We start from the raw sequence: 288,358 nt of genomic DNA on the forward strand, positions 1-288,358 counted from the left end.
AGGGAAAAAAGGTGTCTGATTGCATTACTAACTAAAAGAAAGTACATTTGCATATCTATCAGAGACTTTTTGGCCAAACTTTCACATAACCAACATCTACTTCAATGCTACAGGATTCATCAGAACAGATGATTGCAAAGAATTTCAGTCTTAAGAAACAAATCCGCTCAATTGCACACCCAGTGTAATTTGTTCACCCAGTAACTTGTTCATAAAGAACAATGTTCCATGAGGTTTCCAAATCACAGAATAAAAAAAGACCTCAAGAGACCACTGAGTCCAACCCCCACTGTGCTGGTACCCTACAGGGGGTCACAGAGGTAGGTGCCTTGACAGGTCTTAAACATCTCCATTGAAGGAGACTCCACAACCTCTCTGGGCAACCTGTTCCAGGGCTCTGTCATCCTTACCATAAAGAATGAGGTTGGTTATTACTAATTTAGGTCACAGTTTCCAAGAGCAGGTAACATGACAAATAAAACACCACTGTTACCAACAAATTGTAGTTTCACCAGCAAACTTTTATTTTGATTATAAAGTGTGTAAAACTGTTAAAAAGAAAAAAACAACAACAAAAAAAAACAACTGATAACAGAAAGAATGAAAATATTATTTTCCATATGTAATGCATAAACATAATGAATCAAAAGAAGCAAACCCTCCAACATTTAAATAGAAATGTGAAGTGCTTTAAAAAACAGTCTGAAAACGCATGGAACTCCGCAATGGAGAGAAAACATTCATATGTAAAAAAAAAAAAATCAGAACTATTACAATCAAAGAGATTTAACACTGAGGGTCAATTCAATGCAGATGTTATGTAAGTGGATAGCTAGGGATTGTGTCAGGTTTCATTCAAAAAATTACAGATTGCCTACCAAAAAATATCAAAAAGTGGATTTTAGTACCAGGATGTTCAATTGAAGATTTAATTGTAGAATCATGAAGTTGAAGGCACATCAACGATGGTGATACAGAAAAAAAAAAAAAAAAAAGTAATGCTAATTTAAATATAAATACTTTAATGGCACAAAGCAAAGAGATTGAGAAGTACCCCAAGCCAATGGCAGTGTTGGCAGTTCTGAGCAGATGCTCCTGGATTCTGTCTTGCTGAGCTTCCACGGAAATACTGTTCTCCTGTCTTCCTGGTTCAACATCTGAAGACATGATGCTGTTTTAGAAGGAAAGACTCTGAAAGCCCCTTTCACCCCTCAGGATCTCTGCTGCCACTTGTACTTCTCAAAGTGTCATTGCACTGTGACAAATACATGTCTTAGCTCCCCAGTTATTTGACCCAAATGTGGGCAGGAAACAAGGGGGAAATGTTTAGCAACTGTCTGCAAAACCATCACCAATTCCTCACAATCCAGTCCAACACCTGAAACGTTGATTGCAGTGTTCTCCCTACAAGGCTACCAATAACTACTAGGGACACTGCTGCTGCATGCTACACTATGTTCTTATGTATTGCATATATAAAACCCCCAAAAACATATATATATATATACATATATTTTTATATATCACATATATAAAAATTACATATATATATTTCACACACACACACACACACATATATATACGTATTTATAGTTTATATGTGTGTATGCATTTTAAGTTTTCTGTCCCAGCCATGACTGCGCTTGGGCAGCCTGGAATGAACTGGTACCAAAACCTTTTTCTGAATGCCTTATGAAGGCTGAAGTCTCTCTGCAGAGCACAGTTCGGAGTAACAGAGGGAAGACAGCAAGGCTGTGGAGGTTACCCCAGATCTGGCTTTCACGAGTACGCCAATAGCAATCCGAGTCTACAAAGGACCAAAATGAACTTTTATACTGGAGCTCAGTATAGCCAAAAGCAACTCCTGCTGGGTTCAGCAGTCCTGGGCTTGCTGCCCAGGTGCCGAATGCCCATTGGGCTCACTGCCATGACTTCCTGCCCTTGTTTTCTCTTGCGGTTGCCTGGGCCCTCTTGCGATAAGAAAGGGAAGGCCACCATACATGTAGAGCCCCAGTTTGTTTGGGTGTACAGGAAGTACAGTCAGCATTCCCATTTCCACCTGGAATCCTATTTTGCAGATATCAGTGGCCACACAGCTAATGTAAAAAGTGTATTTTCTATCCACTTAATACATACTCATTGAATTGAACCTTAAATGTTGCAAACCAAAAAGTACAATGAAGAAGCAACAGTGTGCATGTACTGTGATTAACTCAGTGACAGATGCATATCATTCAGAAATGAAAGAAAACTAAGGTATGCCATCAAAAATCTTCAAACATATCAACTGAAGACAGAATATATACACATTGACATTTCAGTAAATAATTAAATGTATTTTAAACCAGCAGAATTAGAGATAAACTGCTAAAAAAAACCCACATGTAGACTACATTCTTTTTAACTACAACTCATTTTGGTCTAGAATCTGTAATGTTTGTTAGCAATTATTATTTGAAAACCACATTTTCTTAAAGTATGGTGAAGCTTGAGTTGGGCTTTGTCAACTTCAGCAACAACCAAGGCAAGGTCATAATTAAACTTGTTTTCCATGGTCTACACCAACCTCTGTGTATGGAGATGGATTTATAAACCACTCAGCACAATCTGGTTGTAGCGATCATGACAGACTTCAAGGAAACTCTGCATGACTCCATGTATTTTAATCTATCTAAAACAATAATTAAAAAAAAAAAAAAAAAAACAAACAAACAACAAAAACATCAAGAAAAACTAGGATTGCTTTGTTTCCTGAGATACTTGTTAGGTTTTCACATGCCAAGCTGGAGCAGCACTTCTACCAACCTGGTAAAACAGAAGGTCAGTGGCTGGCTTTATGCCAGCGTTTTTGGAGAAACAAGTGTATAAAATGCCAACATTACCCCTGGGGTTTTCACAAGACTCCTATGTAAACATTACAGAACAAGAAAAAAAAGCTTAGGCCAACAATAAAACATATCATTTCACCATTGTGAAAAATAAGTGCCAAAATATTTTGTGTGATTATCCATTAATTTTAAAAATATGCATATTTAACAAAGCTGTGCATATCTAACATCTGTCATAATACACAATCACAGAACAAAGGGAGGACTGACAATGTGCTCAATCCTGTTTCCTTATCACAGTGCTCTTTTAGCATTGAAACCAAATCCAGTTTAAGACAAAAGTATTGGTTCTCAAAAGCAGGCCGCACTGCTACCCCGCTGCACAACCGTGTGATTGTACAACTGTGTGACTGCACTGCTTTGATTTTTATTAACCTTGCAGACTTGCTGCTCCCCTACAGATACTGGCAGAAAGGAGGCCTGGGGGCAGCAGGTTCTGCTACTGCTTGTTCTTCTGTTACATTTACATAAACAAAACAAATATAACCTAAGCAACACTATCTGAAAATAATTACTCAAGAAAGGCAGTACTTCTGCGTAAATCACCATGTAAAAATAAATGGATTTTAGGAAAAAATACCAGGCTCAAGAAGAAAACCAGGAACGCAAACTCTTGTGCTGTGCACCTACCCAGCACCACATCATTTCTTGTGCTGCTGAACTCAGCCTTTGCCTCCTCATCTGTGCTGGGATGGTGTCCTAAACCCCCCTGGTGGACAACAGCACTGAGCTGCAGCCTCAGAACGTTTCACCCTGCCTACATTTGTTATTGCTTTTTTCAGGCAATCTGGGCAGTTTTGTCCGTGGCTTCATTTTTAAGAAAGATTTGAACTATTTAAATACCTTGTGCTACTGAAAAAGTAATCATCCTTGTTTAGTCTCTTGAAAAGTTTACTGCAGCACAGACTGCTCAGAACAGATACAACATTGATGCCATGGATGCCACATCCCAAGGGGCATTCAAGGCCAAGCTGGGAGGTATAGAGGGAGGTGCCCATAGAAGGAGGGTTGGAACTGGACTGTCTTTAAGATCCCTTCCAGCTCAAGCCATAAAAAAGTGAATCACAAAACAGATGGACACCTAGTTGCCCTCCCTGGCTCCCTGGCTCAAAACCTAAGACAGCATCAGTCTGAAACTGCAAACAAATTTCAGGGACCAAACCCACAAACCACCCAGACACGTTTCCAGATACAGCCTGCTTTCAATTCTAAACATGCCGTGTTGGAGCACACAGTGTGATGGGAAGTCATGCCAGGAAGAACTCTATTCACTCCAGGTGAGGAACATGGTATCTTAAAAAAAAGGTACTGAGATAGCTCATATCACAAAATACCCGTTTTCTCACATGAGAAAATTGATTTAGGCTTTTAGAAAAATAAAAATAATAATAATAAAAAAAAAAACATCAAGAATAAGTATCTAAGCAAATTCAAAGTTTAAATACATTTTAAAAGACCTGTAGCTTTGAACCCCAAGAAAAAAACAAGGCATCTGTAGGAAACAAAGATGAAAAAATAAACTTCTTCAAATACAAAAAGTGATCTACTTTCTGATCAGTTCAAGTAAATTAACAAACAGAAGTAGCATCAGACAAGTAACAAGTGCTCGGTTTCAGCTAGCCAAAAGCCCCAAAATATACACATAACCCAACAGCACGTGGCAGCCTATGTACAGCATTCCAGGAAGAGGGCTGCGCAGAGACCTTTCAGTCCTGTGATGTTCCCTAAAAGACAGCACCCTTTTTGATATTGTCACAGAAAATGAAGGTTATAATTAATGCATAAAGTAAAAAAATATTTGGATTTGACATAAATTGGAATTACTAGAGAATTAAAAAGAAGCATTCATGCAGGACACCTGACCAGCAGTTCTTTTGAGTGGACAGAAAGCAGTGTGCAGGGCCCGTTACAGGACCCAGAAGCTGTTGGTGCACACAAGAAGCCTCTCAAACTGCCTCAGTGGCCTGAGAACAGGAGACCAGCCCTGGAGCAGCTGTAACACTCAAGGGAAACCAAATCACACTCTCCAGGCACAGGAGGTGTGAAAGAGGAGCAGTGGATGCTGAGCTGCACAGCGGAGGGATGAGCTATTGTGTGCCTCCACAAGGGATGGGCACCCACCAACTGCAGAGCAGGCCTGGGCCAGCCCCCACCGAGGAATAAGCAAAAGAGGAGGCTGAGAGCTGAAGGATGCTCATAAGGCTTTGAGACATCTGCCTCCATGCTCACCAACAGATGTGTTGAGCCCCTCAGACGTGCCCCAAGTTGCTGGCGTGCTGCAGTTGTTCATGGCTTCACTTCAGAGAATGGTTTCATGACATGCCACAGGTTTTCTGGCACCCTCCTTCTAGCCAACCTCTCCTGTCCCAGGTGACCAGGTGCCAGTGTTCCAATCCCATTCATTTAAACATCTCCCTTGTGTTACGCATCTTCTTCCCTCAAAATATCTGACTGATTAATAAACTAAGTAATACCCAGAGGCTGCTCTTAGGCTTAGTTCTCCTCAGAAAGTGTGCCTGAAGGCTTGCCATGTTCTCTGACTACCTAACGCAACACATCTTTCTCCTGTTGGACTAGATACAAGTGCTAGGAACTCTATTCACAACAAATGCCAATACAATTTTTTAAAGTATCTATTAATTTCTTACCCTTTTTTAAGCAAAAAGAAACCAGATGTTAATTTCTCAGAAGAGCTTCTCCAGAATTCAGCACTTCCAGTCTGGGAATGCCTCCCTAATGGCTGATGGCAGAAGTTGGCTCCCTCAGCACTTCTGCAGTATGGAGGTTATCAGAACCACTCAGTGGCCTACAGTGGGACAGCACTGCCATCTCACTAGCAACAGCACAAGAGGCTGTGCTTATGTGCCATGAGCTTGGACTACAGCTGCCCAGAGTCTCTTAATAGCACTTTCCATTTCTATTACACTGTAACCAGTTCCTTAGGACTAAATTAGGAAACAGACAACCCCAGACATCAAGAGTGAAGCTTAATCCAACTCTTCTCCCTCCTTTTCAGAATTTGCCTCTGTACAATTGGTTTTCTACAACTTTTCTTTTGTTCGGTTCCCTGAGCTCTGTAGGACTCACATTTTCTTCTCTTGTGTTCCTTCTCAACAGTGTCTGGTCCTGTAGGATTTATCCTTTCAATGTTTGCAAGCTGAATGCAATCAAGCTCTATGCATGACACCTTTTCAAGGACAGATTCCTAATTTTTCTGAATCTCTCCTGAACTCATGTTACTTTTGCAGCTAATTACCAGGACCTGCAAATTCTCTATTCTACTGTTTTCAAGATCTCAAGATTATTTCAGCATGCGCTTACAGCAGGAGAAAAAGGAAAATTCTGCCATTGGTAAGATCAGGGACTTCTGAAGGTTCCTCCTTTTACTGTCTCACTGCTAACACCTGTGCTCTTGCTAAAGCCAGACATCTTTTTTTATAAGCAGACATAATGGCAGAATAGCTTAATTGCAGGCAATGACAACATACTTGCTAAGTTCATATCACCATCAGAAAATGTGCCAGATGTTAGTTAAGGACAACACCATGAGTTCTTAGCAGTTTTACACCTGGACTTATGCAACCTGACTAAACCAAAGCTCAAGTTCTCAGGTGGAATAGCATTCAGCTTTCTTGGGGTCGTATCTTGTGTACCCCCTGTCAGTATTAATCTGAATTGGATGGGAGTGGAGAGACCATAAAAATATCTTTGCTTCCTTCTGTAACCTCTAGAAAGCTACAGAAACAGAAGGTAGCATTCATGACCCAAACCTGGTTCAGAGTGGGTGCTGGAGCCTCCTCAGGTCAGTAACATTGAGTTAAATAGAGTTCCCAGCACTCCAGCTAAGATTCTACAGTCACCACCAAAGGGTATTCCTTAAAACTTTGTAACAGCATTTTCTCTACCAGTAAGGAACATGAAACCAGCCTATACAGTGAGGCACACATTCTGTCTAACTTACAATAAAACATTTTGTTTTTGATGGAAGAAAGAAGCTCATAAAAATTATTTGGGCCTATTTTCTCCTCTAAGCAAAATAAATATGAGAAACATAACACATGGAATGCACTCTGGAAAATAAATGTTATCGTAATTATGACACTGCAGATAGAAGAGACAAAGGCTCAATTCCGTGCCTTATAAATTATCTATAGATCATGCAGTGTCACGGGGACAAAAAATGCACCAAGTATTTCAAAGATTAAATTAACTTATCAAGAAGAGTGAAAAGTGATTGTGAACCCAAGTGTCTATGGAAGAGAGTTTTATTTCCCACTGGTGCGTGGCCGGGTCTGTGACACATGGTAATAGCAATCTGCTGGATTGCATCTTCCATTGGGTCCAGGTGGCCCTTGTGGTCCGGGTGACCCTGGAGTTCCTGGAGGGCCTGGCAGGCCAGCAGCTGGTAAAATAAAGTCAGAATTAGCACAGTCCCCTCCAGAGCACATGCAGTGGCCTTCCTGCAATACATCCCTGAATGTTAGCTTCATACCAGCTCATGTGCAAGAAAGCGGGTGTATCCAACCCCATGTTATAGCAAAACCAGAAGGAAATTCCCTGATGTAAAACTGGTGTGAGAACCCAGAGAAAGGCATGTTAGTTCATAAATAACAATAGCATAAAATATATCTGCAGACTTGTACCTGCATGGCCAGGAGGTCCAGGATTACCGGGCAGTCCAATTCCAGGCTCACCTCTTTCCCCTTTCTGTCCTCTATAACCTGCACAGAAGAGAGATATAAAAATAAAAGTGTTCTCTTATTATAAACAGTAATTCTCTGAGGACCTTGTTGACAAGAAATTATCAAGATAAACATAATTGTTTATGTTTAGTGTTTGTGTAGGACAACACCTACTCATTTCACTTTTTTCCCCTGACACTAGCAATATTTTCTGAGACACTTACTCCATTCCTATATTCTTTCTGGAAAACATGCCAATTTCTAGCTGTAACTGTTACATCCTCTGCCAGAGGACTCTTGCTGTATTTACTAGCCCTTTCTACTAACCTTTCCCAAAGATTTTAAGTTACCTTCCTGAAGTTCCTGTAAAAAAAGGTAAGAATGCATATTCTGCTCCAGTGTTATCTGTTTGATGATGTGATACAAAGCACCAACCAGAAGGACATCTGCGTTCCAGCTGGAAGCTGTGTGCTTGGATATTCCTCTATATGTGTGAGAAGATCTCCATACCTATTGTAATGCACCTGCTCTTAGAAGTTGTTCTTGGAGCTTGTGCAGAGTATGGGTTCTAGTACAGAAAGCCTTCTTTGACCCAAGTACCTATACATTGTTAACAAGGATAACACCCTCCCAAACACCCCAGAATTTGGCACATAAGGTGACAAATATTAAAGATGATTTTGCCAACTTCTGATCACACTTGGAATTAAATTAGCTCTGGTTCCAGGACCAGTCTATTTCCTGTGTCACATATGTCACACAAGAAACCTCCTCTTGTGAAGAGATGTAGCTTACTCTGAATTAAAAGAGAAGAGGCACAGCTGACCAGTCAGCATAGTGCAGTCAGTCCACCTAGTGTCTCATGAATGACCAGCAGATAGAAAGCAGAGGTTGTGTGTCAGTGTACTGCAGTAATGCAACAGTGCTACTTTACAAGGCAATCTAGAAGGAAACTATTTCAATTGCTGTGGGTACAAATTCAAGCTTGTTACAACAGACACAATGCAAGAGGAAAGGTACACAGTACTCAAACCTTCTGTTAAATGCAGGCTTACTACAGATTTTGGTAGCAGGTGGCATTCTGGATTTCAAGACGGTGTATCAAGTATCCTTTATCAATTATCTCTTAGCACTCCACAGAGGCAAAAAACATTATGAAAGGCATGCAGGGTGACATGCACAACACAACAAATGGAAATGAAGTGTTTAAAAACTTACAGAGAAACAAACAAATCGTGCATTCTGGTTACTGAGTTGTGTTAAACAGAAGTGCAAAAGCATATAGGCACATAGGCTACAAGAACTCAGAAAAGTCAATATGAATGTGTTTGTACTCAGCTGTGACCACTGATTTTCTTTTCAACAACTGTAGGAGCGTTTATAACTATAGCAAGTTAGTTGTTCCGAAAACCTTGTGTAACACATAGTAGTGGCTACTGCTTGAGAAGCTCAATCACACAACCACAGGATCTATTACATTTCCTATTTATTATAGATCTCTGTATTTCTTAGTTTACAATAGATAATTAAAGTACATTTCTCACTACAAATCCAGTTAATTGTAATTTTACAAAGTAGTGCTGTCACTGATCATTGTTTTGGGAAAAAGAGAGAAACCACATTTACGATGCATCACATTTACCAAGTCCATGATAACCATTACTGTAGATATCTGACACAATGCACTTGAAAAGGGATTGAGATAGACCAAAAGTTTCCGCAAACATCAATGGAATTCAAGACAATAAGGAAGAAAAAAAGTAGCACAAACAGCAGCCTGACTATGCAAATGTATGAACAAGGGTAGTGTAAACAATTACTGGCTGTATCTGAATACATATGCAAAGTTGTAGGTGGTACATACTGGCAGATGTTCTGTTGACACTGAGAGTTAATACAAAATTTCCAGGTATGTTTTCTAAAAATAAGGCTTCATTTAACAAAACATAAGCATATCAGTAAATAGGCCTGTACGTAAACAGTCTAACAATGCAGTATGTAACCTTAGCAGTAAAATACTGGATTTTAAATGAGGTATATTTGCTCAGAATTAGGTCCATGATTACTCTTCTGGAAGTAATATCACCTTCTCTCTGAGCTTAAAGTGACAAACTCATACATAGTTAAAGAAAAATATTACCAAACACTAAAATTAGATTTTGATTTATTGTTTTTAACATAAAGGCACATGCCTATTTTTACTGGTAGAGTTACAATTCCAGTAAGAGGAACTGCTCAATTCAAAAGATCTTAGCAAATCCTTTCACGTAGGTTCTAGAAGTTTAGTTATAATTTCTGCAACACAAAAGTTGCATGTAAACATGTACCCAGGATGGGTAATATGGTAAACACTTGGTAGTAGTATGTAGCAAGGATGTATTTTAAGACAGAAGCATTCTCCTGCTGTTCACAGATTGAGTGGCCACAGCTAAAATAGAGCTTTTGGTTCAGTGATATCAGAACTACAGATTTGACAGTCAGAACGTCACTGTTGTAACACCCTCAGCTTTACTTGGAAATGATGCAAGCTTGTGTCTATGCATTATAGAAGTAAAAAGCCATCACGTTTAAACAGCTCCAAAAGTGTTCTAACTACATTACTGAGACCTTGTTCTACAGATAGCTGAAACCAGCATGCCAGTATCTAGAGAAATCAGAGGTTTTTTGATACAATCATAAGCAAACACACTAATGTGACAAAGAACAATGATTCTGAAGTATCCACAGTATTACACTGCACAAATACTCTGCGTATCACTGCAATCTTAAAAGCAAAAAACTGCAAAGCAACCTTGCAGCTGAGAGGTAGCAACTGAACGTCTAGTCAAAGTAAACCAAGTTAACTTCACCCTACAAAACAAAAAGCAGTTTACAGGAGGTAACAGGTTAAGCCAGTGCAGCTATTTCAGAAGAGTGATAGTGCCTGGACAACATCCACTACAAGGGGTTCATGATGTCAACCACAGTTTCTAGATGCTTCCAACACATAAGTTAATAACTATACTAAAATACATACATTTTATGACAAGGGTGAACAATAAAGACAAGGAATTTTCACTATTTATCAGACAGTATTTTTCTTTCCTGAGCGGGGATGTTCAATTCCTTGGTGCTATTTTGATAGAAATAGTGAAGCTTAATGAGTTTGAATGTTTCTTTTTGTTTGAGAAAAAGCACCATATTAACATAAAAGACAGTATGTATCTCTGGGCTGCAAAAATGTCACAAGGAAGTTTTCTCTAACGGACTGTAATTAATGTATAATTAGAGTTTAAATATCCAGTTAAATAACTGCAGTCAATTGAACAAGTTCCTGTAAAACAATCTTGTCTGCTTCATCCTTTGTGGCTGAAAATGAACTGAAATATGCAAGGGTGCTTTTCAGTCCGCTCAGAGATTCAGAGTGAAATTCTTTAGCTGTTGGTGCTAACAATGACAGGCACAGGCACTACTGGGAGATGCATGAACTGTATTCGTAAGTGTGCTTCTCTCACGGTAAGCTCTCTCAGTGTAATAAGGAGGCAAGACAAATTTTTGGTTTTCTTTTCTTCTTTGCAGTACAGTTTCATATCTTTTGATATATCAAATGGAAAAAAGTAATTTTCTTTTATAATTATAGAAAAAGAGAGGTAAATGCTTCTCACTTAGTTTAACTCTTAGTAACGTAAAAAGACTATTGAGTATATTGATAAAAGAAATGGGAATTCTGTGCACTACCTTTACTTAAGCACAAGGCACAAAAAAGCAGCTTTATTTTCTTTTTTTTTTCTTTTTTTTTTTTTTTTCAAGCATAGCTATCATCTTTACTCTTGATGCTCACTAGCTGGAAATGAAGCCTATTACAATGTTCTACTTCCCAGAAGCATCTGAGACTATTCACCACATACATTATCACTGATAAATCTGCCACTGTCATTAAAGTCTACTGTTTGCAGTGATCTGAATATTCAGTTAATGATGAAGTCAGTGTTGCAAGATTCTAACCCTTTTACTGTTTTCCTTGATCCTTTATTCTTGTTCTTCTCATTCTGAGCTTCTGTCAGGGGTTTGCGCTTATCAGTGTTAGTAAGTCCTTATTCTTCTGATAGCTTTAGGATCCACACATCTTCAGTTTTGCTTTCATGTTCTTCATTCCAGTCTGACTTGCTCTGACTCCAGAGCAGACCAAACTAACAAAAGATAATAATAAAGAACTACCTACAGATAAACTGCAATTTACATATTGCCCACAAAATATTATTAATCTGTAAATTATTTTTTTCTTTCATTCTTTTTTTCTCTTTCTTTTAATCTCGGATAGGCTGAGTCCACAGTAGAACACAGCTATGATGGTCTTGGATTCCTTGATGCTAAGTTTGCAGTGAAGGACAGTTCAGTGCAATGAGAGTCCTATACTGTCTTGTCTGACTGCATTTCATTCTACAAATTACCATTTGGAGCAGAATGAAAACTTGATCAGTCTGAAATTGATTTGTGACAATAGATTACTTCATAGTAAGAAAGATGTACGCTGCAATATTTCAGTTTTCACTGCCTGCTAAAGAACAGTAATTGCCTTCAATTTTTCCTCCCTTGTGCTGTCTCAGGATCAGAGCTGAAAGCACTCGGAAATCAAATTTTGTTTCTTAAATTAAACGGTCTCTCAATATGGGACACAATGTAAACAATTACAATAGAGTGCTGGCTCTGTTTCTGATGTGTTCAATTATTTTGGAGAGAAAATAACTTCTACACTACTCCAGATATCTGCCAGTTTTAGACATCTGTCAGTGATAAACTTTATAAAATTATTAGAATAAAATGCACTGATTAGGAGTTTTAAATCAGTAAAATCCACACATTTACTATGGGTTAATACTTAGATCTAGTCTGGAAAAAAATAAGTACCGTTTTAAAAGTTAATCATTAGAAAGCTAGGTAGGTAATCTTGGCTTATTTAATAATCATTAGCAAGTGTATAAAGATTTCAAGGTTTAATTTATGAGGTGATTATTTGGAATTCCTACCTTGAATCCCACGTTCCCCAGGTGGTCCTGGTAAACCATCCTTTCCTGGGGGCCCTGGTAAGCCATCTTTTCCTGGGGGTCCTGGTTTCCCATGAGCTTGGGAGGCAAGCAATGCGGCAGGCAACTTCAACTGGGACATAAACTGAGCCATCCTTTCTTCAATAACAAAGGACACAAGAAAAAAATGGTAAGAAATCTGTTCACAAAATACATTAAAATAAATAATTCCCAAAGCTCCAGCCAAGTAAATTTCTGGAAGTAAGATGTTTAATCCTCCTAAATGTCAATAGTTCGGGGTATTAAATGCTCCAGTAAGTACCAGGATCTTCAGTTCCAACTGACTTCATATTTGAGTCCTCACCCTTTGCGATAATCTCAATGAATTTGCACAAAATTTGTACTGTATTCTATTGATGTAGTTCAGTATCTTAAAAGACTTCTAACTTCTGTTTGTTGAAGTACTTAAAACACAGGAAGACAGAATAATTAACATTTAACATCCCTATGACAGGGTATTTTTATAACTCATATTAAACCCCAAAGTAAAACTCAAATAATGTGAGCAGTTCTTGGGATGTGCTTAAACCCTAGAAATAGTTGTAAAAACAAACGAACAAAACAACAACAACAAAAAAGGAAACAACTCAGCAAACATTACTACTGCAGACATTTCAGTATGAACAGCATGAACTGTTCATACTCATGGAACAAAGCATACTTGCTAGCATTTTAGTGCTCCTTAGATGTAGACCTTCACAGCTAACCCGGAAACTTAACTAAGCATTCCACACCTGATCTGGCATTTACTCTGGTGGAATTTTAAGATTTAAGATAAGAATTTCAGTGAAAAAAAGAGTGTGGGTATCAAACAAAGAAAAACAAAGTAAGATGACAGAAGACAGACAAAATGAAACAAAGCCCAAACCAGAAGATTTCTAGCAACAGCTGGTGAAGTGTACAAAATGGAATACGTACCAATGTGTAGCTGGTGTGACACATGCTTATCTTTGATAGCTAATCTTTTAATGCTTATTTTTTACATAAGAAAGCACTGTGTAACATATTTCAACTAGTAACTGTTTGAACATAACTGTACTAAATAGACAAACAGCAGCTAAGCATACCTATAGCAATTCAGCAAGTACTATGTACCATGTACATTAGATGATGTATAGAAATGTATATAAAAGTTATTGGAAAGTAAAAACATTTAGAAGAGAATTTAACATTAGCATCTAGCTATGTAAGACTTCTTTGTCTTACCTTCAAAAACCTTAAGAACCTCTTGTTTGATATATTTTTTTAGTTCTTCAAGTGAGACAGTATCAGTCTGATGAGGAAACAAAAAGGCAATATATGTTGGAAGATAAACGCAGAGAACACTATATGATGCTACAAAAATAACAATTAAAAAAAAAAAAAAGCTGAAAACAGCCCCAAGCTGATTTTTATTAATTATTAAATTAAATATTAAGCTAAAATTAAACATGCTAAAATTTATTTTACACTCTTAGGCACAAAGTTGACTTTACTGCAAATAAATTACAATATTATAAAGGCACTCACCTATCTGGATGACCAGCATGTATATGTTATGAAAGTAATTTGTGTAGGACCATAAGGAAACCCAGTGATGTTTCTTTACTTCAGTAGCCTTTTGTATAACATTTGCCAACTTCTCACCCCCATGGGACTACTTTCACGTAAAGCCAATGAAATAAAACTGTATCACAGGACCAGTAATTTAGTTAGAAAAGATTTTTAGATCTTTATTCCATCTGATTCAGGGCCTCTTACTAACTGAAATGAATTCACCGCATCTGTGCATACATATGCTTACATGGAGATAAACCAAAGTATACACAGCTGACAGGAAGCACTTCATTGTCTTTTCAAATACCTGTTTCTCTGTCACTGAGAATCACATTTCCTGCCTATTTTTCTTTAGCATTTGCAAATATTAGTCATCTCAGTGATATCGTAGTTTTTATGACAATGTAGCATTGCTTGATTGGATTCCCACTGCTCAGCACATGCTACCTTCATCTCTTCTGACTTTGCAAGCAACTAACAAAAACTTTTTATTTTCTTACCAGGAAACCTGGGGGGCCTGGTGAACCTGGAGGACCTTGATGACCTGGTGATCCTGGATGGCCTCTGTCTCCTGGTGGCCCAATAGGCCCCATGGCCCCCTTTTCTCCCGATGGGCCAGGCCTCCCTCTTTCACCTTGTGGACCTTTGTCTCCTGGAATACCCTGATCTCCCTGAGTAAAAAAAAAGCGTAAAGAAAACCACTGCACACAATGGAACCAGCTGGGAAGAGCTGCCAAGAATCCTAAAGAGTAACATTTTTCTTGTTCAGAAATTGATTCTTATTAGACAACTAAATTCTGCAGTGAAGCTGATTTACAGGCTAATCCTTGTCTCTGAAAACACAGCAAGCAATGTTTTGTTTTCTTGCGCTTTTAATGTTGAAGCCAATGACAAAACGTAGCTAGACCCTGCAACCCAGTTTTCCAGGAGAGAATTTTGGTGGGGAACATTTATAGACCTCATTCATCTAGAGGTGTCTAATATGGTACAGGCAGAATTTGGGTGCTCAAATTCTCCCAGGCATAGGGTATCAGTTGTTTTTTTTTTCCTTCAAATTTCCCTAGATGCATAATATTTTATTTTTGCCTGTATTCAAACCTGTTAATCAAAGAAATAACAGATATACACATACACTTCAAATGAGTAACTTCTCTGCAAACAAAATATACTAAATGTTGATGCTCTGGCTAGCCTCTATCATGGCTGAGATGTAATTTAAATTTGTTTTATTTGTAGTGAATTAAATCTTTTAGAAGGGCTTAATATATTAGCTGTTAGTTCACTGAGCTATATCTGTGGAGCACAGTGCAGCAAGTCATGCATTCAGATTGTTAACAAACAGCTGACATCTCTTATGGGTCACTGGTTGTCCTTGCTGCATCACTTAAGCTAATGACAAGTTCCACCATAAGGAGCAAACAACACTAGGAACTGCCTGCATTATTACAAGATAAACCTAGAATCCACATTTATGAGAAGCAAATAAATGGAATGAATTGGATTTTTAATCTACAGCAAGTACTGGTAAACTTTATTCAAATCTGAAACATGACTAACTGATAAAATGATAAAAGTGTAGTTACAGTCACAAGTTGTATTTACATGACATGCTAAGACTGAAAAGAAAAAAGATGGAGAGAAAGCTAAGGATGAAAGCAGGAGGTTATCTACCATTTTTATCACCCATCTGTCCTCCAAATCTGTACTATTTCCAGTGAATCAGAGCTCTTTAACAGCTATGACTAAAGATATAACAAAGACCACTGTCACTTGAATTGCTTTATTGCATTTGCATTTGTGACATGCAAAGATCTCAAGGATAAAATGAGGAAAGCTTTCAAAGTTTGACTACATCACACACAAGGGGATTATCTACTTTCTAACTTTCATCAACAATTTACACTGCCCAGGTCATCTGCATTAGAAGGTCTGTAAAGGTGTTTTTCTCTAAATGCAGAAAGTAATTCAGTTTCTCACAGTGGTTCATGGGATGCTTATTGTCACCTATAGTTCACAGAAAATTAATAGGTTGGTTGTGACTATAAAATATGTGCTAATGAGGTGTTTGGATACACAGATAAAAGGAAAGAAGTTATTAAAACAAGGGACTTACACGTTCTCCTTTGGGCCCTCTGTCTCCTGGTCTCCCCACAGCACCCTGAAAAATTGTTTTTGAAAGAGATTAAATATATTGCTTAAAGGCTTTGTTGTGTGTTCAGCTGAACTGAAAACAACTACTAGGATTAACAGCTGCATTATTTGTGAACAATTAAATATACTAAAATGCAAAAGCATGGTTTCCTACCGGAGGACCTGGCAGTCCATCTTTTCCATTGATTCCCTATTAAAAAAAATAAAAAAAAATTAATAATTATTTATATGTATTTCGAAAACAAGTGTAAAGCTCACTGGTTAGAGATGGTGTCATGGTTCTATGTTTTTTTTGTTTTTATTTTTTGTTTTTGGGTTTCAGTATTCCACATCAAAACATCATGTAGTGTACGGGGCATTAAAGTATCACTGCCCCAGTTCCAAATATCTATCCCTGTACATTACAGCAGTCATGGGATCTGGCCCTTCCTGGTGGGGGGGGCGCTCTCTTGCTGCCTTGCAGTGGGTGCTGGAGGGTGCTTTCCTAGCCGTTCCAAGCTTTTCAGGTTTGACTCGGTCCCAGGAACTCTCTCTCTCTCATCTTGTCTGATTTATTAATCTCAATTTCAATTAAATTGTATATATTGTGTTATCTTGTATTCCGATATTATAGTAAAATAAGTTTTCCTCCATAGATTGTTGCCGCTGCTCTTTTCCTCCATTCCTTCCTTCCCGTTTTTGTGGGACTGGGGTGGGGGGGGAGGGCAGAGGCCTGTCGCCCCTGTCACGGACATAGATTGATCTGGTCAACTCCGTGACAGATGGTATCAGTACACATTCTAAAGCTGCAGTCAGAAGTTTACATGGTTACAGTGTCGAAACACTCACAAACACTCTTCGGGAATGTGCTACAAAAAAGCTTGAGGCCATGCTGAACTGCAAGCAGATTACATTTGAACTGAGAGAGCAGCGCAAAAAATATCTTCAGTGACAAGATAAGTATCAGTTGTAATGAACATGCAACTTCAAATGACCAGCTACAGCAAAATTCTGCAAACGTGGAATATGGAGCTGTACAGATACTCTACAAGTCCTAGTTCATTGTACAATGACAGAAGAGATTCATGTTATGATAAGCATTAGTCCTAACTGCCCTATTAGCCTCTGCTGTTACAGAGATTAGACCTCAGCAATAAATGTCCAGATCTGTTCATTGGCCATTAGGACTTGTGACACGCCACAGCTTCCACCTGCTGGTCAAAACATTTTTTCCTGCCCAAAAGAGGGCAGTCTTACTCAAAATGCACACTGAAAGCAGTCTCAGACTCACATTTTTCCCCAGCCTGGAACATGACATTGTCTCAGAATGTGCTGGGTGGCATGGGCCAAATAACGTCACAGAGTAATTTAACAATTGCTCAACACCAGGTAAGTGCAAGACAAATGCTCTGTCACTATTTATGTTGATGGGATCTACAAGGCCAGAACCTGCATACACAGAAAACTTAGAGCTATGTTGCATGAGTGAAAAAGAAGACTTGGATAGGCAAAGGAATCAGCAATATTTCCTTCTTTTTCATACTGCAAAGCTTGGTTTTGAATGATTAAGGTCACTGTGGACCTGCATCCCTTGCTGGTGTGTCCATGACCCCATCTTGTTCCTGCCCTCAGCTCAATTGCTTCTTCTTGCAGAGCAGCTCACTGTTGTAGCATCCTGACAGAGCTCACGAAAGCAGGCACTTTAAAATTTTATTAGTGATACAGATTTTCAAGCTGTTCCTTAAATTGGGCCAGTTTGCTGCAGAAATTACAGAAATGGTCTTTTTCAAGAGAGAAGAATAGAGTGGAGATGTGGTAATAATCCGAAATGGTGCACTTCTCATGCTTGTCACTGCAACACCGTGCTCAGGGGGAGGGAGTTCTGAGCTATCCTAGCTGAACTACTTCTGCAATATGAACTAGACTGTTTTAAACTAGCTCAGACAGTGCTACAATACACTGCTGACTACAGTGCATTTTAAATAAAGAGATCTGATCAAACATATCCTCAGAGAATAGTATGTGCTTCAGACATGATGTTGCATTACGAGTAGAAGAACAGTAATGTGTATTCAGAGTCATGAAGCCAACAGTTCTCTGCATAATTGAAACTATGAATGCATTTTGTTGCTCTATCCTCAGCAGAGTGTGCTGAGCTCTTGGGTTAATATTCTCATTCTGAAAAACTGCTAAGGGATCATTCAAGTCAACAGGATCCAAGTGACGTTCAAAATGATCTCAGTTAACCTCCAAAGGATCTCAGTAACATTGGCTATTAAAACATAAACACATCACACTCTATATGAAAAGAATTCTTGACTAGACGGTCATATTGAACACTGTAACTCTAGAATGTTCTTCAGAAGTGATCAAGCCCAATACAAAACAGGATGTACTCTAATTTCTTTCGAAACTTGTCATAAACTAAGATGCATATTTTCCTAATGAATGTAGATAAAATTGCTCACTGGTTTTCCCTGTGGTCCTTCTGGCCCAGGGAAGCCTGTATCTCCTATGGGTCCTCTTTCACCCTAAGTAAAAAGAAAACACAAATGAATCTGCATGTAAAATCTTGCATTCAATATTCAATATATTTTTGTATTAGCACAGTAGTCTAGAACTCAAATCTGTACTTACAGGTTCTCCTGGCAATCCTGGGGATCCTGGAGATCCTGGCTTTCCCTGCAAGAAGAGAATATTAGAAATTCAAGTTGCTGTGAAGAAAAACATCAATTTATCTTAGGTCAAAACTAAGACAGGATATACATTTGAGTGAAATGCTCACATTACAGCTCAATCAATGCTTTAAAAGAGAAAAAATAAATCTTTAATAATAGAACTTAGCATAAAATGGTAAAGCAAATAATTTCTTTTCAATGGATCTTACTAGAGTTAAATGTAAGCAAAAGAATGCAACTTCATCAGTGATGAAAGGAAGTCAATAACTATTTCACATCCAACTAGAATAGAAAGCAACAACAGTAAGACCTGAAACATACCCAGTGGGAAATACACAGGGAATGAACAATTATGATGAACCCAACTAGCTAATGCATTATTGATTCACAGTGTATATATAATACATTACAGAGCAACAAACTTTGAAACTTTACACAGGCTATAAAACTCAAAGAAAAAATTATCTTCTTCCTTTAAATGTGAGTTTTTACCTTGTTTTAGGAGAACTTAAGTACATTAAGCTACTTAAGCTAATGTTCTCTCTTAGAAATCACAGTAAATACACTAAATTAGGTGCTAATGGAAATGGGATTGCATAGATACAGACTTCTCTTTATTTCATGAAACACATTTATAATTTAAACACAGCTCTTGAATGGATTGGTAGCTGTCCAAATTTAATAATGAATGTATTTGAATATAAATAGCTTCATACTGCCTCCTGAAATACAAATATGTATACATTTATTAAACTGTGAATGCAATCTAAAGAAAATTTGTCTTTATTTCCTTTAGGAACACAAATGAACAATTATAATTTCAATTTATCATTAGTTACATTTACTTTCACCTACAACAAAGCTTCAGACTGACTTTCAGAAACTTCTTGAATACAACATGTAAATAACTATCAAAGTATGTCCCTTAAAGCAAATGTTTGATTGATTTGAAATGCAGATTGCTGTGCATTGCATTAACTAATGTTCATATTTTTTCTTTGTGATAGACAGATGCCTGGAAATTTATGTATGCCCAAGAACACAGAAAATGACTTTATAATTTATCTCTATAAAGCTGAGGCAATGAGAAGAATATTTCTTAAATGAGAATATACAACTTCAAATTCAAGCTTTATCATGTATTCACTCCATTTCCGAGCCCTCAGAAGTCTTAAAATTCTAATTCTTTTAGGAAAAATATGTCATTCTCATATCTGCCCATACGTCACTTGTTACGAGCTCCCAGAAACAGTAAGTAAGATTACAGCTAAGCACCTTGCTTGACTTTTTTTCAGGTTCTTGTAACAAAATGAGATTTCTTTAATGAATATACGTACTGGTATCCCTGCTACTCCTGGTGTGCCAGCTGGTCCACGGTCACCCTGAAGAAAAGATAAATCATTATTTAAATGGTAACACTGAAAACAGGAGCTCATTCATGGATCCTGATTAAAACCTTAGGAAGAATTATGCAGTGAGCTGAAATGGAAGTCAAGAGCTGGGCTCTGCTAAACGCTAGCATTTAGCTCTGACACTGACTCATTTTACAGACTTGAGCAAGTAACAGAAATCCTTGTTTAGGTTCTTTTGTCAGAACTTACACCTTATCCTTTACATTCTGTTCGAGACCTTCCTGGAAATGGGATGATTTATCTGAGGCTTTTTAAGTAATAATCATTTAACCAAAATTAACACATAACACATAACCAAAATTAACACATTGCAATTCACTATCCTATCAAGACCCCGCTATTTAAGATTCACCTTTTAAAGAACCTTTTGCCTTCCTGCTCTGCTCTCAGCCATTTCATGCAACTCAGTATCCTTGATTTGCTTGTGCTGTGGTCTTTTAAGCACAAAGTTTCCTTTATCACAGAGATACCTTCATCAATAATTTAAGCTAAGAGAATGGATTTCGTGCTGGAGTTGACGAGGTGTGAGTGCAAATTCATCTTTATCTCCTGTGAAGACTATAACTCAAAGCAGATGGATGGAGCTGACCAGAGGTGAAACTCTACAGCAAGATTTGCCCTATCCCATTGCTGACATGCATCAATCTGTAAAAATGCACTCTGCTAGGATAACGTTGTTTAAAAATGTAAGAAGATCAGACCCCAGGTCTCTATAATCATGTCAGGAAAGCCCTGACGCAGCTGAAGCCATACAAACAGGAGAATAGTTTTTGAGCTGAGTTTACATTACCCAGAGCTGTTTTGCAAAAACTCTGCCAGCACAGCTACAGTCACATTGTTTTGTGTAGAAAAGCTCAAGGAGATATTTTGTGTCGTTCTCATCATTTTGTTCAGGTGATAAAACAATAATGCTTGTAATTGGAAACACTTAACTACATTATAAATAGCATAGAGAGAAGACAAGTTAATGCCTATAAACAGTTTTGAGAGCCTCACATCAGAGCTACAGTATAGGGGAAAATATCAATTCTAGGTAACAGTAACTTCTCAGTTTTCTGAACCAATTATGCAGCACTAGACTAAGAAATGCAGTGCAGGACTGTTCAAGACAGATGAATACAAATTCTGTTTTGTTTTTACGTTTAGGGTTTTCAGACCCCATGACAACAGAGCATAGTTAAAACCTTGCTGCCTATCACATTTGTGACAGAACAACTGCAGTACTAAAAACTTGACACTGCCCACATAACACCTAACTCTGAACCAAATAAATTGAATCTGGCTGAGGAGCCAGAGGCTGGCAGCCAGTTTCCCTGCACTGGCAACTGGGAGTAACCTCTACAAATTAGGAGTGCTCTCTGATTTGCCTGCCAGCCCAAAGGGGTTAGTTAATGAAAAGCGCATGGCCTTGCAAGGCACATTCACTCTGACACACTGCCCACATAATAAAGCAGATCAGAGCAGTATCACCAAATGAAACTAAACCAAAACAGACGAGACCTTGGGTCTAGAGGGAGAAGCTTGCTCACAGTTCAACCTCTCTTGCTCAGGAGACAAAGAGAAGTCACACAATACAAGTTTCCCTCTCAGTGAAAAATTTATGAGCACCTTTAGAGTAGTCAAGTACTTGTGGTACTTAGCAGGGCTCATTGGCTTCAGCAGTGCCTCCATGCTGCATGGTGATTCCGTAACCAGAATTTATATACACAGTGGGGTTCATTAGGTGCTGGCAGTGTGTGAGAGTAAAGATAGAAATCCTCAACACTTCCCTTGAAATTTTTTCCCCTTGCCCTTGCATTTAGAAATGTGATGCACAGCACAACTGCAAAATCACTGTGTCAGCATAGCTGAGGGAAGGCTAATTTTATCCTGAGGGCACAAATGTTTTCAGCCAGCTCATGACATTATCACAAAACTACAGCTGGCACTGTCTATGCAATAAGGCATTCTGCTGCACTGATGTATCTTGTAGCTCTAAATTAAAAGCCAGCATGCACTGTACAGTTGGGAATGGCAGGCAGACTCGGATTCTGTTTGCACCACAAGTGTGGAATTCAGATTAAATTTACTTAAAGAAAGGGTATTTTGGCTTTGGGAATGGGCCAAGCACTCACTTAGCTTGTTTATACAGTCTGTTCTGTTACATTTTCCCCTTATTTAATTTGTGTCCCCATTTTGTCTCTGGTTTGTAATACCTCCCTGTGTCTGTTTATGCTAAAATTAGGTTGTCCTTAATTGCTTGTAAACTGTAGTCTTCCAGAGCAAGAATTATCTAATTTAAAAACCTAGTGTAGTCACCTACCTTGGTTTGTTATCCTATAATCTCTGCAGAAGTAGTAGTAATACACAGTAATAGTATGGATAAACTTCTGATTATATGGCTTTTTGATGAAAAGTGTCACAGTAAACTATTTTTTTGTATTAAGTGAATAGCATACAATTCCTAAAAACTGAGTGTTTGGATTGCAAAAAGATTACTATTTCTTCTTACACTTAAAAGATACGGGTAAAATCAAAACAAAGTGTCTCCACTGACAGAAAACATATTTTCAGGGCTTTTTTATTTCTCTGGTGGACTTTTTATGCTTTACGAAAAAGCTTAAATTTTTTAGCATTTCATAATAACCTTTACTCTAAGTTTGTACCAGCCTCCATAACTGATACATGAAAGGCTGAAACATCACCAGCTCAAGGAAAAGTAATTTCCTAGGACCAGAATGCACGCTTGAACAAGAGGAAGGCTCTTGAGATTGTGACACAGTTCAGGATGTGCTATGATGGCTTCATACAGGCAGTGCAATAAGAAAAGTAAAATAGAAATCAGGGGCCTTTTTAGATAATGAGCAATAGTCTTGAGAAATCAGTTTTGCCTTTGCGTTCATAGGGCCCTCACATCAAACACTGTGGGGAATAGGGAATCAGTGTCTTCTATTTCAAGCATTTCCTCTATCTTTATACTCAGCTGAAATAGTTTTTGTTTGTTTGTTTGTTTGTTTGTTTTTTAATGGAAGTTTTTCACATACTTGGTCTAGACTAATTCAGGTACAAATTTTGATTCATACCTGTAGCTATGCCCGAAGTGTTAAAACAAGCAGACAGACTCTAAGCATAACATGGTGCTCAGGAAAGAACAAGAATTAGAGACATACTACAAGGCTTTCTACACACATTTCCATTTGTGGAAAATGGAATTTCATATTGGGTAAGTAAATGATTTAGGTGTACATTTAAGGAAAAAAAACAAAAGGAATATGGATAAAAATACAAATCTTTTTCACACAGAAACATTAATTTTCAGAAAAATTCAAATAAGGTTTCAGAAATCAGTTAGCTGCAGACAGACCCATTAAAAAGCCTAAACTTCTTCTTTAATACTCTTACCTTTTCTCCTGGGAGTCCTTCTAGACCTGGTAATCCCATTGGTCCTGGGTCGCCCTGATTTTTTTTAAATTAAAATGGATTGCATAGATTAGAAACACTGAACTGTTCAAGAGAAATGTGGAAGAGTAAGCAAAAGCAGAATATTTAACTTGAGATTACCAAAATAGCTAACAGTGGACAGATTTTGCTATACTGTTTTAATTTTGTCTAAGAATGTAATGGAAGACTCCCTTCCTGTGTTTTTTCAAGCCTATGTCAGCTCTAGGTCACCACTTTCAAGCTCTAAATCACCACTTTCCAGCAGCAGAGGCACATGTTGTGAGCATATTGTATCCACCACAGAACTAACATCCAAGCAATTCTGTTCAATTTACTGCATCAGAACAGAACTCTATTCCTTGCACAAACCTTTCTCTGCAACAAAGGGCACGCAGGCGAAGTCTCTGTGCAAGTCTTCAGGCTTTGAATGAAAACCAAAAAACTTCTGCAGTGGAGAAATCAGTTCAACTGGGAAAGTTCTATTACTCTTTTTTTTTTCCTTTTTTTAAGACAATCAACAGATAATTTATCACAGAAATTTGAACTACTGTTAATAATTTCAGTATTCCAGCTATCTCAGTTAAATCAAAAACCACAGCAAATTCCTTCTGCAGATGTTATAAATTCTTTGACAGATTCCACTTTCCAGAGCCTGTACGGGAGAAAGAACTTCTTGAGTAGGAAGAGGTTGCTGGTATAGAAAGACATATTCAGCTTGTAGGCATTAAGAGCAACTGTAAGCTCTCTGTTGGCTGGCTGAGTGGAGATTATGTGACTTCACGGTAGATTAAGTCTTAGCTAAATCTTCAAAATGTTAACTGCCCCATCTCTTTGGGCTTGTCTGAGTTAGTCTGAGCTAGCTGTGGTTAACACTGCAGCTATTTTTGTGAGTGAAGCCAGATACTCTTAAAGGTCAGCAGTTAACTCTCTTTATGTATTTTACTCAGGAGTGACAACCTCAAGGCAGGACAACAGCTGGAGAGGTAAAGAGTCAGCATCTTAGTGGCTGAATGAACTTCTAAAAGCCCTAAGGAACTGTAGACGTTTTACTTGAAGATGTCACTTCTTTCATTAATAGCAGACATAGCTGTTTTCTCACTTTGGTGAAAAGGACATGATTTTTCTTAAAAAAGGATCTGTCCAATACTTCGCAGGGTTTCCTGATCTTCATCAATAAATCAAGGGGAATTGTACTTAGGCAATCTCTATTATGACCAAAAAGTACGTACCACGGTGCCAGGATCTCCTTTTGGACCCTGCAAAGCAAACAAGAAGCAGACATACATTTAGAGAACTACACAGTGACATAGTATTTTCTTCTATATTAATACATTATAAATATAAATTGGCAATGCAGTGCATTTACAATCAGTATTTAGTCCAGTCCTCTCAGCATATTAATTCTGCTTTAAAACAGCAGAACTTGCTTAAGACTAGTAAGAAAGAGGACTTAAATAAGTACAGCACACCTTGGGCTTCAAAGAACCAAAACAAGCCGAGATATCTGCACAGGGCAGCATACTGCCTGGAAAGACACAATGTTGTACTGCTGCCATATTCACATATCATCCTACACTGTAGCTATAGGCAAGGAATCAGTGACAGAATTGAGAATTCATGAGTTTCTAATTTCCAGCACATAATTTAATCCATAGCAAGATCATCACTAACTATAAGGAGTATATTGTGCAGTTTAGGACATTAAGATACTTTCAGTCAAGCCCAATACCAAGTTATGCACTGTTTTGGCAGACTTTACTTAATATTCAGCATAGCTTTAGAGTGAAATATTTAAATCAAAATAAGCTACTCTCCCAGCCTAAAATGTTTGATCAACACATAAAATTACATTTATATATGTCACTATTTATTACATTTATTACATCATTTCCTAGATGAGTTATAATTTCTACCTCTTACATATAAAATCCAGTTCCATGGTACTCATCAAAACTACATGCAGTTAAATGTCTGTTACCCCTCCGTTACTATTTTAATTACATATCAGAAATTAAGTTACTCTTAAATACTTACTGGAGGTCCTGGTGGACCTGGATAACTTGCGACACTTGCACCTCCCTGTAATAGCAAATTTAAAAGTTGAGTTGGATCAAAATTAGGTGTTGATTGAAAAGCTTTGTATGTAAGAAAGAAATACCAGAAATACCTGGAGTTTATATAAGCTGCTCATTCCATTTCTTTCATTGTAAGGCACACCCTTTAAAACATAAAAAGCAAGTAAGCACCACAACTATAAACTACAGAGGCAGAACCACTGCCCTGTTTTAAGTCCCATGCATCAGCAAAACTGTGGTTTCTAGATCAATTTTTCCACATTTCCAGACATTTCATAAGAAATGAATAAGTAAGAACTTAGTAGGATACACAACTATGTAAGCTTGGTACTTTATTTTTGTTTTGTTATAAAACCAGATACTGTAAATTCTCAGTGTACATTCCATTTCAACATTCTTACATAATAACTGGTCAACAGATAGAAGCAATGACAGCACTGTTTTCATTTGAAAAATCTGTGTTAAACTAAAAAGTAGAAAGCATATAATTGTTTGCCTCAACTGTTTTGAGAACATAAAGGCTTGAATGGTAAATCTAGCTTAATACTCTAGTTAAATGGATAAGACTGTAAAGAATTAAGAAGAGTGATTCAGTGGTTGAACTACCAACTCACATTTGGCCCAATGATTTTTAGTACACAAAAAGCTCAAACTATGCAGGTGTGTTCAACTTATTATTGAGTGGAATTCTTGCTCTCAAAAGATATCCAGATGTTTTCTCAAATTCAAGCCAGTTAATATTTAAAGTGGACTTAGTAAATATGCGTGCCAGCCAGTCTTCCTCTACGAATGTTTACAAATCTTGTGTACAAAAATGAAAACTTGAAAACAAAAAGGAAAGGGCAGACATTTAAACTGAAAATAAAGTCCTAAAACATGTTTCCAGCATAAATTAACTTAGCCGATGCTCTGAAAACTTTACATATTTCAAGACTTTCAAGAACTTCAGGATGAGAAAGTTTTCATACATAATTAATGATGCAAATTAATACAGTATGCTTTACTTTAGTTTTGCTCTCAAACTTCTTTTATATGCAACATCTGGCAGATACAGAAAACTTGTGCTACAACAGAAAGTCAGAGATCTAGCTGGTTATTCTTGCATTGCATACTAGCTACAACTTTTATCCTGCTATCCTGCTATCCTTATACCAATTTTTTGAGTATGTTCTGAGTTCTAAACCATCACTTCCTCTAGAGAATTTTCATGAGATACAGATTGAATTTAGAGAAGCAAGGACTGAAAAATGTACAGTCCTCTTAGCTAAAGTCAGCTCTAGGGTTAAATTTGGGGCAGAAGTGAATGATTTTTTTTTTCTACTGCAGGCTAGAAGTAGGCTGCATTTGAGACTGGAGTATGTAAGAATTATTAGAGTATAGCTAGATTCTAGAAACAAAGCATTCTGTGAATTATGGTAAAGAATGACATTTCTAAGGCTGTATTTAAAATAAGGGATTGTGAGGTCATTCAGTTATTAATTCTTCAGAATTAATTTTGTGTTAGGTACCGTTCCAGTTAATCTACAGTTCAAAGCCTTCCATGGACTTCCCTGGGTTACCTGATCTCAGGTATCCAAAGTGAATAAATTAACCTCAGTGTTCAAGGATTTTAGAATTCGTTTGACCAGATTTCTAAGATGGCACTGGTGACTTGGATTTAATGATGAATCACAAGAAAAAAAAGGAATACTGAACTATTCTGCAATAAGACTTTGCTGTCTTCCTGCACTACTAATATGTCTTAGAGAGACAGTCTACTTCTTGATATCATAGAATCATAATCATAGAATGGCCTGGATTGAAAAGGACCACAATGACCATTGACTTTCAACCCCCCTGCTGTGTGCTGGGTCGCCAACCACCAGACCAGGCTGCCCAGAGCCACATCCAGCCTTGCCTTGAATGCCTCCAGGGATGGGGCATCCACAGCCTCCTTGGGCAACCTGTTCCAGTGCATCACCACCCTCTGTGTAAAAAACTTCCTCCTAATATCTAAACTAAACCTCCCCTGTCTCAGCTGAAAACCATTCCCCTTGTCCTATCACTATCCACCCTTGTAAACAGCCATTCCCCCTCCTGTTTACATGCTCTCTTCAAGTACTGGAAGGCCACAATGAGGTCTCCCTGTTGCCTTCTCCAAGCTAAACAAGCCCAGTTCCCTCAACCCTTACCCTAAGGAGAGGTGCTCCAGCCCTCTGATCATCCTAGTGGCCCTCCTCTGGACCCACTCCAAGAGCTCCACGTCCTTCCTGTGCATTTCATTTTACTTATATCATTCCCAACATATAACGAAAATGTAAGCCAGAATCTCTTACCGGAGGTCCAGGTGGTCCAGGCTTCCCTGGAGAGCCTTCACTACCCTAGCACAGTGAGAGATGTATATAACTTTAATATAACTGTTGTTCAGATCTATTCCATTCCCAAATTGTGATGGCCATTATGACAATAAACAAGAGATACAGCCAGTAGGACTAGGTAATATCAAGAATGAATCATCCTGCTTAAGCTTTAGGCAAATTTAGGCTCTTGTTCTGTTAGTTAGTGATGCTTTACACGTAGTAACTTCCTCATGGCAAAACAGTAGTGGCAATAAGGTAGTGAAATACTTCATATAAATTCATATAAATTTCTAAGCAATCAATAGATAGAAGCTGTAATTCATTTTATGTTTTGAATATTGTTTTGCTAAAGACAATCCTCAATTTGATCATCCACAGATAAATCTTTATTTTTAATTTTAAACTTAAACTTTGATAAAAAGACAAGTTTATTCAGAAACATGTTGGGTAAAGGAAAGGTCTTTGTTAAGGGCTATAATGAATATCTTCTTGACTTTTACTTCAAAACGCTTATCTGTAGCTGTAGTCTGTTTTGCTGAGATGCACTGAACTGCTTACATCAGGAAAAAAAGTTTCTTAGTTTTTGCCCCAGCAGAATAGCGGGTGCTTTGAGCAATACAGACATTTTAATGTCAAAATTTCCAAGCAAGATCTTTTCAAAATTTCATCACTAAGATTCAGTTAATAATTCTGTATAATTTGGAATAGGTCTATCCAAGTTTTTCATTCACTTCATTGGATTTTAATAACATTCTTCATTGAGACACTTAGGCTGCAAATTTAAAATTATTAAGGTGGAAAAAGTCAAGCTGAGCATATGACAGTAATGATTAACTCACCATAAGAATATACATTTTTAATTACAATCATATTCAAATAATTTCCAAATCATCTTGTGATTGAAACGTCAAGCAACAAATTGAAGGATTTATAGTATTTCATTAAGAGAGAAAATACTCTATTTTAGAACTTTTCAAATGTGGTCCTCAGATAAAGGAGGAAGAATGTACATAACCTGGCTATGGTTTAGTTCATCACTCTTAAATGATCTGACTTCTGGCCTTTTCACTCAGTGGCACACTAGTTATGGAGAACTGACTTTCTCATTCTCAAATGCAATAATAAGAGGCTGCCTTCCCCTAAGCTTCATGATGCATAATGAAAAAACAGCTATGATTAGGTCTCAGCCAATGATAGAGATGTACATGCTTCAAGAAGCTGATCAAACACTGCATTTCTAGAGATTTTATTCAGTACTTTAAAATCGTAAACATGAGAAGAACAAAACCTTGTTTTTTTTTTTTTTTTTTTTTTTTTTTTTTTTTTTTTTTTTTTTTTTTGCAGTGTATTACTTAAAAAGGAAATACCCTCGGTAAATTATTTCTATCATGGCCAGCAAGGAGACAGTTCTCAACTCATTTTTATGCTGAGGCTATTTCACAGCCTTCCGAAGTACAATTTCCTTTTCTTATTCATACCAAGTTCAAAGTTTTATAGAGTATTAGTATAATCACAGTCCATGCACTATGGCTGGAAAAGCCCGAGCCATAGCTAAGAAAAAAAAATTAAGAAATGTATCCATGTAAAAAATGTAAAAATTATCTCAAAATATATTTTGATAAATCAGTTTTTCTGCTGCATTTCAATGACTTGTGGTGCCCAAGAAATTAATTTGACCTTTTAGTTATAATGGAAGCACTTGATAAAAGAATATATATATAATTGATAAAAAAAACAGTACTATAACAGTGTAAATTAATTATAAAGGAAGCTTTAATACTTTTGCAGAATAACTGTATGGAGTAACTTCCAGTTTTGAAGAACATTTAAGTATGCCTTTAAGTTTGACTAATACACTGGAAAAAGAATGAGAAGTAGAGCAAGAAGTAATTCATAATACACTACTTGACCATGTTTTTTTTCAATTTCTTAATTTTATATAACATATTACAGTTAGAAAACATTCCCTGAAACTCATATATACCCAAGGTTTATTCTTCAAAATAGAAGCCTGTATGTTTGTTTGGAGAAAGTATTTGTAATCCAAGACAAGAAATAAAAATTCATTTGAAAATGTCAAAGTCATGTCTGCATTGTGTTTAAAAAATATCAAAAACACAACAACAAACCAAAACCCAAAGCATGGTAAAAGGATCACAAAACCTACACAGATCTTTATCAAAACTAAAAAGAAGGAATACCTTTTCGCCTTTTGACCCAGCAGGACCAGGATGCCCAGGTCTTCCCATGGCTCCCTGCACAATACAGTATCAGTTTGTATTAGTTAAGAAACATCACAAAACTGCAATTTGCACTGTACCTTAGTTTTTAAAACTTGTACTTTCTGAAGGTCATTTAAAACTAGTTACACTTTTCCTCCAGGTTTCAATATTTCTCTTCTCTGTCTGATGCAAAAGCTGTGTTCTACTGATAAGCTCTGTGAAGGGTAAAACTTGTGTTTGTGGTTGTATTTTCACCTTGTACAGACTAAATGCTCTGCCCCTAAATGGTAACTCTTGATACTGCGAAGGATCACGTTTTTTTGCTAAAATGTTAATTTATGTATTCCACATTAAGCTTCCAAAATGTGTTGCAATTAGGGAAGCATTAGTACTGTCAACAACCCAGCATTAAGCAATGGTCACACTAACTAAAACAGTCTCATTGTGCAAGTAGGAAATTAAAAAAAAAAAAAAAATCCCAAGAGAGGTTTTCTCCAAAATACCAGTATTTTTCAGGATTAGTTGTTCAGTGACTTCAAATAGTAAGTTAATGTATTCTCAAGACTTTATAATTATTTGGTTTCTGCATTTAATGCTTTGAGAATGCCCAGTTAGAAATATTTTTTAGATTTTTATTAATAACACTATTACAGTAACTAGGGTATAAATAATTAATTAGCTGCTAGTTTGTCCATCATGTCTTTCAAATTCATGAAGTCTCTAGTAAGGTCAAAACACTGAAAGCATTTGAGTCACATAAACTTTGAATCCAGACAATGGTAGTATTTTTGGAGACATCAACTCACAACATAATTTATTTTAATACAGCCACTGCGGGTAAGATTTCATTGTCACTCTCCTAAAAGCCAAAAGGAGGTGCAAGAAGATAAGAATAAGAAGTTTTGATATGTAATTATAGCAACCTTTGTAGAGAGAAATTAGGCAACAAATAATACCACATGCTTACAGACGGTCCACTGGGTCCTGGTACACCAGGCAGTCCAGGAACACCTTGAAGGCCCTGAAAATTAGAGATGCACATGTCAATTTCCTCTCCCATGTTATAGCCTCAAAAAATGACTTATATTTAGCACGTCCATCACTGTTACAACAACAATGAAGCACATTTTCATCTACCAGGATATTGATATTTTTTGGAATAAAAACAATATACACATACCCGAGGATTTCAGACAAGTCTGTGCATTGCAGTACACTTTCCTCTGATCCACTGGGCTTAGTCAGATGAAATTTTAGCTATATGACAGTCATGTATATATATCTAAGCTAATCGTTCTTGATTCCCCTTATAATCCATAGGGAGAAGTAAGCTCCACCCAATAGTATATAATGGAAAATACTGTATGTACTTTAAATTCAAATATTTTATTTCCACTTAATAGTAACTGCTGAAATGACTATTCCCATCAAACTATTTGCCTTACAGAATATTTCTCAAAGTGAATGCTAAATAGGAAGTAACACAATCAAAGCAAATACCTTATAAAATTAAATATTTTGTGAAAATACTTGGCATTTACCTTTTTATTGCTTTATCTCATATTCTTAAAAATTAGCATTTAGATTTATGCAAGGCATTACAATATATAAATGAGCATAAATCTTTACACAAATATGAAATAGATTTTACTTATTTTAATAATAGTGCTTAATCTTGTTGAAAACTTAGATTCAAGGGCTATCTGCAGTAATACATTATTATCCCAGCAGTTGGAGCAGTTTAATATTAAGCAGTTTAATATTCTATGCACTTTCCTCTTGGTCTAGATTCACATAATAGTGTATTGGCTACATAAATGAAGTAATTTTACCTCATCACCCTTCTCTCCAGCAAGTCCAGGAAATCCACGTTCACCTTTGCTTCCCTATGAAAACAACATTCACACAAATGTTTTCTATTAGAAAACAATGAATTTCATGCTAAGGAGAGCATGAAATTTTATGACCCACATTTAATATATACGAGTACAAACATAAAGTGACTAAAACAAGAAAAAAACAAAGCTCAATACTACCCGTGAGTCTTAAAATGGATTCCCACTAAGGTGAAAAGAAAGTAGTATTTTTTACCTGATAGGTAAATTGGCATAAAAAGACTAATGGAGATATAGTCTTGTCTTACAAATACTAAAGGGTTTAAATGCTTGCCCACAGGGAGAATGTATACTTTCAATCAATTAAGTTCTACTGTAGGAAATTAATTTTCCATGCCATGAGATATTTTATCAGATTACAGCAAAACAGAATTTTGATTGACATCAGTGAAAGTTCAAGTCCCAGTGAAACTGCTGAGTTAGTCCAACAGGGAATAATTTGCAACGGCACAGAAGATCTGGTTGTTACACACTTGAGAGAGAAGTTTCCTTCTTTACTGCAAGATTCCTGCATGACTGACTCACTTAAGCCAATAGATGGCAATGCACTACTGGACAATTAAATCTGAGCTAAGTTTAACTAACAAGGCACAGAAAGTTACACTGGCTTGGGACTTAGTTCCCAAGCTGTTTAGCTCAATTCCCAGAGAGAAAGGGCACACTAAGACAGGAAGAGGACTAAACTGCAAAAACTGTCTGAACCTTTAAGCTGCTCAGATGCTACAAAAACAGGGATCAGACAAAAAAAATTTAAGACTTCTCTGACAGAAAAATCTGGCTTTTGATTTTTAACAACAAAGCAGAGTAAAATAAGCTCTTCAAAAACTAACCTTTGGCCCTTCTCTACCAGGGATGCCTGGAGGACCTCTTGTGCCTGGATCACCCTAAGGAACAGACACAAGGCAAAGTGATAAATAAGCATGATAGTGACAGGGTCAGAAGATCTGATCTTTGCAACCACGCTTTCCTGCCTTTGTTACCATCCATAGGTGACTCTTCCATTCATTCTCATGGAGGCCGATTCAAATTCATTAATTCAACCATTTTTTCCAAACATTTTATATGCTAGAGATAGAAGCTTAGTATCAATTAGTTAAAGCAAAACTTTCTAAACAACTTGGAAGAAACTAGTTATTAAAAAAAAAAAAAGAAAAAAAAAAAAAAAAGAAGATAAAATAAGTTCAAACATGTATCCTTGGCAGAATAATGTTTGAATGCAGAATTTTAGTTAAACTGTTTCCAAAGCTCTTGGTGAGACCATAGAGATGCAGGAAAAGGAAATCAAATTTACAGTAAGTTAACATAATTATTGTTATTGCTAATCCTTAACTTTCCAGTCTAAATCAGTTTTATGAAACAGTAACACTATTTCTTTCAAAAAGAAACACCAGTACATTTTCAGAAATTGAAAATGAGGTGTTCTACTATCGTTTTTACAACTGAAAGCAGTTTGATGTAGACTGAACACAAAGAAAAAGCTTTTGTTGAAGAGGCACTAGAACAGGTTGCCCAGAGAAAATGTGAATGCTCCCCATTCCTGGAAGAATTCAAGGCTAGATAGGAGGGGGCCCTGGGCAGCCTAATCTGGTGGCTAACAACCCTTCCCACAGAAAGGAGGGGTGGAGCTTGCTAATCTTTAAGGTCTCTTCCAACCAAAACCATGTTATGATTCCATATTTCATTCTATAACCTCTGAAAAAGTTTACCTTCAGTATAGTACCCATGTCTCCCACTAGTGGCAGTGCAATCTGAAATTACAAGAAACACTTGCAGTTAATCTTTTACACAATGTTACCAATTCAAATAGGTGCTGATTTTTTCAAAAGTCGATATGGCAACTCATATAGCTGATTACATACACACTGGCTGAGATAATTTTTCTATGAGAACTCTAAAAATCAGGGCATTCCACATAGTTTTAAAATGTTAAATATCACTGTCAATCCAATCTACCAATGTAATTTTTTCTTGCAGTTTGAACAAAGTTGACACAATACTTGTCCAAAAACCACTAAATTCTATTTTCAAATCATAATATGTAATTGTCTTTATAGCATACCAACAACAAATCATCCTCACTGGAAATTCTCACAGCCTTTTGTCACCTATTATTTTCAGTGTTTTCCTTCTGCTTTCTCCTAGGCTTTGACTCTAATCTGAATTAAATTCTGAACTGTAAAGATGCCAAAGCTAACTTCATTAAATTAGCTCAGGTACTGGAAATAATCCAGCTACAGTAACGTGAACAACATAAATACATTTTTGTCCTGCCTTTAAACATTAAGAACCAGTGCAAGAGTCTGTGATGCCACAACCAAATTACTAACAATACTAAAGATAACCCATTTAAATCTCAATCAATAGGTAAACACTATGCTGCAGTATGTCTGTATCCTCTGATTTCCAAGTGCTGTTATTAGACTTACATTTAAAGACTTCCTATAAAATCTGATTGAGCCGATTGCTCACAGACTTCAATTATCAGTTCTCATTTCTTCTCGCAAGTGCTAAAACAAAAATAGCCCTGGGCATATGATAAAATTAGATACATTCAAAATTTGTTACTGCTGTTGTTCAGCTATGGGAATCAAACATCAGTTCAAGACAAGAACTGCTGAATATACCCAATTTAACTATAATCAGGAATAGACTATTTACCCCATTTGAAAGCATGCAGAGAACAACTACTTTTACTTCTGTACTGTTTTAAGACACAGGACCCAAGACATGCAGTTTGACAGGGTCCTAAAGTTCAGTTGCCAGGGCACACAGTTAAGAGACTAAGTCTATTGCACTTGTGACATACAGCTCATGTGCTCAGTGAATATAGCAAGTCCAGTGTAACTGCACACATAATGTAAAGTCGCAGCTGCATATGTGCATCTCTGAATGAGTGCATGATACATCCTGGGCTTTCAAAAATGTTAAAATGGCCTTCATTTTCCAGCCTTACTCCTGGTTGCTACATCTTCCTTGAAAAAAATGTACCCTTCAAAGAAAAGAGTATTCCAAGAGTAATAAATGCCATTAGTATGTTTTAGCATTCAGATCTGATGTTTAGTAGTGGCACCAGATTTTTTATTTAACTTCAGTTTACAGCGTACTGCGCCTTCCAAAACCTATTCAATGTATGGATTTTGCTTTTCATATTAAGCGCTTTATACTCATTGTCTCAAGTTTCATCTTGTTGACTTCAGAATGTCTCTGAATTTTAGACATTGGTTTTATCTACAAAAACCTAAGCAATCTTTTCCAGTTCAATGGCAGTTTGTATCTACTTATCCAAATAGAACTAAAACATTGAAAAGAACCATGCATGGGAGAGACCTCTCTTTCAGAGTTCTACAAATGTCTGCTGCTAGACACTGATATCTATATTTTTGATAAGCACTAACTATATGGCAGTTACTTTTAGAGCATTTTTTGCTTGCATATGAAAACATCATGAGGACAGTTTCAAAGTTTTAAGCAAATCAAGATACATAAGCGCACTATTTCCCCATCCTTCCCAAGAAAGTTAACCTTTCAGAAAAGGAAATATGATTTATTCCATGATTGATTCTTAACAAAATAATGCCAGCATTCTTGTATTTCCATGCAATCGTTCTTATTAGTATTTAGAATTATATATACATATATTACTAAAGCAATCAAGCTTGTTTCAACTTATCTATTATACGTAGGTTCCTCTCTCTCCTTTAATGAAAATATGCTCTCTGTTCACATCTCTCCATTCCTCAAAAGCCCCATCTTTCACAAAATACTCAAAGGTAACTGCTAATCATTTAGAGACTTCTTTGTTCATCCATAAGGTGAATTTCACCAGCTATTCATGCTGTAACTAAAAATCTTCAGCTCTTTTTCTATTAAATTAACTAAAATTAATATAATGTATTTTCCAAAACACAGGGTTTTTTTTCAGTGGACAGTGAAAAGCCACTGAATTACTTGGCTTTGTCTGCAGAGTCTGTAATTTGATCTCCTTGATTATTAATTATAAGACTGGACATGTTGTTTTAATAATTGCATTCAGAGTGCATGTTTCTTGGTTTTACATCCATTCCTAACAGTAGATCACTTATATCTCAACCTTTCTGACTTGAGTTCTATTTCTGTACTCACTGCTAGTATAAAACCTGCTTTTGCTTGATGATCTTAGTCCTCTGGGAGCTACAGATGCTGTCAAGTGCCTTTTAAAGCACTGGAACTGTTGCTGCTGTATGCTCAAGGACTGCTGCAGACATGATTTAAATGGGGGGAATAGTCCAGCCATGTAGTCAAAACTGTATCATACAACCAGAAAAGGCTTGTTGCATTGACCAGCCCAGATGATCAAAGTATGCATAATGGCTAGATTCCCAGTCTGTCTATTTATTTATTTTTTAGAAAGCTTTTCTCTCTGAGACAAAATCTTTGTGTGATTTTGTGACTAGTTTACTCTTCAATAAGCTCCTTGCTCTCAGTTCTTAGGCATACTTGTGGACTGCTGTGCATCTGTACCATCAAATGTTTAATTGAAAGTATCATTTATTTTACTGCCTAATGCATTCCTGCAGCTGTTAAAAGCTCTCAGCTCTTCACAGGCTGTCAGTAGTCTGCAGACCAGCTTGGAAATCCCTGCATGAGATTTGCATGACTGAACACTTGGAGATGTAAATCATTCCTAAGACATAAAGTAAGTCTCTGCATCTGAAGAATACGTGCGATAGTCAGGTATATGAAGAACTGTTACCTCAAGCCACAAACAGACTGAGGCCACTGCCTTTAATTCAGTGAGAAGGCCAAATTCATGCCTTGGCAAAGAAAGGAGATTTTGCCAAAGGGCAAATATTCTAATGTGAAGTTTTATTTTCTTTTATATACATACACACACACACACACACATTTATAAAATAAAATATATATATAAAAGCATTATTATCACTGAACATCACTGTTTTAGTTTTAGGGGTTTTTTTTAATTGTGATTTAACTAAATACTAAACCAAGATCACAAGTGAGTTTAGTAATCTTTTTTAAATATTAAGCTCTAGTTTTGGTTTCTTCCAACTAACTGTGGCTTTTATTCTGCTAATGGAATATATTCTAAAAATAGCTCAGGAAAATTGGAAAACATTTGACATTATAAAAGCTTCAGCAAGCATTTGTTTCTAGCAAAAGATTGTTTTTTTGAAAGCACTAACGTAGCTGTGAGGGCTCAAGATAGGAGCAGGAATTAAGAGTCTTCATTTGCAAACTTGGCAAACATGCACATGGGACTCTCTTGTCTCCGGTATATAATACTAACTAATCTCTAATGGTGCTATTTGGCCTGAGGCATATGTAGATCTTTTGGATCTTGCAGTGTTAGACTTCACAAAATCATAAAGCTGTAACACTGGTGCATATTATATCCAAGAGGAGACAAATATCTAAAATATATCGAAGGATCAGAACATTTTTTCCCCTAAAACTCACTTTTTCATTATTGTTAGAGGGAATTTATCACATGAAAGACTGACATCTCAGAATTTCTTTGAAAATTATTATCTTCCTTCTGTGGCATACCAAAATTAACTGCAGAATACAAAACTTCCTTCTTTCTCACTCTTTCAAAGGAATTAATCAAGGTCTGCTTCCGAAAATTTGCATTATAAGCAACTCCTTCTGAGGCTGAGGAACATGGTGCCAAGTTATAGCCTAGCAGAAGTGCTAGTATACAAACATTCACATAAGACCTGAAACAAGGCATTTATCCCTTTGAAGTCAACATAACATTAATTTATACAGCAATAAAACCACGTAAAACAACAACAACAACAGATATAATCCTAAATTAATCAAATTAATTTAACAAATTGGACTTTCAGGCTTTACCCGGTTATCTCCTTTAAAATTAAAATATTCTCACCAAAGCAACTATACAAGCTTTCCACATATACATACTGGATCGCCTGGAGGGCCTGGTAGTCCTGGCTTTCCATCTCTTCCTGGAGTGCCCTAGAAATAAATTGAAAATGTGGCAGCCTTAAATCACTGAAAGGGGGAAAAATTACTTTTTACTGCACATAGACAGGTACTTACATTAATACCGGGGGTACCTGGAGTTCCTGGTAATCCTGGAGGCCCTCTAGGGCCCTAAAAGAAGGAACAGTCTTTTAAGATTTAAGAACACTCTCCTTTTACTGCAAATCTCTTTAAAGTAATGGCTTTGTTTTGTTTTGCTTTCATGTTAAAGAGAAAGCATGTATCCTACCTGGATGCCTGTAGATCCAGTTGGCCCTATAGGACCCTATAAGAAAACACCAAATAATAAATAATCAGTACCTACCCTTTCTGGGACAAGGGAGATAAAGCTGATTAAAAAATACACTCAGTATGGGATAATGGCTCAGTTCACATTGCAAGAAACACTGGTTGTAAGGTTTGGTTTTAAATACAGATATAATTTTACCTAAATTACAGAGATCACGATTTTTCTGAGGTATGATTTTAAGGGCAAGTAATGGCAAATAAGAATGATCTGTGATAAAATGTGTTTTCAGCAATTCATAAGATAAAAAACTGTTGAGTAAAAAATAATTTAATTATTTAAATATAATTGAGAATGAAAATGCGTATCTGAATAAATTATTTTAAATTATATTTAAATTCAAATTTCAGCACATATCTCCAATCTCTTTTCTCAAACTTCTCCTCTCTGAGTCCTGCTAATAAACTGAAATGTACTGCTTGAATATACTGGCCTAGTCTGATGAGAGATTACCCAGTTCACCACAGTAGAACTCATGCAATAACACCTTCAATCTCTATGAGTACTTTTTTAATTAAACAATCCACAGACAGTGTAGATGCTATATTACTTAAAGGCACTAGAAAGAAAGAAAATCGAGAAACAAACTAAATACTTGAAACAGTTATTACCAGTTTTATTTAGTTTGAATTACTTAGATACCAACTTGTTTCATATTTGAATTTAAACTGCATAGAGATGCATGAAGGCTGTTCAATATGAGAACGTCACTATTTCCTGACATAGTATCTGGACACTGTAAGGTTCTTGTTTATAAACAGTAGATTTAAGCTTGTAATTAGCAATTATCACAAGTGCCAAAGCTTGAAAGAGCTGATGTAAAGCCTCCCACATCTTTTCCATGTGTATTTGCCTCTTCCAGTACTGGCATGGGTTTCAAAATGCCATCATGTGCAGTGTAGAATGAACCTTTTTTCTTGTACCTCTACTCACTCTGGACTTTGCTGACAACTGCAACCTATAGCTGCTTAGAAACAAACACAATTAGTCTGAAGGTGTGTCAACATCATTACTGGTTTGCCAGTAATGTAGCCATTGATTCTCTCATTTCTTTAGGCTTATTCTTTTCAGTGAGCACTAGATTTGAGTGGGTCTAGATAAAGGGAAAAGTTGCTGAGCTGTGAATTGAGTCAGAATGGAGTTCATGTTACAGTTTCTCAGTGATGCACAGTGAGAACTCAAATTCTGGGCACTGGTATACTTACTGGTGATCCCTGAATGCCTATTCCAGGAGGCCCTATCTCTCCAGGGGCTCCTTGTAGACCAGGCAGTCCTCTTTCTCCCTATGAAGGTTACAAGGCTTTCAGTTAAAACAGGTCGGAAAATGCAAACTAGTTTATTATCCTGTATTTACAGAAACAGTAATAACTTTTTATACCTTTGGTCCTCGTGGACCTGGGTTTCCAGGAATACCAGCAGAACCCTAGGGAAAAAAAACAACAGCAACACAGCAAGAAAAACAAGAAAACACAAATTATGTTTTGAAATGAAAGAGACCAGGTGAATTTTATTGCCAAAACTAGTCAGCCTTTATGAGTAAACTATGGTAGATTTACATATGCCTTCCTTGTTAACAGTACTGTCACTAGGATCCCTTGTAGGTCTTCCACTAACAATACTATCTATTTTAATGTACTTACAGTAACACTATAATATATATTTCAAGTTTGAAATCACCTCTGAAAATTACCTGTTCTTACTGCATTGCTTTCACTGCACAATGAAAATTCTTTAACAGTTATCCCCACAAGAAATAAAGCCACAAAAACTTTTTCAAATCACAGACTTACTGGTCTTCCAGGCAGACTTGGTCCAGGAGGCCCCACCTCACCTTTTGGACCTGGGTGTCCAGGAGGTCCCATGATCCCACCAGGGTCACCCTACAAGATAAATATGAATCATGACTCAAAATTATCAAGATTATCCTAGAATGCACCAGTACTTTGAGAAAGAACTGAGAAAGAAAATTTGCAAAGCTTTATGCAGCCCTGCATTTCATAACCAAAAATCATTTCCATAGATTTATCAAATTTATCACATTTAATTCCACAGAGGTTCTGCTCCCTGCATCTATAAGAACTCAGCTCTCAGGAGGTAGGAAAATCCTGTGCTTTGTTCTCCGAGTGCATTATTCATAGCTATCAACAAACTTCTGAAAGTCTTCCATATGTGTATGGAAAATATATTTAAAGCTTCAATTTTCTATCAAAAATATATTTCCTTCAAAAAATTACAGAAAAAGAGGCATAGACCATAGCACCCATAATATTAACCACATTTTCTCAATTTTCCATGCTTGTAATTTATCTGATCTACATTTCTCATGTCCCCAGCTCTCCAAAATTAGTTGTCTAATTTTGTTGTCTAATCACTCAGCCCTGATGATTCTTCCAGTGTAGGAATGTCAGATTCACTCCATCTTTCTCTGTCCCTCTTCACTGCACTCCTGTTCGCACTTCTCATTTTCTGTGCCCTTTATTATGTTGTCCGTGCTGCTGCATAATTGTCTGCGGTTCTTTCTGATTCCACTACTTCCCATTTTGAAAGATTAGTATGCTTTTGGTTGTTATTCCACAATTATTTTCCCTTCTGCCTTTTCATTGTGCTTTTTTTTTTTTTTTTTTGAAGCTGTTAAATGATTTTATTAATTTCCTCTGTATCCAAAGATGTATAAATATCATAACACCTCACATAGCTCACAGTGTGCCTGTACAGTATCTTTTCTCCCCCTCCCTACACACAACATATACACACATAACTCTTGTTGATGAAGCTGAATTCCAACCAAGAGGCTGTCTACCCAGCACAATACAATGCCATAAAGAGATCCCAGACTTGGCTCAGGTCTGCCTCAGTGCTCTGCCATGATGAATAAGTCTGGTCATGAAGCATGATTTTAGACATTAGCCTCGTGAGCCCTCTCAACACTGAGAGGGTATCCTATTGTCAGAACTTACACTGGTATTTCTGCATGGCACATTTTTATTGTAAGAGTCCAACTTAACCTCTCTGGAAATAATACTTAAATTATGACTCTGAAGAGCAATTGGGTTGACAAACTGGCCTGCAATATAACCATGGAGACGGCAATTGCTGCTTGTACACTTCTAAATCAATTCATAAAGCTGCTGCACAGATGCACTACAGATGAACTGAAACAGTCTTTACAAGACAGTCTAATAGCCTCTACTATACCAATATTAATTAAGAACAGTTAGAATATACCTTTTCTCCTTTAACTCCGGGCATTCCTGGTAACCCGTGCTCTCCTGGTAAGCCCTGGAATTAATACAGTAATAATAAAAATGATAAAATATTCCAGTGTATATATATTAATAAAATAAATCATTTTTATATCTATTCTCTTCAAATCTAAAATTACAGCTGAAAATGATTATTCACTGTACATTAGTACTGACCCATAATGCTGAAGAGTACTAATTAAATAATGCCTCATTAAGAAAATTTCTGAGTCATTTCTTCTCTAGATCAATATTTAATAATCAACATTATTTCCTGGACCCTCTCAGGACAGAACTGCAAAGGCTTTTTTTTTCCTTTTACATTTATTTCAAAATGTTCCCATGTCTTGGAAACCAAACTTTTTTTCAAGGGAGCTGGTTGTAGATACCAACTTGAGTTTTAAGTAACAGATGTGTCTTATCTTTTTCAACCATGAAGAAATGTGTAGTTCATAATGCATTCTTATCTCTTAAAAGCTTCAGTAAATTAATCCTGCATATTCTTTTGTAATTTCTAAATCTTCTCGCGACTTTTCACATTTTAACTTCAGTATCTTCTGTTGCCCTTTTATGAAAGATTTCTTATAAATATAGTGAAATGAGATAAAATAAAACAAACAGAAACTGTTTGAATACTTTGGAAGGTTAAATGAATAGCTGATTCTCTTACTATGCTTGAATATATACAGGAAACTTCTGTCATAACTCTTCTATTTTATTCAGTCAACTATTGTATCAAACTTCTTTATTTCCATAGTAAATGTCAAAAACTGATGAAATCAAATAGTCACATCTAAGAATGGTGTTTAAATGCAAACGAAAAACCACCTTTCTGAGAAAGACACAGAAATACATATTGCTTTTACTGTTTTCACAGTGGAAAACATAGATTTATAAACATCTGTATATGAAGCAAGATGACATATCTGTGCCAACAATGAGGATTCAACAGCTGTGTTCACTCTCTCTGTTGTATTCTGTCCTTAATATAGACAGCTACTTGTTATAACCAGTCTCTTAAACTAAAAGAAAAAAAAAGATACCTGAAGAACATTCTGCTTATACCAAATCACTAAAAAAATATATGCAAGTTTAAATTTATTGATTGTAGAGCAGACATGGTGTCCATGTCTATGTACACATCACTCCTCTTGGAGGATTCCACAGGCTGTGATCTCATGGTTCAAAATGTCTGCATCCTGCTTGTGCCATCACCTGACAGCCTGTAGTGAATCTGGATATTGGGGTTTAAGTATGGCTGAGATGAGAGCTTTTGTCCTTGATTATTTCACACTCTCACTCACTTGTTCCTCTGTTAGTGTTACATTCATTAGTTGTTGACCTTCCTTTCTATCAAGGAGAATGCTGTTCATTCAAGGTGGTTGGGAAGCAAGTTGCCTTCATTACCAGTCCTAGTGGCTAAGTTCCCTGAGTGTTTGCTAGCAAATGTTTCCATGCATCTCTCTGATCTCCACAGCATTCACTGGTTTCTAGAACCGTTATTCTAGCCAAGATCTTCCATCTGAGCACAGCTCTTCTCAGGAGCTCTTCTTTTTTGACACTACTTCTTCTTCCTGGTACTCTCACCTCTTGATTGTTTCTGTCCAAGTAGTATTTACGTGTGCAATTGATGATCAGTTTCCACACTGGTGAGTCTCTCTTATGTCTCTATTAACTGAAGAACCCATTTGTGTCACCTCTGTTTAGTACAGGTGCTATTAGAATTTAAAAGCAGATCCTACCATTGCATTGAGTAAGCTGTACCTTTGTGATTTGAGAGGTTCAGGTTTTGACACCGTCACACGCATACAAGCACGCGTACTATCTGCCACCTGTCAGTGTTCCCTATTTAAGCTATTTTTCACCAACAGCAGCCATAAATGGCTTTCAGTTCTTTCTGACTGTCAGCAAGTCTCTATACATTTCATTTGGAATACCAATTGACAACCTTAAAATTAATCTTTTTTTTTCCATTCTCTACAGGAGTATTTTAGTAATTTAACAGTAATTCAGTAAAAGAGTTTTCTGTTAATTTCTTCCCTGTATATTATATATGTATATATATATATATTATATATTATATATATATGTATAATATTTCTACTCTGTTTAAAGATTTAATGCTGCTTCTGTTTTAAAAGAATTAGGTAAAGGATGAGTCTGGTTCTGAATGAGTTTTGCTCACAAATTTGGCCTAAATGTTAAGACAGTAAACACATTTTTTTTATTCTGTTCCTCTTATTAATCTTTGCTCTTATTTTTTAATGAGAAAAAAATCAAATCAGGATATTTGGAAAATATAGACAGAAAAAATAAGGAACACAGTATGCTTTAATCCTTGGAGTATTCTTACTTTCCCTATTTATTCTCATTTTGCTCCATACACTGTTTTTCCAGCTCATGGTTACAATACTTTTTACACTTTGCCAGAGATTTTCAGTTTTCACCTAATCTTGTGAGGTAAGAGAAATTTTTGTAGAGTTAATTAACTGTCAACTAAAAAAACAAAAAAATAGTATCACCACTCTCACATACTCATGCAGACAGTAACACGAGGACAGAAAGAACATAAGCAAATCACAGAACTTTATGCTGAGGCGCAGAACCTCACTGTGCTTTGACAGCTGATTTCTATAGTGCCACTCAAGAGAGGAGGACCTATAGTGTGTGTCACTGTTTGACCAGCTACCTGCTCACATGCCACACTTACACAGTTTGATGAAATTACACAATACATACGACTTCTCCAGGCTCTCCCCTGGGTCCTATAGGTCCTGGAGGTCCTTGCAGTCCCTGTAAGATGATATTATGCACACTTGAGATAAAACTCATCCCGTTGGAAGTTAATGTGTACTTTTAGATACAGGCTACTGAAATAACTTGTTACTGCTATGGAAATCCAGGTCACCATCATATTTTATACCATCTGGAAGAGGCTTGTAGATATCCAAAGGATCATGAGTGTTTGCATCAAGTCATCTTTTTATCTCTGCTTTGCATACCCATTTTTTTCCTATATTCTGGAGTCTTTTAGTACTCTAGTCTGTCTCATTAGCTCTTTTCTGAGAAGAGAATGAGCATCTGCCACATAATTCAAAAACCACTTCTATATCTATGTTTTCTGGGAAGACTTCAGCTTGTTTTGTCTCTTATAATGCATATACTTATTATTATTTATGCTTATACTCCAGTGTAAGGAGTTTACTTAGTAGAGAAACATTTTTATGACTACAGGGGGCTACAGGTCTGTGGACTCACATCTACATCACCTGTGATGCTTTTTGATGATCTAGGGAGCTTGGGTATCAGCACATAATGAAATTCATACACAGCATACAACAAAGTCTGGAGTTACTATGTTAATTCTACAAAGATACTTTTTACATACCTTAGATCCTGGATTTCCCATGAGACCGGGTGGTCCAGGGTCACCCATTTCACCCTAATGATATTTTTTGAGAAAATAACAGCTTTATTGTTACATCTCTCAGAACCAGATACGTATACTAGAAATGTATACAGCACATACTAGTAAAAAAAATACCTTATTTCCTTTAGATCCCTCCATTCCAATTTCTCCCTGAAAACAGCAAATATGAACATAAGAAGTTGAAACTTAAACTAAGATCAACTAATAATTCAATTCTCTACCATAAAATACTACAGTTGCAAACTTAAGAATTATTGAGAAGAGAATTAAAGAATTTCTGATGCCTTGTGGAAACTTTCCTCTTTCAAACCAATTCTGCCTGCAGGTTTTGCTAGAGGTTTCAAGAACAATTGCTTGAATTGTTTGCTTGAGATCTTCTCCAGTCTAAAGCTTATTTTTTCCTAATAAATCACTACTTGTGACATAACATTCATCTCCAAAACAATGCATTATTACAGGGTGCCTTATTTTGGTTATTATAATATGTTTATCAGAAGTATCTAAGCAACCTTCAGTTGTGTACGAAAAAATATAACAAGCTTCTACCCAATGTCACAAGAGAGGACGATAGTTAATTTAAAAAAGCAACACATGTAAACAGTCACTTAAAGAATAAGTGTTCTTAAAATAACATCCCCAAATAGTGAGAAATTATGAACACATAAAATGGCTATAAAAGTACTCCCACTGTTAAATGCTACACTATGGGAACCATTAAAATAATGGCCCACACATAGTTTTGTGAAATAAATGGAAGAGAGAAAAAAAACCTTCAGGGAACAAAAAAAAGTGTGTAGTTTAAGCTCAGCTCAGGGACAGTAACAACTGACAATCTGTCTCAACAGAAATGGTGAAAAACTGGGTACTGTGCCACATCTCAATGTTTTATTTATAACTGGTTTGAATTTGATGCATGTGTAAGGAAATGGTAAATATGCTATGATACAAAATCACTGAATCTAATGGAAGTATACAAATAAAAGAAAGAATTGCTATGTGAACATCATACAAAAAAACATTCCCATAGACAGTTAAAAGTGTAGTTATACTCACTGGATCTCCCTTGTAACCCTTTTCTCCCTATGAAAAACATAAAGGAAGTGATAACACAGTGTTATTTTCAATCAGTAAACAGTGCAGGTGTGTCTGTTTTTTAACCTATATAAAATATATAAAATATAAATACATGGACTGCAATAGTTTCTGTGAGAGATACACATCTATACACATCTAATCCTCAGTAAAAACACTTTGAAAACCTCAGCTGAAATAAGATGTTATTGAACTGAAGATGTTACTGAATAGCAAAATTAGGACTGTTGTGAGCTGTTGGAACAGTGAAGCTTACTTGCATGTGTAAATATTTTCTCAAGGTAAAACTTGAGAAAATTACTAAGGACATTCAGAAGCTGACATCTTTTCCTAAGCCTAAATAATCATCTCTTGACATTGAGTACATTCTCCAAGATTTGATCCATGCATTCAGACACTTTCTAGCATGACACAGAAGCACAGAAATAATGAATTAACTTACCTTTTCACCCTTTGCACCTGGCATTCCTATTTCTCCTTTCTGACCCTTTAAACAAAATATATTATATTTAAAATCTTTTTATTCTAACAAACCAAAAAACTCCTCGTTTGTTTCATCTGTACTCTGTTTTGTGTAGGGCACAAAATCTTAACTTTCACTGCAATGGAAAATGGTGACTGAAATATCTCCAAATTTATTTAAACAACTACATTCTAAAGCAGATCTGTAGGCTTCTCAGTATGAATTGCACTCAGCGCTGTGACAGTCACAGTGCTTCTATTTTTTTTCTTCCTCCAAATTTAAAAGCAGACAACTGACAAAAAATCATTCCACTGATTAAACAGGACAAATGCCTACAGACAATAAAATGTCATATGGTCAGAATTTGACCTCCATGCAATTCTTATAGGCTGATACTGTTTTTGGTATAGTAAATTCCATTACAGAGAAACTACTTTTAATGGACATGATTTACCATTAAAATATTACCTGAATTTTGAGTTATTTGGAGGCTTTTGCCCCTAGCAGGCAGTTTCATTTCAGTTCTTCCTAGACAGGGTTATGGAAGCCACACATAATTCTTCCTGTGTTTTCCCTTTTTGGCTATCATAGATTAGAGGGCAGAGGTTTACATGCAATACCTGCAGGATAGCATACCATCTGGACATTGGACTACACCAATCAAAGAGTGACATGTCTAAAATCTATTCCTTCAGGGACCACTGTGATAAATTAGATATACTATGGTAAAGGTGGCACAGAAAGGTTAGATAGCAGCTTCAAAATCTCTTCAAATTTCATCCGAAATTCTTACAATTTCTCCCTTTTGGCCTTCAGATCCAGGGGTCCCAAGTAATCCTATTAGTCTTGGATCACTCTGGGAAGAAATATAATAACAAAAATTATGTCAACATTGATTTAGGATTTTGTTACCATAACAATTGCATTCAATTTGCCAGTACATAAACCCAGAAGTCCTAATTTACTGTCAGAGAAGAATACTAAATTCCCATACAGTACATGTAAGTAATGTATTGCAGCAACACATACTTCTTCATGCATTCATATTCCACTCACGTTTGCAGATCACATACAAAAGCATAAGAGGCAAATATCTATGCTGAATATTGCTATGCAAATTTGTGATTTTTTTTCCTCTTAAATTAGTTCAAATAATATATTTTTATGTTAATTATTTCAGTTCTTTTCTCAAGTATGTTTGAAAAGAACAGCAAACATAACTATGACAAAAACACAAGTCTTTTTTGTCTGAGCAGCATGGACTTTCATTACAGTAGTGAGACAGAAAGAGGGAATTAATATGTTCAACAGACTTCTCACACTGCTTCTCACAGAAAACAGATCTAAGGGACAGGAGTTCAGGTTGTATGTTTACAAGGTACTTTTGAACTGCACCTATTTATTCTTCAGCACAAGGTAAGGACACAGCGTAAGACAAAATAGTTACATCTTTACAGTGCTTAGTCTCAGATTACCTCTAGGGAACATGTTTTCTTTTAATGACAATGAAAAAAGAAACAAAAGTAGCGACCCTGAAAAATGAGCTTTGGTTTGGACTGAAGGAATCTAAGCCTTAAAACATCTGCCACTAAGCGGAATGGGAATACTAAACACGTCAATTTCCCTTGCCATTTTCTGGTTTCTTTGCCTGTAAAAAGGGAAGTATTACAATGAACGCAAATAGGTTTATACTCTATTAACATTTTTGAAATATAGCTGAACATAAATTGAATACAATTCAGTTATTTAATAAACATTAAGGTCCTGATGGATCTTCTGCAGTGTTAATGTTTGTAACAGTTACTAAGCTAATTACAAAAAACAGCTCCAGAGGAAGAAGCAGATACTGAGGGAACATGAGTACTGTTGAGTAGAAGCTGACTATTGCTTAACCTCGAACAGCCTAGGTGCCTGCCATTATGTAAGGAGTAGGCTATAATTTATGATTTATTCTGACTTGTGCATTTCTTTTGCATACATGGAGAAATATAAAAGGCATTCAAACAAAAAGCTGCTTTTATGCTCTTTGCATATTTATAGTCATTCACTCTTTATAACAAAATGCAAGAAAAATATGCTGAAGAAAAAGCCTTCAGAAAGCAAAGATGAATTATTCACAAATCAATGCGTAATTCTGAAAAATTTCCAGAGCAGATTGTGATGTAGTTTCAGTTGTTTTGCTTTGTTGTTTCATTTTTGTATGCTGGCGAACATTTCAGATTAAATTGATCGGTATGCCCTTTCCAAGGATGTTTAGAAGCAGGGCTGACTGAAGTGACCTTATACCTGAGTATGGCAGAAAGTAAATTAAAAAGATGACATAAAGAGGCCTTGAAAGCCCAAGCGAAGGATGATAACAGAGGCCTGAGAACATGTAAACACACACCATGAATCATCGTTCACAGGTCACCAAAGAAGAAACAAAACGTACAGAGGAGGACAGAAATTTTCTGGCATAAGAAATGAAAAAAAAATGCAGGTATCAAATACATGCAAAGCATCTCTGTAAATATAGTGAAAGCACAGATGGAAAGAATATAAAAGCACAAGAAGAAATATGAAAATAAGAACAGTCACAAAGGAAGAATGAAGAGGAAAAAAATGCTCCAGCACTGTCTCCCACTCCACTAGGGATCAATGCCTCTAATTATCCTCAGCAGATTCTCCTTGCCTTCATTAAAGAAAGACTGATGCATTTAGTTTGCCATTCAGCACAACTTGCTCCTGTAAATCAGGAATTCTATTCATAATGCTCTTTTATTATATGCATAGCTCAAAAAATTACACATCTGAAAATGTGGACAGTAGCCTCCTCACTTGGTACGTTGATTAATATTAAGCCAGAAAAAGCTTAATTGCAATGAATTGTAAAAATACACTGCAATCATGGCAACTCACTGGTACCACACAGAAATCAGAAGAAATGCAAAAGGCTTAAGAACCAGATAATATGCTCAGAGAAAAGACAGAAAGGGATTATTTTAATTTATGATGAGAGTTCAGATAATCTCTCACTGATTTCCCACCTTTCTTGCTGGCAGTGTTTGTCATGACTCCTAGAAATACCAATAAAAGAAGCTGTACTTACACTCTCAGAAAAATCTAGTTTTAAAGTCTCTATAGCTGTAAAAATATGGTTACAATCCAAGCAATTAAAAAATCTCCACAAAAAAATGCCGGTGAGATTTTTGAGAATATGCATAAAATGTTACAAAAAGACAAAACTTCCCTGTGGTGGAAGAAAACCTCAAAAAACCTCCGACTGAAATATCATCTCATAAATGCTAACAATCAAAGCACACTGAAAACTATGTACTTGAACAAGAAAGATTGCTTGGTACCTTTGAGATTCATTGAACAAAATCAATGCTCACCACAGTATGCAACAGTGTAAAAAAAAAAAAAAAAAGAAGAAGAAGGAAGTTAATGTTGCATACATCTGCCTAAATTAAAAATCAGTGGCAAAGTAGACATGTCTCTGATGACTTCCCTGATGGGAATATCCCGCTCCCATCATAAACTGTATAGAAACTAACACATTTGCTGTTGCAGCTGGAGACTTCAGTTGACCCTAGCAAGACCTGAACACACAGTTGTAAAAAGCCTGTTTATTTAAAACCTGCTACTTGAATCAGAAAGCCATCATCTCTCTCCTCTGAAACGAAATCTTAGCACTTCCTTGTTGAACAGTTAATTGCTCATGACAGAGTCATTAAAATCTTCGAACTAGACAGCTGAAGGAAGAGGAATGTTAGTTAGTGGTTCAGAATTTATGAGACAATTAATTTACAGACACAGAGCAGCTGGTCTACATTTTTCCAGAAGATTGTTAATTAGGAAATGTAAGACACCTTAGGAACACTTATAGCCATGCAATGACAAGAAATGGGGTTCTTGGAGACAGATGCTCATGAGTTCCTGAAGATCCCCAGGGTTTGTATTCCCTGATACAGAATTAACCTTAAAGGGACCCTCAGGGTAAAAAAGATTAATAGACCAGAGGTAGAGAATGAGCTACAGCAAATATGGTATTGATAGAGAAAACAGGACTGTTATCAGGGAAAGCTGTCTTTGGAAAGAAAAAGAAACTAGTGAAAAAAACAGAAAGTATGAATACAGAGTAAATAAAACTTAGACACATACATGTGAAATGGTAGATCAAATCTAGAAAATAAAAATATCCAAGACAGCATACAAAATCATATTTAATTCTTAATCCAAGCTCTAAATTTATAGACTGATTAGGAATGGATTAAAAACCATAAATACCAGAGATGTCATGTCAGTGTCAAAAGCAAAAAGGAAGATATGTTTGACATGAATTTCACTCCAGATTTTTTTTTTCCTGAACAAGATTTTTGTACTCATCTGGACATGTTATACAATAAAAATAGTCTGTTTTCACCTGCTTTTCATAGTTATGCATTTTAACATTGAAGGAATTGAATATCTTCCAGGTTTGATATGAAGGACATAAAGCAGGAAACACACATTAGCCTCTGTAGTAGGCAATTCCTATAATAATTCTTTATAAGCCTTTGAATGAAATATGACTTTTTATTCAGATAAATTATGTACTCATTTCACCACCAATTAAGAAGGCCTGCATGATCTGTGAATCACAGTGCTTTACAATGGCAGATACTACAATAATAAATGATCTGAAATATCTGTGTAAGAGTTTAAAGGAGAAAATAGCAGCTCATATGCTATTTTAACATCTTTCTATGAAGTGCTTCTAGCTGTAAAATGTCATGTAATTAAGACAATACTCTTATTAGTCTACAATATATGGATATGGACAATTCTCACAGATCTGTAGTGGACTTTACTTAATTACCTCCTTGCATTTCTGTTCTATTCTTAGGATCATGTCAAGTTAGGGAAAGAAAGAAGAAATGTCACATATGATTTAGATCAATTATGTTTAGAGCTGGGGAGCTTGTGATTCATACTAACAGCTGGGTGGTCCAGCTTCCTCCTTCCTGGGTAACAGCAGTCAAAAATAAAGGAGCATGAGATGTGGGAGATAAGACGTATGGCAGCAGGATAGATGACATAGTAGGTATGCAGACTGAGCCTCTGGAGGGGTACAGAAGGGGAGTAGGGAGAAGGATCAACTTTTCAGATGAATTTGGAATGCAGTTTGCAAAGATCAAAATTGTGGTCACTTCTATATTAGATGCTTCTTAGCCATTAAGCACATAGACATGGACAGACAACTCAAATTTCCATACCTCATTATAATGTTTGTTCAATGAGTCCAGAATTCCTTCTAGTCCAGAAGGACCCTGTAAGGAAGAAACAGGTATCAGAAGATCATTTTAATTTAATAACGTTGTGTTTACCTACCTGTACTTGAAGAGAGTTCTGTTCCTGTAAAGGGATTTCAATTTTTATTTGCATCCACAATAAATCACTTTCTGTAAACTCATTATATCTTTTTTTTTTTTTTTTTTTTTTCTTTCTCCAGGCACAACGAGAAGCACAATCAGTTTCAAAATCTTTCCGTTTAGAAAACTGGCAACTATTCTGTGGTGAATCCATCTGTCAGAGAAGGTAGAGATGACACTCACATCAATTCTAATAGGAACCTTTTCTGCTATGAACTGAATCTTCTGCAGCATTTTAAAAATTCTTTTCACTAACTCAAAGCACAAATTTTGATGTGGAACCATCTTCAGGTGTGACTAAACAGTCAGATTTTTTAACTCTGAGTTTCTGAAAGGGAAATTGAGGAATGACAGATTTCTCTGGGAGATTTTCTAGTTTTATTGGCTATGCAAGTTTAGACAGACAATTTTCACCTAGAATTTCAAAAAAGGAGAACATGCTTCTAATATAATGCAGTCTTAGGTTGGATATATATATGTTTATACATACAATATACATATTAAAAAACAAACAAACAAACAAAAAGATATATTCTGCCAAAACCAGGCCCTCAGTGCGATTTTTTTGGTCTTGTGATCCAGGGCAGAATACAAAAAGTTGAGTAAAGATCTTATGAAGTAAAACTTTGGTAAATATAAATAAAGAATCAGAAAAGTGTCTCTCTTAAAGCTGTGGTTTACACATCATTCAATGAGAACTATAGCCACTCATGGTCTGAGTGTAAGAAACTGTAAGAAACATTTGGATACGTTAATGAGATAAAAATATCTGTTCAAATCATCTGTATGAATGAACAGCATTTAACTGAGACAAGGCACAAAGGCAACTCTTGTTCTGTTGTGTTACAATTACAGACAATTTACAGGAGCCTGCAGCTTTTGTGTTAGTAGGAAAAATGTAGTTGGCGTAGATGCTCCCTAAAGATTGCTTTATGCAACTGAACTCTGTTCAGTTTTGGAAAGGGTTGTTCCTGAAGAAAATAGAGTCTGCTTATCAGTAAGACTCTGTGTCAGACATTAGAGATTAGTCAGAGAATTTAATCACAGATTTACACTTTCATAACGTCCTTGTTAATTGTTCTGTAAGCCTTGTTATTACACACACATTGCATTCGCTACAGACGTACTCTGGAACACCTTATAATAGGAAAGCAGCTTTCTGTACTTTCAGAATAAAAATCTGTTGGCATTTTCTACCATTTTCAAGCTGAAGGCACTGTAAAATTCTTACAAGAAGTCAGAAGTCAAATTACACATCACCCATGACAGCAATTTGTCAAGATGAAAATATAAGACTTCCTGAACAAGAACTGCTGCCAAACTCGCAGCAGTAAAGGATCAGGATTCCAAAGTATTTCTAGAAAAAATTGAGAAATTGTCCACTGATTTCATGTAGAGGCCCAAGGAAAATACTGAAGTGTTAAGAATTAATCTGTGCAAATATTGCTGAAAGTTTTACTGCTGAGAAGTAATAATGATGTATTTATTATTTCTACTGTATATACCACACAAAACCATACAGCTGGTTCACTTCCTCTTTGTTCACTATCATTGGAAAAGACATAAGCCCATCTTTTTTTCTATTCATTTTATTTTGGAAGTGAGTTGTCACTCTTGATTTACAATGAAATAATATAAATAATGATAATATAAATATTGTCATGATGTTTTTACTGAGATGTTCCCTCAATTCTGATTTCTAGAATTAGTGGCAGAATTTATGCTCTGATATCCATATTAAAGATGACAGTTCAGAACTGGGACTGAACCATGATGACACTCCATACTTATTCGAGGTCTCAAACTCAACACTGGAAGGTTTTTTAACAAGGACTCTCTAATGTGGTAAATGATAAAAAAAATCAGAATTTATCATCCCTTTTCATTTGCTACTGTGTTGTCTCCTTCATTTTTTTAAGGTTGGAAAACCAGTAAAAATGAGTCTAATGCAATAGTAAAACAAAAAAAGGATCACATGCTCTATCACCAACTCTGACCTCTCAGATATTAACTATGCATCATATAAATCATTTCTGACAAAATCGGAACCCTTTTGACATGTCATTGTTTTGAGAAAATGATACAACCTCAAGAAACCCCAGAACTATCTTGTGACTGAGGCAGCTGAGGGGAGCTTGCATATTTGGCTTGCATTCTTGACAATGTCACAGGCTTTGGGTTGCCAGAGGTAAACCACCTCTCGTATTCATTTCCAAGAATTATCATCAATTTAATAATTCCATCAGCCTCCATAATACAATGAATAAAAAGAATAAAATTTTTCTACAGGAACAGAAAATTGTTCTATTCAAGGGTCTCTTCCTAAACTCTAGCCTCCGTATTTCATTCCATACTGTTTCACTCTACTAATGTAGCTGCATAATCTACTCTTGAAATCTCCACAGGACATAAACAAACCAGCAAAACTGGTCTGCAAGTAAATAAGCAATAAAATTAACAGAGACTGAAGAACTACGATGCAGGAGACTTCTGCCTTTTGAACAAGAATTTTGCACATCTGCCATTTTGGATGTTTTTCAAGCTTTCTCCTATGGAAATACCAATGACGGGCTCTCTTGAGTAGGGTTTTTACATTTTTTTATTTTTAAATATTGTGTATTATGTTTTATAATTGAGGTAACTGAAGCACACAGAGAATCCACACATAGAGATAAGAAAAGAACTGAAAATATCTCCTAATTATTTACGAAAATTACAAACAAGTTTAAGATGTAATTTCCATTGTCAAGGTAGGAACAAACTGTGAAATTATGTTGGTTTATAATGTATTTTCTTTCCTTAACTTTTGTATTTTGTTGTGTTCTGTGGTTGCTGAGAAGTCCACCCATTCTCTCAGTCTATGTAGCAAAACATGTAACAAGTGAATTGCAGTGGTTGCACCTCTGTAACAGGCCATTTCTGAGAATGCAGCACTGAAAGTGACTCAGTGTAATCTCTTTTTTTCAATTATTTCAGGTCTATACCTAGTCCTGAAAATAAAATACCATTTTCTGATTACTGAAATGTAAAAAACCACAGAACTGATCAGCATAGGTACGTAACTTTGAAAAATTATTCCAAAGATCAAAAAGAAAGAATGATGTTGTTTGTCACAACAGAATACATTAAATAAATTACATTTTTATATGAATTTTAAAAACTTAAATGCATAGAAATAAACCACACGACCAGTCGTTGCCCTGCTACCATTTAGGCATTTATAATATTTTTCTAAAATGCAGCAGAATGTCCAGCAATACCAGAAATCCTACTGACAATTTTCACTTACCACTGCTTTGATTCTCTGTTTATTGTAATTAAGTGATAACATTCATTCACTTGCAAAATACTGGTAGAACGACAGTACTTCCTGAAGCAGAGGAAATGAGATTTCCAACGCAAACTGCTGGCTACTTAAGATAACTGCTCTGGTGGCACTGACATACATATTGAATAAGAGGGACCAAAATCGTATGGAATTAAATGAAGGAACTCAAGTAGGCTGTGAACTTCTCCACTGCCTCATATGGAACACCAACAAAAAATAAACCTTATTTCAATGTAAGACTTTAAGGAGACTTCATGCTAATCTTTGAAGAATAATTTCATTGATAAAGACAGAAACTCCAGCCCTTTGTAAAGGGAGATGAACCCTGGTGAACCAGTTCTTGATATAAAGAATTTGATGCTTCAGATCCCTTCAGAAGTTAAAGAAACTTCTGAGAAAACAGGAAAAGTGAAGTACAGTCATTCTGGTTGCAAACAGTAACTTTGAACATTTCAATAGAAAATAGCAGAGATATAAGAGGATGAATAATCTAGATTGCAGTGTGTTAACCTATGATTTAGGTGACTCAACATTTATTTGCATGCTCTGCCACATACAGCTTCTTAGACAAGATGACACTTGGCCAAATCATATGCTTCATGGCTTTAAATAATAATGTTGACGGTATTTCTCTTCTGCCAAACAGTTACACTGGGCAGAAATCTTACTCTGAATCACCCCCAGAGAGTACTGCTATGCTTGTAGGAATATGTAGAGCAATTCTAGCTTGCTGTTCTTTATTTTTGAAACAATTTGATGATCCGCTGTAATTGGAACTATTTAGAAATGGAAATTATTCAGTCCTAAATGTTCCAGCAGAGACAGAGGAAATTGGAACAGAAGAGATCAAGTTAACCCTTAGTGGAGAAACCAGAAAAAAAATCTTTTTTCTGTCCTACTTAAACTGAAATAAAACAAAAATATAAACTCTATACCTTAGAAAGGTTTCACTAAATTCATAATGTGTCCTATACTATCCTGTTTCAGTGTCAGTATCTCCCACGAACAACCAAAATATGTAAAACAATGCCAGATGCCAGCAATTTAGAAACACAATAGAATCTCTAGTTCATAGTAGAAACACAAGTGACCTTCTCTTAACAGAACTTCGAACAGAAGGCAAGCAGTGATTCTTCAGGTCTTGATCCAAAAAGCACTTTGCCTAAGTATAATAGAAGGTCACAGAATTTGGCCAGTGCATCACTAGGCCAACAACATATAAATGTTAGGTTCATACACCTTCAATACATTTAACTACTGAAAGTATTGGTGCTGTAACTAGAATAATTATGAATTAAACACTTCAAAAAAGGTACACTATGCCCCCTTCTGTGATGCTAAGTCCTGCAGATATTTTTGATAGCAACTACTGCAGAAAGCTCTCAGTTCAACTCTGCCATGAGATCAAAATGCTGTACTTAGAATTTCATAGCATCCTACCAAGAGAGTAATTTTTTTTGTTTGTTTTATAAAATCATTGCTTCGAATTCAATAAAGAACCATGCAAAATAGGATTTTAGAAGAAAATGCACGTAGGAGAATGCATGAAATACATTTGAAAGGTATTTTTTTGTTTCACACTCATAATATCCAGAATGTTTTTGAGAGAGAAAGGAATAGTGTAATTTACCGAAGTTTTAAACAGTTCTCCAGACTTTTTAAAAGGGAGGAAGCAACCAATAAGCACTAGAGGGAGCTGCAGTTCTACTTAAACGATTTGGCCTCCTCGTTTTCAGTTTAAATTGTTACGCACCAGAGTGTGACATGTGGGAGCACACATCTCAGTCTTCCAGTAGTCAAATGATATGTATGATACTTAAAAACAACACCAGAAAGTATGAATTCTGAACCAGAAGGGAATAACAGTAGACTTTAAAAGTCTACAGTGTTCATCGACTGACTTTTGTGGGCGCAGGATTTATCATAGAGTCATAGAATCACAAGGTTGGAAAGGACCTACAAGATCATCTGATCCAACTGTCTTTCCATTACCATTGCTACCGCAAGCACTAACCCATATCTCATAGCTCCTCATCCAGACGCCTCTTGAACACTGCCAGGGACAGCGACTCCACTGCCTCCCTGGGCAGCTATTCCAGTGCCTGACCACTCTTTGAGAGAAGTTTTTCCTTATATCTAATCTAAATCTCCCCTGGTGCTACCTGTGGCCTTGTTTGCACCAAAGGAAAAAAATGGTACACATTAAAGGACTCCTGGAAGAAGATGCACAGAGAGTCCCGCTTAAACCAAGTAACTCAATCAACAGTTGCCAATAGATGTACATTTCAGGCACAGCGATGGCGTTTTTTAACCAAAGATGTGCAGATGATGGTAAGGTACCAGAAACTCACTACAAACATCAATTTTACTAGGGGAGAAAAAAATCCCCAGAAACTAGGCTACCAGAAAAAAAAAAAAAAAAAAAAAAAAAAAAAAAAAAAAAAGAAAAAAAAAGAAAGAAAGAAAGAAAGAAAGAAAGAAAGAAAGAAAGAAAGAAAGAAAGAAAGAAAGAAAGAAAGAAAGAAAGAAAGAAAGAAAGAAAGAAAGAAAGAAAGAAAGAAAGAAAAAAGGAGAATTGAGAAAGCGTTAGAAGGGTTAGGCTAAGAATACAAAGTAAACCTTTATTTCTGCAATGCCAGAAGTAGCTGAAAATTAATTATTTTGATTTATCAAAATGCATACCCCTTAGTAACATCCAATTTATAGCCCTTTGGGCTGCTCAGAATGTGGTTTATATACTTTCCCTCCCTCATTTTTTTTAGCACTGTGCTTTACATCAAGCCCCTTGGGTATCCTAACATCTGCTCTCCACTGTCCTCAAGGAGGCAAAATTTTCCATCTCACAGGGTTTTTTTGTTTGTTTGTTTTGTCACTGCTGAGCACCTGGATGTTTTTCTAATATTTAAGTAACACATAATGTGAACAGATAACACCAGCATTTAGCTGATCTAAAAATTAATAATTTAATCTTCCTTTTTGGAAATAAAGTTTTCTTGTTTTTCTGAAATATCAAACACCAACTTTACTTTTTCTGGAGAAAACTCCAGACTGTAGTGAGCTTATTATTCACATTAAGTCAATTTGTTAAGCATTTTGTACCCTATGCATGACAAATTTATGATAGCAATCAGCCTGTGGGAGTGATAGTTCTGAGGCCAAAGCAGAGGCCATATCCATATTCATGAAGAGGCTGCCACTACTGTTAGAAGCAGAGTGGTAGCAGTAAGAACCACACAGCAAAATCCAGTGTGTTCTGAGCCTTGAAAAAGAGAAGACAAATGATGAATCCTGTTAAACTCTTTTGAGTATGTACAAGCTTCAGCACTTTAAATATGGGGATACGGCCAATGCATGTTAATAAGCATTACTCCTTATATAGCTTGCTTTTCACAGATTATTTTCTCAGTTGTAGAAAAAGAAGTCAAGATGCTGGTGTAGCTGTATCCAAAATAAGGACTGTATCAATATGACTATATCAGAAAAAAATTATCTTTAACCAATATTTAGGGCATTGCTTGCCTGAGGAACTCTGCCTGATAAAGCAGTGCTAGGGTACAGTCCCCATACAGTGCTCCTCAAATGGATCCTACCATGCTGAAAAAGGGGAGCTTTGCATTGATGTAGGAAAATCTGAAATAGTCTTAAATAAGTGCAATTTAGCATCCACTCCTTGTTTCTGGTGAGACTCTCATAGGCCACGCATCTTCCCTGATCTGCAAGCACACCTGTGATGGCAGAAATCTGTAACAGACCTACAGTTTTTCATTGGTTCATAAAAAGTTAAGCATTTTGTATCTTCTATGTTTTTATTTTCTATTTGTTTTTACTTCAAAGGCCATTTAATGGCATTTGTATTAAGAAAGATTCTGCATCACTTCTTCCCTTGTTTTGGACACCACTGAGTCTGCAATATCATTTTAGCACTAGCAGCCCCACGGTGTACAAAGCACTCAAAAAAACAAGGCCTCAATATGAAAATGAGTAGCAGAGGAAAAGCAGGAATTTTTAGCTATTAAACTGTATGCAGGATAAATGAACATAATTTTCAATTTCTTCCCTTTTTTTTTTTTTTTTTTTTTTTTTTTCCCAATGAAAAAAGGAAATGTGATTTGTAACATTTAAGGGGTTGTGTTTTTAGATCACTGTAAATGGCATCTATTTCAATTTATTAATTCTATTTAATGCAGCAAGATTATCTTCTCTAGAAATAAACCTGGAAGTTTTCCCTTGCTGTAAGCTTGAAGTACACAGATCAAATGTTTTGACATGAAAACTGCTGACCTTTATCTATTTCAGATAAGCATAAAATGGAATCCTTGTTTGATACTATGAATGTGAAACAGCAGCAGTTTACCTATTCCACAAATTTACAGCTGTTCCTTATTTGTGCACAATAGTATTTTTACAATACAATATAAAGGGAATTTTATAAATATGACCAAGTCTTCTTCTACCAAAACAAGACTGCATTCATTATAGGTTAAGATAGCCCAGATTTATGCTTGATTTCAAATCTGAAATCACGTATCTCTTAAAAACAAATCCCAAACCTCTTAGATCTGAGTTAAAACCGTTAGTGCTCCATTTTATAAATCCTTTCATAGAGTCATGTATTTCCTAATCTTTTTAATTCTTCAGTAAACTCATCTGAACCACAGCTGAGTGCTCATTCCAGTGCTGGGTATAATCCTCCCTGCCATTCAGGCAGTTGGCACATGCTTCACAAAGTCCTTCATCTTTCAAATTACCCCTCTGAGACTGAAATTATCCCATCTTCTACAGAGCATCACGCGTTTTGTAAAGTGAATGAATGCACAGTATTCCCATTTAGTATACATGGCTGGTCTTTCTTTGAAATGCCAGACATCTTCTGTTTCCTCCACAGCAGTTAGCATCTTAGTTATTCCCTTCTGTATTGTTCTGTGCATTCTCTTATGCTTGTGGACACAGTCCTTTTATCTCTACTGTATAAAAAGGCTGGGTCTAAGAAGCCATCTGGTACAGCAGATCAACTGTTTTCAACTTTAACCAGGCTTAGGCAAGCTGTTTAAAAGCACTAGCAAAGACTACTGTTCCAGGATGGGGTGGATATTTCCTGTCCCCTTGCTTGATACTCACGGGAGGTCCCGGCGGTCCCGGTTTTCCAGGGAGGCCTGGCTTGCCTCTTCTTCCCTGGAAAAAGAAAAGAGCAGCAGATGTTTATAAATGTTACTGCTAATGACTGATCAGTAATTAGAGCTTTGTTTAAAAGATTTACTGCCTTATTTAGTAGCAAGAAGGTAAAAAATTACCCAGACTGAATACTTATACAAGTCACCGCAACACCACCTAAGATCTATGAACCACATAAGATCTAGGAACCACATAAGACCACCAACTTCCAAGATTGTTTTTTAAAAATTACAAGAAACAGTGCATTTGCATCTCTGTAACATTTACTGTCATGTTTTAAAGCTATGTCTCAAATATGACTGCACATCGATACAGAATCCTGATGATGTGTAAATGAGTTATATTTCATCTGAATGTTCCAGAGCTTGAGATGCTAAACTGTGTCACAGCAGTAGTCTCCCTGACTCCCACTGTCAGTAAAAATGTGCAACATAACCCTGTTTACAAACACCCCCATCTTTCTCCAATGTGTGAGAACAAACAGAAAACGCTCAGAGATTTACCTGGAAAAACAGTTCATCTTCTTCATGCAATTAGTACTATCTGTATACATACTGCAAGTGCAACATCATTTGCATTAAAACTTAAGATCCATAAAAATCTACTTAAGTTAACAGGAGACTTTCAACTCAGTCTGAAAAAGATGCACATGTAACTAATATGATATTTTAGCAGTGAGCTCAATTGGACAACTGCTGTTCTCACACACACATTTCTTTTTAAGAAGATAACACAAAAATGGAAGTAATTCACAGTAATTTACATCCTCATTACCAAGCTGAAATCCAATGCACTTTTTTAGAAACAACAGCTGGGAATATCCAATATCTAGGTGTGATGGAAAAAAGAAAATTATATCCACACTGACTAATTTTTCCCTTGCATATAGCAAACATAAATTAACAAAAAGATTAGGGGGATGTCCCAGTGAAAACTTGGCTTAAGATGCCAAAAAAAGGAAAATGCTTGCTGACAGCTCACAATTAGCACATAGGGGATATTTCTGTAACTGATGTTTCCTACATCTAACACTACTTCTGTATCTTATTAAATGATATCACACAGGGTGCAGAATGAAACCTCAGGAACGGAGGGGGAAACCTCAGCCTAACTCTCTAAAGGTGAAAACCCTAATGTGTAGAAACCTCTCATGCTCTGCCCCTCATTAATCACGAACTATCCTGTCATCATCTTGTTTACCCTCAGTAAAAATGAAAAATCCCTTTCCTCATAGCCTGCAGCTCACCAGCATAATCCACTGCTCAGATATCAGAGGTGCTTCTAAGAAGCAGGACATGAGGGTGAGAAGCCCTTCAAAGTGAAGAAAGAACCCAACAAGGACTGTGGGGACATGGGACATGCTTTGTCTGTCAGGATGTGACATGGACAAGTGCTCTGCCACCAGTTTTATGAGTCAGTCAGTGTGTTTTAAGGGCACTGTGAAAAAATAAATAAATTTAAAAAATCAGCATATTTGGAGTGCCAAATTCCTGGTCTTATCTAGCTGAGACATATGCTATGAGCTGAGCTGTTTAATCCTGTCAGCACTCGCACATGCAGAGCCACAACTGGGGCAGCCCAGGGTGAATGTTCAGAATCAAAATATGGCACCAGGTGCCTATATTGGGTTCAAAGCTCAGCACCCACCTCATGATATGTCCTCTGTTGGCTGGTAACATAGCCTGTGCAGCCATGAGATGAACCAGAGCACGTAAGTCAACTGAGTTAAAGACAGCTCACAGAAAGCCCTCTAATTTTTAACTTAGGTCAGGATTCAGCTCACTGGAGCAGCCTTATAGTCAGCCGAGCATGAGAGGCCACAGTTCTGGGAAAGGTGTGCATATACACTCCCCCAAAAAAGGGACAGTTAGCTATCAGTGCCACCAACGTCACATTGCTTCTTTGGGCCTTCACCCCATATGCCAAAATCCAATTTAGATTTTAAGCTCACAGTTGAGATGTGACATTTGGACTGATCTCTACTTCATTAAAGACAGATGGAAATTAATATTTCCCTGCTCTCTTGAAAGACAGTAAACTTTCCTGGGAAAGTATGAAAACCAGCTTGAGATAATAAAGCGAGTAATAACCAAATAGGAACTGCTTCATACTTTTGAAATGTTCCTGTGAGTTATTACCACCTATACTGTTGACTTCTTGAAGCACCTTCCTTTTCCTGTTTGGTCTTATTTAAAGCATCCTGAGGAGACACATAAAATCACATCAGTCTAAACAAAGTATCAAGGAAGTGTCTCTGGGAAGAAGGCAGGGCTGTGACTGGCAGACACAACTGTGAGCGAGGTGTTAATTACACAGGAAAACACCAAATACGCTCGGAAGGCAATTCTGCCTTTATTTACAAGGTGAGCTAAAATGTGATTTATGACATATTGCCAAGTCAAGACTTGAAAAGCCTTCTGACAAAATAAATCAGTTATAAAAAAACAAAAGAGACAGTTATTTTTCACTGCCACTTATAGATTGCCAGAACACTTAGGTGCTGCAATACAGAATAAATGCTTGCCCTACGTTTTCTCCAATCACTTTAACATCAGTCACTATAACATATGCCATGTGCACACAAAACATATAAAACAATCACACATTTGTATTTTTAGCATTGCATTTTTGCATATTTAAATGAAAATACTGAAAACTAAACATGAAATGAAAATGCTGACATTCTCCCTCTTTGAGAGGATGAAAATCTGTAAGAATTCAATTTATAAGCTTCCAGAATAATTTTTGGATTTTAGAGATGCACACAGATCTTCATCTACTTCTTTGCAGTCCTGCTTCTTCATAACTTCCCTGCATCAGTATGGGAATAGTATAGTAAAAGTAAAGATAAATAGTTATCATTTTTGTTTAGAATAATGTGATTTAAAAAGTTAGAATTTCTTTTGATAAGCCAATTATGGTCTTGCCTTGAGCAGACCATGACCCAGTCTGTGATTAAATATTTACATTTTCATTCTAAGTCTTCCTTCTGGCAAGAAAGAACTGCAAATGCCTGGGTGCCCTCTTGGGTTCACAGAGCGGGCAGAGCTTCAGCTCCAACCTTCCTTTCAGAAGCGGGTGAAAGCCATACCCCTTGCTGTGTTACTGTGTATGGGGCAGAGAGCTGACATATGCAGCTCAACAAACCGTTCCCTTGCTCCTTTGCAAGGATGTGTAGAAATTAAAATGCACTTAAAAAAGCATTAACTAGCTGAATAGTGTTATTTTCTGCATTCAGACACTACTTACAAGTGTTAAATTTAAAGTGAAATTAATTACCTTTGTTGAGTTTACCAAGCAAACATTCAGGTTATAGAACAATTAAAATATAAATAACCATCCCAGGCACCACATGATTCCTTTAAATTAAAAAATGCAATATCATCTACACCAACTTAGAAAAATAAAAGAGGTAAGCGGTGTCAACAGTTGTCTCAAACTATTTAGAAAAGCATATAAGGAAAATAAAAGCAAAAGAGTTCCTGAATATTTCCTTCATGCCACATATTTTTTTTTTGTTGTTGCTATTAGCAATTGGCATGATAAGAACCTATCTAAATGTTATTGATGTTTTTGCCCATCCTCCTAACTCCTGAAATGCCTGTTCTGAACTAGTTTGGACAGTAGGCTCCTTTCCTCTTTTCTTTAGGATAAACTTCAGCTATGATACAGACATAAATCATTTAAACAACAACTGCTTGGTCAGGGACAAAAAAATGAAATATTAAAAACAGAATAAATGAGAAATTATATGCTCCAGCAAACCCCATCTGAGTGCCTAGCTGAAGAACACAGTCAGCTGAACTCTTTATTCCTCTCTTCCTTCACTCTCTCTGTTAATCAAAATGACTTGACAAGTTTTGCCTCACATTAGATTGAAAGCTCTTCAGAAGCAAGGCTCTGTGCATCCTTGCACACGTCTGTACCCTGACTGCAGCCTCTGGGCATGGCTGCAGCTCCAATACACAATGGAAGAATTCTAAATCTATATTGCAGCTCCCTGTTGTATCATATTACATCCATCTATTCATATATCTCTAAGTATAGAAGAGTAAGACCACTAATCCTAGAGCCTAAAATAAACTGCAGATTATTTTAGGATAAAATCGAGCAGAGTTATATAGGAATACTGACAAGACTTATGAAATGGAATTAATAATTTAAAGAACCCACACTTGAATATGAAGGCAAAAGTCCTTAATTAAGCCTGTGTTAATTTTAAAAGAAACAGCTAATTAGCAGTCCCTGAAACACATAATCATGTTTCAAAACAGAAACTAGTTCTAGAGAAAGTAGGAAGCTGGGCTTTAAAGCCCTTACTACTACAGTTATTGGACTAGATTAATGAGGCTTATGTAACTCGTTTGCCAGGATAAACTGAGATCCTCTTGCATAAACCATAAAAACAGACAAAGTGGGACAGATATACCCAAAGCAGAAAGCAGGTGCAAAGCACAGACACTGATGTTAGTGCTCACTGCATGGACACCTCAACAAATTCTTAGGAACCTAAATGTAGGTATAAAGGCAGGCTCTGAGTAGATGTTGGATTGTCTCTCCATGCACCGAAAGCTGCCTCCCAGAAACCTAACAATCTCTAGTGTCTGCAGTAACTCAACAAAACTTTCCTGCACTTCAACCCTCTCAGCTGATAAACCTAACCCTTACAAGCTCTCCTATTTTCCCTCTCCGCAGTCATTGCCCTATGCTCCTGGCTGCTTACTGAGTCCACCATAAACCCACTCTGATCCAGGAGAAGAACAGCTGGAACTGCAACAGCCCTCTTCTGTATGGTTTCCCATGGGCTTGCCAAGCTGCCACACCAGGGCACAAAGGCAGATGTCGCTGTTGCTGGAACAGGCTGCCCAGAGAGTTTGTGGATGCCCCATCCCTCGAAGCGTTCAAGGTCAGATTGGATGGGGCCCTGCACAGCCTGGTCTAGTATTGAGTGTGGAGGTTGGTGGCCCTGCATGTGGCAGGGGGCTTGGGGATTCATGATCCTTGAGGTCCCTTCCAGCCCTGGCCATTCTGTGATTCTGTGATGTCACACAACGCTATCAGTAAGACAGCTGGTTCAAAAAGTGCTGAAAAAGGAAGAGAACTAATCACAAAAATCAGAGCAATCGCAGACTGAACCCTGTTTGCATCTTCAACTGTGCCATAACACAATCTTAGCATCTACCAAATGGCTGTGTGACAGGAGGCTTCCCTGAGGTGTCAACAAGCTATTTAACAGGTCTCAGTGTGAAAATATGACATCAACAACAAACGTGCAGTCCCAATGCAGTCATTATTTCCTAGTGTGCATTTAAACAAACTTACAGAAATATTTAAACATGTCTTTGACATTTAATCATCGAACCATCCAAAAGATGGACTTAGTGATCCTTATGGGTCCCTTCCAGCTTGGGATATTCTACGATTCTACGAACACTTCACAATGCTGTTAATAGTTTAGTCAGTAACTTCGATAGTGCTGCAGTTATATTTAATTCTTAGAAATCTTATGGTTTGAATGTTCTATTTCCTTAGTTGGAAATCCACCTTCTAGTCAGTGAAACACTGGTTACTGCAGTAATAAAATATTAGGACCTGAATATGCAATTTCTTCTCTCCTCTTAACCTTGGCCATGAGGTTATATGATGGTAACTTGAATACAGCAAATTAACCTCTATATTAAATATTAAATGTAAATAAACTCACAGGAAATAAGAAGCTGTTTGCAGAAAACAAGAGAAAGCCTACAACTCACACCCCACTAAATCTTTCACAGAAACATGGCTTACAGAAGCGCAGAGCTCACAAGGTCCTAATTCTCTGTTTTGGAAAGGAAGTCACCAGGGAACTCCTTGCTAATGCAGAAGCATTTTTTCACTTGATGTTGGCTTTCTAATTTTAGGCATGATTTCCAATAAAGACTACTTTCTTTTGTATTTATAAAATGCTAAAAGAGATTAGCTAGTACTCTTTAATGTGTTTAATAAGCACCAATGTAATGCTTAAACAAGCACAGCAATGCCAAGAAGTAAAATGCTACAACCTAAATTCTGCATTGCTTCGAACAAATCTCTACATGGAATCAGTGACAATTGTCAAGTGTACCACAGAAATGCATTTTCAATACAAAATCACTTGCAGAGGTATTTTCAACTATATTTAGATTTTTTATAATGAACACTTTAGTTTTGAATTATAAGAAATAGCTTCCTATTCTCTTAAGTTTTTATATCTTTTGCTAAGAAATACAAAAAAATTGATGAAAAGTATTTGGAAAGTAGTTCAAAAGTTCTAACTGAGATCTTAAAACTGAAATAATTTCTTTCCATTGTTCTCTGTACCTTCTCTGTATCTTAGTGGTTCCTTATTTTGCTTTTTATTCAGAAACCCCTCTCTTTCACATTAACCATTTCAGACTGTTAAATAGCTGAGTGAAGGAATGTACATGACTCTAACTTCAAGAAAGTCAGACCAAAGCATTACATACTTAAAAACAACTTACATCAAAGTCAGGAATGACTGAGAAGATTAAAAGAGATTTTGAAACTCCAGAGCTATAGCTGTGAAAAATGCTGTTTGTGCTGTGCCAGGAGCCTAACCTACTATGCAGTAATTATCATTGCTCTGTAAAGCTTGTTTTACAATTGGTTGAGTACAACATTTACTCACTGAACTAGAAAACAAATTATGTCAAAGAAAAGTTTAAGTTCTATAAATCAGATAAATGCAATCTGAATTTAAATTCATTTTCATATTTGTATGCCATTTTAAATAACTAAGTTAAGAAAATCTAATAATTCTCCACCCAATTATTTATTTAGGAAGATGTTCCCCTGTGCCATAATAATTTTATTCATATTTGATTAGAGAAACTTGTAATCTTAGACAGTAAATTGATTATTTAATAGGGAAATATTGCAATTTCACAAGGTCTCTCTAAACACGCCATTTTAGTGAGATCACTGTTGACACAGGAGACAGTATAGCTCTAAGGATTCTTGGTTTTATGATGCATTTCACTTATCACTGAGCTAATGCTGAGCAACATCCTCCCTAAAGTATTTCGTACTATAAACATACAAATTGGAAATTAGGGAAGTTGTAAGGAAGTTGCTTCAAAAACATTTACTTCAAGACACCTGCAATTTCCTAAGGAATAGAGTCAATAATATGGTTGTAAAAAAGATTTGTAAATGTTTGAACTGAATTCCTCACTGGATCCAAGGCAACCACCATGGTGGAGAACTGGTCTGCCTAAGTACATCTGAAGCACTTCCAAAAATCTTGTTAATCTATAAAAATGAAGATGTTTGTCAACTATGCTGACAGTACTGTTTAGAGCTTCTCCAAGGATGGAGGCTCCACAACTTCTCCAGGGAATATATTTCAGTGTTTGTCAACCATCACTGTAGAAAAAAGAGTTTTCTTTATATTGAGATGTAATTCCCTGCTTTTCAATTTGCACCCACTGCCTCTTATCCTACCTGCAGGTACTGCTGAAAAGAGTCTGCCTCCCTTTTCTTCACTGCCTCATGTCAGCTATTTATACACATTCAAGTATTTATATACATTGATAAGATTCTCAAGAACCTTCTTTTCTTCAGACTGAAGTCCCACCATTCTTTGCCCGTCCTTATGTGAGAGATGCTCCAGTGCCTTTAACCCTCTTTGTAGCCCTTTGCTAAACACATTGCAGAAGCTGTATGTTTCTTGGTATGGTCTTGCCAGTATCAAATAGAGGGCAATGACCTCAACGATGGCCTAGTAATGGACTTTTTTAACATGTAGGTGGATTGCTGATTCATAATCTGCTTGTCCAGCAGTTTGGAATTAGTGAGTCCTCATGCCATGGGTTTTTATTCTCCAGATGCAAGATTTATTAAACTTCAGATGATTTATTTTTATCCAGTTCTCTGTCAACTTGCTAAGGTATGCTCTACTCCATTCTCTTAATGAATGCCTTAATGAAGACACTGGCTCCAGTATTGAGCCCTGGGGTATACCATTACTGACTTACCTCTGATTGGACTTTGTGGCACTGATCACAAGTCCCAGGGCCCAGTTATTCCCCTGGTTTTCCAAAATCATTGCTGCTCCCCTTACCTAACCTGTACTTTGTCACCTTGTCTATAATGAAGATACGGAAGAAGACATCAAAATTTTTACTTGATAGCAACAACACACACTATTCTCCCATTCATCAAACTAATCACCTAACTGTAGAAGACAATAAGATTGCTAAGCACTATTTCCTCTTCTCAAATCCACATGGACTACTCCCAATCACCTACTTGTCCTTCATGTGTTTGAAAATGGTTTCTAGGAGAATTTCCTTCATCACATCATGCCTGCAGATACCTGGATCTTTCTCATACTTTGTGAAGATACAAGTGATATTTTTGTTCTCAGTCTTCAGGAACCTCTCCCAGCTGACATTCGAAGACAATCAAGAGTCACCTTACAACGACATCAGCCAGCACTCAACACGTGTGTGCAACCTTCAGACTCTAGTTACATTCACTTTGCTTAAGTGTTATCCTCAGACTGGGGAAGTCTTCCTCCAGACACTCCTTTTGCTTTCAGGAGCTGGGATTCCTCAAGGCTGGTTTTACTCGTAAAAACTGATGCTGTGCAGTTTGTTGACCTTGTCCCACAGCTTTTTCACTGGATGGCACAGTTCTGCAGCATGTCCCAGCTTCAGTGAGAGGCCCCAGGCATCCTTTCCACCCCAAGGTTCACTGAGTTGCATCCTCCTTCTGAAGCTGTTTGCGTCCAAGAAACTGACAGCAAAGCAACAGCTTCTTCAACACTACTTGGGTCATATGACCTCTGGCCATCATCTAAGTAAGTGTATGTTGGGCAATGAAAGTTTGCTAGTCACTTGCCAGAAATCTCCAGATTCTAAAAGCTCAGCAAGACATCAAGAAGATCTCAAAAAAGCAGAGCACAGAAACTGCTTCATGAGCTGCTGTGTCTGTTATATTTTAGTCCTGGCTCCCACATATGAAAATGAAAAATGGCAATTTCTGGATTTCAAATTATAGCTGTCTGACAAAGTTGTATTTATGTTTTCCATTAAGAGAATTTTTGGAATTAATGTATTATATTAAAAAAAATCACTTTCAGAAAAAAAATAATTAAATGCATAAAGTTCAGGGAAAATTAGTGCCACCAAGATACCCAACTGAAGTTAAACGTTAATTTGTAACACCTCTGTCCTTATATTTTGCAAATATACATTTCATTATACTTAACATGGAAGATGGACTATACATGACTCCCTAGTCTATATTTACAAATGTAGAAACTTTAAAGAAAGTACAGCAACATGTCAAAATTATTTGGAGACTAAAGAAAATTCCTTACATGGGGTGCTAAAGAACCTTTGTTTTCTCAAAAATAAATGGAATGGTGATTTGATTACACAGAAAATATCTTTAAACATCTCTTTAATGCAGACATGACAAAGGCTATTTTTTTGGAAGATCAAGCTACAAGCTCAAGGGTAAAGAATAATTTTTTGAAATTTCAGGTAACACTGGAATAATCAAGCAGACCTATGAAGTCTATTGTTGATGTCTTTCAAGTGGAAACTATGCTTCTGTGAAAGAAACATCTAGCCAAAGTGCAGGCTTATTGAGAGAAATAATGATGTGCTGCTTAATGAGGAGGTCAGAAGTATATGGTATTTGTTCTCCACGGTTTAAATTCCATGCGATGCTAGGATAGCATTCATACTTTCTATTTTTTTCTTGGTGAGGGACTTTTCTGAGTAACACGTGATTGCTTTCTGAAGCTCCTCATGTAATTTGAGTGATGGTGTAATACTATCAAGTTGCTGTAGCGGTAATATGCTACTCCTAGTTCCTGAAAGCAACAAAAGGGAGACTGAAAAATGAAGAGGAAATTGTATCTATTGTCCAATTCTGCCAGTGACCAGAGCTACAAATGAAGTCTCTTCCTTAGCAAGGCCTCCTAACTAACACAAAGCACTTTGTTAAAGTTACAGAAAAAACAAAAAACACATCTGAAGTTACTAGTGGTACAGCAAAGAGATCTACTGGCCTTTTCACAAGAACAGCAAAAGTTTGTGATGACTGTTGATGTTTACTTGGGTTAACTCAAAATAATTTATAAGATGAAAATTAGTAAGTAAAATAACAGGCAAGAAACATTTACAAGTATTTTTTGTTACTAAATTCTAGAAAACATGAAAAATGCTGGAAACAGCACAACATAGAGACTGCAATTTTTGAGGAAAAACCAGTTTTGTAACTGATCAGATTTGAAAATGCACCTTGAATACTAAAGAAGGGCAGAAACATAAATTTGGAGAATACAAGAATGAGAATGATTTTTCAGAATAAGATACTAAAAATGAAATATTTCAGTTCTCAAAAAAAAAAAAATTAAGTAGAAAATCCATCTTTTTTTTTGTTCTTTCACTTAGTGTCTACTCCATGATCAAACTGGACCCTCCCCTAGGAAAGTTCATTAGCTAGGCTTAAACTATGCACCTCAAGTATAAATGGACCTTGTGTTACATTTTACTGCAAAGACTAATGATCTGACAACCTCAAAGTCAGTAATGCTTAACATCTTCCCTTTTTATTATGCAGTTTGGTTTCTATGGCAACATTATTTAGAAAGAAATACAAACACTTGAATCACTGGTGACAAAAACCCCACACTTCAAATTGATAATGGTTTGCTTGAATTTGAAAGCGCCTTACAGATAGCAATTCAAGTGAAGATGGACAATATCATAGAGATAAGACCTATTTCAGATCCTCATCATAAATAGATTTTGCACCTCTGCTTCAATTTTGCAGTTTCTTTCCATTATATTTACTGTCAAATAATTGTTCTTCCATGATTTTATTTTTATTTTTACGTTATTGGACAGAAGAACATGAAATATACTTAAAATACATGCCCACAGTACCATATAATTCAGCTCACAGAGGAAATGAGAAGGTCCACATGAGCTGCTTTAAAAAGCAGTGGGAAAGGGAAGGGAAATTTAAGAAAATCCTGGAACTGAAACATGAAGGACATGTTATTGGTTTTGGTAAAGGGAAAAGTAGAGGCTGAAGGAACAGGTATAACAAAAGAGATGTGAGAAGAAGGTCCCAGTTTGTGGAAAAAGAATGGGAAGTAACAAATTTACTCTTACAAACATAACTAATACTAATAATAATTAATAAATTTAAAAATACTAGACTTCCAGCTCTTTTGTGTTCTTTTGAGTTCTTTTACTGAGAATATATATATATATATATTTCTACTAAAGCAAAGAAATAATATGCAAACAAATCCAATCTTTATTTATTATTGCACTAGTTTTTCATGGCTGTACCACTTCAAATTTTCAGTGTGTTTGGAGTTTTTTCTTAAGCGACCACAAAGAGCTTTCAGGTTCTCACCTCCCCCATTCTAAATGATCTCTCTATGCTTCATTTCTGTAAACATATTATATTAGTGGACACCACCTTCTGCAAACTCCTTCATCCTTTGGGATACCTTGAAAGCATCCAGAGAAAAGAACTTGACAGAAGGTATTTTGCAAACTTCTATCATTAAATTCCATTGCTGAGCTATGTTTGTACCATCATTTACAAGCCTCAGCATGATAAAACTGGTCATCTGTATCTTCCTAGTATTCTGAATATCTAATTGGGTAACAGTAAGACTTGTAGAAATTATAAAATCCTTAATAAAAACCCATAATCCCATGTTTATATTTGCCATGTAACTTTTTAATCTACCTTACTCTGTTAACTTTTTCTGAGAGGACTCACTAGTCTTACTTTGAAGTGTAAATAACCTCAGCATTCAACTTCATGTTTAACTTAAGAGAAAGTCAGTGCTATTTTTATAAATTAAAGAAAATAGCGAGGCAAAAATTTGAGCAATGGTCTGTAGGTCTCAAAACTCTCTCTTCAAGAACTGGTCTTACATTATTATTACTATTACTAGAATTATTACGCTAGCCTTTAATAATTCATTGTGTTTGACTAAGGTCAATGATGAATGATATTAAAACCTTCCACTTTAGATAACTTAACTGAAATACTAAATATTATGATACCAAAATTAAATATTTTCACAAACTTTTAGGAGCAGAAGAGATTTATAAACTCTCAAGACCAAATAATTTCTTCATATATTAGCATCATAAATATTCATTATCTGTTTCACTGAAATACCCAAGTCAGTAAGTACGGGAAAGAAATGCATAACATACACATGTAAATCCGTCAATTACTTCATTATAATAAAATTCTCAATAACCAAACATTTATTTAATGAGTATAACATTGTGTTGCTTTTTTAGCTCATAGCATCTCTTTTTTTTTTTTTTTAATATATATACAAATATATATTTATGCTTGGCATGGACACTGGTACAATGGCATCTACAACAAAACTTGGGTCATTAGTTCTGGTTTCTAATGTCGTAGATAATACCCTAAATACATGTACTTACAAGTAGTAAGACACGGTCTATTCCTATAATAAAACTAAAACTCCTGAGAAACGCTAATAATCTTGCACTTAAAATTCCAGTGGAAATGCTGCACAATGACAATATCCACCTCAGTACTGTCAGTCATTAAAACATTGTCTATGGTTTAAATTGTTAAATCTCCTTCAACTGAAGAGAAACCTCAAATGTCAAAGCTCAGTTCACTGTCAGCATGCTTCATACTCAGCTGCTACCTTTCAATTTTTTATCAGTGCTTAGAAAGAAGTCACACATCAAGGTCAGTAAGCACACACAACAGTTGTTTACAAAGTTTACTCACCCTTTGACCTTCTTTGCCAGGTGGACCTTGGGGACCCTCCAGCCCTGGCAAACCCTGAAAATGCAAACATTAAACAAATATAACATTCACTGTTATTTTCTTTGTCTATTATTTAATACTAGCAAGACTAAACCAAAGAGCCAGATGTCAATACAAAGCATTTGTTTGTAATAATAAAAACGAATTATTCGTAATAACTTCTTTCATGGAAGGTTGTATTCAGGTGTGAGGAAAAAAATGCAACAGTAATTATTAATCATATTCCCCCATATAGAAACATTTGAAAACAAGGAGGTAAATCAACATTACTTAAGCAAAATTGTAAGCACAGTTATCTACTGTTTTGCATGAAGATCTATTTATTTGGTGGAGTTAGGATGCTATAAGAAAGCAAACCACCTATATTAAGTCAGTGACAGCTTTATAACTCAAATTCACACACAGGCACTGGAAGTGGGGGAAGGGAAAGGAGGGGAGGGAAAGGGACTAAATATAGCAGGCAGCCTTATGCTTTCTTTATTGTAAGAATCAGTTCTATGTAGTTTCCTCTGTGTGCCTGGGCTGGGCTTTTCGAATCATTCAGAGCTCTGTCTTTCCCTCTCCTTAGACCAGGTGCAGGAGTTTGGGGTATTTTGAATATACTCTCAACATCTGAGCCTTCCATCCAAACTCAGTGCAAGAGCATGCAAGATTGACTGCAGTTACAGAATCACAGGCTGCTTCTGAGGAATGAGGGTTTTAATTTTGTATCTGATTAGTGTACAATATAATCATAAAGTCTTCTCATAACAGCTTTGTTCTTAGAAGGCTGCCCCTTCTCTTAATTTATGAGTCACCTTGGAACATTTTTTTTTTTTGAATGACTTCAAGGAAACTATCCAATTTCCATTATAGCAACAAGAAATATGAAATGAATTTCACTGTAATCAGCAAAGAGCGCTGAACATATATACGTCCTATAATTTAAAGAAAATTGAATTTAATATTGCCTATTCTTATAGGGTATCAAAAAATCAAGATTTTCTTAACTATTTAAATTACTATTGCTTGTGTATTGCTTCAATATACTTCAAGTTGAAATATTTTAATATTTGTATGCTTGGCCAAATTCTGAAGTCCTGTAATTATCATAACTTTAAAAAATTCCCAGAGTTCTAGAAAGGAATTACAGAATTTAATTTATGATCTCTAAAAATAAACTTGCGAAAGTGGACATGGAAAAGTTGCTAGCTTATAACACTTTAAAGGATATTTTCAGCCAATTTGAAGGAAGGCTGACATCAGTCATAAATGAAAGCAGTCTATTCAAGAGTTATTTCTTATCTTTACTCTCAAACACTGAAGTCATTATTTCAATTCTGTATAACAGAAACAAGAAAAGGTTTTTGAATCTTTTACAAAATTTATGCACGCTATTTCCTAAAAGTTTATGGAAGTAATATGCAAGACAGTTTTGTGTCCAAATCCCAGCAAATTAAATACAGCAATGTACCTTACACAGGCACAAACACATACAGCAATCCATGAATGAACTCTGCAAGCCTCTTCTACTGTCTCCTGAAGGTAGTTTAAAAATTTGCTGAGAATTCTTCCTACCAACTATTAGCAATATTTGTTTTGCAGAGAAATTCTGGGAATTCAGGAAGAGGTGAAGTTCTGTTTTGTTAGTACACTTCTAGTTAGTTCACTTTTAGTGGCAATTTTATGTAGGGGAATGAAATGAAAGCCTGCAGTGTCAGTTTTATGAAGGAGGAAATAATGAGCCTCACATATCTGTACAATAAGGTTCCAAGGGAATAAGAATTATACAACAATATAACTGCACTATAATGATAATTAACAGCCAACATTTTTGTTCTAGGCCTACTTTAATTCTTTTTCTTCTTTCTACAATATTATCGTAATAAAAAAAGGAACCAGATAAAAAGGTTTATCTGCAAGGAAAGGGAGGAGATCTGCTTACAATTGGTAAGAAGGCAGGGAGACTGCTCTGTACAAGGAGCCATATCCTGACATTGAATCTGAGGTAAAAGTTCACACTACCTTCAGTGGGATCTTTGGCTTAAAAAGTGATATGACAATATTGGCAATGGCTGTAAAGCTGCAATAACTTAGCAATGGTAATGTCTTAGCAATGCTTAGCATTCAGCATTCATTGGATGAGATCCTGGAAATGTAACTGAAGAAGAAACCCACAGAAGGAATGAAAATAAAATTTCTCAACAGTGAAATCTCTCTAATGGGATGAATAAAAAACCTTGCTAAATTCCTAAGAAACCTGGCAATGAATTTAACAGTTTAGCACAGAAAAATATAATTTTTATGAAGGCAGAGCAGTTTCTATTTAGATCTTTATCCTCTTCAACTTCTGGGTACCTCCCTCTGAACACTAAAGGACATATTCTGCACTCCCTCAAATTACAGTTTACAGGGAGCATACACAGTCAACAAATACAAATTACAGGGAGCATAGACAGTCAACAAACTTTATCAGAGGATCTCACTGCAGACAGAAAGGGATAGGTTATATATTGTCATGTGGCCTCAAAGGACATGCTTTGATTGTGTGGGACAACATCCAAAGTAATTAAAATGATACATTATGTATCAGTTTTCAATCTAATAGTACTGCACTGGTAACAGAACAGGTATGGCAATGAGGTGTACAAGGCATAAAGGGAGACAGGAAAACAGTAGCATTCCAGTGGCATCAGGCTGGCAGGAAAATATAATGTGTACTTAACGATGGCCTAAAACACATTCTTTCTCCTGACTCCGGCCACCATTGAGGTCAGAAGATGCTGTCCTTTCAACTATTTCATTGAGAAATAAACTAAATATATGCAATCTATAGGGCCTGTACCTTTCGTTGACCACAAAAGTCTCTTGGAGTTGTCTGCCTGAAGAAGCTTAAAGAACATGGAGTGGAAATGTCTCAAACATTAAGCCTTGAGGGGAAAAAAAAACACCAAAAACACAACAACCAATAAACTAGAGTGGACTCAGATGCACCTGAAAATCTTTTCTGGCAGCCCAATGGGCCAGTTGCACCCTGATCAATATCTGATCCTTGTGGGCCCTTTCCAACTCAAGGTACTGACTGTGATTCCATGAACTCATGAAATCCACTGTAATGAGTAAAAATAGCTACAAAAGATAAAACGTGATATACTACCAGACTTTAAGGAATTATACAAGATCCTGTGGCTCTGGGCAGCCTGCTCTAGTGACTGGTGACCTTGCCCATGGCAGGGGGGTTGAAACTAGGTGATCTTTGAGGTCCTTTTCAACCCAGGCCATTCTATGATTCCATGATCCTGGAAATGAAGTTAAGAATGGAAATTTGTGGATTTCTTTACAAGAGCTAGATCTATGGCAAACGTTGGCAAAGGAAAACATGTTGGTTGTAAAGCTAAAGAAAAAACAAGTAATATGTAAAGCACAAGCCCACAGAAAAATGGCCTTTAAACAAAAAGATCGAAACAGATAAAGGTTTAGTCAATAGAAGAGAGGAAAACTAGTGTACTTAAAAAATTATACCATAAAATAAAAGAACTGTTAAAAGAACCAACATTTAATAAAAAATGTCTGTAGGAACTAGCATTTTAAGACAGTATTTTTGGCCAGTAATGGAAGATAAAACTAATGAGAATTATTAACCTTGAGATAGTAGAAGAAAAAATATGTTCAGAAGTGATAGAAAAATCAGCTAGTAAGTTCAGACAATTAAGCAATTTTAAGTTTCACAAGGTATCAGTTTAAAATGTAACAAATGGCACGTAATCAAGAAATTGCTCATCACAAAACTAAAATCCTGCCATGCAGGTGACCATGCAGGTACAAAAACATGTTAAAATACCTGGTATATCAAGACATATTTCTACAGAGATATATGGTGGAATCTTAATTGATATACTTAACTGCTCAGAGTAACCGCCTAACCTAAGAATACGCTGAATAAAAGCAAAGTTTTTACTGTGTTCTTGTGAATTGAAAACCAAAACAAAATGGAACAGCTGAAGCAGAAGAGTGAAATTGAAGTTGTTATATTTATTACTTCCCCTGGAAGCTTATGACTGATACCAAAAGAATACTGTAAAAATATTTCACAAGCCAGTGTATTTTTGCTATTCTGAAAGTTGTCTCTAAATGTAGCTGATTGTTTCTGAAGCAGGCTATACAGCTATCTCATGCACTCTTAGGTAGGGCTGCAGAAACAGATTTATGTGCATAGCAGCCTTTCTTTCTCCTTAAAAATTAAAAATACTATACAAATACTAACAATAGTAAGAAAAGTCTAATCATGGCACAAAAAATGATAGCTCATTATAGACCTTTATAGACTTTCTGTCTTGTGTACACAAACAGCTGTCATCCATTTTTTCTTCCTTGCTATGTACTTCAGCAAACATATAACCTAATTTTTATGCAATAAAAGCTGCTAGACAGGGAGAAAGTGCATGAGACAAGTCAAGCAAAGACACAAAGCCTGAATTAGGTATGCAGAAGAAACATGAGGCAATGTAAGAATGACTCATTTATTGCCATTTGAATACGTAAGCTTTTGTAATGAAAAAACTTGCTACTTTAAAAAGACTTAGCTATAATAGACATTATTTGGCAACCATAGTTGGTATAGTTCTGCTGAAATAAAATCAACAATAGAATTTTTATTTATTTATTTTTACAAGCAAGTCAGTAGGCAATTCCCACGGCAGAGACTTGACCTAATTCTTCAACACACAGTTCTCACTAGGATATAGGAAGGCTGCCATTCTGATGGATTTAGATATATAATGATCCCTTTTAAAATTAACAAGTAGAGCAGTATGAAATCACAAATCAATACAGTAAGAAGAGACCACCAATCTGACTTTTTAAGTAACTGAATGCGTGATTGTAGTAAACTCCTGCAGTCTGAAATAACCAAAAAGCACTGGTCACCTGCCAAACACTGCTTTTAGGATCACAGAATCACAGAATGGCTTGGGTTGGAAGGGATCCCAAGGATCATCGAGTTCCAACCTCCCTGCCACACGCAAGGCCACCAACCTCCAGATCTGGTACTAGACCAGGCTGCCGAGGGCCCCATCCAACCTCATCTTGAACGACTCCAGAGATGGAGCATCCACAGCCTCTCTGCGCAGTTTGTTCTAGCACCTCACCACTCCCTGTGTAAATCCTCCTCCCTGACATCCTCTTCCGAAGGATGTTATTGCTTTTGCTGCATTCATGCAAAAATACAATTCAACTAGATCTTAATCACCTATGGATCTGGAGATATTAGCAGCCAACAAATTTACTCCACAGCTCATGATTTTCACTGTGGCCCTGCTAAGCTGTTTTGAAGGTATTTTCCTCCTTGGCTTGCTACTCTGATACGTAGTGGGGAAATCGCTTTCCTCTTGAAAGAATGGGCTACTGCTCTCAGTAAGCACAAGAGTTGAAATATAAACACCTTCCCAACAGTCCAAATGGCTAAACTATTAGTTTCCCAGATAAACTATTTTCTGTCACTGTCCCACTTTTCTACCTTAGAGAAGATCGAAAAGCATGAGGAAGAGAGAGATCTTAAAATTCAGCTGTGGTGGTTTTCTCTCATCCACAGGATTGCCTACACCGAAATTCACAGAGCAAGATAGCAGACACTACTGTATACAAAGTTTTGCTAAAATTAGAAAGATGGTACAAGAAATTCTCAAATGGATGATTAATTTGTTACTGCATTATCATTTTGGTGAGGAAAATTAGACTGTCACTTACTTCAAATACCCCTATCATCATCAACATTTGCAAATGCAACCTCCGTCATGTTCTTACTGAAGTAAGTTGGGTTGGCAAGCTGAAACATTCCAACCTCAATTTTAGCCTGTTACTGCTACTGCAATAATCCTGCTACTTTGCTCTTGAGTTCAACATGGGATAGAACCCATTTTTATTTATTTTTTTCTGTCAGAACTGCCACCAATCTACCTACTTCTGTGGGAAAGGAGACAGTATTTAGAGTAAATATTTCAGACTACAAGAAAACATGTTTAGACATATTTTCATGATAATTGATTACTGATTCAAACAGAAAATGGATTCTCATTGATCTCATTACTCTTGATGTTTGATCACTTCTGTAATTCTCTGGTAACTTTCCTTGAAATTTACTTTGCTTCAGAAATGATCATTTCAAAGGAAGGTTGGAAGTCTAATCTCACAGAACTTCACACTTCATGAACCTAGTACTTTTAATAGACTTGGGCTTATCTGCCCAAATCTAGAAAAGAAATCATTTAAAATCCTGAAAAGTAATTTGAAATTACTCTTTACATTGATGCCTGCTGTGAATAGAAAAGCATATGGGACTATTCTCTAATCATTCCTCTAAGGAAAGACATATAGATCACATTCATGAAAAAACCTGTCTATACCTTATTTAATTACAAAGTAATTAAAACTTAATTTAAAAGTAAATAAATTTAATTAAATAAGTCAAAACTGTACAAAGTAAAGTTTCCCTTAAGCTTATAACATTACCTGAAAAGAATGAGAGGATAATAATAGAGACACCTATTGGGTATGAGTCTTTGTCCCTTCTCAAGTAACACAAGTCATCCACAGGAGATGAATGAATTGCAGAAGTCAAGATAAGCAAAATTTGGTACATGAATTTTCAAAAAGAATCACCTGAAACACTGCAGCCAATTACAACAGCAAAAACAGTACATTACGCCTGCAGAAGCCAAACAACTATAAACTAATTTGTGTAGGTATTTGCTAGAAAATATTTTACTAGGAAAAAATGAATTACAATTTTAGCTTTACACAAATAATCACAGAAGCTACAAAAGAGAAGATGAGTAATCAGTCACTGTTGTTTGTTTACCAAGGAAATAGTTGAAAGTGACCACAGTACTTGCCTGGGCCTGAACCTAACCTGCACCCTGCAGACAGCTCCATGCCACGCTTGTACGCCAGCTCCCTTCAGCTCGATTTAACCAGCCTCGGAAGCCAACATTCCAACTATCTGTTTAGTAAGCAAGTCTCGGGTACTTCTGTCTGTGGTCGACTTAAGCCTTGGCTTCTGTGTAAACACTTGGTGCCATCTGGACGACTGTTTCATAACTCTTGAAAGGGATAGGTTCACAGGAACGTACAGACGGACACTCGTTTTCCTCAGGAACTAAAAGCAGCATATCGAGTGTCAAGAGAAATAGTTATAATATATTTTACAAGAGACTGCTGCACTACCTTCCCTCACCTGTCACTTCTCTGACACGACATGCACACACTTAAGCTGTGGATAACAGAAAGAGGGAACTGCTTAGCCAGCTGTGTCATTTCAGAAGACAGCCACTAGCTTCTCAAACCAAATGCCACGATTTGACGAGACTGACCAGCAAAATAATATGGTCCCTGCTTTTTATTCTCTGAAGAATCCATTATTATGGTACAGTTTATAAGAGAACTTAGAGAAAATAAACATATTCCTGAATTATACCCACATGAAGTGGGTATAATTACGGAGAAAATTTCAAAATGTATTCCCAAGTTGCTCCATAATAAATTTTAAAATACTAAAGAAGAGAGATCTAGTATTTATACATCACCAACAAAAAAATAAAATACCACAGAAATAAATGTAATCACAAATAAAAGGTGAGACTCAATCATGACTTTGGACTACTCCTATAAAACTACTACCAGAACTAGTCAGATAAATATATATCTCAACTTATGTAATGTTAATTCATTTCTTGGAAGCATATGCAAAGTTAAATCCTTACTAAAAGTACTTAAATACATGTGTTGCAATTAGTAATCTAAGTCATTAAAATGTATTTGTATTTATAATGCATGAATCAAATAAACTTAAAACTTCCTGTGATTACTGCTTTCACTAAGATTCTAGTAAAGCCTCTACTTTATTATTCTTATTTTTTGCAGCTAAGCATATTTTGCACTACAGTGCTGGTTCCTTCTTCTCTACCTCATCATGCCAGAATGAAGAAATTGCATTAATGAGCTTCCATATCTGCCTTAAAAAAACATACTGAAACACATGGGCTGTAAATCTAATCCCAATCCTACTAACCATAGAAACAGTCAGGCAAAAATCTCAATTCTGAATTCCTGCTATCATAAAGAAGAAATTTTCTTTGATGCACAAACTTTGATTTTGGTAGAGATTTACTGATAAATGACATTAAACAAATTTGGTCAGCTCTAAGTGTATTTTTCAGAGCAACGAACTTTTGATCCATGAAATTCCTCCTTGAAACTGATAACATAATTTTTGCTTCTTAAAAGCCACAGTATTATTTCCTGTTTCTTAGCTTGTTTTACGCTCATTCACTTGTCAGGTTTTTACATTTGTTGAGTATTTACAAACTCTGCCATATATACTAAAGTGGAGTAACCCTCATTCATTAGAGAAGCTACAATTGCTACACTTGTCAATCAAACTTTTAAAAAATACTGCCAGATTTTTCCTCAATGAACTGATAATTGCATTATCTTCTGCATGTTCTCATGTTGGACGGCAGAGAAGTCTTACTATACTTCCAACAGGATTTCTCCTCAGGATTTCCCAAGACGTTTTAGACACAGGGTCTAAAGACCCTTTAGACTCATATCACTTAGACTTTCACTATTCCTGCTACCTCTGACTACAGACTTCTGTAGATGAACTATAGACAACTTCATGTAGACCCCAGGACTACCATCCAGCTACTTGGGAATCACTTCAGTAAAGCATTCTCAGCCTTTTTGTAAAGCTCATGCTGCCCATGATGAGAACAGGACTACAGTGAAGGTCTGTGTGAGAGAGAACGCTCCGGCCCTGCACAGCACTGTGGGCATTCTGGTTCCAGCTGAGATCAGCAAGAATATTTGTCCAGCTTGTTTCACTGCTAGGTGATTTCTATGAAAATACATACAAATAGTAGAACTGCACAGGGCAGCAGAGCTCTGTAATGTCCTTGTGATGCTCTGGAAGGCAGATGACCCAGGCCCAGCATTCCAGCTTGACTGAAACCAAATCCTTTTGAGTATTTCCTCCCTCCATGTCCCAGTGCATTTTAGGGTTAGCTGTAACAGTATTAATACAACATTATTTTCACCTCTCTTCCTTCCCTCTCCACAACAAAATAATTCATTTTCATTTTGATAAAAAGAAATAATTTTAAAATAACAAAATGTTAAAATTATGATAATGATATGGTTCATATGTTTATGACAGATGAGAGAAACAAATGGAACATTTTATAACTTTGATTTAACAAGATTCATAACTGAAACACTGATGTAATGTTTTGGCTGTAACAACATGAATGGTCTTGACAGAGTTTTTGTTCACTGACATATGAACCTTGATATTATCTGACCTATTATTCTCAGTAAGACATCTTCCTTTCCTGGTCATATATTGTAGAAGTCACGACCACACAGAAGTCACACAAGTAAAACAACTCTGAAGAGTGGATTTTCCCCTAGCTGCCACAATTCATGTCATTTATCTTCTTAAGTTCTTGCCAATAGAAACCCATGAGTATTTACAGTGGCAAAGAGAGAAAGACTTCCCGCTGGGCCATATATTCCCAAAGTGTTGTAATCTGTCTTCAGATTGCTAAACTAATTCATACTCAGTCTCATCCCTTCTGTCAGTTAACAGCTACAAAAACGTTTCAGTGCTTCAGTTACTTCCATCTCCCTGAAGACTTACATATCCTTTTCTAAAATTTAAATGTTTCACTTACATTAAAATAAAACATATGCTAAATATGAAGACAAACATCAGCGACTGTATCAATGCATTGCCATCTTGCCATGCCAGAATCAACTGACCTGAAACATTTGCACAGCATTTTATAATCAAAGAAATGTAATTCTTTGACAGTCCACTTTACAAAATGCACAGAAAGTGCAAGTTCAGTCAACCTGAAAACTGTTTCTGTTTTTCAGTGCTACTAACCTCTGAATATATCTTTGAGGAAAGCCAAGTGAACAGAGTTGGAACCAGAGACAATAGACTTATTTGCATTCAGATCCTCTAGAAACAGGTATAGCGTACTCAGGTGCTGCTACAAAAATAGGTATAGTTGCTTTTCCATCAGTTACACAAGAAATGTTCCAAAATACCATACAGGCATCATTAATTCTTCTTGTGTCTTATCCTCAAGAGTATCCTATTCCATTTCAATGATCTCTTTGAGGTCTGCAGGAATCTATTTGAAGTAAAATCTTCAATCTATTTCAGTAATGATCTTCGAATTAAAGTTATTTAATAGAAATATTTCACTGTTCACTAATTCAACATACATTTTGACTGAAGAACACAACTGTAACTGGTGCTGTTTCTCCCTAGTGAGACATGAGCTTCATTAAGAACTGATCTTGGGTCATAGTACTAAACTGCGTCAGGATATTGAACAGTTAGATTTATTCAATGTAAAACAAATACCATGAATAACACCATTTAATTGTGGAGTCTTAGAAAAAGCATATTTTTATGGTATGGGTCTATAGTTACATTCTTCAATGTAAAGGAAATCATTGCAGCCATGGTCTTGGATATCAAGAGAGTGAAAAGTTACAGATTAATCAATAACGGTATGAATGATAGCTCTTGTGTTGTGTATTTGGGATGTAGGTTTATTTAGAAGTAGTTCAAAATACTGACTCTGGAATAACTACATTTGCTGTTGAATAACAGGCTAGGAATTCAAGAGTTTTTGTCTTCATTTTCATTTCTGCCACTCTCTTTTGCATTGCTTTCACCTGAATGAACTGACCTTACAGAGAGCTTCCTTCTCATTTCAGTTTGTGAGTAAAATCACTTGGATTGAGGCAGAATTTGTTATTTTATAAAGCAAAATGCCCTGGAGAGTAATAGGGAGAATTTCTTGCTAGGCTCTGTACATTCTTGGGGCACAAATCATTGCAAGAAAATTAAAAACATCTACTGTCTCCATGGCACTATCTAGCCAGTGTACAACCAACATACAGGTCATGGAATCATCAAAATTTTCTTTTCTGTTGCACAAGTACATATCAGATACTTGCAAAGAAACTGTGTTAGATTCCTACTCAAGAAATCTTTTTTGTTTCTTGAAAGTCAACTAATTGTCATGTCTGATCTCTTTAATTTTTTTTCTGGTAAGTTACAATAAACCTAAAAACTTCCAGAATCTGATATATGGACTATTTCTATAAACAAGGAAAAAAGGGTACTTCACATTTTTTTTCTGCTGTGAAATATGTAGAAACAGTAAAAGAAACTAAATGACTTAAATGCTGTGCTGTGTCATAATCTTTTAAGTGGCTTTCCATCACTGTAACATTACACTTTTTTCTTTCCAGTCTGTGCTGCTATGCATATCTGGTCATTATGTAAGACATAAAGATTACGTAAATGTCAAAAGCATGACATATAAACACCTAATTCTGCAATGACAAACTCTAAACAACTTTCTGTATGAAAAGAACTTTGCAATCATCAAAATTCAAAAAGTGTACCATTAAGCTGTTAATTAAAATTATTTTACTAACTTTTATTATCAGTAGCAGTATCAGCATGAAAAAAAAAAGCATATGATGTGCTTCATGAAAGAATCAATTCAAAATGACTTATACAGCACCAATGTTAACTTCCAAGTGTTAAGCTATGAACTCTCAAACATTTCTGTGTTTGCAGTAAACATCCTATGGTATTTTATTTGTCTTGTTTTGATAAGAAGGTAGTTACCAAATGTTCAAAACTTAAAAAATATACTTTGAAATTGAAACGAATGGTACTAGATGAAGAATAATTTACATTTTTCAAGAACTGGTGAAAGTAATTAACTAATTTAATATAAGGACTATCTAACTACAGTGGCTAACAATGCACAAATAAAGAATTTGGCATTTGTTTGCACCTAAGGGATAAATTGCACTCCTGATTCAAAATACTTTGCTCTATATGCAGTAAAAAATGAAGACTTCACCCTCTCCTCTACAACAGCATTTGAATATATGAACTTCTGTTGTTACTGCTTTATCACTTAAAATCTAAGAAATGGTGAAAATGGTATTTTAATGGCAGCTAATTAAAGACTCATTGTCTTCACAAGGGAAGACACAACGATACAAATGGCAAGATTATGTGATCATAGAAGAATGATATGTTGACAAAAATCATTTACACATAATAGTTGGCAGCTAAAAAAGGTTGGGAAGAACATGAATACACAATGAGGCAAGAAGAACTTCTATGTGATGGACTCATCATGCTGAGGGACATTACCATGTACAGGTATGGATATATTGGATACTTAACTGAATGCAGTGGAAGAATATTTTGGGATTGCACAAGAGTTAACATGGGATGTTTAATGGCAGAAACAAAGGCAGGGAATGACTGGGGGCTAGCACCTGGGTAGAGACCAGAATTAGGCGCAGCTACTGTGTAGGCTGTGTCAGCCCATCTCCTGGAGAGATGCACATTATGTATGTATTTCCCCCTACCACAGTTTATCCACTATTACGATTTACTGTCATAAATCAGTGAAGGGATAACAGCATAAGGCTGCTGGTGCTGTTTGTGGAAATGCTGAGTGCCCAGTTGCTGCTGTGCTGACCTTCATGGCCACACCTGTATGTGCATTATATGTGTTTTTATGTGCCTATTGGAACTGCATGCTCAGTCTAGTTACCAGCTGACCTGGGGGCATGGAGCTGTGACTGCCTTACCTCTATCCATCTTCTCCACCCTTAACTTTCTGACAATAAATCCCTATATGTCATTTGTTTTCCAAACTAAAATGGTTTTCAGTAAAAATATAAGCTAAATTTACTCTAGTATTTGTTGGGAAACATGATATTTTAAACATGCTTATTTTCTTTGCATTTATATATTTCCCCTTTTTCTGCTTCACAATTCACATAGACATTCTTAGTAGAGAGGCTGGACTGTTAAATTAAATAATGGCAAATAAGCTAAAAGCGGCAGCATTTCTGAGTGATTTCTTCTGTTATTGCTTTATGTGTACTCACACTTAAGGCAGTTGGTCCTGGAGGTCCTGCTTCCCCCTAGTTAAAGCAGGAAAGTGAATAAATCAGCAGTCTCTTTAGTTCCAATTTTTACCCTCTAAGATTTTTAGAGGATACATATCATAGCATAAGTAAATTCATTAAAATTATCAAACATGCTTTCTGTTACAGTAATATTTGGGTAAAGAATTTTTTTTGGGGTAGTAATTTCATAGGTATACACAGTTTACCACAAGTTAAATAGAAAAACAAAACAAAACAAAAAAATAGGCAGGCCTCTGCATAAATGAATCGGTTAAAAAAAAAGCAGTCCTGCAGAGACATTTGTGTATGTGAAATTACAAGCTAATGCTTATGTGCTTAAGGTGGCCTCTGAAGTCAATGTGACTGCTCCCATATAGTAAAGACATCTGACTATGTAAAACGTTCACAGAATTATCTTGTTGAGTTCTGAATTTCACTGTAAGACCTTCAATTGCAATCCAGCAAACAAATCAGAGAGCTCCAAGAGAGCAAGTCAGAACATCTAATTTAGGCTTCTGATCTGAATTGCTTTCAAAAGAAGATTCTGTCCATTTTGCAGTGATAAAAAGTGTTCATCTTGTGTATTTACAGTTCATCAATACTCACATTCTTTAATCATTAAAGTGAACAAATGGCAGCATGAGTGGTTCACCACACCTAGATAAGGCAGTGTATTATTGAAGAAATACCATGCACACTCACATATCAATATAAGCTTAGAAATAAAAATGAGTACCTTTTCTCCTTTAGGTCCAGCCACACCAGGACTACCAGGGTCACCTTTTAGTCCCTGGGAGAAAAAAGAACGTATATTTCTCAGCATCCATGGAAAAGTGTTGGACAAATTGCTCTACTGCTGTGAATCAGTATATACATAAGCAGCTCTGAAAGTAATACTTCCTATTTATTTCCATGGAAAATACGACAGAAACAAAGAGCACAATAGCACTGCTTGATAGACAGAATTCTGAGTTACAAAACACTGTTTTTCAACACAGTCATCATTTTTTGCCAGCAATGAACAAGAGCCAGAATGCCATGCTCACAAGTATCTGCAGCAGTGGAGGTGACTTGCTGTCACTACTGCTGAAACATGTCACCCACCACCTCACTGTGCTCACATCCACTGTTTGGTCTCCATAAAAGTTCAGCAAGCATTGATGATTGTCAGCAGGTGCCATTTTTTTCCTTATGGAAGAATTCAATCACACCCTTGCTTCATATGTACTTCTGTGTCAGATGCTATTTTGCCAGACTGCCCCTCTGCTGCCACTTGTTGTATGGCAACAGAATGTAATGGAATATTGTTGGGAAGGTTCAGCCTCTACTGTCATACCACCAAATTCTGCCTCTAACATTATGGGACGAATAATGAAGTAGGAGACACTACTTTTGGAGTAGTGCTCAACTAAATAGGCTTTAAAGTATTAGGAAATTAATAATAATATAATCTCAGAATTCCTCATTTTCATTTTCCCCCTCTACTCAGCTATTGTGAGGCCCCATCTGGAGCACTGCATCCAGGTCTGGGGCCCCCAGTACGAGAAAGATGCAGAGCTCTTGGAACAAGTCCACAGGAGGACTACTAAAATGATCAGAGGGCCACAGAACTGGGCTTGTTTAGCTCGGAGAAGAGAAAGCTCTAGAGAGACCTCAGTGCGGCCTTCCAGTACTCAAAGGGATCATATGAACAGGAGGCGGTACATCTGTTTATGAAGGTGGATAGTGATAGGACAAGGGGGAATGGTTTTAAACTGAGATAGGACAGATTTAGGTTAGATACTGGGAGGAAGTTTTTCACTCAGAGGGTGGTGACGCACTGGAACAGGTTGCCCAAGGAGGTTGTGGATGAATGCCTCCATCCCTGGAGGCATTCAAGTCCAGGCTGGATGTGGCTTTGGGAGCCCAGTCCAGTGGCTCGCAACCCTTCCCGTGGCAGGGGGGGTTGAAACTAGATGATCATTGTAGCCCTTTTCAACCCAGGCCATTCTATGACTACATGATTCATTCTATGATTATGAACAGTGAAGTAGTGATTGAAGATGACATACATCTTCAACAGAAAATTAAATACACAAAGCCAAACTATCTACCTTGATTGTGCCCCATTAGAGCAAGTAGCATGCAGAAATGCAAAGTTCTCAAGTGTCAATAGGTATGTGTCTTGTGTGGTCAACAAATATAAGTAGAATGTCAGCCCCATACCAGAAGTAAAGGTAGACAAAGTGCTGTGGTTTCTATGCTGCAATGAGCAATGTTGAACTGGTGAACTGCAACAGAGTACAACTCAGAGAAGCTGCCCCATACTCCAACACTACTTTTTACCAGTTTGAAAAAGGAGTTACCAAAATAATCAAGTCCTTCATACCTCTCTCCCCAGTTTTGGTTTCAGTTGGAAAAGCACAAAACGTTATCTACTCCTATGTATCACAAGTGCAGACAACTATTTCACTAACATGTCTCACCAGAAGCACACTAGAAAGAAATATTTTATCCCTATAATCTGTGCAGTATATGGAAGAATGGGGGGTTTTGAAATACATTCAACAAATTCAAATCACTCTGAAGTAAGGAATGACTTTGCTTCTGATGTTGGAAAAACCTATGAGGAGCTGCTTAAGGCAAGAGGTCTCTCCTGCACCTTCTTTCGGATCACTATTTTAGAGACACTGCACAGAACACTGATGATGTGAGTCAGTGAGAGCTCTAAGAGTTGAAAGATTTTACTTAAAAGTCAAACAACAATAATGTAGGCAGTACAAGCACTACAGATCATAATTAGACACTTAACAAGTAGGCCAACATTGTTACTACCATGGAGATTAAACGGGTCTAGGATAGAAAAGATTCATCTACATCTGAATTAGGGTTTACTAACTTCTTCCCAGCCCCCTTTTTGCCCTTGCAAGCTCTGTTCCTTGCTTAGCAATAATTGGAAAGATAGAGACAACTGGCATGAAAATGATAAGCAACATCTGTGCCTTAGTGGGTACAGAAACATTAAATCAGTGAGTGTTCTAAATACTGCATATTTGTGCAACTTCACTTCCTGCTAAAATTGCATTAATTCACCATCTGGAAGGAACATCATTTAGAACTGTATGAGCATTTAAGTACCCACTTTGGATTAAATTTGTGGTTGTTGTAAATACCCCTGATTTAGCTTTGATTTGTCCTTTATTAAGCTTGCCAAATATGTAATAGTTAAACCAGAAGTAGTTTAGCTATTTGAACTTAAAAATGTAACAGGCAGATGGATTCAAAAACCAAGCCAAAAAAATTTCTTTCTTGTTATGATTTGTATACTTATGGCATAGTCTTGGTATTGTCTCCATTTACCACATTTTACTTTTCACCTCTTTATGAAAGATGGCATGAAACACTCCATGTACTGAAAAAGCCATCAAAGGATTTTTCAGGTATGCAAAACATGCGGATCTTGCTCAAAGTCAGTGTTACAGCAGTGTAACAATAGATTTGAGCCTAAGGAATAGTTCTGAGGTTGTATATTTGCAAATATATATACTGGGGAAGATAAAAATAAATCTGCATCTCACAGGAGATATAACTGTATGTGTCTCTACTGAAAAGACAACTGCAAGCAAAAGATACTGAACTGAAGCCATGCGTTGTCAAACTATAAGCATCATTTTTTCCTAATTGTTATGTTTATAGCTTTTAGCAGTGGACCTTGGTGAGATATGCACTTTGACAGCTACTGCAGAGATGATGACCACAGGGGTCATCCTCACATAAAAAGGACAAGGGGAAACTACATATTTGACAACAAGCCTTACAGTAGAGCACAATTTTTCAGTATTCATGAAGGTTTCTATGTAATGTACTTATTCTACAATATTTGAATTATTTTTCCTTTGCAGTTTATATCTCCAAAAAAGATAAGTAATATTGGAAAAAAATTTCTCCTGAAGTTATCCCATTAGAAGAGTTTCTTGTTCTTTAACACGTTATATATCACTTAAAGACATTATTATCTTAGTAAGTTCCAGACATCGTGAACACTTCAAAAAACACATCTGGTACTACATCACGCCTGTTCTTCCCTACCCCACCCTTTTAAAGCTGCTCCAAGGTTTAGTTGCTATTGACTGTCTCTGAAATGGCATAAGAAATAAGAATTCCCATAGTATGTAATATCTATAGCCCATTCTAGTACAGTGTCCTACAGTGCCTAATACAGTATCCTGTCTCTGGCAGAGACCAGAACAGGATGCTTCAGTAAAATGGACACAGCTATCTAAACAGATGTAATTGGGATGATTTTTATTAGGCTTTCAATTAGAAAAGCTAATTTTCTACAATATTTTAGGAGACTGAGTTCAGCCTTGAAAGCCACATGCTAATTTCTAATATGACAGATCTGTCAAATTCAAGAACTGAATAAAAATTTCAATAGCTCACACAAGAAAGCATAAAGGAATTACTGAAGTCTATCCTCATCTAATTCTATCTTTCCCAGAACACTGCAACAATGAACATTTGCAAGTTCATGAACTTATTAAAACTCCTCACGAACAATCTTCATATGCTACCTTTTTATCTGCTGTAAGGTCTATAGATTTATATTTCTACAGGTCAAAATAAACATACATCAAGGTTCCTAAATGGATGCCAAAATGTACAGTAAGTGTTAGGACATGAATGCAGGAGGCTGGCCCAGTGGTAACAAGATAGCAACATGAGAAATGGCAGAAATGAGAAGCATTAGATAGAAAAAGACAGGGGAGTGAATGTAACAGAAATGCTGGCCAAAAGAGAAATTACAGGAACAAATATTTCACAAATATTGATAAGAATGTAAAGTCAGTAAAATTGAGTACAACAAAGGGATGAGAAAACTAGAGGCTCTTCGTATAGAAATGAAGATGGTGGTGTTCCTTCTGAGAGAAGAAATTTAATGGAGAAGTCATCATTTTGATTGACACTACTTTTGACAAACCTGTAATTAGATTTCTTTCTGATACTCAAGTCTTAACCAGCCTACTAAATCAACTTGATTAAGGAAAAGAACACAAAAAATAACAATTCTGCCCTAAAACTGTAAAAAGGAACATGGTTTTTATGAATTCGTAAAATCATGAAATGTTATTAATGGTGTCTCAGCATTACTGGCATAAGATGCAAGAGGTTTTCTATATAAATTTTCCTTTTAGACCAGTGACAATCTCATACAATACATGCTGTGCTCTGGAGTTCCATAGAGAAGAGAAAATAACTTAGTGATCTGAGAAATGTTTTTCTTACCAAGTCTGAGAACATTTTATTTGTTCAAAAGAAGTGTCAGGTATAACCGGAGCCAGAAAACTAAACAGTTTTTCAGTTCCTATGGTTTTAGTCATTTGGATAAGATCAGAACAGTCAAAGAATTTGAGAGAAAGGAACTGAATATTTTCCTCTATGCCAAGCGGCCTTGACTGCAATTCTTTTGTGACAACATGATGATGTCTTAGCTTGCTGCTTATATTTGGGATTCACATCTTACATGTCTGCAGTGTCTGAGAAATCATATAATAAAGGAATTCTATCCAATAGTAGTACTATTTAGCCTGCCCATGAAACAACAGGAACAACTTAAAACACATACTCTTGTGAATACTACAGAGGGAAACAACTCTTGGTACTTGCACAGGATAAGGAAAATGTCACATAATTTAAAAGAGTCTGCTTCTGTAAATTAGATTTTTGTGCAGACTTATTTGTTGCTGTTAATCTTGACACTGATGTTCATCTGGGTTTGAAAACCACGCTGAGGGTTTATAAGAGCTTAATGAGCAGGCAGCTCTGCAGCTAAGACCAAGCAGCTGAAATTACTGTACTAAAAACTCTGCAGTCCAAATGGGGAACTGGATTTGCAGGCCTGGACATTCTGAGGAGTACTTTCAGCAACAGACTGAAAATGAGCTACTTTGGGAGCAAACCCGGAAACCTGAAGAAAGTCAGGATAAGTAAAGAAAGTTTACTGGGGGTCTGTCGCAGTGAAGCCAGAGTTTCTGAGGTTTATGCTGCTGGAAGCAGACAATTGGACTGAAGAGCTTCCACAAGGACTGGAGAACCAGAGGGACCAGGGGAGCGATGAGCCAGGGTTCTGTTTAACAGTTCATTGACGATACACTACTAGTTATCAGAAACAATGCAAACTTCACCAGCAGCATTAGATAACAAGGGCCTGCAGCCTTTTCTCAGCTGCCATTATTTAGTTATCCACAGCTGGGAAATATCTGAGAAATCCATTAAGCTTTCACCCTGAGACAAAAGTTTACAATAATAACAGACATGAATTTGATCAGAGAAGTCAGGATAACTGAATTGTTAACTTTGTATGAACTTATCAATAAAACTCTCTTTTGTTCAGAAACGTTAGAAGAATTGTTAATGTTACACTAAGTGTTCTCTCCAAGTAAAACATGCTTTTGGTTCCCTAATGCTTTACTTGATGAATTCTGACTTACTCTTATCAGGATCACTAAGGGCCTGAGAAAATTGTATCATACATTGAAAACGTTCTCTGAGCTCTCCACAGCTAATGCTTCTACATCAAGACAGAAAAGAGATGAAACATGTAAAATGCATTTGCATCTGGCAATAGGTGCTCTTGTCTGAGAGCAATCAAGCTGCTTCTATAGCAGCCACATCCAGCCTACTGGATGGAGATGTACTCATTTGTCCAGGAAATACTGCACTGCATGCGTGAAACAATGAAAAATTCTTCAATATTGCCATCATCTTTTGAGGAGAATAAATCTTTCACTCTACAAGAGAACTATTTGGGAAGCATTATCCAGTTTTATTTTTATTGCTGGATGAAGAAAATGTTTTCAGACTTTCTTGCACATAGTCCCCGGCTTGCATGAAATTCACTTAATCTCACATCAGGATAAAATCTCCTAGCACACCACATAATATATAGAATACTGAAAATATAGTAATCAATCCAACACACTAACAAAGAGTGTCAAATCAAATTTTTATGGATCAAATCAGAAACTTCTATGGAGAAATAAAATTTGGATATACTCCAATTAGTAAGACACCAGAATCACATTTTTGCAACAAAAATTTTAATTCAAGCAACAGCTTCAGAGTCAGCTGTATAACATCAAGCTGTGTACGTTGGGATAACTTTTTTAATCTAGGAGGCATTTTCAGAGCTTCAAATAATAGAATACACCTTTTTTCATTTTATACCTCAAGTACTTTTAAATGTTGCCATTGGTCTTTTCCAGCTGATGTCATTCAAAAACTTCAGATGGCTACACTATTCAAATGTTTAGATCTTACATCTACTGTTTCTTCATACTTTCGCTCCTCGTATTTCCTTATTTCCTTACAATGCTAAGACAGTTTAAGATTAGGGAGTAAGAGAAAACCCATGAGAGTGTGAAGGTAAACGACTGTTACTTTCACATCAAGAGAATAGGTTCTTTTGAAAATATTCATATTTCTGTTCATTTTTACACAAAAGCAAATAAAATGACCCAATATGTGTACATTTCACCTTCTTTACACTGAAAACTTGTGATTTTCTTATTGCTCACTTAAATTCATAGGTCTGTCCTTTGACATTTATGTACGTGAAAGAAAATAGTCTTTTATGTGAAAACGTTTTTATGCAGTAATTTAGAGTACCACCCTTCCCAGTAGAAGAAAAATACTTAATGAACTAGCTTGTTAAACTATGTAGAGATTATACACTAGATTTTCATTTATTTCTTTTTCTATCTTTCTTTTTTCTTAAACAAATTAGAGTCAGTCTTCCCCCAGCTACGCATGACGCATGCTGAGAGATTTGATAAAACTTCCTGGGCTTACTTACTGTTGCTAAAGTACTTCATTTATGTTAGTATCCCATGGTATTCATTTTTGCCTGCACCACTGATCAAGAAAATTACATGACTCCTAAAGGAGTCTGGAAGTTTCAACGACTAAGACTTACTTTCAATTCACACTCAGAAGAGTGTGAATATCGCACTCATCTTATTCCATGGTAGTAGCAGAGATACTCATATTGAGAATTTGTCCTTATTCCATATGTGATATGAGCATAAGTAATTGTATTTAATAGGATTTCTCTCAGACAGTATGTCCATGAACATCCACTTGTTACTGCAATAAAAATGATGGCATTATTAATGTCAAGTGGCTATAAAAGTCAAGGAATATAAGTTAAGAGACACTACTCAAGAAAACTGACTGTTCATATTATACAGACAAATGGCTGCTTACAGATGTAATGCGAATACATACCACAGGAGGACTATATTAGTAACGTGCAAGTTATTTATAGCTGCTTCTTAAGAAGCTAAAAACAATGGCAACCACATTACTAGTATTTATAGTGAGTATTTGTGTTGTCAGATGGATTTTTAAAGTCTCAGATGGAGACATAGCACGACAGACCTTGGCTCAGATTTGTGGAGTGATAATCTAGGAGGTTGAGCAGGGCAGTAATATGTTCACAGTTCCTGCATCCAAACCTGTTTCTGAATGAGATTCTGACTGACCCAGTTAGCACAATCTGCAAGGGATGAGAGACTTCATCGTTCTGGATAACCCATCAACATTGTACAAAGCTAATCTCCAAATCAGTTTTGATTTCCCCTGTTATTCGACTTCATTCTAGCCAAAACCTTTTCTGCAGTTAAGAAAACAAAAGCAGTAATAGGAGAGGAAAAAAAAGGAAAAGGAATTTGCTTCTGACGCCTCTGTTTCCTGATTTTGATTAAAATAAATTCAGATTTATTTCTACCAAAATGTTCAGTCATCATTTTTCCTGTTCTTCATCTGTGAGTGCAGAAACCATCTTCCCACCAGGCAGAGACAACAGTTGCCAACAGCCAACACCACTAGCTTTGAGTGTTTGCAGGCTTTCTTTCTACACCACTGCAAATTATGCCCATGTAAGCAGATTAACTTGATTATTTCGGAAATATCAGATGTTACATTTACGCATATGAAATGAGTTCAAGAAATATTGATAGCAACCAAGAGTCAATGACACACAGTACTTTGCATTTAAACTTACTGACTGGCATCTCCATGCACTCTAATAGCTGAATCCAAAGCATGTTTTTTTTACGTATTGTTAAAAAGGAATCATGTGTGATTCGAGCAATGAAGTCTTATATTGCCTATGCAATTCCGTTTCAGAAACATTTTAAAGCCAGATCCCATGATGATAATCCACCGGGTTTTTTTTGACACATTAGAACAGTTCACTAAATATTCTGATTTATAAAGGTTTAGTATTTTACACTTTCAGTGCCACAATTTCAAATATGTTCTAGAGTTCACCAGATACGTGGTATACCTTACTCATCCTAAAAAATTTGTGGAACAGGATCCCATGTAGTAAAGGAGATCATGTAAGACCAACAGAGAAAAGTCTCCACAGCTATGGAAAGAAACACAGATGTGTTTTTCCATGCTGTCAGCAAATATGCATGACAGAAATATATGGTTCACCTTCACAGACAAGCAGGCTACAAGAGAATACCTCTTTGAATAACTAAACACAGTTTCAGCTCAGTACATAGTATATGTTTCCATGCAGAGGATATCTACCAGTAGCCAAAAATAGCCTGATTTAACAAGCATTAAATTATAGTAACTTAAACTAGAAATAAATATTTTTTATTACTACAGTGTACATAAAAAATCACATGACAATAGAAGTGTCAAAGTCTTGTAGATGGTCTTAAAAACTGTATCTGTAGCTCAATGCAAATAATAATATGCATTGCCTGTGCTCTTAGCAAGTCCAGCAAGACTGTCATAGCATTTAGGTATCAAAAGCTGAAACATCCACTCTTTTGGCAATGCTGGCGGAAAAGGCTTGCTGAAATTTGTTTTCCAAATCCCCCATCTCATTTTTTGTCTAGAATTCCAGTGATAATGTGAACTATTCCTCAAAGATTTAGACAGTCAGGCTCGGTCCCTCTGTGAGATACTTTCTGCCTTCAGCTGTGATGTTTTGCAATTGGAGAGCAACAATATGCTTTAGTATCAAAGCTTAAACCCAGGCTGACTTCCAGCTAGGTCGAGGAGGAGACAGGAGGGGACAAGGGAGATTAAAAAAAAACTGATAGCTTTCTTTTTGTTTTTAAATGTTTATGTCCAAATGATACTGCTTTGCCATTTTATTTATCACATTGACAAAACTCTGAATTTCTGCTCTCTTGTCTTAGTTTAATACATTTGAAAATAAATAAAAAATTAAATCAGGCAGAAGTGACTGTTAACACTGATCAAGTCTATAGTGTTAGTGTTAGCTCGGGTTCAAACATTGATGTGAACCCTATGACCAGTACTATTTTTGACTTAGATTCATACTACAGCTCAAATATGGACCAGATCAATTAATTAATTAGGCAGTGAAATCTACCAGAGAAAATAAATGAAAATTTAACTCAAACTCTCTATTACATGAGCCACATGGAACAATGAATGACCCATGGCTCTTATCCATGAATGGTTAACAGCCTGTGCACTTCCTTTTCAGAAATTAAGGCTCCAGGCCTCGCTTGCCTCCAGAAACACCCTTTTTTCATCTCTGCTCATCATGCTTTATCATGGAGGGTACCATATCCTTATCTGCAGCTCTCTTATCCAAAATTAAGACCTAAGAACTCATACCTCATCTGAACACACTTCTGTTTCTTGGCCATATTTCCAAGCACATATATTTTCTAAATCCATCAATCTGGCATAAATTCTGAAATTCATTGCTTGACTATTCCCCCAAAAGTCTGCAACTTTAATGTTTTATTATCTTCAGTTTACCTCTCTTCCACGAATGCCTTCTGGTCCTGGTTCTCCTTTTTCTCCCTAAAAGAATGAACATGTAAGATAAATACTAAATGACAACTCTTTATTAACAGGAAAAATATTTTAAGACTCTTGTATGTTCTACATGCAGTGCTACAAGTACATTGTTGACCACACAAGGAGAATTATTTCTTAGATTCCAAAAGAAAGAGCTATGAAAGCTAAATCACAGTGCCAGTGAACATCCATAAAGACTTGTAGAAAAACATTCTTGATTCTCATGGTGCTTTGAGAACAATGTGGCTAAATAGAAATTTAAGGTAGGGGATATTTAACCTATTTCATTTTGTTACTGCTTTTCAATAAGCAAGTGATGTTTTAAAAATCTGGTAACAGAAGTGTTGTCAATATTATCTTTGACTCGTACTGCTACATGGTTCCTTGACTGTAGTTGAGAAAGATTGAAACAATTTTTGTTATATTTTTTAGAAGGAGGAAAGTAAATGACATATGTCTAATTTACTTAAGAATAAAAAAGAAAAAAGAAAAAAAAGTGGAAGGGAATCTTCAGAACGAATGATATAGTTTGGTTTTTGGACTTCCATATGAAACATAATATTATTTGTAAGACGGAAGAAAGGATTCAGTTCTGTACTGTTTCTACCTACCATGCTATTCTAGTTAATATAGATTTCACGAGAAGTTACCAAAATACATCTGTTTATGAAGCATAATTTAAGGGGAAATGCCAGAACCAGCAAGTATAAACAGCTCTACAATTCCATCTGTGCCACTAGACTGAAATTTACCAAACTATAAAAATAACATCATTCTGATAGAAGCATGAGGACTGACTTTACTAGAGTCCAAGCTCTTCATTAGTCAATCAAAGGAACAGCCCCACACTGTATTTCAATGATCTCCAGTGAACTACATTTGTATGAGCAGAACCTATTCATTATGTCAGCATAATCTTCATAATTCTGTTAGGTAAATGGTACTGAACTGAGATCAGTCAGCTAATTCCATTTGTGACACAACCCTGATTCAAAGCTATTCCTCCTGTGGCAATGACAGAGGGCATTTCATCTAATAATCTGTCTTACAAAACGAGTTTGTATGAGCTTTCTCAAACAACTAAAGCCTACTAACAAATTAGCAAACAAACTGCAAATTTAATAATCCCATGCAAAAGATGGCTTTGGTAATTTGTTGTTTCAATTTTAATATATCTTGTCGATAACAAACCAAATGCTATACATTAGCTTGAGCGATCCTGTTTTTACCTCAAGTATTGCTTTATTCCTTGTAAAAACTCCAAAATTTTAAACATGATGAACCTGATTGCAAGATGTTTAAATGATTCCAAAAAGTTGCAGGAATATAACACTGGTTATACTAGTATTTTTAATCTATCATGTTCTCTTTGTTCTCTGGATTATAACTTTGTTTGAGATAGTAATAATCTCTATAAATTTAAAGAATAATGGTTAAAGTTCCAAAGTTCTTATTCTTTTTTTTTTTTTTTTTTTTTTTTTTAATCCCCCTATTAAAACTTTTAGAAGAAAATGAAATACAATGACATTTTAGTTTTCATCACTGTGACACACTGGACAATTAATATTTATTTCAATGCCTTCCAACTGGTTTCAGATCACATTGCTACAACTCTGCAGTATCTACAAAGGTACAGTTACATATTTACCTCATATATTTAGCTATGTATCTAACTCCTAATAATAAAGCATTTCTAGGAGATTTTATTCCATAATGATTTATATTCCAATTTATGGAGCTTTTCCTTCTATGGTTTATCTGCCTACATAATCTACGAGAAAATGGTATAACTATCCACAGTTCTGATTCAGAAGTAGTGATAGCAGCTTGTAAATTCTTTGATGCATATGCAGAAACCTTAGTTAAAAGTAGCTTGTGATAACTTGTTACACTGCATCTACATTTACATAAAAGCATGCATTTACAGAGCCTTAAACCAAAGAAGCTCGCCCCATGGCCTTGGTTGTCGTTTGCCTTGATGTTAGATTAGCAGCACGTGTTGGAAATCCTGCCTTTTCCATCTTCAACAGGCAAACAGCAAGTCTAAAACATTGGCAAGTTGTTTTAGGCACATACAAGCGTAGCTGGCGAAGGCAGGGAAGAAAGAAAATCTCCATTTGTTATGATTTATGAGATACTCAGATTTAAAATGTTTGTCAGTAAGACAAAATGATAAAAAGCACTCTTTTCTAATGAGCCCAGAACTGCGCAGAACCCCAACATCCTCAGGCTTCCTGCCATGTATGCCATTTTACACTGAAAATATTCTGATTATTTATTAGAGTAAATTATCTATACTTGCCAAGCCTATTGTGTGGAATGTTCGTGTTCCTTGTGAAGCAAAAATTCAAATCTAACAGAGATCCAATTCTTACAATTTATTCTTCTGTGAACAGAGCCAAGTCACGCTCATTTCAGTGAACTACTCAGCATAATTAACAGCTTAAAATGTAGCAATTTGCAGAACTGCTGAAGCCACTCTGCAGTGTAGATGAGGCTGTTAATAATATTGTGGGTTATCTCATAGATTAACAAAAAAGAAAAGAGAGAAAAATGTGTTAATGTCATTTCTGTCTAATGTTCCTGCCTGCATATACTGTATTCAGATGAGACAATAAAAGACTATTTGGGAGGTAATTGCAAAAGCAGGATGACAAAACTCTGGAAGTGCCATGTCTTGTTTATTAGCTTACTAAAACTAATCCAATATAACACTGAATTATTTGTGGTGCTTTGGGTGCATTCTGCTTTCAATTTCCCCAGTGGAACAAGCTGGTGGGGTTGCTGCAGCGTGAGTACTGGGAAGGACTCAGTCTCGAGTGTGCTATGCTGGAATGGTAACATTCTTTAATTAGAGCCAGGGGTTTGCTCATGGTTTCTGCAAGACTAAAGCATCAGCCTCAAGCCACTTGGCAACCTTAAGGGTGCCCATTTTCCTTGCATACTTTTTTCTTCCTTATTATAAAAGCAAAGTAATGTATTTGGAAATAAAATACATACATACCTAGAAATTACCTAAAAAGGTAAAGTTTATTTTTGCAGTGCTGCTCTGTTAATAATACTAATCCTGTGTTCCTGATATCCTTTGTTCCAGGCATTTTTCAAGTACCACTGTTCGCAATAGCTGAAATATTCTCCGAAGTATGCAAGGCATACAGTATCACAAACTCAGCGCTTATACTTCATAAAGTTTAACTTCTGAAACTGTAATTTTACCCTACTCAGTCTTTAAGACAATTAAATTTTCATATATACACACCCACATGACTACTTTTCTTTTTACTGACAGGTTTCTAAGAAAGCTGGGGTTACAAAGGTCTCCATTCCAGTAACACTCTTTCTGACTGACCTGTGAGCCTTTGTGTGAAAATAGGATACCATGCTGCAAGGAAGCAGCAGCATTCAGGGAGAAGTAATGCTGAAGCATTATGCCATTTCAGAGATGCAGTTATGAAGACAAACTAATGATCCTGTCTAAGTTCAGTCTGGGAAGAACTATGCAAGTAAAACGGAAGAGTCACAAAAGCAGCTTATTTCCAAACAAGCTTTAACTCACATTAAGCTGTTACCTAAGCAGGGTCAAAAAGAGACTGTAAAAACACAGCAGAAATGCACATGAACAACTTTGACCTGGAAGGATGTCACTGTGAACCCTGTGTCTTCCCAAGCCCACCTGGGATATACAAGCACAGCATAAAAGCAGGTAGTGACAAAGCTTCCCAGGCACCAGCAATCTGAAGAGCTGCACAGATACACTTATCTAGAAACCATGACCAAAACACTTTTGATTCCAAACTGTGACATCACTGTCTAGTGCAAGAGCCACAAACAACAGGTGTCGTGACTGGCCAAGTTGGATAATGTGTCAGGAGAAAGATGTTTCCTTCCTGCTTCGCTTAACGTACACTGGGCAATACTGAAGCACATACTGGCTGACTGCTGCTTGGTGTCACGCACTAAATTTCTAAGCACGCTCCCTGAGAAGCTATATAAAGACAAACTACTACGTCAACTGAGTTAAAAATCTTAGGCACGGGATGAGCTGAGGACAAGTCAATCCATGGATCCAAACTACACTGGTGAGCTCTCTTTCCCTGTCAACAGGCACGAGGCAGTCATCTATTTTTATTCTTTATAGGAAAATCTTAAAAGGCATAATGATCTCAATCAAGAAGAACTGCCATGAAAAGAAAATCAAATTCAACAAATGCTACAGTGTACTGCTCTCCAGCTGGAGAAATCAGATGCATGAGTAACAAATAACTTGTATATCATTTGCTGCAGAAAGGGATACAGGGATTACTACAGATCATACAGTGACTGCGAGTCTGTAACACAAAGCTATTTTTAAAAGGCCAAGTTCCACTTTGGGATGAGCCAAAAGCAAATCGAAAAAAAATCCATACAATTACTCTAGCTTACTTGTCACTGATGAGAACAGTGAAGGACAGTGTCCAGTTCAGGACATAATATTTTGCACTGAACACTGCCAGCTTTCAGATACCTGCTCTTCTCCATGATAGAAAGTATGAAAAAAGTCTTCTCCTTTTCCAATGATAGAAAATATGAAAAAAACAACCACATGAGAAAAGAGTGAACAGCGGAGGAGCTGATGACTCTGAAATATGGAAAAGAGTGCTGTACATGAGACAAGAATTTTTTCATAGTAATTCAAGTAAAAGTTCTCATTTGTATTCAGAAAGTTTAAGGTATAAGGATTGAAAACCCAAAGTTTAGACAGTTAAAAAAAAAAAAAAAAAAAAAAAAAAAGATGGTAACAACTTATTTACGAGGAAAACAGGACTGCCTTCATTGCAGATTTTTCATAGTAATGCTCTAGATATCCTTGATGACATCTACTGTATTTGTGTGTAGGAGTGAAGCAGGTACAACACCGTACACCCTTCCAGCCTAACATTTCCTTTAGACTGCTCCTTGATTCTGGTATCTTGGAAAATATGACAAAGCAATGCGTTCAAATGGAACTCGCTCTTAGAACTCGCTCTTAGAATGACATACTTGCTAAGTAATGTTTGCAGGAAGCGTGTCTGAAGGAGCTCAAATGCTTTCATTTAATAAATACATTCTTTCTATTTTTTATTTTTATGAGGGTACTGAAAGACAGGCACCTGATTTGAATGACAGCAATATACATGGTAACAAAGTGACTTCATACACCACGCCAATACCTGCATGCACAGTGCCTAAACAGTTCAGAGATGAGGAACAGCAAAATAAAAATCAAACCAAAGGACACTGAGGAAACATGAGAGGACAGATAGAAGTAAGAATGTAAGAATGAGCAGCCTCTTTAGGCTGAAGGAACACATTTACTTTTAGTCAAGTCATGTATTTTCTTCGTATACTCTTTGCGAAAGCTAAACTCTCAAATTGCAACATTAACCAACACCAATTTCCAGAATAGTTTAACAGATCCATGGCATACCAAGTGGCAATAAACTGGCCTCAGCTGGCCTTACTGAAATCCCCATTCGGGTGGCCTAAAGAACTGTGACATACTTGAGAACTAAGCCTTCAGAGAACTCCAATTCAATATATTCACACCTCGAAAATGCTACAGCATGTTGCACCAACAACACCTTACTGAAAACACTGCTGAGGAATCTTTTGGCCTCTTAATGCATTTCTAACAGATCTCTAAATCTAATCTCAGTCCTTACTGACAGTGTGACATTATCTTATTGAAATTGAAAGGACTTCTAAGGTTCCTTGATGAGGGCCACAGATATTAATTGAGATTATTAATGTACACTGAAAGGTACTAAATAATATTGTAATGAGTAGAACAAGTAATCTATGCGCACGGCATAGTAGGTCTTTTCATCTAAAAGACTTATCAGAGTGAGAGACAAAAACCACAACTTCAGCCTTTTGGGTGATGTCAGCCGGTGTATAAAGAAAAACTACTGAGATTTCAAATCCTACTTGCTACAATTTACACAAGACTCATCACAATCTAACACGTCCCTTTGATTTCAACAACAAATGCCCCAGACTATCTCTGGTCAGGCTCCAGATGCTCACGCTACCTTTGCTTTTCACAATATTGAATTTTGACATTGTGGTTTGAAAACTTTGTTCTGTATGCTATCATTGCTCATCCTTCCATCACCATTTCACTTTTTTTCTATAAGCCTTTCAATGTCAATGAGAAAAACAAACAAACAACAACAACAACAACAACAACAAGAAACAGAAAAAGAACACTGCAAACTATATTGTTTTTGGTACTATTGTTTGAGAACATATTCTCAGAATTGGAATGAAAATTTTTTTATCCCAAGGTTAAAGTTTTATTCACAAAAACCAGGCAAGGTGAAACATTATATTTTATAGTATTTACCTTTTGGTGGGTTTTTTTGTTTGTTTTTTTGTTTTTTTGTTTTTTGTTTTTAAACAACCAAGTTTGCTCTATAGGAACCCAACTTCTATCTTAAGTTCTATGTTTTAAATATATCTTTGTACTGTCCCTAGCAGAATGGGATCATAATACTTCACCCGGGCTTTCACAAGTATTTGCACTTTTACAAAATTCTAATGTTTTAATACTCTAAAGCAGAACTAATGGTTGAATTTGGCTCCAAGATGCCAAATATACTATTTTTTAAATTTTATTATCTTGTGTTTCTATCAGTAGATTAAAAACTGAAAAGAAAAAGCTGTCTGATTTAATAAGCACTCTATTTTTCCTTCCTTAAGTAAATACTACAAATGGCTTTGACTTTCAGCTGCAATTGTTTAAAGCTCTGTCTGTTTTTCAGTGGGGAGGTTTCTGTTTATACAGGCTTAGTGTTAGTGTTGAATGAAGATTTTTCCGTAGGAGGAATAAACCAGCTTCTTTTCAGGGACTGTCTCCTAAGGAACCTAAAGCCAATCTGTTCTTCTTAGCAGCTGACAAATAGTATTGCTCTCACAGAACATAGTATTTTTTAGACACCCATACTTTCATGATTTTGGCAGGCTACTGCTATTGTTATTTAGATTCTGAGAGATGTTGTGCAGATGGTTACATTAATGTCAAGTGTTTGCACAAGTTGATGGACTGCAATGTCTGTTCTGGAAAGGCTGCATTTCTATTTCTACCACATGACAACAAAAATAATGTCATTTTCTGTAGCTAAGATTATTTCTGAGTTGTGTTCATCAGACCTGTAGAGACAGCAGTAACATTTAACTCCATCTTCTCAGGCTACATTAAGTTTATTATGATCACAGAAATGCAAACTTTAGACCAGGAGTTCCTTGAAGTTTCAATAAAGTTCTCATGCTCTATACTAAAATCTAAATGTGTGATATTTTCAATCTTCTGATAGATACGTATCTGAGAAGAAGGCTTGATCTGTGCTCAAGATACGCATACCTTGCTCATACATTACTAAGAGCAATTCAAAACACAGCTAGAAAAATGGTTGTCTTTTGAAAAATACATAGTAATTACAGCTTTTATGTAAGAACTTTCCTCCTTTGTTGGGGGGATCAAAATCCACAGCTATCACATCCCTGACAACATTTGATTAAAACCATCCCATGGGATATAGAAAGATGACAGTTGTTTTCATGCGCTATTCTAGCTAAGTTACAGTGAACTGTCTAGAGCAAATGTGCCACTGCAAGCTTTGTAGCCCATTGCAGGGGAACAGGCACATTTAGAAGGAGCACCCTGGGAAATCTGATCTGCATCTGCCAGACAGCTATTGACAACAGAGGCAAGTTTAGGTTAACAATGGCATTCCATAGGTACTCATACATGGACGCATGTCAAACTGTTTCTGCATGTATATACTGGCCACTTCATATCAGGAAGATCAACATCATTCCTTCCCACGCCCCGAGAGACATCTAAGACAACTGAGTCACCATTTACTGCCACAGACTCTCTGAACTTTCGTGGTAAATTAACTGCTCTTCTAAGCTAGCTTCTTCAGTTTCTTAAAAAAAACACAGACAGTCAATGACTGCAGTGTACAAAATAGAGGCATAAAGCTGCTGAAGGAGTTAACTACATTAGACACATACGCATACTTCTGTGCTATTTCCCATTTTTCTGCTTTTGGACAAATCTCTCATAACATCCTTACTATATCCACATTAGCAAACAGCACTGTATGACAGAAAAGGATTTATGGAGCAAATGATGCAGAGAACTAGATTTTCACATTATACATATTTTGGAGGAACTATTCCAAATCTACTTCAGGGTCACTTTAGTCTGTTTTCCTCAACCCAACAGACATTATCAATTGCAGTTGTTTAGGCTGCAATGGATCTTTCAGTTTAGCTTCACTCAATCATGTTGTTCTTCAGCCCTAAAAACATTCATAGTACTCTAGCACTTCCTGGTTCTTCAAATACATTTGTTATTTTGAAGGAATTGTTGCTGAAGAAAAGCTAGAAATCAGTCTGATGACACAGAATCTGATGAGATACAAACCAGTACACGGAAGCTGTTTTCTGGTCAAGAGTTCCTTGATTTATTTGCATTCCTAGGTGTCACACAGTGTTGTAATAGCACTGCACAGGGACACTGAAGATAGGAAAAAGGAGACGAAGGAAGAAGTCTGTTCTTCTCATTGACACTATTACCACAACAAACACAAACTACTAGTAAAGGGAGAAGAAATAAGTACATGCATGTTGCTGACTTCTCAACAGTCACAGACATATCTGTCCTTGCAGGCTGTGAAAAGATTCCCCTACTTGCATGAAATTTTATTTTTGTTATATTCATGAACAACAGTCCTCTTCAACAGTGACCAATGTGATCAGCCATTTTCTTTTTTCTTTTCACCTCTCTCTTTTGAAGTCTGATGCGTATCCTAACTGTAAAGAATGATCTAATAAGATAGTCATTCAAAACTACAGACTTGATTTAAACCTACAGAGTTCACTGATTTAACTACAAGTATTTCATCTGCAAATTTTCTTTTAACATTCATGCTTATTGTAGAAATATCACATCAGAGAATTGTTTAGAAACCTGTTTCAAATGAAGCTAAACTTAATAATTACAAGGCTACACATACATATGTGTGATTCATCATAGAATGATTTGGGTTGGAAGGGACCTCTAAGATCATTTAGTTCCAATCCCCTGCTATAGGCAGCAACACCTCCCACTAGAACAGGTTGCTCAAAGGCCCATCCAGCCTGGCCTTGAGTGCTTCTAGGGAGGGGACATCCACAACCTAGCTGGGCAACATGTTGCATTATCTTATCACTCTCACAGTAAAGAATTTCTTTCTTCCTAATAGCTAGTCTAAATTGCCCTCTTCCAGTTTAAAACCATTTCTCCTCGTCCTTTTGCTACCTACCCTTATAAGAAGTCCCTCCCCAGCTTTCCTGTAGGCTCCCTTCAGGTACTGAAAGGCCGCCATAAGGTCTTGTTGGTGCCTTCTCTTCCCCAGGCGGAAGATCCCCAGCTCTTTCAGCTTGTCCTCATAGGGGAGGTGCTCTAGCACCTGCTCCAACAGCTCCATGTTCTTCTTGTACATGGGCTGATCTCTCAAGTCTGTCCAGGTCCCTCTGAATAGCATCCTTTCCCCCTAGTGTGTCAGCTGCACCACTCAGCTTGGTTTTAAATGCAAACTTGCTGAGGATACACTCCATCCCACTGTCTGCACAGCCTGCAAAGATGTTAAATAGCATCAGTCCCAACACTGATACCTGATCCACTTGGAAATTAAGCCATGAATCACAACTCTCTGAGTATGACCATTCAGCCATTTCCTTATCCAGCAAGAGATCCATCCATCAAACCCACTTTTCTCCAATTTGGCTATCAGGATGTCATGCAGGACGGCGTCAAATAATGTTTATAGACATCATGTTTTCTAATACTGCATCAATACTGTGCTTTATTAGACTATCCTATTGCCTCTTCTCATTAGATACCTGTAAGTACTCTGCAATAGTGCATACATCACCATTTTGCTGATACGGGTAGCTGCAGAATACTGATAGCCTTCTCCTGTGGAGCCCTACCAGCTCATTCACAAAGCCCATCCTTTACTCAGAAATTCCCAGGAACTGCCTCCAGTTTGAAAGCATTTACAGTTAAAAAAAATAAAAATCCTTTTCTCCAAATATGCAAAGGTATTAGTGAAGCATACACAGCTTTTAGAAAAGAGAACTGAGGAAAACAAATGAATAAATTTGTGTGTCTGTGGGTGTTTTTACAACATGAAATCTATGCTATGAGCCAGAAAAAATGGAAGGGAGAAGGCACAGGTAACCAAGAGCCAATACAGTATTAAAAAAAAAAGGAAGTAGACTAAACAAATGCAGAAGCAGAGATATGAAAAGAAGTTTGAACAAAATGACTGGATGTCAAACAACAGTCAAACATATTTCACTCAGACTGTCTTGGGGGAACACCCATATTTATGGGCCCTTTCTAGTTCTCTCTTGAATCCAACTCAGGCCACATCTTACTTGCAAAAAAACTATATGTCTATTCTCTGGCATTTCTTATATTTCAACACAGTATTATTATTTTTTTTAATTGAGATTGTTAATAAATACTCAATGAATACTAAGCAAAAATCATTCTGCCACTGAAGAGATGTATAGAATCAGAAAAGAGGATATTTTAATTCACCATAATAAGCTTTATCACTTGAACTAAAAGGTAACCTAACTGCAGTAGAGAATGACTCCAGTTTCTGGTGAACCAAAGGCACAGGCTGAGCATGAGTCACATTCCACTCATCACAAAATACAGACAATTTACTAGCCAAGTTGATGAAAAGCAGTGAAACCATAAATTCTATACTTTTGACTCCAAAATGGAGTAAAATTTACTTCTTACAGCCCAAATACAGGCTTATACCTTCAGGAAGGCAGGGCACTCAAATGGAAGAGGTAGCTGTTCCTCCATTAAAGCAGTCCCATTTCAATACTGATGTAACAGCTGAGTTATTCCTCCTAAATTATTCTCAACCTTCTCCATCTTCTTCAGTAATATACTTACTGCCCATTCTTACTGTTTTCCCTAAGTATTCCCCTCAAAGTCCATGCCCACCTCTACCCTCTCTTCCATAAACAAAAGTGCCCTGACCTTAACATTCAACTCACTGGTAGTATTGAGTTATTAAATGGAAACTAGAACCTCAACATATCTGTGCAGTCAGAAGATGATGCTGTGCTCTCTACCACTACGGGTGGACATTTCTTGGCACCTCCAGAACACATTTGTAGATATCAAACGTGCAACACTTCTTATAGATAAAATTGTTACACTACTTCTCTATTAATTGCCATTTATCAAAAATGATGTTGAAAAGGTTTGCAGTCTTAGTAATTTTCAAACTATTGCATGTTTCTGAGCATCAATAGCTGTAATGGTATCCAGACTTCCATTCATGGATACCTTCACAGAGACAATCAGGGCAGCACAGAAGTAACACAGAAATGTTAACAGAAACAGTACACACAAGTTGCCTGGCATTCTGCTTTTGCTATTTATTAAGCTTTACCTCTCAACATTACAGAATCTACAGTGCTTCCAACACCCCAGCTACCTTGCTCAGAGCAGGCCTGGTTGTTTCTGCATAGCTCTGCATTTTTCAAAGACACTATGAATCTTTTTCAAGATAAATATTTTAGTTTTACAAATTATGAAATCATGACTATGGCTGATAAAAAGATGTTTTCATTTCCACTTGCACATCACAGACTTTTACATATGGAAAGATATATTTGAGCTCAAAGCTTGGTTGTGTTTCAGGAGGTAACAATCTTTTAACTAATAATGAACAAATGAATGTGTTCTCAAGTCTCTCTTCTACTCTGCTATCAAGAGTAAATACAACGTGACACCAACAGCTCTCTTTTACTGCAGCATACCAGAACAGTAAAACAGAAAAAGTTGAGAAGAAATAACAGAAGGCTGAAGATTATTAGTTTCTGTACAGATATGTGACTTCCTAAACGTATACATAATGATCTCAGCTACTTATGAGAGTTATCTAAAATCAAAATTTCATATGAACATGCGTACTAAAAATAAGTTGAATGTCTCAAAACCTTGCAACACTACTAAAACACTACTAAATCCACTCAGATGCAACCATTAGGAAGGTCAAACATGGATCAGTTGTCACAGCAGGCAATACTAAGTAAATTATTATTTAATTGGGAAGGGACAGTTCAGGGATGCATAATGGATGCTTATTGATTTCTGATTGATAAAGAAAAGGAGAAAAGGAATCTTCCAACAGAAGAAGTAGGGGACACTGAATTAAATTAACAGGATGCAGTTTCCAAATAAACAAAAGGAAGTGATTCTTCAAGCACAAGGATAAACAGCGTAATTCCTCAACACAGGATATTGCAGATGCTTAAAGTTTACATGAATTTGAGGGGAAACTGCATACGCTAATGGAAGATAAGTCCATTGAAGGCTACTAAATTCACTGGAACCACATCTGGCTGAGATTGCAGTCAGAAATAATTGGAGGCTGGAAGAGCGTACTGGGAGAAGCACCACACTCACTTTACTTTGTCCTCATGCTTTTCCCTAGGCACCCCTTCTGGCTACCATTAGCAGCAGGATGCTGAGTTAGATGAGTCTTTAATCTGACCAAATGGGTATTTGTAAGTAAATTAAACAGTGATATAGCTTGGGACCTGGAACTTGGTCATCTGTATCAATAAACTGATAGACCCCAGCTGTGAATGTCTCTTGCAGACATTTCAATCAGGCTAATTAACACTTCCCTGTACAATTCTCAGGCACAGTTAAAGAGTTATGATAAGCTATGGACTATTCCCAACAAGCAGTACTGATGAAGCTTGTTTCAAAGAGAAAGAGCAGTAAGAAGAGAAACATCAAGCCAAATGCCCCAGAATTACAGGACAAGCTCTGGTAACATTGAGCTTAGTAGGATGAAAGTCAGTAGGACTGCTTTTAATACAGGTAGGAACTTGTAGAATTAAAAATATGCTTTTCTTCTTCCCCTAAAATATCTGTGTACTGGCTTCTCTGTGATTGTATATAATATGCTTTGTGATAAAAACATGTCATGGCAAAACACTTTCATGCCCATTAATTGAGATGATTGTCCTGCAGAAAACATCTAACTTCATTTGACTTAATGAAAAAATATTCTGAAGTGCCATTCAAGATGTCATAGCAAAACAATAAGTACAACCCAAAAAAGGAAAAATATTCTCCCCCCAAAGTTTAAAAGATGTGAATTGTATGCTACATAGTTACAAGATGAGAGGGAGAGAATTCTAATACTTCCCTCTACAGCATTCAGAGTCGAGTATGAAAAAACTCAGGTTATGTTTACATACAAGTGGTAAAGCATTCAGCCTTGACTGCAATAAATATATCTTACAGGACTTAAATCAACATAGTTAAAAATAAATAAATAAATTCAAACAAAGTAACAGTTTTTATGGATTTCAAAGGCAAGGAGCCATATTTTCAGCAAATTGGGACTGACTGCGTCACCATCCAAATAAAATGAGGGAACTGGAATCAGATTGTAATGCAAAATGCATTTCCATACCTCCAAAAATCATAGCAAATAACAGATTTCTATTTGCAGCAGCCACATTTATACCCAGATTTGCTTACTGAATTTGGTACATTCTATACTACGTAGTATATATAGAAATGCTGAACTATTTGAAGCAGAATCTACTACAGCTGATAAACAGCAGCATTGTAAGTTTATACAGGAGACTTAATAACTGTTCCTCTTAATTGTCATTTTTTACTTTACTGTTTTTAATTATAAACTTTCCAGGTCCATTGCTATCTTCTGTCCCATGACCAATAACTTTTGTTTTTCAAGTAGGCTGCAAGCTTCCTCAGTACCTTAGCTGTCTCATGTGGACTGGTTTAATCACTGAGATTTATGGTACCAACATGAAAATATCAGCAAGCAAAAAAAATGTTTACTAACATCAACTAGCACTGCAGAAAGCTGACTCCTTCTGCATTGACTTATGTTTATTTAAAAAAATGCTTACTGAAGACTGGGGAGAAAAAAAAAAGACTATACTATACAAGGAGACATACTGGAAGTGCATAGCTGTGTATTTTCTGAATGAATGCAAGATAAAGGAGTATTTCATTAGGTGTGATAGAATGAAGTAGAAAATGTTAGCCTCCAGGAAATCTTCCTGACACTAAGGTCTGTTAGGAATTCTCTTCTAAAGGAAATAGAGGAAGTCCTATTTCCTGAAATAATTCAAATTGAGCTTCACAAAATAATAAATATATACAAAGAACATCCTGCGTTTAGAATAAAATGAAGCAGATGACAATTTTTTCTACACTTAGGCTGGACAAGCCCCAGATTATCTCTCTCTTCTTGCATATATACACAGGCAAAAGCAGAATCAAAGCATACAAAAAGTAAAGACTGAAGGATGAAACTTTGGAAATAATGTATGACTCTCATTATGGCTATACTCCCAAAGGTTTCCTTAGTCAAATACATGTACGTTTTCTATTTATTGAAAAGTATCAAAGAGTTGCAGTAAAATAATCAATTTACCAAAGTGTTCATAAGTGAACAGTACATAGTAACTGCTTCTCTGAATTAAAACAGAAACAAGGAATGTATATCAGTATTCTGAAGAAGCTGAGTGAAAGAGGAATTGAGGTTTCCTAGCTCTTTTCAATCAGTATTGTCTCTTAGCAAAAATCCTTTTATACTTGCTTGGCTATACTTAACGTATAAAATGTGCTGCCTTTTCAGCCAACACTTTTCCCAGTAAAATGGATCTGTTACACACAGGATTCCATATTATCACAAAATTTATGTGGCATTCAGGTTCCAAGAGTTTCTTAACACTGGAGTTCCAGGGTACCTATGAAGTAAGCTGTAGTGAATATTTATTCTAACCAAGGAAGAAAACAAGAAGATGAAAAAATGGGGAACTGAAGAACACTAGCTAGAGTGACCAAAAAAAGCAAGAACCAGGAGATTAAAAAGGATAAATTACAGATTTATCAGAGGGGGGGGGGGGGGGGGGGAAAAGTATTTTAGAGATCATTTATCTGACCAATTAACAGGCTCAGGGCCATCTCCAATTCCCATGTGATACACATGCATCAGGTACCAAAATAAATAATAACAATAATAATAGTAAATAAAAATCTAACCCCGTTTCCTAATATGTGCTACTGATGCCCATAATGGTAATAGGATATTGAGATAATGGCATCAAGGACAGCTCCACTGGTCTCAGTATTTATTACCACATCAACAGTAATATTTCAACTTGTGTGGTTTTCAAGTTCTCAGACCTTGCTATGGGTCCATTTGGGGTTTAAACTAGTAATTAAGCTGAACTGAAGCACTTAAACATCTTGCCTCAGTATATTAAGAATTTGGCAATTACAGTATAGAAAGTGACTGTTGGAGACACAAGTGCTACCTAGGTGAAACATAATATTTATCATTAGGTACTGAGATTGCAGTAATTCTTTCCCATGTTTCAGCTAAAACTACCTTTGTTTTAATTTACTGGACTTTGGTTTTTCTCCACTTAGAGTAAGCACAGAGTCATTAAATGATGCTTCAAATTTTATGACATAGCTTTAAACATACATTTCTCCTGGCTTTAAAAGCTGTGATTCTGGGTTTTCTGTGCTTTTTGTCAAACTTGGAGGATTGTGAGGTAGTTGATGTGGAAACACAAGGAACTTTACTGCTATGCAAATTCTTGTATTATAATAGGTATTCTCTGCATGTAATACTTTTCATAAGCCTAGTCTGTATTTCATTTCCTTTTTAACATTTTATATATGCAGTACTGCTTGAAGATTCACCTTGTAAGTAAAAACGTATTTAGAAGATGCAAGAACAGAACTTCAGCTACTGGAATTGACAGAGCTTGTGTGAATGAACCATGACAACACGAGCAGACAGAAGCATGGTAATTACTGTACTAATAAACTTGTAAGTTTAACCACGTCCCTTGCTCAGGAACATGATTTAGCTGGGGGTTGTTAGGGTAGTACGGTTAGGTCGTGGTTGGACTTGATGATCTTTAAGGTCTTTTCCAACCTGAGCAACTCTATGATTCTATGAAGATTATCCTCTTATTATCTTTTTGTGCTTAAATTTTTGAAGAGACTTTTAGATTTTATGTAGATCAATTTACTTTACAAGAATTTTTATTTAAATATGAACTGTTTCATAGGGTTTCAGCAAACAAAACTAAAGCATCTCAGGGAGTGCACACATTCCCATCATCCAAGCAACCACTCACTACCCAAAGAGACAATCCAGCTTCTATGAGGAAGGGAGCACCAGCTGACAAGTGATCAGTTATTTGAGGAAGAGCACTGTTCTCCCCAAGATATGACACTCCGAACAAGTATTAAAGTGAAGCTTAAAAATTTCTGCCTATAACTTATTCTAGTGAAAATGTCCAGTTCTCACCTAAAATTGCAAAGCATGTGCATAAAAATCACTGAGTCATTTGACAGCTTTTTTTCCCAATCCATTGTCTGAATTAAATAAATATTCACAATCCACCCCCCAATATTTTTTAAAATTATCACTGACACTTTTTTTTCCCACATAGTTTTATATTGTGAATACACGTCACAATTCAGAAAAATATCATGTTCCTGGGCACTCTCATAAAATCACCAGATAACTGAGGCTGAAGTGACCTCAGGAGACACCTGGTCCATATTCTTGTTCAGAGCAGAGCCAGCTGTGAAGTTAGACCAGGCCCCTGCAAGATGGTCTTCAAACCTCCAGAATCAGAGGCTGTACAATGACTGTGGGTAACCTGCTCCAGAGTTTTACTGTCCTATCATGGAAAAGCATTAACTAAGCATTAAAACCAAGCAAGTATATATAATGAAAAAAAACAAACCACCTAGCTGCTCTCTGTGCTGATCTAATTAGAAATCAGTGTAAATAATATACTGAGTAGTTTTGATACTATTAGCAGAAAATAAAAAAGTCTTATGAGACAATTTGATCTCCTGTAATAAATAAGTCTTTCTATTTATCATTCCTTTTTCTAGAACTAAGGTTAAAAGTGCAAAACAATATAAGAGGAAATCACTTCTGTAAGAAATCAATTTGGAAACTAAGAATTCTTTCCTACTGGCTACCTACTATCTTCCTTGCTGCACTCCAGTCTGTTACTCTGCACGTTACCCGTGTCAGGAATAGGAAATATGCCATTCCCTTCCCCTTCGCAGTAGTTTTATGTATTTGAAGACAGTTTACATATTTCTCTTCAGCTGACTCTATGCTAACTAATCTTTCTCCAGGACTATGTGTTACACAGACTAGTTATTCTTGGTGATCTCCTTTCAACAGCCTTTATACTGAAGCCTTACCAATACTATGTAGCACAGAACTACTTCATTAGTATTGCAGACAGTACTTTCAAACATCTTAGTTTTTTTCATTCGCAACTGCCTGACTTCACTCCCTCACAGCCAAGAAAGCCATCCGTATCCTGGGCTGTACCACAAGAAGTGTGGCCAGTGGGTCAAGGGAGGTGATCCTGCCCCTCTGCTCTGTCTGGTGAGCCTTCACCTGGAATACTGCAATCTGATGTGGACTCCTCAGTACAGGAGAGACATGGACCTTGTGGAGCGCATCTAGAGGAGAGCCACAAAAATGATTTGAGAGATGAAACATCTCTCCTACTAGGACATGCTGAGAAAGCTGGGGCTGTTCAACCTAGAGAAGAGATGGGGTGACCTGATCAGTATCTAAAATGGGGGCTACAGGAAAGAAGGGGACAGACTCTTTAGCAGAGCCTATGGTGACAGAACAAGGGGAAGTGGTTTCAAGCTTAAAGAGGATAGATTTAGAGGATAGGTTGGATGTAAGGAAAAAGTCTTTTACAGTGAGGGTGGTGAGGCACTGGAACAGGTTGTCCAGAGATGTGGTGGATGCCTCATCCCTGGAGACTTTCACAGTAAGGCTGGATCAGGCTCTGGGCAACCTGATCTAGCTGTGGTTCCCTGTTTGCTGCAGGGGAGTTGGACTAGACAACCTTTAAAGGTCCTTCCAACTATAAGGATTCCACGAGTCACTAGTTTCGCATCCAAATAATCCACAGACAAATTACAAATTTGCAAATTACAGTTTGCAAGTGGATGCTACTTTTTTCCCCTCAAACCATATTTATTCTCAACTACAAATAGAACTTTGCACTTAGACCTTTTTTTTAGATGCTAATCTGCTAGGCTATATCTTTGATGTGTCAAAAACATTCTGGGTTTTAAGGCTGTTTTCCAGCCACTAACAGTTCATACCATACAATTACAGTTCTGAATATTATTGGAAGGAGGACAGATTCACTCAGTATAATCTTCCTTCCTGTCAGCAAATCAATTAAAACTGCTCTCAGTGTATATGATTTCAGTCATGCTATAGAAGAATAGACCAATGCTTTTGTTGCCAGTTGTAACACTATCTTGTGAGACTATGACATTGGCTGCCTAACACAAAGCAAATAGAATATAAAGGAGGATTAAAACAAATTTACACTGAGAGTATATTATTTCCTGTGGCAGGAAAGCACGCAGCATTAATACCTGTACATGCCAGTACTGGTTCAATCTGAAATGGAAAAAAACAAAACCAAAAAAACCTCCAAACAAAACGAAGGCAAAAATTCCAGATTCCTGAAGGAGACCCACGTGTGGCAAAGAAACCTTTTAATAGCCTGAAGGAATCACCCTTAGCATATTGAATTAAAGATGCCTCCTGTATCTTTGATTTACATACAACCACTTTTGCCTCAATTGCCCACGACATCCCCAAAGCTTCCTCAGACAAAACAGAAAATACAATCAAGACCAAAGTCAACTGGTTTGATGTGGTGAATGGGCTCAATTGAAGGAATGTCCCTTAACCAAACTCCTTCAAAAAGCATTCAGTGCTACTTTAGGTTTCTGAATTGCTGTTGGTAGCTGCCTCTTCTCAAAGTGTTCTCCCACCAGTTCTGCACCAGCTCTACCTGTGGTGAGTTAGAAATGGCAAACACCTAATGTACAAGTAGCTGTAACCCACTCAAGGTACAGTTCAAAACAACAAACACTGTCCTGTTCTTTGATGTGCAAGATCTGACTGAGCTTTTTTCATTAGTAAAAATCAAATTTTAAGTTCCAGTCTTTTTAACCATGTTTGTTACTCACAAAGTAGCACAGGCATTTTATTCAGGACAGTGCGTCACGACACAAGAGCACTGATACATTTTTTATACCAGAATTTAACAACTGGAATATGCAAAATTATTTAAACTATGGCTAAAGTGAATAACTCACAGCCCAAACTGAGAGCTACTTTGTGTAACCTTAAAAGACACTCCCTCCTCACATATCAGGATATAAAGCTTCTGATGAGACCGTCCCAGATAATTTTTGGTAAAGAATTCTTCTGCTTGTATATTTCCTTTTCTTTGAAGAACAGCTGAATGTATTATTAAACTGGAAATACATTTAAATGGAATCTTTTAATTAGATTCTGAATTTGAAGAGGACAAAAGTCTAAAATGTGCTGACTCAGCTCCCACATATGAAAAACGTTGCTGTCAGTCATTTGCTCATTTTATCTCTGCCTTAGTGTTAGGGAAATCAAGCAGAGAGAGTGGCAGCAACAGCCGGATCCATGTGCCTGTGTCCAAACACAATTTATTCATATAGCTCAAGGAAAGCACGGCACAGCTGCAGAGCAATTATGAGTAAAAAAAAAAAAATCAACAAGTCCTACAGAACTGATGAATAACGATGCCATGGAGGAAATAAGATCTGTCTATGAAGCTAGAAACACTCAACCTTAACAAGTGCTTTTTTTAGACTGAATCTTCACATGATAAACTTTAGTTGCTATGGATGCTTTTACTTCTGATATTTCTTCCTTCCTGGTTACTAGAATGCTTCCTCCTAAAAAAAACTTCTGTAACTTTAAATCTGCTAAGTTAAACCATAACAACACATTTTCTTTAAAATATCAACAATGAAAGCTGGCTGACACTTCCATGGGTACAGCGGGGGGTGGGAGGGAGGTATATCTACCCATGTACAAAGCAGGAATACATTGCGTTTTCTTTAATTCACCCACTCGCCATTTTCTTTACTCTGAATATTGCCAGAATCTCAGCATCTTTCATCCCTCATCTTTAAGAATATATAAACATCTGAATATATAACACACATTGAGTAGAAATGATTTTCTGCATCTTCTTCAGACAGTGAGCTGAGGCACAGAGAAAAGATGCATTCTTAAATCACATTGCCTAAACCAAATCAGCCAAAACACTACTAATAAATCAGTAACCAAGTAAAATTTGGTTAAGGAGATGAAGCTCAACTACAAACTGTTATTCTTAGCTCAATTCCTATCACTCAAGCTAAGTTAGACCAGACCCACCCACTTGTCTCTCAACACAGACTTGTCTTTGATGATTTGTTATGCATCTGAAGTCGTGCAGGAATATTGTCTTGAGCCATCTAGAGCAACCCAGACCAGCATTCTGTCACCTAAGACAGCCTTCCACAGGGCCAGTCTAATTCACATTTTAACACTCATGTTTTTTCAACTATTTCTGACCAAAGCAGAGCATCTGTAATTACAACAAACAGTTTCAGGCTCCATTTCTGATACACACTGCTGAAAAACAGGGAAAGGTTTCTCTTATAATTTGCACTTGGAATTTTTACTTCAGCTAGGAAAATAAGGTCCTTAAAACAATCTGTCAATCCATCAGTGAAGGGAACGGAACTGGCAGAGTAAGGAAGAGGTACATGCACCTGCATCCTTGTGAGGCCAAGCAATCATGTCATTCTGGCTGAAGTCAGATATATTCAGTAGACTAAAATCAGGTTAACTACTGCATCGGTATGCAGAAGCATGTCAATAAAAACTAACCTTTTTAAGCTAGCTGTCAGTTATCATGCTACAAGAAATGGAAAAATTTTCAATGGTAATGAATTTATGTTTTTAGGAGGAAAAGAATGTAAAACATTTGGTAATTACATTCAACATATTTCAGTACGTTCTTTATAAAGTGCATTTGTAATTTATAAAGGCAACAACCAAGTACTATAAATACCTACATCATCTCATCATGCATTCCATACAGTATAAATAAACATTTACTAGTTACCATAGAAATTTAGTAGCAGTAGACACCACTGGAGTCCAGTGGTTATGGTTCTGTAAGACTTCATTATTGGATATTTTCTTAAAAAACATGATTCCGAAGGATGTGCTGATGACAGTAATTAATATTAAATAACTGCTTATTTATTAAGCCTTTCAGAAATCACTGACACAAAAAAAAAAAAAAAAAAAAAAAAGGAGTTTTATTTGTGAAAGAGTTAAGGAATGCCTTCCGAATGAGGCTCCACTTAGTTTGTCATATACCAGAACATTAAAACAGAAAAATAAGAAACATGGTCAGAACAACTTACCTTTTCACCTTCTTCACCTTTACTACCAGGAAGGCCATGTTCGCCCTGGAACATAAAACAATACAAATAATATCTCAAACGTTCTTCTAAGTATTGCATTTCTTAGAATTATTTTTATTACATTGACTTTTTATTATGGGAACAAAACACAAGAAACTATATGGGTAACGATAATCTTGCATTCAAAAATGTATAAAACCTCCACAAAAGGTGCCATGGCTTTTTAATAACCAATCATTCTTTCATTCAACCAAATGGATATTCCTAGCTTTAAGAATTCTGAACTGTCAATTATAAACCCATTCGTTACAGTCTTGGTATTCTGCAGAATCAGCTTTAATATATTTATTTCTATCAATTCCTTCATGTTAATTTTTAAATATGCCTAGTCAGCTGTGAAGGCCTCAAAAACCCACCCCAATTGAGCAAAAGATCCAAATACAACTTATTGAAAGAAAACCTATCCCTTCTACTTGGTAATTTCCAATTAATTGAAACACTATAAAATAATAGGAGTGCAATTTGCAATGCTAACTCAAATTCAGCTTATTGCAGCAGCATGAATTCTTTATTAAATGATCTTACAATAGAAAGACCTATTATAATGCTCCAATTTGATAACTTTTACCTCAGAAAAAGATGCTAATGCAGCAATCTTACTATGCTTATGTCTCTGTCAAATGGTTTGAGGCTTGGATGCATTACAAGAACAGTATCTGTTTTTTTCAGATCTTTATTAACATATTTTTGTCCATTTTTTAAGACATACAACAGAAATACCATCAAAATTATATACTTGTAGTAGAAAACTTACATAATTTAAACAACCAAAACAAAGCAAAAAAAAAGCAACCAAACAAACCCCAACACCACCACAAAACAAACTCCACACCTATACTCTTTCTCCCTTAAATCACCTGGCAGAGGACACTTTGCATGTCTTCACCAGTGTCACTGGCTCAGTACAATGCACATGAGTTCTACAGGCTGAAAATGAGGAGACTGGATAATTTCTGAAGTACAGCATATGGCTTTTTTCTAAATTACTTTAAAAAATTAAATTGAGTAATGTCTAAACATTCTTTCACTCTTCAGAGATTTTCATTTCCATATATAGAAGTCTGAGGTTTAAACGAGGTCAACTAAAACAGCAGGCTACAACTTGCAAGCTTTCTAGCAACAATTTGCCAAATTGTTTAATCAATACAGTATTGTCTGGTACGTATCTGGGAATTAAATTTGAAATTTAGGAGACATGCAGATTTATGGATTATCAAACAGCTTTGGACTTGCAGGAGATGCCTGCAGTAGCTCTTCCCTACTTTTTTTTTTTACTTTTACTTTTTTTTTTTTTTTTCCCAGCTGGAGTTACTGAGACATTCATCACTTTCGGGGTCAGTTTCAGAAGCATGACCAAGACAAAGCATGCAAAATGTGATCTCGTAAAGTAACCTTCCAGATGCTCTTACCTAAAAATGTGTGGTTAATTGCTGAAATAAATTTCTAAATGTATGCAAACTCTACCCTGCTTCCCATTCCTCTAAACATAGCTAATTTCTACTTACTTTCAACAACCAGGAACAGAGAATTTTCTTCATTTAGCTTTCGCGTTTATAAGATCACAAATTCTGTCTTTATTCAATTCACAATCCATTATATAAAAATCAGCCTTATAAAATTTGTTTGGTTGGAGCTTGTATCCATTGCCTTGTCCTTTCACAGTCTACCTCTGATAAGTTTCGCTCAGGATACTTGCACCCTCTCATTACTTGCAAAGAGCAGTAAAAGCCTACTCCCAGCCACCTTCCAAACTATGTAATCTTACAGCTGAACAGACCCAGCTTCCTCAGCCTCTCTTTATATACCGTGGTCTGTAGGTTCCTGGCCATCCTTGTGATCCCCCACTGGGGTCACCTCAGTCAACTGCTCTCTCCTTCTCCCAGTAGCCTCAAGCTGGACACAGATGCAGTCACAAAAGTGCAAAATAATCATTTCCCCTGACCTGCTAGCCATAATCTTGCTAAAGCAACCCGCACACAGTTGGCCTTTTTCACTACATTGTCAATCAGCAGGACTATCAGATATTCTTTTCATAGAACTGTATTATTGAGTTGGAAGGAACCTGTAAAGGTCATCTATTCCAACTCCCCTGCAGTGAACAGGGACATCTACAGATAGATCAGGTTAATCAGAGCGTGGTCCAGCCTGACCTTGAGTGTCTCCAAGCACAGGTTATCCACCATCGCTCCAGGCAACCTGCTCAAGTGCTCCATGACCCTTGCCATAAAAAAAAACGTTGTTCTTATAGCCAATCTAAATCTCCCCTCTTTTAGTTTGAAATCATCTCTATCACAATAGATCCTACTAAAGAGTATGTCCCCTTCTTTCTATTTGTTGTTTCTTTCAATGTTTCCATATTCATACTGGGTAGCTCAACTCTGCTTCCACTTCCACACATGCACATTTGCTGGCATACCACAGCAGACCGATCTTCAACTTTTACAAAGCTGCTCTTGAAGATTAATCAGCTCTCATGGCTCCTTAAAACTGCAAGACAGTCCCTAATGTGTCTCTTTGACAGACTCAACAAACTTAGTGCTGTGATTCTCACCTCACAGGCCATGTTTTCCACAGTCCCTGCTGAACCTCCTACAGTTTTTCCACAACTCTCAAGAAGCGTGGAAGAGGCCCAAAACACAACAATGTTTCAGATCACCAATACCAAGCATAATGTTCTCCCTGTGTAGTCAAATGCATGGTTTACTTTATTTACAATAGCAGATTATTTGCTTATATTCATTTTCATTGCCACATTCAATTAGAAAAAAAATAAGAAATGTAGCAACAGAAAACATAGAGAGAGCATTAAGATATTAGTCTGTACTAGCCAAGGATAAGATGCTTCAAAACAAAACACTAATGTCGCAAAATAACACCTTTAAGACTGACTTGAATTCTCCTTTTTGTGGCCGAATTCTTATGTGGTAAGCTAAATACTTCACATGATGTTTTTAACAGACAGTCACTGTTTTCCTCTTCATACTCAATATGGGACTCATAATACAATTTTTATCACTATTTAAATACACTGTAAGTCAATAAGATCCCGGCTTCGAATGCATAAATTGATAGTGGTAAGTCTGTTGTGAAACTCAATGCTAGCTACCTCATCTGCAGAGAATATGTTCCTTTGCTTATTGCCATATTGTAGGAAATATCTGCCCTAAAGATATGTGAATCATCCCTTTGCATGATGGTCATGCTTATCAACACTTGAAATTCTAATATAATCATGTTTTTTTTTTTCATTAGTCCCTTAATTTTTCGAAGCAGCAAAGCCATTTTACATATGATTTTCTAATAGGAATTAGTCAGATAGAAACACATGACATTGGGATTCCATTCCAAACACTTATGATTAAACATAGCTCCTACTTAGTGAAAAGAAAATCAGATCATGGTAAGTGTTGGGCATCTTCAACAAATATTATCAGTAAAGTCTGTAATGCACAAGCATCTTTTTGCAAGTTCTATCATTCCTACAGTATTCCACCTCCGAGGAGGAGTAAAAGATAAAAATGGAAGAGTGCAAGAAGCAGCACTTCCCTCATTTCATTTTGCTGAGATCATAAGGCTCAAATATCAGATTCTTGAATCTGTATATCTGGTGGCTGCAAAGACCCTGCACAATACTGAGACAGAGGCAACTGCTCTTAATGCAAAGTAACACTGGCAGGCACATCTGTGCCACTGCACCTCATGTCCTTTCTCTTGTGAGCTGATAGTGAAGATCCTTTGTTGTGCTCTACAAGCTCAAAACATTCAAATACAATGTAGGTAAATACTGGAGAGCTGGCAAAAAGTGAAATATATATACAATTTTTTTTTTTATTTTATTTTTTTTTACCTTGGAACCAGTAAGACCAGGTATGCCAGGAGCACCCACTAAGCCAGTGTCCCCCTGAAATAAAATGTACATAACCATCATTTTTTTCAGTTCTAGGTCACGACTAAGCTAAATCTAGACAGGAAATAACAAACCACCAGAACGTTTAGAGATGCACTGCTACTCACTTTTTTTTTCGGAAGCATTTAATTGATTTTTAGAACCATCTATATCTGTCTTGCTTTTGCTTATAATACATTTCGTTTCCAAAATATCAGACAGTTAACAATCGCTGGTGTTATGAATGTTTTGACAGTGAAAAGATTATGTTGTTAAATTACTACCTCTCCTATCTCACGTTTTGCAAAAGCACGGCAACTCTCCCGTACAGCTGCTACAGTTGTAAAACTCTTCCTCCTCAAATAACTTTCCTCATGCACTTCTCATGAATACTAAGAATTTGATTAGGATTTTTAAATTCTGTTCAAGAAACTGGATGCTTAGGAGTTGCGTTGCAACTGAGCATAGATAGAAACAAGTTCATCAGAAATGCTTTTAAAAGGCAACTGTCCCTGCTCAATGGAATCCTCAGCATCTGAATTAAAACTACTTTAGCAGAAAAAAAAAAAAAACAACAAAATAAACAAGCAGAACAAGAAAATCCAAACAGAAACAAGTAACAAGTACAGTCAAAAACCTAGAAATTTTGCATTTAGAATTAGAATTGAAATTGGTTCAACCATTTCCTTCTTCATTCCTTCTTAGCAAAGCTTGTTAGACAGTTACAGAGCTAGTGAGAGCCAGGCTACACCACTGAAAGCTAAGAACTAATCTCCATTTACAGAACCATGAAAATGCCACAGTGAAGTACATTGGTCTCAGTAAATCTGAAGTTGTTAAGCTAAGTTCTGTTAGATAAATTCATCCACACTCCTATGAATTCAAGTGGGAGCTTAGAAGAATTATTAAAGGAATCTAAAATCAAATGCTATCTGCATTCCATTCATGGGCCTTAGTTTCTTGACAGAAGTTTCCCTGAGTAACTTATATACCACCCAAATAGTTTTTTAGCCAAGCCAGAGCTCAGCAACAAAAAGTTCTGAAAGTTCACTTGTTTGATTCCAAGCCAAGTGGAAGATAAATGCCTCACAGACACAAACAAGAAGAGAGACAAAGGAAAAGCTCCAGTCTCTCTGAACAACACAAAGAGCCAATAAAAGAACAATTACTCATCAAAATGATGCAAGTAACAAAGCAAATAAGTACAAAGCACCCATGATATGTAACAATTAAAATACTGCTTAAAATAGATTGTTAAAAATGACATTTTTATAACTCCACCCATGGCACAATATCTAACGTTTTTCTTACATTTCCCTTCTGTAAAAATAAGTGCTGTCACAATGGGGAAAAATTCTAATTAATATTCATAAATAATCCTTATTCCTTCATTTTCTCCAAATTCACAATATGAATATGTGATTTCAAAAGCATTCCTTGCAGTCGAACAGTTACCAGACAATATTTAATCTTCATTATTACATGGAATCACTATAAAATAAATGAAAAATTGCATATCCACAGCTTTTTTCTTTGCTTGTTTTCTATGAACACAAGGCATAGATGTTTTGTCTTGCACTGTTTAATCAGCACTCTACAAATTATGACTCCTTTAACACAACAATGCACAAATAATCTCCCACAGCATCAATACTGATTTTCATTAAATCTGAAATGATTGATGTTGTAACTGCTTTGGAAACATTCAGTGTACATATAATCAGGGTTCTCGATGTATTTATGATTTATTGATCCTGAAGCTTTTACCTGCATTTCAACTCCCTATAAAACCAAGGATACAGTTACAAATTGAAAGTTTTCAGGATACAATGAGCTCCCAATAGCTATCTGCTTAGCAGCTATCCCAGAATGCACGCTATTTTTATGAGAATTTTCATACTTTGACTTCCATATTTTGCTATTTTTCCCTATTAAGAAAAAAAAAAAAAAGAAAAAAGAAAAAAAGAAAAGGACTTTCAAATAAATAAATAAATAAATAACAAGAAAAATGAGATCCTACTCCAAAATGCAAGTAACGAATATACTTCACACAGCTCAGGTATCTACACTATGCAACACTATGCCAATATGAATTAGGTACCACATTAACAAAGAATAAAAAAGGAATCAGTGACTCAGAATGTGCTTTGCTATTTAAAACATTTTAGGCATTAGCACAGTTTATAGTCAAATACATTAGAACTTTGTGAGATTCTCCTCATGGCTGCAAAAGAGAATCACTTTAAAATATTTCAGATACATATTTTACATACAGGGTTTTGCAAAAATAAAATAAATTAAAAAAAAATTTACAGAATAAATTTGCTACCTCAGAATTACGAACAAGGAAATAATCTTAATAGAAGTAAAATCAGGATGGTTAAGTGGTACTCACTCTTCTGATAATTTATGGGTATGCACCTTCCATTACCCTGAGTATGCCTAACCCTTGGAATAATCTAATAGTCTGGTGTTTTAAAATGAGGACAACTATTTTTAGTATTGCAGAAATGCAGTGGAATGTTCAACAATGTACTATCGCAGGCTCTATCAACATCCTTCCCCTCGTAACAACACAGAGCGAGTCAAGAGCCACCAACAGGGTCAGACTTTTCCCTTTAATAAATTAACAATCCCACACAGATTATACTCCATTAGGTGACATATTCCTTAACCTACTGGAGTATTTCCTTGTTTCTCTAAGCAGGCTCATGTTAATGGTTGAAACCACCTGAAAAAATATTAATTATTTAAAAACATACTCAGTTGATATATTCAGGAGTCACCCTGTGAAACTTCAGGAATGGTTACATCAGGAAGCTTGTGCTAAATATTATGACACTTTGGTTTCACTGCATCTATGATCCTTTTGTTCCTGCTTGGCCCCTTCTGAACTAACAAATGCTAAGCACTGACAGGCTGCAAAGGCCCTAACGAAACGCCCATTTTTCCTTCATGCAAATTGAATCCATGTGAACAAGTGTAAGATTCTCCCGTAAAATAATCCTATGAAGAAGGGACTCAGACAATTAATTTCCTTTCCTCTGTTCTGCTTCCTCAGCAATTTCAGCATGTCAGGTATTCCACAGTTTGGCCAAGGGAGTGAGAGCTGGTCAGAGGGCTTGTGTATCCTGATCTCCCAGGGGGCAGGGCTCCTGTGGCTTTTCTATGCAGCTGCTCAAGAGATGTCCAAATGAAAACAGGCCTATTAGAATGACATAACCTGATTTCAAGAGGCATTAATTTTCTTCATTTCCAGCCCCTCCTGTCTTTCGGACAAGTCTGACATCTAGCCTTTCAGGCACCTAGAAGTTAACATACTGAAAATTAGACATTAAAAATTTAAGCCTCAGTTCTTGGCACACGAACTAATGAATGTGCAGGTAGAGGCGAACTCAGAGCTCCAGAAAATATGATCACGGGGCTCCTTACTCCAGACTGAACTCTCCAATTGGCTTTATTTCCTTTTTAATTTTCTGTTAGCATGTGTTGACAGTGTATGACTACCACAATGTCTACATTCAAATACATAAAGCATGCATATTTTTCAAATAAATTGTCCAAGTCAGAGGTTTCTTCGCTCCATAAATTGCTTTCACACACAAGAATTCAGAGTTCTGAAAATATGGAGATAAAAGGACTATCACACGTATTTCAATGCATCATAATGTAGGAAATAAGTAGGCCTGTACATTGCCTTTTCTTTTCTTTAAGAAATTGATAAGAAACTGCCCAAAACCTACGTCAAGGAGAAGCTTTTATACCATCAACAGAAGTATCATCTGAAGCAGACTCAACTGTAGATGCCCTTTATGCTTTTGACAAATACAAGTGATATTCACTACCATCACACATCCTTAGAGAAGTGACAGCTGCCTTTATCTTCTTGACATTCCCCATCAAGAACTGACTCCTCAGCCTTGAAGACAGGCTACCAGTCCCCATTCCTAAATGCCACTGATATCAAGGACAGGAATGGAATGCAAGGCACTTAACAATAAAATAGAGGAGAAAAATGAAGGTAGAATGCATTACCAGTACATAACCAGGACCTCGGGTGGTTTACATTTAGTTCCCAGCTGTGCCATGGTTCTGTGCAACTTCCAACAGCTGATTTATGTCTTATTCTCCTCCCCTCTCTCCTACAATATTTTTAGGATGAAATTCCTTGGTATCTGCAGTGCCTTCTGAGGAGGTAATAGTGGAGCATTACAAATCAGTGGTAAGTACCACACAGTGTCAAAAGAGCAGCAGAATAGAGCAGCTTCTCCTTATTCTGCCTTACTATGTTCTAAAGCCTGATGGGTTTTTACCATTTTTATTTATCTACTTTTCAGACTGCATCTAATGACCCAACTAGCACCTTTTTCAAAGGCCAATCACTCTGTTACATTTCTTAGGTAAGAAGGGTCAAAAGCACGCTGTGATTTATGACTGATAAAAGTGTGTATTGTTCAATATATTTTCACATTGTTATTTAAAAATGCATGAATTGAACATGGTCCTGTTAACAATCCAGCTCAGTTGACCTGTGACATCATATAGACAGCATGAAGAAATTGCAGATAAAAAACATGAAAAAATTTTCTGTGGAGTACTGAGAATAACAAAATGGGTTTCTGTCTGCAGAAGGTTTTGAAAGATTCATAAGGTCTTACAGACAAACAGTTCAGATAATTAAGTCCAGGCCACTAGATACTTCGATCATCTGAAACAAGACAATAAAAAAAAAGAATGAAGTGATCTTGTACTCATGGACAACTGATTGATTTTATAAGTACATTTTTCCCTTTACAGTGTGTCAGCCAAAAGAAAAATTGCCTGGACCTCCACAACTGCTATTGATCTATCGTTAACTCAGCCATAGCACAGCCTTAAAACAAATCTAAACCCTATTAAATTTTCAAAAGAACTGGAAATCCACCTAATTGACCTTGCTGAAGTAATATTTGAAATGCAATAATGTTTAGTGTCAGATAAAATGCATTCTCCAATATTAATGAATCACTGAGCTCTTTTTAAAATAAAATTTATTATGACTATTATATTTACTATAATAACTGCTGCACTGAGTTTATATTAGGAAGGTAAACTACATTAGTCAACCTCTTAAATATCAGAGACTGTTTTTTACTGCAGGAAATTTAATACTCATTTCCATAACCTGAAGATTCAGAAGACAGATTCTGAGCAGGTACAAACATCAGTTTACAGTAATTCAGGTCTATCTTACAGACCATGAACCACGATTAAGACTAACATCTAAATATACAGCTATGAAATACAAAAAAAAGCAGCACAAAGCTATGGATTTAAGAAGGATCAAAAATAAACAGCACATAGACTGAAATTTCTAATCTAGATGTTAACTCAGATCAGAGTTTGTTCTGAAAAACAACGCTGGTGTGCCTGTGTAGCTACACACGTCCTGGCACTACTGACAAGAACAGCAGTTCAAGTCACGCCTTCCATCTTCCCACTTACACTCAGAAGTGCAATATTTTCTTAAGAAATCTCTCCCCTTTTGACATTTAATATATTGTGGAGATGGACTGATATTTGGACTAAGAGGAATTTGGAATTCCAGCAGTTCGTTTACCCATCTGTGAATCCAGGTATCAACCAACCTAATTTCAGCACAGGAGCTCCAGGGAGCTGCTTCCTAAAGATAAGTCCAGGTATGTCTTCCTGCTATCAGTTCTGTACAACTCTGTAGGGAACAGCAGCATCTTAGCCTAGTAAAGTTGTTGGTTCTCCTTCCAAAATGTTTTCTTGTTTGCTGAGATGCTTATTAATCCAACCCTATGGCTGGGATGCCTGACAGGAAGAATGTACTTTGACACTCAAGGGATATGAGTTCTTTGCATAAAGAGTTTTTAATCATTCCTTCACTAAAATACACTGTTTATTTAGAGGACCAACATTACTCTGACAGTCATTTCTCCCGCTACATTCCTTCCCCATTCTTTTGAAGTTCAGAAGTACTGCCAGCACACAATATTCTACAATGTGATATTTCTCCTCGCTGTTTCACAACACTGGCATTATAACTTCATCACTGCAAAGAGCCAGTATTTTTGTATTTTTGTTAACAATTCCTGAAGTCCCATCTTCCACCACAAGGATTAGATACTAGAAAAGAAAAATGCATGAAGAAAAATACAAGCAAAACAAACTGTAACAAACTGGTCATAATCAATGTTACATTACACATCCTACTGCCTAAGATTCTGAGAGTTCACATAATCAAAAATGATTTATAAGGGCTTCCTGATATTCTATTTCCAGTGTTGGTTTAGCTGGAAAAGTTGCTTGTTATCATAAAAGCAATTAAAAAGTGTCACAAAAATCACCATTTCTTCCACTGTTATTAAAAAATAATCAAAGCACCCTAAAGCAAATCAAAAAACAACAACAAAAGAATCAATCTCTTCTCAGTTACACAGAGTCCTGTTATGTAGCTTATAATAAAATAGATAAGAAATGGCATTGTACACTTTTTATTCCCATCTGTTAAGTACTTTCCGACCTTTGCTCTTCCCTTAAAATCTTGGTTGTCTCTCTCTGTATGCCCTTCTAGACAAGGAATTTCTCTTACTCCAGGCTCGTGCAACACACTGTACAAGAAAGTCCCAAGGCTTTCTCATGTTAAGGGAAGAGACACAAATACTGTGTGTAACAGCCATGCTCTGGAAGTCTGCCATTCTTCTTTCATACCTTCTCTTTGACAGAATTTTCACTGTAACAAATGTACAGCTAAATAAACATTTCTGGAGATTTTATTGCCATTAGCTATAAAGATAACGTGTATCTTTCACACGTAAAGGTAGCAGGTTGCAACTAATAAAGTTAGCTTTCCCCCCATTTGGTTTCTGAGGCAGATGCCTTTTTTTGATGAACTAAAGCAGTGCTACCATCATTTCTTTTGCAAAGAAAAACGGAACCGCCATTCAAAAAGTAAGAACAGTGTAAGGGGCATAAATTCTTAACAAAAAGCATCAGCTGACTAGATTCTCATGAAAAATATCCATCCTGTGTGAGGTACTTGTTAAACACGAAACAAACACCTGTCAGCCAGCTGGGCTGCGTGTGTCACTGCCGAGCCAGCTGCAGAAACACACCCTGCGCCAGTTGCTTTACTTAGCACAGCCTGGGAACAAGAATCCATTAGCCAGAAAGTCAACAGTGGAATTAGCAGCACTTTTTCTTTTAGTGCCCTTCCACTTACTTGTTTGACTTCTTACGTTTCTATTTTTGGGAACTTCATGCCAGAGCAACAGTGCTGACTGCTGATTAGACACGACTTGGCGCAGCCTCAGCATGTCACGTTGATTTGATCGATTCAGACTTGAAACACGCAGTATGAATCTTGGGTGTTGATAAATATTGGCTAGCAATGGGAATTTAAGAAGTACATCCTGTTCTCCTGTCCCCGCAAATGATTTTGCTGTATGAAGAGTTTGCCTATCCAGCTGTGAATGAAAAAGAGCAACATACACTGAATCTGGAATATAAAACTTACGCTGTAACTTCTAAGTATTTGGGGGGGTAAGTATATCTGTTGATGTTAAAATTTCACACCTGAGCTGGATTTAAAATAGTTATATGACTAATTTACCTCTCTCACAAAAAAAAAATGTCAAAGAAGACTTAATAGTAAGTCACTAGTTATAATAGCAAACAACACTATCTAAAGGGTTGCTCTGAAAGTAATGCCTCCTATTTTATTTTGTTGGTCCACAACATCAGAGGCAGATTATAGCAGCAGAGGTTGAATCTTCCCAACAATATTCCATTGCATATTGTTGCCATGTGACAGATGGTAGCAGAGGGGCAGTCTGACAAAGTGGTATCTGACACAGAAGCGCAAATGAAACAAAGGAGTCTCACTGAATTCCACCATGCAGAAAAAATTGCACCCATTGACATTCATTGATGCTTCCTTAAAATTTATGGAGACCAAACAGTGAGTGAGAGAACAGGGAGGTGGGCGAGTGGTGTGGTTCAGCAGTGGGGACAGCAACACGAAAGACAAACCATGTTTCAGACGGCCATGCACACCTGTCACCATGAAATGAAGAGCATCTCAATCAGCTCATCCACACAAATTCACTGATAGTGGTGACTACATTCAAAAATAGCATTTTGTAGCTGAGAATTTTCTTTATCAAATAGTGTTATTGTGCCCTGTTGTAGCTGTCATAGAAGTGAATAGGAGGCATTATTTTTGGAACTACCTATTATCTCCATAAAATTTGTACTACATATAAATTTTCTACTACATGAGGTTACCAATTTTTAGTCATGTTTTTAAATTTAATGCACTACTTGCAACAGTTGGTAATCAGGGAGATTATACTTTGATATATAAACTACATCAACATAAGTTATTTGCTTCTAAGTTGTCCTAATTAATATAATAAAGACCAATAATTCATTGTGCTAAAAATGTTATATTTGGTGAACTTCACTAATTCCTCTAATGGAAATAAACACATCCAAGCAACTCGTGTCAGAAAAGTAGTTGTACAGCACTGCAGTTCAGACAGAAAGTTCTTTCCTGCCCAATTAGTCTCCTACGATACCCTGCTGCCAATGCTTGTGAGTTTAGGTCATGAAATAGCTGGTATTTGTCTTACAATCTTAATTCTTTTTTTTTTTTTTTTTTTTTTTTTTTTTTTTTTTTTTTTAATGAGATGTAAACAAACAACAATAATAGTTTTAAAATTTCAAATTTCTACATGGATCTGAATGAAAAGAAAATCATGAAAATGAAACACCTTATGCTACAGAAACCTCATGAAACGAGCCCATTAAATATAGTTTAAGAAACAATGGAAGAAAAATCCTCAAACCATTCCCCCCATTTCAAGCCTACAAGGCCCTGACTCAGGCTTTTCAAATGCAATTAATAATACCAGAGCCAAGCAGGCTCAAAGCTGCAGTATTCATGAATCTCTGATTAAGGCACAAAGAGCTGTATTTAATCACCGCATTATTTAACAACTGCATTATTTTTTACTTCCATGTTATGTAACAAACTAACAAAAGCCTCTTCTACATGGCAGCATGCCACAGGTCCTATTGCTCCCAGCAGCCCAGACCCCTACAAAATGGATGGTGACCTTTGGTTTCTTTGGCCACACCTCATGTAACAATAGCAGTCACTGCGTGCAGAGACCATGCAGCTGGCCACATTTCTCTGGTTATAATCATTTCCCTTCAAATATAAGAGGGCCCCCTCACCCCTATCCTCTTATCTCACCACAGTGACGTGGGCCTATCGCTTTGATGCTAAGCAACGCAAGCACAAGCATCTGGTTTCCAAAATACATTTGTACTTTTGTCCTACCGAGACCAGCCTAATTCTGAGAGAAACTATGAGAGGGCAGAAGATAAAGGGCAGAAGGCTTAGCTAATGGATCAAAGCACCTTTCTCCTCAAGAAACGATTCTTCAATGATAAATGAAGTTTGTGCTCACCAAAGGTGCACACCTGAGTACAGACTCTAGCACTGTGCCATCCAGAATGGAAGCAGCAATTGAGTAAGCAGGGAAGCTGCAGCCTCCACCGAGAACCAGGCCGTGCTGCTGCCTCTAAACTGCGGCAACTAAAAAACCAGGGAGCTCAACAGTTCCTGAAGCTGGGAACTGCAAAAATCACCTAATAAGGCAAAATCAGTCAGCACAGCAGACAGCGCTCTGGAATCAAATTTATGATCAAAGGCTATTCAAAACACATCCTTGTAATGTTAAAGAGAGAGCAGAGCAGGCAAGAAAGAAAAACAGACGCTGAAGAAATTAAACAAATTCTGGAAAATACAATGGTCTGAAGTGTGATTTTAGAGAACCTATTCATGCATCAGATATCTATAGAGAGCTAAGCTGTTCACATATGTCCATGTTTTAAAATCAGGTGTGCATTAAATACAGACAAAGATATCACTGAAATCACAAAAGGAACACATACTAAATTTGTTGTTGCAATACATCAGATTCAGTTGCCTGCTTTCTGGTGGCCAGGAGATCTCAAAATTCAAAGCTTTAATATAGTGATAATAAAGTTTCTTTTTTTTTTTTTTTTTTTTTTTTTTTTTTTAACATTTCCCCGTTATCTCATTTTATAAAATTGCCATCTTGTTTTCTATCTAAACATTATTTCAGCTTTACGTATTAGAGCTTGTGAAACTCCTCCAATTTTGAAAATGTTCCTGTTTTCAGAAACTGCTTTCTATAGTAGCTATAATACTCTTCACTCTCTGTTGGAGACTGTGGAGTAAAGTAGCAAAAGGATTTTTCAAAGGCCAAGTGGTAAAATTTATCAACACACCTGATCTAAAAATTAACTGATCAGCACCAAAGGGAGCTTAGAAATTAGATGACACTGAATAACTGAGAGACAAATTGAGTACGACTGTAAGCTTCCTCAGGGATGCTGACAAGCTACTTTGGAAATATCCTAACCTTGGTCAAGAATCTATACAGCACATGAACCGTGGAAGACACTCTGTCTACAGATCTTTCAAGACAGCTGCAAGGAAAAGATTGTTTTACTGGATGCTCAACACCGATGTCTCTTTAGATTTGCATGCTTGCATGAGTGAGATGCTCTGGGAGCATATGCTGAAAAGGCATCATATCCATGACTCTTTTACAAAGTCAAAAGCCTTGGAAAATTCTGGAAAGAATCTAGGTGGAACAATGGGAAACACAGGTCAATGATCACATGAATTTTCATGATGACAGAATTTGATTTGGATGTACATTTAACAAGTGTCCAGTGTACAAGAGGCATTTTGTATAATGCCCTTATTAACACGTTCCAAAAGGATGTTCAAACAATTATTACAAAAAGATTTTTTAAAATTACAGGAATGAAATGATCAGTGCTTCATTTCAGGGTCAGTTAAAACTTAAGACAGCACATTGTTCGTGAACTTGAGAAAACTGAAATCATATGCAAATCCATTAAGTGAGAAAAAAAAAATACAAACATTAGATGTTCTAGTCCTGTTGTTTTCTAGCTCATAAAATATGTAAGTTTGTATATTACTGTTGGTCATCATCAGAAATACATGCAAGCATAAAAAAAAGAGAACAATTATTTTGTAGATACCTACTGCACTGTTTCATGTGAATCAAATCTCATCTTCATGACTCTTACTTGTACAGTTGGTGAAGCTCTTGAAATGTACTTTTAGTTCTTTTCTGCGGTCTGACATTGAGTATAAATCTAAGTTGTGCGATGATAAACATTTTTATTCATATAAGCATTTCTTTCTCCTTTTAGTCTGTCTAAACTGTTTATTTTACTAGTACACTGTGGGAGTACCCACACAGTGCAGAAGCAAAGGCACAGCATATTGAATATTTCACTGCTTCTACAGGCTTAGTGTGCAAAACCAGCTATTTTGAAGAGCTTACTCGAAATATTAAATATTTTAGAATGTCTGTTCATAAATTAGATTGGAAAAAATAGTGTCAAAGAAAAACCACCAAACAAAACCAAGCAACTACAATAACAAGAAACAACACAAGTAAAGATAAGCTATTGAAATGTCAAGTGTTAAAAATGAGTAGAGTCACATGTATTTCAAAAAATGTGGTTTAACAAACATAGGTATAAAATCACCAACACCTATACAAAAAAAAAGGGGAGCAGGCAAAAACATACTTTGGTTTGGTCAGTCATCTGAATGCCCTGAATTACATTTTTGGATACTTCAGTTTTATTCTTCAGAATGCAGTGTCTGAGAAAGAAGGAAAAGTATTTTCATAATAGAAATAGACAGGCAAATATGGAATGGTCAAGAATAGAGCCAATTACTCATCTTCAGCAGTTTAAATCTTTTGTGACATGCTGCCATCAGCACTTCTCAGAAGTCTAAGAGCCTTTTGCTTAGGAGAAGCTATAACATATATACTTCCCAAAGGACACTGTCTCAGAGTACGCTCCATGGTGGCAATCTCTCTCTCCCCTGACTGCTTCAATGTCTTTTTTTTTTTTTTAAGGCTTGAATACTTCCATCTGCTGATCATGGTTCAAAGCGTACACCTCTTTAAGTTATCAGACTATTTAGAAATGTATGACAGAAGATAAAAGGAGGATTCAACACACACAAATGTGCTCAGTGCAGTCTGCTCATCTGCTGAAATGGAAGAGGAGGGAGACTAAACCTGTTCTTTTCCAACACAAAAAAGTGTAGTAGTAAAGTTGATCATGTCTATCTCTATCCATCCCCCAGTACATGTTATGGAGAGATCCTGCCCAAATACAATGTGTTTGTAAGTAAGAAGAAAGCATCACTGAAGTTTAGGAGAAACCTGTCGGTCTCACCAACAGGAGAGTTCTTTCACAATTTCGGTATGACATGAACACTAGAAAAATAACCAGTTTGGGTTTTTTTGTTCGTTTGCTTGTTAATTGGATTATTTTCTAGAACACATCAGCATTGCTCAGATTACATCAGTAGTGTAACCCAGCAAACACAGATGGTGCATAAAGACCATTCCTAACAGCAAAGCTATTACTTCTTGTTTTAATGAGGTTAGTCTAACTGCTAGACCAGGGTTGCTTAATTTGTGGAACCTCACGGGAATCACATAAACAATTGTCATCCAACATCTTAGAGCACTTCAATCACCTCATAGGGACAGATTTAACTTCAGAACATTTACACTCACGTCATGGAGCCAGCACTCTGGCTGCAATCCAATTGTACTTAATAGCTTCAGAACTATATCCAAAGAAAATTTCATTTGGTAATTGCCAAAGAATAAAGTACTCTAACACTTCTTCCCTGACATGTGTTTGTAGACTTTGTTGAACATCTTCAAACCAGACAAGGCATAAGTGTTTCACACACACACAGTAATTCTGGTTTACTACTACAATCCATTTCTTCTTATATTATGATCAGACAGATCCACTGAAGAATTTTCCCTAGGAGACCAAGCAGCAAATCAGTCCTGGCAGCAAAAAAAGGGGGTCACAGAAACATATACCATACCTTCTGGTAGCCTACAAATTAAGCCATTTTCCACAGGAGGACTATTGCCCTCTTACTTTTTAGGATTGTAAACTAACACCACAGAACTCTCTCCCCTGATGCTTTTAAGAATTCCTTCGGTTGCCCTCAATAAGTAAGAGCTGCTATTTCAAGAATGTATCTTCAGAAAGTTCCCTAAAAATGGACAGGAAAACAGAAATGAGGTAGTTTCATATCAAAGAGTGAGTCGTATTTATGATGCCTGTGATCTACTATGTTGTGATTTTGGGGGCTTGAGGTAGAGCTCTCCAAGGATTGCATTTGATCCTTGAGTCTCTAGGCTAGGCATCATTCCTGTCAGGCTGACTGTTTCTACCCTGAAGGCAGGTGACATGACAGGCATGTTGTGGAGTGGGATGCTGTCAGCCAAGGGGAAACCTGCTTTTCAATTTGGCAGCTTACAAAAAACTACAGTAGAAAAGCAGCAAAATTACAGAATTGCCTGAACAAACACCTGTTTTCTTCAGAAAAGAGGTGTTAATGTTATTCTTACCTCACCCGAAAGTCATCGAGACTTAAACTTTGTTCTCTGTGCTAACTGGCAGAACCTCCTAGAAGTCTATGCCAGTTAGATCTGCAATTATTACCCAGTCCAACCTCCCCAAAACCACTTCAGCATTCAGGCAAATAGGAAATTGGTCTGGTTGTCTGAAGGACTACTTGCAAATTATTGTCAGCTGTAATCTGTTTTACAAATGACAAAGTCAAACACGACATTAGAAGAGAGACTGAAGATACATGAGTCTATTTTCATGTCTCAGATTCTTTAAGGTTCAGGACATGTATACAAGGAAAGTCTTACAGACTGCCTAGAAAATCTGAAAATGTAGATTTTTAAAGTGCAGCATATGACCATGGAGCATTTCCCTAGCACGTGATAAAGTCCATTGAATTACACTAACTTTAGACAGTGCTACTATGATGGGTGAATTTGAGCTAATCATTTCTACCAAAACAGGCCTTCCAGTTTATATCAGTCTAAGGTAGTTTTCCAAAATAGGACAAACAAATTAAGCAGCAAGATCAGGATCTGCCATATATTTATTCTCTGAACCTTTCCTTTGGGAAAGAAGTATGAACAATGCAATATTGCAATGGATAGTTTTGAGTGCCCTTTTCTCTCTGAAGCATCAAATGGCATTCACATATAAAATAGCCGTATCAATTTTTTTTCCCCCTCAAACATAAAAATGGCTATAGTAAAACAAAAATCACACCTCTGTCAACAGAAAACACATAGTGAGGGATGCACAAAAAGGATAATCAGTGCTAATTCCTGAGAATGCTCCTTCAGCATTCCAAAATCTGCACCTCCACTTACAGAAACATAGGAAATGCCTCTGGACAGAAATCCCAGAGGATATTTCTTCCTTTACTTTATTTAGGTATTTTTGAGTCTACATATATTCCTAGCATCCAGAACATCCCAGAAAAAAAGGAGCTCAAAAATAACAGACACAAATTCAAAAAGCTTTTAGTACATCAGCTGAGAGAGAGCGTGTGAACACCAGTCACAATACCAGGAAAATAAAGTGATTCTACCTCCAGGAAGGAGCTAATAATAACATAGTGTATTACTCTGTGCAGAGATCACAACTCAGGCTAACATAACCTGGTCATCTGTGTCTCAGTTTTTTATCTAGCCATGCATGTACAAAATAAATACATTTTTAAACAGCCTTGTCAGTTTCAGATTCCACAGAAGTTCATTTTTGACTTGCAACAACAATATGGCTTTACTGTAATCTGGATTCAAAGTGTCATACTGTTCAAGAAAAGTACACTGTCTCAATATTAAACACAACTCCAGTGCTGAGCCTTATGTAAACTAACAGGAGCTTTTGGATTTGGCCTGACAATGGCTCTATAAGGTGCTAAGAAAGAAAAAAAACCAAAACACCCAAACAGTATTAACCATGGAAACTGCAATAATAACTGTTCTATTTCAGTTGGGATGGAGTTGATTTTTTTTCACAGCGTCTGGTACGATGCTGTTTTGACTTTCGGACAAAAACCAAAGTTGATAACACATTGATGTTTTAGTTGTTGCTGAGCAGTGGCTTCACAGAGCCAAGTATACTTCAGCCTCTCAGCTTCCTGTACTGCCTTGCCAGCGAGAGGGGATGAGGAGGCACAAGGTGAGAGGGGGCAGAACCAGGACAGCTGACCTAAGGCAGGCGAAGGGAAATTGCACACGACTTCATGTGAAAAAATTTGAAAAGCTGTAGGGAGTTGGCTGGGCAGGTAGCTATTGCTTGGGGTCTAGGTGGGCATTAGCTTTCAGGAGATGAGCAATTGCACTGCACATCACTTGTTTTGCATATATATATTACTATTAGCCATTACTATTATTTTTTTCCTTCCTTTTCTGTCTTAATGAACAGATTTAATCTCAACCCATGAGTTCTAGTTTGTTATTTTTTTCCCCCAGTTCTCTACCCCATCTCACTGGTAGGGGGAAGTGAGAGAATGACTTTGTGATGCTCAACTGCCTGCCAGGTTAAACCATAGCAACTTGTACTGCAAAAGCAATGTTGTTTGGTAATTTTAAACAAAGACACCAAAGAAGGAGCAACAGAAAGAGACGAGGAAAAACACAACTTCATTAGAGATCAATCACAATCAATCTACTATTTTACAATATCCCTTCCCACTATTTCACATGTGGGAGCACAGCAAAGTAAAAGCTGTCTTGCAGGATCAAATCAAAAGTTTCTCTGTTCAAGTATGTGTCTACAATTGTGGCAACAACAGAAGCCTATAGAAAAGTATAACAACATAGAGACTTCTCCAGGGAGTTTCCCAGACTTCAGCAATTTGAAGCCTAGAACTTTCAGAGAAGTACTAGTGTCTGTTTGACACCCTCCGGGGATATTTGTTTTACCAACTTTAATCGACTTTCAAATGATTTCAGTCCTGCTGCAGAGCTCCAACTTTAATCATGTTATACGAAGAATCCCTTTCTATCCTTTCCAAACTTGCTACCAAATAATTAAATGTTCTAGTTCTCATGCTGAAAGAGGATGAAAAAAAAAAAACAACCTATTAATCTTTTCTTCTGTTCCACACATAATTTTACAGAGCATTGAACACAGCAATTTTCACCTCAGTTGTGCCTTTTTCAAACTGAAGTCATCATTCTCATGCCTTAATTGGAAGATACCCAATGCTGTTGATCACTTTTGATACCTTCTGTAAACCGTTTCAGGGCTACTAAATCCACTTTGAGATGAAGACCAGAACTGTATGCACAGATTTATGTACATGGTTTTATTAATAGCAGTGAATTTAAGATGTTTTTTTTTGGTTCCTCACTCCCTTCTAATCTTTAAATTTGTTTATTTGACTAGTACTTAACAGTGAGCTTATGTTTTCATTGACCTCTAATTTCAAGATCATTTTCATGACCAATAAAAGCCAGTTCAGCATCCAATATGAAATACATAAATTTTGGCTTGTTTTTCCTCCCCATCAGTTAACCAGTAATTTCACTGACTTTTACATGCTGCTTTATGACTCAGTTCCTCAACACTGCAAGGTTCTTTGAAGATCTTTGCAGCCTGCTCTCCACATTTCTACCATGCTTAAACAACGAATTTGCTGCTGATGCTAATTCATCTCTTTTCTAATATCATATATCTAGCTCTCATTTTTTAACAAAAATAGTTTGAAAAAACATGAAAGTAAAAGAGTTTCATAATTTTATATCTTATCATTAACAGATTCAAAATCTCACAGTTGAGGTGAAACTCTTAATTGTTTCAGTGCTTAGAAAACCGGATAATGGCTAAATGAACCAAATTAAGAGCATTGTTGAAACACTGGACTTATCATGGCAACAGCTGCCTTAAAGAGGAATACATGTCCATAGCCCTGAAACCACAGAAACTTGAAGTGCATGACAAACAAGAGCCTAAATTGACAGAACCTAGGGATGAAGGCTAATCAAGGCTAATCATGATGTTTGATACCACCGGAAAACCAACAAGCAAACAAAACAAACACAAAGCCACCAGTGCAATAAACTAAAACACCTTTATGGAAAACTTCATTCATTTATATATTAAGTGGCTTCCAATTAATAACTGGAACAAAAACAGCAACAAAAAAATCACAAGAGGGCAAATCATTATCATCTCCAGTAAAAGTATTTCCTTAATGTTCTTGAGGGCTGTCATGATGATAGAATGTTAGTCTTGTGGACTTGCTCTTAAGTCAGTAAATCTGTGTAGATGCCTGAAATCAGACAAAGTGAATGGGTAACATCATGAAGTGAAACTTACCCTCTTGAATATGATAAGTTTTTTTAGCCACAGCTACTCCTAAGTCTCTGCTTGGAGGTCAGTGGTCTTTATCTCAAAGCTCTATCAAGCAGTCTGATGAGAGCATAAGAGCTATTTTCTGGGCATCCACAGCCTGCACAGTTCAACAGATTGTCAGGGAGAACAAGTAGCAGATAGTCTGCTTTAATCTGCTTCTTCTCCAAGGCTGATGTGTTAAAAAAAAAAAAAGTGCAGGACAAGCTAATCTGAGAAGACCAGCAGCAAGAGTTGGGGACCAGGCTAGGTCAGGTGTTCCCCATGACACCTGGACAGCAAGAAAACACCTCTACTGTGGGGCAGCTATGAGAAAGTTCAGCTGCTGGTATCACCACCTGCTGTGGACTGTGTTTTCACAGAGGCCAAGCAGGCCTATCTTCTTCACCTCTCTATATGCTGGGTATGAGAGAACATCTCTTTCCTGTTCTTCCAGCTGGATAGGCTTCCCTTAGTTGTATATATTCCTCTTCCCATTTTCTAGGAAAAGGATGAGCATACCTGCAGAAAATACTATTAGCTAGAGCTGCTTCTTCAGTGTAAAACACAAATACAGCAGCATACAAGACAGAAATTAGTTTCCTAAGAACAGAAATGTTCTGTCCTCACTTTTCTGTGAGTAATTACAGATGAGCCACTGTCACAGTGAATGCTTTCCGGTGAGTCAAATTGTATGTTTACACACAAAAGCATACCTTTTCACCAGGAAGACCAGCAGCACCATCCTGTCCTTTTGCACCCATCTCACCCTACAAAATAAATTGTTCAGTTAGAAGTTTTAAAGATCACTGACTCAGGTCATATCTTATTCAATAGAAAAGTAACCTCCTTCCACTGCAGATATGTTATGTCATACTTAGTAATATAATGACTGCAGAGGAAGATGCCATACATGTAACAATAAAGTCAGAGAAAATAAGTACATTTCAAAATACTTATGATGTCAATTAAGACAAATACTTGCAAGTGTATGTAGAAAAAAAAAAAAACCAAAACACTAACTGTGCTGATTTCAAGGGAATTAATTGTAACAGTAGTTAGGCAAGGCAGGCGCAAATTCACTACATCGAGTGCATTCAACTCTGAGAAAGCACATGGAAATAAGGAGTTACTTTGATTTAAAAGTCACATGCACATAGTATTTTTAAAAGACATTTTGAACTCAGTTACTTCTCCTTCCCTGTTACCCCCCTCAAAGAAACTAAGACCCAAACTGTAAGCAATCCGCTAGAAAATGTTAGTTTAAGAAACTCTCCTGATTGATCAGAAGAGGTATAAAAGGTTCCAGCAGCTGCAAATTGGACAGTGAATCTTAAAAATGATTAAAGAAAACACTGAACAAATAAATTTTGCTCAAGAGTGTCAAGAATAGGGGCTACAAAGTTTAAAATCCAAGTCAAGTGGAAAACAGAGGATGATAGAGCAATGAAACCCTATAGGTTTTCATCTTAAAAAAAAAAAAAAAAATTAAACTATGTTTACTTGTACCAAGAAATGAAAATTCACTAGTGAACAGAAAATACTACAGTCTTTTTTTGCAATAAACCAGCTCTTTACGAAAAGAATGCCACTGATTTGAAAACAATTAATATTATTTTTTTCTTTGAGTTAAAGGAGTGCACGAAGAAGGACAAGAGCCATAATTACACAAATAATTGCTTCTTATAAAAGGGTACAGAAATAGGTTGGGTGCTCAAATTCAAAACTGAAAGCCTAGAAGTTCTTGCCAAGGAATAAAAGTCCCATAACCTCTAAACTGAGAAAATGTAGACATTTTTTAAAAAATGAGATGCTAGGAACTTGTAATTCTGATATTCAGCATGAGCAGAAACTTATTTGTATTAGGATAAGTTCACCAACTTTATCAATAAACACACTCCATAGCAACAAACATCACTTTATCATTATCTTTACAAATAGGATACACATACAGGGGATTCTTAATTCAGCAGTCCAACAGAAAGGCTTTGGAGAACAGCAGACGTCCTGTGCCCTTTGCAGCATATAGGTATGTTCAACCTGTGCGAGTGCCTTCGTTGTCATGGGATGTACAGTTGTCCCAGAACTCACAAGTGAACCACAGCCTAGCAGCCTGGTCTCTTTTCTGAGAGCAAAGAGAGCAGGTGACCAAACTTTTTTGTGAGACCATCACTGTGTAAAGTGCCCAACTGTTTCTTACCTGACAACTTACGTCTCTCCATTAGGTTTAAAGTGACTTTAATTAATGTAGGCGTGGTATAATTACATCAGCTAGGTATCTTAGAACTCATTGTCAGAACAACCACTGTTGTAAAGATTAAAGAAAACACCACTATGTAGACACACACAAAAAAAAGAACTAAAAACAAAAACCTGAAAGCTTCAAAGAGAGAATATTGTAAGTACATTCATCTTTTCAGTGTAAATGTAGTACTTCTTTTACCAAATGATGAATTTTAACCTTTCTGAAGTTAAGAAAGGAATACCAAGATTGGCAAGAAAACTCTAAAGCATGCAGCAACAGTGTTTACTGCATCCCAGACCAGCCATTATTAACTGCTTACTTCATGTTAAAAGGAGGATTTATAGTACATGTTTTCCTCACTGTTCCCTTCAGGCTGCTCTCAGCAGCTGCTGACTCAGCACAGCATATTCTGAAGAGCTGAGCTCTCCCTCATGTTCTATGCAAAGCCCCATCCAGCTTGGCCTTGAATGCTTTCAGAGAGGGGGCAATCACAACCTTACTGGGCAACCTGTTCCAGTGTCTCACCACCAAAATCTACCCTCTTCCATTTTAAAACCATTTCCTCTTGTCCTCATCCTGTCAACAATTGCCCTTATAGAAATTCCCTCCCCAGCTTTCCTGTAGACCCCCTTCAGTTACTGGAAGGCCGCTATAAAGCCCCCCAAAGCCTTCTCTTCTCCAGGCTGCAGAGCCCCAGCTGTCTCAGACTGTCCTGGCAGGGGAGGTGCTCCAGCCCTTCATCATCTTCATGGCCCTCTGGATTTCCTCCAACTGCTCCACGCCCTTCTTGTGTTGGGGCCCTAGAACCATTGAACAACTATTGTTACTTCTCAACTACCCATAACATTTCTCTATATTCCTTGTCTTCCATTTTAAATTTCTAAAATCTATTCACAGAAACCACCCAAAAGCAACTACATCTGCACAGCCCGACTGAAAACTCCTCTGTTTATAATAGCAGCCCAGAGATCACCAAACATGAGCAGAACTTGGTGAAGAGCACTGCTCCACTGTCTGATCTGAGGACACTGATAAGAAAGAGTCGTGTTAGAGTCATGTTATGGAAGAGTATACAAGCCATTTTTCACATCCTATTTTTTTTCAAATATTGGTGTGGTCCTTAATATAGGTATGCTAAATTATTCTGTCTCAAAAGTAGAACAAGGTGTTGAATGTGTATGTTGCTAGGAGCAGGATTAGTCCTTAGTTAGCTTTGCTTATCACCACAGTGACTGCCTTATCTATTCACACTCTGTACCCTTAAGCCACTTGCAAGTATTTTAAGAAACCAGAACATTCAGTGGTGTATTTTTATATATGTGTAGGCAAAAATTACACAGCCTAGTACATGACTGGAAAACTTTAGCTGTATAGTTAAACACACTACGTTTACATTTCTGTTTCATTAAGTTCAAATGGATTCCTTGCCTTGAAGACAATTATTTTCCATGGCAAATTAGATTATTAAGATATGCCTCTATCTTATAACCATGACTTTAATAATCACACTCAAGTTTTTCTGCTTTTGTTCAAAGAGTTTAAAGATCACATACTGCATGTTTTATTGCCAACAAAAGCGTTCACACAGCAGACCGACGGAATGAAAAAAAAGGCAAATGCATTTCTAAGAGCTTTTGGCCTGTTTTTACATAACAGACTTTTCTTTTGCTTCTGCAGATGTTGAAGTCCTTTACATGTGAACATGCATCATTTTTTCTTTCTCATATAAGTAATCCCAAAGATATAAAAATAAGAATTAAAAACAGGGTCCCAGACTACCACACCTACATCTATCCCTAAATAAATCTCTTTTTATGGCTTAGCAAGGGCATACCAACACACTGCAATTAAGCTTTATAAGTTTATGTAATTAAACCATTAAGAAAGAACAAAAATTTACATTTGCTTAAAACCACCAAAATTAACTGAAATACAGGCTAGTAGCCATGCAAACTACTAGTATAATGCTGGTATTACAGATTATGAAGTACTCTGTGGATAATAATTCAAGGGTAGTACAGTGAGCTGTAAGTCTACTGTTAAGAATTTCTGCTAAGAGTAGCATTAAAAATTCTTTTCAGCAGAGCACAAAGTTACTTAGTGAATAAAATATTTAAGCCATAGCATATCTCCCAGAATGTAACATTTTACAAACAATAGGACAGCTATTATACTTTTGACAGGGTTTATTTTAGTGAATTCCAGCAGACAGTGGAAATTCAGCAGCCTCAGCCCAACACACACAAATGTTTCTGTTAGCCTTCCATAAAGCCAAGCCAAATTCTTAAAAAGAGATTGCAGTCTCTTTCCAATGATACCAGTCAGCTGTCTATCTAAAGTAGAACTAACTCAGCGCATCTGAGGCCATCTGCAGTACTAAAATTGTCATTATTTTATTACACTGATGATTCAGAATTTCAAAAGCACTTGACCTTTACATCTTTCTGCCATTCAGCCATTACTCGGTGTTCCCATTGTAGAACTCAAAATTATATGCTAATATCAAACAGAAAATACAGTACCTTTATCATATATTATTATTGTAGAGTTTTGGACAGCAAAGATAGCAAAAAAAGAAAAAAAAAAAAAAAAGAAAAACCACAAAAACCAAGCAGAGATGTAGAGAGAATTACAGAGATAATTAACAAATTACAGACCTTTCCCTTTCCCACATAAAAACCCAAAAGCTTTAAGACAATATAAATTTGTAATTTAAGAGACCAAATAATTTCAAATACATTTGCACTGTGACATGGACTGGAATTAATATGACACTGTGATATTGAATCTATAAAAGAAAGTCTACAAGAAACTCTGAAAGGAGTAAAATATTCTCAGCAGTGTTCCGATCTAACCAGGTTGTGATTTTATTACTCAAATAAAAGCAATTGCATTTCATTAATAGAAAGAATGACACAAACATGGCCTAAAGCACATAATGCTACAGTATTGCTCTTGTCAACAAAAAGGACATATTAGTTTAGATCAAATGAAGAGCCTATATCAGTTCTCAAAAGACTCCTTAGCCAAAGTTTTAAAAGACTTGATAAGGAAAATTAGCTTTCCTGGATTTCATCTCTGCATAAAGAATACATGCCAGTAGCATCAAAAATATCCAGATAAGAAAATATATATCATTATCAAAAAAGAAATATCTGCAGACCCCAGAGAGTTGCTACCAGTAGACAATGTACTGTAGACAGTTACTTCCAAAAACAATATAGAGAAATGCAAAGGGTGTAACATAAAGAACGGAAGCTTTATACTACATCTGCCACCTGTAGAGGTAGTCCCTGTAAGAAATTACATAAAATAGAAAGCATTAAAATGTAGTTGCACAGACAGATAAAAAGTTCTCATGATTATAAATTGTTATAGAAGTACTGGGACTTGGAAAGTGCCAACTTAGGGACTTTTTGTTGATGTGTAGAATCAGCTCAAATTCAGAGATGCTGACGAAGATGAGAAAGAAAATTAATCCCTAAGAGTAGCCTGAGTAAAGATATTGAACCAGGTGATGTCAGAAGTCCCTTCTAACCTCAATAATTCTGTGAATGAACTGGGAATGTTCTCTTTCTGTGGCATCACTCTAGTGTTTCCCTGGCATTGTTGTAGAAGCTAGATTCCTCACAGAAATTCCTGGCTTTGTGCTGACCTGGCAGAGAGGCTTAAGCCCTGTTTTGCTTGTTATCCCCTACAACGGGGCCCACTGACTACTGCTATTCTGGGATAGCTTCAGCTCTGGGGAGGAGATGACAGCCCTCAACTCTCTGAGCACCTCAGAGTGTTTAGTACTCATTACCACTTCTCCACATCTCTTGAGGAAGACCTGAACTGCCATCCTTAATCCTAATCAGATGAATACTAGAAAGATGTATGCAATAACGAAGATAAGAGGTAAATATTTAAGACATTTTCTAAGAAAATTTTCATATCAGCTAGATAATCTGGGCTATTAGACAGTTAAAACATTAAGTGGGACTGCCAAAAGATTCTATTCTCTGTGGCTGTGAAGTATTTTCTTCTGCCCATTAAAAGATTAAAATTTAATAAGTACTCTGATTTTCGGAAATTCGCTTTGTTACCACTGACAGCCAGTCATATTTTGCCCATGAAATCTATCTTTTTCACACATTTCAGCCTCGAGCTCCCTGAGTCTATCAATAACCTCTGCAATTAAAATCAGATCAGAAATGAACTATACTGAAGACTGTAACGTAATAAATATGCCTTAGATGGAAATAGATAAACCTGGGTTATGAGGAGTGATACAGACTGAAGAAAGGAAAACTAGTGAAGAAAACAGGCAGAAAGAGCAGTGAGATGCCTTATTTGTTCTCCAAAAGTTATTTTTTCTAATCATTCTGTTACAAGTATTTTCATATGCATAAATTTATTGCATAAATCTATTCCTATCAAGCCCAAAATAGCATTTTAAACATCTTTTTCTTTAATTAAAATACAAATTAATGAACCACACTTGAATAGCAATGTGTGTGCATCAATAGGCACTTCAATGTTTGAAAGCACTTTGCCTCTGATTTTTTGCTCCCTACTGTACTTACAGCATTAACCAATGACCTATTAACACAGCTTGGAATGGGTTATTATTATAATCAAAATTTTAATCTCTTTGGGTTTCTATTTAAAATCTTCAGGGGGTGGAGGCAAAGATTACTTAATATACACTTAATTCCATAGCCCCCTCAAAAGAGAAAAATGGTCTGTATGTTCTGTATAATTATTTCAATTACTACCATCCATATTCCACCTTTCTGAAGATTTTCTCCATATGGAGGATAAAACAGAACCTTGACATCATGATTAAGTGATTTTCACTAGCAATAAATATATTTTTAAGTAGCTATACACCATGCTATAGTAGTAGAAAAAAAATGAACATAAAATATGGTTCATTTCTCACCTGTCTGAGCAGCAGTGGAAGCCTACCTCTACAAAACATATATCTAAATGTATTAAATCACAGGATAGTTCCATCTGACTTTTAAGCACTTCAAACTTGTGAAGTATACTGTCCTGAGAATAAAGCCACTGTAAGATTAATTGAGAATACTGTTCAGGGATAACCTAAGTTGTACACTTGACAACTGTTGCCTCTCAGTTTTACCTGAAGGAAAAAGCTGACGTATGTGTTTTAAGAGCTTACACAAATAAACAGCAAGTTGGTCCTTGCGACTTTCTAAGTCTCAATTATTCAGACATCACAGATCAGGAGGTTGTCCCCTGCTGCTGATAGCTGGGAAATACAGATCTCCAGGCAAGTAAAGTCCTGCGGAGCAAACATTGCTACATTCAAGCTTGCACAGGAAATAAAAGGGAGAGGGACTGCTCTGCTTCCTTCAAAGTTTTTTGTTTGTTTGTTTGTTTTAAATATGAAGTAAGTCGAGTGGTACCAAACAGTCTGATCTTTTAGCAGGGAAGACAGACTTTAAATAGAGTAGTTTCTCCACCTCAGAGGCACTTTTTCAAAGCCAATGGGAATATTTGTACAGTTGAGTGAAGAACTGTCATCATGATGTCCCAGTGATTCATAGAGTCATGGAATGTCTTGGCTTGGAAAGGACCTTAAACACCATTTAGTTCCAACTCCTCCACTGTGGGCATTGTTGTTAACCAGATAAGCCAGAATAAAGCCATAATGAAAGGTGAGATTCAAATAGGACAGTCTTTTAAAGAAGTGGAATAATTTTGATCAGTGATGCTGCTATAAATAGCTTCTAACTTATGCTAGAGGTGCATATGAATTTGCATAAATGCCTATTCTAGTGAATAAACATGCATTAGTCTTTGTCTCTGATCTGTTCAAAAGTATTAAGATGAAATTTGTAAAGTGTATGGGAATGTAGGATAATAATTAAATTCAAAATGCCTAAACATGGCTTGTCAGATATCATGCTTGGCAAATGACAGGCAAAACAGAGTCTGATCTGAAGGAACAGTTATGGTAGACTGAAGAGCAATTTGAGGTGGGGCTTAAATACAGCCTAACACCAATTTGAATCTGCAGAAACTTGCTTACAAATCCCATCACAGAAAAAAGAGATGTAAATTAAGTCATACTTTTAATTATGGTAGGTGGGAAATTGGAATGAGATAAAATAAAAGAGGGAGAAATGTGAGTCTGATTGAGAGATTCCATCAATAAAACAGTAACTTATCCTTGTCATAACAGCGTCCAAGTAAGAACATTTAAATATAGTTGATTGGATGTTAATAATACGATCTAGAAGCAAAAAAGAAGAAAGTGAGAAGCAAAGTCTGAAGAACTACCGTAAACTTACAGAAATCTCTTTCACTTTCCAATTGGTCTGGCCATCAAAATCCTTGGTAAGCTCCTATTTCACATGAAACACATTACAAAACATCTAAGCACAACCTGTTACTTTCCTGTACGTAATAATGCCTCTTGAATATCTGGAAAAGACTATAGTACTGCCTGTCCATCTTTAATTATTGATGCCGCCATCAAGAGTGTTGCTGAAAACTTGCACAAACGTAGAAGCAAAAACAAAACAAAACAAAAAAAACCAACCTCACATCTATTTGTTTAAATCTTGAAAGGTTTGTTTTTCATTAATCTAATACTTAGCAGTTTTCAGTTTTATATCAGTTTATAAATAATTTGTACTTTGTACTTACCAACCATGTCAGACATGGTCTAATGCAATTTGCTATCAGTGATGGATGCACAGAAGTTGAAGGGTTTCATTGCTTTTCAGATCAACAGTGTGGTTTGGTAACCCACACTGGCTAACTTTACATAATTGTGCTATAAATGCAGGATCAGCAAAAACCTGTGCTTAAGTTTGGAGGCTATCAGCAATCCTTCTAGGCTCAGCTAGGCTACAGAAACAATTTGAACTTTCTTCACATATACAAGTAGTATCAAAATTGAAATGTGGACTGGAGGGGAGTGAAGGAGTTGGGAAGGGAAGACACTATCAAGACATTTACTCTGCATTTACTGCTGTGCAGATAAGCCCTTTCTGAACTGGACCAGTTTCAGCAGTGCAATCTTACAACAGTGCTGGATGTCTTCACAAGTTATTTCAGATCAAATATTAAACAGCATGCTGTAATGCAGGATGGTGGATAGGACAACTCCATCCTAACAGCTACATTAACGCTCTTGAGGTATTGCTTGTACTTCTTGCTGACTTGCAGCAGTTTATTCAAGTTGGCACTTCTGTTAGTGCAATAAAAACACATTTCCAGACATTTCCCATCCAAAACATTTCAGACAATATTAGGCAATGGAGTATAAAGGGAAAACTATATGATAGACTGACTTTCATTGCTAGGAAACCTTCAAGCCAAATAGCACAGGAATGTCACAGTAAGCTCTACAGTGCAAAAACAAGGAATATGCCCAAGGGAGGTGTATCAACTGGACTGTTCTGGAGTTTGCCAATGTCAGCTTCCTCTCTTTTTAAAATTAAGAAAGTTTCAGTAATTAAGAGTGATGACAAACAACATACAGTGCTGAAGTCATATTAGTGAATTCTCAGCCTCCTACTGATCACTGAAATAATTAGTCCACTGTATAGGATTCTGGCCGTTGACAGTGCTATACAAATACATACATATCATAGGGAAATCCTTGTTGTGAACAACATACGTGACTTCTCTGTGTTTGGATAAAAGTAAGAGGCAGAAAATACACTATCAGTGTTTTATCTGTGCTTGTTTCATGGCTCCTGCATTCCATGGAGTTCTTGAGTGGGAGTGGACCTCAGCGTGGAACAGACCTGGGCTATGTGGCAGAGAGGACACACTCAGAACCAGGCACTAACTGATGAAGGTTTTAACCTCTATAAAAATAGACACCTTTCAGGAATAACTAAACCTGGATAGTTTCTGTCCAATAGAGAAAGAAAGCCACAATAAAGAGAAAGAAATATAGAATGCAATCATCATTTACCTTTTCACCTTTATGCCCTTTCTGGCCTGGCAAACCAGGAACTCCTGGTAATCCTGCTTCTCCCTGATTTTAAAAGAAAACAAAACAAAACAAAAATAATCAACAAAGAAGCATATCCAAAATATATAATTGGTTTGAATACTTTGTCTTAACTACAAAAGCCTAACAAAACAAATGGGTTGGAATAAATATAGCACCACATTCAAGAGGATTTAAAACAAGTAGTATGTAAAAAGCAATCTATTCTGAAATAAAAATATTTACACTATATTTACTCTAATACATTAGTAGCAATTCTCATTTTTACTACTGATCCTTGCTTTTTGTTTGTCTTCATCCTACAAAATCTTACAGCCTCCTGAAACTGTAATTTAAAAATTAAATCTAGAATGTATTGTTTCTTAACTGTAAAATACAAACACGTGCATTATAATAGTCTAAGATTTTTTATATAATAGTCTATATATAATATATAATATATAATAGTCTAACATTTTTTAGTAACTATAGAAAGGAACTCAAGTGCTTTCTATTTTTTTATTATTATTATTTAAATACCTAGCAGAATTAAGTAGAATAATGAATTAAAAAGCAATGGGAAAACATCATACTTTAGTTGGAAAGCAGTGGCATCTGTCTCTAGATTCTTGCTGTGTTCCTGGAAGAGAGTATATTTTGCTGGCATGAACAGACTCTGGTGATGAAGTAGTAGCAAGTAATCTATCCTCATGTGGGCACTAAAATAAAAACAAGATTTGTCTGATTTTTGGTCCACTGTTGTTAATAGATAAATACCAGCCAAATGCTATTTTAACTTACTTTGTTTTAATATTACTGCACATACCATGCTACAGAAAAGCCACAACTGCCAAACAAAGGAAAAAGCTGTAGTAAAATGAAGTCTAGATATTATGATCCTTCTGTACTGAAAACTGTCCTGGTCAAAACAGAACTGACTGTCTCAATTCTTTCTTCCTAAAGAGCCAAACATAGGAAAAAATATTCCAGAAACTATAAAAAGTGAAAGCAAAAGATGAGAGAGAAAAAATATTCAGAGGCTCTCATTAAGACACAATAAAGTCTCCTGTGAGCCTTCTTGTCAAAGAAATTCTGACATGACTTACTTCTTAGTGTAGAAATTTGTGATTAAGGAATAATTATTTTCCCTAAATTACGAAAAATTTAGCTCTTATGATTGGTAAGGGAGGTAATGAAAAAGAATAAAAAAAAGTGATGCTGAATTCAATATGAAAGTCATCAACAAGTACTCCATTATTTTTATACCTTCAATATAAGACATGCAAGTGAAACAAAGAGCTTTTATCTTCATAGCTGAAGGAACATTTAGGATGCTATCAATAAAGCATATCCTTGTTCTTCTTATGTTCATGTATAGTTAGGGTTTATTTTTTCTTTTCTGTTTCTGTATAATAACGGCAAATATTTTTTTCCATGTACAAAGTAAAACTTACAGAAAAAATTCATTCTTTTCAATTAGCCATGAGCCTATAAATTCAAAAGAAAGCCTGTGCTATGAACAGGAATATATTTTGAAGTATATTTGAACAAGAATTTATTACTTAAAATTGAGATTTCCTTAGATAATTTAGATTCAGTCTCTTTTATGCTTCTGATCACCAATCAGTTGTCAGTTCCCACAAAGTATTCTCAGTGAGTGAAGATCATAGCGCTCATGGTCTAAGAGAAGCCTTTTCTGAGAGATTGTTCATAACTAACAAACCAATATTTTAACCTGTTCATTTTTTTGTTTTGTTTTTCTGAGGGATTTGCTTTTCTTTCCCCCCCCCCCAATTCCCCTCCAAACAGGCTTAATTTAGCAAAACAATCACACATATAACTACTAGCATTTCTGTAGACTAAATGAACATCTTTCATTATGTACTATAATGAAGCTTCTGCCAATCACAATACATCCGTTTTCCCATGTTTTCCCATGTCATAATATTGAAATAAGGGATATGCCCTTAACACCATCCTGTTTTTCTTCTCTTCCACTGTCACATGGAGTCTTTCATGGGCTTTCTTTGTTTACCAGTTATAATGCTAAAGCAGATACAGCAGTTATTAAAGTAGCCTAAATTATGTGAAAGTGATGGCAGTGAATTTGTTTCCTGCTCTCTGAGTCTTCCTCAATTACTAATTAAACACTAATCAATGTTAAGATAGACATTTAAAAAGCACTAGCAGCACCTAGTGCCTTTTAATGAAGTTCCACTAAGCCATTTGATTCAGTGATAAGAAGCAATGCACCTTGAGTCCAGATACATTCATTTTCAGAGGTTGAACACCTGAGTTGGACACTTTCACTGAAATTTCTTTACAACACTTTAGAAAGAGAAAATTAAATATTTTCTTTTATAATACCATTTTTAGTTTAACAAATAACTTACCAGGTCTGCAGATATTTCACAACACGTATCTTCTGTTGCAACTTTTGGATTACAATAAACTGTTATGCGGTAAAGTTCAATCTATTAATAAATAGAAGAGAAGACATTAATATACAATATAAAAAATGTGCTATGGAATGTATTTCCAAATTTTTGCACAAGTAACTTTCTCTCTGAAACAGTGCATATTTCTGAAAAACTGCAGAAATTGAAAAATCCCACAACAAATGCTTAATTCCTCACTTAAGGAACAAACTACACAAACTCTCTACTTTCAACTGAAACACGCTTTAGATTTCATTTTTCTTCATGTAAATTGCAGTCCTTTGTGCTGCTGTTGCTATGACTACATGGGCATTTAAGCCCAATGGATCTTCTCTGCAAATGTTCTTTTCAGGAGTGTAATGCAAAGGTTTGACAAGTTCTATGTAATATATAACTTCCATCACTTTTGACAGGCCACCTGGACCTTGCCACTAAACCACCCTAAGAGAAAAGATGTTGAGCATAAGATTTCTATTTTACAAATTCACAGTGGATGAACAATGTCTAATTCTAACTAGTTAATCTTGCACTGTCCAGCTTTTACATAAGTCTGTAAATATTAGAGACTAAACCAACTTATTCACAGGAAAGTCTTGGAAAAGCCTAATGTCAGAGAATAGTTTTGCTACAATACACCTTCTGCAATTCTCTTTTTTTGTTACTTGCACTTGGCACAGAGAAAAATGGTTATGAGTGCAGGATTTCTTTGCTGTCTTCATCAGCTTTACACCCACAATGTTTTTCCCGCAAGTGTGGAAAACTCTACTTCCAACTTTTACTTGGGATTATCCAACCTCTGCCATTAAACAACACAAGCTAAAAAGCATTTGTTTCTTTTCCTCCATGCTGCTTGGAAATAAGGGGATGGTACATACAAAATTTGAACTTAATTTTACAAAATAAATAGTAGTATGAGCTTGGCCTGAGCTCTGACGAGTCCAGGTCAAAGCGGTCAGCATCTCACAGAACTGATTCCTTTTACAATGCTAGTTTGTAGCCGCACTGTACTGTTTCCATCTCAAACTGTATAAGGTACATAATATAACTGAAGCATTCAAATGGCCACTATAAACTTCAAGTCAAATGCTTGAATCTTGGTAATAGAATGTCAGCATACTTCAATAAAACTGCCATTTCCTGGAACTTTCCAATCACTTGCTCTGATCTGTCTATTCGAGGAAACAGGAGAATATTTACGGGACAGAACAAAACCCATAATATTAAGGGACTGTCTTGAGTAATTCCACATTGCCCCATTTATCTGCAGATGAGGCAACAGCTTGCTTTCTTCAGGAATACTCCACAACAGCTCACTTTCCTTGCATTTGCATTTCATTCTGAAGATCTTGTCCACTGTCTTTTGATAGGAAGGGATGGAGGAAAGTGACTACTTCACAACTGTCAGCTGCACCTGCAGTCAGTTACTTGTAGCAAAGGCTGCAGGAAATGTACCTTCATCCACTTCCTCAGAAGGTTTGTCTTAGCAGATACTACAGCATTAAATACTGTTTAGAAAAAAAGACCTAAGGACTGTAAATTAAGAATTCCCACTGAAAATTAATAACCTGATTTGAATCCTTCCACACACCCCCACACCCCCCCCACATAATTCGTCACAATTGTTTCAGTAAAAGTATGGATAACACACCACTTGAATTTTTGAGTTTTTCTTTCGTACTACTCACATCCACGGGTTTATCATCTGCAGCACGAGAAGCAATCAGAGTCCTTCCCTGAAAGTCAATGGTGAATTTTTCATCAGTCTGCTTTCTCTCAATTAAATTACAATCCAAATAGAGGGAAATGATCCCCGACTGCACGCTAATACCAAGTTTATGCCACTGCCGATCGAACAATGGATAAATTTCTCGACTCTTAAAAGTGTAATGTAGTATATTCCCCTGGGCAGATTTGGTCATATACTCCACAACCTTTTTTGAACCATCCAGAAGCACAGAGATCTGAAAGCAAGATGAAATAGAAGAAATGGTCAATTAAAGGTGAGAATAGGAGAGTTAAACACTTTTACAAACTATATATAATAAAAATACTCCCATTAAACACATTGAGAAGGAAATACGAAGCTTTCTTTTATGTAACTTTGTAAAAATATCAGCTATAAATCAAGCATGCCTTCCTACCCTAGTTTGCAGTCTTAACAGAATAAATTTCCTTAATTTTTTTGTCATTCCTACAATTAATTGTCAACTATTTCAGAGTAGTCTGCCTATTCCATGTAAACTATAGCTAAATTCAACGGTAAAACATCTAGTAAGTTATATTTGTCATATTACATGGGGGAAAAAACCTATAAAAACTAAATAAAGGATAAATAAATCAAAGACAACTCCAACCTCAGGAGTATCGCGCCGATTTAAGATTTGCCATATATACCAACGCTCTTTCTTGGTATTTCGTCGTATCCGAAATGTAGCAACTAGAGAGTATTCCTCAGGTAGCCCATTTGGAAATACTTGCCTACAATAGAAAGAAAAAAAGGGGGGGAGGGGAAGGGGAAGAAGAAAAAAGAATCTTCATTATTTTTATGTACAGATCAGCATTCTTTAAGAGGAATGAACAGAAGTAGTACCTGGTGAAATCCAATCTCGCTCCCATTCAAAGAATTTCACTGGCTTCAGTATTCAGAAACGTCACCTCCTACTTCCTCATGCTCAAAAGTGCAATTCAATTTATTTAAAAGAATGACTGAAAAATTACCTAATGATTTCTCTTTTTGTTTTTCTTTTTGAAATCATAAGATACTATAAATGGATGTTGTAAAACAACTGCTACAAAATCAGTGCCATACATAAACAAACTTTAAAGCACTACTTTTCCAAAATTTTTCTTTTTTTTTGGTACCCTGGAATAAATTTCCCAGAGAATTTGTGGAATAATTTGTGAAGGATCTGTGGGATAATCTTCATCCTTGGATGCTTGTGAAACTCAGCAGGAGATGGCTCATAATAATATATTTTAACTTGTTGGTCCTGCTTTGAATAGCAGATTAGATCCTGTAACCTCCACTGTCAATGACTTGGATGTTTTGAATATTAGAACAACTGGAGCAAAAATAAGGAATATCTGAATGCATGTCTTGCTATGCTCAATTTCATCATCCCTTTTTTACTTGAGATATGCCTCTAAAAACAGGTCTGACTTGCTACCCACATCACAGAATGTGGCACAACACCACTTCTGTGAACTTCTGGAAAAGTTTGCATTTCAAAAACATGTTACTGAAATTACTCTGCAACTCAGCTGTACAGATTGGTAATTATTAAATACATACTAATTCTGAAATAAACAAATTAAGATGGTGTCATCAATATTTTTTGTTTGTCCTGATTATTTATTTTCTAAAACCGAGGTGAAACAAAACTATATAAAGTGTTAACACTGATGTTTTTTTTTACATCTGAAACAATGAACAACAACACTCCATGTTGCCCAACTAACTGCAACCAACTAACTACACTGCAAAAGGTATGCCATAGATCAGAATGGAGGAAGCTTGAGAGCCCCACTCAGAAAAGAAAAAAAAATTACTCTAGTTTTCATCCCCTGATCATTTGGAGTAAACAAAACTACAAATGGGATTATTATCACACAGTAATGTGCTATAGAGGAAAGAGAAAACCACCAGCTGACAAGACAATAACTGCACCACCATCCTGGAAGTCAGTGCATTTCAGTTCACTTAGGATCTCGGGAAAAATGCCCTCTGTCAAGAGAGGCCTGCTTTAAATCCTCCCAAAGAGCTTCTTTATTGACTAACACCTCCTTAAAGTCCTTTATCCTAGAATCACATTTCTTTGGCATATTTCCATCACCTGATTCCTGTTTTGATCCCAGGACCAAATTGGCTGCTCTCCCACATTGTCAGCAGACCCATACGCATTGTTGCACAGTTACAGATGTTTCATTGTCAAAAGGCAAGGCAGAAGTGAACAGGATCTGCAGTACTTACATCTAGATTTCATCCTACTCCATACTTTCTTTATGACATGAGAATTATCTATGATTTCTTACAAAGTATACCTTCATTGAACGTTACTGAAACACAAGTGCATCTCAGTAAACTATCTGATTGTAGGATTGGCCCTATGGTTTACCACATCTTGGGCAGGCTGAGGACACGGCAGCTCAGGTTTACAGCTGTAATTTACACAGGACATCTGGCTGTAGAAGCATCTGTTTAGCTCTCCAAAAACAATTAGCATTCCCAGTTAAGTTCTTTATTAAGAGACACGTGGGAGTTCATATTAATGGGCAAAGGGCAAACAACTGCGGGAGGGAAATAAACAGAAGTCTTCATCAAATGAAAGGAGGAGAAACCATGATTGGTATGACATGTCTACAAAACAGACGGAAGTAATTTCTGGACTTGCTAGGTATTCCAGTAAATATGGAACACTTCTTTTCCCTTGTCTCCTATTACTGCAAGCCTTCCTGACGCTTAAAGTGTTATCTAAACAAGTAATGGTATTGATCCTCTAAAGTTCTGTTTCTTTCACAATATTCTCAAAAACTGTGTGAGTGCAAATAATACAAAGTAACCTATGTGAAATTTTTATCAGATTATTTGAAAGCAGAAAAGTTCTCAGGTATAGATCAGCACTATTAAGGAAGAGGAGCTGATTCACCATTAGAGCTGATAGAGAAGTTTGCTTTGGGAAAAATGAAAAAATTACAAAAGGTTAAATTAATTCCCAGTGGTACTACGCTAATTTCAGTGAAGTCAACTGACAAAGGAAAGAAGTAAGTAGAAATAGACCAAGGATAAATTTAGATAGATTAACAAAATAATTTACTAGCTCAGGAGGCCAATGGATCCAGTCTCCTGCTCCAAGCAAGGTAACTTGAAAATCTGCTCCAATTACTATGAGCTTTGTCCAGATGAGCTTTGGAAGTCTCCACTGACATAGATTATTTTACTCATCCTCTGGGAAATTTGCTCCAGTGCCTAGCCATGCACACAGTGAATTTATCTTATTTTAACCAACATCTAGCAGGAATTTCATCTACTATATCTTGTGCCTATTGCCTCCTGACCTTTTACTATGAACCTTTGATGGGAGCCTGTTTCTGGCCTCTCTATAACATGGATGTAGGGAGCAATGAGGATCCCTGAGGTTCCTCTCTCCCAGACCAGACAAGGTCAGCTCTCCTGGCTTCTCCTCACATACCACGGGTTCCAGCCCTGCAAAAATCTTGGGCCTCCCACTGGATTCATCCCAGTGAGCTCTTCTCTGCTTTCCTCTCCAGGGAAGCACTAAATTGGACACCAAACTTCTGATACAGTCTCACAAGTGACAGTGATCTCTTTCCCTGACCTACCAGACCTAATCTGGAGGTGTTAGTCGACAGCTGGCTGAACATGAGCCAGCAGTGTGCCCAGGTGGCCAGAAAAGCCAATGGCATCCTGGCTTGCATCAGAAATAGTGCAACCAACAATACTAGGGAAGTTACCATCACCCAGTACTATTGAGGCCACACATTGAGTACTGTGTTCACTTCTGGGCTCCTCACTCCAAGAAAGACCATCATGCCCTGGAGCATATCCATTGAAGGGAAACAAAGCTGGTGAAGGGTCTGAAGCACAAGTGTTAAGAAAAGCAGCTGAAGGAACTGGCGTTATTTAATCTGGAGAAGAGGAAACTTGGGGGAGACCTTATACTTATATACCTCTACAATTACCTGAAAGGAAGTTGTGGTGAGATAGGTGTCAACTTCCCAAGTAACTAGTGAAAGGACAAGAGATAATGGCCTCAAGTTCTGCCAGGGAAGGTTCAGGTTGGATATCAGGAAAAAAATTATTCTCCAAAAGACTGATAATGTATTGGAATGGGCTTCCCAGGGAAGGGGTGGAGTCACCACCCTGGAGGTGTTCAAAAAATGCTTAGATATTGCACTAGGGTTTCAGTAGGTGTGATGGTGATAGGTTGATGATTGGATGTGATGATCTTAGAGGTCTCACCCAACCTTGACGATTGTATGATCCTATCTTCCTAGGATGGCTGAAAATGCAGTTAGCCTTTTCACCACAAGGGCACTCAGCACTGGCCGCAGCTCTTGTTCTACGGGGCCACTATCTGAGCAGACATTAATCCAGCATGTAACATCCTATGGAGAGAGACCTTCACAGGCATTGGACTTTGTGTTTGCTTCTGCTGAACTTCATGAGGTCTCCACTAGCCTGTTTTTCCAGTTTGCCAAGGTCTTTCTGAATGGCAGCATTGTCATCAATGCACTCACTATTTTCAATTTAGATTCTATGAAATGCTGCAAAGAATTTTAGATTACTAAATGAAATTATTACAGCATGGTTAGAATTGATGTAAACAAATAGCAAGTCAATACTGTTAGATAAACCTATACTACAGGTATAGTACACTTCAGAAACAAACAACACGGAATACCACTCTTGGCATAGAGGACAGTCTAAGACCATGCTTTACAATTACCTGCACAGCATAATGCTAAATACCACATATTTTATATAGAACTACTGTATATTGAAGACCAAACTGAATAGAAACAATATCTTTATTCTCCAATTAGTGTTTCCATTGTTTAACAACACAAACAGGCCTTGCTTACCAAAATAATTAAAAGATGTTTAAAATACATGCTTTACATTCAGCCCTCCAGTCAGATAGTGAATGCTATGAGGTAAAAAAACAAATTGTAAAATAGTCAGAAAACAAGCATGCTATCTATTACTATATGCAGTTTCCTCTAGGTTCTTCTTCCTTGAATGACTTGAATTGAATGAAATAAAACAAAAATCATGTATCTAGCTTTGAAATTACACAGATACAGATGATCAGTAAAGTGGCATAGAAAAATTTCAGTATTCCTGCCATTATATCCTCTACTCTGTAAGGCTCAGTTATAGACTTTTCAGAAATACAGACAGAACGTATATGTTCTAAACAATAAATATAAAATGACAACTGATAGAAGGGGAAAAAAAAGCTGGAATAGAAACATCAATATAGAATCTCTTCCTCAAATATGAGAAGAGCAAAAAAAAATCTCAGAATATTGAACTTGAACTTCAGTCTTCGAATGTTTAATATGCTGTTTCACTTGGTTGCATCTGTCAACATTTAAAAAGGATTGATATGAAAAACTAACAAGGCATCACAAGCAGAGTGAAAACGATAAAGAAGTAGCATTAAACATTAATGAAAAAGACAAAATCAAGTTGTTCCACATGTCTACAGATGAATAAGTATTTCGTTAACTATTTCCTCTTCCTACAAGTATTTCCTACTTGCTCTACTCTATGTGGCACAGTGAAAAGAGCAACAGAAAAAAGGAGAGAATAAGGGTGAAAGAAACCTGAACCAAATTCACCTGAGTCTACAGATGTAAAGCACAAATATAGAGATTGCTAACTGAGGTTAACACCCCCTGTTATCTAAGCCAAAAGCAGTAAGGGAAATAACAGGTCTTAAGTAAGATTCAACATGTGCTCCAATGTTGCAGAAACACGAGTAGTATAGAAAATATCTAAAATAATCTATGAAGAAGAGGGCAAAAGAGAATTTACAGGTTAAAACAAACATGTAAATATGATCGTCAATCCAGGGGATGCTTACAGGTTTTTTTTGGATGCAAGTGCTTGAATTATCTGCATGATCAAACTTGAGAGAAAAACTTTCACAGGAAACATCCTTAACACTGAGATGAGAATCAAGTTTCCCATTCCTATTGCACCTTCTCAGCTCAGGACAACCCAAATCAGGTATTATTCCTGGATGATCTGGACTACTTTAACCTTCAAGACTGCTTAACGGACCTTTTTCCCCTCTTCTACACTGAAGCTGATTGTGACTACTGGGACTGTTGAATTCAGTGCTGTCCAAGTCCATTATGTGCAATTTAAGCATAGACAATGGCTTAGGCACCTCTGGGATTACAGGCATAGCCAAAGCATCTCTATGCACTTCCAAGCTTGAATAAAATTTGGGTGGGAGCTAAATGCCTGGCTGCTTCAGCCATGGTGCTTCTGAGCTTTACTGGAGCTAATGTCCAGATGCCTAGGAAAATTTTGTCCCCAAATGATTCATTTTAGGTGCCACCAGGGGTTAGGTGGTGCTTCAGAGCAGACATTTTGAATCATTCTCTGAGACTCAGGCGCCTGAAGTCTGACTAAATTACATGTTGGGTGGAATTTAGACAGTTTTAATTTCTCTCTCAGTCTGCATTGTCAGTAGTATATAATAAAAATAGGAAAGTTGATGAATGGAGCACTCTGTTCTCAAAGCAAAGCACACCCTTGGTGGAAACTGCTGAAAACAATTGCAGGAATTACAGCACATGAACTGAACTCATGAACTGAATTTCTACCACCCTAGCTTGCTGGATTGAGGTGTACTGTAAATTACAGACAACCCAGCTGCCAGACTGGGGAGGCAAAAGAAAACAAGAAGGAAAATTGCTAACAATACAAGAATGTAGATATGTTGCAAATTCAGGTGGCCAGGTTTATCATGATATTCTATAGGCTGAAGGATCAGGTAGATACATCCAGAGCAGTAATAAATAAACAGTGATGTCACAGCACCATCCATGTGCTGCTCTATCAAATTGTGTACTCTTAGTTGCAAAGAGTTTTGTTGCATTCTCCTCTTTTTAATTGAATAAATTTAGCTATAGTTTTCCCTAAAAACAAGTACAGTGGTGCAAGTACAGCACAGACCATAAATTATTAGATTATTAGAAAAGTATTTTACATGAACTTAGCAATCATTTTTGTGCATACCTTCTAATGTTTGTCATGATCAAGTACTGATAGATTTTTGACAAAAATACTTGTTCATTTGTTTCCTCAGAAGTTCTGAAAATCTCTGAAACCATCTGGCTCTCCTACTGTTACCATACTAAATGAAGTAATTATGAATGAATTAACTGTGTATTCACTGTGCTATAAACAGTTTTAGTTCTATCTTTGTAAAGCAGCATTGAGTTACCCATATCAAATTTAGTAAGGCAATCCTTTATTTACCTTTTGTTTTTATTTTTAAAAAAGCACTAATGGAAAAGTAGCATCTATTTTTAAGTCTTATGAACTCTAATTGTTCCGTATCGAATGAGAATATACTACAGTATACGACAAACTTCCGTATTTACAAGTATCAATGAAACCTCCAGCCTGCTGAATATCTTCCAGGAAGAGAAAGATGAGCCAACTTACATTTCCTGAGATTGAAGTGAGAGATGTTTAGAGTTTATGGCAAGACATATCTTTTCCAGCTGACATATACCATTACCTGCTATATGTCACTTGTAACATGACAATGTTACAATAATTTGGAGACCAGAGCTCAAGGAGTTAGTTTAACTTTCCTATCATGGGTGATGACTTATGTAGCACTACGTTCTCTCAGATTTTGAAGTCTTAACCTTTTTGTGTTCACTAAAGGAACTCAAGCTGAGATCAGTTATGAAGAAAAAAGCAAAGTAATCCAATTTTTAAAAATCCGTATTATTCTCAGTATTTTTATATCAAATTGCTACATTCCTGATTCACATTTTCTTGCCTAACTTCACTATACAACAGAAAGTGGAAATTGGAAATAACTGCCTAAAAAATTTACCTATTTCTGCCTATAAAGGGTATTATAAATTCTTCAGAAATAAAAGTTAAGAACAGCTGTTTGTCACCAAAAATAAGAAACAATTTCCCTCCCATCCATCTTCCTCAAATCACACTAAGATGCACTGTACAGTTTCATGTTACATTAGGCCTCAAGTTGTTTTCATATGACACGTTATATGATGCAACTTAAGGGAAACTATTCAGACAGCTTAAGAGTTATTAATTACTTAGGCAGAGAACAACCCACTCAGAAAACGTAGCACTGAATGCAAAGCTGCAAATTATTTTTACACTTAGAAAAGATATTGACGTAAAATTTTATAAACTTTATCATGTTTCTGTTTCTGTCTTCTGAACAGGTAGATCAACTGCTATTTCTAAAACACAAGTGGTTTAGATTTATTAATTTATTTTGCTGAAAGTCCATGTTGTTATTAAGGAAATTTTGAAGGACATTTAAATAAGGGGGAAAAAAAAGTTTGAAACAGAAATAGAAGACCTATTAGTCCTAATCAGAAAAGGTTTTCCCTAGTCTTTCCAGCAGTATTCTGTAACCTTATTTATATGAACTACCAACTTCTAGTAGAGTCAAAAGTTTCTCTTCCAGTGATTTTAAAGAACTCATGCTAACTACGTCTGCTTTCAAGTTTGATCAATTTTTCAACATTTCAATTTGTCTGGAAAAACATCCAGAAGTAGTAATAGCTACAGACTTGTAACAGTGAAAATGCAAAATGCAACTTCTTTTTTTCCTCATTTTCCCAACTAGAATTTTGCAGACTGATAACGATTTGAGATTATTCAAACCAACATTTTGTCTTTTGCAGTCTTGTGGAAAGCAATTTTCAATACTTCTAATGTAGTTATAAATACATTTGCCTTGTTCACTTTGGATATATGTTTCAAGAATCAAATAGGTCTGAGAGTAATACAATAACCTTTCCTTTTATCTGGAAAACAAAACTTACCCCATATAACAAATATAACATCTTATTAATAAATATTAAGAAATTAAAAATATGATTAAATACGTTCAGAAACTACACAATAATTTTTTTCAAACAGCATGTTTCCATTTCAAAAATATTACACCTTTTGAATGCTGCACACTAAATTAGGCTGCTCTAATCAGCAGTAAACATCTCTCTGTGTTAGAGGAACACAAGGTGACAAAGAATGACAACTAGTGAACATGGTGATGAGAGATGAAGAAGGTAAATGATGAAAGCCGGAGCCTGACTAGTTGAGCAAGCTAAAATTTTACTCAGAAGACCTCATAGCCTGAAGTCTGCACTGGCATAGACTCAAAAAAAACCAACGCAACAGAGTGGATCCAGTGCATATATTGCAGTAAGTTGTCATCTAATGTGCAAAGCCAGTAAAGGAAACATATTTTGTGCAGGCATCGAGATATTTCTCTAGACACTTTTGAGCTAATACAACCTCGAACAGCATAGTTACTTGTGATTCAGAAAGACTATAGTCAATGTATATGATTTGCTCAGGTCTCATACTGACTATTTTTCTTGGGATATGATCAGAGACAAATAAACATACTGATGTTGGTGTCTGAGGAATTGAAAATTCCCCAAAATCTGCTTTCTCCTACTCATGCAATTACATGACTTTTTCTGGTATCCCTCTGCCTCGTGCTCTCAAATCGGACTGGCTTTCAATCTGTCAGCATCACTTAGTGACAGAGAAACATGCAGGGACTTTCTAATGTTGGTAGCAGAAAGCAACCAAACCCACTCTGTTGTTCCAGTTTGTTTTTCCATCCCAATGCCTCACATATATGTGCTCATAGCTGCGGAAGTGTGGTGACACCCCTAGAGCTGATACTGATGCATCAGCAATTTATATCTTCAGTTCCACCTGCCCCTTCTCACAAGGAAGTTTCATTAAGAAGTTACATGCATCCTACACTTTTAGAGTCTTGACAGTAATTTTACAAACACAAAATGCCCTTTCATGAAACATTTCCCTGTAACCCAAAGATGCTAAATTGTTCACATATCAAAATTTAAAAAGTTACGTAGAGATTCCTCCAGTACCAGCATCCATCTCCCTACCATTGTGAAGCCACATAGAAAATATAAAATAATTCAACAGAAAACTGTTCTTTTGCACTCTTATCATCACCTGTCAGGAATAATGTTCTTGTTAGGTATACATCTCATTCTTCTTTCCTTTCTGTAGCTAAATGTTGGAAAAAAAAAAAAATTCTAACTGGTTCATACATAGGAGCACAGTATTTTGTCCAGTACGAATGTCTCAGAAATCTTAAGTGCTTTCCTTTTTTGGAGCCACATTAGTAAACTGATAGCGTCTATAAGAGAAGCACAGAGAGCCTGACAAAGTTTTTGCAAGTAATACACAAAAACTGAATAAAGATTTTGTTTCTCAAGGAAAATATGAATGGTTGAATTTGAAGAAATGTAATGAACTGTCTATTACCTAGATGGATTCTGTGCTAATTTAGTCTTTCTAGTTTACTCCCAGAAATGGAACAAAGATAACAGATATAGTTATTAAAAAAGTCTATTACTTGGCAGTCTTTGAATTGAATGAGAGATTAACTTCTTTATGTTAAATATGATTATCTACGGAGGACTTCAGTTATTCAGCTGAGCAAGAAACCCTCTGAAGATGTCACAAAAAATAATAATTACTATAACCTCTGAGAGTCAACTGGCAGCAAAAAATTTTCTGCATGCATTGTTATGTGCTTCTCACACTGAAGCTGAACAGATGATGCACATCATACGCTGGAGTAGAGTATGGAAAAAAGGAACAATGCTCCTTTTTCCTTGGCCTGGATATATTTTTCACTACAGGAGATAGAAAGCTAACCATCCATTTTTCCTTGAATATTTTCACAGCCAATATACCAGCACTGTACAGATATTTGCATTGGTATCTAGAGATACTGGTATCTAGAGATACTGATTCTAGTATCTCTGGATCACAGAAATAGAAAGGTGTTTCTAGTTTCCTTGGGTTAATCTGCTCAAGAAGAGCCTCACTCTGAGAACCTTGCATTGTACCTAGCATTCACATGCTAGCACTGTGAGAGCTACCTCATATTTCTGCATGACCTTGTGCTATCCAACCTAAAGATGTTGTTTCTTTATAACTCTCAATTTCTAGCTGTTTAGTCTCTCTCACTTCCATCCCAAACTTGTGCTAGTTTTTAGCAGAGAATCAGTGGAATAAGTTCTAGTGAAGTGAGTTACTGATTACATTTGAAATAGGTTCACCCCTTCCTTTTCTAGTACATGCTGCCAGGTCCTAGACAACCTGGGGAGAGGAGAGAAGACAAAGCATCTCACAGGCTAGGATCAATAACATGAAAACCGTGGGTGGTGATCACAGTGAACATAATATGTTGGTTGGTGGTCGAAAGGGAGAGCTAAAAGGAATTATGTGTGGAATTAAGCTGAGTGAAAGCAAAGGATGTTCTTTTTCCTAACCACTTCAAATAATGTCTTGGATAACTATCCTCCTCCTCAGCACTCAGTAATGCCTACTAATAAATTAAGTCCAGGCTGCAGCCGCAAGCAGCTAAAGCGTTTTTGAAAAGACACAGGCAACACTGAAGATACTGCAGCCTATGACATTGTTTGAGATGGATACGCCTGTCCATCAGAATTCTCCCCAGAAAAGAAAGTGTAAGGGGTGAAGATTATATTACCAACAGAAGAGATTGGAATAGGAAAGGTTAATGATACCAGATACCAGAGGACTGACCCGAAATAAGTAGCTCTGTCAGCTGCAAGTGTGAAGGTACAGAGACAGAACATGCCTTTGCTTTAACACCCCCTACATACAACATGTCTAGTCTATGAATATTTAAGCCTAGTGTTCAGCTTATAATTTGAAGGATAAATAATGAGTTGTTTTTTTACAGTCTGTAAAAAACAGTAATATTCATGGATTTAACTGAATGAATATGAAAATTAAAATCAATAATAAATCTGCATCACATAGAAAGACCTAACAGAATTTTAATAAACTGGAGATGAATACTTCTCTGAAGTCCCAGGACTCTGATTGAAGTCAAATAAATTAAAAATAACAACCACCAACATAAAGTACATACAATTTGTCCTACAACTCACACTTTCTGTAACAATGAGATTTTAGCACCTTGCAGATTAAATGGGGTTAAAACATATCAAGCTCAATAAAATCAACATTGCATTACTATCTGCTGAGTCATAACTATGTTTAACGGATGGGCTGTGGACTCGCGACTTGCCAACCCTGGGACCATCTGACCCAGCTGGGAAATGGCCAGGTATTCTCTTTAAAGGACTAGGAAAAAAAACAAAAAAGCTTAAACAGTGACAGGGTCTTGCATTAGACCTGACACAGAAGTGTTGAAAGGAGACTTCACCCAGTGGTGACTGTGGATAAATGAAGCAGGTTCGCTCTCTCCTTTATTTAGGTTTTTCTTAATCATCACATTAAGAAAAGCCAGCACCAAACACGCATAGAAAGAACAGAGCCCTTCTCAGACTGGGGACACAGGCCAGATGCCTTATATCCAAATAAGTTTGAGATACTGTGTATTTACAAACGTCTCAAAACAGTGCAGGCTCCAGTCTGCAAAAAAAACCTTTTATTAAAACTATGCATGTTATTCTATTAACTGTAGCTTTATTTCATATTGAATCATCTGTGCCACATCTGTGTGAAGTTAACAGAACTAAAATAAAAGCTAATTTATTTTTTTTAATAGAAGGACGATATTGAAATCTTTACTGTTGATTAAAATCCCATAAACACTTAATTATTTACTACAAACCACAGTCTAAACTGTTAAAGACTTACAACAGTAAAGAAAATATCACTGATATTTCACAGAGTAAAAAACTATTGCATATAAGCATTTTCAATAATGTTTTCCTAATTTTAAAAAGGAAATACCTTGCTCGTAGTTTTATGACAAAATAATATCAGTATTATCATGATTGAATCACTTGAGTAATTAAGTATCCAACGTAATGAGAATCTGTATTCTTCATGTAAAAAAAAAAAAAAAAAAAAAAAAGATATTTCTAACAGCATAGTCTACAACTGAAATACACATTTACTTCTGTACGTATTTATACTTAAGAGAAGCCCACAAGCAGAATGGAGAGTGATTTTTTTTTTACACAGTCTGATACTAATAGGACAAGGGGGATTAGCTTTAAAAGATAGGAAAGGCAGATGTTAAGAATAAATTCCCTACTTGGAGGCAGAGAGCTCTGAGGTCCTGGCACAGGCTGCCCAGCAAAGTTGTGGATGCTCCATCCCTGGAGGTGTTCAAGGCCAGGATACATGGGACCCTGGGCAGCCTGATCTAGCTGTTGGTAACCCTGCCCATGGCAGGGGGGACTGGAACTGGATTGTCTTTAATGTCTCTTCCAATTCAAATCATTCTATGACTGCATGAGAACAAAAATCAAACTATTCACAGAAGTTGCAATTAATTGCGATAATAACCAGTAGGATACTGTTGAAAAAATAATGTAATGTTACTTATTATGTGGATTCATATCAGCAGTGAGAACTGAAGCAATGAAGTAAGGCTGCGTTGTAACTCTCCAGAACTATCAAGAACTCCAACCAGTTAATGAGTCATGACTTTCCACGAAATCATATCAGCTATCTTTAATCACAAAGTGTTTTTTGTATTCCTCTTAATATTTTCACAACAAATCAGTCTTAAGCTTATGTAATTTCCTGGCAGCATAGCCTGCTTTCACACACTAATACAGTCATTTAACATTTCCTAAATGTAGAGAAACTTCTGCGAAAAGAGAGTTAACTTAAGAAAAATAAGAAACCATGCCCCTTTTTGAGTAAAAATGCCCCCTCTGTCCCTTTTTGAGTAAAAACAATTGTCTGATAGCATTTCTTGTATTTAACATTTTCAGACATTAATCACATGCAATTTCATTACTGAACTACCCCTACATTGTATCATTTTGGTCCTATTCTGGTGTATATTCTACCAATGTCTCTGACCACATGATAATTCTTATGAGCTACCACCTTTATCACATGCTGTCCACATTGTCAGTTCCCAGTAACTAACCAGACTTCCATACTATTAAAAAAAAAAAAAAAAAAAAAAAAAAAAAAAAAAAAAAAAAGCTACTTTCCACGAAAGATTTGTTTCCATGTAGTACCTTTACCCAGGAAGTATGAAAACATTATCAATCCTGCAGATGTCAGCTGCTAAATGTCTATCTTCCACATCAATAACTTAATGCAGCAATTGCAGGTGCTACACTCCAGCAAAAGTACATCCAGCATGACAAACGCCCAAGTACAAGGTTGGACCTGGAAGTACACTTCTTATACTTCTCACTTCACATTTTGACCAGCAATTCCTTTTATAATATTCACCAGGAGCATATCATAGAATCATACAATTCTTAGAGTGAGAAGGGACCCTAAAAGGCTGTCTAGTTCAACTCCCCTGCAATAAACAGGGACACCGCAGCTAGATCAGGTTGCCCGGGGCCTGATCCAGCCTTGCCTTGAAAATCTCCAGGGATGCGGCATCCACCACATCTCTGGGAAACCTGTTCGTGGGCCCCATCATCCTCACTGTAAAAGATTTTTTCCTCATATCCAACCTAAACCTACCCTCTTTAATCTTGAAACCATTTATCCTTGTTCTATCACCACAGTTCCTGAATGAAGAGTCTGTCCTCTATCTAGCTCCCCTTTAGATACTGAAAGGCTGGTATTAGGTCACCTCAGAGACTTCTCCAGGCTGAACAGCCCCAGCTTTCTCAGCATGTCCTAGTAGGAGAGACGTTCCATCCCTTGGATCATTTTTGCATCCTTCCTCTGGATGCGCTCCACCAGGTCCATGTCTCTCCTGTACTGAGGACTCCACGTCTGGATGCAGTACTCCAGGTGGGGTGCCACGAGAGCAGAGTAGATGAGCAGGATCACCCCCTTGCCCTTCTGGCCACACTGCTTTTGATGCAGCCCAGGATATGGTTGGCTTTCTGGGCTGCAAGGGCATGCTGCTGACTCATGTCCAGCTTCCCATCCACCAGTACCCCCAGGCCTTTTATTGGCAGGGCTGTGCTCAATCCTTTCACCCCCCAGCTTGTACTGCTAGTGAGGGTTGCCTTGACTCAGATGCAAGAGCTTGTATTCGGACTTGTTGAACCTCAGGAAGTTCACCCAGCCCCACTGCTCAAGCCTGTCTATGTGTCCATACATTTATACATGGATATGTATACCGGCTATATTTCCTTTTTTATTTAGGTTCATAGATCAGTTTAAATTGATACTCATTTAACCTTCTGAAGTGCTTACTTAGAGATGAAGACAGATTCTGTAACACAGAAGTAGGGCAAGTGGAGATGCTATCTACATGGCCACTTCTCAAAACTAACCCAAGGCTGCAAAGGATTCTGTACAATTAAACTCCAGTTGATACCCAGCTCTCCAAGTGAAAAATCCATGGCATCAATCATAGAGTTCACGCAAAATTAAAATAGTATTTGTAAATATTTGGTTATTTATCTTCATCTGTCTGTTTTATGATTAGAAACTGCAAAAAACTAAGCAGACAGAAATGCTAGAGGGCAAAAGTCTTTCACAAGCAACTGGAAATAAATGAAAATCAGCATAATGATAAAATGCACCAGGGAACTTTACAAGAGCCCATAAACTATTTTTAGATAGGAAAGCTAAAAATCGAGGAGTGAGGTGGGGGAAGCGGATGATACTTTTTATGACATCTTTAAACTCCAAAGCACCAGTGTAGACACAGCTGTATCAGCACAAATATCTTTTTGTAGGTACAATTTAAGTCACTGTGAGAAATGCCTGACAGCGTAGCTTATGCAAACTACATTTCTCAAAGCGTTAAATCACAAAAGCCACAGAATAAGCTCTGATTTATTACAGGCTTTTTTTTTTTCAGTCTGCTGATAAATGGCTTATGAAGCACATGGCACCACTGCTTCTGCTGAAGAAATTATATGCATTTGACAAAGGCACTTGAATTCTCTCAGTACGATCAGCCAAACTAATAAATTATCTTTCAATCTCTACTTCTATCACACAACATAAAGGAGAAATAATCTATCATCAGCTGCATGCATTATAGGTAGTATATTTCATTCAGTTTTGCATGGTTGCTTGTAACATTGCTGTGCATGCCAGTATTTATTCTTGGTGCCAACAAAACTTTGAATTATATTAATTTTGCAACTGTATTTTTGGTCTTAGATTATTCTTACTGGAATTCCTATCAATCTCAGTTCTCTTTATACTTAGTCTACAGCCTCTTTATTAGTTCATACTATTACCTGGCCCTAGACTTCGGAAATTGTTTTAAAAAAAAAAAAAAAAAATCCAAAGGAAAAAACAAAACACAAAGCAATATCACAAAGGCTTTACAAGTCAACTTATCTAGCAGGGAGAAAAAGATGAACTCTTTCAAGAGTTCCCCACAGTAAGGCTTCACTTAAGGTTCTCTTTAGCTAACACACCAGTAAGTTAAACTGCATCCAATTTTTTGAACAAAGATCATGCAGAAGTGTCCAGGTAAATTGCTTTTGTTGAATCTGAAAACTAATACCACAATAACTCTGTCTAGCAATTGCATCTATGACAGTATGCTTTAATCTTCTCTATCTGATCCAATAAGGAACATTAAACGCAGTTTCAGCACTCATAGCAGCTGAAAATAAAGCAGAATTCCATACAGAAGTGTATAGGAAAAGTAAAATTGCTTGGATACAACAGTTTTGTTTCTTTTAAAACAGAAAAATAGAGCAGAGTTGTTTTCTACAGAGCAGATTAAACCATTCATTGGAAGATACAATTTCAGAATTTGCTTAAACTAACCGCAGGCTGCTGAGAGCAGGAGTTGCATGGAGTCCCTGCGTGCCCCTCTCCAGCACTGCATTCCCACTCCTTCCCCTGTGACTGACTGAGATCTCACAGCCACTGTGACAGCCAGTGGCCTCACGGACCAGTGTGACTGATCCTGGTGTAGAAGAAGTAAGAGAAGGCCGAGAGCAGAAGAGAAGCACCGTAAAGATGAACTAAGTTTTTTTTCTGGCAAATAATCTTGGCCAGACAGATCTTAGGAGGAAAAAAAAATATGTAACACTAATTCAAACTGAAATACATGTTTTTCAAATTAAGGAAAGCTTTTCATGTAAGGAAATTAAACTGCTTTGGCTATTTGGTCCTTCAGAGCTTCTGTGGTTTCCTTATTGCTTATCTGAAGTTTCATCCTAAACTGTGAAGCACATAAGTCGTGTGGATCCACAAAAAAAATACTTGTTGGTCCCCAGTACACACATTACGGACAAATCCCCTTGAGATCCACATTTTCCAAAGACTCCTTCCCTTGATCTCTGAGAGCTTTCTGGCATGAAAACATTGCTGGGAGATTTAAAAACAATCAAACAAACAAACAAAAAAAAAACCCCAAAAACCAAAACAAAACAAAACAACACACAGACAAAAAAAAAACACACAAAAAATCCAATCAGAACAGTCTGCCTCATCCAACATTGCCTTACTAACTCACCCGGTAAGATGCTCTTCTGCCTGCGGAATTTGCAAAAGGTTAAAAAATTCAGATTTTCTACAGTCAGTGGTATAATTAAAATAGTTTTTGCTGATCTTTGTTCCTTCACAATCTGCTTTTAATGTAAGTATTAAATACTTTTGTCTATATTCTTCTCCTTTGCTTGTATCTGTCTTTACTTTTGCTTTCCTGACTCTTCCTGCATAACAAATCACATGTTAAATTATATAATTCAAACTCAGCTCAGCATTTAAAATCAATTAGTGTCTGAAATTTAGCTTTGGGGTTTTTTTATTGTTATTTTTTAAAGCTGTTGGCAGAGATCTTGTAAATTGTCAGGTACAAGCCCAAATATGGAGAAAAAGGAAAGACAGTGCGTTATTGCTCTTTAAAAGAAGCACAGTCCTATCTTTTTTCATCTCAAGAGGCAACAGTTTTCTGCTTAGATATGAAAAGAAGGAACTGGTGTTTATATGATAGGAAAAGCTCCAATATGTTTTTTTCAATTGTTCAATTCAATTTATAAAATGCAGTAAGTTTTCATGTTTCTAGAAATAGATACAAAATATATTATTTCAGTACCCTTAAGCAGAATTGGAGGGGAAAAAAAAAAAAAGTTATGTCACCACAGCTTCTGATCCACTATTTTGGAAGACCCAAAGAAAGCATCAGGATTGATACTAAATTCAGGCTCCCACACTTGGGTAGCAAATTCCAGAGACAAGGCCCTTTTCTTGAAAATACCCTACAACCAAAATACCAGACATTGCAATCTTAGCATTGTTGGCTCAAACAGCTCTAATGATCCCAAATAAATACACGATATAGGGAAGGGAGAGGTGGCTTTTCTTAAACAGCTATTTAATATTTAAATAGCCTGAAGGCTAACAGGACTTCAAATAAGTACAGATAAAAGCTAGTTAGCATAGCTATAATTACTGCTACCAAACAGAGGTGCCATCTCATCGCCATTCTAATGCTTAACTGGATTATTATAGAAATGTTTGATGAAACCTTTTAAAAACTGTCAAACTGCATAGCTAACCAATCTGTATCATATTTAAGAAATATATACTTAAAAGTAGTGTACATATATACATATATATATACATAGATATTAATATTTTTCAAGAAGATGGCAGAACCAAAATACACGCAATACAAAGCAAATCAGAAGTCATACCCATGTACATGTTCACTGATGGCTAAATTCTATTGTGAATCACCAGGCTTTTTTTTTTTTTTTTTGGAGAAGGAAGTCATAGAATCACAGAACAGCTTGGGTTGGAAGGAACCTTAAAGAACATCCACAGTTCCAACCCCACTATAGGATGCAGGGCTGCCACTCGCTTGTTCAGGCAGCCACTCAGAGATAAGTGCCTTTGGGAGCAAAGTGCTAGCTATAAAAAGGCTTCTACAAGTGAGCACAGAAACTGACTTGCTACATGCCAGCTGGGTTCAGGAAATTTAACTCTGTATTACAGATACTGCAATTTTAAAAGTTTCCATCGAAACCAAACAAAACACATTCATAGATACTCTTCTATCATTAATTTCTGTTTTTAGCCTGGAGAGGACTGACGAAAGTGGTAACAGTACTTCTGCGCTTGGTAACAAGACATCACTAAAGGGTGAAAATACTTTGTCTGAAACACAGCGCAAGCTGCAGTCACTGCTCTTTCAGCAGCAATAAGTGACAGCAGTGCTGACAGCACTCAGTGGTCCAAATACAGTCAAAATCCAAGATCTTTTCATTATTTTAGACCAAATGTGGAAGGATTCCTAAAAAAGTCATGAGTAATTAAATTGCTGTAAATCTGAGAACATTCTATCAGCCAGCTCTTGCAATCACATCAGTAAATTAATATGATTTAATCAAACCAAAATATAAAATAAGAAAACAATGACACCGTTAAGATTTCATAAGCAAGTGAAACCCATCTTAAAAATATTCTGAAACTCAGATGAAAGCAATTTACTATTTCCCTTTTTGGCTTTGGACAGAAATTGCAGAGCAGAAAGAATGGGCCCACCAGCAAGCCCAGTGGGCACAACCAACACCTGAAGCACTTTCAGAGAATGACAGTGAAACTACCTCAGCATCTCGCTTATTACTCGGAGACAACTAAACAGCAAAGCCCAGTCTAAGAGGCCTCACCTCAGAAGTCCTGAATATTGCCAGCAAATCTGTGAGTTGCTATCTGCATAGAACCTTGCATGGCTGTCAGTGGGCACAAAGACAAGCTAACATACAGTGCATAGGCAGCATACATTAACCTCTAGCTAACAAAATGTGACTCCATAATGTATGTATTGAAATGAAATTAAAATATTTAGTATCATTATTATTGAATAACTAGATTGTTTGCATTTCTGTATTTTAGAGTTAATTTCTTTAGGATTCAGAGGCTCACATATTCCTGAATGAAGTAATGATGCGTACTAATGTTCACATAACAATAACAATATATAACTAACAGTATTTTAATTAAAAAGTCACTCATACTGAAAATATTCACAGATTAGAATTAGTTACATATATGGAGCATAAAAAAATTATTCACCTCCTACCTCAAGGCAAAACACGAACAGAATTTCCTTTCCAGAAAAGATAAAGAAATTAAACTAAAATTCAGCATAAATAGACATAATCGTTTTCTCAAGCTGACACTTCATTGTAAGTTATTTACAACATATAAATAGGTGCAACACTACTCCAGATCCATTGAGAAAAAATTAAAATGGCATCATACAAGAAAAATGGCACAGCATAGCTTTCTATTACCCACACTACGACTGAATGAATGAAATGCAAGAGGAGACATACCAAGTTACTTGATACTTGCTAGTCAGCTTAATCAGATACTCTGAGTTTCCTGCAAGATGGATAACAAACACTGCCCTGCTACTTACTGCACACCACGTCTACTAACATATTTTCTGAGACAGAACGGTCCTAAAAAACTCTGAGCATCTAATAACACAACTGCCCTGGAGCTACACAATCTGAACAGAACCAGGAGAGGATTTAAATAAAATAATATGCTTGAAGATATTGGACATGGATATCTGAGATAAAGTAAATTATAAAATTATGACCAGGTATTTAAGTTCTTGCTTCTTGGTAAACCCACAATGTCAAAGACTGACTTTGTACTCCTAACTGCCATATGCCCTTATTTAAAAAAAAACAACAATAAAACAATGTCTAAGTTCAGAATATAATCAGAAGTACTATGAAGAAATACTTAAAAAAGGTCTGAATTCTTATCTCAGTAACAAAAAGCTGTTACATATACAACATTTTAAATAAAAAAGTAAATTCTTAATTATGAAATGCATTTCCCTCTGAGAACAGGTTTGAAAAAGCAAAAGCAAGGCTGTGCAGTTAAGAAATAAGATTTAGTGCAAATTCTGTAATATTTTCAGCAATGTTAAAACACTTCAGCTCTTTTATTTTTTGTTCAAAGTAATTTGTATAAAAGGTGTCATTCCAAGGGAGCTGGCAGAATAGCTCATGTCGTGTATTATTAGCATCAGTAACGCAATATTGTTTTTCAGTCTAACTACATTCAAACATCAACACTTATGTTCATTTCGGCTTCATCCAACTTCCAGTTATCATTTCAGCTTCATCCAGCTGAAGCATCTATTGGATACTGATTTTTAGGGGAAAGGAAAGACTTCCACTTCAGTTTTTCTCAAAATATATATACAGAATAAAACAATGGAGAGGAAGAGGAATATGAGAAGCACAATAAAAAGTAGTAAGGCCAAACCACCTGCCCTCCAGGCATTCCTTTAAGTTGGGCAGGGAACAAAGAATTTTGGGACATTGGTACTTGGGAAATAAAGGAAAACTAGACATTTCCATTTTCCCTACTTCCGTCGCAAAGAGTCATCTTACTGTCAAAAAGATGAACAGATAAACAACAACAAAAAATAATCTGTTAAATTTCTCTCCCACTCATAAGGAAAGCAAAAATAGAAGCATTCTTGCTTTCTAGCGTATTTCCTTCCAACTTCTGGGAGTTAAGGCTTTGCTAAGCAGCAGCTATCAACCATAATATGACTTCACCATTTTTTCATTGCTTTCATTAATAATTGCTTTTGAAGGATGAAATAAAATAACACAGACATCGGTATTCAGGCTTATTAATAATAGCGAGTAAAGAACTTCACGTTTTTCAGTCTTAACATCATGGATTGGACAGCTTCAAAAATATCAAACTCTTAGAAATGACTTTCCCCCAAAAAATAATATGAATTAAAAATAAATTTCTTTAATCCATTCTCTTAATTTTTATTTTCTTTTATTCCAATTTTGTTATTTTCCTGGAATTTCATTAAAAAAAAATCAGCTTGCATTATGTATTTTTGATTATACACTTAGCTCTACTCAATTTCCTATTTCTAAAGAAGAAAAATTGTCCCAAATTTTCTGTTACTGTCTTGATTTTCTACTTTTCTATATTCTTATTTTTATCTCAAATAATAGTCCCAAAATAAATCTATAAAAATCTGGAAGAGAGGAAGATGCTAATTAGAATAGAGCTCTGTCTGCACCAATTTTTTGTAGTCATTTTTCTTTCAATAGAAAACAAAATATACTAGAAAATGCAGTTATGGTATAATTTTAAAGAATTACACAACCCACAAATTTAATATTTACAGAATCCAATACCTAAAAAATAAAAAAATGACTATAGTAAACAAGAAAAAAAAAAAAAAGTTATATTTCTTTAACCATTCTTCACTCCCGAGGATTACTTTAGTGTCTGGGCCTCTCCAATTCTTCTTTTGACTTTCTCTTTCAGTTCCTGATCTTCTGGTGCTCACATCACTTTTCCCAGGATCCAACCAAAGGGGAATTCTGAGGGCTCGGGTGTACTTTTTCTTACACAGCCAAGAGTCAGAACTCTTGCACCAGAGAATACCCAGTACTCAACACAGTTGCTTCCCACATTATCACAGGAACACACTGTACTGAAACTGCAGTACCATGACTCAGAGCACATCACAACCACAAAGCTCTGAAAAGATTCTCTTTCTCTCCACTGTCCAAGGATGTGGAACTTGAAACTACATTTCTAACTGTATCTCACCATTTCCTTGCCCCAGCGAAATCTTAAGTCTTTCCAGTTCCATTGTACCTTTGTACCTTGTCCCTCTGCACCTTCCTTTTGACTTTTCATGCAGCTTCAGCCTTTCATCCTGTGTCAGAATAGCACACTACCAAGTTTCACCTCTACACTGAGTACCAGCCATTTTGTTGGTGAACAAAGGAAAGATGTAACAGTCACTGAAAGGACACAACTATAAAAACAGCGCTTAAGGAAACAGTGACTCATTTTAACCCTGCAAGCATTGAATTTCATAAAGGGAAGACTAGTAAACACTTCATGTCATACTATGAAACTTATCTGTTTCTTTTGGTTTTGTCACCTTTAAGTATAAACAGTAGAGTTTTCTGCATTCGAATCACAGGTTGAGAACAATACACTTCCAATTGACTCTCTACTAGATACTTCTGGTTTTCAGAAAAGGAAACTTCTGAATCAGACTGCTTCCCAAAATAAAAGCTATAATGGATGCAAATGCCTAAAAATTGACATACTTATCTTTCTGTGGTATCCTTGGATATATTGCTTAGTGTTCCAGATCATAAGTAGTACCCACTTTGAGCTCCATCTATTAAAGACTCTAGGATGAAAGCAATACCTTACTTACTTTGTTTCTCTGATGAGAGGAGCGCTTCCCAGTTTAAAACAGACTTTTACCCCTCCACAAGACGTTTGTCGCAAAGAAAAGCTTTCTGTGAGATCAAACCCTGCAAAGTATGATACACTGATTTAGTTTCTTTTTGTTTCAATCAACAGAAGAAACTATCACTGCAAAATTCACACAGCAGTTGAAACTAACTTTGCTACCTGATAAATGATCAGTTATTTCCTTTTATTATTTGCACTGCCATTAACAAAGACCATTAGGAAAAAAAGAAAATGGAACTAAGCGTGTCTATAGAACTTCAACCAATAGTTTCCAACTTTAATATCACTTTCCTAACAACAGCTGTGTTTGGAGCATGATGATAACAAGTTGTATGATGTTTTTTAAGCCAGCAGCATTAGAAACTATCTTTATTTCCACTCCTAGTCAATGTATTAAGGTATTTTGCTCTTGATATTAACTGAAACCATTTACCTGAAACATCAAGACTGTCTCTGTTGATTTGTTTGAGATGATGAATAGCTGTTTTCATTAAAGGACACCCAGAACCTTGAAGAGAACACAATTTAAAATCATAAAATTCTATCAAATAAAAATGAATCAGAACAAACCACCATGACAGTGACAGTCACAGTAACAAGAAAGATTACCTGGTTCCTTTATCTTTTGAACATAGAACATAAATTACAAAATTCAAATGACAGTAGTAATATTTCAGATTTCATGCATACTTCCATTAATATAAGCAGACATAAATTTTACCCTGTTTTAATTCAGCTGTTTAGGATTGATGCTCATGCTGTCATGAATGACAGCAGCAGAAGTAAAATACAAAGTTCTTACTAAGCTCTTTCCATCCTCACTAACATATAAAAGTAGAAACAACTAAGTTCTTGTTGCTGTTGTAGTTGTTTCCTCCTGGTTATATCATTAGAAAAATTCTTTTTCATTGTAATATTTTCTCAATCGAGAAACATGCAACAGTAAAGAATAAATGCACAATTACCATGGCAATAATCAATTGTTACTTCAGTGAACATTAATTTCAAAATGTGGATTAACAAGGATATGAGCATATCATATAATGAACAATGCAAGCAACATTTAGGCTTTGAAAAAAGTGGTTGAAAATTAAGCAGCTTTGCAGGGGATTAAGTCTGAACCAAAGTATTTAGGTAAACAAACAATGTTCTATAAATCTGGAACATGGTAAATTCTAAGGTTATCTCCAGCCAAATGCTTAGAATAAACAATGTGTTATTATACTGCATTCAATTTGCTCAAAGAGGTTTTTTTTTTTTAATATTCAGTGGAATACACACTTTTAAGAAGCAAATACAAAGAAACATTCCTTTAATGTATGAGTCAAAAACAGGACTTTTTCTTCAAGCTTTTTAAACAACACAACTAAATTCTAACCATGAAACAAACAGGATTTGGCCGATATGCTTATTAAGCTCAGATCTCCATGAAGACATTTTATGCAAGATGAATCAAGTGCCACTTGATACCACATCCTTGATGTCTACACTACAATCTACAAGAAACATCACCTATAATTTGATTTATTTCAAAGGCAATAAGGCAATTTATTCTTTTCTTCCTTTGTGCTTATATGTACTTACAGAACTAAGCATTTTACTTATATAGATATACATACACATATGAAGAAAATTTTACGAGAAATAAGAAACATACATGTTGAAAATAACTGTAACTCCCATCATAAATTCCCTTCCCCAAGCAAAGGACGCAGAAGCATTAAAAATATTAATGCCAAAATCTCAGAAACTGAAATGAAATCTTTCATCACTCTTGGACTGGGGGGAGCTTTATGTAGTGTGAAATGCATTCACTGGAATTACATACTAACATAGCAATCTGAATACACCACTTACTATACACACGCTAACAGTACCAAAACAGGTTCACCTTAAATACTCCGCAATATACAAATCTGATATTTCAATCATTCATAAAGATTATTAAGCTAATATTTTTCATCCATAGATACTCTAGAGCTATGAACATTGTTCCTGTAGATTTATAGAAGTATAGCTACAATAAGCATGTTGGTGTAAAGAAAGCCTCTTATGGCTGAAGGCAGAGTAGCATGCATACTCTAATAACCATCTTGATGAGGGTTTTTTTTGTTTGTTTGTTTTATTTTTTTAAGTTAACATGAAGACTGTAGGAAGATTCTGTTTTCAGCTGAATTACTCTACAGTATTTACAAGAAAAGCAGCCAGATACAACCTGTTTTAGATTTTACTTCAAACTGCTATAAAATGTGCTCTTTTTCCTCCACTGTTAACTTTCATGAGGGATGCGGAATTTATTTTATTCCCACCAGCCACTTTCCTACAACTCCAAATAAAGAATAAAAGCCTTAATTTCTGTTATCCAGATGATAGCAATGATTCCTTACATGCCACAGACTGGACTGTGGACCTATTTTTATCAGTTTCATAACAGTCCATAGACAGGCCATGCAAATGTTATTTATTTGGTTGTTTTCCATATCCTCAGAAAAACTGAAAGAGTTACTATCATTTTTCTTCCTGTTTATGCTGCTGGTACACTCTTTTTGCCTAATACTATTTCACCAGAGTTAAGACAAAGTCATAAAATATTAAAAAATAATCCAGAAAGCTCTCCATATCAAAACTCATAACTGTAATTGCTATAGATTGATGAAAATTCTTTCTATAGTTTGTGCAGTCAAAAAGTTAGTCTCTTCCAAGATTTTTAGTACTGCTGGCAGACTCTTAAATTCTTTGGCCTGAGACAAAGCAGTCAGTTTACACATTCAGCCTGTGGGTTACTGAATTAGAAGATTCACATGAAGGCATTTAGGAAAGAAAAAGAATGTGCCTTATCAGGCATACAAACCACACACAACTACCACCTCCATTATAATACATGAGTGCAAAACTAATGTAGTAGTAAAAATAACAAGCTTAGATTTATACAGCAGACTCCTCCACATGTGATAGAACTGAGCTTATATGGATAAGCCCACAATTCATACTATGAGAATGGTGAAACTGAAGTTGAAGTTAACATACCTATAAATTAACAAGATCTTTCCATACAATAAATTGCAGACTTTCATTCTTAGAAATCACTGAAGTCTACATAGAAAGTTATTATAAAAATCAACATAATCAATTCAAAAACACGTATCTGTGTGGGTCAGGCAGGCCTATCACAAATTATTGTGATCGTCTTTTTCTCCACTGAGAAGCTAACAAGGAAAACATTTTTCTAACAGCTTCATACAAAAAAAAAAAAAAACAAAAAACCACACACCTAAGTTCAGAGTAACGGGGTTACATCCACATTTCTCTTCTGTAACATCCTATAACCAGAGCCCTTGCTGAAGCTCAGGATAGCTTCCCCCTGGGTCCCACGCCGAACACTGATTTCTATGAAAACTGGGACACTGGAGACTCTGGTACATGCTTCACACTCACACTGACAGAAAGCATGCACATCTGACTAGGAACTGTAGCTTCCAATAGGCACTCTTGTTTCCCTAAGTCAGGAGTAATCTGAAATATCTAGATTCACTTTATGATTAACCTAGCAGGTAAACACCTCTAAAGTTCATGTTCAAGTGAAGTTTTCAGCTGCTAACACCACGTACATGCACATTCTGAGGGCACTGATGTTTCTATCAGAAAGCAGAACTGTTCAAATAAATGTGGCCTAGCAGCAGAAGCCCCAATTAGCTTACATACATTCAGCCTTACATAAAGCTCTATCAGAAAATGAAATGTCATTTTTTTCCTTCTCTTTCTATACTGTAAGCCACTTACTACTTAATTGTGTGACAATAGAAATATTAATAAAACCAAAGGTGGGAAGAGGACGAGAGACTGAATATATAATTTTATTGATACAGGAAAGAAGTCCAAGTCCTGGTGACTATTTAGACACTTATGTAAATAGCATCACGGCTTTGGTAGCAGGAATTAAGAAATCTGAATTCAAGTATTAGGATGCCTAAACTACACCTTGGAAAACTATTCTTTCATGTGGAACTGAAGGTAGTAGAAAAACAAGGCTATATTTAGGCGGATATCTTGGCTACAGGAGTTATTTTTCCTTTCTCTTGCTTTCCATGAATAAATGGGCTGATCTAGTGTACAGGCTTTTCTCTGAGGGAATGTGTAGTTGTTTCCCTTTATGGTTTCAGTTTCTCTGTACTACTTACTCACTAGCTGAAGAGTCTTTCCACAGTGTGCAGGCTTTCAGGAGCCATATCCTTCCTGATACTTAAAGCTCCTTCTTCACTGCCAAAGAAAGCTTGCTATCTACCCATGAATTAAGGAGTCCAAGGGTGGCATAGTCATTTAAACTCTGCAACGCTGACAATAGGTTGTGAATCAAACTTTAAACATTCAGTCTAAGAGTTTAAACACTCATGGTATTAAGAATATGAACACATTTCATATGAGAGTGACTACAGAGACTTTATCTTGATTTTAAGAATTATCTAGCTGCACTAAAATATGAAAACTGAAAAGCTGAACCAATTTGCATGCCTGAAACCATTCACTGTATTTGGGTTAAATTGCCTATCTGAAATTATGATCTAGAGCCAATAGATTTGACAACACATTCCATGTCAAAAGGCAATGGAAATTCACCATGACTGGCAGTCCCAAGACTTTATTTATGCTACATTTTTCATGGGTTACCAAGTGACTTTAAAAAGGATTGATTATAAAAGAAAGCTGAAAAAGCAGCAATGATCTGGGAATGAGACAGAGCATTAATATTCTCAATATGGAGCATTTAGGAATGATCAGATTAGAACTTCATGTGTCATTCCAAGAAGAGCTCAAGCCAAGAACTCCCAACAACAAAAACTTTATGTTATGAAAATACTCCTGAAGTCAGTTAACAAATCAGACTGTGGAATCCTTTACCTTCAGTTCACCATATTCTATCATTGGAATGTATTAAGTGCTTCCTTCTGATGAATGATTAGCACACCAAAGCTTCTGAAAAGTGAAAACTGACAGAAATCCTTGCTTAGAGCCTAAGGAGAACCACTTGAAGAAGACCCGCTCTGATGTTTTTTCCAATACTAGTATTTATTCAACAAAGTATCAAATCAACAAGTCCCACAGTAGATTCAGAATGCCTTCTCAGCAGTCTCTTTCCTACGTGTATATACAAATTGATCCTTTCTCTTGCAGGAGTTTTCCTTCCATAAATGTACTTATTTTTTTCCCTCTCTTCAAATCAAGGTTAGTTTTTCCTCATTCTGAAGACTATCTATTAGATTCAGGATGATCCAGAAAGAAATTTTAGAATACAAACACAATAATCCAAATATCTATCTAAATGAGCTTTGCCAGAAAAGAAAAAAACATTCACATTAGCCTAGTGAGAAACAAACGTTATGCATACACTGCAGGAAAAAGAAGAAACCTGGGCAGGTCCTGAAGGACAGAAGCAAATCCATTCAGAACTGGTACATGGGAGAGAATGAAGGCCCAAGAGTTGGTTGATGAGTGAAATTAAGAAATAGAGGAGACCCGATATTTCTCTCTTCTTCAAATATGCACACAACCAATTTGTAGGACTCAAAAGAGTTTTGCAACACAAAATACTGAGTTCCACTGAATGATGCAGATTTAACAACAATTAGCAAATGCACCAGCACCCTTTACCACTGGCTTTGCAAAGGCTGTTCTTTCTCATCTTCTGCTTTCTGGTCTGTAACTTACATTTCATTCTGTATGTTTTCTACACTTTTCAGCCTCTACCGAAGTCTTTTTCCTGTTATCACCTTAAAGCTTCACTCAAAGTTTATTCCCTGCTGTTGGCAGACACACACATGCTGGCAGCTATCTACTCGTTATTCTTCACCATCTGCACGTATCACCTCATCCTGCAGAAGCCTCTCTCAGTTGTACACATTTAGTTGTTCTCAGGAGAGGTTCACCCCCTCTTCTTCACATCAGTGAAGTTTTATTGGACCTATGCTTTATCAATTTCTAGCCACCAGGTTAGGCTAAATTTCCACCTCCCTTCTAGCTTTACAAAAACAAACTTAGAACCTAGTTCAGATTTACTGTTCACAAGTGGTTCAGCTTATCTGTCACAACTTGTATGAAGGGCTTACTTTTTCCTGAGATATCTTTTCATTAGAAAAAAATGTTGCGAATGTATCTATTTACATCATTAGGGAGCATTGTGCTCTCATTTTCTTCTACTCTTATGTAAAACTTCCCTTCTGTAATGCACTAGGTAGCAACAAAAGAGAAGACAACCTATTTTGACTCTTCCATATGATCAAAGAGGATAATCATGTGGCCATTCTCACTCTCTTTCAGGGGTTAAGAATAACTTACTGCTGAAGAATTTAGCTTTGCTGCCCTAAACACAGAAGGCAAAAAGTGACTCTAACACAAAAAGTGAATATAAGTTAAAGTTATATTCAGATTCTTCACAATGCATCACTGGAGTCCAAATCCTACACATTACATTTAATAGTTGAATGAGTGGTAGTATTTATTGTTTACTGGAGAAATAATGTGATTATTATGCTAGAAACTGACTTTTACATTATTGGGGCATGAGTTTCAAAGGTGTTGCAGAGATACAAAGCTACTGTGTATATACAGATCCTATTATCTTCCACCAGCATTACTACAAATACATTTCATCTTCTGCAAAAGAAACAGTAACTTTTAATCTCAGTCTAAATAGTAACTAATACATTCTCCTTTCCAATAACTGAAGGAAAATTCTAGAAAGTTAAGGTATATGTTATGCTGAGCACTTCTAGAAAACTGACAATTCCACACACAACATGCTTTTCAAACAGAATTTGACGCTTCACCAAGTGTGGTGAAGCACGAGTGTAGCAGAACAAGATAATGTAGACAGTGAGAGAGAGAGAGGAAAGTGGAGAAGCATGAGAGTATTTGCAGAAGATGGGCAACAGCTTTTACAGTAAACAATTTAATTATATTCTTCTTTCCCACTGTTCCCTTTCTTAGGTACAAGATCTTGTCTCACTGTATGTCTATGAAGCACATGACATGATTTGAGGATTAACTTTAGGCTAGGTTAACATGAGCATTAGGTTGTTTAGATCAGTGTAACCACTTATCTACAATAAAGCCACATGATTTTGTCCATATAAGTTTTGCAAGCCCTGATTTAGAATCTTGCTTTCTATAGTAAGTTAATTTAAAAAAAAAAAAAAAGAAGAAGTAAAAAAAAACAACTCTTACGAAGTACAACTGCTTCCAAATGTGAATCTTTCAAGCATCTGAAACAGAAAGACTGCTTGTGAACTGCTTCAAATTTATACGTTGTCACAAAAAATTATTTAAAAAAAAAAAAATCTTTTCTAGATTTGTTTGTTTGTATTTAATTTCCCATGTATTGTTCTTATTTGTCTACAGGCTAAGTATCAGAATTTATGCCTTTGGGCAGTGACGTGAAAGAAAAATAGGACTACCTGTCTGGTCACTGACAGCCACAGCAGTAGAAGCAGGGAGGAGCAGGATGACTGCCATGCAAAGCCAAACTGTGCAGGATCCAATGCACTTCATCTCCCCCCGGACACATGTGAACAATCAGCCACAAATCTGAAACAGAAGATAAACATATTCAGAACAATCTCTGCTTCTCTCGAACTGTAAGGAAAAGGGTAAACCACTAGTCATATACAAAGCATATGATTTATCTATTTTGAGGAGCTATAAAAATAGACTGAAGTAAATTTAGAAATATTCTTTCAGTTCTCGCTGTGAAGGCAATTATTATTAGTAATGACCAGTTTTACTTTTCCCCTGAGATCTCAGTTTTAAATACCCTAATGTAACCGGTGTCACTGTGCTGCCAAGAGCTGCTGAGCACCCAACCATCACACTGAACAAGGACAACGTGTTACACCTGCATGTGCAAACAAACAGAAATACGACGCTTCTCCTTGGCACAGGGCACCCAGGTGCCTGGCACTACCTGTGCTGAGTTCACAGGTTAAGCACCACAGAAGCACAATCCAGCTATAACAACTCGTCCTTCAGGCTCTACGCATATCAGCTTTTCTCCAAGCCAACTAACTTCTAGAAACATATGAATCCAATGAAACACAGAAAGTGACAAATACTCTTCTAACCACAACTTGTGTTAAGAAAAGCGAATCCTATACGTATACTTCAGAATTATCTTTGCGAGACCCCTCAGCAGAGCCACTCTCAGTCACATGTGCTGACACTGACCACCCCACCATTAACTTTCCCAGCCTCCTCAACAGCAGCATGGTGAGCACACTTCAAGCACCATTATCAGTTAATTTCCCGCACCTGCTTTACGAGCACGGAGCTGCGATGCCAGCCCTCGTTCTCTGGAGGGCTCCTGCAGGTCGCTACCTCACGCTCTCACCCCCCGCAGCTCCGCGCTTAGCCACCCGATCCCTCTTCACACGGTGAGCACACCTGAGGCTGCAGGACGAGCTTCCTGCAGCTCAAACTGCAACGCGACGGCGATTCAGTTTCTCTTGGACGAAGTTGGGTTCGGCTGAAGGAGTTGGTTTCAGCACGCCTCACGAACTCACGAACGGGCGGACACCGGGGCGTGCGGCCAGGGGTTGACCGACGCCGCGGCGAGGTGGGCCCGGCGCGGCACCGGGCAGCCTCCACCCGCCCCCTTCACCGTCCCTCCTTCAGCCCCGCCGGTGTTCGGCCCGGAATCTGCCCGTTCGCCCGGCCCGACCAGCGACGGGGTAGGCATCCGCCGACGCTTCCTCCCCCGAGCGCCGCCAGCAGCACGCTCGGGCCGCCGGAGAAGGTGGCGCGGCGCCCCCGCTGCACGAGGGAGCCCTCTGCCGCCGGGCCCCCGGCCCCGCCAGGTGCGAGCGGCGCACGGCGCCGGGTGCCGGCATGCGAGCGGCGGCTCTCGCTCGCCCCGTCCCGCGCAGGGCACCGCGCCTGGCGGCCGGAGCCGGTCCCGCCGCGCCGCCCCGCGGGCAGCTCCGGGCGGCGGCCGGGCCCGCGACGTTCCTGTTCGGCGGCGGCGAGGGGCGGGCAGGTGGAAGGCGGCCCGGCGGCGGGCGGCGCTCCGCTCCCCGGCGGGGTGGGCCCGCTGGCGCTGCACGGTGCTCCCGGCGATGGCAGCCGAGGAGCCCCGAGGCTGCCCGGCAGCGCTGCCCTCCTGTAGGTTTGCCGTGCCCTCCGCACGTGCCGCTGTTGGTGGGGACGGTACCGGTGCCGGGATGCAGGCCGCTCCATGCGAGCACAGATCAGAACAACGTACACTAACAGATAGGCTGAAAAATGTAAATACGTACCCGCATGGTTTATATATAGTACTGTGCCGAATTACAACGGTTTATTTATTTTTTTTTCGTAAATTACTACAAATGTACCGGGACTGCTTTCATTAGCATGCATCTGTAATCGCCCACAGGCACCCCTACAGCTCAGGCTGATAACAGCACGTTAAACGCTTACTGTGCGCGTTTCTATTGGATGTAGTTAATATGACTAAATCACCAGCAAACTTAGCTAACAATTCTGCACGAGCACCAAAAGAGGAATACTGAAGCGTGCGCGCATAGGTAAGTTGTTCAGACAACTCATTGCGAATAGCGAGCCACTTACCTTTAGTTTCTATTCCAGCTCGTCCCCCAGTAGTACAGACATGCCCGTGCTGCTGCGTGCCGAGGAGTTGCGGAGCGTCTCCGGAGCGCGGTGAGGGGATGCAGCGCTGCCCTTATCAGTCACACGCAGCGTGACCCTCCCACTCCGCTCGGAGCTGCGGGACAGGACGGCCGGCCACCCGACACACGCTTTACACAATCGGATATCCGAGGGGCAGCGACAGCACGAAAAATGTTTTCTTTCTACCCCCTCCCCTTCAGTTCTGTGTAAATTAATTTAGCGGAGTATGAGCATGCGAATAAAAGAGTATCTGGCTTTGGGCTGTAAAGAACAGATTACATACATTAGCATGCTGGCAGAGGCTGGCTATTATCACTTAAACTATATAAAATTAATGACGTGTGCTTACACTTACCATAAATTTAAAATTTGTTCAACCACGAGAGCATGCCTATTTACGGCACTGATGCTGCAAAACGCAGCAGATTACTGGCATTTGTCCTGCCTTTCTAAAGCCATCATTTACAAATCAGAATGTTCTCTCACTGCACTATCATATGTCTACAATAAAGCAGTGACATTGAGCACTGCCCCTGGATATGCCAAACTGTACTTTTCTCAGTTCTGTGTGCTTGTGGCAGTTTTCTTTATTGCATTTCATGAATGCAAACCAGACAGAGGGATAGAAAAATAAAGTGACAAGATATACATACACAGAACACAAATTCAGAGCTTATATAAGCATATATCATTTATATATATTCAGGACATACATTATCTCCTATTGGAACCGTTTTGACAGGACAAAAAAAGAAAGGTGGTGTCTACTGAATGAAGGATAGTGAACATCAGTTTAGATCAGCTGGTTTTATGGTCAGCAGACTTTAATGGTTAACTTTTTCGCCTTTTCCTTCCAGCAGATTTTCACCAGTGTTCCAACAAAGACAGCGCATCAGGATGACAAACCACACAGAAAGTCATGAATATCTCTTTTTGGTTTAAATTTCAAAGCAGTTGTCCTTTTCAACATGGCATCAGAAGAGAAAGATGAAATTGCAGCCTACGTGTGCCTTGTAGGGTTTTGAATCCAGAACTTTGCTAGGTTGGTACTGTGACCGTGTACATCACACTTTTCACTTACTCTTTCATTTCCTTCTGAAAATTATGGAAAGTAAAGCTTCACCACCTCGCAGGGCAAGGCTCCAGCTCCCAGCCGTCAGTTGCAAAACTAGCTGAGCATTTCCTTTGCTTTGCGACTGCTCATTTGATAAAGGCTGCAGTGTCAAGACCTAATTCAATGTTTCAAAAAGAGTTTTGAGATCCCTCGTTGAAAGACCCATTGTAAAAGCTCAGCTCCCAGTGAAAGGCATCATCATTTTTTATTTGAATAGAAATGCATTTCCCATTGCTCTTTCAAGTTATTAAGATTCTTGAAATCCTTTTTCTTTACTTCATTTTACATACCCTGAATATATGAATCCAGCTCTTATAACGTTATTAATCTCAATGATTTATATTCTAAATTAGGTAACCTATCTGACTGTGCAATACTTGCACATACAATCTGTTCATCTCTTAAGGAAACATTTTTGCTCCTCGGAGCTTTAGTATTGCTCAAAACTTCAAATTCTAGCTTAGTTTTCATTGCTTGTGAAGTAATAATGAAACATAACCCCTTAATCAAGGACGTTGTTCCACTTATTGTTCCACATAGTGAGCCAGAGACGCTCCAAACATAAAATCAGAAATACCTTATTTGGACTATGTCAACTTCAAAACACTCCACATCATTATGAAAGTATTAAGAAGAAGAAGAATTAGAACCTATTGTAATGTTCCCTGACTAATACTGCTTCCTGTACTCTGGCCCAGATTTTCAGCTAAATGAGATTATGCCAGTTCACGTAAATCAAAAGAATTACTCTGATTTATACTGGTTAAGGAGGACTTGGGCATTGGAGACAGTAACTATATGTATTTACAGAGAATACTTCATACTGACAGAAACAGTCCTGAATGACCAGTGATATAAAAATTGGGATCAACAAAAATCTTGCTGCTCACAGAACTCTGTTCGGAACCAAAAAAAAATCTCTCTCTCCTGCAATACAAGAAGCCAAGCTGCAACTCACAAAACTTTTTGTTCTCATGCACAGATTAAAAGTGTGAACCAAGTTCACCTGCAAAGTTGATGGTGAACTGCACAGAAAACACTGTCTATAGCTAGTTCTTCTCTCTGTTCAGAGCAAGTTCAGAGCAAGCACAGAAAATAGCTGATGAGAGAATGTGATCTGAAACATCGTAGCAAAGGGATGCTCTACTATGCTACCTGTGTAGCAACACAATTTTCTAGATAGCTCTGCTTAGCTGAAACTCTCACTGGCTTGCAGAAGACAGGATCAGTCCCAGGTACAGACAAGAGCCAAGGCAAATAGACCGAAAGAGAGAGCCTAAGTTTGATACCATACTTAGCACAGCAGTGTAGAACACATTCCACCTCCTGTGCTGAGAGTGAGCTGCTTCACTGAACAGCTTTAACTAGAAGTGCAGCTGCAGGCAAGATACAGGGGAAGGGAGGGAGAATTGGGGTAGGGGAATGTGGGGACAGATGTATTTGTTCCAGAAAACTTTTCTCTACTGCTGACAGTCACTTTCAGCTTTTGTTTCTTTTTGGGCACTCTTAGATATCCAAAAGAGCCAAGTCACATAGCTCATTCTTGTCTGTTTGGTGCTAACAGATTTGTCTCCATCTTGTTAGACCCACATTTTTAACTTGTGCTGCTTGTGACAACACATATGCAGGAATGAAGCCTAAAGCTCTGACAATTCTGAAAGCAGGAGTACTCCACTTGAAAAGGTTTCTAAAAATATTAATTTGAGCCTCTGCCTTATTGCACTATTTTTCGTTTTTCTTTTTCCTCCTTTGTTTTTTAAACCCACAAGTTCCTTGCAAGATGAACCTTTCTGCCCTTTGCAAGGTTTGCCAATCAGTCACGGCAGCTACATTGCACTGAAGCTATTAAAATGTTCATTCTTGAATTTGTTTGTAACTTCTGCAGTGAAGATAAACTCATGCATAAGACCAAATGTCAAGTGTCACCATCTTGTGCGCCTGACACAAGGCCTTGCTTTCTGTTATGGCTATTTAGAAAACTACATATTCTACCTACAGCCTTTTTTTTTTTTTTTTTTTTTGTACGAATGGATTATATTTTATTTATTTAGTTTTACTCCTGCCAGCAGATTTAGTTTATTCCGTTTAAGCATTCTTTTTCTTCACCTTGTTCTCCACTGACAGAGAGTTTGAGTCCTGAAGTATCTGTATCCTGTATTTCAAGTTCTGGCAAATTGAGCAACATCACAGGAGAAGAGATGAAGGTTTCTAATGAATGCCTGAGCAAGTAGGGCTTAAAACTGTTTGAGTTCTTTGCCTTTAAGAATCTGGCCCTGTAGTTTTAACACATCCCAAATAGATTTGGAGACATGTCAAGCCATAATTATTCATACTGAAAAGATTCGGGTGAAAACAATTTATTACATAAAACTTTGTACATTCCTAAAAGCTGCCTTCCCTGTCACACAGACAAGCAGGGCCTCAAGATGTACTCTCTGAAAACAGGCTGATACCATCTCAGCAACACAGTTACCTTTGATAGATTTTGTATTTTTGGCCTAAGGTCATTTTTCTACTGTAAGTTTTTGTAATTCAATATATTATTTAGTATATATCATTGTCAGATACCACTATTCCAATAATTATAGACTATAACTGAGAAAGCCATGGATTGTAAAATGCATTTGAATAATTTTGCATGTGAAAATATTTCCTCACTAAGTAGTTGCAAGATGTTACTTTCAGTTGTTAGGGCATAATTAGTTCCAGTGCCAGTGTGGAGTCAACAACTAACTATCAGGAGTAAGTTCAATAATCAACAAGGTATCTCTAGATTCCACTTATCAGGAAAGGGAAGAAACCAGAGCAGTTCCTGGCTAATCCAAGCTTCATCAAAATGCTGAATTGCTTGGCCTTGCTCCAAAATTAAATTAATCCATCGTGTCCAAATCACATTCAAAGTGCCAGAAATAAAACATTTAGAGACTGATGCTAATGCTACACTTGATACACTATACAGCTAGGTTTGCTTTAAGAACCTTCTGTGTATGTAAACGCTGGCCATTCTAGGAGCTAATGGCTAGTTTGCATTCCTAATGAACAGCAAAGTTTCCATGAATTGCAGTGTAGAAATATACAAATAGTCACGAAATAAAAGATTCCATGAGATTCTTACTTTCGATTGTCATTTTCCATGTTTTCCATGAGTGCACAAGTTCCCCAGCTCCCAAAAATACATTTATATACAGCATGACGTAGGATGTTGACTTGCAATTTGTATAGGTCAGTAGGTTATTTTTGAGGGCACATAACAGCTAGACTTTTGGGCTTGTACTTCTGTCTCGCTTCTAGCTGCAGCCTTTACATGCTATTGAATTGAGAGTTCTTTAACATCTGAGATCATAGCTAGATAGTTTTAGGCAGACAAGCTTAATGAATCTCTAAAATACTGGGTTAAATATATAACGTTTAAATCCTGAGAAATCCTCCTAGATGAAAGGCAAAGTAAACAGATCTTATTTTGACTTTCCAGATTCTTGTGCCCTCCTGTTCAGCACTAAATACGAATAATTGTAATTTTATTGCTTTGTTTCCTTACAGTACTGAAACTGTGCATCTAAACAACAATGGTAAATTGCTCTGCATGAATTCAGAATCTTGCATATTAGTATGATTGCAGATAATAGAACAAAAGATGGTCGTCACACATCAGTCTTGCACAGGCAAATTTATAGAAGTTTTTTCTGAAAAAATTGAAATCACTGATCACATGACCTAAAATAATTTCATTTTTCAATGCAATATTCTATATTTAAATACAACTATGTAAAGATAGCCTGACTGAAAGGACAAAACAGTGTGAGGCAATGTCTAATAGCGAAACTAGAAATTGCACAGACATTTGTTTAAAGTTAAAATGGAATTTTACCTGACATTTCTTGGGTTATCTATACTTCATCTTCCTGAAGTTTAAAACAAACAAACAAACAAAAAAGCATAGGAAGTAGACTTCTGGCCTTATCTTTGCCTAAAATGAAGTTGCCCTGTAAGCCTATGAGACTAATTGGTTGGTTTATAGAAACTTAAATTCAGCTGATACTTTTTGTTGTTGTTCTTTACCTTCCTTTTTCTAACATTTGCATTATGGCAATTTAAATTAGCACATTTCACAGCTTTATAGCTGGCACATAGGATTTCAGCATATTCATATGGAAATACTGAGTCCAAATCTGTAATGTCCAACTCAGCTGTCTAAAACCCGGTCTTCATGTTTTCAATTGAGAAGTGGTTTTTAAAGCCTTTATAGGTACTCCACACTAAAACAAGCTACATGATGTGGTTTACATTTGGTTTGTTTTGGAAAACCACTTTTCTGCTTTTCTCATCCCTGGTCAGTTGTTTGACTGCATGCATGCTTGTTTCTTATGCAATACAGACACCAGCAACATGCATATGCTTCCTCTGGTACAACTAGAGTGGATTAAATATAAAAGAACGAACAACAACAAAAAAAAAAACTGTTTTAAGTGTTCGGATTATTTTTCATTGCCTGTTTCTTTGTGGAGCCCATAAAACAACAGAATGCATGGCAAGCTGTTTGTATCATGGCAGTGTGGTCATAAGCAACTATTTATCTATCCACAAAAAGATGAACTACGCCTTTTAACAAATTAAGGACCTAAATATTTTAGCACTGCTATTCTTAGTGTTGTTTCTCTTAGCTTGTTCAGACTGAACTAATGTCATACTGAATTCTACAAATCAAACCTATTTCAAGTTGGAATAATGCCACTAAATGTTTTGTACCACCGCACTGAGCAGTATGTGCCAAAATTTGTTTCTGAAATAGTTATGAAAACTTTACAAATTATGTGATAAAGCTACAGACATTCACCATTATTAAGTATCAGCAATATATTAAGAATAGCTTTTACTTTCATATTTTTATATATTATAATCTGAAATACAGTAGAACCAGATAGCACTAAACACTGCATGTAATACAACTCCAGTACTTTTTTTTCCTTTTTTATTGGCTTATCAATACCACTGGAATTGAATGAAAACTATTTATTTTGTTGTTGCTGTATCACTATATAAGTATTTGGCTATTTTATTAGTAAGTTTTCTCTCTGCATTTCTTTGGTAGCTGTTTTGGCTCCTTACTGAAAATCCAAATGCTCACACATGCTCACCTACACACCCAATTCCTCATTTACATATCACTTCAATTTTTTTTATTGTTTTCCAAAGGCTAATAAGACATCCAGGCTATTTGAATGTAATTAATATTTAAGATAGACGTAATACGTCTAAAAAAATCTAAATTATTTAATGATTTGTAATCTTTCTATGCATCATGTATTGGTTAGTATGACAGTCAGGAGCCGAGGCAATAAATTATCAAAGTAATAGGAGCTATTGTTCAGACAGCAGAGTCTCTTTCACACTGAGTAGCCAAATGGGTTGGATTGAATTCCTTTCCATCTCTTTGACGGAGAGAATAAAAAATAAGCTAATTTTGATTACATCAGAAACATTCTCTCTTTTGGGGCAGGTTATCATGCAACACAGTTGTTCTTTAGATGTCAGCAATTTTAGGGTCCTTTATTTTTTTCCCTTTAATAACAAATTGAGATAACAGGGACATAGTATATGGTTAATTATACACACATAACTGGGCATAGGCATTAAACAGACACTACTGTAGTGAAGGGGAGTAAGCTTTTGATGCCTAAAGAATCAAGTAAAATCAAGCCATATTTTTCCTTGCAAATACTACAGAAATACCTTTTCTTTCTGTTTACTTGTTTGCTAAAATGTCTTATAAGTTTGAGATAGTCAAGAAGCACCTTTAGCAGCCATTTACTGAAAACTTATCAACACTGATATGAGGAGGAAAACCACAAAACATGAAAACAGAAGAAAGACACTTCACTGTTAAAAACACACAAAAAAGCCCACTGATCATAGCTTTATCAATTTCATTTCCAAAACCTTGAAAACAAAAGTCAATATGATAACTTACAGTGAGACATTTTTTTTTAACATCTTTGATAAGCCTACTCTAGAAATGAAGTTTCAACATTTGCTTTCTTACTGCTTCTCCCCAAAGACTGATACTAGTCCCTAAAGGGGACCTTGCCTTCTGCTTTCAGATTTGCCTACTCAACACTGAGTTGTTCTCTCCTCCATTACCTGCAGGAGACTATTGCTACACAGTTACGTTCTAGATTCCCACTGGAAAGAATGAGAAAAAGAGAACAGGAAAGTCAGCCTAACCAAAATGTTTCTGTCCTACTGCAGATTAAAGATAATACTGATAACTTCCTTTATTTAGATTGAATTATTGGCTTTACTGATATCAATCTGTGCTTTGCCATGAACTGGAGCTGTGACAGAAATTCACATTTAATTTCTATGTCTCTTTTGTTGCTGTTGCTACCTTCTAGGAGGACTGGAGACTTCAGTGAAGCCAGGATCTCAACATATAGTACTATTAACATTTCCTGTCACCCTTAGAAAGAAGGCAGTAAGAAACAAATATGCCAGAATTATAGTGCTTGCTAGAAAGACTTTTGTGGATCCTAGCCTGTGCTGTATTTAGCAATAATAACATAAGATGAATAATAATGAAGACGACATAACTTTGCAACCCAGAGATAGGAAAAACATTGTTTAGAAGCTATGTTCATGAGCTTCTCATCTAGATTATAACAGTCATTAAAAATATGGTGAAGAGAATACTATGCTATTATTATGATATTAATGTGGCTTGTTTTGCTTTCTCAACCATTGCCACCCCCATTGTGTGTAGATTCCTTATATTCTTCTCCCACAGTGGTTGCTGGAGTTCTTGATCTCAGACCTCTAAACAGATCCCTGATGATCTAACCAGCTGTGTACAGGTTAACTGATGCTTTGTTTAGCTGTTACTAATACTACTGTTACTTAGCTAAACACTATGAAAAGCTAACACAAGAAAGGAAACGCCTGCCATTTTTTTCAGCAGTTCTTGGAAAAAATATTGCTATCATTGGATTTTCATGTCCATGGTCTCTGTATCTGATCATACCAGCCAAGTTCATGTGGTGGATTTACATGCATGTTACTCAGGATTCATCTAAGTATAAGATGAAATATCTAAAAGCAGATTTGATAGAAACTTTAATGAAATAACTCCTTAAACAGAAGAAACTCAACCATATTATGTGAAACTGATAAAAGTGTTCAAAAACAAATTTACTCATAGCCTACCGTATCTTTGCAGGACAGATCTTTCTGGAAAACCTTGCAGTGTTCAGTTATTATGTAGATTTCAGGGTCCTCCAGGTCTTGCAAAATCTCTTCTTCTAACTGTTATCTCCAAAACTTGGGTTTCACTCTTTTTGCTGCTCGAAGCCTTCCCTGACTACACCTTCATGTTTCTTGTGATTTCCTCTCTGTTCCAGCTTCGTCCTAGTGAAGTTTCTAGATCTGTGCAATCAAAATTACTTCTAGAGAAGAATCTAGGAGTCCTGACTTGGCAGCTTTTCTTCCTGATGTTATACTTTCCATCAAAAATATTTTGCCTCTTAAGTGGTATCCAGTCATTTCTGACAAATGCAGTACTTGTAGGTGAGTGATAACTTCCCTTCTTCAGAGAGATGTGATCCAGTTTTAAACTGTATGGATTTACAAGGATTCTAGGATGTTCCTAGAGTATGAGCTGCTGTATTAAATGTATTTATGGGATTTTTCTTTCTTATTGACATGTGCTTTTTTCCCCACCCCTCAAACTTCTTCTGAAGCTCCAGGCTTCAGGTTTTGGATCACAATATGATTCTGTAGTAATATTTAAAGGCATAAGTCTTACTTCCATATACAAACTTAGGTATCCCCAAATGTTCTACTGAATAATCAAAAAGGATTGAGGGGGTTTTACTTTGTCTTTAGTTTACTACAATGCAAGATTGTTTATTTTGTTCTGCATTTTTTTTTTTCCTGAAACTATTCCAATTCACTGACATCAAATACAGGATGCTTGGATGCCAGAAGCAAACATAATGACATAGTTATACCATAAATACCATACAAAGTAGTAACACAACTGCATTACTGATATCTAGCATTTCTTTCCGCTAAGCCCTTTTTTTTTATTATTTTTAAGCTATCACTGTGTGCTGGAAGCTATCATTAGCTTTCAAAGGGTTAGTTTTCCAAAATGCTGTAAGCCACTCACTAAGTGCAGCCCTGCAGTATTTGTTTCTGCACATGTAACCTCACATTTAATTTCACTGCATCACCTTTTTCCTGTGCAACCTCAGTCACCCTACAAAAATGAACATTATTGCCTACTCAATCATTTTCATGTCAATGGCAAGTTACTTGCAGCTTTCCAGCTGAGTGAAGCTAAGCACTGCACTCTGTTTAATGATGTTTATCTAGAAGTAATGCGATAGTTTTCCAGCAAGCCAGCTGAGTAATCTCCAGTTTTCAGGGAATGTTCTAACCACAGGCAACAGCTTTTTTTTGAAATTGAAAATCTGGAAATAGAGAAATAGGACAAAGTTTTTTGAAGTTGCTTAGCAGTGTCTTCACTTTCAGCCTAACTTGTTAACTGCTTTATTTTGAAACATAGTCCATCAGTCATTAGTACCATTCAAACTTGCTCTCATACTAGTAGGTGTACAAAGGCTTGTACACAGTCTGATTCTGAAGACAGTCACATTGGAGGCCCTCAAAAACCAGTATTAATTTATCTAGAGTCCTTGTTGTAAAGGAAAAAATTGTTACTAACAACAAAAATACTGATTCTTTTAATAGATTTATTTGAAATTCTACCCTGTGGATTTTAGGTATGCTTAAAGAAGGTGCTCACATTTTACACACTTTTGTAAAGCATACTAATTGTTATAACTACACCAAGAGTCAGCAAAACTCATATCAAAATAAAACGTATGTACTGTCATCTACAACACCTAAGGCTTTAAAAGTGATCCAAATGATGTCAGTATAAAACTGAACTGCATTCAAGCAAAGATGACGATTACAATCTATATGCTTACACAACTGTAGCAATTGGACAGATCAATACAATGGGAAAGTCATTGCAACAGAAGTGTGATGATGGAAGAACTGGCACAACAGAGAGGTCTTAGAAAGGAATGGAAGACTGCTCACCCATATCAGAAGATTCTAGTTTGTAGGGGAAAGCTTCACCAAGGAAGGATCTCCAGGAAGAGTTCCCTCCCCAGTGGCAGTCAGCCCTTAAAAGCGGTGTAGCCAGGCTCCACACCTTCCTGTCACACAGGTGAATTGCCTTCACCTGTGCTCCCAGAGCTGACCAGGTCCTTTCCCCAGAGGTTCAATCAGTGGTTCAGGCCATGACTCAATTACAATACCACACAAAATATTTAAATGTATTTACACAGTGAGTATGCTATTTAAAAGAGAACAGAAATGAAACAAATAATTTCTGAAAGATCAGCAAGTGTAATTTGTGCTGGGCAAAACAAGGTGCAAAATATACACCTCCTAGATGACTAATAACATTGTACAATATCTTCACCTTGAAGAATATTCAAAGCATGTGAAAGATGAACTGACACAATATTATAAGCAAAATAAAAATAAACAACTGATGAAACTAGGTGAGGAAGGGAGCAGTTTGTCAATGTGAGTACTATTTGGTAGCATATGATACAATTAACATAGCTGCAGAACATCTCTGACCTTAAGAGCTTCCAAGGACAGAGAATCACAGAACATCCCAAGTTGGAAAGAACTCAGAAGAAACAGGACTCCAACTCCTGGCTCATCACAGACCACTCAAAATTCAAACCTATATCTGAGAGCACTGTCTAAGCACTTCTTGAGCTCTGGCGGCTTCAGTCTGTAACCATTGTCTTGGGAAGCCTGTTCCAGAGTCCCACCACCCTATAGCAAAAAACCTCTCCCTAACCCCCACGTAATGCAGCTGTGTGCTGTTCCCTGATGTCCTATCACCAGAGCGCAGAAATCAGTGCTTGCTTCTGAGGGACAACAGTACAAAAGATAGTATGACCTCTCCAGGCAGTTAGCTACACTGATATACTGTCCTCATGTTGAGGAGGTTTCCCCTTAAATTCACTTAGAACCTCTCTTTTCAGCTCATGCCAACTGTCATTCTCTTACCACATACTACTGAACTGCTTAGCTTTGTCTTTTTTATGATCTTCTTCTACATGCTGGAAGGCTACTTTATGTCCTGAAGACTTCTCTTATCCAGGCTGAAGATATTGACCTTAAGTCTTTAAAAATCTCTAATGTATTAAGTACAGTGACACAGAAAGCAAATTCTTTAAAAATTGTATTTGCTCTACATATTTACGTAGCAAATAATGAACAACACTGATTTGACTTTCAACTCACATAGGTGCTTATTTTCAGCTCTTCTTCATGGCAAGATTTCCAGGTTTCCACTTGTAATTGACTGAAAAAAAAAAAAAAAAAAAGAATTGTGAAATGCCTTGTTAGTCACTGCAATTCAAGAGTTTGCTGTAGTCATATGTATCTACAGAAATGGAGGTTTTGATGATGGCACTGAATTACAGGCTTGAATGCTTTGGAAAGCAATGGTGCCAACAACAGTAACAGAGCTTGACAGACAGATATTAAGATTTGGATCAACACATTTTAGTTTTGAAGAGAACAGCAACACAGATTTCCATTAAAGTCTCCACATACTTAATTACAAAATCACTCACATCTTACAAGCCAACTCCTGAGGTTATTGCTATTCTAAAACTTCTGTGAAAATGAAATAGTTCACGAAGTAATGACTTGCAGATTTGGCTTCCACTGAAGTCTCTGGCAAATATACTTACATTGGGCATGGAAACGATTTTGGAGAACTACAATATGGGAGCCCTCTGGTGGTTAAAATACTAAAATGCCCCTAAAATGCCAATCACTTAAGTAAAATACGTCTCACAACACTTAAACTGGATGTTTATATCTAATAATGATGCATCTTGTGATTATTTCTTAAGATTTGTTTAATTGAATTACCTTTAACAAAATAGCAGATTTACACATTGCTCTTCTATAATTCTGTTTCTCCTTCTGGTCTCTTCCTGTTTTTCTTCTGTTCTCCCTTGTAATACTCATGTTTGGCTGGAACTTGAAGAGAAAAAATTCACGGTCAGGAAGGAAATGAAAGAGGAGGAACGTGTAAAAATAAATTATTGTCAACAACAATAATTAAAAAAACATTAATTTCTCATGTCTCCTGTTTCTATTGCCAGCGATAAGGAGCTTTAACACTTAGTTAATATTAACTCTTAGTTAACGGTATCTCTTAGTTTGAAGCCCTAACATTCCCTTGAGTATTGTAAAATAAAGATTATTCAGTATTGAAAATTCTGGGGTGAATAAAGACTGACATTTTCGCTCACTTTTTATACACAAATTGCACATAGAGAGCCATTTGAATACATATTTATTCTTGCCTACCATCTCAGGACACTCACTGCCTAGCAAAGGGATTAGTAGTTGGTTGTATTCATACTCATCCATAACCAAACAATACCTGATCCTCAAGGAATGAGGGAAATAGTAGAAAGTGGAATAGATTGCTTTTCTGCAAATTCAAAACTACAGTTGTAACTGCTTTTATGCTACTGCAGATCAAAAAGCCTAAATGATAAAACTTAAAAGTCAGCAGCCATTACCTCATGCCATTCCTCCTTTGTGTGAAGTTACCCTACTACTCAAACCTTGGTGAAATTACTAAGAATAACAATTCCCTTCACACTGCCCCAAAAGTTACATCCTATCTAAATACAGTTACTGAGTGGCATTAATCAGTGACTTGTTCAGCTAGGAAGGGATGTTTGGGTGGGAACATCTTGTGGAATCCTCCTACTCAAAGCAAGGTCACACTGAATCCAGATTGTTCAAGGTTTAAATCCAATCAAGAATAAAGAAATCTTCTCTACTGCTTAATTACTCTCACATAATTTTTTCTTTCCATAGACTGGTCAGATTCTCTTTCAACTGCTGTCTGCTGTTTCTCCTCTCCCAGACATGCACCACTGACTCCATCTTCTAGATGGCCTGTAGTTACAGCAGCCCGCAGCCAGATCTCCCTGTAAGCTGCCTCTTCCCAAGCCAAGTACGGTTCCCCTCTCTCACACGGCCAGACCTCAGTCATCATCATCACCCTCCACTGAACTCACACCACTTTATCAATGAGCTTTTCATCACATAATTAGTCACAAACTCTTTCCACATGCAAGCATTAAACTTGTTGTTTTTAAATCACTGTGGGGGAAAAAAAAGGAACTTTCATACTCCTAGACATAGATTTAAGGCCCATTTTGGTGGTTAGAGATGAAGCTCAATTCCTCACTGCAGTATAAAATCACATTTCCCATGCTGTTAGACAACCTTTATTTTTTCAAGATTCTTTATACAGACCACATGCTATGTTTAAGTAATGTAAATGGCTTTGACACAATCTTTTGAGCAAGGGGAAAGTCATCTTTATCACTAAGATTACCCTCTAACTCTGGTAAATGATCAAAACTCCAGCCTTCAATGAAATCCCAAGGACAGCTATACTGCACTGGAACTACTGAAAGATACTAATGAGAGTGGTTGAAAGACTACACTGACCCTTCAGTGCCAACAGCAAGCTCTTTGGAAAAGAAGGAAGCTGAAGAAGTTTCCTTTGCATATCTTCACAGCCTCTGGAGCTCCCCGGCTGACACTGAGACTGGTTCAGAGTGTTTAACAGTGCTTGATGGACTTCTCATCCATGAGTTTCTCCATTATTTAAAAGAAATCATTGGCATATTCTCGGCACTCAAAGCATCCCAAGTTAAGATTATATAGTTGTTAAATCATATCAAGCAGGGTTTCTGTTCTGTGAACTATTCTGCTTGTTACTCTATTTTATGCTCAAATTTCTTGTTTTAAGAATGACTAATTTGTTTTCTACTGTTCTATACATTAGTCAGAATTTTGAAAATTTCTACTGTTTGTCCCTAAGTAGCATCTTTCCCAACAGATTCCAAATCTGGTCTTCTGTGTGTATAACTTACTCCTTATTTGTTATTACACTACCCCCAAATTATCTCGAATTTCCATTTTTTGAGATAGACGTCAAAATAACTCACAATGTTTGTGAAGTCTAATAATAGTTTGGGCTGCCTATTCTGTGTTTCTGTAACTATTTACCTTCTAAACAGAACATTAATGCTTCTGAAAGCCAAAACAATTAGCAGCTTTGCTATTAAATTCCCAGGGGCAGAACTGAATCCACTTTCTTGATTGATCTCTGCCCAGTTTCCTCACTCTATTCTGGAAAAATCCAAATACATGTTCTCGTCTTGGTTGTTGTTCCTACATACATAAAATTAGAAGCACCTCCAATAATTAAGTACAAATATGCACAAAACAACAGCTTGGATATTCTAATATGATCAGCCAGTCAACCTCAGTTCACTGACTAGAACAATGAGAAAAAATACAGGATGAAATCTTTCTATTCTGACTAAAAACAGCTGGCCAAGTTTCAGGAGAATTCAGTGATTCACGCATTTCTGCCTATAAACTTCTTCTGACTGTGGAAGTTCACACATTGCCTTCATTGTTATCAGCTCACACAGGGTTGTAATTTGCATACGGGAAAGGCAATAAAAGCTTTTACATTAAAAAATTATAAATAAATAGAAAGACATTGACCTTGGAAGTTCCTCATTTTTACAGCCCTCATTAAAAGGAATGTTTCTGACCTACACTCTATCTCAAGCATCTCTTTTGCCCTCAGACTTTTTTACTACTCCGTTTTTGTTCAAGTTAAAAAAAGTAAGGATGAAAATAACCTTTATAAGCATTATTGAATATTTCTTGGTATTGTATTAAAAGAAAAACTGCTCCAAATGCTTCTGTGTATTTATTCTAAGTTATAACTAAATTACGTATTTATGTTCATATAGCATTTCTCAACCTTCTTGAAGATAATCCCTACACCAGTTATAAAATGATAATAAAATCTATTCCCCTACTTCAGTACTACCACAGCAAAAACAAAAACACAGCTTAGCACACACATTCATTATTACTCGTGACAGTTCTATGCTGTGGTAAGGAGTTCACTGATCCCAAGCTACAGCAGGTTGTAGCAGGTTGTTACCTGTTGTTCTTCTCATGTTAGAAACTCCCACACTCCAGGGACTTGGCTTCATGGAATGTATCAACCTTTATATACATCAGCTATACAATTTTACATAATTATTTCATGGAATTTTATTTTCAAGAGATAAGGATTACATAGCACATAAATGATTTTACAAATGGATGGCACAAAAAGTCTCTTTAAACTCCAAGAACTATGATGCAACCTCTCACTCAGGTTCCCTGAAACAAACCCTGCCAGTAGCAATGGTTTTGTTGGGAGGAACACTGTATGTTTACCTCTTTATCAATATTTTTTTTTGTTTTCCCTAGATACCACAAAACATTGAGAAGACTTCCTCCCCCCCCCCCCCCCAACTCAATGTAAACATTTATTTTTCCTTAGTGTGCCATTTCAAAAGCTGTTCCTTTTCCTAGATTTACCCAAAATAAGAACTGAGCAGACTTAATCCAAGTTAAGGTAAAAACTTTTGCAAGGTTCATAAAACTACAAACCTTTCCCCTTGCTCATTCAATCCTCAGGCATTGATACAACAGTATATAAGTAATGAAACCAAATAAAGCTTAAAGGGAAAATGAGATTTCTGTCCTGAAATGCAGTCTGGAGACATTAGCATGATTAAGGTGCTTACAACAAGGTAACATTCTAGCATAAAGAAACAAGGAGCAAAGGACACATACTATTCTGTACTAATGAAAATAAACACTCTAGGCCATTCGGGGGTTGCTAAAATACTGTTTACTAGCATGCAGACTGACAAATTCTAAACTTATCCAAAAATGTTTTTCTTCCTAGGCAAATGGAAAACTATAGAATGAGAAATACATCTTAATAGCGTTTAGGAAGAAAAACAAATCTGTGTAACTAGTTAAATAAGGGAAAGTAAGCATCAAAATCCACACTTACAGAAGGAAAGCTGCTAGTATTCACCTAATACAGTATGACTTTATCCAAGTTTAAGAGCTTTTAAGAAAAAACTGACTAGTTTTCATTGTCAGTGGTTAATTGCATGTACTTGTACAGTATGAGGCTGAGTGCATTCTGTTCCATAGGGCTTACAGGCATTACTGGATTCTAAGCCATGCAAGACCAAGAATATTATACCCTCAAGCACAAGGCTGTGATACATTTTTGTCAAATAGTGCTAACCCAATTTTTAGCAATTTTTAACATTAGAAAAATTACATAAAGTAGAGTTTCTCATTTAGAGGATTATAAATTATGGGATTCCCATTAGCCCCCACACTTTAAGCCCCCCTGAAACTTGTAGGATTATCAAGTGGGAGGAAAGCAAGTTGGTCAAGTGAGAAGGTGCACCTGTTCTCTTCTGGTATGTACACTATCTAGTTCAAGTATGATACTAATCCCTTGTCCTGGTCAAAATGAGCACTGTATCATGTTTCATATACTTAATTTTCTATGACATCTCCTCTTCTTTCACAGTCTTTTCACCACATGAATATTAATAAGCAGACTTGCTACTCAAAACCAAATTTTACATGTAAGTCATCTTGTGTAGTTTGTATTTCTAACTACACAGAAAAAAATGGATAAAAAGAAATCTAAAACTTTTACTCTTCATAAAATGAAATCTTTATAAAATACAATTTTCTGCAATTTTAAGACTTCCAGTGAGAATTTATGAGAAGTCAGTTAATTATAAGCCGACAGTAAGGATGAGAAGTCCACAAGTCCACACAGGCATATCAACCACAACTAGCTGAAGAAAACTTCTCCAGAAATTATCCAAGTCCATTTCTTATACTATTCTCACCATGTAATCCCAAACACAATGTCTTATCCAAGCAATTCATAGAACTACAGTTCTTCAGCACATTCTCAGAGCTTACTGCACCTTATGGTATTTTGATGATGAGCTTTTACTCTTCCTTGCTCTTGCAAGTAAGAGAGGAAAAGGCAAATTTCTGAGCTTAGACAGGAAGAAGCACATCCACTACTGAAGCACAGAGGAGAACAGCACCATGTGGACAACTTATTTCATAAGTCATGCTAGTTTAGCCATGGTTTTGAAAATACAGCATGGACATCCACCAGTGCAGTTGAGACTAAATGTACAGATCATTAGGATTCCAAACACTCATGTCACCGTCACTCGTACCATCAACTGTGAGTGAATCAGCAATTTGGGTGTGACTGAAGCCACTTCACTGGCTGGTGTGTATCACAAAACTTCCTCCTCTTGAGTAGTAACACTTCAGAAAATTACATCTGGTCTCCTATTTGTATGTAGTGAAGATGTTTCCTCTGCATCAGTGACCAGCTGTTTCCTCTCAGATTACTCAACTCATGGTAATAATCTCTTGTTAACTAGTTTCTTAATCAGTCTTAACAATAAACACACCTAACAGAGTTTTATTCTGTGGTTGCTTCTTTTCAGTCCTGAAATACTAAGGCCTAAACAGTAGGCCTCAAACCAAAGCTGACCTCTAGATGAATCTCCCAACCCAGTGTTATATATCATAAGTATCTGTTCATTAGCAAAATATGATGATCGTTAGCAATATATGCATCTTGGACAAAAAAAGTCTCATTAGCAAGAGACAGAGCTTAAAGCGCCATAAGAACGTATGAACCAACTGCCTGGTTTCTCCTTGAGTTCTGGCTAGGCTTAAGGTGAAATCCAAAGGCAGAATGAAACCAGGTGTTTCTACCTAGTTGTCAGATAAACTTATTTATTCAACAATATAAAAGACAGACCCCTTGTAGCAAAGTTGGAGACTGCACCTATGAGTGTATGCGCTGTATAAGAAAGACCTCCCAATTGCCAGAAAAGGCTATCTAAATCCTCACTGCAATCAGGGCTCTCCAGATCTAGATAATAGTAAAGAATTTGTGCAACTAATGATGACAGCAATCAGAAAGATCAGCATGATGGAAAGATAAGGCAACAGGTTTAGTGATAGAGAGACCAATACAAGAGAAAGATGCTATAAAAAAAAAAAAAAAAAAAAGTACTATTCACCTGCCTCTAAAGATCTACACTCATTGGGAAAAACTCCCCACAGAACAACTCCCTACAGAAAGAGATGCTTCCCCAGTGGCAGTCAGCCCTCAAATGAGGCTTAAGAGAGCTGCAGCCAGGCTCCATTCCTTCCAGTCACATAGGTGAATTGCCTTCACCTGTGCTCCCAGGGCTGACTGGGTCCTTTCCCAAAGTGCTCAATCAGTGTTTTGGGCTGTGACTCAATAATTCCCATACAATGATGTATCTTTCTTAATCACTATTGCTATCCTCATGTAGTAATGGTAAGGTGCGCTGCCTTTGCATTGCCTTGCTCTGTATTACTCTTGCTGTACCATTTCACTTATTATCTCATTGCTTCAAACTTAAGTAAAGATAAACAGGCTTTGTTAACTTGGTGTCTGCAAACATCGTGCTGACCTCGTCCACTGGCAGAACAAGTCCATGACATATCAGTGCAATTAAACTTTTTGGGTTTTTGCTGACACCTGCCTCAGCACAGCCTTAGGAATATCTTTACCTACATTACTGAATGTGCAAACTATGAGCAGAAATCAGTAAAGGAGAAAGCTAGTGTTCTTTCTTGGAGAATTTAATCTTGTCAAAGTTCAGTGAGAATAAATGAATGCATACCCTCTTTTAGTTAGGGTCTTCAAACTTGCATTTAGCAAAATAATGATGTAAAAGAAAAAACAGGCTACATTCTGTTTTCTTGTCATTAATAATCCAAGAAACAGAGGTGCAACTGAAATCACTATGAACAGTAACTTTGATGTCCTGTCCTCATTTGGGTTTTGAATCCTGTGGACTACTTAACAGATTGTAAAACTCTAGCTAAATCTGTGAGACAAAACTCACAGACTTATAAAGTACAATGTATACAGAGGTATACTGTCAATACACCAGACAGCAAAGAGGTATAAAGATGATGCATAACTTTCTGAAGTAAAATGTAGGTGGACTTGAGGCTCTACAAAAAGCAACTGTCCTGCAAGCAACTAAGATGGCTGCAAAAGACAAAATGCCAAGAAAAGTCTAAACACCATATCCCCGAAAGTTGTCCTGTCAATGGGCATTGTGAACTTTCCAAAATTCTTCCTCAGATGTATCCGTGAGCAACCTCTTACAAAGCTCTGTGTGAATACAGCCATGAAGGTTTCCCTAGTACTGACTGAAGATGTCATATGGTGTTTGGGATTTATAACCAAACAGCTTTGATAACCTGCTGATATTCTAGTTGTATCTGAACAGATTACAGAGAATCAAGGTCTTCCCTGTCTCTCTCATTGTTCTGACAGTAAATAAGTCAGGAATGGGCAAGAAATTGAGAGGACACTTACAGGACCCTGACACAAACCAATCAGAAGGATATTGCATACTATATTACAACACACTCAGTAACTACAGATTCAGTCATTTGATGCATAGACGTATGAAACCATTTTCACAGAATCCTTGAACGCCTTTTCTGTCATCTAATTAATAATAGGTTAGTGAAGACAAATTACATTTTCTGCTAGTGAGAAATACATATATATATTACTGTTTGTTAAGAAATTACACACTCTTAACTGTCTAAGTTAACCACATTAGAAAAGATTTTTTTTTTTTTTGTCATACTAAAGTTGTTTTTTGGCTTATTTACTAAAATATGCTAAATATTTATGTAACCACTTTGGTCAAAACATGATGTTGTGTGGTAGGATGGACCTAAAGCATTTTCTTTTTTACAACAGTCTTAATTCGAACAAGTTATGGGTCTCCGATGTTCCCTATTTCAATATTTTATTGATAAAGGTATGCAGCACTGTAAAACTCATAAAATCTTTATATACCCCAAAGGCAGATTACTTTCCTTCCCATTTGGGAATAGTTTATTTTTAATGCTGTTCTTTAAGTTTTTAATTCTTCATGGGGCCTAGGTTATTTCTGAATTATAACATACATATTTAATAGTAATGATATCCAGGGGAAAAAAAAATTCAGTGTTGGAGATAATAGATACAAATAATTAGTAATATATATTAAATACATATATACTAGTACATGCACAACATATTTATCATTTGAAATTAAATAGACAGTAAGGCATTATCCAAGGTGATGTTTTCCTTCTATGTGTTTTCATAGCTGAAAAGGAAAAAGGACTGAAATGCTACTTCCTGTAAACTCCTATTTCTTTAAATTATAAATATTTCAGTTATTCACAAGTCAGGCATTTCAGTGCTATTTGCTGAAAAAAGAGGAAGCTTATGTGGTGTTAGCTAGGTATTTCTTTGAAAACTGACTATCAGCACATCATACAGCATTCATAACAGTAAGGACTGAAGAGACATTTAACTTAACAGTACTTGAAGGGCTGTTTTGTGCTCTGTTTTTGTCACATTCAGACCATGTGCATACTGACCATATGCACACAGAGAAAGGAAATGCCTTTCTGCCTTTAATTCTCTTAATCTTGAAGAACCTCTGTTTAAAAACAAATAAAAACAAAAAATAAATGAACATACGCTATGCATGGCTTGTGTACTGACTCAGTGGAACTCTTTCTGAAGTCCTTCAATAGTCACTACAGGGAACTCCTGAGTTCTGATATGTATTTTCAGTGAACATTATCACTTAATCATGGATTAAGTCACCAAAAGCCTGACACACTCTTGTTTCAGTTTATGACTGTGACTCCTTCCCCCAACATGCATCATGGTGAAGTGCTGTCTCCATCATTTCAGTTACCTTTCTGCAGGAGCTGGCAGACTGATGTCCAGTCACACCAAAACCACCTCTTTTCCAGTCTGAACAAGCCCAGCTCCTCTGCTGTATCTTCTCACAAAGCAAACGCTCCAGCCCTCAGCATCCTTGGAGGCCTTCCTGAATTCACAATAGCTTATCAATGATTTTCCTGTACTAAAAGCTTAAAATTGGACACAGTATTCTACGTGTGGTCTAACAAGTGCCCAAGGAAGAAGAGAGTAATCCCTCCGGTCTACTGGCTGTGCCTCTGTTGGTGCAGACCAGGATGCTGAGGGTATTCTCTGCCACTGGGTGACGCTCTGGATCTTGGTCTTCCCAGCAAAACTGATCTCTAGCCAGCCTGGATTGTTGCACAGGGTATTTTCTTTTCAAGTGCAGGAGTTTGTCTTTGCCAACTTCCCTACGATTCTTGTTTGCCCATCCCTTTGATCTGGTCAGTACTGCTGGATCAAGCATATAACTAGTTTCACCTAGCTAGTGTGCACAACAGCATGTGTGCTCGAAACACGGGACTCCCAAAACAAAGATAACAGCTTTCACTCCTCGACACACCTGCTCAAGCTGCCAAGAATGGAACAGACTTAGCCTTCAACATTTCTTCTATCTCAAGGGAACATTAGAGTGGAATGATAAACACTATACTGAGAGTTTTAGGAGTTTGGCTGGAGAAAGTGTGGGAAGGCCATCTTCAGGAACATTGATTCTTTTCATCAGGAGACATGCTAAGTAAGACCCCACTGCCTCAGGTAAAAGGAAAAAAAGGACGAACAAGACAGGAAAAAGGATGGGACTGATAAGGGAACCCAGACGGATTGGCAGGCATCCTTCACCTATTCAAAACCCCATTAGAAAACTCCTACAGCTAGTGATCCTGGGCATGCTCTTTGACTGGCTTTAACAGATAAAAGCTCTCTGCACATAGATCACAGAATTACACTGAGTTTTTAGAATTACACTATGCAGAGTGAGGAAGCAGACTGACCTCTTCTCTTACAGAATCTTAACTAAGCTCCTGAAAGCCACAGATCAACACAAGAAGAAGAGGTATGAGATTTATATCAGCAGAATAACCTTCTAAAAGAGGTAGGAATGTAACAAGCAGTTACATACATGAAGTCCATTGACATGACATTTTTAGTGGACAGACTGTTGCCACTTTATTTCACCTTTTTACCCATTTAATTGTAGCACACAGTTATTGTATGTACCATTAACCACTATAGTTACTGCCTTGCATGTTCACATTTGGGTGTTGTTGCAACAATATTTTGTAATTTCTACAGTGACTTTGTATCGTTACAACTGCCTTTAAGTAATGATAATACAGAAGCAAAGGTTAAGAGCATAGAGGCTTAGCCATAGACATACTTGAGAAATGAATGATGCTAGAAGGACAAATGAACTGAATTAGAAAGACCCCAGTGGTCAGAATTGAAGCAAATGAGCCTCAGTTGTCCAGACAGTGAATCTCCTGTGTGTTTAGACATGGAATAATCTCAACCCCGTTACTACTTGATTCATGAATGCTGTCACATTAGTATCTTCCACGCTGGCCTGACAGCAAACAGAAATGCAGCACATGTTCATTGCTCTGGGGGAAGCTTTCAGTTCTCTGGTCCCTCCAGCCACAAGTCCCTTCTCACAAAACTACATGTCCATCTCAACCCTTGCTCCAACCACTCCATGCACAGTTTAGGAGCACCATCACACCCCTCTCACAGAAAACTGGAGCCCAGCAAAAACTTTTGTCACTTTACAGGAAAGCTATGACACCACCAAATCACCTAAGAATGCCACATCAGATGCCCTAGAAACAGTTTATGGGTGCCACTGCACACTACCATCCCACAGTTCTCACAATAAACTACAGATTAGTAAAGACACAAGGCAACTTTTGAAGCTCTCACAACTCTTGGCACCAGATCAGCACTCACTGTGTGCATTTTTGGGTGCCACCATGTAAGAAGGACATGAAACTAGTGGAGAGTATCCAAAGGAGGGCTGGTGAGAGTCTAGAAGGCAAGGTGGATAAGGAACACTGAGGTCCCTGGGTTTGCTCAGCGCAGAGCAGAGGAGCTGAGGGGAGGCCTGATGGCGGCTGCAGCTCCTCACAGGGAGCAGAAGGGCAGCGCTGAGCTCTGCTCTGTTTGACAGCGACAGGGCCTGAGGGAACGGCATGGAGCCGCGTCAGGGGAGGGGCAGCTGGGGACTGGGAGCAGGGTTTGCAGCAGAGGGCGGTGGGCATGGCACAGGCTGCCCGGGGCAGTGGGCACGGCCCCGAGCTGCCGGAGTTGACGGAGCGTTTGGACAGCGCTCTCAGACACAGGGTTTGATTTTGGGTGGTGCTGTGTGGGGCCACGTGTAGGACTCAGTGATCCTTGTGGGCCCCTTCCAACTCGCGATATTATTATACGATTCCATTTTAAGGATAGTTTTCTTTTTGATTCAAACATCGAATTTACTCGATACCTTTCGGTCCCACTCCGCTCAGGTGCCCCGTAGATCGCCCTGCCCTGCCCCGCCCCGCAGAACACCAGCCTACCGCCCGCCCGCCCCGCGTCGGTCCCCATGGTGACGTTACGGAGCCCCTTTAAAGACCCCGCCCCCGGAGGCGGGCTGATTGCTACTGACGGAAGCGAAGATGGCGGCGGCCACCTCCGAGCTGCTGACGGGATGGTGCCTCTTCGGCCTCGCGCTGCTGGTGAGCGGGGCTCTCTCGGCCCGTTTTTCTTCAGCTAGACCTGCAGCTGCCCCACTCAGACCCTGTGATGTCTCAGTATCTCCCTTCTTTTTTCTTTCCCGCCTTTCTTTGGGACAGGTTTTCCCTCTTTCCCCTTCCTTGCGTGAGCATTAGCCCTCCGAGTTCCCTCTTAAACTTTACTCTCACTCCCCTTCCCGGTGGGCTCCCCTTCCTTTCCCGTGTTCGCCCCGGCTTGGCCCGGCTGCCTGCTCTTCATCCCCTGCCCTGCTGCCTCCCGGCCGTGCGTCTGCCTCGCAGAGCTGTTGCTGTCTCGGGGTGTTCCTGATAAAGGCTATGTCGTAACGCTGTAAGTCCAAGCAGAGTCCAGAGGTGAGGGCGTGTGGCCATCTAGTTCTCCTGCCTGTATCACTGGTACTGCTTGGTGGTCGTGGTGAAGGTAAAAAAGAGTGAATTGCTATAATGAATCTGTTGCTGATGCTCAGATGAATGAGCATCCTGATTGTGGAAGTGTAGGAGTGTAGGACTGTTTGATTGGGAAGGAACCTCAAACATCAGTTAGTTCCAATCGCCTGCTGTGGGTAGGGCTGGCTCCTACCAGCTCAGTGCCCCATCTAATCTGACCTCGAATGCCTCCAGGGATGGAGCACCCACAGCTCTCTGGGCAGTTGTGCCAATGCCTCACTGTCTTCAGAGTAACAAAAGACTTCCCTCTGGCATCTAATCTAAATCTTTCCAACTTTAGTTTGAAACCGTTTCTCCTTGGCCTATCATTGTCTATCCATGTAAAAAGTTAATTTCATTATTGTTTGTATTCTCCTTTGAAATATTGGAAGGCTACAGTGTGATCTCCCTGAAGCGTTCTCCAGACTAAATAAGCCCAGCTCCCTCAGCCGGTTTTCATAGGAGAGGTGCTCTAGTCCTGATAAAGGGTCTGACTTTAGTAGCTGCACTCTGATGTCCTTGGTATTCTAGTCATAACTGTCTTCCACTGTGTTTTTCAGGCTATTTTGATTTTCTCCTGGGTTTATGTGCGCAAGTATCAGAGTCGGCGAGAAAGTGAAGTGATTTCTACCATAACAGCTATCTTTGCATTGGCAGTTGCTCTAATTTCATCAGCATTACTACCAGTGGACATCTTCCTGGTTTCATATATGAAAAATCAAAATGGTACATTTAAGGTATGTGCTTTTGAAGATGTTAATTGCTTCTTTGAAAGAAGCAGCTCTCCTGTGTTAACAATGTTTCTTTTAAACACTTGGGCATATCAGGGGAACAAAATCTCTACTAGTGCTGGTGCTGTGGTTTCTGGGTACCAGCACTGCAAATACTGTACTTTCCTCTGTTTGTTACTTGATCTGGATTTCAGTGTTATTACTTCATGTGACTTTCTGTAAGACTTCCCAAATGCTATGTGCTTCTAAGTACTTACTCCTTTTTTTTTGCCAAAACTATATATGCTACTTTTTGCCTGTACACGTTTTCTTTTTAGTACATTGTAATGGGATGCTGTAAAATAGGACTTGTACCCCCCAGTATTTAAGAACTGATTTGCTTATTAGCAGCTCAAATTTCAGTTGTTTTTGCAAGAATTTTTATTTTGATTCTGATATACTAACATAATGGATCTGCATAAGTCTTATTCTATCTGAAATGTTGAGTATGAGATTCTATTTGTAGAGGTTATTAAGTTAGTCTTTCCAGGACAAGCTGGAAAGCCCCTTAAGGGGGAGTGTGTTTGTAGGAGAGGGTGTCTTACTGTGTATCTTAGTATATTTTGAGATTCGCAATTACTGTTTTTATGCCTTGTAGCAAGTATTAGAAGTGTTGCACAGTAACCATGTAGCCCTTTTGCAAGGGAGTAGTAGTGCATGCATGTAGTTGTGATTATTCCTGCATATGCTGGAATACACTGAGCACAACAGTTACCTAGAAGGAACCTACAGATTGAGTCTAAAAACCAACACTTAACACCTTTTCTGGAAGCAGCAATTATTTTTGTGTATTCATGGTATTGCTAAGCAGGAAAACAGGTTTTTGATTCCAGTATTGGTCAGAGAAACTTGGGAATTGCCCTGTAAACTAAGTTGAGTAGTATTTACTAAAAATTACTCTTGAAGAGTTCGGCTGTTCTCTTTGACAGTATTGTATCTTGAGTAATAGACTATAAATGCATACAGTTAGAACTGATTTGTTCTGGAAGCTTGCTTGTTTTGCCAGCAAGCATGTAGGAGAGGAGAACCGCACCCCAGTTTGAAGACTTGAGATTGCAGTTGGGCATGCAAGGCCTCATGTTGTGTTATTTACAACTCAAATATTTGAAGTGTGCTTTTTTACAGCACTTGGATGTTAACATCACTGATATGTTTTTTATTCTATTGATGAGGCAATACAGGATGGGGGGAGATGGTGAGAACCGTTATTCTTGAAATGCACACGTTCTTGCTGCTGAGTGAAATTAAAGGCTATGAGCTTTCAGTTAGCTTAGATTGAGTACTTCACAAACCTTGCTGAGCTGTTAAAAGTTGTCATCTCCTTAGTGAAGTCCTATCTATTTTATGGTAGATCCTTTTCAGACTATTCTGTTTACTTTTTTTGCCTCCTGGGAAAATCATGTAGCTATTAAAAACAAAAGAGGGGGAAAAAACCAAACCATACAGAGAAACAGAAGACAAACCCATCTTGAGATTCCAAGCCTTCTTATTCTAAAAAGTTAGCTGAGATAATACTTCCTGTCCTGAGTAGGAATTACTTGTGAAATAAGTTTCTGTCTGAAATGTTCACGGTAGCAGATATGGCTGACATGCTTGTTTCTAATGGTACTTCTGACAAAATTGTGGCTGTGTCTCACTTCTTGTGGTAACACACTAGAAGATCTATGATCTAGATGCCCAGTTGTTGTTTTTTTTTTTTTTTCTCATCTAGCCATGCAATGACTTGCATTACAATCTTTGGTATTGTCTTCCTGTTGCTGTCTAAGCTTCGGATGAGACTAATGAGTAGAATGTCAGCTTCATCTGCCTATGATGAAACATCACAATATTGAAACCTGTGATGTGCCACTTTAAGCTCTATTGAGATGCACTTGTTGAGAGTGGAACAATCTTCACTGGGGTACTTGTGAAATTCTTGCAGATCCAGCAGTGACAGTAGAAATTGAAAGCCATTCTCTCAGCTTGTACTCCTTTTGTTTGGGGAAGTTAGCTGTTGTGGTTTGAGTAGTACTATTGTAGTTGAATACATTAACATCAGACTAACTGAACACAGCTGTTGGGGGAGCAAGGGAGATGCTTCTGACTCATATTAGTAAGGGAAGCAACTGTTTTTCACTAAATTTTTGTGATTATAATTAATATAAGCTCCCTCAAATGCTTTTTGTTTCAATGTTTAGGTAAACTGTAACAGCATTTTCAAAATTACCTTTACATGGCAACCTTTTACTAATTTTTTTACTTCAAATGTTTTTGACTGTATTTAAAATCTCTAGGTTCTTCAGTGTGGTTTCAGTTAAGGAGTAATTAAGAGGTGTAGCTTAATTTTAGGCCATCATACCCATTGCACATACTTAGAGTTTGGTTCCTTCATCTTACAGGTACTTTAAAGATGATATGATGTATTGGTAAATATAAGGAACAGAATGAAGTACAGCAGAACAGTGTAGAATGTGTAAATTCAGCAGATCCTAAGGGAACTTGTCATGTTTTCATCTTGAACTGCTCCTGAAGGCAGTAGTGATATCTCACCTTAGTCTGTTTGTCTGTTGTGATTCTGATGCATTTGCTGTGTATCTTGTAAATGTGGGCCATAATGAATGGAGGAGAAAACAGGCTGGACCTAGAGGCTCTCCTGATAAGTTAGAGTCTCCTGATAAGTTAGTCCTCAGCGGAGTCCTCTGTGTGCTCATCCAGTAAATTTTCAATTTGACAAATGCTAGTGCTTTTGCTAGTAATGTCAAAGCTCTGATGCTCACTGATGCTACCTAGCAGTGTGCCTTCTGACAAGGATGGCTGCTGTCCTTAGCTTTTGAGATGTCTCAGGGGAAGTTGTTATGCTTCTGAATTGCTTGACGAGGTGTGCATAAAGATAACTTTATGCTGAGAATAAGAATTCTTACTTCCTTAGTTTGTGTGACTCTTTAAGTAGAGCATCAGCAGCTGAATGGAAGCTGGTGTAATAGCTATGCTGTATGTATAAGCTAGCTTGCATTGTAGACTCTTGTGCAGAGTTGAAACTCAGGTGTAGTTATATGCTGTGGTGAAGGAGATTTTTGTATCTTTACTATCCTAATGTGAGATAGCATCTCTATTTTGGTATGCTCTAATGTATGCTTCCTATTCTATTACTGTGGTCTGGTACACAACTTAATTCAAGCAACAAAATTGAAAATAATAATGTTTTAATGTTCTACATCTTTGTTATCAACCTTAGTAATTATTTTCTGAAGTTAGAGGAGGAACTGTTTTGGTTTTTAGCAGTGAAGTCCTACTGTACTTCAGTTAATAGCTCTTCTTGTACAGTGGCTGGGCCACTTGAGCAATGATGACTAAAAGGTTTTCTTGGTGTTTTCTGATGTCAGTTTTGAATCTCACATAAAAAAAAAATCTTGCTCTTATTCTAAGATCCATTTGAAGGTAAGGGTGCCACATGTTACTGCATTTCCCTGAGGCGTAATTAAAGCAGCACATTTTCTTTTTAACACTAAGCAAATTAAACACATTCATATTCTGTGTGAATATTCTCAACTTATTACTGTCAAATTCTTTAATGATCATACAAATGCCTGGAATTTTTTTTTTTTACTGAAATGTTGTTAGGGACAGCCTCCAAAGACTGGGCTTATTGTGTATGTAACAAGCACTTCACATTAGGCAGTGTTACAACTATCCCTTCTGAGAAAATATTTTTCATGCCTTCTTTTTGCTGATTAGGAAAAGTATACCTAAATTTTTTACTAAAAACCCATTGGTTAATCATTTAACTTCACATGTTCAGTGTCAGGTGGTTTACAGGGGATCTTAATATATTAACACAAAGGAAGGTGGTACTGATTTCCTGAGATAATGGGCTGTCATCTGTAATGTGTGTGGCATGTCATCAAGTCCATGTCACAGGGGACTTTACCCACTTCTGAGAGAACTGATAAAGTAAATGTTGACTTAGACTTACCTTTTGCAGTCTTAAGCAGCATGCTCTCTTCTGTATTACATATGTACTGTATCAGTACATGTGTTTTTATATTTATTGAAAAGACTTGAATTTCTCAATCTGAAAAAAGTGGGAATTTAAAGTATAGGAATTTAACAGTGCCTGATCAGGCTTTTGGAAGCTTGCTTCAGTGTTTATAGAATTCAAGTCTTGTATTAGGATTACATTTCAATCTCATAATCTTCACTTGGGTTGAAAGGGACCTCAAAAGGGCATCAAGTTCCAGTCCCCTGCTGTGGGCAGGGCTGCCTCCTACCAGCTCAGCTGCCCATGGCCCCACCCCAACCTGGCCTTGGGCACCTCCAGGGATGGGGTATCCACTGCTCTCCAGGCAGCTGTGCCTGGGCTTCACTGCCCTCCGAGTAAAGAATTTCCTTCTAAAATCTAACCTAAATCTCCCCTCTATTGGTTTAAAACTGTTCCCCTTCCTTATTACTGTCAAGCTGTAAAAAGTTGATTTCTCATTTTCTTAAATGCATGATTCTTTTGTAGCATTGTTAATTAAATACAGTAGGAGCAGAAACTGTAGTATAGAGATGTAGTCAGAAGTTTGCTAATAACTACTTGAAAAAATAGTTTTGATACCTTAAGCTATCGTTACAAAATCAACCTGTTCTTCCTTATTTGAATTATTAACAAAGTAAATGCTATGCAAATGTCACTCTGTCCTTCTTGACTTGCATCTAGAAAAAAACCTTGACTGCGTAACCTTTTTCTGGAAAGATGTTCCCAAACTGTGATGCCACTACTGTGAGCGTCAGCCCCATGTAGGGTTTTGGGGGCTGTTTTCTATCAGTTCCCAGTCTTAGTAGTGTGAAACCTTTTTATTAGAGGAAATAACTTCAAAATGAGCTTGTCACTGATTTGATTGCAGCCCTCCCAGTGTCTGCTGTAAGATTCTAGCAGTGCAGAAAGAGGCTAGAACTGAGTATAACTGTATTTTCAGTTGGGTAAATGGGATGCTTTCAGTGTCCCCTGAAATGCAGCACATTCTTAATCAGATTTGTTAGTGAATTAGTTCAACTTAAATTTCAATGATTAAAATCAACCAACTTGGTGCCTGTATGGGAACTGCTGAATCATGGCCTGAACCTCTGATTGATCACCTGATGCAATGAGTCAGCTATGGGAGCACAGGTGAAGGCCCTTCACCTGTGCTGCTGGAAGGGATGGAGCCTGGCTGCCCTCCTAGACCCATTTAAAAGCTGACTACCACTGGGGAAGGATCTCTTCTGGAGATCCTCTCCTCTGGAGTTTGATAGCGAGCCCAGGATATGGTGAAGTATTCTATCTATTCTCTTTTGGTATAATAACTGCTTAGCCAAACTCTGTGGTGTATTTCATGATTATAACATCTGTACATTCATCGGTGATACAGTGCCTAATTCTTCTCTTTAGGCATTTGAAATAAGTGTGGGTGTTTTCATTTCTTTTAAAAGGCCATTTAAAAAAATTCTCTTCTACTTGATGTTAAATGCTTTTATTCTTTATTACTAGGACTGGGCTGATGCTAATGTTTCAAGACAAATTGAAGACACTGTACTTTATGGATACTATAGTAAGTATTTCTAATGTTCTTCCTCTGCAGTTAATAGGATCCATCATTTAAAAGCTTTCATGCCTTCACTTAAAACTATTACAAGTCATACTGGATAATTTGTATTTGGTAACACAGTACCCTTACATTTAGACCATTCTGGTGAAGATTTTGCATTTGAGAGCCCCTCTAGAAATGTGGATGTATTTAAGACCTATCCAGGAAGAAACTAATGGCTTCTGTTTTGTAATCTGTTGTTGACATGTGTTTTGTGTTTGTGTATTTAGAGATCCATTTGGGGAAGCCTTGGCTTTTGTATAATTTTTATGGCACTGGATATATGCAGAAGTGTGAAAGTTGCATCAAGTGTCCTGCTAGTGCAGCTATAACTAATGGGACTGTTGTTTATATTCAGAGTCAGAAACTACCATATACAAAACAAAGAGCTACTCTGATTTAGTGTATATAGACTACTTCAAAGATGGTATTCCTAAGCAACACTGAAGCAAAAGGTTTAGTTAACATATACTTCATAACATTTTGATTCACTGAACTTGTGTAGTTTTAAATCGGTGCTTTCAGTTTTCCTCAGGAAGAGCTTTTCGTACCAGTAAAGATATCTAAGAGAAATGCCTATGACAATTGGAGTGAAATGACTACCTTGGTCAATGATACACATTCAAATGAAAAATATTTGTTTTTTATTATTCAAATACTTGGAAGGCTATAGGTTGGCTATCTTGAGTACTTTTTTTTACATCAGAAAATAATTGATTCCAAATAGATATTTTTTTTTTAAGTAATAGAATATGTATTGCCTGATGGAGATGATCACACAAACAAGAATCATTAGTTTCATGCTTAGCGAAACCTAAAAGTAAAAGTTATAAGAAACTGCTGTGGCTTTAACTGAGCTGTGTGTGAATAGAAACTGTGGAATAAATTTATTTTTTTTACTGTAGAACAGTAGAATCACTTCCTGTATGCTTCCTACTCCTGTTACATTGCTGGGGGTTTGTTTCACAACTGATCATGTGAATTGTTTTTAACTCCTCTCTGGTCTGTGTAGATCTGTAAAATTGAGGGATGAATTTCCATAAAATAGTTTAGGCTAACAAAGGTATTAATCCTGGCCTGGAGGACTGGGGAGTTCTTTTCAGGCCACAAATGCCTGAAATCAATTATGCACTTGAAATCAAGTGTGTAATTGATTCAGACTGGTTACTTTCCGTTTATTTTTATTACTGAGTAACTTAAAGAATATATCAGCTTGGATGAAAATTATAGAAATATGAACTCTTACTTATAAAAGTTCACATGAGCTTTTTCACTTCAAAACAGCTAGCTAAATTGTTTTATAAATATAGAATTTGATTTTCATAGTTTAGTAACTGCTATTACTTGCTTTCTATTAGGATTTCAGCTAGCATTGTTCTCCCATGCTCTGTATTGCTTCTGCAGCAGATACTTAAGTAAACTTTTCACTAGAAGAGTTTAAAAAGGATGCTTTTTAAACTTTCTTGCTCAAGAACTTAAATCTTATAGGTTGGCTTGTATGCTAATTACATCAAATTAAGTTGATTTTAATTTTATGAAGAAAGCTTAACTACTTTTGACTTCTATTTGAAGTGCTACTAAGACTAAAAACCAGATTGGATATATCTTTTAGGTTTTAGTTTTACTCAACAGTGGCTACAGGTTCTAATACCCTTTGCTTTTATCTACATTACGATACAATGTTCTTAGGGCATTCTCAAACTCTCTAGCTCAGGATTTCTGGAAAATTGCCTTTTAAATCTGCAATGCAGGAAGCACAGTACCTGCTTAAGCAGGTGATTGCTTGTAATTCATATCTGACATTACCAAAGAACTTGGTTTATTTCATTTGCATTTAAAATTACATTCTCATTAAAGCCAGGTATTCAGGGCGAAGCCTCAAGAACCTTGAAGCCTTTGATTTTTGGTCTACTTGCACAAGTCTCCTTGAAGTTCTACAGGACTAATGTTTTATTTCACAGTATATCCTCCAGATGGTGGTAGAGATTTAAAGATGTTTTAAAATTTTTCTTGAATGACTTTTTTAATTTGACGAATTTCTGCATTTTTAGAAATACAACTACTCTGAAGTAGTAACTTCTCAGAAGATGGCATCATTCCTGCATAAAAACACAACCTAATGACTCTCTTGTCTGTTTGGTCAAGTCTCCTGCTGTGCAGTACAGTGAAATGAAAACTGAGAAGGATGAACTTAAGCAACTCCTGTGACACAATTCCATTTTTCTCATATCTTTTAATAGTACTTGGTGTTGACATCTTTTAAAATAAAGAGATAACCAGATAAATCTCCTTTTGTACCTAGTCCTAGTACTATGCATGTGAATACCAGTAGTACTTCCTCCAGGAAGTGTACTACTAGCTAGCTATATAGATCTTTTATCCCTCTTACAGCTCTACTGCACATGTGATTTAAACTGTGGGGCAGTGTCTTAAACCTACCAACTGACTGTACTCTGGCACCTCTAATTGTAGCGAGAACTTGGAGACTGTGGTTTGACTGATGGATATCAAGGACTGTTTCACTGCCTGCATTGGAATTTACAGAGAAACCTGTCACTAAATCTAGAGAAGTTTTTTTTTGTTGTTACAGATTTGATAGCCTTCTTTTTCATACCCAGCTGATAGATTGCTTGGCTTGATTATTTCTATAAAAGTGGAGTTGTTGTGTACTGCTAGAGAGAAGAATGAGGTAATTTTGAATTGGGCTTTTGAAATGCCTCTATTTTTGAGGTGAATCTAAAAGCCTAGCTTAGGAAAACAGTTCACTGATTGCTTCAATGCTGTAGTGGCTTAGTGTATTATTTCTCATAAAACCAGCAGCAGTGGAAAGGGTCTGCCAGTACTTCAGTGATTGAAGTGTGATCAGAGGTTGGCAGATGCTGTAAAACAGCATGTCAGCTTGTGTTTGGAAGGGAAACTGTTTTCAGAAAGGTTTATAGTTGGAAACCACATAATGACTCTTTCCTCTGTACGCTGGGAATCAGGCTGAAACAATTCGCAGTCACTTTAGAGTTGTTCTGTTGCTGTTCTTGTAGTAAGTAAAGCCTGATTATTAGAATCAGCCTGGTGTTCAGTAGTGTTTGCTAAAGCATTCTTAATTGTGAGGGGATGACATCTCCATCTTCCTGTGAGACAGACCACTTGACCTACATGCGTTAAGTGTGTAGTAACTGGTGTGTTCAGCACTGTCTACTAAATGCTACTGCAGTATGAGTAGGTTTTACATTTTAGGCCAGGCTACAGGGTTTTCCTTTCTATTTATTAATGGGCAGTACCTTCTCAAGTCTGCAATAATTATTGTACAGTGGTTCATAAATTTAAAAATCCACTGAAAATTTACCCAAAGTTTTTAGTGCAGGTTTTTGATATTGCATTATTGACTAAAAGATCTGGACTTCCAGGAAACAATAGGTAGAAGTCAAACACAGCTATATGTTTTTGTAGTTTAATTTTAGCAGAAGGCTAAATGCTGTGTGGAACTGGCTAGCTGTACAAGACAAAAGCTGTGGAGTGACATTTAAAAAAAAAGCCCCACTCATAAGGATGGTGTTTGAGAACTGGGGTTCTCAAAATAAATTTCTTGATTTGTCTAGCTTCAAACAAGTACTGTGATGAACACCTGATGTGTGATAGTTTGCTATCAGTTTTTAACTGATAGCTATTTGTCTCTGCAGTCTTGCTTAAGAAATGCTTTAACAGATCTTCTGTTAGATATGAGAGTGTTTTGGGGAAGGAATGTGTATCTTTTAGGTCTTCTGAAATACATTCTAACTCGTTCTCAGTGGAAGTGAGGGAGTGCATAACAAAATACCGTTTTAAGCATATTAATAACATTTGTCTTATGTGGTACACCAGTATATGCTGCCATCTGGAAGAGCAGATGGTTTGCATGATGGGGGAGACTTCTGATCATATATGGTTCTTGAGCCTACTGTAGTTTCCAAGGGATCTGAGGGAACTGTACTTATTTTGAGTACTCTGCATGAAATCTTCCCAAACTTCTCAAGTATATTGTGATTTCTTTTACCTAGTAAATTTTGCAAGTCTTTGTTTCTTCTAGCAGTATGTGAACACAAGTAGGAACAGTAGTAGGTAAGTCAAAATATTATGAAGGGAATATTGTGATAACTTACTTGAAGGTTACTACCAAATCTGACTCTAATTGTTGTCTTTGTATGGATGTGGTATAAACTGGAAGAAAATAACTCATAACTCTGAAGATTGCTTAGGCTTCCGTTGTGACAGGAATTGTCATTGTGCTGGCTATACAATGACTCTTTTTTTGAAGTGGTACTGCTTCAAGTTTTGGATACAACCCAGCAAAAATGCTTTGAATCAGAAGTTGAACCTCTGCACAAGATAGGAGAACAAATACTGGTTTGAAACTGTTGTGGATAGACATGAAATAAGTCAGACAGTTATGCCCCAAGGTCACATAGAGGGGAGTTGGGGGAAGGAAATATTTATCACTTGCTTGACTGTTTGCTGCTGCAAAACTTGGTTTTTTTTTTTTTTGTTTGAAGGTTAGGTTTCCAGGGACTGAATAGCCCTTTTAGTGGGTACAACAATTGGCAATTAGTTGCTTGTCTTAAGTGACTTCTTTGAGCTGATGAAAAGTATTGATTTCTTAGAACTGTAAACAATACAATTCAAATATCAGATCAGTCTGCTCTCCTGGGTTGATAGGAACTTTACCACATCTTCAAGTTTCCTTTGTAGTGTAATGTAAAGAAAACTATTTTTCTGCTTTCACTTAACTAAATAAAACTGTTAGGAAAAGAAGCTTTACTTTAGGAGATATAAAACTTTCTTCAGTGTTTTCCTCTCAGGTGTTTTGAAAGGTAGTTTTAAGGCTTTATGTGATAAATGAAGGGTTTTCCTTAAAGTGATTTTGCTTTGGGAAACCAGAGGCAAAACTGCTTTTAAACTTTTTAATGTTATGGCCCTGCAAAGTTACTATGGTAACATGGCTTTTTGACAATGTACTAGTGCATGTAAATTTACCTTCAAGTTGTAGTAACAAATTTTGTCTGGAAACAAAAGCCAATAACTCCTGCAGAAAACACTTAGGCTGAAGTTAAGGGCTACGTGCCAGCAGGGAATTTGTGATGGGCCAGAAATTCTGGGTGTTGAGCCTTGTGTGTAGGTCATGTCTCAGAGTTCATGAGAAGTATACGATTGCAGCCAGCGAATACTAGCCTCAAACTTTAATTATTTTGGTGAAGCATTAGTTGAAGAATGAGGGATTTAAACTCATGGCTGTGGGATAGAAAGCTGCTGCTGAAGTTGATTGTTACTCAGCTTAGCTGACTGCTTGTTGGGTAGGCTTATGAACTGCCTGAAACTCTCAGTCTGTGCCTATGTGCTTACTAGTGTTTCCCTGCAGAACTCTTAGTGTGAGCCATTGTAGCTACATGAGATTTCTTACCTTCATGACTGAGTTGGCATGAAAAGCTTTATCTGCACCTGGAATTATCTTAGCTCTATTCTTGTAATCAATAGCATGTAGTGCAAGAAAGTATCACCTAAAGCTAGATGTTGCCTTGAACTTGAAGTGTGCTATTCATGCCAGTAGTGATCCAGTTTCCAATGGTGTGCTTTTTTTTTTTTTAACCTCTCTGCTTGGGCCAGTGGCATTTGCAGGATGTTTGTGCTTAGATTGTCAAAGTTTAGAAATTAGTTGAAAATAGCTTTGACTCGTAGAAGTGCTAAAGTTGGAAAGAGGCCTCTGGAGATCATTTAATTCAACACTTCCCTTTGCAGCACTGTTTTGTGCAAGTTGCCAGCTTAATTCAGAGCATCTCTAAGAGTGGAGACTCTTCTATGCATTCAGGCAGTCTGTCAGTTTTCTAAATATTTTAAAGTCACTGCCATATTAGTATCTTTTCTGTCAGTGTGGTGAGCTAAGATGACCCAGCACAAGGTATATCATACTGGAGAAGATGCAAAGATATGTTAATATGACAGGTGGATGGAGGAGAGAGGAACAGGGGCTACTCCTTATATCAGAGGTATTATGGCACTTGCTGATCACTGAGGTTCTTGTAATTAAGCAGATGCTTGTGATTGTTTCTTCTGCTATTGATGTGAGATGCTGATGTACTTCATTGTCTGCTTCAAGTGTTTGTCTAAAAATAGTTACACCTAAGTTGTATTTTTAGCTTTACTTTTACAGTACATAATTAAACTGAGTATTTAGTCTTTAACTTGGAAGCATGATCCAGCTCTGTAGTGGAGTTTTTGCTAATTCCATAAATGAGTCAGGAATGTTTGTTTTCCACATTATGTTGTAAAGTGCAGGAGACAAATCTAGAAGCCCTATCCAGGCTGAATGGTGCTTTGAGCAACCTGGTCTAGTGGGAGATGTCCCCACCTGTAGCAGGGGGTTGGAACTAGATTATCTTGAAGGTCACTTCCACCCCAAACCATTCTTTGATTCTAAGCAATTCATGTTGTGTAATTCTAAAGACCGGGGTTGATTACTGCAAAGAAAAATCTAAATTCACCATTTTTCTTAGGTGAGAGAGAAGTGAAAGGTTTTCCATAGACTAGGGGAGGAGGGTAACGGAAATGACCTAGTAAAGGCAGATAAATCTTCAGTGTCCATTTATACTTACTATTTCTCCAAGTGCAAGTGTAGTTGCTTGTCAGTACTACATAGCAGCATCAGTCTTGCTGCTAGCTTGTCTTCAATGTCATTTGCTTGCTTCAAATGGACTATTCTGAATAGAAAACCTGTAGGTGTAATGAGTATCCATGCCTCTTTAGGAAGTTGAAAAATAAAGCTGCAGAAGATCACCAGGCTTCTGTGACTTCTCTAAATATCTCGTGTTGTTTCTGCTATTGGATGATGGTACTGGGTTTGATGTATTGTTGATCTGACCACATTGTTTTGTAATCTGTGCAGACTGTTACAGCACAGTTTTTCCTCAAATTTGTATTGAGAATTGCAAAAACAACAATAGTTCATGAGTTTCTGTAAGGTTTTGCTTATTAGTCTTCCAGTAGTTTAATAGCCAGCGCCTTCTTTAGAATGTATAAGACTTGAGTTGGAGTTATGTGTGAATAGCATCAATTTAATATAATTGAGAGTGAGACAGCCATTGCGATCAGGCTTCCTCATCCTTCTATGGGTAACATGGAAACTAGCTAGATAAATATTGATTTTCTTGTTTGTTAACTATCTTTTTCAGTTTATTAGTTTAATCAATTTGTCAAAACTCTTCTGTAGAGTGTCTTGTTCTCTTCTTTGAGAAGCTGTATTTTTGATATTTGTGAGTTCTGTCTTTAAAGCTGATGACAGCTACTGAAGTAATCAGTTAAATACAATTCCATTGCTACTAATTAGTCCACCCATTAGTTGAAGGATTTTGTTTTTTTCTAGTTGATGGAAGTGTTTACAAAAGGAGATGGGTAGTAATTTGCCTCAAATTACTTTAAAGTCAGCTTGACATAAGAGGGATTGTTGGGATCTTTAAAGGTTTTATTCTTCATTATGCCTAATTTTATCTCCATTTTTCAGAACTCTACTTCAGGTTACATAAAAGCAAGTCTAAACCCTTCAGTATTGTCTTCTTGATGTTGTTAAACCAGTATGGATTTCTCTTCCTGATCTGATAAATTCCTGGTTACAGTAATAAAATGGGAACATTGATGAGAACTTCAATTTGATTAACTATGGCTTCACAGAAGGTGAAGTGATTTAAGCTTTCAGTTAGGCTAATCTGGACTGTAATTTGCTTTGCTTAAACTGGCAATAAAGAGAGTCTTAGATATGTGAACTTCAGAGTTGTGAAATCTAGGATGTTAAGAGCTTTGAAATATTCTATTTAGAGCTGCTTACACTTGGATCTAAATTTAGTTTAAATATTCTGGAATGCAAACATTATCTTAAATGTCTTGTATATTGTTTTCATGTAAGCGGTTGGGTGTGGAAAAGGAAATGAATTTGAAGGAATTAGAACTACTAGTAGCAGTATGTACATTCAGTAGGAATTGAATACATTGTCATCTTATTTGATTTTTTGAATTACATGGATATGAACTGTTTATATAAGAGAAATGATGTACTTAGAACTACTATAGGTAGTTTTTCAACTTCCTTAACTGTAGAAGTTGAATCTGACATTAATTCAGCTGCCTTTATTCGGTGCACAAACTACTCCAAGTATTCACGTGGTCATGAAATTGAATTGCTGTGTGTTCAGTGCAGGTTTCTGGTTTATGGAGTCTTCTGACTTCACAGAATCACCCGGGTTGGAAGGGACCTCAAGGATCATGTAGTTCCAACCCCCCTGCCTAGCAGGGCCACCAAACATACACATTTAGATCAGGACTTGAGCCTAAGCTTGTTACTTCACTGTTTTAGTTGAAAGGTAACACGTACACAGCTTGGAAGACTGGAATAGATTAATCTTGGAGAAATACCTTACTATCACTTTTCTGGCAACTAACTTGCCAAACACATGTGACAGTCCTTAAAAAAAACTAAACATAATGCTGTTGATGGCAGCACTTGAAAATACTTTTTTAAGAAGTGTTTTCTGTACTGAGTTAAACTTTGGCTGTCATACTGTGTGATGCTCAGATGGTTGTGCTATGAATGGCTTCTCAAAAACTTGTGAAGGCTGGGTGAACTATACTGCAATTCAGATTTAAATATCCAATTAAATAAGCCTTTGACAAAAATAGTTTAGCTGATGATTAATTTAGCTGATTGTCTGTATCAATTGGTAATAGTCATTTGCTATATACTGTAGAAGATTAAAAAAACTTAAGAAACTGGATGTTAGTCAGAATTACAGAAGATGTCAGGAAACAGTTTCATAACATAAAATGTACAAGTCCCTTCTTTTCTGAAGACTAAGTAAAAACAAATACATGATAGTTATTAAATAGGGGTCAGTCTCTAAACAACAGCAGTTCAAACTCAAAGGTATTTAAGCTTAGTGTCAGAAGCCTGGGCTGAAAATGTTACTGATGGTGTTTCTAGGCAGTACTGGTGTTTGCTGTAATGGTAGCCTTATTTCACTTTGTTCATAGGTAATTCTTTTAGGTATGAATCTTTCTTGATCACCTTGAAAGAAACCTGGATAAGTTCAGTTGAGTGAGTTGTGGCCGTATCATATATATATATATATATATATATATATATATATATATATATATATATATATATATATATATATATATATATATATATATATATATATATATATATATATAAAATATATATTATAAAAATATATATATATTTATATATATATATATAAAATATATATTATAAAAATATATATATATTTATATATATATATATAAAATATATATTATAAAAATATATATATATTTATATATATAAAAAATTATACTGAAGTTAATAAAATAAATGTAAACTTACAAGCAGGGTGCTTTCTGTGCTTGCAGTGACCTCTGTAGGATGATTATTTTGATATTTAATGATGATTGTAAATTCCAGCAGTTACTGGCACAGTGCAGCTTGTACTTCATATAAAGAAAAAAGATTTTTGATTTGTGAGGTTTGGTTCCTCGAGGCAGTCACAATATTGAAGCACTTTGCGTACTGCTCTAGAACATCTGTGAATGTTTTCAGGTATTTGGAACTGAATTTTGTTGATGATGGATGTGAAGGTTTGTGAACAAACCAGAAGCTGTTTGTTACTTGGTATACTTGGGTGCTCTGAATCTAGAAGATCTGTAGAATCTGTATGTCTCATCTGTAAGGTGAGAGGCCACAAAATTAAGTTAGTGCAGAAGACAACATATAATTGTTATTCTTAGCTCTTCCCTACTGTGGTAATTCCGTACATCACCTGCATGCAGGAGAGTGATTCCTTTTAGTCTTTTTGTAATTGCTGCATTGAAGATTGATCTGAAATTTTTAGCCTAAAGAGTTAACTGTGAAAATGCTTTGGGTTAATAAAGCAGCAGTAATTTACAGGCCAGACATTAAAATTTAACTTTTCAGCATTTGAAACTGAGCTTTAGAATAAGAAAGCAGTCTTTTTATTCTTTTCTTTGGGTTACTATGCAGTGAATGAAGTGTCAATCTGACTTTGTATTTTTACTAAAATCTTTCTCATAGCCTTATACTCCATCATATTGTTCTGCGTCTTTCTGTGGATACCATTTGTTTATTTCTATTATGAGGAGAAGGAAGAAGATGATGGCAACACATGCTCAGTAAGTTGTCTATAGCAAAGCATTATGGGGCAAGGGAAGTTAAAAATGTACCAAAAAGATAAAAAAAAAAAAAATTTTCCTTAATTTCTGGAAATGTCTTTGAATGGGTTGTGACAAGGATTATACTGCTTCTAGGGTAGAACTAAATCTGGGTATGTTGTTGCATTTTGTGGATGTAGATAGTAGTAATTTAATTTATGCTTGTAGTTGGTGATGTCAGTATAATACATGGAAGATTTTTGCTGTGGATGATAGTCACAGAATCACAGAATTGTAGGGGTTGGAAGGGACCTCCATAGATCGAGTCCAACCCCCCTGCCAAAGCAGGTTCCCTACACCAGGTCGCACAGGTAGGCATCCAGGCAGGTCTTGAACATCTCCAGAGAAGGAGACTCCACCTCCCTGGGCAGCCTGTTCCAGTGCTCCGTCACCTCACTGTAAAGAAGTTCTTGCGCATGTTTGTGCGGAACTTCTATGCTGCAGTTTCCGGCCGTTTCCCCTTGTCCTGTCTCCACTCACCACTGAAAAGAGTCCATCCTCGCCATTCTGCCCCCCACACCTTAGATATTTATAGACCTGGATCAGGTCCCCTCTCAGTCTTCTCTTCTCAAGGCTGAACAGACCCAGTTCACTCAGCCTTTCCAAGGAGCACAAATGCGTGCCATAAGCCGTTATCTCCTAAATTAAAGCAAGCATTTACTTAATCTTTTAATCAATAATCATGGTCACTTTCAAGTGCGTTCATTTCGTTTAACATGTGGGAAGGCTTGTAATTGTGGTCATAATAAGCAACAATGTGAAATATCATTAGTAAGAGTTTACTGAATTTATTATTTTGAACAAGTTCACTATGGCTTCTGGCCAAGTTTAAGATGGAAGCATGATTCAATGTCATTGTTCATGGTACTCAAGTTACAAGCCTATTCAAGAATGTAGGTCCAAGTACTATACTTAATTGTTTTGAATTTCTTTTGTAAGTCACCTGTAGTGTTAATTATGTCTTGTAATTACTGGTGGGTAAATTCCTTTGGATTTATTTTACATTAATATATTAACTTTCTTTGTAATATACAGCAGGTTAAAACTGCGCTCAAATATACTCTGGGATTTATCACAGTTTGTGCAGTTCTTCTCTTAATTGGGTAAGTATTTATGTATTGTATAGTAACAGGTGATGTAGTAGAACCCTAAATTGAACTTCTTTCTGTGCAAGATTAAAAGAGTAGATTGTAATGCACTCAACCTTTATAATCAATATGTATGTTATCTCTATTAGGAATTAAATACTGTGTTGTGCATCTGAAATGCAAGAGTGGAACTAGAAGCTAAAATTATTTTTTTCCTCAATTGTGGAGGTACTTAGACTTCCAAGTTCTGCCTTCTTGTGCAGTATAAGCATATCTCGAGCATGATGGCTGCAACTTTTATTTACAACTGTATTGGCATCTTAATGTACAACAAGGGGCAAAAGATATGTGCTTTTAGTGTTTACTGTCTTCATGACCAAATGCTTTCCTGGATGTCCCAAATGAGCTTTTTAAGAATATGGGTAGCAGTCTCCCATATGGAAGTGCTCTGTGGAAAAACATAAATATAGTGTGGAGTTGTACTTGACATAATTATTCTTTGTACAATGAAGGTTTTATTAGCATTTGTTTAAAATGTAGTCATGATGGAGTATATGTTAAAGTGATCTATATTGAAGTACTAAAATATGAGCTGGAAACAAGTTACTGCTCTTTATTACATGCTGTCTTATTTGAGAATTGTTTCTAGTTTGAGAAAAAACTTTGAATTAAGTTTCCAAGAATTCTAGTGCTCTTTCAATTGAGGGTAAGTTATTGACTATTATGAAAGGTGATGGAGAGGAGGTTCATCTAACTTAACTGAAGTCTAAAAATATTACTAAGTGCTCTGACAAAAGCTGTTTCTTTCATGTGCTTTTACTACAGGTGTACTTATAGGAACTTTTGCAGTATTTTATTATACAATGTAGCTTGCTTTATTATACACTGTACCTGTAGTAGGGCTGTCCAGTCTATGAATTTTTGGAGTCTGTAAGTAGGTTTGTTCATTTCAAGTAAGTTGGAACTTGGTTCTTTATGTCCTAATTATCCTCTGCTCTTCTGCTTGTCCCTTTTAAAATATGCAGAATTTGTAAGCTACTATGACTTCTGTAATCCTCTTCTGGTGCTGTGCTATGTAACAGTGAGCTTGTCTGCAAATTAATCACAGCCAAGCACTATAGCTTTAAGCTAGTTAATGAAAAAATGCTTCTCCAAAAATTTGGATTCAGAATAGGCACTGATCTAAATCTGTTGCAGGGAAGCAGAACTCCTTTAGATACCAGCATTTAATGTAGAATTTCTGGTTTGTAATCAAAAGGTGTTTTTGCTTTTACAAATAAGAGGGTACACACTTTTTAAGTTAATTAGGTAAGGATACCATCCTAATGTCCTGGCAATGGTTAAGAACCTGTATTACTTGTTTTGCAGCAACATCCTATTATTGACTTTAAAGGAAGGTTTAAGACTGAGCAGCTCAGTTTTGGAAACGAATAAAAACTGTACTGAGGAAAAATGTGAACTTCAGTCCTATTACATAATAATTTTGGGTGTTTGTAATCTGAATGTTTAATGTGCATTTTGCTATGGAGGTGTCTTGGAGTTGGTTCATTGCCTGCTCAGCAAAGGGTAAAGAGCAGTGTAAGAAGTCCCAGTGCCTCTGGAATGAGCTAAAATTGTATTGGAGCTGAAGCCTTGGCATGAGAGGCTTTATTTAATGTGGGACTGAAAACAATCTGAGACAAACTGGTGATAGCATGAGAGTTTTTTTTCACTGGTTTTAAGAGGTAAGCATGTGGTTAGGATCAGATCAACATTAAAGCAGATTGGAATCTTATGTATGGGATTTAATGTTAGGAGGCTAAGCTTAGTGGACTAGGATACACTTCTGTATAGGTGCAGTAGCAAGAGGTGCTGCAGTATTTCCTGTTAACTTGCTAGTAAAATAAACTTATAGTCTGTATTGTTCTTGTGCTCATGGTTAGTGGCTTTTACAAGAACGGAAGTTTTCTTGATTGATTTAACAAATTGTCTGTATTAAAGATCTATATGTAGCTTGTCTCTATTAAAGACAGATGTCAAGTGAAGACCTTCTCTTTCCTGTTGAGAGTTATTCAAAGAAACCATAAAAGCTGGATTAAGCCTGAAGTTTAAGGGTAGCTTAGTCTTGGATAATTACCTTCATTAGAGACTCTATGTCTTTGTTTTTAAAAATGTTCTGTTTCAGATAATCCTTGTTCTGATCTAAGTTGGTGTCACTCAGTGAGGTTTCCTGTATTTGAATTGTTAAATGAATATTTGTACTCTAACTGTAGCATCTTGTTATGAAGCATCTTGCTGTGGCAATGATGTGCGTATCTGAAGTAGCACTTGGTGCATAATTTGCAGCATATCACTGAAAGAAAAGCATAAGGAAACAAATTTACTGGGATACTCAGAACTAAACTTACTTGTAATGCCCTTCCTGTCTTATAATTGTCTGCTTTTAAAATATATAGCTTATCCCTGGAAGTGTTCATGGCTAGATTGGTTGGAGCAGTGGGTGGCAACCCTGCACCTGACAGTGGTCTTAAAACTGGATGATCTTTAAGGTCCTTTCCAACCAAAGCTGTTGTATGATATCATGCCCTGGAAGGCAGGGAGCTTGAGATATTACAATCTACGTTAAGGCATGTCTATACAGCAGCCTCTTTTGAATTAAAGTATTTGAGTCTAATGAATATTTCAGTCTAAAAATAGTTTCCTTGACTATCAGCATTCAACATGAAACTTGCTACAGTAGCTTTCTGTAAGTTAATACTTTCTGAAAACTTAAAGAAATAGAATTATGTAGGTTGCAGCAGAACTCTTTAGGAAAATAGTTTAAAACTCCTTTGTTTGAAATTGGCTTGCTAGAAATAACACCTAGTGGTATCTTTGATTTAAGGATCAAAAAAGACCTCTTTATACCTGTGTGATGCTAGATCTGCCAAATGTTAATAGTTTTAAATCACTTCTGTTCTACAGCCTATTCCTTGATTATAATATTCTCGACATGTTTTATGTTTTGAAAATTTCTTTTGTGCCTGGAATGCCAAGTGTAAGACAACACTGAGCAGTTCTGTTCAGTTGCATTAGCTGAGTTCTCAGTTACACCTGTGCAACTGTGTATTGGCACTTGTAATCTATTATCTCACTGTCAGTGGACTGATGTAATGTGCTGGTGGTAGTTCAGTAGTTATTAGCATATTACTGTCTTGTTTTGTTGATAGCTACTATGATCCATTAACCATTTATGTAACATAGCAAAATAGTTAAGACTTCTGTTAAGTTTTTCTTGCTTAATGTTTGTGAAAAATTAGCCTGAATTGCTCTGTACTACATTGGTGTAATGCATGAGCTATGATTTAGAGTTCCTTTGGGGACTAGAATAGAATCAGGTCTGTAGACAGCTAGGCATGTTAACTGGTCCTTGCTTTTGCTGTGGCTTGTGAAGCTAGAGCCCAAAAGTCCAAGTGGGATTGTCTTCTAGCTGTTTGGCTACTAACTGAGGGACCTTGTTCAGAATAAAAGCAGATTCCTGCTTATTTGGGACTGAAGTGTGTGAATTTCTTGCTACTGCAGTCTGTAGTGAGGCCTACATCACTGTATGGAACTTGAGAAGGGGTAGAGTTGTAGACATTTATCTCCTTGTCAGGATTTACCTAAATCTTCATTGCGGAGTCTCTAATATGGGTTACTATGGATTCTACTCTGCTTATTAACTTTTGACTTTGAGGTTTGTAGATAGCTAACAAAAAATGGAATGCAGGAGCATTGTTGTAGTGGTAATAGAAAAACACAGACAGGATGTTTCTTTAAATACTTGGTGTGGGAGTCTTGAATTTCATTCTAGAATTCATAAATGGGGGTTATAAGATAAATTGTTTCAGTGATGCTTATTTTTAAAAAATACAAATAGGCTAAACAAGGTGAGATTAATGTACCTCTTAATGATGCTTGAGTGTAGGATCCTTTCCTCACTTAGGAATGGTAAATGGAAAATAATTTGTTCATTGACCTCATACCTGACTGTGCACATGATCTCTGATCTAAACTAACTGTATGTGTGGAATGTGAATTAAATGAAGTATTGCCTTTAGAATTTGTTAATCTTAAAACAATTTTTCTGCAGGGATAAATGTATTTCCATTTTCTGAAGCTGGAAGTAAATTTTAAATATTTGCCTTGCTAGGATAAATAAGACTCTCTCTTGTTCTAGTGCTTTTGTTCCTTTGGATATTCCCAACAAGAAGAATTCCACAGAATGGGAGAAAGTGAAGCTGCTTTTTGAAGAATTTGGAAGCAGCCGTAAGTCTGAGATGATTTGTCCTGAACTTTGCTTTACTTGCTACCAGTTTATTCTGGAATGCTTGCTGAACAAAAAGTAACTTTTCTGATGGTGACTATTTTCTAATTTGTGTCTATCTGTTCCCCTATGGTTATTCTTCATAGTAAAAATGTTCTAATTCAGACAAAAATAATCAGAACAGTTCAAGTATGTAGTGGGGGATTAGTAGTGTCAGCTTTCATTATTGTCCTTTCTTTTTAAGGGTTTTAATACTGTCTCCTATGATATTTCACTGTGGAGGGACTTGGTGGGGTTGGGAAATAGTACTTTCTTCCCATAGAGTTCTCACTCATCACAGCTACAAGTGTTACTTGGGTACCTTACAATCAATGAGCTTCAGTTCAGTCAGTGTGTATCTTGTGATATAGTAATCTTTAGTTGGGTTAATTGAGATATAGTTGGTCATGGTAAGAGTGAGAATATTTCACAGACAAGAGTCTTATGGATCTCATGGGGTTTTTTTTCTCTTCATTCTTCTAGTGTTAACCTTCTCTAAAAATTGCATTAGAATTGCAGTAGTTCAGTTGGAAGAGACCTGTCAAGATCATTAAGCCCAACTGCCTCGCCTCTTCAGGGCTAACCAAATGATAAAGTATATTAAGATGATTATTCAGATGTCTCTTGCACACTTACATGGGACATCAGTCACCTCACTAGGAAGACTATTCCAATGTTCAAGCACTTCAATGATAAAAAACTTTCTTTATATCTAGTCTGAACCTTCCTTGGTTCAGTGTTGATGACAGTATGAGTGGGAACTGCACAATTCCAAGGATCATCAGTTCCTTGTCTGTTTCCTTTTCATGCTTGATTTTGGCCAGGGCTCCATGTTCATCCACGCAGGCCTCCTGGCACAGCTGCCTGACTTGCTTCTTGTTCAGGTGGACTGTTCTTGAGCTCAAAGAAGATAATCTTTGAATATCGACCAGCTTTCTTGGGACCTTCTTCTGCTGCCCTGAAGTATAAAATTATGATCTTGCTCTTTGCTTTACTTTCCTCAGGATCCTCAGCTTTTCTGTCTCATGGTCACTGCAGCCAAGGCTGCCTTCAGTCTTTGTATCACCAGTGAATTCTTTCTTTTCTCAGTATGAGACTTAACAAAGCACCCTTCTTCCTCCCTCATTCAAGTAAGGAGGCTGTCACTGATGCTTTCCAGAAACCTCCTTAGCACCTGCTAGAGAAATAACAGCATGTGTTTGAAGTCCACTATGATGACCTGCACCTGTGAATGTGAGGCTACTTACAGTATGTCCATGACATGCTAATTCTGATGAATGGTCTTGTCATCTGTAGCTGTCTCCAAAGCAGAACTTAACTGTTTTTAAAACTGAGATGGAAAGGAAATGCTAAGACCAATGTAAGGAATATGGAGTACTGATGTATGCTGGTGTAAAAGTAAAACCTCATTTTTTTTTTTTTCTTTTAGACATAAGGAAGAACTTTTTCTCTCAGAGAGTGGTCAGGCACTGGAATGGCTGCTCAGAGAGGCGGTGGAGTCACCGTCCCTGGCAGTGTTCAAGAGGCGTGTGGATGACGTGCTGCATGATATGGTTTAGTGCTAGTGGTGGCAATGGTGATGAGGAGACAGTTGGACTAGATGATCTTGTAGGTTGTTTCCAACCTTGTGATTCTATGATTTTCATACAAAGTGAAGCTGTCTTTAGAAAACTGCTTCTCTCTGAAATAGATATATTCAGAGCCTCTGTTTCCCAGTGAAGGGTCTTAAAGTTGTCATGAACAGAACCTGTTGTCTTGATAAAGTGTATTTTGAAGTAAAAGGGTCTTAATAATTACAGATTTAAGGTATTGTCACCTTGCTGTATTCTTATGGAAATACTTAGGTAAAATCATGCTTTGAGTGAAGTTTGTGCTTTTTCATCTAGAACCAATAAATATTTGTTACTGATTCTGCAAGAAAGCTTTTTATTTATTCAGTGCAATATCTAATTCAATCAACTTTACCTTAAGAACAGTTAAGAGCTTTCATTGAGAAAGCAATACGCCATTTATGTTTCTTGAATGCAGTAGAAATGGGTAACAATGAGCTGGTAGAGAGTATTGAATCTGAGCTTTCCACCTACAAAAACTGAACCTACCTCCTGCTTTACAAGATTGAATTGGTTCTCCTGTTATTGATAAGGAGTCTTTAAGTTCTGTTTCTGCGTGTCTTGTGCACTCCTTTTTATTTGGGGTATTTTGGGTATTTTATATGCAGAAGATGTGTAGGAGTATCTTATTTTTGATTTCAAGTACTTGTCTGTAGACCAAGTAAAGTCTTGAGACAGCAGTAATTGAGAGTACAAAACTGTCAGTTGCTCTATTGCTGCCTCAGTAGTACTACTTTGCACACACATTAATTTCTTTGCAAGCTTTGGAATGTTTTCTAATTTTTTGAACTGCTGATTCCATAGCAGGAATAAAATGACAAAAAAGTTTCACTTTAGGAGACACTTCAGTTTGCTGGAGCTGATTCCAGTGTGCTGCATGCACTCCTAAACTTGTGTATCTACTGTATACCTCACCCAACAGTCGTCTGTTACTGCTTATGTAAATGTAGCTGTTGGACACGTCTGAAGATTCATAATACTTAACAGTGTTCCTTACAGGGTTGTTGATAATGAGCTCTATTATAAGCTGTTCACACAAATGCAAGGGGTAGGGAGGACAAGTCCGTTGTTTTGTCATAAATTTTGCTGTCATTTTATTTCTCTTTCTGAAGCAAGAGAAGTATTCTGGCAGTGCAGAATGAAATACTGTTGCAACCATCTTAAACAGTTTTTAGGAACTAGTTGAGCTCAAGATAAAAGCTAACTTCTCTATGCCACCTTGACATCAGTTAAATTTTCAATTCTGTAGCTGTTTTTGCTTTGAAAGTATAGAATAATTAATGCTTATTTCTGGCATGCACACAAAGATGCTGGATTGTGATGTGCAAGTCTGGATTTGGTTTCTGACTCTACTAGCATTTTCCTGTGACTAATGTTCTTGGATTAAGCAACAGTTGAGACTGAGGGGCCTGAGATCTCAGAACACATCTACTTCAATCTTCTGCTGGAAGCAGGAAGTTGCAAGTTCACATTGGGCTGCTCAGTGCTTTGTTAGCTAGCTTTTTTTAAAATTCCAAAGGATGGAAGCTCTTTCAGTTCTTGGTAGAAAAAACTCTATTATCAAGCGTGAGTATACACACTGTCAGCATTCAAAGAGTTTGTTAGGAATGAGTTTGGTACCATTTCTTTCCTTATGCCTTCTAATTTTTTGTGTGATAGCAAGGCAGTAGCAGCTCTTTGGTTCTGTGACTTTTCCAGTTTGTATCTGGATGTATGTGGTCTGAGCCAAGCTGAGGCCAGCAATCTGACTGGTTTGGTTACTTGAGGGAGCTGTGCTTGACTGATTCTTTGAATAATGTTTTGTTATGAGAAGGAGGGGATAACAAATTTGAGATGAACCATCCAGGATGCATGCTTGCATTGTGGAAAGCTGTCACAATATTCTATGAATGCTAGAAATAAGTCTTGGATGGAGGTATTCAGATGGTGGGAGCAAGTTCATCAGTGGCTATTTAACCATTTACTGAATGTGTTATCTTCAAGCTTTGAAGGAGGGATTGCTGTCCTGCTTCTTGCAGTAGTGGAGAAAGAGCAAAAAGCTATGCTAGGTGAAATTCCTGTCTGAGTTAATACCTGGAAGCTACAGTTTTCTTGTTTTGCTTTTCTTGTTATGAACTGAAATGTCAAGAAATCACAGGAAAAGTTCTATTGTAGGAAATTACAGCAGGTGTGTTTTTTGTTTTTGCAGATGGCTTGACTGCTCTTTCATTTTCTATTAGTTCCTTGACTGTGATTGGAATGTTGGCAGCTATCACTTACACAGTAAGTTATCATGGAAACATATCAAGTCTTTATATTAATAATGCTTGCTACTGTCATGGACCACATTCCTTTGGAAATCCATTGTTGTGCCAAGTAGTTTGAGCAGTATCTTCTAGCTGTTTTTGTCACTGTTTGAAATTTTGTGGAATAACTTGATGTGCAATGGAAAATCAGAAACTTTTCTTAAGTCACTGAATATCAGCCAGTTTTTAGTATTACGGTATTAAATTGTAATCAAGATGAAACTTTGTGAGTGCGAGTTTTCAAAGCCTAATATTAACTGCAAATGCTGGTGTGAATTCATTGCTTTCTTGATAGATGTTAATCTTTTAAGTATGCGCTTGCTAAAACAGTTCTTTCATTGCAGCTTGACTAATAACATAATAGAACCACATAGTTTTCCTAGTGAATTCTAAGTGGCTCAGTAACAATAGCTCAGAATAAAATTATTCAATTATCTTGAAGTGCTGCTAGTCCACAGGATGTTCTGTGGCAGCTTGTCAGGTGAGTGAACAAATCTATTGCAGAATAAGGATAGAGGAGTGCTATTCATGATTAAGTAACTGGATAACAGGGTGAAGTGCTTGCTAAATACTATCTTTTGACGTCTAAATAAGTCTAAATTTAGTAAAAAAAAAAAAAAATCACTAGCTATGTTTTGTTTTCTTTATATTCATGATGTTCAGCTGACATAAGTTATGGCAGGAGCATGGGAGTCCATTCAGTATAGTGGTGTGACTGTCAGAACACTGACAGCTCAGTTATGATCAGGCTCTATGCAGTAGGTAGGAAAGCAATTTGGTTGACCAACTAACAGTAGTGCCTAAGGTGAGCTGAGTTGCTCTTAGTTCTTGAAGTGCTTACTTTGAACTGATTCATGCACCTAATTAAGCCTTTTTGTGACTGACACAGACCACTAAATGATTCAGATGAACTTGCTAACATCTAGATAATGTGCTGGTCAAAAAAAGTCCTGGATCCTTGCTTAGCCTGTAATAATGTGTCAGATTTTGACTTTATTTCCCTTAATTACGGAAGGAAAGATTAATCTCTTGTGCTCTATGCTAATATAACTCAACATTTAGACTTTTTGACCTTCAGGAAACTGAACTTAAGAATGAGCTTGTCACTTGGGAGAATATCCTCAGTGTTCTGCTTCATTTGTGTACCCAAGTGAGGGTTTATTAAATGTTGATGACATCAGTAAGCATCTGAAGTGCAAGGCTATTTAGTTTTAAAGAAGCTTATTATTGGCTGAAGCATATACAATGTTTTGATAAGTAACATTTGAAGGCTTTTGAGTTTATTGCTAATATTTCTACTTAATTTCTTTCTTACTGTGTCACTGATGTGGATTTATTTCCAGTTTTTAGGCTCTGCTTAGCTGTATTTCATGTGCTTCTGCCCTCAAGGCGAACTGAACCTGGAAATGTGAATTCTGCTTAATGTTCAGTATCTCCAGTGTGCTATGCTGTCTGTGTAGGTTTTCAAATGATGACAAAAACTCATCCTTAAGGCTGTTGCCTAATTTTACTTTATTTAGGACTTGTAGAAATACCGATTAATACATGAAGTTAAACATCAAACATGATAAATAGCTGCCTTTAATAATCTAATTACTGAATTTTTAAGATTAGTTTACCTTAAACTTTGAGCTGTGTGCACAAATATTTGGAGCACAGACTAATTGATTTTGCTTGTAACTGTTGTATTAGACTCCTAAACCATCACTTTTTTCTACAGCAAGGATTATGATGTGGTGGGAGAAGTGAAGGAACTCTTTTTAAAAGGCTTAGAGATGAGCTTACACAGTCTACTTCTTTCAGGAGTGCTGTTTATCATTTCTTGAAGGCAATCATAGAATCGAATGCAGAGACACTGAATTAATTTTGATACGTGAGTGAACTGAAGTGTAAATGCATCACTTTCAGTGAAAGTACCTAATAAAGTCCATGTTGTCAGAGTTGGAGTAGGAAATGTTTTTTGTGCTCTTCATAGCACTTTGCTCACAGGTAGTTATGGTAACAGAGTGACAATACTGTACTAAGGCCATTCTTTGGACAACTGGAGCAATGGTCTCAGTGACATGTGGGTGTGATGTGTCTAGAATTAGATTTATGTTGTGGGCTGTGTTTTTCCCAGTGGAAGGACTTAATGTAAAACTCAATTTAGTGGAAAATTTGTGTGCTGTTATAATTTCCTGAGCCTCAGAGAGGCTAATGAGAGAATATCATCTTACCCTATACCACTTTGGATTACTCCAGACACTACGATTGGAAAGAAAAGTGTAATTCTGAAAAGAATAACTGTTCTTGCTGACTACCTAGATCAGTGTTTTATATGGTATGTTTAAGTTAGGGTTTTCTGTTAACATTGTGTTAAATAAATAACATCTAGATTTAAAAAACATCAGTACTCAGTCAAGTGGCATGATGTGGCATCTGTAATGCCTGCCTGTGATTTTAGATGTCTAACAAATAACTAGTTGAATACCTGTATTTTTGTGCAGGCTATTTATTACATTTCCTGGAGATGGCAGGCCTTCATGGTTAGTCAAACTACTCCTTTGTGTAATAGGTGGTAGATTCTAAAGTCCAAAAGGAATATCCCCTTCTGTAAAGGGAGCAGAAGAACAAAGATGCTTACATAACTTGGCGCAGATGTTTCACAGATGATGTGAGAAGGATGGAGAATAAGTGAGAACATAAGGGAACTCTGCTACCATGTATTTCTAAACAGAAGTGATCTTAGATGTTTTGTTCATCCTCATTAAGAGTCAAAGCTCTGCAAATACAGGTAGAAGTTATTGTTCCCTGACTTCTAAAAATCCTCAGACTTTTCTACTGCTAGTTCTCTATTTTGTGCTGTTTAAAAGGTATGTGGTTGTAAAGAAAATCAAGTAGAGATGCTGATGTATCCAGTCTTCTGTATACTCATTCCTATTATTGTAGAGAAAAATTCTATTCTATGGGAATATCTAATAAAGGCTGAAGTGTGTGTGTGTTAAGTGATAGGCTAGTAAATGTTTTCATACCTTCAGTATTGTAACATTAAGTGAATGCTACTTAAGGTGTTTAATACATAATTTGTCTAATCAAACACTAACAGTACTGCTTTACTCTAGGATTGGGTTATAGCTGTTCTAAAGCAGCACTTCTGTGCTGTGGTAATATGCAGTACTCAAAAGTTAAGAGTATTTTTATTGGCACCAGGAAACCTTGAGTTTCAGTAGATACTGAGATTTGAAGCTTTCTCTCTGGAAACATTCTTCCCTAGGAAGTAGTATTTTCTCTAGGTTGTAAATGACTACAGTTTAAATTATGTAACTAACAAACTTACTGTGATGACTAATCCACTTGAAATCTATTTTAGTACTACTGTCAGCATTGATCTGGTATTCTGGGCCTCCCAATAACTATTATCCCAGTAACTATTGATTTAATGTGTTACTTGTAAATCTGTGGTGAGCTATTCATGCAGTAAAGAATAGACTTGCCACATCTGGGATGATGTTCTTTGGGGTTATGGGGACACAAATTGAAGCATCACGCTGGAGTAGGATTGCTGATGGTTGCAGATTTGTGATGCTGACTGTGGTGAGAAGATGGATAATAATGACATGGTTTTGTGGCTTTCATTTTCTGTGTCTTTGAATATCAAAATCAATGCAGTAAACTTACTGATGAATGTGTAGGTTTTTGTTTTTTTTTTTACAGTATGAGAAAGACGGAACATTCACACTGAACTGTAGGCTTCACCCAGCTTCTAAATGGAATATTATAAAATGAGCTGATAAAGATCCTTAAGTAATTTAGCAGAGGGAGTTGCCAAGTCCTGCACCTTGGGAGGAATAACTCCCAGACACCAGAGGCTACTCAAGGCCACCCAGGTGAAAATCAGCTTGGCACAAAAGGATATGGAGGTCCTGGTGGATGCCAATTTGAATGTGAGGGAGTAATGGGCATTTGTTGTGAAGAAGGCTAATGGTATTCTTGGCTTCATTAGGCTGAAAATTGCTGGCAGATCCAGGATCAGCACTGGTTAGGTTGTTCCTCAAGAACTGAGTCCATTACTGGCTGCCTCAGGGGGAGAAAGGCGTGTACTGGAGAGACTCCAAGAAAGGACTACCAAGATGATGAAATGACTGGGGCATCTCAGCAATGAGGACAGGCTGAGAGAGTTGAGGCTCTTCAGTTTGGAGAAGGGAAGGCTCAAAGGGAAATCTCATCCATGTCTATAAATGCCATTTTTGCACCTTCCCTTCAGGTAGAGTCAGAGGCTTTTTTTCTGTAGTGCTCTTTTCTGTGGTGCCAGGACAAGTCTTTCAGCTTGGAGATCTTCATAATTTGCCTAGCTGTGGTCCTGGGCAACCTGCTGTAGGTGTATCTGCTTGAGCAGGTGGTTGGAACAGAGAATCTCCAGAAGTCCCTTCCAATCTTGGGAATTCTGAGACTCTGTCTACATTATGGGCCTGTAGGATTTACAAATGTTCCTAAGGGTGGCAGCTGCTTTGTTAAGGCTAAAAGCCCAAATAAATGAAAAACTTGATGGGATGGTGTTCTTTTGTTTCACTTAACAGTATTTGTTTTGCTGTTATAACCTCACCTAAACTATGTTGGAAAACGATTCAATTCTTTTATAGCTGTTTTTATACAAGTGATTTAGTTTTTTACCATTTCTCTTTTAATCACTACTTTGTATCTACTGCTTTTAAACTACATTGTGTGTCTTATTCATAAACAGTATTCAGTGTCTTCAGAGAAGTAGATAGTTCTGTGTTCTAGGAGTCATGACTTTGCAGGACTATGTGCAAAGCTATTCTGTGCCAGAGAATAGTATCAACTTGTAATATGAAATGCAGCACTCGGTACAGAAGAATTCTGTAAGAAATGTGAATGATTTTTAGGGAGGCTCTACAAATCCGTGACCTTAATGATTTATACTGATAGCTTTCAATGTCTGTAGTGTGAAATATAACAAGAAAATGATAAATTAGGACTGCAGTGCTTTGTTTGAAATAGTTTCACAGATGATGTAGTTTAAATCTATTTTCATTAGTATGTTTTGCATTGAAATGGTTTTACTTTGCCTTAGGTATTAATACGATAATTGTTGTCAGCTTCAGATTGCTATTTGAATTCAAAGTGAATAACATATTACTCACAGAATGATAGGCAGATTAATTTTTGAGTGATCTTGTGCATCTCATTTAGCATGTCCTTGAAGGATGCTTATAATTGGCTTTGTAATTTTTCCAAAACATTTAATAAGCATTATTTGATTTCTCATGGAATCGCAAAGTGATCTCTTCTCCATCCTGAAAGAGGAGACATTACAAAGCTTATTTTTGTCTGCTGACAAATTTAATGACCTTTTCACAAATGATTTTTGTATAGAGTAAGATCTACTTTTCTTTCAATTGGCTTTTATTAAAGGGGAGAAAGCTTAAAGCCTTTTGTAATCTGTCTAACCTTAAAAAGGAGTTGTTTACTACTGATTTTCTGTTAAGCAGACTTCAAACAGTTATTGAGAAACCTATGAATTAGTGGCATTTATGGTCATTGCTACTTAATTACTCCAATGCCACTTCTTAAATGCAAAAGAAATGTAGTTATTTGATTTGGTTCACAGAGAAGCAGTCATGCGTAAGTAGAATAGCAAACCAATTTGTTCTTTTGTTTTAACAACCTGATTGTTACTGCACTCCTGGAGAACTATGGAAGTTCAACTGCTGAATCAATGGCAGTTTTCTTACTCTTTCTTATTCAGATTTTTTGAGATTACACTTAATGATAATGTTCTGCCTGATAAAGAGATGCAGAATGTGACAACTGGGCATACCAGCTATGTTGAGTATTTCAACTGATTGAGTTACTTTTTTGATGGTTGTGATATATCCAGCAAGAGCAAGCTTGCTGCACATGCTGTGGAGCAGGGGCTGTTGTCTTTGAACATAAGCTCCTTGGTTTGTGTCACATGAGCCCTTCTTGTCTTAGAGTCACTCATTCTCCTGTATGGTTTATCTTTTCAAACTGTGGTAGAAATGAATTTTTGTTAATATGAAAAATGAAAGTGAATATATTAAAGCAGAATGATACTATCAAAAAAGTGATCAATACTATACTATCAGAAAATGATACTATCCAAAAGAGGCAATGCTGATGAGGCTGCGTTGTATTAATGCAAAGTAACATTATCGTTCAGTTGTCTGTACTTAGCAAGTGCTATACAGGAAAAAAAAATAACCTCAGTGCAGCTTCCCTGTTACTTAAATTGCTTAATGTAATTTGAATAAAGTGCTAATAACAAAATATAGAATACTTTTATACAAAAATATTTTTGAAGTGGAGTCTTTTTCTAATATCTTCATACTGTAGAAATCTAGCTTATATTTAACTCCTCTGTCTTGAAAGCACTGTCCTAACTTAAAAGTGCATGTCTAACAGGCATCTATTTGTGTTAAGGCTGTAGAATTGCATGTTTTGCCTTCTGTGGTCATGCTTTCAGCTGATGTCTTGAAACGAGCAGTTATGTGAAGGTGGTAACTTTGAATTCTTTTTGTCCATTTAAAATTGCAGTGAGCACTTACCTAGCTTTCTTATGCCTACTAAACATTCATACAGTAGTACAGTAGACTCAAGTATTTTAATTTGGCTTTTTCATGCAAATTCACTAGAGGGCAGTGTTCTGCAAGAAATGTTTGTCAGACTAATTTGTGTTTTGCACAAGATTCTAGTGGTATGTGTATATACACACAACTTTTAAAACACCTCAATGATATGAACCTGTCAGAACATGTCCTTTCTGCCATGCTGTACAAGTACTTCTTGTAACTTAAAATCACAAACGTAATTCTTAATATTTAATGTACATAAGAGTTATAGTGCTGTTTGTGTACTAAGATCAGAATCCTTATTTTGACAGTTGAACAAAATAGTTGTAGACAGTGAAACAATTAGCTTAATAGCTGCCTTTTTTCAGTCAATTTTTCACAACCAGCTTTAAGTCCTTTGACTTTCCTAAAGATAACTGCTGCATTTCAGAGTTTTTTCCTATGCTTATGACCAACTTATGTGCCTGTGGCTGGTCTGGTTGCTTACTAGGTGTTTCTACCTTCATAACACACTTCAGAAGTATTTTGTTGGCTTGTGCAATTTTAAAATATTAGATTGGCAGTTATGATTCCCAATGGCAAACCTCTCTGGGTATCTTTAATATCAAGTATTTATCCTTGAAGGTACTTGCTTGTTGCAGCTTTTGTAAATGGGATTTTTATGACTTAGCTCAACTGCACTTTCTATTTTGTGGTTATGAGTCACTATTAACTTACCTGATAACTAACTAGTGAGACAGTAATGCCTTATGTAGCCATAGTCTGTGGGATTTTGGCAGCTCTATAGTGTTCTAAGATGCTGAATCTACAAAAGGCAGGAGTAACAACAGCTGCTTATTTCACAGAATAACAAAATTGTAGGGGCTGGAAGACCCTTCCAGAGATCAAGTCCAGGCCCCCTGCAGTAGGCTGCACAGGTAGGTGTCCAGGCAGGTCTTCAGTATCTCCAAAGAAGGGGAATCCACAACTTCCTTGGGCAGCCTGTTCCAGTGCTCCATCACCTTATTGTGAAGAAGTTCCTTCACATATTGGTGCAGAACTTTTCCATTTTATGAGCATTTCCCTCTGTCCTGTCCCCACAGATGGCTGAGAATGTTTTAATTTGAAAATATTTCATTTTGATTTTTGCAGTGTGAACATTGTAGCCAGATCTCTTGTTGACAGGGTAGGAAGAAAAGGAATGAAGGAGGACTGAAGACTAAACAAACTGAAGTAATGCTAATGTAATCCCTGAAGTAGTATCTTAGTGCTCTCTGAAGTACAGAATAAATTTGCGTTCTGTGATGCAGTGAGGGAACAACTAGGCTATGATTTTTATTGTTCTTCAGTGCCTACTGATATTACAGTATAAACAATATTGAACTAATTGTTTCACTTCTATGAATAACAGACAAGTTTGTCTTCAAAATTCTTTACTGTTTAGATTTGTTTAGAGGATAGATGTTCTTTCTTTTGTATAAGTTACTCTTATCTGTTAGAGCTGGAAACCACCTACTTCAGGAAATCTATGAAGCTTTAATATATTAAACTTCATCTATTTAAAGATGCAGTATGTATTACCTGTGGGCAGACTATCAAATCAGAGTGAAATGGCTCTTTAACACTGGTGCCTCTCTGTACTTCTCTCTGTACTTTATGGGTAGTAAGCTGTTAGGATTTAAAACTTTTTTAGCTCTGAAGCAGATCAAAAGAGGTTTTCTCTTATATGAATCATTTGTGGGGGCACAATAGGAGAGAATCTTCTCTGAAATTATTTTTAGCCATAAACTTAGTTTTGGGATTTTTTTTTTTTTTTTTTTCCCCCTCTACCCCCGGTCTAAAATGAGACTTTAGTGAAATCAGGTATTATTTAACAGCTTTGGTAGCATCCCAGAGCCATGGAAGACCTAACCTTAAAGCATGTATTATCAGGTTGAACAGTGTCTAAGAACAGATTCAGTTCACTTTGAAAAGCTAATGTGGAAATACCATATGCTGTAATTACTGGTTGTATTTGAATGACTGCTTACTCATCTTTACTGCTTCACTCTTCGTGGGGCAGTTCTTCTCATCTGACCTAATGTTTCTAGGCACAGGTTGTCTAAAAAGTCCTAGAAACTGTTGTTTCATTGGTGTAAGTATGCAAGAACTAACCATGTTTTATCAATTTGAGTGTAAATTAACATCAGCTTGTGAGTGTTAAAACTTTGTTCAGGGCAGGCTTATTCTGCAGCCTAAAGAGAAATGCATCTCTGGAGCAGAATTAGCAGATGCAGCTGAGACTTGATATACCACAGAAGATGACTTGTCCTTCTGTCTTCATTCTATATATCGATATCTTGAAGGACCAGTATGTCTTACCTTTCCCCAATGATCAGGGAATTTGATAATCATCTGTCAATATCTATAACTAGAGTAAGCTTGATGTTCAAGTATATAATTCACATTGGGATCAAAACAAATTAAGTTCCTTTAATTTGCTGCTGGCTTTTTAGAAATGTAGGCTTAAATTTAGAATTCTGATTTATATTCCAATGTTGTCTTCTGTAGCACTTTTTTGAAGAGCAGATGGAAGTTTTCTGGTGGAATCAACTTGTTTCTAGTCTTAGTTTGTAAAATTGTGTAAACCTACTGTCATAGCAATCTCTAAATGTGTTTCTGTAGTCTGAGTCTATTTGGCTACAATTGGGAATGGTTTGGATTTCACAGTGGTCTTTATTTCACCTTCATTTTGGTTAGGAATGAAGATGGTATGCTTATATATTAAATTATTGGGCAGCCAGACTTGAATGGAGTTTGCTTGGGCTGGTATGGATCTGTTTCCCCTTGTCTTGTCTCCACAGACCACTGAAAAGAGGTTTGCCATGTCTCTTAAATGTGTAGAGACATAGGCAGGTGGGAAGACTAGGCTAATGAGCACAGCATTTATTCATGGTGAGATCTGACTGACAGAGGAGTGATTTTGCTGAAAGGACCTGCAAATCCTTGTAAATAGCCAGCTGAATGTTAGCTGGTGGTATGGCAGCAGAAAGGCAGTGTCCTGGGCTGTATCAGCAATAGGGGGATGATGACTCCACTGTATCTGGCACTTCTAAAGTCATATGAAGTCAGTATTAATGTCTCTGTTTTAGAAACTGGAAAATGGAAGCCCAGTTAAGAGAGAGTTTCTGGGGAGGCTGCTTTTCTGTTCATCTAGATGGCAAAGTAGTTTGTTCTCTAAGAAGATTACAACTGTCCAGATGCATGGCCCAGATTTCCCAATGGAGCTGACTCTAGCCTATTCATTTCAAATTCATTTCAGAATCTGAAATCTTAATCTTATGTGTAGATTTGTGTGTTTGTGTAGTTGTGTTCAAACCAAAATGCTTTAGAAAGCATGAAATTGCTTCCTGCTGTTATGAGCCTGTGATAGAAGTTGTCTTCCAGTGTATGTCTGTGTGTATATTGCTCCTGTACTCAAGAAGCTTTAATGTAGGAACTGAAGTTGCTAGCTGCCTTTTGTGATTAAGGGGAATGAAGTTAAACTTGATTTGCAAGTCTATAAGAAAATGTTTTTAATATTTGGTGAAACTTCCCTTGCAACTGTGGAGTAATGTTATTTGTAGAGCAAAGCTGAACTTGAGTTTAATGGCAGATACTTATTGTGTAATGACTGTGGAATTAAATAGTTAATGTTTTTTGACCAAAACCCAGGAGTTAACTTTAGAAGTTTTCAGTAGGTTATGGTTATAGAAAGTCTTATAATATTCTGAGGGATTCTGGAACCTGCATAATGTTTATAATGCTTGTCTAAAATATTAACAGAACTGATTGCTTTAGAATGGGATTATGGAAGGGAGAGAACAAACCAGTGATACCTTACAGCTGCAACATACAGTAGGCTTAACAGGTGAAAACATGAGTGTCTGTCTTCTTTACTTTAGGCTTATGGTATGTCAGCATTGCCTCTGAACTTGATTAAGGGAACTACCAGTGCAGCTTATGAACGTTTGGAGAACACTGAAGATATTGAGGAAGTGGAGCAACGGATATTAAGGATTAAGTCAAAGGTATCAACTTTACTGTTCTCAGTTACCTAAGTATCTTTTTTCTTGGTTAGCTTACCAGTTGATGGTCATATTAAGTAAATTTGTGTTCCAGACAAAACTAGCAAACAAGAAGTGATTAATTATTTTGAAAGAAGTATGGTTAGTAGTATAATAGAGACTGACAGCATTTTTTTTTTTTTTAGTCCACCAGCTGCAGTTGTTTGTACTTTGTTAATAATGATGCTGAGGAGCTAAACTCAACCTTCTCCATCGAAGACACATTTTGTAGGGGTTAATGATATTAACTTCACTTAGCTTGCTACCAGTTAGGGCACCTACTCAGTGTAGTTATCAATGCTGGATACTTGCAATATAGAGCTGCCATGAGTTTAGGTTAGATTCATCAAAATATTAATCATCTTTATGAATAAATAACAGCTCCAAATGTTCTTGCTTCCCAGTTAATGTACTTTGCTGTTATAAAACATTTATTTGTGAAATGTATATGAATGGAAATCAGTTCTGAATCCTAAACCTCTTCAGGTTGTAATACCATTTGTAAACCACTGATAGCTTTGCAGCTCACTACGGTGTTGTGCATTATATAAGACAAAAGTTCTAAAAAGTGTAGTGCAAGCTGAGCAGAGAACATTTCTCCTGTATGTACAAGATCCCTCACCTTTTTCAACCCACTTGAGATAATGGTTTGATTAGTAATCTTCCTAATCCTGAGTCATGGTTTGTTGTAACCTAATCTTTTCCACCCCAGCACTTTAATTCTGATAGTCTCTATTCTGGTAGAGCTGTTATGTGAATTGAAATACAGGATTCCTAGCAGTGTTGAAATGGTTCTGATATTAGCACTTGGCTACCTCTGTGTAGTGCAGATCCCTTAAATGCTGTATGAGTATTGTGTAATGAAATCTAAAAAGTAGTTTTCTATGGTATAACTTGGAAATCTGTGGGCAATGGCTGGGGCAAAGGCGCCTCTCTTTACTGGAATAATGAGAATAATAAACCCCTGGAAAGTCAACTATTGCTTGTTGCAGACTGTTGGATTACAGAAGTTTGCTGGTACCTTTTGTTAACTAGATTTCATCAGATAATTAGGATCAAAAAACAGGGTGTCTTTGTTCTAATTATTTCTGTATTTTCATCTAGTCATCAGTAAGAACTAATTTTCCATTATTTGAGTGATGGTCAAAATTGTGCCTCTGATTCCGAACTTCATGGTGTGAATTTTATGTCTAAAGTGATTTGTTGTAATTCAATAAGCAGGGTATCAAGTCTGTTTGTTCCATTGATTCAGTGTTCCCTGATCTTTTGCACTACTTTTCTGATAATCAGTGCAGAGATGGTCGACCTCTATCATCAAGGGATAGACGAGCTGTTCAACAACTAGAGGAGAGACTAAGGACGCTTCGAAGGAGAGAGAGGCATCTGGAAACCATTGAGAAAAGTTGGTGGTTGAAGTTCTGTGAAGCTATCCGACCTCTGAAGGTAAAAAGTTATGCTTTTTGTGCGTTAGGTTGCATGTGATAGCTTTTAGCTTCATTCTTTTGATTACTCTGAAGTAAATGCCTCTTATTTTTGTGGAAATTACAACTACTAGAAAGAACGCTATTTGATAGAGCAATTTCTCAACTACAAAACACTATTTTTCAAGATAGCTGCCACCATAAGCTATGCATTTTTGTCAGTGATGAACAAGATCATATTTGCCATGCTTGTGTTTAAAAACAAACTGTGCCAGTGCACCAGCAGAGGTGATCTACTGTTGCCACTCCTGATATGCACCACCCACTGCCTCACTGTATTCACATCTGCTGTTTGATCTTCCTGTATGTTCAGTAGGTGTCACTGAATGCCAGTGGTTGCAATTTTTCCGCATGGAGGAATTCAGTCACACACCTTCGCTTCATACACATGTCCATGTCAGACATTTTGTCAGACTGCTGCTCTGCTGCCATTTATCACACAGCCACAAAATATAATGGAATATTGTGGGAATGTTTAATCTCCATTGTTATACCACCAACACCCACCTCCGGCACTGTGGGCCAGTGTAATAAAATAGGAAACATTACTTTTGGAGCAGCCCTCAAATGAAGTTCATCAATTACCATGTTGAATATCAACTGCTTATTATTAATATAATACCCCCATCAGATGCTACAGAAAGTAGACGTAGTAAATCTATATTCATGTAGCCTTATAATAATGTACATCAGAATAAAAATTTAGGTATCTAATTTTACAGGCAATATTCCCGTGTTGTTTGCAGCCTTTAAATACAAGCATAAGAAATATAGGCATGTAGAGTTGCTGTAGTTTTGTGTAACCCTAAGTGATATTTTGAATATTGCAGAATGTAAAACTGTAAGAAGGCAAGTAGCTTCATCACTAAAATATAAGATCTAAAGTTTGGCTAAGCTAGTTAGTTTGTTTGGAGCTAATAGGGGCTTTGCTATTTGTTGTCAGATTGTTCAGCTGTTTCCATTATTGACAAAACAGAAAACATTAATACTTGGACTGCTTCTAGATCAGACTTGCATATGCTTTATTTTAATCACCTTTTGTTATCCTGCAAAGAAAGCGGTTTGTTGAAAAGATTATATGGTGTTAAAGGTGGAATACAGCTGCTGTTTATTCCTCCAGCCTTCTCACTTAAGAGAATTCCAGTAGCATGAGTTTGTTTCTTTGTTTCAATTCTGCTTCCTGTTCTGCAGCTCTTAAAAAAAAAAAAAGAAAAAAAAACAAAAAAAAAACAACCACACAAAAACTGGATAGCTGCTGATTTGAGTATTGTGGTCACCAACTTTTTTGTTTTTCATATGGTAGTTTCTTACAACTGCCAGGCAGTGACTGAGCTTTTTTTCCCCCACTGTGTCTGCAACAGGATGAGTGTCCTGCTGTGGATCTGTTGGAACAAGCTGTATCCATGATATGCAGTTTCTAGCCTATTCTTACAAAATACACTTCTGTAGTCCTCTGCTAGTGAAGCCTTGCCACCTGCATCCAGCATACCAGTCTACTATCTGTCACAGGCTTTCTGTAGCCTATGTATGTGGATAAATGGTATATGTAATGTGCGCATATAGGACCTATTCAGAATAGCAAGTGTCAACAATTCTCTAGGTCAGTTTGCTTTTAATGGTTTTTACAGAAACAAGATGGACATCTTGTGTAGAGTAGTAGAATAACACTTTGAATAGATCCCTGTGGCTAAAGCCTGTTTACAGTCTTGTTAAGGGTAATTGTATGACTAACAGGTTGTTGAAAACATATCTTGTAGATATATTTACTTGTCTTCTGGCAAAGGATGACTGGATTACAGAGGTGGTAATTCTGTGACCAGAAAACCCATAGAGAGTGTCAGAAATGGTTACTTGTAGCCATGTTGGAAAACAAATCAAAGGACTGATATTTCTTATAGCTTGCATTGTAGTCTGTACTGTACGTGAGCAGTTAATGTTAGAGTGGTGTAATGTTAAAAACAAGATATAAGGGAATGTGAAATGTTGTACTACGTTGCTATAGCAAATTTGGATGTTACTTTTTTCTCAAGCATATGAAAATAAGAAGAATCCTTCCTTCTTGATAAGTCAGGTAGCTTATATTAATCAAAGTTGCTTGTAGCCAGCAGAAGAGATATGTTGACAAGAATATATGAATTTTGATTAAGCATCCTGTGAAGTAATTGCTTGATCAATAGTAAACTAGATATGTAGAACTTTTCTTGATATTCAGCCAGTATAAAAGACTGTCACTGTGGTAAGTCTTTGATCTTAGTCTTTTGATCTTAGTTGATATATATACACCTATTTTAGAAGGAAAAATACTTCTGTGGGACAGGATTGCCACAGTGTTTCTTAACAACTGTAGGGTATAATTTTAGCATTACATTGGCCTGTACTTTATAGAACTGAAGATGACTGTAAGCATTTAGCTCTGCCATTGCTGCTATTAATGCTGAGTACATGAAATTGAAGTCCAAAAGATTTCAGCTTGAAACTTGTAGCGGATAACTTAAAAACTACACCAAACCCTTTCATTTGAAACAGATGTCTGTAGCTCTTCACTTCAATGGTTTTGATGTTTCCTTTGATTGAAAGTAGCTTGTAGCTCCTTCAGCTTTCTACATTAACCTTACATTTGAGAAATGTGATGGCCACATGTAGTGTCTGTTGTACTTCAGTAATTGATTGTATTCTCATAGGATGGTTTACAATATCACTAGCTACACAGATTATTGCTTATGATCAGGATGGTTTTCCAGTGTTTTTTATTGATTGTGTGGTTTTATCCTCTTATTATCCTCAGTGAGTTGCTGATTTAAGAATCCCAGACTAAAACAGCAGAGCTGCAGATCAGTAATTCTTCCTGGCAAATTTGAATTTGAAGTAGGATGCTTTAAAGCATATTACAAAACTTGTTTACTGTGACTTTTCCTAAAGCTGTCCTATGAAGGTTGTAATGTCCATCATTCTATTATTGTCTCAACTCTTGCAAAACTGTTTTACTGTTACTTCTATAGTAATTGAGTCGTCTCCATATAACTTTTGAATGGTTCAAATTAGTGGCCTTTATGAAGAGCAGGAAATATTTTTATAGCCATATGTAATAGTTCTCATCAGTGTAGGAGTTCTTTAAAGTCTCTCAAACTTCAGATTAAACTCCTCATGTCAAATACTAGATATGGAAAGTGCTATTTCTGCTTTGTTTGGGAGGGTGAGATTTATGGGAGTTGTATTCTATCAATTTCAAAGGCCTCTGTGTTCAGAAATAACACTTGGGTTTGTTTTACAGCACTAACTCAATGTCTTCGCTCAGACTTCTCAGTCTTTGTGTATTGTCCTTCTAACTCTTAATTATTTTTGTTACATTTGAGTATCTATTGTGAGTTGTTTTTCAAGAAAAAGCTTCATATTCTCCTGGGGAATACATTTTCTTTACATGGACTAAAGAAAATTTTGCAAATCAGATTTGTTTTACTCAGAGCTATATAAAGGTGTATCAAACTCAGAACAGAATATACTGAGTTGGAAATGACTCACATGAAGGTGTAGGCTTTCAATTCAGACAGAATGAAGATACTGGAAGATCCTGAGGATGTGAGTAGTGAGTGGCATGGAGTTATCATTTAACATCAAGCTAGTCTAGTTTTTCTACAAACCTAACCTTTTCTGTCAGAAGAATCTGCTCTAACATGTGAGATCCCTGTAGGCTCATATCCTGAAGGAGATAGGTGCCTTCTCTGAATGTGAATAGCTGTTCTACTGGTCTTTTCTATAGATAGCAGGGAAACTTCTACTCTGGTGCCTGGAGTACCTCATTTTTCTTTCTGGCATTGGTGCTTGTAATGCTGTTGCTCACTTCTCATTTCTTTCTACTCTGACATCTTCTCACAATCACAGAATAGTCGAGAGAGAAAGTTGGAAGGGACAGTAAGGATCATGAAGCTACAATGCCTCTCCCACAAGCAGGGCCACCAACCTCCTCATTTAATACTAGACTAGGCTGCCCAGGACCCCATCCAACCTGGCCTTGAGGACCTCCAAGGATGTGGCATACACAACCTCTCTGGGCAACCTGTTCCAGCACCTCACCACTCATAGTAAAGAGCTTTTCCCTGACATCCAATCTAAATCTTTCCTCCCTCAACTTAAAACCATTTCTCCTTGTCCTGCTGTTATCTACCTTTTCAAAAAGAGTTTATTCCCCTCCTGTTTGTAGGCCCCCTTTAGGTAGAAAAGGCTGCAATGTGGTCACCCTATAGCCGCCTTTTCCCCAGGCTGAACAAACCCAGCTCCCTCCTCCAGTCTTCATAGGGGAGGTACTGCAGCCCTTTGATCATCTTTGTGGCTCTCTTCTGGACCTTCTCCAACAGCTCCCGAATTTTACCGTTTCTGAAATGGTTTCCCAGAGTTGCCATCACTGGCTGCTGGGTTTAGCTGTGCCCAGAAGTGAGGCTGTTTGGAGCTGGCTGGAACTGGCCTCTTATTAGAAGCCAACCCTCCAGCCACTGCACTCTCAGCTACTTGCTGACAGTACAATTAGTTAAGTATTACTATTGAGAAATCCAGCTTTGTTTCTTGGTAACTGATTAATCATATTACATTTGTGCCACTGCTTTTTTTTTTAACTGTGTTGATAGACACCAGCCCTGAGAGAATGATTGCTCCTCTATGTCAACAGTTCATGGGCAGGTTTGGCCCAGTTCTGTAACTAGCAGGGTGGAGGGATTTTGCAAAATCCGCACCTCTGGAAAAAGGAAATAGGGGACCCCCAAAATAATTACAAACAGTGGCGATGATCTGAGGAGAAACAAACTAATTTACTAAATATATTATCGGAATGCAAGATAGCACACTATAATCAATATAATTAGAATTGAAGCCAATAAATCAAATATAATAGAGAGAGAGAGAGAGAGAGAGAGAGAGAGAATGTCCGAAAGGTGGATAGGCCTCACTACAGCGCTGAGGTGAGATGCGCAGTCCAGTTGAGCAGCAGGGAGACTGGCGAGAGCCGGTGAAGAAGATGAAAAAGTGCCCATCAGGTGACCTTGCCAGGAGTTCTATCTCCTTTCCACGACCGCGAAGTCCCCTGTGGAATGTAGTTCTCTTCTGGGCAGGTACCCAGGACTTGAGCATTAACAGTTAAACTCCCAGTGCCCCACATGTTATGATGTGGAATACCAAAAATCACAAAACCATGACATTCCACCCCTTATTCTACATCACTACATCATGCTTAACATATACAAACAATTACCAAACATTAAACACAAGCACATGCAAGCCTATATATGGGATTACTGACTGCACTCCCCCAACATCAAATTCCCCTGTGGTACACATTGGATATCCCTGTTTCTCTGCATCACCCACCATGTAGACCCGGGTCCCTGGGCAAAAATAGTGCTGCGAAGAGGTTTACCCTTCCCAGAAGCTGGAAAGACCCAAACTGCTTTTCCTAACATGTTCTTTACATGTACTACAGGGACCTTATTTCCCTTGACAGTATGTAGGGAGCCAGCAGGACCATCACAATTTATCAGTCCTCTAGTATTGACCAACCAGGTGGCTTCTGCCAAATGCTTCTCCCAGTGCTTAAATGTTCTGCCACCCAGTGCTTTCAGCATGGTTTTTAGCAACCCATTGTAGTGTTCAATTTTACCAGAAGCTGGTGCATGATAGGGGGTATGATAAATCCACTCGATGCCATGATCTTTGGCCCAAGTGTTTACAAGAGAGTTTTTGAAATGAGTCCCATTATCTAACTCAATTCTTCCTGGAGTGCCATGTCACCACAGGACTTGTTTCTCGAGACCTAATATGGTGTTTCAGGCGGTAGCATGGGGTACTGCATATGTTTCAAGCCACCCAGTGGTTGTCTCTACCATAATAAGCACACAACGCTTACCATTACAAGATTGTGGCAAGGTGATATAATCAACCTGCCATGCCTCCCCTTATTTATACTTTTGCCATTGCCCTTCCTTCCAGAGAGGTTTCATCCTCTTGGCTTGTTTAATTGTGGTGCATGTGTCACAATCATGAATAACCTGTGTAATAGTGTCCATAGTTAAGTCCACCCCTCGGTCTCTAGCCCATTTGTATGTTGCATCACAAAACCATGACATTTTAAATGTTTGTTTCTTTGATATTGGTTTAAAGTCATGGAACAATTACCATAAGCTGGTTCACTATTTTTTTTTTTTTTTTTTTTCCATTGATGTGAGTGCCACTATAGGAAATAACTGGGCAGGCAAGGGCAAGTATTTTAGCTTTTTGTTAGGGACACCCAGCTGTTCCCATGTGGTCATGTCTACTCAGAATGAAATTGTCCTAAATTCTATGATCGTCTCAGTAACATCCAAGTTTTTCAGAGATCAAACAGTTTAGCTTCCCAGACTTCTGGGAGCAAGGTTAGGATGCAAAGAGTTCTCTGTATAACTCTAACAAGGATGATGTTGTGGGGGGTGCAAGAAGCAGCACATGCTATACACTAATGAATTTGTAATGTCTACAGTCTTGCATAAAAACGTGGTTCTCTTTTTGGCAGTTCCTTGATACATTCTCTAGGATTAGAAGATCCATGCAAATGCTTACAGTTGATGAGAGAAATGGCATGAGTTCAAGGCAGCAGATCTGCAACCTACTCAGTAGCAAATGTATTTTGAGTACAAGTAGGAGTTGGGTTAGTGTTTTGCACTTGATTGTTTTAGAAACTGACCTGACAATGGAGCAGGCCTGATTAAAGTGAAAATAATAACAGGGCTTGAGTTGTGATAGCATTGAGACCTTGCTTACAAAAATACTGTGGTGTAGAAATGAACTTAATCTTGTATTGAAAGCTTTGATTTCTTTTAATATGAATTAAAGATTGCTTTTTTCTTTGGAAGATAACCTTCTTCAGTTCCTCTGTATGCTGTTTGGCTGAAACCCAAGTTGTTTTTTGCCTGATCTAGTAGTCAAAGCTTTTTAGTACCAGTTAATAAATAGGCCTGTTAAAAGAACAAGAGGTTCTGTTTAATCAAGTACTGTCCTTTGTTTTAAAATAGAATGTGTTCTCAGGGGTTTGAATTCCTTCTCATTTGTGCTGTGACAGAGCAGAATTTAGAACCCTTGGTAAATTTTCATGGCTGTATCTAAAATATTTTAAGAGAATCCAGTTGGCTTAAACTAGTAGACAGCAGTACAGTTATACCAAGCTGCTCTTAATTTAACTTCATCAGATTGCTCTTCAGCTGATAGAGATTCAGACAAACTGTGTAAGTTGCAAGCTTGCCTGTGAGTCTGAGTGTTAGTGTTTATTAATTAGCTATGTGCTGATTAATAGAAGTGAAGCCTTGGTTAGTCTATAGGGCAAGTTATAAGGTATGGGAAGAATGTAGATAACATGAGGTTTCTTACATAGAATATCTGAGTCAATAGCTGCTATGAAATTACATGAATGTAAGTTGATGTTAATTGTGATTTAGCAGTCTTAATAACCCTGTAGAAGCATAAAATGAACTAAGGGAGAATTGTAGGTCTTTAGGTTTGATAGAAAAGGCTTATGTTAATGCAACTGGAGTTGAGGTTAAAACATGAGAAGAAGCACTTTATCAATTGTTTATTCACTTAAGTGTAATGCCTTGTTTCAAAAGACATATGCCAGAGGAAGTATGGATATATCTACTGCCTGTAGTTAATAGGAAGTCATAAAGCAATGCAAGCTTAATGGTTTTTTTGCGCTTCTGTTTCTTGAACAGCTAATTCCTAGTGAGAGTTTACTGTGGAGAGATACGATCTTAAAACATTCCGTTCTTAGTTTGTACATCAGGCAGTTTTATATTGGTGATCTAGGTTTCCAAGCAAAAGCTTACTAAAAAACCTTTCCAATGCTTCAGAAATAGTAGCAATAGCTGATAATTACAGTGGTCCGTAGCAGTTGTTTGTACATAACTATTCTTCTGATTTGTTAGCAAAATAAGAGCAGTGGTTGGCTTTTGTCTGTTTAAAACTGTTGAACAGGTTAAATGACTTCCCTTGGGCAGCTGAAGGAATATAGAACTTTGGTTCTAGAACTCTCTAGAGGAGAGGTTATCTGGTTATTTTGATGTGTTAATGTCAACTTTATCATTTGTCCTTAGATGAAAGCATATCTAAATGCAACTTGAATACTGCCAAACTTATATTTTCTTGAAACTCAACTCTACTACTACTGCGGTAGTTGTTTTCTTGTCTGTTGAAGTCTAAAGATCATTTCAAAGGTAAATTCCTGGGTAACTTAAACCTATGAGTTAAAATACTCTGAAAGCTGCTTTCTGTAACTTGAGGTTTGAGAGCTACTTTGAAATAATAATAGCGGTGACTGAGGACATGCAGGCAGAAGCAAGATGCAATTCTAGCACATAGGCCTGCTTACTTGAATTTTACATCAGTTCATCGAACTGATTTTTGTCAGCATTCCTCCAAATAGCTCTATGGAAGAGAGCTCTCAACTGAGAAATAATTGTACCTTGTTTAAATGGAGCACGCTACTGGATGTGGTAGTGCAGCAGTGGAAATATACTTAATGCCCAAATGCCTTCATATTGTGAAGGTTTTCCATTCTATATAACAAGTATTGATAATGCATTCTGGTGAATGTTATGTTCATTTAATGTAACATCTGTGTTCTTAATGGCACTTTTTTGACATTTCTAGACTTACTAAAGGATGTAGTGCTAAGAGATTTAGCCTGAAAAGGGTAGGTTTAGATTAGATTTAAAGAATATATTCTTTACTCAAAGCATGATGAGTTGTTCAGAGAAATTGTTGATGCCCCCTAGAAATGTTCAAGGTCATGTTCAATGGGACTCCAGGCAACCTGAAGGTGTCCCTGCTCATGGCAGGGGTTGTTTGAACTTGATCTTACAACCCAGGATGCACTTCAACACTTGACTCTGAGCTCAATGTATCTACTGGACAGAAGTGGTTCTCGTCTTGGGTGCTCATCTTTTTGAATGCTTGACATAAATCTTCTTACCTGAGTAAGCGTTTCTAGTGCTTCTGTCAAATCTTTACCAAAGCTATTTTTAACTGCTTGTGCTCTGAGCTCCAAGATTGTTAGTCCTTTATTGGGACTCAGACAAGTTTTGTTATTTTATCAACTGCAGGCATTTTCAGTTTCATTGTAAAACATTTTTGCTTCCAGATTGTATGGGGAGTATTCTTCATCATTGTAGCACTGCTCTTCACTGTCTCTCTCTTCTTGTCAAAGTAAGTAAATTTCAACACTTTTTTAACTACTTGAACTACGCAGTTTCTCTTCTAACATCTAACTCAGTTTGGGGTGACTTGCTTCAGGAGCAGTTTCTTTCCTATGATATATTTCTATAACCAGTGCTGCATTTTTCATTGTAATGCATATTGAAATCAAAATGTACTAAAACAATCAAGGGCATGTCTCAGTTTAACTGCATGCTGCTGAAAACAGTTCTGATGTGGTAGAGAAATCATGAACTTTAAGCAAACTTAATTAAGACTATGGAACTATTGAGTGCTTGAATGAACTTAAGTGTGTAGGTACTTTCTGGGCTGGTTAACAGGTTTTTCCTTGTGGTAAATGATATATAATGTGTAATCACGTACATTATAATTGTTTCATATAATTGAAAGTAATATAGACAGCTACGAAGTAGAGATTTTAATGAAGATCGTTACCAACACTTGAAACTTCTGGTTAAGTTTCTTTAATTTTTCAGACTGGGCAAATAAGTTATATGGCCTGAACTAAGGAAGAACCAAAACATTGAGAAAATAAAGAAATCAATATAGATTTCTTAGAATGAGTGCAGTGAGTTTTATAGAACAGTGGGTCTATATCCGTATGAAACAACTCTTAATCTCTAGGCTTAGTTCAGCTTTTTTTTGAGCTGCTGTTTTAAATTTAACAACTCCTGAATAACCATAGAGCTTACCCAGTTTTTCTTAATTTCTACAGTTTAGACAAAGCTCTACATTCAGCTGGCTTTGACTCTGGATTTATAATTTTAGGAACCAATTTGACCAATCCATTGAATATGCTGCTACCTGTTCTTCAAACAGTAAGTAAATTAATTGGTGATGTACAGATGTAAGAAAGTTCCTCTGATTATCGAAGCTGCTAAAAGACATACTATACTTCTAAGTAACTTCAAGAAAATTGCCTAGATGTGTTCTGTAAAAGCAAGGCAGCTTTTTTACTGATTATTTGTTTTAGCTAATGGATGTAGAATATGAAGGTCTTGGGTTGATGAAAGTCATCCAAACAAGAGAAAGGTAGTGCTGGAGGCGAACTTTGATCGGAAAGATGTAGTTGCAGTGTTGATGATGGTTGTCACACAAGTTATTACACACAGAATAACAGCAACTTTTTTCATGTCCTTTTTATTTATATATGTTTATGTTTATTTATATTTGAGGGTTTTTTTTGTTTAATGACTTATGCCTCTTAAGGGAAATGTACCTCAATTTTCAATGTATTTATTACATCCTGTAAAGATATACTACGTTCTGTGCAGTTAGGCATGTTATAATACTGTATTACTCTGAAATAAAATGTGTTTTTTCTTATGTATGAACTCGAGTAGATTTGGAAGACAACATTTCCACATGAATTTTACAAACATGAAACAGTAATGGTTAAACTAACGAAAGGGAAGCTTTAATTGTTAGTAGTTCAATTACCCCTGAATTCTGTCTATAATCACACTGTAATTGTTTGGTACAAAGCATTGCTTACTCAGTAGTTTCAAAAACTATTAACCACTACAGCTTATCGCTGGGAAAAGCAGTGATCAGTGGTAGCGTTATCACTAACTGTTAAATGCTGTACTCAAGTATGTTCAGAAATAATCACACGCTTATATAGTTCTAAGATTAGTTTTGTTGCTGTGCATTTTCTGTTCTGAAAGTATTTTTAAAAAGCAGGTATTTTGTGGCCTGAAAATAAGTAAAGTTTTAAATTAAGAGAAACACTTAACTAGTTTCATAAGCTGTAAACTCTTTTAACAGGAAGCCATACTAGCTCTATTTGGGGAGACCTACAAAGCTTTTAAATGACTTACTACCTCAGATGTTTTAGATAAAGCTAAGCAGTTTCTATCTAAGTGGGGGAAGAGCATATCTTCTACTTAAAGATCATTTTGTCATTTGAAGTTCTTTTGTGTTTTTTGTTTTTAGGTTTTCCCACTTGATTATATTCTTATTACAACTATTGTTATGTACTTTATCTTCACTTCAATGGCAGGGATTCGAAATATGGGTATTTGGTTCTTCTGGATAAGGGTAAATATCAATTTTATAAAGCAAACTATTAATGTCTGAGAAATGTCCCATGGAATATTTTTAATGAGTAGTTATGTACTGCTTCTGAAAAACAGAGATGCCACAAATGTTATTTGTATCTGTAATGTGTGCTAATAGCATACTGTGCAACTTCTACTGTTTTGGAAAGCTACTCTGTTTTGCAAGCTGTCAGACAAGACTGTTCTATTGTTATAAGTAATAGACAGTTGACTCCTTTGGTATATGAAATCATTGGCTTCTGGCTCTTTGAAGTTGGAGCCATGTGATTTTGATGCACTGAAATATTAATAAACTTCTTAAAATCAGAAAAGTGGAGTCGAGCTCGACTTGATTTTTATGTGGCAAGCCAGTTTCTCTAATTAGATTGAGTACCATGATATAGCATATCTAAGTATGTGCAAGTAGTATTACTGTATTTAAAGAAACAGCATAGCAATCACACTTGTGATCCTTGACTGAATGCTTTCCCCTCTTTTGCTCCTACTTTGCTTTTACCCACTGATACCCTTTTCTGTGGTGATATCCCAGAACTGCAAATGGTGACAGTAAGTTTTGGCAATGTGCTGAGACTTGTGGCTGTTTTTGGTCTTCATCGTTTACTAGATGCCAGTTTCTTTTGTCTTATGACACTTCATCTGAGCCTGTGGGCATCACAGTGGAGTAGAGTTATCTACAGATAACAGCAAGGGATTATCTTCTTCTCTGGAGAAGAAAGTGGAAAAGATGCAGCTCCATCATGCACAGTTGTTTTCAGTACTTAAGAATACAATCTCATGATTCCCTCCTCTGGTTTTGTCTGATTAGAGAAGCAATGATAGATGACATTACATAGCCAGAGGATGCAGTACTTCTTGGCAAGCCATAGCACTGCTTAATAAATGTGATAAGCAACACTATTTGTTATCTCACTATTTCACTATTAATTGTTTTAGGAAGCTTCCTGATCTATAAATACTCTGGATCACTGGTACAATTATTTTGATTAAATAGCTACGTTTAGAACTTCATGTAAATACACCTGAAAATCTGCTCTAACTCACTGGAATTAAGTTGCTGGAAGAGAACTTATAGCAGCTTTCCAGTAGAATTGTACTCCTCATTTAGGTTGAGGAGAAAATAGATTATTATTTATTTTTTTTTTTTACCTAAAACCAACTTGATTTTTAATCATTAGCTCTTGTATGTTTTCTACTTGCAGCTTTATAAAATCAGACGAGGAAAAACTAGACCTCAAGCACTATTATTTCTCTGTATGATACTTCTGTTGATAGTTCTTCATACAAGTTACATGATCTACAGTCTTGCTCCTCAATATGTAATGTATGGAAGCCAAAAATACCTGGTACAGGTAAGATGCAAGATGTTTTTTATTTACAAGTTTAGTCATACTTACGCAGATTTCTTAAATTGGGCTCATTCTTAGTTCTTAAAGAATTTTCTAGTCAGGTTTTTTCAGCTATTGCTGAAACTGCTTGGTACTGGATAAGCCTAAAATGACTATACTGTGTATAATGTCACATAATTCCTTGATAATCTCTACACAGTGCCAAACTTTGAATTATGCTTCATTTCTATTGATAAGAGGCTGCAAGTTTCCACTAGGTTTTGGAGATAACATGAGTGATTGAAAGTAATGCTGCTTTCCACAGTTAATGTTCTCATGTATATTTGAGATGACAAAGATATAGCCTTGTACAGTAGAGGATATTCAGAAAGCATCTGAACATGCACTGATTAATCAAGTGTAAGGATCAGTTTTTTTCAAGTTGTAAAACAGTTTGAATTGGAACAGGAATATTTGACTTTCCAGTAGTTTTCTTGCAAAACCATCTTCCTCCTATCTTGGCTTTTTCTCTCTTGGCTATTTAAGTACTATCAAGTATGTTGGAGGCTATCGTCTAACTCTTATACCAGGTTGTAACTGTATTCAGTATCATCATTCAAGCCTAGCCCTTCAATGGTTTCTTCATCACCAAGGATGAATTCCAAATTCTGTTTATGAAAACAGAATTACTTTAGATACTTTTAGATACAAAGTATCTTACTTTTAGATACAAAGTATTTTGCCCAGGCTTTCAAAGGGCATAACTTGTTCATTCCTTCTAAATGTAAGCAGAATTTTTCATGTGAAACTAGTCTTAAATGATAGCTTCTTTATGTACTGTTCAAAATCTAAGTCCTTCTAAATGCATGAGTTCATCAAAGCTTCTTTTTTTAAAAATAAACTAGTACTATACTGAAAAATGCTTACTTGAGAGAGTGTGGACTAACTTTATGTATTTACGTAGAGTAATAAGACAATTGATGGCCAGCCAAAGAATGTCACAGCATTTGTAGTGAAAGACTGTGATGCAGATGCACCTGAAGGTAAGAAACTCGTTTCTTGTGTATACAGTAATATGAAGTGTGTGCATAGGTGTAATAAGGAGCTCAAATTTTTTACTTTGATTTTGGATTTTGTGTTCTAATGAGATTTTAACATACAGTTATGTCCGGAAAACATACTATTGACAACTTACTGAAGTTTAGTAGAAGCAGTTCAACGGTGTAGTGCAGTTAACTTTAGTCTATGTTTTAATATGTACGTAGAAGATCTTAATAAACTCAAGGCTGTGAATAGCTTAGCATTTTAGCATCCGAAATGTCATAGTGCATGTTTACTATCCAAACATTCAGTGAAATATTCTGTCAACATTTGTAATGCACTCAAGAAAATTAAGATCTGAACTTCTCAGTACCAATTTGCAAATAAAGAGAATTTTGCAGTTAAGGCGTAAGTACAGGCTGTTCTGTGAGCAACAATACTTGAAGATCTTGACATTTTAGACTATTGTCCTGCAATTCTCTTAATTTCTCTTGCATCCAGTGTTATTAACCATCCCTTCTTGACTGCTGTTGTACTGTAGATAATATGGAGCTGTGAATAGTGACTAGCAAGCAGATGAATAATGAGGGAGCTTTTCCTGACTTTTCTATCTTTTGCGATCAGTTTTTGAGACAGTTTCTGTAGATACCACTCTTTCTTGACACTGGCCTTGAGCTGGGAATTTCTTTAAGAAACCTAGCTAGCCAAGCTAATCTGGATTTTTTTTCAACATTTTCTCCTTTTTTCTTTTGCCCATAACCAATTCTTGAACCATTTGAATCAAAACAGGTGCTTCAATATTGATGCTGCAGTTTTAGGCCCCTATCAATTTTTGATTGTTTTGACCTTATTTAAAAGAAGTCAGCTCAGCCAAAGATATGTGGCCTTCAGTATGGTTCATGTTTTTTCGTTGAAGCTCTCAGTTGTTTTCTCTGGCAAACTTTCTGCTTCTGTGTAGTAAGTTGAATTGAGTATGTTTTAATATACTTTTTTTTTTAAAAAAAAAAGGTGTGTCTAATCGATACAAAAGATAGACAGTGCTCTTAAGTCTTCTATTCTCACCTTACCAACATTCTGTAAGTACTGAACCCTGACTTCTGGAACATCTTAGCGACTCCTCAGCTTCTGTTCTCATTTGTGTTATTGGGAAGGATGTTTGATTTTAAATGTTTGTAGTAGTGGAGTTAACTGGATGTATGATCTGTTCTCAAGTTTTTGATCTTTTGCAGTGTATTTCCCATGTATGTACTCACCTCAAATTTAATATATTGGTTTCTATTCATATTTCTTTTGTCATCTACCATGAGTGGTGGATTTTTCTAGACTCCACTGAAATAAATTGTTCATTCACATTTTTGATAGCTGCTTTTAGCCATAATATAGTCTGAGATGCTTTGATTATTATTTTTTTTTTTTTTAGGGATGTAATATTCAACTTGTATTGAAACTGCAATACTGCTGAAATTAACTCTTCTGTGGCAGAGTTCAGAAGAGTGAAATCAGTTGTCTTTCAAAATGAGATCACTTAGAAGTTTTTATAGATCTTTCTTGTAAGCAGCTTCTCAAGTTTGGTTAATACTTGCTGGAAGAAGAATGTACTCTGTCATTGATAAGCTCATTAGTCTTGACTTCTCTGGAGAAATTTGGGTTTGATCTTAATCAGACTTTGCTGTTAAATTTAAGTAAGTGAGATTGGGCTGAGAAGTAAGTTTCCTAAGTTCTACCTGTAGTTGGTGACATTCATAAGTACTTTACCTACTATGATTTTTTTCCTAACTTTTTTTGTGCAATGGAAACGATATAGCTGATGTGTAAAAGCTTGTTTTCTGATGTGCTTGAACACAAGAGTTGGCCTGTGTAAATGAAATGATGGCTTTAGTTTATTAACATCATTGCAGTAGGTATCTTTGAGTCATGCTCTCCTTCTTAATTGGAAAGAGGAGGTGCAGGTATTGACATGCTGTCCTGTGCGAGCCTAATCTAAGTAGAGGGTAAGTTAATTTTTTTAGATGTGAATACTAATGTGATCCAAAGGGTATAGTAGAGTTCTATATCTATAGATGCAGTCAGGTTGCTAAGGTCATACTATAGATGAAAAAGTAAAAAACAGTAAATCTGTTAATGAAAGCCATTCACTATTTCACCTAGTTGACTGGGCTGCGTTAAAAAGGTGAAATGTAGTACTTGCCTATGAAATACCTGCTATTTTAATGTCTGAAGGTAATTTAGTGGAAGAACTGGTTCAGATCTATGTGATAGCTAGAAAATGTTATATGACATTTGTATCGAAGTTAGGAACTGGATTTTTAATGTTCTTTTTATAGGAATACTAGATGCATAGTAAGCACAGATGTAATGAACTTTAGAAGTGGTGACAAGCACTTTTTTTTATTGATCGCTTTGCTGCTAGGGCTTTATCTTATGAAAACCACTGAACTAGAGCTAAGTGCAAATATTGATTTGTCGTCTCAGTGCTCATTGTATTGTTTTTCTTGACTGAATTCATTCTGTTTTTCCTTAAAGCTATAACCTTTTACTGATTGATAGATACACCTATAGCTTCAGCTCAATTTTACTGAATACTTGGATACTGCAGACATCATGACTACTATATTTACACTGTTTCTCAGGTGGTAGAAAAGATTGGATCTTGTTTAAGCAGCTAATACTCAAACTTAAGTACTGTTAAAACTTAAGTATTTGGGACTGTTTTCTATACGTGCTTGCTTCATACTGGCGTTCACTTCGAGAGGTATGATTGTCTTCCAAAAAAATGAGGCGGATGAAATACAATATTAGTACAGAAAAGTAAAGTATTTAGACTTAAATATGTAATTTATAGATTCAATTACTGTTTGATTTCATACATTAAACCTTGTTATTTCCTTAAATTATTTATGAGGCAACTTGCTGTATACTGGATGCCATAGACCATCATAGCACAACCTCAGACAAATAGACAAACCAGAAGTAATAGAAAGAACTATCTTCTAACTCAATAAAAACACTTTTTCTTAGTTGTGCTTCAGTACTTTGTGCAAAAGGCTTGTTTTGGTTAATACACAATTTCTTGTAAAGCTTTTAAAATGGTCTTTGGGACTGTGAATTGCCTATTTCTTATATGCAAAACAAACATTATTTTTGTTTGCGGTTGAGCAAAGATCTCATTTGTTGTTCTTAAGGACTAATGCTAGCTGAAGTGCTGGGTCTACAGTTCTTTAAGGTCAAAAAAGGCTTAATTATGTGATTAAGAACTTTGCCGTTGTACTAATGAACTGAAAATGTGATATAGGTTAAACTCAACTGGTTAACAGGGCTTACTGTAAATAATGTAAATGAACAATGATTGAACTGAAAGCTTTAATCCCAGTCTTCCTATCCTTGATTGTGTGATGTTATAAACAGTGTCTGCCTCTTGTTAGGTCAGAAGTCATGAAAGCATTCGTATAATACAGGAAGCATTGTTCACTTTAAGTGTATAGCATGCTATGAATAATCTTGATTTGGATTTTCTGCTTCACTTAATTGGAGAAATGAGGCTTTTCTGAGGTCTGTTAAATGCTGGGCACAATCTATCTGCTGAGATTTTTCCATAGACCTGCGCTGACTTGAACTGTTATTTATGGAGAGAAATGGCAAAAAAAAAAAAAAATATCTCAGGTTTAATCTGAGCAGACCTTACTGTGCTCATTAGGTATGTGTTTTCTTCTCAGACTGTCCTGTCATCTGGAAGTCAATAAATGCAGATTTTATACTGGCCTGAATAAATAGATTTAAAAAATAGATTTAGGCCATAAGTTATAAGGAAGTTCCAGGTGGGAATGCCAAATGGGAGTGTGTTCTGTTTATTATTTAAATATAGAAGTCCAGGAGATATGTGGGGTGGAGGCTGTGTGAAGCTTTCTCATGTGTATATTGGCACTTCTGAAGAATCCTAGACTATAGATGACACCAGTTGGTGGATTTAACTGAATTTTTGAAGGCAAAAAGAAATCACAAAGCCTGAACAGGAGGAGGCTTTTAGGAAGAACTTGATCCTTTCTTCTGTTAATTTTCTGAGTGACCTAACCTGGTGCTTTGCCCTCAGTCTCTACTTATATCTTACACTATGGAACTTCTCCATAATCATGACAAATCAATTTAAGTAAGCACCATGATGCGTGTTTGACTCCAGACAGTCCTATTTATCAGCTGTAATTAGTGGAGTAGCTAAAATTCAATAAATAGTATCTGAATTATCAGATAGTCATGACTGGGCTAAAGTCAGCTGTATGTATGATAGAGACAGAAGATGTCAAAGGATGGGAACTTGTTTTGAGAGCATCATTAGTGCCAGAATTTCTAATCACACCCAGATTTTATTTAAAATTTGGCATTGGGACACTTAAATTTAACTCTTTAATGATATTCATAACTTCCTTTGTTCTCTAGACAATAATAAAGGTATTCCAACACTGATATTTGATCTGCTTCTGTAGATGCCTCTATGTATTAACTGGCTATGAAGTTATCCTAAGGACAGAAGTGTTTCATGTGAAGGCATTAAAGGATCAAGATCAGTCTGCTAAAATATCAAATGCTTTCTTCAAATCTTTTTCCATGTAGATGGAAAGGATAGGTAAGGTAGAGAAAGTATGAAAATAAAAGTAAACTAAATGAGAAAAATTAAGTTAATGCTGAAGGTCAAGTGGTGTAGTGTAGTTTCAGGGAATCTGAGCTAGTGCAAGATGAAGTTTGATACTGTTAAAGGAGGTAGGTGGTTAATCAGAAGTGCTTTGATTAAAGTTAAAGTGATAGTTTACGCTGTTCTTTGATTCCTTGCTTTCTGGAATCTTGCATCTATGCTCATATTTAGGATATTGCCTTCAAAGTTAATACTTATCTTTATGATCTTGAAAGTAGGAATTGATAGCTGTGAGTTACTTTAAATGTGTTCGGAGAAGATTTCCAGAAAATAGCTCTTGCAAATGATCAAATTAAGTCTGTGATTTAAAAACAGGAAATTACATTTGTATGATCTGTGCACAAATATCTCGGGACAGTTTTTGTGATTAACATAAATGTCATATACAATTTTATATCTAGTTTCTCTGAAACACAGAATGCACCTTTCACTTTTGCAGGTTGATCGCAATGATTTACTGCTTCCCTGTAGAAGGATGTGATCTCTGGAATTCACATTGTTACAGATTTCAGTCATTGGTTAATACTGTCTTTTTACTAGATCCATGTCTATTCTGCACTTAAATATGCATGTATTAACATGCACTTAATGTATGTTAAATCATCCTTTAAAGCTGGCAAAAAAAGAGATTAATGGTTTTAGCTCTTTGAATCTCTTTAAAACGTTTCTCTCTATTCTGTTAAAGGTGCCAAGATCTGCATATATTATGATTCTGTGTAACCTAAAATAGAAGCTGTGTAGCTGGGTGCTGTTTTTCATTGTAGTGCCACAGCTTTAAGATCTCCAAATCTAAAATGATGAGGAAAAGTATTCATAGGCTTCTTCAATGTATACAGAAAAAAGTAATGAGAATTTGCCTATATTTAGTTAAAGTTTGCTCATATTTTATTCTCTAAGATCAAATACCCTTTTTCTACAGCTGTCCCAAACTTCTTGTTCATATTTATGACTTTTCTTCCTCAAAAGTCAAATTTAAGCAATGGCTGTGTGACTCAAATGATTTGATAGGACTACATTCTCAGTGTTAAGAAATATAGCTGACTATTGACTTTACTAGTCAACTCTTTTTCTTTGCTTTTTAGAACAAAATCCTGGAGGATCTAATTGGAAGCCTCTTTAATCTATCAAATCCTGCTAGCACTGCTGGGACTTGCAAGTTTTTGAACTGTTTAATATAAATATAGTGTCTAATTATCAAAGTTGTATGGCTGCAACAATACCCGTATCAGACTGATTCGTGTTTTTTACATTTTCTGTTTCTGTCTAGAGTTATATCAGGTTGAGTTGAGTTTTATTTGCGGATATCCAGTATAAGGTAACAGATGTATAGCTTGAGTTGCTGAAAAAGCAGAAATGGCCTTCTAAATGTTAAGGTGCTCTAAATAGCTTACTTGATGCTTCAGTGATACTGTTTCATTATTTCTTGTTTAGAGCTAATAAGTATTTTTGAGGGAATGTTATTCCATCTGAAACAAGCTTTCTCAGAATTTAGGTATCTACTGGAACACTGCTAATTTCATTTTGAGTGTTTGCAAAAACTTGAATATCTTCCAGTGGGGAACACTTAGGAAGTGTTTACTACTGAGCACTTAGGAAGTTGATCTTCCTTCTTTTTCTGCTGACTCTGAACCATGTTGCAGGTTCTCTAATTCCTGTTTTCCTAGCTGCTGACTCCTTAACTTGTTAAATTTTTTTCTTTGACAGAGTTTGAACTAGCTTTGGAATCATCAGCTCCGGTTGAATAGAGTAGCTTTTGGACTAGAACCAAGCCTGTTCTGCTAGACTTGTGTGGTGTCTATGGTTCCCTTTCAGCTGTTATCTCACTAATGCTCCAGCTAAACACAAGATTAGATCTATATTTTAAGTCTCTAGATGGTTGCAATTTGTTTAACATCTGGGTGATTTATGTCTTACATTTTTGTTGTGTATTTGTACTTTAAAGTTCTGTCAGTTTGAGTGGTCAGAAGCCTTGTGATTCATGTCTCTCTAAATGGAAAGTTATCAGTACTTACATGCAGTCTGATGGAAAGTGTTTTCAGGTCTTTGCAGTATGTGAATGAACCAGTTTCCCAACATTCTTTTCCCTATTACAAGTAATCAGAAGTGTGAATTTGTTAAAGTTGACCATGAAGTTAGTATAGTAGTGGTGAAGGTCTGATATTTGCATCAGTGTGAAAGTTGAAGGAACAGTAACTCAAGTTTAAGCAATTTCTGTCAAGAGTCAGCTGAGGGAAAGGGACAATTGGTGTGTGGCCACTGGTTATTGTAGCAGATGGACTTCTCTAATGAAACCAGAGGAGCAACAGCAGAGGGACTGGATTGTGGCCTGCAAAACAGTCTCAACAGCTGCAAGTATTAACTGTATGTATGCTACAATAAAGAATAATATGGAACTGATGGTGGTAGCTCAGATGAGACATGATGGCAGCTACTTTTCATGTAGAAACTGCTGAGTAACAGGCAACAAAAAGTCACTTTTTCCTTGTTTAACCATCTTTGATAAAAATTATATTTGTGACTTGTGGCTTTGTTATTACCACTCTGTAAATCTTTCCTTTGAAACCTGAGAAAGTGATGTGTAAAATAGTTCTAAACATCAAACTTCAGTGGCAGATTGAAGACCTGGAATAACCTTAACAGAAGCAGAAAAGTGTGTGAGTCTGGTAAGTTGCTAGCTCATAGGTACAAGGTGAAGAGGAAGCTTACAATTAGAAAGTTGTGATAGACTTGCTTAAATCTGAGGATGCCTGAAGCTTATTTTATCTTCTCTATCTGAATGCTTTGGTCTGTTAGCAAAGCTGGAACTTGAAACGAGTCCATGTTCTTTTTCTTTAGTGGAGTATTTAAATTTTAATACTTGATCCCGTTTCCACTGTTATGTGTAAACAAATGTTTTTAACTGTGAGAAACAGTTGTGTGTCTCAGGATACTTTCCAGGGCTGTAGCATTTCTTCGATCTGGTGGTCAAAAGAGATTCTGATCACTCAACATGAAACCTTACCAGAAGTGAAAGTTTTGCTGTTCTCTTGAGAGAAATGAATTGGACATATCACAGGATGACAAATATGACTATGGGTCTCTTACACTGTTGGATGTCCCTTGATTTCTTACCTACTTGCAATGTGTTTTTTGTGGGCCATCATCTTACACAGTTTCTTTGTATAGATTAAGGTACTTAGTACTTACTGACCAAAATATTTGGTCAGTTTGGTTATTATAAATTGACTAAATTTTCTTATTTCCCTAGTGAAATGCTGAGTTGCAAGACAAAACATAGTAGTAGGACTTTTCATTATGCTCTGTAGCCACAGATTAGCCTATGCTGCTTTAGTGTTTCTGTAGTTTTTCTCATGGTCTGAATTAAGCCATATAACTTGTCTAAGATGAGATATCCAATTAATAAGTTTTTTATTTTGAAGTTTGCTTATATTGCTGAGATATTGCCATATTTAACAAAATGTTTTTTCAGAGCCCTTAGTCTACCTTAGTGATATCCTTTAAGCAATGCGCTAAATGGATAGTTGAGTGATTCCAAGAAAAAAACTTTTGCTATTATAGCTTTTTCAAATTAATCCACAGGCTGCTTCATTTTCTGCTGCTGTACACTCTAAGTAAAAAAAAAAAAAAAAAAATGTTTCTCTGAGACCATTTTTAAAACTGAGATCTCTGCCCTCTCCTACTCAGTTCATAGGAATTGTAGTGTTTTTCTCATTTTTATCAGAAGAATGCTTATATTGATACAACTTGTATGTTCCAGTTAACACTCAGAGATTTCCAGAAGTTCTATCAAGCAAGTATTTCATGAATTACTGCATCCAGACCAACCATTCCTGCTGCAGTTATTTACCCTATTTGTCAAAATACAATTTAGCTCTTTGTTTCAGGAAAACCATAGTAAGATTAAGTGCTAGTGCTACAAATGCTGTTTAATGAAAAACTGACTTGGCCTGTAGGAATGTTGTTCATTCAGCAACATAAAATAATACATGTCTTGAGTCATGTAAGCTAAGTGAAGTATTCAGGAATGTGTTTCACACAAAGCACCATGGAAGGTAATATCTGGAAATGAGTGGAAGGCTAAGAAGAATGTTTGAGATTTCACAGTTGAAGTACTGCACCATGGATGTGTACTAACCATCATTCCATCTTATCCAAGTTTTAAATTATTTAAATTAGGAGCAGTGGCATAGGCCAGGAAGTAATGTTGGTAAGGATGAAATGTATGTTTTCCCCTTAATTACCATTTCTTTGTTGAAATCTCAACCCTTTTGGATCTTGGTAGATGATTAATGTCTACAAACGCATCAACCCCATTCTTGAAACTCAAGTTGCAAGTTGTACTGTTAGCAGCATCTGCATTCTGCTGCAGAGCTTTTGTGTGGCAACAGGACCCTCTGAGATGTTTTTTGAGTACCTGAGGCCATGCCTTAGATGCTTGTATGATTTCTTTAATATACAGTGCATTCTAACATACACTAGGTTCTCTTCTAAGAGTGTATTTTTACCAAAATTAGGTCTGCTTGAAATCAGGACTTGACTGTGTGTAGATGAAAACTGATTGAGACTGATAATGTCCATCCGAAATGTCATGTAAAGTGTTAGATGTTTGTGGTGTCCTTGTACATACCTTGATGTAATATGGATTATAACTAACTTGAGCATGCAAGACAGAGATCTGCTCCAACCCTCCAGCAGGATTGGGCAGAGCAGGTTGCTCAAGTCCATCCACTTGGTATAAGTGTCTCCACAGATGAATTCGGAAACCTGTGTGAAGTTGAAAACTTTGCCTGCTGAAATGAAGTTTTACTTGTTATCTGACAGGAATATTTCTTGCTGCAGCTTGTCTGTCATCCATTGTCATTTTGTTGTGCAGGTCGTTTTAAGAGTCTTTCCTTTTATTTTTAATCCCTTGCTACATAGCAGAGGTAGCAATAAGGCACACCTGCAAGCACCTTTACTCCAAGGTGAATGAACAAATCTTCATTATATGCCAGTGCTTTAGCTGTTTCAGTGTTTTTCTGCCAGACTTGCTCCATTGTGCCCCTGTTTCTCTTATACTAGGGAGTCTGAAGTATCACAAATGCAGTTCCAATTAGAGTTGAAAGAAATAATCTCTTCCTTGGACTTGCTAGCTGTGTTCTTGTTAGTGAAGCATGATTTTTGGTTAGCTTTTTCAGTTGCAACTGCACACTGGTAACTGTGCTTCTGGCTTGTATACTAGGGCACTGGGGCATTTTCTTGTTGACTAAGTAGCTTTTGCAAAGTTGCAGACTTCGTGCAGAGTTGTTGTACCTCATCAGTTTTTAGCCTGCACTGTTGCATGGTGTTACTTTGTTTAAGGTGGCAGTACTTCCCTTCTTTGTTGAACTTCAAGGATTATTTCAAGGGGCTGGAATATTAGGTTCCCTCAGAACAATGTCCTTACTGTATAGTGTATTTGACCTCTGTTCTCTGCTATCTGTAATTTCATCTGGGCTTTTACTGTGGCTGTAGTCTATCAGTGTCCAGACCATTAACAAACAAATGAAGCCAGTGTCTACCTCAGTATTAACTCCTCCAAAGAATGTCAGTGTTGTGCAGTTCTGTGTTCACAGCTAGTATCTCTTCCCTAAAACTGTTTTTTAAATCCTTTTGTGAAAGCTCACTATATTTTTAGATTCAGAAATGGTAGACTGTTACTGTGACCTGTGCATTTCATTGCCTAAAATAATTGTGTAGACTTCAAGGTTTATATATTGCACATTTCTTTATCCTTACAATTCAGTTCTAAGAAAAAGCCTTTGTTCAAGAATATAAGTAAATGGAGCTTAAGGGTTTAAAACTAATGTGCCAGGATCAAAACTTTCAGTGGATCTAACAAAACATAGTCAACTTCAGGTAACTGTGGCTGTTAGCAGTGTTGCTGGGCATCCTTTGTTTAAGAAGCTGTTCTATTTTGAATCTTGATTTTTGGTTCTGTTGCTTGGTCAGCACTGTATAGTATGCTTTATTCTTAGTGATTAATTGCCTATCAGGCATGGTAGGTTTCCAACCTTTGTTTACAGTGTTCACAGAGATCAAGGAATTGTCAGTAATATTCATGAATAACTATCATTCTTAACAAACGTTTTTATCCTAATTCAGGTTATTCATCCACTTATTCTCAATTGTCATTACAGGAATTTAAATGTCGTTACATCAGTGATGTTTTAGTTCGGAGGGAATTAACTAAAAGTTAGTTGAATTTCTGACAGATTCCATTGAGATGTTTTTCTCAAGGTCTAAGTGTTCTAAAATATTTATCATCTATTTAATCCAGTTACTGTAGAGAGACATCTGAAAGTTTTTAGCTGCTTTTAATTGAAGTAACCAGCTGGAGAACTGCAGATGGTGTTGATAATACTACTTGCAATTGTGAAGCACTGTCATGCTAGAAGTATTTCTTGCTTTATCAGTAATGTGCTAAATTATTACTATTCCTCCTTTTTACATATGTACTACTGAAGGGTGTTAAGAGGGAAATAAAAGAATTGATCTCCATTCTTTGAAGAAAAATAGAGAACCAAGAAGGATTACTTTAGCAAAATTCCTTTTCCATTTGTTTGCTTTTATTTGATGGTAAAGTCGTCTTTCTCTGCAAGAGATGTTTTACACTTGAGTGATTTGTAGAATGTGTCAGTGTTGTATGTCTAATATTTAATAGCTGTGAAATACTAGTTTAACTTTTTGTTAGTTAATGCTATCTCATAGCCTGTAAGGCAAATAGAGATCAGTGTGGTACACAAAGTAGTAGTTAAACTTAAAACTAACAGAAGAATTTTAAATATTGTTAAGTATAAATCACTGAACTGTTAAAGGACAGGAATTTGTCAGTTTTGATAAAGGTATTCTAGGCACCACAGTTTTGGTTAGGGAGAAGGTCATCTGGGGATGGTCGAGCAGCAGGCCTTCCTGGTGAGGGCTATCCTTAACTCATACTAGTGAGCTGTGGTATGTGGTGGTGGTAAAGCAGCTTCTGGGGAATTCTGATTTGAGGTATTAAAGTGCATTTCTGCTGCAGAATCTGCTTTGTATCTCCTTGTTATTGATACCAATTCATCCAAAAGAGAATGATTTTGCAATAGGATCTGTCAGAACAGCCAGTAATTAACATATCTGTCAAGTATCTGATGCTAATGGATTTACTTACATTAGCTTCTAGTGCCATCTGTATTCATGTTCAGTATCTCAAAATCAAATATCCCTCTCCTGTACCTTTTTGAGAGGGAGTAGCATACTTGATTTAAGTAGGTGGAGTTATTTTTAAAAGCTGAATACCCTCTGAAAGTGCTGAACTGTTTTCCTATAAGAAAATTGGAATCAGCTGACTTCTATTTGTTCTGTGTTAATCATTACTATTTGCTTTCCTTTTAGATCAGTGTATTGTTACTCGTACATACCTTTTTCTTCATAAATTTTGGTTCTTCAGTGCTGTCTATTACTTCGGGAACTGGGCATTCATTGCAGTAAGTATTTTGATCTTGAGATAAAGATCACTGAAATTTGCATACTCATACTGCCATTCAGTTTTCCAAATGTTGTCCTTCAGTAAAAGTAATTTTACTAATTTGTGACTTGCAGGTCTTCTTAATTGGATTAATTGTATCATGCTGCAAAGGCAAGAAGTCGGTCATTGAGGGTGAAGTGGATGAAGATGATTCAGACATGAGTGATGATGAACTGTCAGCTTATTACTGTTGATAGCCTTTTGCCTTCAAGATAGGAACATGCAACTTAATATTTTGTTGAAAGTAATATCCCCAAGGAATTGCTATCAAAATAAACATCCTTGCACCTGTAAAATAGAGGAAATAAGTGTACTTCCTAACATGAGGTCAAAAAATGCTTGAAAGCGATCACTGTATGAAAGCAAATTCTGAAACAATTTGAATAATATAGAGAACTGTTTTATGACGTATGTGTAACTTTCTAATGTACATTTTGATAAACTGACTGCTGTTATTTCATAACTCATGTTGTTTCTCTCGTGCTTTTTAAATATTTTCATACCAAACTTACAGAGCACTGTTCTTTTTATTCAAGCTTATAAATAAAATCAGCTAAAATCCTACGAAACAGCTGGTATAAACATTGCTAGAAAAACTTGTGTTGAGTTTTCACTTTCAGGTGGATGCATGAGCATTGACATTTCTGGAATTTCTGTTTAAAACTATAGCTGGTAAGAAACTTTACTTAAAATAGGCCAGAGCCATGAACTTGAAGTAGCAAGTCCCTAGTATGTGAATAATGTCCTTTTCACTGTTTTCACCACTAAGCTACTGTGGAATCCTCTAATAACTATGACCTGTCTTTTTGGCCTTGTCAGAGGAAGTCATTAGTATAAATGACAATATTCAGTGTGGTTGTGGTGTGTTGGTATAGTTCAGTTCTGAAGATGCTGGCTGCCAGGCTTATAACAAATGAAAAAGTGAAGATCTCAACTTCTAATATTTTTTCTGTGACTTTTTCAATATTTAACATGGTTGTTGCCAACTTGTTTACAAGCCTGTATTCATATAAACATAGTTCTTAAACATATTCATGTCTTTTTAAAATAAGGTTAGTTACACTGTTACTGAGCTGTATTTTTGAGGCTGAAAATGTCTTCGCATACTCATTGGTGACAAGTGAAAGAAAATATTAGTACAGATTTCTAAACTTCTAATGCTAACTGAAGTTACAATTTAGAATATCTCTTTATAAGTCAAACTGACCATTATTAAACTGTGTGGAAATTAAGTTCTACTTGTTTGTGGACTCTTCAAAAATCACAGCTTGCTTTTTTTTTTTTTTTTGAAATAGAGTATGCCTCTCCTTGCAGTTTTTCAGAACAGCAGAGTCCTGGGAACTGCTGAATTTGAATTCAGTTCCAGTATTGTAAGTCTTTTTAAGAGAGTTGCTTAGTCAATTTGTGGGTACTGGTAACAAATAGTGGACTCTTACTAAAAAATTCAGTTTTTTTTCCTGTAAGTATTCAGTGCCAACTACTGCAATATCCATGTTGATGTGGCAAACTGGAATGTAGATCCTGATCATAAGCTAAGCATATGTAGTCAAGACTGCTCAACTAATGGCAACAAATTTATTTGCTACCAGTGAGACATTTTAAAGGTCAGATGAATTCAGATGTTGAGAGCAGGTACTGAAGCTTGATTAGGCATTCTGTGCTCCCTTAAACTAGAATGAGCTGAACTCTATTTAAACATGACCATGGGGAAACTTGCAGTGAATTATTTATAAGTAGTTCAAAGGAATCAAACAGAATGTGGAGCCTGATGCTGGATGTCTGGAAGCTCCCTACAAGCTACATCAAGAGGATATCAGCAATTTACAGCAAATGCTGTTTTGTGGGAACCCTGATGGGAAAGTTAAGTGAGCTAATATAAATAAAGTGAACTGCTCAAATGTTCTCATTTTGTAGCATTCATTGATATTTTCACCAGCACCTTTAACTGATAACACTTTCTTTGCCTGTATTATACACAGGTTTGTTTGCTAGTATTTCTGAATGTAAGACTGGATTTTGCAGAGTTACATCCATTCATTCTCATCTTCCCAATGGGAGAAATGGCTACTTATCTGGGGAAGATTGGCAGGAAGATGCTCCCTTCATATCATAAAGCTGCTTGTGAGCTTTATGCAGTCTGAGGTCAGGATACCTAACCTTTCCTAGACAATTATTGCTCTATTGGTATCTCCTGCTTTCATGACTTTCATTTCCCATTTCTAGGTTTTTCTCAATCTATCCTGCTTTCAGTAGGCTGTGTGCAGTAGTACACTGATCAGCCTTTGACCTTGTGGCATTCTTTCAACTCTTGGAGGATTCAGTAAGTACCACCTACTTGACCAGGTGCTGCTAAATTTTTACAACTGGCCCAATACTACTTCACTTACAGCTATTGAGAAGCAGCCTTTCTCACTCCGTGAGAATTTGGGAGGTTTTTCAGATGCTTGCTTTTATCTACTGTCACACAAGCAACAAATGATTGTCAGCACTCATAATCTAAGCTATTTTCATGTCATAGAGTTTCTCTAGAGTTCAATGAATATTTTGACTGCATGCACTGCTATACTATGCGCTGTTGTAATTTTCATGAGTATACACTCAGGAATTCATTTGTTTAGCATTTCTTTCATGCAGTGGAAACTCGACATGTTCAGCAGTGCTGTGCCTTGTTAAATGAGCTGGAGACGCTGATGAAGTTTGTGGTGAAGTCAGCAGCTGGATTTGCTTGTCACAGTAAAGAAGGCTAGTAGTGAAATGCAGTGTAGCTCTGACTTAAAATACGTATTATTAATCAATATTTGTGGCAACTTTAAGAAATAGAACTTCCAATAAAATTTTTCCTTGTTGTTTTGTGCTGTTTTCTGTAAAATACTAGAAAGTCAAGTGATGAATTGCTTTTCCACAAGTTTATTCCTTCTGTGGCTGCTTGTCTAATTTTGTTGATAAAATTGAGTCATTTGACTGTTAGCTGTGAAATGACCATCCAGAGGTTTTTTTGCAGTTTTGAGCAAGTTCAGCTTTTTCAGATATAAAACAATATTTCATGTTAGGTGTTTTCTTATCAAGTTTCAAAGATCGATTTTTGTCTATACTAAACTCACATAAAATAGTATCAGAATTGTTTTGCTGAGTATATGAATATTTCAGATTTATTTGTGTGAGCTTTTGATAGGTGTAGTGCTCTGGTCAGATCTAGTTTGTTTTTGTTTTTCGAATCACTTTTGTGTTTGGGGCTTGTGAATGTTTAAAAGCTACTTGTGAGCCTTAAATCATTCTGAAGTATTAAACAATTGTCACCAAAATTGTTTAATAGAATTTGGCAGCACTGCCTGCTACTTATTCTGTAGTCTACCTAAAACTGCAAAACATAAATACAGTAAAGACTATAGTAGGCTGTTATTCATTTTAGCTAAAATGACACTGTCCAGCAGATTAACTGATAATTGTTAAAATCTAGTGAAAATATTTTTCTGCTTCAGAGTGCAAAGCAAAATTATATGATTTTTGTATTTTTGCTGCCCCTTTTGACTCCTAGTGAAGTTTTACTTTCATTGAAGATGTGAGGTTGATGTCAAGGCCTTAATGGATAAGAAATTGGTTGGATGGTTGTACTTAGAGGGCTGTGGTCAATGGATCTGCATCCAGGTGGAGGCCAGTCATTAATGGTGTCCTCCAGGGGGTCTGTCTCTACACCAGTGCTCTTCAGCATCTCTCTGTCAGTCACCTGGGTAGTGGGACTGAATGCACTCCAAGCAAGTTTGCTGAGGAGTCCAAGCTGAGTGGGCTCAGTTAATATGACAGGAAGAAGGGATGCTGTCCAGAAGGCCCTGGGTATGCTTGAGAAATAGGCCCACATGAAATGAATTGAGGTTCAACAAGGCTAAGTGCAAGCAGTTGCTCTTGGATTGGAGAAATCCGAAGCATGTGTGCTGACTAGCAGAACAGCTCATTGAGAGCAGCCCTTCTGAGAAGGACTTGGGGGTTCTGGTGGGTGAAAAGCTGGACATGAGCTAGTAGTGTGCACCTGCAGCCCATAAGGCCAATGATGTCCTGGGCTGCATCAAAAGAGGAGTGGCCAACAGGAAAATGGAGGCAATTGTCCCTCTCTTTTCTGCTCTCACATAGCTTTACTGAGAGGGTTGCATCCTGGCCTGAGGCCCCCAGCACAAGAAAGATAGCTATTTGAACAGATCCAGAGGAGCGCTCTGAAGATGTTCAGAGGTCTGGAACAGCTCTTCTACAAAGACAGGCTTAGGGAGCTGGGCTTGTTCAGCCTTGTGGGGGCTCCAAAGAGACTCCATTGTGGCCTTCCAATACTGGACAGGCTCAAGAAGTGGGTCTGAGAGTGCAAGATCTTGCACGTTGGTAGTGGCAATCTCCACTACCAATATAAGATGAGGGACGAAAGGAATAATTGAGTACAGCCCTGCCAAAAACAGGTACTGGTGGAGAGCAAGATGAACACAAGACAACTGTGTGCCATGATCTCAGAAAGCCAACTGGAAAGCCAGCCTGGACTGCATCAGAAGCATGGCCAGCAGGTTGATGGAGGTGATCCTGCCCCTTTGTTCTCCACTGATGAGACTTCACATGGTGTACTGTGTACAGATGTGGAGTCCTCAGCTCAGGAGTGATATGGACCTGTTGGCACATGTTTAGAATCAATCCAAAGGCTGAAGCAATTCTCCTACAAGGGTGGGCTGTTCAGTCTGGAGAAGAGTCTATGCTGGGGAGACCTGATAGAGGTTTTTCAGTATCTGTAGGAGGGCTGTAAGAAAGAAGGGAACAGATTCTTTAGTGAAGTCTGTTGTGATAGGATAGGGGAAAGTGGTTTCAAACTTAAAGAAAGGAGATTTAGATTGAATGTGTGTGTGTGTGTGTATATAATTATATATATATATGCATATATATATATGTTAAGGGTGATGAGGCACTGAAATAGGTTGCCCAGAGAGGTGGTGGATGCCCTATCCCTGAAGACATTCATGCTGGAGGGGGCTCTGAGCAACCTGGTGTAGCTGTAGATGTCTCTGTTCAGTACAGGGGAGTTGGACTAGGTGATCTTTAAGAGTTCATTCCAACTCAAATGATTTGATGTGGTGAGGCATTGGAACAGGCTGCCCAGAGAAGCTGTGGATGCCCCATCCTGGGAGGTGTTTAAGGCCAGGTTGGATGGGCCCCTGGGCAAACAGATTTAGTGCCTGATTTAGTGGTTGTTAACCTTGCCCATGGTACAGGGTTAGAAGTTCCCTTCTATGGAAGGGAAGCCATTCTATGAACTTAAGGTTTTGTGCTTGAAACAATAAATCTGGTAGGTGGAGTGCACCTGTAATAATCATTATACGCAAAACATTCACTTAATTCTTGGGTAATGTCATAGTTTAATGAACTCCTTCAGTACTCTTGCTTTGCTTATAAACTGTCAGTGTAGACATAGCCATTAATATTTTTTGAGATGTCTTCTACTGTTTAGAATGTATCTTGGGGCTCATAGCTATTTTGTTATCTGACTTTCTCAGTGCGAGTTCCTGAACGGTATGGTGGCTTAGAACTGAATTTGAAGAAACTTTGCCCACCTGCAAAAACTATTAAATTGATTATTCCAAAAATACTGATGGCTACTGGCATGCAAAGCATAGTTACAGTTGAAGTTTAAAAAACACACTGAGAGGTTGAGAATAGAACATAGTAACTTGTCTGTATGTAAGTAGATGCTCAACCTGTTCTGACAGCTCTAGGACAGTGAAGCCTCAGTATGAAAAGGAAATAAAACATAGCTTGTGACATTAAGTAGGGGGAAAAATGATTCATCCCTTCATGAATTCAAGTCTAAAATGATTTGAAACACGCAAGCTATAGCATTCTTCAGGCTCTCTTAGAGTGAAATTTCCAGATGGAGATCAGTGGCAAGCAATGTTCCTCAAGGCCACTACCAGGACCAATGCTCCTTAATGCCTCCAAATACACCCTCAGAAAGTTTTACAGCTGACAGACACCAAGCTGTGGGATGTGGTTGACACATCAGATGGATGGCTCAAGCAGTGGGCCCAGGTGAACCTCCTGAGGTCCAACAAATTCAAGTGCAAAGTCTTGCGCATGGGTCATGGCAAACCACCACTAACAGTGCAAGCTGAGGGATGAAATGATGGAGCACATTCCTGCTGGAAGGGCTTGGAGGGAAGTACTGGTGGATGGTAAGCTGGATATGAGGCAATAATGTGCCCTTGCAGCCCAGAAAGCCTGTTGTGCACCAGAGAGTCTGTTGTGATAGGACAGGGGAAAATGGTTTCAAACTAAAAGAGGGGAGATTTAGATTGGATATAAGAACAAATATATGTACATATGTATTTATGTTAAGGGTGGTGAGGTACTGGAACAGGTTGCCCAGAAAGGTGGTGAATGCCCCGTTCCTGGAGAAATTCAAGGTCAGACTGGAAGCAGCTCTGAGCAACCTGATGTAGCTGTAAATGTCCCTGTTCAGTGCAGGGGAATTGATCTAGATGATCTTTAAGGGTTCATTCCAACTCAAATGATTCTATGATTCCCTGAAATCATAGTTAAAGCTGAACTTTGCTACAGACTTCTTCAAAGTCAGCTTTCTTATAGATGAAGCAAAGAATGAACCATTTTTTCTGTAAATGTGTTTTTTGAACACAGTTCTCATAAAAGTAATGAAAACACAGAAAACAGACTTACTGAAGTAACATAACAGCCTGAATATTGAAAGAAATTGTGTTTCTAAATTAAGTTTGTTTCATTGGCTTATTTAGAACTGGCAAATTCTTGACCAACTTTAATAAGCTGTGATTGTTATATAAATTATCTGGAATCTGGGCTAATTTTAGCATCCTATCCTGCTCAGGAGCATTGCATGACTGATAGCACTTTTATCAAATATATAGCTCTGAGGAGCTTCTTTGTTTAAAATAGTTTAAGCACATCTAACACATCTGCTTTCATAGGTTTCTTTCAGATTCACTTCTAAGAAAAGAGTAATATCCTTAGGGGATTAGAGAGAAGAATCTTAGTTTCTGGAGATCTGATCTTAGACGTGCCTCACCCAGATTGGCTAAGCCTTTCCCTTCATTCACCACCTAGCATAGCATGTGGTGACCTCCCTTCTAATAGTCTATCAAGGTTGAGTTGTAATTTTGTTTGTTGTAATAATTTCTGCTTTTTTCAACAGAGAATACACAGACAGTCTATGAAACATACAACATAAAATATTCAAGCAATTTTTGAATTGAAGCAATTCAAAATCCTTAGTGTGAGAATCCACGTGTCTTCTGTAAGGCTGGTCTGTGAACATTCAAAGCAAACATAAAGCACAACATATGCGTAGTTCCTACGGTAACTCAAGTTTGTGGGCTTTCTGCCAGAATGTATTGAACTTCCTATCGAGGAAATAAAGCATAGATCGATTTAGTAGCTATTCTTTTTCTCTGCTGCTTAAACATAAATTGTGATATTACTGTGAGCTCTACAGAGTTTGAAAATACTTCCACAAGCTGGAATCGCATCAGCTCAGCTGGGAGTATTTCAGAGTTAGGACAGGAAGAAGGATTTAATGTGAATTTTTGCAATATTTATATATTTCCACCACACAGGGGAAAAAAAACAACTTGCAGCATGTAGGCTTAATTATTTTATTAAGCACTTGAAAGATTGCTGGGCCAGGACATTTAATTCTGATGTTTTATCTGTGTGTGATCTAAAGATAGTGCTTGGGTCTTGAATTTCTTGGAGTTGTACTTATTCTTCTCTAAACTGTTAGGCTAGAGCAGTGCAAGTCCATATCCATATTGCTTGCTGACCTTACATTACTTACAAATAAAAACGTTCAAGATATTGATAGGACGTGTCTAGTTTGCATGGAAAATTATTTTTTACATCAGTGAAGAAAAATTTATTTTAAAGAGAAGTGTTTTTCTGTGTTGGGGTGTGTAGGCTTGACTGTGTAACATCTTGCTTTGCCTTAAAAATTAGATTCTTCAAATTCAGTACCTCTTTCTAGTTCATGGAAACATCACACTTGCAATAATTACATGTGAATTCCAGAGGAACTCTCATTTAACCAAGTACTCAGTGTAGCAAGCACTACATTTTTTTTTTTTTTTCCACAAACATCAAGAAGTAATAGTGATAGCCTTTCTAATATCCTTGACTAGAGAAGTATGGCTTGTAAGTTGCACAGATACCAATGTTAGGATTATTTCATGGTCATAGTTTAAGAAATGGGGACTACAGCTGTTACTAAATACCTATTGGATTTCATATCTTAAGTGAAAGGAATATGCTGCTTTGATTTTGTATTTTTCCGAAGTGCATCAAACACAATACTGTGTTTCTAGTTCATGAAGGAATTAAAAAAATAAACCTTTTGATGATTGGAGTTGAACAGGCCACAGATTTTTGTATATTTGAAAATACGTTATTGACATGTTAATATTTGACTAAGCATTTATTATTGAAGTCTTCATGCTTCACTAATCATGCCCCTTGTTCTGGTAGGGAGTAGAATAACATGCAGGAGAGGCTGGTATTCAAAAGCTGGGTTGCATCTTTCTCAAAAGCCATCACATCTATAGGAAATTTAATGATAGAGAATATTTTTTTTTTTTTTTTTTTTAGGTTTTTAATATGTGACTTCTAGTCCTGTGCTTTTTCAAGCCTATGTAAATGCTGCTTGACAATCTGTTGGAAGATGCTGACATCTCTAGGGAAACTGTGAAGGAAACAGCAGCTTGTCCTGGATGAGACAAAGGCAAGGCGAAAAGACTCTTCCACATGCAGAATAACAGAATAACTTAATTTGCATTGTGGGGCTCAACACTACTTGTGTTTTAGACAGCCTTATGTCTAAAAGTTAGGTGCTGCTTCACTCTAGACTGTTTCTCTCTGTGGGGGCAGGTAATGCTGTTGGGTGCTGTACACAAAACCAGATTGCAAAGAAAATTATTTCCCTCTTAGAGGCAGACAGGAGCTAATGGCTCATACTTAGTTTCCTGGGTTTTGATCTACAAAGAAACTTCTCTGCTGAATGGGAATCAGATCCTTCCTGATTATTGACAGCTAGTACCACTTATCTAGAAATATTACTTTGCATCTTTTATAGGTGAGAATTATTTGTCTGGGGGAAGCTGGACAGGAGCTAGTTTATTTAGACCTGACAGTTGAATTATTTTGAATTCATATCAAGGATTGATAAAAAAGCTGTGGTCAGAACCTGGTCTGAGCAAGCTCTGTCTAAACTTTGAGCCATCTAACAAGCAACAGTGCTAGATTTGAGCTACCAAGTTTCCTGGACATCTGTAGTGAAAACCCTTTCCATCTTCATGAGTACTCTCTGCAGGTGTGTCCAACATCTGATTGTATTAAGTTTGAAATACAACAGGAACTGTACATTCCTTACTAGCTGCAATACTTTTCCAGCACAGGTAAACCATGGCATTGCTGAATTTGAATGGAACAAGCATTTGTTTTTTGTTTTACAAAGGAATCTTCATCACTGTGTTCTGACAGAAAGCACTCTTATCCCCCTGCTGTTGAACATACAGATATCAAACAACTGTTGACATCAGAGAGAAAAAAGCAAAAGATGCAGCTTCTGTAGCCAATTGCTCTGCTGCGTATGCACAGATAAGAGCAGGTGAGGTGCTCTGACTGCAGAGGTGGAGCTCCTGGGTGGCAGCAAATTAAAATTTGGGGTCTTGGAGGTATTCTGGGAGTGGTGATTTGTGTCCTATAGGATTGAAGAAAGCTGCATTGCAATGTAATTGGACAAAATTGTCGTGGTTCATCCCTCATCTCACTATGTTACCCTGATGAATGGAGGATTTATCAAGCTGTAGGACCAGTGCTACCCATGTAATGTGTGGGGTCCAGCACAGATGTGCAAGACTGCTGAGCAGACAAATGGTGCCAGCTGTAAGTGGCAACAGTAGAAATCTGCATCCTGCTAACAGGAATGCTGCCTTCTTCCTGAGGTGAAGCACGTACACTTTTGCTTTAGAAAAAGCTTCAGATCAGCATCCTGACAAGCTGGCATCCTCCTACAGTGGAATGGAGAGCTGTTTTAATGTCATTCAACTGTTTCCTCAGATTTCCAATGCAACTGCAGGAGTCATGTGAGGATGGTTCTGTCTCATCCTCTTAGCTATGTGTGAACAGTCCCTGTTTTGACAGGCTTGCTGGATGTGTCTTCACAGTTCCCAGTAAGGCTCCCAGGTCTCCTGCCAAAGACACAGTGATATGTACGTCATTCAGACTTGGCAAATCTGTGGCTGGGCTGGATGAGTAATGTGGAGAAGGGCTGTTCTTCGCATACATGGATTTGTCTTAAGAAATGTACTCTAAATAGAAATGTTTCTGTATTAGTGTCCTTTTTTAGGCTACTGCCTGAACAAATCTTCCTAGCAGCAGTGGAATTGTCTGATACGATGGGGACACCGTGAACTGAAGAGTTCATCTCTGCAAAATGCAGGCATGTCGCTCCTGATAGTGTTACTCTGAATCTTACACCATCTGTTTTTTCTAGGGCCTTATGTAAAATTACCTGTTTATCTTAGGTTAAACACAAAGCTGAACTCATTATTCTCCAAAGAGGAATTTTTTAGGTTTTGATTTGCTGTGTTGTTTTTTTAAGTTGTTTTTAACTGCTTTTTCAGGCTTGTAATCCAGTTCTGTGGGCAAATGATCTCAAAGTGCTGTGAGGAATCCAACTCCATTTTCTGTGAAAATGTTGCCAAATTTATCCTCAAATCATACACCTATTGCCTTGTTTTACTCTCTGACATGGATGTGTCATTTGGACTCTTCCCAGAACTGTTCTTAGAGTCTCTCTTGCAAATCTTCAGCTCTTCATCTGCAGAGATTATGCTGCAAATTGATGGATGTACTTTTTTATTTCCCATACATTTTATCACAGTTCATGCAGCATCATTATTTTTTGAAATATGCCAGTACTTCTGAATCTGTAATGCTCCTGTGTGAGCAATTGCAGTTATAAAACTTTACATATTGGACTTGACTATTAAATTGCTTGCTGGATGAGAGCTATTCTCCGTAGTGTAATGGATTCAGCTATCGCCTCTTGTTCCCACTGTTCTGGAGAGAATCCTACTTTGTAGCCACCTATACTGACTGTCATCCATATGAAGGAGAAAAACTATCTAATGTGCTCCTGTGGGGGTATTGGCATAGTACCTCTGGAATTCCTGGCCCCAGAAAGCCTTATCTAGTTTTTAACTATTCATAAAGCACTTTTAGCTATTTACCAATGTGTTATTCCCTAAAGAGCAGGTAATGAGTCCTACTGTTCGCTTCTTAGATGTTCATTTGATTAGTTCTTCGTCATGAGAAACACTACTCTACTGTGATGCTGCTGATCTGACTATAAAAAATTCCTGGGGTGGAAACTATGGTCCCAGGTGTTGAAATTACTGTTTTGCTATGGTTCATCTCAGTTAGGAGAGAAGTGTAATTGTCATAATGTGGACTCTTCTATGTTTTATTAACATGCAGGGTGATGCGATACATAAAGATGAATGTAAATTATTTTGCATTTAATTATACTTTGTGTTATTAGAAGTGAAAGATATTAAAAACAGGGAGGGAGTTCCCATTCTTGAAGAAGGATTCTTTTTTTTATTACAAAAATATATTTAAGGAAGTGAAGCAGTGGCTATTTGAATTAAGAACAATCACATTTCCCTTAGGTAAGGAGGAAGTAGGATGAGGATGAAAATGTCATGCTGCACTGCTATAGCAGCTGCTGCCAAAAGGGGCAATTCTTTTTTTCTGCCCCTCTCTCTGCATTTCTGCTGCATCTGGTACTCATCTTATCTGTTCTTGAGCTGATTAATTTGCTGCTGTAATAGCAAAAGTGAGCTGTGACTGGCAGAGGCAAGGGAGCAGGAAGGTGCATGGCAAGTGGAAAGAAAGAGCTGGGGAATGAGTGTGGCCACCATTTGCATGATAGCCAGCAAGTTGCCTTTAAGGACATATTGGGATTGTCTGAAGAAAGATCTTCCATCTTTTGGAAGACTCCAGAAAGACATCTGTAAGAACTGATGTGCTCTAGCAGAGATAAGGAAGGTCCTTTTTCAACCCTACAGGTTCAGTTATCAGGGTAGATGTGATGCTCTTAGCCAATCTGGACAGCACTTACTCAGCTAAGGCAGAGCTTTCTGATCAGCTTTAAGCTGCCTAGAGAAGTCTGATTGCCAAGGGCTTCTTCGTTTCTCATCCCTTCCCTTGCTCTACCTCTAACTCTTATCATGCCTTAATCTTACCCACTTTAGCTGCTGAACTGGTGACATATAGGTTTGGTGTTTCGTTTTTTAGTTTTTTGGAGTGTTTTGCTGTAGCTTGGATTGAATATATTCTATAAGGCAAGCTGATAACATGCTCTTTTTTGCCTGGAGCAACTCCTGTATGAGGAAAGGCAGAGAGACCTGGGACTCTTCAATCAGATGAAGAAAAGGCTGAGAGGGGGGATTTCATACTCATATGTTCTCCATGCAGGTAATGGTGTGTAATGGCTTATGTCTTAACGGCAGCTGTTTTACAGAGAGACACCCTGAGGACTTAAAAGAGGCTTCTGCCCAACTCTTCTGAGTCATCCTGGCTGCTGGCTTCCCTCAAAGGAACAGAGGGGAAATATCATGAAACTGAATTTATCAAAGTACTTCATAGCTACCATCAGGCATGTTAATTGCTTCCATACATTCCAATATGAAAGTTTGACCATTGCGTTTGGAAAAAGCATTGAATATCTCAGATTTTGCAGGTGTAAAGTACGTATGTAGTAAGGTCTAATAGATGAAGTATTTAAGGACATTTTCTGGTCTATATATATAGATATATAGGAATGGTTAGTTTCTATTCTGGCTGTTTGTGAAATCCTTTCTTCTGAAAGGTTTCAGACCATAATCCCCCAAAAACAGGGCTGTAAGAAATTTCA

The 288,358-nt window shown here is 36.9% G+C and overlaps 2 protein-coding genes across 2 annotated transcripts; one reads left to right on the forward strand and one right to left on the reverse strand.

The window, feature by feature from the left end:
* Window positions 1-7,153: 7,153 nt before the first annotated feature.
* On the reverse strand, window positions 7,154-185,313 carry COL19A1 (collagen type XIX alpha 1 chain; the record flags this gene model as incomplete). Its single annotated transcript, XM_079550583.1, has 50 exons — window positions 7,154-7,290; window positions 7,532-7,609; window positions 12,577-12,732; window positions 13,840-13,906; window positions 14,670-14,840; window positions 16,283-16,327; window positions 16,475-16,510; window positions 18,768-18,830; window positions 18,937-18,981; window positions 20,315-20,359; window positions 23,771-23,824; window positions 25,039-25,065; window positions 25,844-25,888; window positions 25,977-26,027; window positions 28,200-28,244; window positions 30,425-30,478; window positions 31,413-31,466; window positions 32,278-32,331; window positions 33,171-33,224; window positions 34,047-34,088; window positions 38,266-38,319; window positions 38,404-38,457; window positions 38,576-38,611; window positions 39,838-39,915; window positions 40,011-40,055; window positions 40,423-40,512; window positions 41,858-41,911; window positions 44,614-44,667; window positions 45,263-45,316; window positions 45,419-45,454; window positions 46,358-46,384; window positions 46,839-46,883; window positions 47,653-47,715; window positions 52,097-52,150; window positions 60,699-60,752; window positions 73,560-73,613; window positions 86,583-86,618; window positions 87,340-87,393; window positions 97,404-97,448; window positions 118,888-118,932; window positions 122,795-122,848; window positions 140,893-140,946; window positions 150,364-150,426; window positions 150,975-151,100; window positions 152,775-152,855; window positions 154,505-154,780; window positions 155,174-155,297; window positions 177,731-177,830; window positions 178,205-178,279; window positions 185,220-185,313. The coding sequence occupies 50 exons, from the start codon at window positions 185,311-185,313 to the stop codon at window positions 7,154-7,156; spliced, it is 3,402 nt and encodes a 1,133-aa protein (XP_079406709.1).
* Window positions 185,314-211,006: 25,693 nt separating this feature from the next.
* On the forward strand, window positions 211,007-275,588 carry LMBRD1 (LMBR1 domain containing 1; the record flags this gene model as incomplete). Its single annotated transcript, XM_079532832.1, has 16 exons — window positions 211,007-211,078; window positions 212,080-212,256; window positions 217,778-217,838; window positions 227,977-228,074; window positions 229,149-229,216; window positions 233,379-233,467; window positions 237,303-237,376; window positions 247,892-248,017; window positions 249,344-249,496; window positions 258,686-258,750; window positions 259,475-259,577; window positions 260,695-260,799; window positions 262,019-262,168; window positions 263,109-263,187; window positions 275,262-275,353; window positions 275,469-275,588. The coding sequence occupies exons 1-16, from the start codon at window positions 211,019-211,021 to the stop codon at window positions 275,586-275,588; spliced, it is 1,620 nt and encodes a 539-aa protein (XP_079388958.1). The 5' UTR covers window positions 211,007-211,018.
* Between the last annotated feature and the right edge of the window lie 12,770 nt (window positions 275,589-288,358).

Source organism: Tetrao urogallus, assembly GCF_951394365.1.
Source record: "Tetrao urogallus genome assembly, chromosome: 2".
In the NCBI taxonomy this organism is placed as follows: Eukaryota; Metazoa; Chordata; class Aves; order Galliformes; family Phasianidae; genus Tetrao; species Tetrao urogallus.